Here is a 243793-nt window from a genome sequence, read left to right on the forward strand (position 1 = left end):
ACATATTTTGTGCTGATAATAGTGTGGATTCGGGTATTTTATTTCAATCATCAACGGTTGAGTGTTGAGACTATTAATTAATAGTGTATTTATGATTAAAAATAGGTTTATATTAAATAAATAATGAGGAAAACTATTGTGTTTACATATTGTAGGGTACAATAATAGAATAGAAAAAATGGTGTAAAAATATTACGTCTGCGTAGGTACTAAACGGTACAGACCAAATGTGTCAGACATATCAACCAAATGGCATCTCAGACTCTGGTGATTTGGGTAAGTGTTTAACTAATATTATATTTATTCGCTTATTTATTTATTAATATCTTAATTTAATATTTTATGATTCAGCTTAGTGGTAGGTATATATTTTGTTAGTAATGTATCCATCCATACCAAGCCCCCCACAAGGGGAGGCTGACAGGGCTCTAGCCTGGGTCCCGGGCTCGATAAGTGAAATAGACACATATCACAAATTTGCTCTAATAGCAAAAAATTCGCCTGCGGCGCTATTTTCTTCGATAATAGTAATATTTAAAATTATGTGGTTGTACAATACAATTTGTAATTGTGTAGCGATACTCAAATACTCCATAATTCAAATGGGTGTATTAAAATATACAAAAAAACACTAAATATACACATCAATTTTAACGCGTACACCATTTGGAAAACATTACTGTAGTACTGTACGTCACACTGCCTTTATCCTTAGCGATAGGTAGGGGGGCTGCCAAAGATCCTAGCCTGGGGGCCCGCTTCAGGATGCGGGGGCCATGCTTCATGCAACACATTTCTTAGATATTGGAGTAATGAAAGGATGATAAAAAAAATAGGGCGGCATTTTGACGCTGCCTAGGGGCGGCATTTTATCTAGGGACGTCACTGTTAACAAGTAATGTGATATCCGTCGTTGTACAATGCAGCATAATGCAACGAAAGCGTGCCAGATTTTTTACAGGTACCAACCAGAACTTATAAAAAAAATATTTCAAATATGACATGGCGGCTACTCGATAGATAATATTTTACTACTATCTCTTTCTGTCGCGTTGATTTTAAAGTGGCTACACGATAACGGAACGTCACATCTGATTAAATTTTCATGTAGCTATGAACGTTGTCACAAGGCAATACAGTCTATTTTTGGTTGCGCTTCAAGAATGCCGCCATGCAGTAATAACACGCGTGAAGTTAACCGATGAAGCGAGCAAGTGGTCGCCTCGATTCTATACAAAATATTTTTCGAATTTTAGTTTAAGTTTACCACTGGTACGGTTGGGTCACGCTGAGCGTTTCGATTTTCAGCGGCCATGTCGTGCTTTTTGTTGACAAATAAAACCTCTCAATACCGCCAAATATCTGTGCATGGTGATTATTCCTGTTAAATTATATATTAAAGTGAATATTCAGACACGTTTGCTTAATGTAGTGAATACACATCGTCGCGTATCTGTGAAATATACAAAATACTTTGATAATTTTATGTGGACAAATAAATAAAATATTTAATTGTTTTGACATTTGAGTTGTGTAGATTTTTTACTGTTATTTTTTAAAACATCAGCAAATTCATTGGTACATAATTTTGTGAATTAGTCGATAGTAAGTGATATACGATGTATTAATAATGTGTGGAGAAATTGTGAAAACTGTGGTTGTGGATGAGCGGTGACCGCGCGAACTGTTTTTTCCCCATATTTATTGGACCCAAGTGGAATATCGTCTTCAAGATGGGGTCCTGCTACATTCATCTGCTGGTTGCCTTCTATTTTGTGACCCTGGCGACTGCTGGAATCATGGGAGACGCTTGCGACTGGACTGGAAGGTAAAATTCACTAATAATCACAAAACATAATAATTACTTTGAATTTTTGAATGTAAAATGGATATAAAAGGTCAAGGTTTATATTGTTATACCTTGGTAACCTATTTTACACAATGGATTAATTGTTTTATTTTTATATATGTATTATGCATCAATATTATTAAACCTGTTCTAACGTTGCTTTGAAAAGTTTACGCTACATATTTCACAAATAGGTAGGTATAACTTAGGTTTCGGATTATTTTATTCCAGTACCTATATCCCAACTCTTTTAAAATATCTGGCTACTCACCGTAATTTGAGATAGTCTGGCTGTTCGTAAGGCCATGACAAAAATATTATGTACCTTCCTTAGATTATAGAAAGACGTAAGAAATTATAATCCCTAGTTCAGACCAAGACGTACGCGAACAAATGAAAATTGAAGAAAAACTGGAGGGCTCTAGAAACAAAAACGGAAGTTTCCATTTTCGTAAAATGTTGGCAAGGCGGCTATGAAAATGTCTTAATGCTTTATTATAGGTATATTATATGGTGGAGCAGGTTATTGGCATTGATGAAGTTTGAAGCAATAATAATGCGTGTTCTAATTTCGTATAACTTACTAATATAATTATTTCAGCATCATTATCATCAGCAGGTTGATGATGGCATCCCTTGGATCATTCCAATCTTTTCGGTTCCTAGTTTACATAGGCAATCCTAATTTATTTAGTTATTAGGTAAGTAGTAACTATTTTCAACACTTTATTTTTATAGTATTACTTTTATAATATTACCTACTTCATATTAATAATTATTTTCGTCTTGAAAACTGTTGTATTTCAGAAACAGAGATACTATTTTCAAATCTGGGCGCTGGTTTCGGGAGTTTAGGGAAGATTAGAGTTAAAATCTTGGCGCAGAACCGGCTGTTATAAATTTCGTTAAATTTAACTGCTAAACCGTTTACTACTGACACGTTTAACGGAGTGTCGTAACCGTCAATATTAATTATGGATGAACTATAGACACGTCATGCACACTTGCATTCTGCATACTTACCTATACCACATAGGACTCAGTCGCCCGGTAAGAAATCTAAAGGGCCCCGTCCATCTCATTTATAAACCTTATTCAAATTTCAAGAACAATAAAATCGGTTTCAATTTATTTTTCTGGATAAGTATTAAAATTAGTGCTTGCAAACTAAAATAAGAACATGTGAGGGCAATGGCAAAAATTATCTTAGTACTTATTAATTACTTACATGTAAACTTTTATTTGAAATGTGTGAGATATATTATAATATTACAACGAAATGATTTCACTATGCAATTAAATCAAAAATGAAAATATGTTTTGGCCGCCCTCGTGCAGTGCACGTATCGGACACATGTGTGACGGGGCGGACCTGTTAAGTAGTATGCACTTAGTTACTTGCACACAGACAATATGTTATCATTGCATTGTCTTCTGCAAGTTCAATATTTTGTGTAGGCGTCGAAGCTTTTGTACCAAAGCATTGTTCGTATTTAAATAGGTAGGTGCCTACTTACTGCAAGCATGATATGGTATAGTAAGTACTAAGTAGGTATTCATTCATTTGATACTTATTTCTATAAACTCCAATATATATTCCCATAATTTACGGTATCAGCCAAAGTTTACTATTAATAGTAAGGACGTGACACGAAACTGGAAATTTCGATCGTAGTGCTCGTTGTTTCTCATACTTTGAGTGCAATATGGTAAACTGTTTGTAGATAATGACGATTATATCATATCGATATACCTACATGGTAATTTAATAGGTGATTTGAACGAAATATACAGTCTAAAATTTTCATTTACTGCGTTGCATTCGAAAATTATCAATAATTAGCACTACCATCGTAACTTCCAATTCAGTGCCCCGGCATTTAAGAAAACTTTAAAATCACGTGCATTACCTCCAGCAATTGACATGTCTACACACCATTTCGTGCGTCCATAGTGGCGTAACGAACAAGAGGCGCTCTTCAAAATCGCCATGGAAGCGTCACAGGGAGACTTTTCCAAGTCCCTGGTTGGGAATAGCATATCTACAATATTAACTATTAAGGCAGGCATGTCTAACGCGTTGATTGCACCATGCCCCATATGCACTCAGTCATGCACATGTAAAAAGGATTAACCATTTCTATTCTTATTTCCTCCAGCTTACTTGAAAGTCGTCTACAAATTAACCATGTGGAAGCCTTCGTAGTCTTGTCGTATCACCTGAATCGTATTGTCGTACAGGAGATGTGAATCCCCACCCTTTTACATGAAACGTAGTTTCCCCTTATCGTCGCGCAGTACGATCTTTGGAATGATGAACGTTATGAGTGGTCAAAACAATACCAAAACATCATTAATTTCACGACTGATGTGAAATTCGAGTAATATGGTTGTGGTGCAAACCAAGTGTTTTTTAAGCGAGTAATATTCCTATGTTGTCCTGAACGCCAAGTGTTCTTTACTTTTGTAATGTGTTTTCAGTCAAATTTACCTAGGTACTAGATTTGCGCAAGATTATGTATGAACAATAATGCGATAATAGTGAGTTTTGATCACAAACTACTTGGAATTGGAGGTGCCTGCACTGAAGGAATAAATAAACTGCAGTCTTTCCTCTTTCGTTTTGTATATTATGATAAAAAATTCCTCTCTATATGGGATAGGTATATGACGCTGTAAATAAGCTCAGCTAAAAGTTAAATAATTACCCCTCGTAGAAACCAGGTCGCACTGAGAGAAATCTTGAAATTTGTTTCACCTCTGCTAATTTGAAAGGTCAGAAATAGTATTAATTTTAATTGATTAGTAAGAACACTTGTACTAAGCATAATATATTGGCTAAAGATTCTACTGTATATGTATGACGTATGTATTCCATTAATTGAAATTATTCTTATGTTGTGTTTGTATCTTTTTATTAGTGTAAGCATTTAAAAAGTGCCATTTTGACATTAAGTTGCCATTTAAGCGGACGCAATCCTTGTCGAGCATTATTTCTGCTACCAAGGCTGAGACGAATTGATAGTATATGAAGCGAAAATATACAACACAATAATATTTTTATTATATGTATTTTGGTATGGGCTGGCAATGTAAAAGTCACAGCGAATGCGGTTTGAACTTGGGCTAGCACTTACATGTACGGCAGGCGTATCGAGACATAGGCCGCGGGCTATTTGCGGTCTGGATATAAGAAGAAAATAATAATATAGTTGTACCTATATGTAGTTACGTATGTATGTAGGCATGCAATGCCTGTTTTCATTGCATATCATAATATCGTATTAATTCTATATCATACAAGTATTCACATTATATTAGCAGTGGCAAAGAGGGCATGGGTTGAAAATCTGTCATAAATAGTGCACACTAAACTTTGTCAGTTATATCTACTTGTTTTTGTTTTCATTGAACTAAGAATGCAGGTTGCAGACGGTAGGTATTAGCTAGTTTATAAAATTCAGTTTATATCTTGCCTGAATCGTAATAGATTACCTAATTCTTCTTTCACCTCGTCACGACCCAGCGTTGGGGCATATGGCAGGCACAAGTTCGCGCCACTTCCCTCGATCCATCGCCAACTCTTGCGCCTCCCGCCATTCCAGACCTGCAGGGTGTAGATCGCTTTTATAGCACCGCTGCAGGGTGAGGGCGGGCCGGTTACGACGACGGAACCCTTGAGGCTGTGCCACATGGGTACGAAGTATCGCACTCTTTGGCGGCATCCGGAACACATGTCCCAGCCACGTAAAACGTCTCTTCGTGATTACGTCAATGACCGAAGGCTGCTGTGTCTGCTCGCGAACTCAGGTGTTTGTAACGCGATCGTACCAATGTACCCCTAAGATTCGGCGGAGACATCGATTCTCTAACCTCAAAGGCTGAGACCTTTGAAGCTTAGTAAGATGCCATGTCTCACAGCCATACAGGAACGCAGGTAGCAGATAAAAAAATATTCTTGAATCTATAAAATATGTACCTAATATTATGTATGATTAAATGGCACTGCATTATAGAGCCCATATTCACAAGTTATAAATATATGAATGCATACATACGTCATGCATATGGATACCAAATGTGCTAAACCAGGAAAAACATTCAATTCAGTGTTATGGTAACGACCGTCATACTCGAAGAGGAACGTCCGCTTGGGAAGCGAATGTGTAGCCTCCGAGAGTCTTGTACTCTTGTAGAATGGTAAAGGCCAGCCAGCATTCCGTCTTCTCTCCCCGGAGCTAGTCTCGATTACTGAAGGTGAAAGCTTTCAAGTGAGAACCATGGTAGGGCTCACTCGAGATACTAGTGTAAAATAGGTTCTCTGGTGACAAAGCCTGTAAGTGCGGCGATAGCAATGTAATTCATGAAACACATATTTGCATGCAAGGTATGGTAACTAAAATGCAATTTAAACGAAATCCCACTAACTGAGGAACAATGTGTTGACATTGTTACTTCTGGTTTCTGTAAGGCTACAAGGAGAACCTGTTTGTTAAAAACTCATAACTAAATACCTAGTCTTCTTCCGGGTTTCCCGAATTCCCGTCAATTTATTCTCCCGAAATGGAATATAATACGTATACAACGCGGCGCTTTCGAGGATATCTTTCGCTATGCAAGATTGGCTTTGCCATTACCAGGACTACACATCTCGGCCGAATACTCCCTGCATCCAGCCCTGTTGATTTGAAGAAGAGGCATTACGGATACCGACCATCATCAGGCGTCCGCAGCACGTGGCCGAGTCAGTTCCAGCGTTACGTTTTCATTTGCGAAGTGTGGTTTTAAAGCCCTGCTATATACTTTGGTTGAGATAAAATCTTTTTAATAATGTCGTCATGACATGAAGAATAATGTAGCGACATACCACTTAGGCTGTTTCTAACATAACATAAATAAAATACACTTTTAAAACATTAACTAACATTAGCGTTAGATACGTCTTTATTAATTGAAATTTCTGAAATACCTTCTTCATTGAATAAATAATTAGCGTGCCGTGTTGAATAATGGATACAATGTATCCGATACATACTTGCTTAAAACATTCAAAATACATTTGACGGGATTAGACAAAAATGTGTTTGTTGCTAAGTACACATTGCTAGCAACATAATCGTTCACTCTGTAAGACTACTTATATTATTTATATACCGATAAAATTGATAATATTGACAATTTTTCACAATAAAATTTTCATTTCAAATTTTCATACGATCTGTGAACACTGCACTGATATTTGGTGAAAGATTTTGAATATACCTATTCTAGTTGTTTGGAATCCTTGGAATAAATGGAGTGGCGCCGTTATTAAGCCGTATCCCAATATTTAAATCTTCATATTGATTTCATTAAACACAAGGACCATCAATAATACTTTTGACAAAGACATTCAAAAAGTTTGCTTGTGACACCACTACTTTACGATTAATTAAGTAAGTAAGTACCTATTAGATCCTAAAATTTTAGGTCAATAGATGTTATTTTAAAAAAAATGTTGACTACGTATCTAGGTAATTAAAGTAAACATTAAAAGAAGCTGTGTTATTTAATTCAGCGGATTAAACAAAATATGGTACAAGGTAGGTACAAATCTGTTTACTGGAAGCCAGGCGGGACCAGTGGCAATTTTCATTGTCGATTTCGGCAAAATTCATGAATTCAAGAATGATTACCTAACCTAACCCAACAATTAATAATCCAGTATCTTGGCTATTTTCAAAATTTGTTTGCCGCTGGCTTGTTGTTGTTACAGCCCCGCAATCTGAGGTTATCTTTATTTTATTCTTATCAAATATTAATAAGCAGTAGGTACAATGAATGTCTCGATATGCATTTGATAACGATTCGATTTATTGCTTATTGTTTCAAACTTCCTTCCAATGATATTGTCGGAGAATTCCATACATATTAATGTTTGTTTTATAATACCTGTACTTAATCAAAATAGCTTTACAATTTTATTCTTTATTCAGTTTAAATCCAACCTTCGACTGCATTCACTGTATTTAACCATACTATAACAAGTTGTCCAAAACGTAATCTGCTTTATATCATATTAATTAGCTGCATATAAAATCAGTTTAAATATAAAATGTCTTAATATGAAAATGATCTTGCCGTTCCATAACAGGCTTCGAGTAAACATACAAGAACCCAAAATATATTTGTAATGATTTACTTACATAATCTAAAGTTTAAAACTTTCCGTCAACCAGTGATTCTGACTACCTACATACAGACTTGTCTCTGTTTGATTGACATATTAAAATTAACGATTTTTTAGTGCACATTCCTCGAAACTCCAGTTCTTACGCTTCATCACTGATGTGCCGGGTGTTGCTGACCAACTCGCACGCCAATTGTTTCGCGCATGTTTGAAGTTGATATCCATGTAATCACCACAAAAGGAAAAACCTATTTTCATATCAGATCGCACGCATTATTTCCCAGGGAGATTTCAGTAATGTTATGTTATCTGCATAGATTGTACCTACGCAGATCGTAGGTAGCAGTATCGAGTTTCTATCCTTATCGTGCACTAGCTACAACCTTTCAGCGATTGGCCATTTTGCTATTGCAACAGATTAACGGTTTGCGGTTGTAGGACTAATGTCGTTCCCACGGCGACTGTTTTTTCACTGTCGATCATTCTTCACACTTCTTATTATTTTTAATAACAATTCAATACACTGTGGTTGATTTTGACCGCACGTTAACTACATGTCAACACGCTACAGCTGCGAGGAAGACTGGGTTATTCGAAAAAACGCAACCTTTTCCGTCGAGGCTAAACCTAACCACCGTTTGTTTATATATATATACCTTTTTACGGTATAACGTGTTACGCATTTTAAATGAGAAAATTCGACTTTTTGTCCCGAATGGAAAGTTATTTTTAAGAATATCCCGGTTCAACCTCTCGGTTTCAGGCATATTATTATAAAAGTTTTAATAATAATAAAATATATAAAATAACAACACTAAAATGGAGCGCACAGAGTAATAATAAAATATTGGCCAGGTAAGTAGATACCTACAGTTTTTACTACAACCAAATAAAATTTATTTACCGTTAAATTTGAAATAAAAAAAGAGCAGCATATCAAATTATGAAAGTAGTCACCAGAGAATGAGTGAATGGTGGTATTGAACATGTTAGTCACCAGAGAATTAGTGAATGGTGGTATTGAACATGTTAATAGAAGAACTATTCGAGAGAGAATACCTGCCTACAGTATGTATTTTTTTTGCTATTTTTTTTAACTTTAAAGACGAATTCATCGGCACTATTAATGTCAGAGGAATATCAATTTACTTCAGAATTCAACGAATAATAATTCATATTTAAGATTTAGGAATGTGACATTATTTAATTGGACATACATAATTTTGAAAACACTTTTGAAAAAATATATAACCAATAGAAAAAAAAAATGACACCCAGCCAGGATCGAACCAGCGTCTCTTGCTATTCGCGCACACGCACATCGACGACAATGCTATAGGTATCCTATTTAATTGCGACAAAATTTAACTAATGAGTAATGACTCTTACAATACTCTCTGATGCGCTTTTCAAATTGAGTTGCCTACTATTAATTGTTTTACTTGTGTTTGGTGTCTTCTGTAAAATAAAGAGAAATGAGATACGTTTTTCTGATGCTAAAGGATTGGTAGATGGTAGGTAGATGGCTTTCTTATAAGGACTTTTTACGTGCATGGAATGATCCCACCGGGATACTGGAAAGACAGTTCCATTCCGGGATGGTTGGTAACCCTAGTTGGGACTTAATTTCACAGTCAGCATGTTTAACAATATTAATTAATCACATTGTTAAGTTATTATAAATAATTTTATCCTTATCAGCGAGATAACAGCGTCCTTTTCTAAATCGTCGGAGATTGGTGCGGTAAATGGGTTCCCTTAGCTACCTATTCCGGAAATGACGTTTTTATCATAACCGTTATTTATTTAGTTTCATAATGTATTTCTTATCTCAATCGTTTTAAAGATTAATCTCGCGTATGTAGTTAATTCGTGAGAAGTATGCCCCATATACTGTACTTATATATTATTATTTATTATGTACCTATTTTATTTTAAAACTTTCCTTATCGTACGCGCCGATAGCAAACTGCTCATAAAGAAACGAAAGAACAAGAGGAGCTGTCAGATGACGAACCTTCAGGCTCCAGCAGTGACGGGCTTAGGGACTTGGAGGCCCGAGGCACTGACATATTTTGAGGCCCCGCAAGATACAAAATAAAATAGAATCCATAAATTATTCTACATGTAACGGAAAAATAGTAAAAATATCAATGTATCTCTGTACCCTAGAATTACGTTCTGTAACGAAAAAATAATTAATAATTGAAGATTACAATGATGACTGATGAATAATATTAGTGTTTTTTTGTACAAGTACGTTAATGTTTCAGTAGTTATGTTAAAGGACCCACAAATTGGTTTCTAATTGCAGTCATTTTGCTATGTTGAGGGTAATATTTTATGCAACATACTACCCACGATGGCCGCGCGGCTTAAGCGTCGGCCCATAACGTGTGGGCTCCAGGTTCGAATCCTGGGTCTGGGAAGTATATATATTGTTTTCCAATCTGTGTATGACTCACGAGTATGGACCTAATATGTTGAGCAAAGTGGCTGACATCCATTTCTCGTAAAAACAAAATCTGTTACCTCTTAATCTGTTATCTCCACTCTGTGGTGGCCCATATGATCTTATTAGGATCGGACATGGTCGAAAAAAAAATATACTCAGTTTATGAGAAATATTCATCTTTTAAAGATTTAGGTATAATTTAATAAATGCATTACTCGTCTGACCAGTTTCGAGACCCCGTTTCAAATCTTTTCACGAACCTATTGCATCATCTGCGTTAAAGAAAATTGCCATTGGAGTCCAGCAATATCCGTCACTCGGATTCTGGCGGTCAAAGAGAATGTTGGTTCCTAATAATTATTGTTGATAAGGTACATAACTTATATATTTTACATTACATTAAACATATTTTACATTAAACATAATTAATATAATATATATTTTTTTTATGTTACTTTTTTTTGTATAGAATTTAATTATTCATTATTCTTCCTCATTTTTCTCATGTAATTTTTTTATATTTATGTTATTCTTACTCTCTATCTTGTTAGGCTTAACTATATTACAATGTATACATGGAAACTTTGCTGGTTGCAATAACTTTTCTTTATTATATTTTAAATTTTTGTAATCAATATGTAACTGTTTGTTTCCTTAATAAATAAAAATAAAATAAAATAACCATGATAATATGCCTATAAGAAAAATCCTAGAAAAAAAATATTATTTATTATATCCACAGCAAGCCCTCCACATGAGCCGATTTTAGTGAGTAATGTTTTACCAAGTGCCTAGCCAACACGCCAGTGTTGCCATAATATAATTTATAAAAACATCGCTTGTAAAGTTATAAAATTGGAATAAATATTCGATATCTGGCAACACTACGACACGCACACAGTCACACATATTTTCGAATAACCCAGGAAAGGGTCGCGGAGGAAGCGTGAAGGGGGCGAGGCAAGTGCGTGAAAAAGTTCGTCATGTTTTGAGGGACAAACACTTGCAATATCTCTATCTATATTTTTCTATAATCTAAGATCCACAGCTTTTTTGGTCGACATATTGAAGAATGATGATTGTTTCTCTCTAATAAATTAACAGACAATACATTAATCGTCTGTGTCAGTCTGACATGTCACGTGGACACTCGTGTAATGAGGCACGTGGGCTATGTTCTCAAGTGTCAGATCGCCAGTTCGATTCCCACGCGGGGCTTATCTGGCGTTTTAGAAACATACTCCCACATCCACTACTCATGAGAACACGCGCACCAACTTCGACCCTTTCCACGACGTATTGATAATTAACTAAACAATAATTATTAACGCGTTGTCGTAATGTACCCGTCAGGTGACTGTATTTAAAAGATGTTCCTATCAAGTGTTGGGACACGGTGGACGATTAGTTTGAATCAGGTAGGTACTTCCCAAAGGTGTTGAAATTTCTTTCAAGTGAAGCCTTATTTGGTTTCCTTTAAAAAACCTTATCTACTACACGTAGCCTAAATATATTATGAATAATCACAAGATAAAAAGAACTTTTTATATACCTACAACTATTTTTAAATTTTCTGTTGAATTGTTATGCTCAAACTTGTACTTGATAATATGAAGTAAATAAAAAACAAACAAACAAATATAGAATACTGAAATATCATTTTGATTTCCATAGTAACGCACGTTATATTTATAATTTAGTTGCTAGGACGACCCCCTTAGCAACCAATGATAGTTTTTTTCTTTTTACGGATTTTTCTGAAATAGCTTTCCATAAAAAACAGAAATAACTGAAAATGAATTCAATTCTGCTTAAAGATGGCTTTGGCATCGTGTTCTGATATATTCTAAGAGTTTCAAATGTCTAGGTAGTCGGGAAGTTAGTTAAAAATCGATTGCAAGATTTGTACTGGACAAACAAGAATACGAGCTAATAAAAATGTTGTAATATGACTATGTGTCATGCTTAAATTAGCTGCAAGTCTAATATTTGATTCTTATCGTAATATAGTATACATACTTAAGTACTACAATATAGCAGTGGTGAAGGGTGGAGGTTGGCTGTTCAGATCCGCCATAAATAGTCATACGTATTTGTTTTCATTGAAATAAGACTACAATGTGTTGATAGTGTTGGTTAATTTTTAAAATTCAATTAAACTGTGAAACCAAGTCATCCAGTCCAGTCAATAATGATAATAGTAAAAAAATATTCGTATATCTATAAAATATCTAAAATTATGCAATTAAATACATATCTTTGGATATTTTATAGATAGAATAGTATATTTTATCCGGATATAGGTTTCAGCAGGGCTAAATTTAAAAAATGAATCAATAATATGTGTAATATTATGTATTCTTAATCCAACGAAAACAAATAAAAAATGAATGAAAAAGTGTGCACAATTTTGTCGTATCGCACAAAATATACCAAAACGATTATGGTTTGGTTTAGGCAGGGTTTAATTGATTTTTAAAACACCATCTGCAAATTGTAGTCTTAGTTCAATAAAAACAAATATGTATGACTAACAACATTTAATGTGCACTATTTATGGCGGATCTTAACAGCCTACCTCCATCTTTCGCTATTGCAATTTAGTGAAATTGTTACTGATTAATTGGCAATGTAAAATGATTTGCAGCTATCGTACCTAATAGATTTTTTGGGTTGTCAATGCGCGTTCTTCTCGTCTTTCGTTCTTCAACATCTTGCGTTTGTTGCAGGCTTTTGAGAATGGCATTTGCAACGAGTCTGAGACGCCGAGGAAAGAAGGACAAAAAACATATAGCGACAACCCAACAATCTATTACCTACAATATAGCTGCAAGTCATTTTACATTGGCGATTAATTCGTTGCAAACTTCACACTATTCGTATCGCACGTATGTCGACAGAAATTTAGATTCTTTCAGCCATTTCGATCAATTAATGTGCAGTTGTTAGCGGAATAACTTACGAAACTTGCATTTCTTACAAATGGATAGTATATTACGTAGCTGCGCTGACAAAACTGTGTAAGTGTGGTCTTGGTGGAAAATTTATATTGTTTCATCGGAAGTAGCGACGTGTGGTGTGTTTGTTTTGGTTAATGCGCGCAAATTTATATGACGCCACTGTCTTAACTCCGTTTAACTTGACAGTACCTAACTAATGTTTACAGGTATCAAAATTCGTTGAGTTTAAAAAAAAATAACAGTTGACTGTACACGGACATTTATGTAATTTGTTAAGGCGATAGATACTTCAGTGAAACGGCAAATAATTTTCAACTATAGGCGCGACGAAATTTTGGACTCACTGGCAGTCTGAGAGCGAACGTCGAGGTGTGAATACGTCAATTTGTTTCGTGATGGCGACGGGGGTATTAATTCTTAAATCGTATAAAGATTACTAAAAACGTTACCCATTTACTTGAAAAAGAAAACATGTCAATGAATATATTATTATTGTTACTAATAGAACATGGTGTGTAAAATTCCCACCTCCGCTCCCGTTATGTATATGCAGCCACGTCATACGCGGCCGGCTAACATAACCCTTACGTGTGCCAGATCAAAGAATTTAAGCCCTCATTTTGTCCCGAGCAGAGCCGCACGGGACTGGTGATGCAACCTTGCACCGAAGTGCGAATGCATGATGTTAATTTATATGGCAACTATCAGAGTGACTTTAGTTTGAAGAGTCGCAAGGGGAGTCGAGAGTGTCCCGCCCCCCGTACGCTCTGGCGAATTTAGTAAAGGCCGCAAAATTGGCCTCGGTTGCCACCATGTCCGCGTGTCCTATTGGGCCCGAATGGGGTCGGACCCGGGCAAACAACTCCGCTCGTTCGGGGCCCATAAGTGGACAGTCCCACAGGACGTGCTCTGCGTCCTGCTGGTCGTGTCCACATGAGCAACCCGACCCATGTCCTGCCAAACCAAACCCCTGCAGTTTGGCCGCAAAGTTTCCATGGCCAGTCATGAATTGACTAGTCCAGTGGGTAGGCACCAGTCTCCTCGTCATGTGTCTCACCGAGACATCTGGAAAGTATAGAAAAGTCTGGCGGCCCTTAGAGGAGGCCACCCATCTCGCCTGCCATGCCGCATATGCGGTCTTGTAGACCAGCTCAGATACAGTTTTTCTGTAGCTCACGCCCTCCACTCTCGATGGCGGTGTCAGAGGGACACCGGCGAGAGTTGTATTGATCCTCCTCATAAGGAGAGTGATCGATCCTCTAATTTGAACGTGCAAGTCGAGGGGAAAGACCCCCGCAAGGACCGCCAGGGCATCCGAAGATGTGGTCCTATAGGCCTTAGTAAGGCCAATCAGAGCAGCCCTCTGTCCGCTAAGCAGAGCCCTCTTCACAATTGTCAGCGAGGCTTTGGTGTGCCACACGCTGGAGGCATAGCCAGCGATGCCCATGAATATAGCCTCGTAGGCGATTCTCAGGGCCCGAGGCTTTAGGCCCCAATTGTTGCCCGCCAGGCGAGCAACCTTCTGATAGGCTGAGTTGGCCTTAGCCACAATTACTTTAGCATGCTTCAAAAAGGTCTGCTTCTCGTCCAGAACGACCCCCAAGTAGGTCACCTCTCGAGAAAACCTTATAGCAGAGTCGCCGAAGCGCACTGCGGGTGATCGCTTATTTATGTTTATCCTTGAGCTGCCCTTTAGGAGGATAGCTTCCGTTTTGCCAGGTGCAAATGCAAGCTTATTAAGCTTACCCCAGTTAAGGATTCTCGATAATGCGTCCTTAGCTACGCGCTCGAGTGTCGGACGGCTCGACGAGCCAACTAGTAAAAGAAGGTCATCAGCGTACGCGACGAGCGCGCAGCCCGGTGGCAGAGGTAACGTCAAAACATCGTCAAAAAGTATATTCCATAGCAAGGGGCCAAGCACGGAACCCTGCGGACACCCCATGGTGGTCTCCCTGTAAATCAATTCAGTGCTAGAGTCGTATATAACTTCCCTTTTATTAAAATAGCTTTGCACTAGGGCAAAGAGGTCCCCCGGGATCTGTCGGAGCCGAAGCTTAGATAGAATTAATGGCCACCATGCGGTGTCGAAGGCACCGGCTATGTCCAAAAAGAAGCCTGCCACAATAACTCCTTCTGAGTCCTCAACAAATTTCTGTGCAAATCTGATAGCGTCCTCAGTAGACTTGCTGGGTCTAAAGTCAAATTGCCTCTCCGAGATAGGGTAGATTCTCTCAAGGTGGTCCTCCAGTCTTCTGCTGATTAACCGCTCCAATATCTTACCCAGCACTGGCAGAAGAGTGATTGGACGGTACGCTTTTGGGTCATGCGGTGGTCGTGTGCTCATCTTAGGTATAATCCTAAGGAGACCCTTCTTCCAACAGTCCGGGAAGATGCCCCTGCTCATGCAGTCAGCATACAGCCCGACTATCTCATGAGGTGCTCGAAGCCACGCCCTTCTGGCAATCACATTGCTGATCCCATCAGGTCCGGGGGCTTTGCCCGCCCTGAGGCCATCAAAAATTAATCCCACCTCCGACTGGGTAAGCTCAGGAGAATGGTGAGTTTCCAACGGCAAGATTGCAGATAGTCTTAGTTGACAGGTTCTGTCATCTTCATGTGCCGTAGGTATGTCCTGTGGAATTAGAGCTTCCAGCAGTATGGATGCAGACTCTGCGCTGTCCATCGCAAAGGTGCCATCGGGGCGCCGCATAGCCGCCATGACTTTACCAGGCCTTGAGCCCAGCTTTATCACGCGGAAAGGCGGTCCCCACGGATCATAGCCCCCCATTTCAGAGACAAAATCCCGCCAGTGCTTTTTCTTGGCTTTATTTAACTCTTTTTTGAATTTTGCCCTTGCGGATTTATAAGCAATCTCCGTAGGTTCGTCATTTCTGGGTAAGTCGTTCTGAGATCTTCTAGCTCTTTGCAATTTTCTTTGGGCAAGTCTCATGGTCCTTCTCAAAGACGTCAATTTTGGTATCCACCATGGCGCAAGGTTGGGTGGCCTCAGAGAGGTTCTACCCAGCGTGGACTCCGCAGTTTGAGTAATGAACGCAGTCAAGTCATTGGCTCTTTGGTGGAGATCGTCAGCCGACATGGCAGAGGCCAGTCCACCAATTTTGACGTCAAAAGCATCCCAATTGACACCGCTCGTCCGAAAGCGCCTGGGAAGTAGTAGGCTCTCGGTTTGGCTCAATGGGGCCGCATCTCCCGCAACTCTGAACGAAAATGTGATCAGACGGTGATCGCTAGCCACCGCGTCCGTGTGGACCTGCCAGTCCACGGCGCGTCTGGCAACGCCACTGGATGTCAGAGTGACATCAATATGTGACTCACCATTTCTGGTGGAGAAAGTGGCCGGCCCGTTAGGGTCATTTAGCACCGTCAAATCAAAGGCGGCCAAGAGCTCCTCGAGTGGCTCAGGTTTGTCCTTGTTACGTCTGGGCCCAGAGAGGGCCCAGAGCAAGGACTGGACGTTAACGTCCGCCCCAACAATTATCTGCTTGCCTCTGCAAGCATATAAGATTTTCTCCAGTTGTTTTGTGCAATACAGGGTAGAAGAACTGTACTGAAAATACGCAGATATAACTACAATGGAGAGCCCCCTGTTATTAGCAATCTCTGCCACCGCGAAGAGCTCATTGGATAGATGCGAGAGATGCAACACAGTCAGTGCGGTGTCAATTACAAATATGCAAGCTAGAGATTTCGGGGTAGCTTGTATGATACGGCCACCGCTTAGGCCCCGATTGGGACCAAAGGCGTATGGCTCTTGTATCATAATTATGTCCGTATTCTGATCCCGAGCAACCTCAAGCAGCTCGGCAGATGTGGCTCGACCTCTGCCCACGTTTATCTGAGCGAAGGAGATCATTGCGGACAGTAATCAGTGCGGCTTCTTTCCTCCTCAATAGCGTGTAGGCGCGCGGGACAGTCGGGATCGGTGGCCAAGTGGCCGTTCGGCTTCTTGTAGCGCGTGCACGCAGGGCACTTGCCCGGTTCGTCAGCGGTGGGGCAGTCTGCTCTGTCATGCCCTTCTTTAGTGCAGTGGCCGCACGTTGTAACCTTAGCGTTGCAACCCTTAGCCATGTGTCCGTATAAGTGGCACTTTGCACACTTGACAACTCCGCAAAAGTCACGCACAGGGAACGAATTCCACCCCATGAAAAGTCTGCCATCATTAAGCAGCGCCTCTCGAGCCTTTCCAGGGATCGACATTATCATATGACAACGTTCGGTCTTCGGTCCCGCCTTGTGGCTCAGTTTAGTTCCAGCGTAACCCTCAGATGCAAGGCCAGACGCCTCCTGGGTATTGTTTATGATTGCCTCCTTGAGCTGCTCTTCTGTCGTCTCAATGGGTACATTAAAAATTATGACGCGGGGAAGCTTTCTCCCCGCGACTTGGGCCTTTAAGCCGGCCTCAGTCAGCCCAGGGGCAGCCATGAGCCGCTTAGCCTCGTCGTCACTTTTGGGATGCACGATGATCCCGCCTCCCCGGATCTTGCGTACCCCGGTGATGTGCACTCCCAAAGTTTCAGGCACAATAGTTTTCATGACCGCTTCCTTTGTGGCAGTCGATTCTTGGCCCTCCTTAGTCGGATAAAACATCACCCCCGGCCTGGCGACAGTTTTCGGAGGAACTGGTGGCCATTCGGAGACTCTAGTTGGTTGAGCCTCTCTACGGGTTACGTCACTCCAAAGAGCCCTGGGAGGAGCATTAGAAGGAGCCTGGATGATGGCTCTCGTTAAGGAGGCACGATCCTTCACAATTGCCTTGTGTGCCTCCAGCTCTATCGCCATGGCCCACGTTTCAGTGATTGCCATCTCAAGCTCCTCGGCAACTGCGTTCACGGTTGCTCTGGCAATACGACTGTCCTTCTCGAGGGTGGCAAGCGGCCTTTTGATGGCAATCGTCGCCCTGGACGCACTCTCCTGAGACTCAGAGAGAATACTCAAAGCCACGGGACTGATCTCCTCGCAAGATGCTGAGGTTGAACCAGCCCTTGACTTAACGCCCTTGCCCTTTGAAGTGGTGGAAGTGCTCTGCTTGTCTTTCTCTTTTTCTTTCTCAGGCCTTTTATCCTTGACCTTGGGGGCCTGCTTTGGGTCACCAATACCCTCAGCCACGTCCGACTTCCGCTTCCTAGTGGACATTCCTTCCACTTGCATGGGGTCCCCTTTGTGGTTGACCATGGCGCTAGGTAACACTCGTCACACGTCACTCACTCAACCACAATTTATCGCACAATAAATATTATTGTTACAATAATTACGTAACTATTATTAAACGAATTAAAAGTCACAATTCCCGGGAAAGTCCAAGGGGAAAACACACAAAAGTTTCACAAATCGTATTCCAAGGGCAGGCGAAGGTATTAGTATAGAAACGGGATCAAAAACTTGTGAATAACAGGGTCAAAATTGAAGATAACGAAAGCGAAATAATAGCGATGCAAAAACACGTCCGCACGGCTCGACAGTTCAGTCGCAACTCCTACTAATAGAACAATAAACAGCACATTAAATGGACGCATTTTGGATTTATATGACAAATTATATTTCGTTCGGCATGCGTCATTTGCACCTGCGACCCGCAATCCGCGCATCGCCTAGCGAATTACTTTTTAGACCATGCCTCAACTGAGGTATAGCGTTAACATACAGATGTAAATGGCATTCGAAATACGTGTTCAGACCTAAATTGCACGACACGATCCGTCTTAGGATTGGTGAGAGGGTTAACGCAATCGCCCAGTCCGATCGGTGGCCCATCCTTCATAATAATAACAACCCGAGCGTTATTTTACCGTACGACTCGTCAGTCCAGTCACAGTACAGTCCCCGGTGACTGGACCAGTCATGATACTGTCCGGCGAGATGACTTAATACCTGCTATAATGAAGAATCACGTTGACAACGCGGAGTTATGTAAGGTTATTTTTATTTTGTACGCATCTCATTTCGCGTGAGATAGACAATTATCTGCATTAAATTAATATGACTACGGAAGTTGTATATTCTCATGCTACGATCGAGAAAACGAAAAAGATATTTTCCTTTTATATAATTACGTAGATCAGCGATTTCCAAACGGTGATGTGATAAGGGGACTATAAGTAAAAAGCTCGTTAATAAGGTAACCGGACAAAACAGAACATGACAAAATAGAAAATGACAAAACAGAACAGTGACAAAACAGAACAACGATACATCTCTATTCTGTTTTTTTTTACTTTTGTGTAATCAATGTCGCCATTAATATTATTATTTACGTACGGATAAATCAAACTGTATTTAGCGCACTATTTATATATTGCCAAGGTAAACTATGTATAGTCGTTTATTGACGAGTGTTAGCCACAGCGTCAGAATCATAATTGCAGCCTGGCATTCATCCACTCTTGGATGCAGATGTCCCCTTTTCTTTTATATCCTACTCTTGTATGCTTCTCCATCATCCATGTCGATCATACCCAGGAATATTACACCGGCATTGTTATTATATTTTTTTTAATGGATAACGGATCAAGCATCTCATAAAATCAAAGTGTTTATATATAATATAATTACAATAAGTATTACATATTTTGGGGTTTCGGGTCCGAACCCAATATAAATTATTTAGCAGAATGGAATTTTACTTCTTCCTCTTTTGTCAGCACCTCATGAATCATGATTGTGCCGCGGATGATTTGGCTATCGAACAGCTTTATCAACAGGTTATCTTCACTCCTTTCCCAATAATTATATGACACACACAGCCTGTGGTCACTGAAAACTCGTGACATTCATGAGTTGGCGCAACCATCTGGGGCATCCAATGTTTTTTTTAAATATTCTACTCCTAATGTCTAAAAAATAAAACAGCAAGGACGACACAAACGGACACTAACGATCCTTATAATAATGTGTATTTCTTGGGTTACGTGTGTTTGATAATCGTTTGTGGAAGCGACAGCTCGCAATAAGTCGTATGTTAGATACACGATTAGTTATACCAGCAAGCCATGTTTGGAGTGTATGAGGAAGTGAAATATACCCGGAAAATGTCGAAGTCCTCCCCTCCCACCGCCTTAAAAATCAATAATATTTTTTTGAAATTAATCCCCCGAACCATTTATCTGTGTGCGCACCTACCTGGTTATGTTGTTTTCATTTTCATTTTTATATAAACACCTTTTATATTTAAACTGATTTTATTTGAAGCTAATTAATATTACATAAAGCCGATTACATTTTAGACAACTTTTCTGTTCCAGTATGGTTTAATACAGTGAACGCAGTCGATGCGATGCGTCTTCCTCTAATGCTGAATTTAAATTGAATGAAGAATATTGTAAAGCTATTTTGATTAAGTATATTGTCGATGTTTTGTGAAAAGGGTGAATTAACCAAAATGCTATTTTACAGGAGGAGGATTTTTAACTTTTGACATTTATTTGTTTTTTACCTGTAGATGATTATAAATATCTAACAAGTTTATAATAAAGCTTAGAAATAATACTGTCATTATAATAGGTATTATTATATAATATTTTAAAAGGCCTAAGTAATATGTCACATTCGCTTTTTATTTTATAATTTTAATTAATTTAATTTTAGTCGATTATCGTTTTTAAGTACTTTCCTGTGGAGATACAAATTCGCCGTTTTTACACAACCAAGCTAGTGGGGTAGGTACATATTGTATTTTCATTAAAATCTCGATTTCGCCAAAATGGTTTCGCCCTTTTTACAAAACACCGACGATATTATAAAACAAACATTGATATTACGAGTATGTATGGGATTCTCAGACAATATCCGTTGGAAGGAAGTTTGAAACAATATGCGAAAAATCAAATCGTTATCAAACGCATTGCGAGACATTCATTGTACTGCTTATTAACATTTGATAAGAATAATATTAAGATAAGCTCAGACTGTGGGGCTTTAACAATGTATAATACCTACGTTCACACACTTAGGACGTTCTTATAATCGAGTTTATACTTTCAATGTGTTAATAATAATAGTATTGTATTTTATTATTTTGACAAATGTTTTATTGATATTCTTGCACTTAGCTAGTAAAATAATAAGCTTAGAATGAGCATATGATTTTATAATTATTATATTTAAATGTCAAAAAACACGTTTCGTCAAAGTTATTTTTATATTTTATCGACCATTTTGCATATATTTACATAATAATATTTTTAACACATAAAAAGCGAGCTTATCGTATAAGCATTAATCCATGTATAATGGAGGATATCTTTCGTTTGACCAGGCTTCTTCAAATATATTAGGTGTATTATTAAAAAAATATTAATTTATATCGAGCTCTTTCGATTAGACATTTTTTTATTTATTTTTCGTTTGCTATAATTCATTCACTTAGGTTCATTTACTTACATCTAATTCCGTGACGAAATCGGTCGTCATGGTAATACCTATGTTTTTGTGGTTCAACTAGATCTAATTAATTTTCTTAATTGTTAATCGTTGGAAGGTCACAGTATTTAAATATATATCTAATTTAGTATTTCTTCCACATATATTTATTTAAAGTTTTGATTTTATATAATTTTTAACAGATATTCTAATGGATTTAAGTTTTGTACTATTCCATTTGCGTCGTTTTTTGCGACCCGGGTTTCGCCTTTCGGCATCTTCAGGCACTATGTGCACCCACCAAAAGGCAGATACATACTGACAACGAATACAGTTAACTCTAAGTTATATAACCAATTAAAACAATGAAGTAGGTCAAAACTTTATCACCTATCTACCTATTAAGTCAAGGATCACAATAAAAAATTTAACAAACAAAATATGAATAGTTAAAGTGTTTGGAAATTCATTACAATTTTAATTCAAATTCCACCAAGTAGATACCTTCAGTCGGTAGTATTAATATTTAACAGATATGTTGAAAATATTATAATGTATGAAACTGGTCCAAATTCAACTTAAAACCGTCTACTGTACAGAAAGGTTAATACTGAATACACCCATGATTTCGATACATTAAAGGCGAGAGCACTCACCCGGAAAGTGAAAGATGTGAGTTCGAATCCTACTTGATTCAACTTTTTCCAAGATTTTTTAAACAGTGATTGTGTTAATATTTTGATGCAATAGATGCCTACTATAAATTTTGAAGTGTGGCGAATTGCGTGCAGTACCGTTATGATATTTATATAGGTTTATTAAGGATGGTATAAGTCACGCTATATGTCGATTGGACGACTTTGGTGGGCAGAACTCGTGCAGCGCAGATATAACAGCGGGCCGTGCAAGCAGATATGTTTTGTGAAAACTTTAAATGGTGACCAGGACCTGGATGGGCTGATGGTGTCAATGCCAGGATTGGTGGTTGGAAGCGGAAGACCTTTGAGCTTGAAATTACAAATTTGTTTTAGGGGCTATGTTTGGTCCTCGAAGCAGAGCTTGGCTGTACATATCTTTTAAAATACGTTTTTTACGATCTTGGCAGCGTCTAGTATTCCGTAATAAATCAGTAAATGCATTAAAATACAACTTAAATAAATATAAAAATATTATTTTGTTGCTATTCGCAGTTAAATAAAAAATACATTTCAAACGTCATAAAAAGTCTGTCATAAGATTCACAAGTCCAAAAATTTCCTCTGTATATTTTATGTCAGTCTCAAATGTTGAAGGAAATCTTTTTTATGAAAATGGATATATATTTTTACTATAAAATTAAGCTGAGAAATATTGCTAGGCAATGCTAACAGATCAATTATCTGCAATCCATTTTGCATTGCTGATTTATTTCCTATGAAACCGCTTCGTGGCCGGCCAAGAAAATACGTAACGGCGTAAGTTTAAAGTATACCTTGTGGTTTCTCTATCTTTTAACCTCCGCTCCCTTTAACGCCGTCTGTGGTTGTGTTTTTTTTTAAATGTATATGTGCCCCTTCTAAACTCCTCACAGACATGCCGCGCCGACTGACTTCTACATTTCGTATAATTTGGTTGACGACTGTTGTGCTGTCGCCCATTAACACCGTCTGTGGTTGAGTTTCTATGCATGTACGAACCTCTACACTCCGCGCAGACAAACCGCGTTTCTATATTATTTTCTACGGCGTTTGGTGGTTCAAATTTGCGGACAGCTTTATGTTTATTGTAATCTACTTAAGTACTTATTGATAGTCAACTTCTCATTTTGTGTCTGCAAAAAAGATCATTATTGTTTATTTGAAACTTAAAAGAGATTAAAATTAATTAAAATTTGTGAAACTACCCTACCTGAGCATCTATTCTTTACACAAGACTGCTATCGACAGCTTTCAAGGGAAGTTTTTCATATGTTGTATTATAATTATTGTTATAATAAAGTCGTCTAAACACTCTAAATCAATGATACTCAACCTTTTTTTTCTTCGGGCCAAATACGTATGTAAAGTAACGCAGGCCGCATCACTACTGGTATGACGAAAAAAATCATGAAACCCCCCATTTTTTACAAAACATTTTTGAGATTTTAAAAATTACGCGTATTTTTTAAATTAATCGTGTGCAATAGCAACACTCTTATACCAGATCTGATGTGGACCATAATGACAACCCTCTTCGGGTGTCACTATCTGTGCGTCAAAGTCGAAACGAATCTCAAGATATACGAAATTCCTGATAATAAATGTGTTTTGGGCCGCACATAAAACCTTAAAGGGCCGCAGGTTGAGTACCGCTGCTCTAAATAGTCAAAACTGTCTATCTCGCTCTAAAATTTAGCACAGTCAAGAGAGGTGCTATTAAAACATAGCACTTATTGTAACAATTGTAGCTAACTTATTGTAATTGTTACAATAAGTGCTAACATTTCGATATACAAATATGAAAAACTTCCTTCGATAGCTGCCGATAACGGTCGATAGCAGTCTTGTGTATAGAATAGTTGCACCGGTCATCTATTAGATATTCATATTAATTGAAATAATAGTTCTCATTTTAATTAAATTAAACTATGTATCTATGCATTAATTGTTTATACATACTTACCCACCTACTTTAATCATGTTACTGTATGAGGTTTGGTCTAATTTTAGCTCAGTCTACATTATAATTTTCTACTGATTTTTTTGCTCACAAAGGCAATAAATTATTAGCATGTGTGACACGAATCATAAGCGTCTTAATTAAAAATATTTTTCACATCACGATTCTGGAGAATAAGCGAAAAAAAATCTGTTCTCGATATTTTGTTGTTTGTTTGTCTAATGTCCAATGTACGGAACATGTGAATTTTTTCACAATGTCAAAACTACGCGTTTAAAATAGTGTAGCTTCACGATATTATAATATGATTATATTAAATTTGTCGAGTTGTCTGTGTACAGAAGTTTGTTTTACTTTTCAGACTTTGATTATAGAAAATAATATGTTGGCCACCATCTTGGTATTTTATGGACTCCCATAATTGCAAAATGTCAAATTAATTATTATTCAAATAAGTATTGTGCAAAGCAAAGTTTTAAAAAAGTGGACCTTTTTTATACACTTAATATAAATTAATGAAAATAATATATCGAATCAGAAAATGTATTTTTTTGCAGCCATCTTAGTATTTCATGGTCTGCCAATTATTGAAAGATGTTCAGTCGAACTTCTATATATTTACAGTATTTACACTGAAAATCTATCGATTCAGACGATACTTATGGTAAATTGAAAATTTGGCAACGATTTTCTTATTTTATGGTCTTTTTCAATTGAAAAATGTTAAGTTTATCGTAAAATTGGTATTCAGCACCTTAAAATACATGCCTTAACTGAAAATCAATCAAATTGGACGGTAATTATAGATAATTTAATTGTCTTCACAAATTTCGTATTTTGCGCTTTGAATCAGTCCATATCTTAAATAATTACAAGATAAAAAGAACTTTTTATATACTTACCTACAACGTTTTTAAATTTTCTGTTGAATCATAATATAAACTTGACTTGACTAGCTTAAACGATTAAAAAAATGTACTAATAGAAATACTGAATAAATATAGAATACTTAAATGTCATTTTGACATTTCATATTTATTTCCATAGTAACGCACGTATATATTAATAATTTAGTTGCTAGGACCCCAGACCCCTAGCAACCAATAATGGTGTCGAAATAACTTTTCATACAAAACAGAATTAACTGAAAATTAATTCAATTCTACTTAAAGATGGCTAAACGTATTAAAAAAATGCATTGGCATCGTGTTCTGATATATTCTAAAAGTTTCAAATGTCTAGCTAGTCGGGAAGTTAGTTAAAAATCGATTGCAAGATTTGTACTGGATTAACAACCACCGGACAGACAAGAATACGACCTAATAAAAACGTTATAAAAATGACCCTTATGCAATGGTGGCAACCACAGTGCATGCTTTAATTTTTAATACAAAAATGCATTATCTGAGCTTAGGTCGCCGGGACTATATGGGGCTTTCAAAATCGACTTTCTCTTGAGGTCCTCCATTAGTCTGAATCTGAACATTGACTAAATGTATATACATAATAGGTATGTTATGATTCTGTCCAACTCAATGACATTAATATGGACGAAGCATCTGGAAAATAAAATAACACTCACTTTGTGTCGGGTCTGCCGGATGGCGAAATTCATATTTTAATATCGGTATCCTACGCTCAAATGAACATTCTGCTTGCAAGCGGTCTGGCGACACCGCTGGGTCTGCCCATACAAAATTTCTGACTGTCAGGTTTCAACTCCGCCGTTATTATTGTTACAAAATGCCAATGTGCCTAGTTAAAAATTGTAAAAAAAATCTACTTAACACTCCTAGAAAGATGGGATATCACTTTTCATGTGTTAGTATTATTTATTATTGATAAAATGCCATTTGATGAATGTTTATTCAATGCAATTGAATGACAGAAACCATTGGACAGACGCCTGTGATGCGCTGGGCTCACTTGCGTCTAATCTCCGAGAAGTCGTAAGTAACCGAGAATCTGTTTCTAACGCAATGACACTAATACCCCTTTACAATAAAGGTTATATTACTATAAATTCTCGGAGCTTGTATCGCATAATGGAAATGGATACATCATATGGTCACGTGACGTCTACCTATACATCTGTGAATGACTTTCATGCACAATTTCTCGTACGCGCCGATATGAAGTGAGTTGTCCATTTAATATGTCATTGGTCCAACTGTTCTCGATTGAACTTTGTTATCACCTTATCACTGTTTTGACTGTGAGTATGACGTTGCAAATGCATTTTATATTTAACTGAAAACGTGGATCCCGTTTTTTCGTCAGTCCTAATTTATGGCAGGTGACAAATGCTTTTCTATTGTACTTATCTGGATTTTATTTGTATCACAATCGTGATATATCGTATAACTAGTCTCAATTTTTTTTACTAAATTCAACAACAGCGTAGTCTCATGTTACTTGCTTAATATATGTGATCAATCATTTTAATAGCTTTATGGCTGATAAGCGCACTGATAGGAGGTTATATTAATCATTTAATGTGCAAAGCGAAACTGGTTTTATGGTTTTTTTTTTCTACTAATGGCAACGCTCTATTTTTTTTCTAACCTCTCCCTAAAAGTGCGGCCACACCGGCAACAAGTCGCGCGACAACTCGTTAAATTTTACGATAATTATCATAATTGCTTAAGAAATTTTACGATAATTATCATACTTATCGTAAAATTTAACGAGTTGTCGCGCGACTTGTTTTCGGTGTGGACCCGGCATTATAAGACAATAGCTACATATTTTATTTTTCATACTTTTTTTTATCTTCATAGATTGTTTCAGAAACCTTTTGTACCTTGTTAAAACAATCATATTATGCTACGTACGTATATATCAATTACAATACAAATTACAATTGCAATGATACATTTTGAATTGATATTTATTACTCACAATAATTTATTTCGACGCTTGGCAACATTATAATATCAATGCCTACTGGTTTTAGACTGTAGTGTTTGGCTGATCTATCGTAAGCCAAAATTAAAATGCTTTGTGTCAAGAATTTTATTTGAATATACATAATTATTACGTTTATAAGCAAATTCAATCAAAATTAGCGAGTAAACTATCTCTTTTCTTCAATGAATAATTCACAAGTTTTGAGATTATAACATTCTTTAAACTGAACATACATAACTTGAAAACACCTCAGTTATATTATAAATTATAAATACATACCCACTAGAAATAAACCGTGAATCTGGCGTCAGTTAGTAATTAGGGCACTCAATTATTGAATACCTTGATTTAAAACACAAAAGCCGATAGCCAAAACTTAATGCAATTTTATAAGCAAGTCGTTATTAGATAATATCTTGCCTGTGGTAAAGCTTACAGGTTCATGTCCCGGCATGCGTCGTATTATTTATATTGTGTAATTAATATAAGTATCAGTTTTGTATGTTCAAAATTAGCGAGATTTCAATTGAAAGTTTTCTGCTTCTCTCTACCTACAATCTCAGAAAGTAAGAAATTATTTGGATATTTATTCCTTGCAACAAACTGGAACATGCAATAACACTGTTACGCACTGTAAGAAGGGTGTGGCACCCTAGCGGGCAAGTTGTGATGCATCCTCCACTGTCATGAATAGTTTCGTTACACTCGACGATCTTCCGCCGGGACTCATGCAGCCTGCAGCTCTGAAGGCTTGTTTTTCCCTCCACCACCCGCCACGTCTCCACACCCGTTATGCAGGCATATACTGTGGCGTAACAAACGATAGGCGCTGTTCAAATTTGTGCCGAAAGTGTCCCAGGAGCAACTTCCCAAGACCTTGGTTGGCGTGCACTAGAGTGTGCGTGATCCCTACTTCCATATAATGTATTACGGTCAATTCTCGTGAGAAATGAGAAAAGACCTTCTCGCTCGCCGTAAAATGCCGCAAACTTTTTAAAAGCTGAGAAATTTTCCCTCGTAGATACCAAGTCGCAATGGCCGACCGGTCCAACTGAGGGTCGGACCGACTTGAGAAGCTGTTCCCTTTCAACCGACTTATGGGGACACTCCCAGAGGATGTGATCGGCATCCTGCAATTCGCCACATAAGCATGTCGGCGATTCTATTAGGCCAAGCTGACAGAGCTTGGAGGCAAAACCACCGTGTCCGGTTAAGAACTGAAAGTCCAATGGTCTGGAGTCAATCTGGTTATCTCCATGCGCCACTTTGTATTAGGAAAAAACAAATGCGTTTGTCTGCCCTTGGAAGAAGTGGTCCATTGGTAGGGAGAACCCCAAGGCGTCCTTCACTTGGTTACTCCATCGAGGGTTCACGTTCTCTTTGACGTTCAATTTTTCCCGTGACTACCAGCCTCCAGCTTATAGATTATATTATCTTCAGTCTTCAGGAGACCAGAAATAGTGTAACGATTAAAAGTGAATGGAAATGTTATATGTAATTAAGTACCTAGGTATTAATCTTCATTTCAAAACATATTTAATATTTTTCATGTGTTTTTTTTTCATCATATTAAAAATTTATTTTTGCGTGCTCTGTCGGCTATTTCTATTTGATCTTTTCGAATCATTAACTCTATAATATATAATATTAAAGAGGTTGTTTAAGGTTAGGTACCAGTATCTAGTAGTGAAGACTGACTTTTGGAACTTAGGAAAATAATCCTAATAATATTATGTAACCACTGACTAATATCTCACGCCTCACACTAATAAATGTCCACGTAGAATAATAACGGAGAATTAAGTAAATAGGTGTTAGTTTTTTTTTAAAATTTAATTAAGTAAATTAATTTGAAATTTTAATTATTTCCTTCAAAGCTAATTATAAAAAGCCTTCAAACTTTAGTCTAATGCAATTTGACGATAGATGTCACAATAATATTCAATAAACAAATTAGATACATTTACATACGGACCAGGTAACTCAGATATAATGGGAAATGAAATACCTAACGGATGTAGAGTAACCGACGACCGATTTCAAAATTATTGTGGAAGAATATGGAATAAACTGAAACACTTCAAAAATACGCTTGTCCTTCGTTCTGACAACTGCTCTCGGTTTATGCACTGATGCTCATTAAATATTGGTGTATTTGAAGGTTGCAACATTATACTATTGCACGTCTATTCTGTGGTTCATTTTCGTAGGACACTTTGTGCAAGAACGTAGTGGTCGCGCGGGAACGGCGTCTTGCGAGACAAAACGTATAACCGTGTATAAAATGTTCCTAGACAGTGTCTTTTTTGGGGCATAACACACAGTTATACGTTTGAGTTTCGCAAGATGCCGCCGCGCCGCCCCCGCACGACCACTGCGTTCTTGCACTTACACATCAAAATGTACCTAGTGTATTGGGGTATAGCTTATCGGAATTCTATGTATTAATCTGTTCTGTGGTGCGGAGTATTACAGCCTTTGAACGCATTCATAATATATGACGCAGCGCATTTTCTTGTAGAAGTATTTGCGATTTTTTTTATATAACTCGATGCCTCAGTAAAGTTAGTCTGCTACTGATAATACCTATACAATTTATTTTTATTTATGTAGGTTCTAAACTAAATAATCGCCAAGTACGGTTAGTAAAAACAGCAGATACGGCACTGTGCATATTTGATGGTGGCCAGATTATGACGAACGGAGTGTAAAATAAAAACGTTGACACGTTCGGTGGGCGATGTAGGCACAGTGAGGCGAGACAACGCACCCAGTGGGAACAGTTTATTGCAACAATTGAAGCTGCCATCACATGATGAGATTGAACACCACCTATTTAAGTATTTATACATGTCCATGGGAATATATCGTCACTGTTCTGGCAGAAGACACTAATTCGAAAAAATGACATATTGAGTTAGTTATACCAAAATGTTCCTTATTTCAAACTTTACCGTCTGGAAACTTTAATAAATAAACAGTCTTTATTTTAAAGTCATCCTTTTCACGATTACTTAATAAACTCACATGATAGACCATTTCAAACATTTTAACAACTTCAAAGTCAAATTACTCAAAACTAGTATTCTCCAGTTAGTGTGTTCTGCACAATGACATGTTCTGCCAGAACTGAGACGATATACATTCGTTATCTATTTCCATATTAAATAATCCTGCAGTTGATGCTCCGGCGAAATGTCGTGAATCTAGTGTATGAAGAAAAACGCTGTTATTGCGGAGTTATAAATGTTAGCCGGGTCGCAGATCAATTTAAGTTTGCCTCGACTGCAACACGTCAAATATGTCGATATGATTTTGCTGTTATTCACAAAACACTTGCCCTAGGGCACACAGCTCGAATTCGACATTTTAGTTTGAAAAAAAAACAGCTGGTGTCGCAGGCAACAAATTTCACTCGACATAGGGCGTAGGTATAATACCAAAGTGTCGCATCGACATTTGCAACATAACGCCCGATTTTGATTTATCACCATATCCCAGTCGAGACGATTTTAAATGTGCGACCGGGCTTACAGTTACGAAGGCACTTGCTAGAAAGAAAATTGGCCGAAATCATTAGCCGATTCACAAAAAACAGAAAAGCATTCAAACCAAAATTCTTTGTATGTGCGGTAATTTGTACGAATGACGAAATTAATTAATAACACGTGGTAATGTAGGTAACTACTTGCTCATTTAACCATTTTGAACATTTTCGGTAATTATATTTTAATATGAATTTCTTCATCAACATTCGTGCAGTTTTTATGATTTAAAAGCTTGCACTCATGGTGTCGTCTGTAAAAGAGTAAAAATGGCCACGCCGTATCCATGGGAACCATTTGGCTTGAATGCTTTTCCTCCATTTTGCAAATCCATCTGCTGCTACAATTTTATTGTAATTCGTACAATAGTGTTTTCGTACAAATCACCGCACACGTTAATTTTTCCGCTCAATATGCGTATACTGATTACAAAAAATATTTTTTTTATTTATTTAGAAAAAGAGTATTATGGCATTACAGCGATTGGCCAATGCGCCATAATACATAATGAATACATTTATTATACAAATGCCTTAACTACAAATAATAACCAATATAACAAGAAAATAAAGTACATAATTGTGTCGCTGGATTTCAAAATCAGTCAAGTCCATCATAGATGAATAAGAGAAAAGCAGCTTTTTGTTTTCTCAAATACACACACAAGGGTGAAAGTTTATATTATTTCGAGTATAGAATATTTAAAATTAATAAATTTCACATTTTGATAATGCAGAAATGTTAGAAAGCAGTAGTTCTTCAGCAATTCACAAAAAAGTTAAAAATACCTAAAGGTGGACTTAGCTGATTTTGAAATGTAGTACAATAATGCAAATATTACAAATATGATTACCCTAGGGCGGCTCTCGTGGTGAAGTTGGTAAGGCGCTCGCCTTCCACCCGAGAGTTCCTGGGTTCGATTCCCGGTCGTGACAAAAACATTTATGTGTTTTTCTCAAAGCCTGGGTGTTTGTGATTGTTCAAAATTACTAACAACAACCACCTTGTACGAAAAAGCAAGGACATGGTTATTAATAATTCTAAAAAAAAAAAAAATATGATTACCCATTACAATGTGTCGAATTTGTTGGATACAACTGCCTTCCAATAAAACTATAGAACCAGTTTTATTAAACTATGTTAAGTATCTATGCACTAATTGTTTTGCCAAAGAGTTCAGTAATTCACTTAACCTCACGCGTACTCCTAGCACGGTAGAGATGCAGGATATTAGAATTATGACAGTTCTGTATCAATGAAACTGCCGAGTCGAGCTTGCAATGTAACACCCCTTATCATTTCATATAATCGTCATCATTGACAATTTAACTTTTCCCATGTGGCCGAGTGATCTCAGGAAGGAAGTAATGTTTGTCAGCTAACAGGCTAATAGCAGGTGGTTGGTAATAGACATCGGAAGTCAGCCGGCGCGTAACACTACTGCACTCACATTCCTAGCTGAACGACTCTATCTGAGGTGGCTTATACTGTATTGGGTGGCTGGGAAAAGGCAAACACGTTAAATATATTGGGCGCAATAGATATATCGTGGTGTTCCAGTGTTCGATATCCGTATCTGTCAAATATATATTATTTTCGTAGCTCTTTTCCCTGCTGAAGGTTGTCATTGTCTACTATGACTTCTTCCAAAGATTTCATCTAAAGCCTGGTTCAGATTAAGCTAGTATTTAAGTTAAGTGATTTACTTGCCATTAAACGTTTTAGTAACTGAAAAATGTCCGAGCATAGTACATTAGTGAGAGGCAGTCAGGTTGAACAGAGTGTACAATATAAAGTAAAAATAAATAAATAAATTTATTTTAATGGCTGCATTAGAAGAAATGCAGGAAGAAATTTTCGAGAGAAAAGAAAATGGATCGATAGGAGAGATTCACTATGAGCTTGTTTATTTTATGGAGTGGAGATTTATAAAAGCACTCATTTTTTAAGTCGTGTCTTCGCTCTAACGAAACGACATTTTGCGACAATACTAATTAAACTAAAGATAACGTATTCACACTAATTGTCTCGTGGCTTATTTGGCAAGGGGTGGTGGGGGTCGCAACTCGACCGAAAAATTAGAACAATGGATTGACCTGACTAAAATGATTTCGTTAAAACAAAATTCGTTTTAAATGGCCAATTTTAGTATGTATGGTGTTCTTATTTTACTCTCACGTGTTTGGTTTTGTTACGTCACATTTTCTACCCCCCCCCCCCCTTTTTTCCCCTTCGTCACAAATCATCATATTATTATGTCGGACTCTTCTAGGGCATGACGTCCAGTTTCAGGTTTTTGGCACAGGTCAGAATCAAACCAACAACCTTCGATGTCTTATAGTTTATACAATAGAGCCACGAACTGTAGTCAATAATTAGCACTTATACTACCCAGTTCCACTTTAACCAAACCACCCCCAATACGCCTCATAAACATTGCAACATCTATATCCGACATCCATTTACCACAAAAAACGTTGTATGTTTCCTATTCCCCCTTTTTTGGAAATGTACCGTATTTGTTTCTATCTTTCTTGCATTTTCAATGAAATCGGTAATAATTATTTATTTCTCCGTATGTAATAACATCGGTTCGAAAAATATCTAGTTAACACTACTTCGATTCCGAATTAATTGCGGGTAAGTTTTAATGAAAAAGAAAAGTCAGGAAAAACGACGCAAATCTAGATGGTTTTAAACTTAATAAAAAAAAACATTACAATGGCCGATTGAAGCGCGCGCAATCGAGTATGACTAACAGCAAAATTACTTTATTATTGCCAACAATAAATCTATTAACAGAGGTATTAATAATCTTGTCAATAATTGACAAAATGCGAGTTCATGATCGTTCCTTGACTCCCAAAATACAGTGGCGTAGTTTTTGTATTCGAGGGAGGTGCGTGGGCAAGTTTTGTTTGACAACCAAAAAACTTAATTGATTTTTATACTAACTAGTATTGTATGTGAAGCGACAACTTCGTAATATATTTAATAGAAAACCCAGCACTGACTGCATTAATTCAATATCTGGAATAAATTTCTACTAAATTATCCGGATAATTAAGGTTCTCGCTTCCGTTTCATATTCCTAATTGTATTAATACGCGTGTCCGGAAACTTGTACGTATGCAGTTCGCCGTATCACACTTCACCGTGAAATGTTGTATCGGAAATATATGGCCGTATATTAAAGACCAATAAGGACCAGATAAGGAAGCAGACAAGGGTTTGGGTATGGAGATGTGCTGGACACATAGCTCGAAGAAAAGACAATCGTTGGACAAATTTAGTCATCCGGTGGTATCCAAGAGGTACAAAACGTCCGCAAGGTAGACCTAGAGGCCGCTGAATCGATGAAATGATAAAGTTCTGCGGAAGTACGTGGCAACGCAATGCATAGGACCGAGAGAAGTGGAATCAGCTTGGAGAGGCCTTCATCCAGCTGTGGATATATTCAGGCTGATGATGATGTTAAATGCCGTCCAACCTCTTTGTGTCGTATAGTATTGAGTTAAAATTCATGTCTAAGTAAAACACGGTTCTTGTCGGTTTCACTTACAGGAAGCCAGCAACAAACAAATTGTGAAAATAGCCGATCTACTGGATTATTTGTTAGGTTAGGTTAGGTTTTTAGTCTTGAATTTTTCCAAAATCAGCTATGAAAATTGAATAAATGTCCAAATTGAATTTAATAAAATTGAAGACCGTTTAGTATACGGTCATCTCTTTCCGATAGAAAGCTCACGATGAACTGTGCCACGGTGAAATGTTTTACGTACAATTTACATGTAACCATTAATACATACAGAACACGGCCATATATGTATAACCAATTGTTTCGCATTAAACTTCTTTTTACACCCACCACTGGGCAAATTCTCCATGTTTATCGCACGAAAGCGGTGTTTTACGATGATTTAAGCCGTGATAATGGACGCTGATTGCCGGTGAGGTCTGATACATTGTCTTTCACGGGCGAAAGCGAGATTTTTTTTAATGACATAATGATATAAATTTGACTCAGCGTCGCATCGATGCGGTGCCTACTTATATGCGCCCAATCTTTTGATACGTGCGCTGCGTTGGCGTGCTATCGACCGACATGTATAAAGACCGGAACTGTTGGAACCCTTTTTAAATGTTCTATTCCAATGGATTTCTTTTACCCCGGTTCCAGTTCTTCAAAAACCTATATTGTCATTGCTGTATTATTATATAATGTTTGGGTTTGCGTTGTAGAGGGACGCGAACCACTTTGGGCTGAAGGAGTTGGAGGATGACAAAGACTTGTGAGAGTAGATGAGCAGAAGGCTGCGACTTTATTGACTGGTTGATAATTACAATGACAAGAGCGAAGTTAACAGTGCGTGGTACACACGGTGAGATATGCTTAGTCGGAGATATTACGATCGAGTGTGGCTCGGTGAAATCGGCTCAATCCGAGGCGCGATGATAGAATGTACTGCTACTGAGATACCGCGACTGAATTTGATATTTAATCAATTATGACTCGCTATTTATATAAATGAATATTCGATAAATTAACCAAGCCGTTATTGATGTAAGTCACTATTGGCAATATGTTAACCGATACACTATTATTGCAACTTCGCGGCGTTTTACTAACCAGGCTCTGTTGTTTGATCCTCATCGAAGTATGTCACACTTGCAGAATGTGCTGACTGTAGCTGAGATGATGTGCCACACTTGTGTAACTCGCAGATCAGCGCATTGTGGAAATTGCGCCGACATAGCCTGTGGTTGTTAACAGCCACATATGTATATTATTATGGATAGTTCGTGGAAAATATATACGAAATTAATAAAAGTCTAATTTAAAATTGCTCCTCTGTAAACTTACAAATTGTCATTTGGGGCTTTAAGAGTCTATATTTTCTACCAGCCGTCGACCGACCGGGCGAGACATAGAATTATTTATTGTTCTCGTAGAGAAAAAGTCTTTGCCTACAAAAAATTGCTTTACTCGGGCTCTAGTTATGTTCGTAACGGTGTTTTTTTATAAGAGATTATAATAAATAAAAAAAAGCAATCGGTGCTGAGTGTTTGTTGCCGATCTGTGGTTTTGGATTCGAATAATGTTTACAGCCATGTTATGTGCTGGGCTTATCTGGGATAAATTCGATCAGTGTCACTCAATATTCAAGAGGGACAAAAGCAAACGGATTATGTTGTAGTAATTAAAGACATGTGTGGAATAATCACCTAACATATGTTACGTGTTTATTTCGATTTTGCTGATTTTTTTGGGTCTTATCATCTTAAATTCGAAAATGCATGCAGTCGTTAATATTAACGGTTGTTTTAAGTTGTTGTTTCATACGCTTAAATATTATGAATTTATTCAAATGCAGGATTGACGAACTTATTTGGTTATTACTCAAAAATATTCATATTAAAAAATATGTATAATATAAAAGGACTTCAAACTAAACAAAAATAAGTCTTTAAAATGAAAAATATTTTTTTCTTTAGGTCAATAATCACTAAAATACCTACAAGCCACAGATGCTGTAATGATAATTGCACACATACAAAATTAATAAAAAATTAACTTTGAAATATTTTATTGAAAACATGTTTTTCATGCAGGATTTTTAAAGAGCTAGAGTATTTTCGAGATGCAATTTCTGGAGATCAATAAGGTTGAAAATCATTGTTTACAGAGGTAGCTCATTGTACCTATAGGGCAGCACTAACCTTCACGCTTCCACGTGCTTCGAGTATTTTGTAATTTTGTTTATAAAATGTTAATTATTGTCCCTTTTGACCCCTAAAACGTTCACTTTACACCATTTTTAATGTAATTAAAACAAAACGAAGAATACTTAAGAGCAGCATCTGCAAATTAGTGTACCTACAAGTGACTGCAAAAAAATAAGATGTTTGTATCCAAGAATGCTACATGGCTCAAAATATATTTCGATATTCTTCATCAGGACCAGACGACAGGTCATACTTTTACAAGAATTAAACCAGAGCTTGTAATTTTATTTACAGTTATTAAATACCCTTAAAATAGGTAAAATAATCCGTTTTGTAATTTTTTGTTACCTGTCGTATGTAATAGTTCACGCTACATATTAATGAACAATTTCCAAATTAATGTACGAACAAATAAGTAGAATCTAATAAATTTTGTCAAAAGCACGTTTTTGCAATTATGTGATAATACCACCAATGTCCTCAATTTAAAAATAATATAAATATTAAAATAGTTTAATTATTGATAACTGTATAATTACGCTGCTTCTTCTATAACCTACGTACACAATTATTATCGTAATTGTAGATACCTACACTACTTTGGCTGAAAAAATATTTTTTGTTTTTATTATTTTTAATTTGTTTATTCAATAAATATTTCTGATTGTTTTTATTGCCGGTCAATTCTAATGAGAATGATACCTAATTGTATCATTTATCCTACCAAATTGCGCCTACGAACTTGCTCTGATATATCTGTCCGAACTACCTGTGATCTGTTCTTGTATATGTATAGGTATTATTATTAAATTTGACGATCAACCATCATTATCTGTGCCAGAAAACTTACATACAATTCGCTGAAATTAGCTTGCTGTATCAATTTTATTGATCTGACATTAAATTCTTTGTATCTCTCCCGTCGGGGATTTATTTAATCGCAACCCGTTATGCGCGGATGGCTATTGATCGTCCTCAGGCCAGTGATTCTTTTTGTTACGTGTCAATTGTACGAAAACACTTAAAATTAGTAAATTATCGAAAATACAACGTAATCAAATACGCCAGCGCACACTGGATTTGACGACGCATTATGTGCGCCCGCCCCATGAGTCATCGTTTTTTGGCTTCTCGGCGATACGAATGAACGAAAATACAAAGGAGTCCATTCATTGAACGCGGCGACCAAAATCACGCTCTGGAAGCGTCGTCGATCGAGGGCGAGAAGCCATTATTTAATAACAGAGAACTCATTGTTTAATTTTATTGCGTGTCCGATATTTCGCTGGTAGAATAATGTCATCGTGAATATTAATTACAAGCCCCGAAATAATATAATATTTTTATTGCTTTGTTATGAGAGACGCTGATAATAATAATTATTTTGTGCTTCTTGGCCCCCTTATTACATAGGTGAAGGGTAATGCGCGGGTGGGAGGGGGCCTACTCAGTAGTGAGCGCATCGAGCGCTTTTTTGGTGGGCTTTATGCCTTGCACTACCCAATATTGGCCGAAACCATTACGCCGATTCACTAATGACAACAGAATTCAAACCGAATGGAATTTTCATTGATCAACTTTCACCCGATGCTGCCTGCCATTTGCAAATATGATACAAATATATGCAAACATTTTGATGTCACAACAAAATCTACCACATAATAATGATACGAGCAGTGTCGGATTAAGGTATCGGGCTTAGGAGCTACAGGTCAGGGGTGCTTATCAACCGGAGGGCGTACAACATTTATTATTTTTTTTTCTCTTTTTACACCTCGAGAAGAATGAATAGAGCTCTAAGTTTTTTGTCAACTAAGAGATAAAAACACTGATATTCTTGGATTCGAGTGATGTGACTATTTTATGACTCATTGAAAACTGAAAAGCCGATATAAAGCAGTAGTTAAGGAATAGGTAGTATATTTGCAATCCAAAAAGCATGTTGAATTTATTACATATTTGGTTGTAAGCATTTCCGAAAATTTGTACGTACACAATTAGCCGTATTACAGTTCACCGTAGCTGATGTGTCGGAAACTGATGACCGTATAGCATAGAGATGAAATTCATATCTAAATAAAACGCTTAAAAACACTTGACAAGAACGACCGGAATACAAGAGAAAGACAGAAGAAAATACGTAAGTAAGTAAATAATAAATATAGTCATATCGTAGATATATAAAATTCTGAAATGTGCTCATAAGTATTATGTCTTACCTATGACATTTCATATAATAATGACAGTGTTATTATCATATAATAATTGATACCAATCCATATAAAATTAATGTTCTTATTGAATGTAATAAAGTTTGAAGAATATTCTCTTCAATACTCCACGAACTCAATGCTATACGGCTATCTATTTCCGTTAAAACTGTGAACAATTTACTTACTTACATTAAGCTATTTTAAGATGTTTTTTTTTGTTTCTTTGTCGTAAGCCAACAGTTAACAATTTTTGAAAATAGCCGATAAAGTGGATTATTTGTTTGGTTAGGTAAGTTTACCATTCTTGAATTATTCATGAATTTTCTCTAAATCGGCAATGAAAATTGCCGCTGTTCCCGCCTGGTTTCCAATAAACAGACTTGTACCGTTTTTTTTAATTGTCTTTACTTTGTCTTACAAATAAATAAATAAAAAATAATCCAGCATTCCTTACAAGACATTGTTTTTTAACTACATTTGATTATTGATTCCGATTTTACAACGTTTTTATTAGCTCGTATTCTTATTTGTCCGGTACAAATCTTGCAATCGATTTTTAACTAACTTCCCGACTAGCTAGACATTTGAAACTTTTCGAATATATCAGAACACGATGCCAATGCATTTTTTTAATACTTTTAGGCTTTAGCCATCTTTCAGTAGAATTGAATTAATTTTCAGCTAATTCTGTTTTGTATGAAAAGTTATTTTGACACCATTATTGGTTGCTAGAGGGGTCTGGGGTCCTAGCAACTAAATTATTAATATATATGTGCGTTACTATGGAAATCAATGATATTTCACTAGTATTTCTATCAAGTACATTTTTTTGATCGTTTTAGCTACTCAAGTCAAGTTTATATGATTCAACAGAAAATTTAAAAACGTTGTATATAAAAAGTTCTTTTTATCTTGTAATTATTTTAATTGTCTTTGTATTTTTTCCTATATATTTCGACACAGTTGAGTAGCACAGGGGACAAATAAATAAAAAAATAATCCAGCGCTCCTTACAAGACATTGTATTTTTAACTACATAATAATTGATTCCGATTTTTAAAATTAGCATCTGACTGTTAATTATTGATCTCCATGGTTACTGCCCATTCAAAGTCATGTCACAAAATGACACCGAATTGCAACGCCCCTAAAACTAAATGGAGTCTTTCCCCCTGTGGTACAAACCCCTTCGTACTGCATGGGTTAAGAAGCGAATGATGATTTAAATTCTTATTTATAACGAACCCGTTCGGAGCTCGGCGCCTCGAGACATTTCGCCATTACCAAATGCATATTTAGTTCTTCGGACTGGTCAAGCGACATCAACAATAGTGATACCTACTTACTTACTGAATATTTTGTATTGTTTCCCTGTTCTCTTTTTAGTTATATCGATAATTTGACCTGTGGGTCTATTCTATACTTATCGAACACTAAAGTAATAAATAGTATCAAACTTAGGGTAGGTTTGTATCAAAATATTAGCACTTATTGTAACAATTACACGAAGCCGGTTTTTATTGTTGCAATAAGTGCTATATTTTAACAGCACCTATCTTGCTGCTGTTAAAATATCGCACTTATTGCAACAATAAAAACCGGCTTCGTGTAATTGTTACAATAAGTGCTAATATTTTGATACAAACCTACCCTAAGTTTGATACTATTTATCAATTTAGTGTTCGATAAGTATAGAATAGACCCACTGTGGGTCTATTCTATACTTATCGAACACTAAATTGATAAATAGTATCAAACTTAGGGTAGGTTTGTATCAAAATATTAGCACTTATTGTAACAATTACACGAAGCCGGTTTTTATTGTTGCAATAAGTGCGATATTTTAACAGCAGCAAGATAGGTGCTGTTAAAATATAGCACTTATTGCAACAATAAAAACCGGCTTCGTGTAATTGTTACAATAAGTGCTAATATTTTGATTACTAATAACTGACATTATCCACGAAACAATGGCGGTGAGATGCACATTAAAGGAAAATAATTTAGAAGACATACCGGTCAGATACATAGCTGATATAACATTACGCCTCTCTAACTTATACCGCAAATGCAAGAGAAAATGGTGAATGGATCAATGACTTGTGTAATGATCATACGCTGAAAATTATGGAAATTACTGAATTATTGTTATTAGGTATTCTCCATCGAGACGAGTCCGATGTGTCTAATTTCCTAAACGGTCGTCAGCCTCACGTCACATATCATTTTGTAGTAATAAAAATAATGGCAGCCTCTCTCCTGACTTCGCCGTTTATTACCGGTTATTTCAGAGTCTGTTCGGCGGGGTATCGTGTTTCGTATCGCATATTATAAGAAAACAACAATGGCTGCCTGTAAAATATGACTGACAAGTTTAGCTCACTAGATATTTATTTACTACATGAAAAAATATTATAATATAATATTTTGTATGCGACGACTACCTACGTATATCGAAGCGGTATTTTCATTCGCTATAGAATATAGATTGTCGAAGACCAAGCGAGAAAGGTATAATCCACTATAATCAGTGGTGTCGTGGAGGCGGACGATCTTGCAGGCCAGGGCTCAATTTGGGCTGTAGCGCCGCCGAAGAAGACGTCAGACGGAGCGCGATGGTGCTACCCAAGACGGGACGTGACCTTAAACATTTTTAAATATGTAATACCAATTGCATATAGGTAATTATTATGAATATCGTCAACCTAACATAATTTTTATCGAGGAAAACAATTAGTGAAGCATAGGATAAAATATACCTATAAGTAATTTAAATCCACCTTGCGTTGATTCTTTGACCACGTGACTAGTGCCTAGTTTACGAGGGAAAAGTTCTCAGCTTTTAAAAAGTTTGCGGCGAGCGAGAAGGTCTTTTCTCATCGAGAATTTACCGTAATTCATTATATAGACGTAGGAGTCACGCACACTCTAGTGCACGCCAACCAAGGTCTTGGGGAGTTGCTCCTGGGACACTTTCGGCACAATTTTGAAGAGCGCCTAACGTTCGTTAGGCCACGGTATACGCCTGCATAACGGGTGTGGAGACGTGGCGGAGGTGGTGGAGGGAAAATCAAGTGACTAGTTTCAGTAAGTATCCTTTTTTTTTTATTTTTGTTGACTATTCCGAGTAGCTATTGAAAATTTGAAATGTAAATTAGAGTGAGTGGCTAACCTACCTAACCGATTTTTTTTTATATTTAATCGGTACATGTTCAAACACGCACGTTAACATCATCTTACTCCCTACTTCAATTATAGTTTGTCAATTTATGGCTACGGCCGTATGTTGTAGCTAAACTACTGGGGAATGCCAAAAGAAATGGCGTATTTCAAAAAAATACTACCTTATTCTTAGGTCAATAATTATTATAAAGCAATCATTATTCGTAGGATGTTTATCACACTTCAATGGTCAAAGACATAGCTTATAATTAGTATCTTTAGAATTATCTTCAAATGTGTTAATCTTGCCCATTTATTGAATAATAAAATGCCTAATTCTTGTCAAATTTGGGATCACAGAGATTATCAATATAATTTTTTATCGTAAATATTTCACTGTAATAATATCGACATAAATTATACTAATGGTTTTATAAATGCGTTTAAAAATTAATAAATCTAAAAAATCTTAACACCACTGCACACGCATGTACTGAAATATGACTATATTCTAAAACATTAGATCGAGAGGTTTAAAAGAATACTATTTTATGTAATAAAAATACTTTATGCAGTCATCAAATGTTTAAAATAAATATAAAGGATAATAAGGCTTCAAAATTATATAAATAGATTATCTATAACGTTTAAGGAATGTCCAACTCCAGGATCATGCTATGAAAATGCAATAAAAGCTCCATTTTGACCTAAGCTGAGCATGTCCCCCCCTTAATATACCTCAGTGAAATCTCACATCTAACTCTAAGTTGAGTTTGATTGAAATTTCCTGCGTCTATATAAGTGTGCAACGCTATCAACATTAGCGTCCTATAGAATAGAGTGAATATACCAGAATACCTACGTTATAAGTGGCAACTTCGTCTCGTTGTGCCAAGTTATAGTGATTTTTCGCTGGGGGCAGAGCGCCTACCCACGTGATTTGTTCCAGCGCTCAGTGCGGTGAGCCTTCGCCCCCTCAGGGCACGCACGCGGCCCGCTGCCAGGGATGCTTGCGACTTTTTCATATTACATCTCTATTAGCCATCGGATTAACTGATTAACACATTCTTTTCACATTGATAACATATTGAATTTATCGGACTCTACATACCAATTCGCTAATATAATAATAATATTATATTAAATACAATTAAGTAGTTCGTCTTTAACCATATGCTTCCATGGATTATCAAATGGTAATATATTATGAGTAGGTATACCTATTATATGAGTGGTAGTGTTCGAAAATTGAAAATCGATCGCGTTGCTTTTTCCAAGACACTATTTTTAAGTGGATATTATAATAGCATGGTGGATTATTGAATAAGTAAACTCTCAGGCCCTAAGTTTAAACTTTCATATGAAAAGTAGAAGTTCATATGTGCATATTCCTTTAAAAAATGTTCCCGACCTCGGATCCTGATTGCTCACGGATACAGTTAAAAATTGAGACGAAAAAAATACACTTACAATGTCACCAGTAGTGCTTAAGCGTCAATTACATTGAGCTACTTTACGAGCTGTTTGTTGGCGAATTTAATAGCGGGCGATTCAGCTACTGCGATTATGATGATGACACACAAAACTTTCCATTCGCTGAGAAGCCACAAGCCAACGACTATTTTGACAGAACGTAGTTCGTTTTTTTACCGGGAGGTTGCTACTGCGCTCTGCTGCGCAGACGCAGTAGCGTGTAAAGTTGACCGGCTTTCAACTTTTATCGGTGGAGTGTTTACAATCTGCTTGTTAGCATGTTCGATGATTACACTGAGTGACTTTACAGGCAGATTGTAAATTCGCCAACAAACAGCTCGTAAAGTAGCTCGATGTAATTGACGCTTTAGAAATGATAGCATCTTTTTTCTTCGAAAGGTTTTTTTATTATCTTTTCTCTTTACGATATCTAGCATTTTCCCCGCCAAATAGTTTCTTTTCTTACTAAATCTGCGATTTTTTTTGTTGACGTAACATGCATAATTTTGAAAACACTTCGCACATTGACGACAATGCTATCGGTATCCTATCTAATTGCGACAAATTTTAACTAAACGCTATTAGGTACAATACTCTTCAACTCAGCGCTTTCCAAATTGAGTGACTATTGGCGATCGGCTTTTCTATTTAAAATCAAAGTAGGTATTACATAGGATACATATAGCTTTGTGGTCAATGTACGTGGGCGCAAAACCAGAGAGACGCAGGTTCGATTCCTGCAGGGCGTCGTATTTTTTTCAAAATCATGTATATTCAATAAAAATAATGTTACATTCTTAAATCTTGTGAATTATTCGTTGAATAAAAAAAATAGTTAATTAAATAATTGACCTCTTATAGTAGAGATAGATTGAAGTTCTGGGTATGTGCAGACCATGGCCCTCACAAGGGGGGGCTGACAGGGCTTTAGCCTGGGGGTCCGGGCTCAGGAAGGGCCCGGCGTAGTGAGTCGACCAGATTAGTGATCACACATCACAAATTCTCTTTAATATTAAAAAAAGGCGCTACTTTTCTTCAATAGTGTTATTATTTAAAATTATGTGGTTGTAAGATACAATTTTTTTATTGGGTATCGATACTCGATAACTCCATAATTCAAATGGATGTATTAAAATATACAAAAAACACTAAATAGGTACTTACACATTAATTTTACCACGTACACCATTTAGAAAACGCTACTGTAAAGCATCACAGTGCGTTTATCCTATGCGATAGGTAGGGGGCCCCGCTAAAGATCCTAGTCTGGGGACCCGCTTCAGGATGTGGGGGCCATGGTGCAGACTATTATGTATTGCAAACTATTTTTTTTATAAATGTATCGCAATGTAATATGTTTCTATTTATTTTGTATAAACGTTGCATCCCTGGCCGCAAATCGCGAGTCGCAATCCTACGAGAGGAAAGAGGGCGCACGAGAGCTTTATTACTGCAGAACGCGGACTTAAAAGTCAGACTGCAGATTTATGAACGCTTTTTGTATATTTTATGCATGGACTTAACTGTATACGGTATTGTGTTGAGGCCAGTCGGGAAATGCTATTGTTGCTTTGACCGTGTATGCGTTGTGTCAGTCTTGTCTGATTTTATCCTTAATTAGATACATACATGCATCGCAAAACGTATCTGTTTACACTGCATATGAAATTATTAATATGAAGAGAATAAATTAAACAATATTATAAGTTGTAAGACATAATGGGTGGGTACCTAGGTATATAGAGCTTTGTCTTTCAGTAAATGAAGCTGGGTGGGGATGGAAATGAAGCAATGGAAAAAAATACAGCACAACATTGAAAAGTTAACGTGACAGATCATTGGCCTATACCAGGGTCCAGGACACGTCATGCTCTCATACAATATCTTTAGGCTATAATACTTCAGCTGAGGCATGGTCTAAAAAGATCGTGACCAGGCGATGCGCGGATTGTGTAAATGACGCGAGCCGAATGAAATATAATTTGTCATAAAAATTCAACATGCGTCCATTAATTGTTATGTTTATTGTTATATTCGTAATAATAATAGTATATTCATTGTCATGTTTTCTTTTTCAAGTACATGCGGAACGTTTTTTAGTCATCTTTACACGATTTAAGAATATATTCCTTCGACGCCATCACAAAACAAATCGACGTGCTCACACCTCGACTGTCGGTGTCCGATTGGCGATGGTTGCGAAATTTTGTTACACCTACTGTTCAACATTATATGCCGTTTCACTTATGTATGCTCTTAGTAATATCAAAGTGAGCAGGGGTTGAAGTCATGAACGGATATATCTCATGGTTATGCTTCCGAAGCTGTTCCAAATTATGTAAATATCCCAGGTTTAAAGTTCATCCAAGGATGCACAAAAAATATCTATATTCTTCTAACTCTAATTGATTTAAGTTTTGTATTATTGCATTGAAGTAGTTTTTTGGGGAGCATTATCAATGGTATATGTATAGATTGCACACTGACAACGAAAACAATACACCCTCCACCACCTGCCGTGCCTGTACAGCCGTGGATTATGCACGGCCGCCTTCCACAGCGCTGTATTGCGACATGTAATATTTAATTGCTCACATTTCGTCCCGAATGGAGCCGCACGGGACCGATTACTTGCAACTATGCAAGTTAATTCTCATTTATAAAACAGATTGATACAATAAATATCTTGAAAAGTTTCTTAATTCAATTGGAATTTAAATTCAATTACCGCCAAGTAGATAGAGTAGGTACCTATACGTTTTATAGCTTTGCACTTTTTACTACACTGATTCGCCTCTCTGCCTAATTACCTCGTATAAAATTCGATCAAATGATATTCACTTGTATTAATAACTGTAGTAATAACAAAATAAATAGATAATATTATGTAAAAATATATTGTCATCATTTTCATCGTAAAGCCGGGAGTGCAAAGTTATGAAGAAGCAAGTCTACGTGCCTAATGAAAAATGACAGAAAAATATAGTATAAAAATAAAGTCATTAAGTTGGTACTTTCATAATCCCATCATATTATGTAAAATGTCCTGCGTACCTATGTAAAAGTATTATTTCCAATAAATGTTTTCCATGCTTCGAAAAATGTTCTTCATTATTTTTAAGGAACCACCACAATATATTATTATACCTATGCACGTATAATTTAATCACCAATGACATTAATATGGACGAAGCATCTGGGGAAAAAAATGACACTCACTTTTTTGTCGGGTCTGCCGAATGGCATAATCTGTTCTAACGCCATTACAATAAAGGTGATATTGCTATAAATTCCCGATGCTTTTTGTCGGGTCTGCCGAATGGCATAATTCATATTTTAATATCAATATCGCTCGCTCAAATGAACATTGACACTAGAAACACTGTTCTTACGCCATTACAATAAAGGTGATATTGCTATCAATTCCCCATGCGTGATATCGCATAATGGAAAATGCGAAAATTTGTCACGTGACGTCTACCTATACATGTGCGAATATCGCTATGTGCGAATTTACTTGCTAGCTACTGTACTGAGTGCGTTGTCCATTAATAATGTCATTGCGTAATACGAATGACAGCAGTGCTATTTTCATTTGTTTAGTTAATCTCTCATCGACCTCAATATAATATATTATTTAAAATTAGAATTTTTGGGAAAACTTAAACATAACATCTATATTATAAAATGTTTTTTATAACAAGAAACACTTCGACCATGGTTTCAATTATAAGAAGAACCGAACCGGTATGAATATTACTCCCGATTCATTCTGCGAATAAAAGCAAATTGTAATCAATCGATCGGTCGAATTGTGATACGCAATCAGCGATAACTTGTTGCATTCAGATTGCGATCGCAATCTTTCTTCGAAGCCCCTTCAATAAATAAAGCCCTCGAGCCCCTATAAGTTTGCATAAATTGCCGTGGCCAGATATCGTCATATCTCTGCCATCTCTCGGTGCAACGGGAAATCTTTCATTAAGAAGAGCTTTTTGTGAATATTTTCCTTATCACTACTTGTAACTGTATTTTGAGCTTCGTTTCGCTAATACGGGCTTTAAGGGTCAGATGCATAGTCGTATGTATGTATGTACATGTGACGTGACGTATAAAGATCGAACGTGAAGCACTTGGTCTTACCTATGATATGATACGATAAGTAGCATCTGGGTTGACGTAGATACAACTGCATATTTTCATTCTGGTATGAAAGCCTTCCCGAAGTTTTCATGTGTATCTTTAGTTTTTGGAGTTTTTCATGTAAGGATGTGGATGTCCCTAAGATGTTTAAATAACGAAAATCATTTGACATCCCTACCTGCCTAATTTATCAGTGTCGAAGGGTTGAGGTAGGATGTTAAAATTCGACATAAATAGTGAACACGTATTTGTTTTTTGCCAGTTTTCTAAATTCAGTTACAATCTGTATAATCCAAGCCATTGTAGATAATGGTCAAACATTTTCGTTTATCTATATATCCAACATTACGCCATTAAACCATTGATAATTTTAGATATTTTATAGATAGAATAATATTTTCCATCGATTGTGGTATGGTTAAGGCAGGGCTTAGTGAATTAAAAATAAACTAACCTACACCATCTGTAATATAATATAAATTCTTAGTTTAACGAAAACAAATAATTATGACTGAAATAGTGTGCAATATTTTTGTCGGATCTCGGATAGGATGCCTAAACTATAAATTGGACATAGTTATGCAGAAAGTAGCCAGTCCATAAAAAATAAAACAAATGAGATATGATATAGATCAGATGCGAGAAGGTTTTCTCTACGCTCTGCTGAAAATAGCCAAGCCGCAAAAAAATATTCTTGAAATAAAATACTATTTACAATTTTACATACATTTTTAATATCATGTTGTTGCTAAAGTGCCATTATCTCAGCTCGACGTTATTGTGGACTGGCTTCATTATGTATAACTACGTTCAATTATAGTTTGGTTAGGCAGGGTTTAATTGAATTTAAAAAACTCACCAGCATCATCTGACAATTGTATTGTACAATGAAAACAAATCAGTATGACTGAAAAAGTTTAATGTGCACAATTTATGTCGAATCTTAACAGCCTACCTCCACCCTTTGTCACATAATTTATGTACAAACCCCTTTGTTACCTCAGGCTCAGTTGCGAAAGTATGAATCATTCAACTAACCACCACAAAGTGTGCTATGGGTTTGCATGGAGACTAAAATTAAAAATCATTCTCTATTGACAACTTATGCTTAATGTAGAATAATATGTATCATGCATATTAATGATAAAATAATCAATTGTGAATAATATATTTTATTATATTGGCCATAAATTTACGACATCTTTTGTTGTAATATCTCTCTTTGTTACTTTTAAGTGTTCATACGTGTTCGTTTAATGGCTTTCGAGTTTTCAAATATTATTAAGTATTTAAAATTATCATATTTCTCTGGCACAATAAAAGCAAAGTTTTTAGCGTACGTGCGAGAGTTGTATTTATGAATATAAAGTAAAGATATTACGTAAACTATCAAAATTTTTCCATTAATGCTAATAACATGTCAATATATTTTATTACTTCAGGGATATCAAATATAATTATGATGTTTTGAGAATAGTGATCGGATCACTCTGCGGGGGTTGGATGTTTTTAACACATGGACTCAAAACAACTACTGTAATATTTATTTAGTATTTTTTGATTGACATGTTACTTGCCTTATTATATTTATTGGCGAACAGTAAACAAAAATATATTAAAGCAAAATACTCGCTATACGATGGCGATGACACACTTGAGATGATTTTGCATGGCATGCGAATGTTTTATGTTAATAAAGAGAAAAAAATAGATATACTTAATAATTTAAAAAAATAATGAGGATATAGCCATTAGCCATGCGTATTTTCTTCGGTTTTTAATGATACTTTTACCAATCGATGCGCAGATGGAAACGACAAAATTCATGCATTAGTGACAGATCGCATTGTAATGCAATACATTTAATGTAAATTACATAGGTCGGTCCTTAGGTTTTATGCGTCACACATAATATTATCGCACTGATCTCATCAGGCGGCGGGGAAAGCCGCGCCGCGATACTGTGATTGGATTTACAACCATTTTGCATGTTTGAGACCATTGTAGTGAGAGACAGTGTTGCCATACATACTGAAGTTTCAGTAGATATACTGAAATTTTGGTCAGGAAAAGAAGAAATTATGATATTTGTGATGAATTACAGACACTTGTTACATGATTTTTTAAAAGACACTTGTGAGATTATGTCAATATGTACGCTTTCACCAAACACAATCGATGAATTTCATACATTTTTGTCAATCTACTGATATTTTGAAGAAAAAATCAAAAATTCTGCTGAATTTTGAAAATTTTAGTTGGCAACACTGGTGAGAGAATGCCTCATCTGACCAGAGCAATTCTGACGTCAGTTTGTGCATAAGGAACTAAGAATTTTTAACCTTTTTGGGTTCTTCTTATCTATTTAGTGGAAGTCGGCGGCAAAAAAAATTGAAAATTGTCGATATACTGGATTATTTGTTAGGTTAGGTTAGGTTATCATTCTTGAATTCATGAATTTTGCTGAAATCGGAAATGCCATTTGCGCTGTTGCCGCCTGGCTTCCTGTAAACACACTTGTACCACTTTTTAGTAGAATTATTTTAACTATTTTTTATTTTTTCCCTATGAAAAACTACCCGACACGTCGGTCAAAAAATAATATTTGGGAAATTTTGGCACGCATACGTAAAAAGGTTAATCGTTAAAATATTACAAATATTTTAACGTATTGTCATCGTCGATTAGCATCTAAATATTTCAACTATGGAAAAGGTATCAAATGATTCGATGCTGTCAAAAAATATCGGTACGGTGTCGTAGGTATCGAAGTATCGGTCATAGAGTATCGATACTTTTAGTACCTGCTAAAAATACGCTATTTATTTTGTGAACACATTTCTAATAAAATAATATAATTATTAATGATTGAAATGTCCTGATGTTTTTTTATAAAATGTCGTTGGATTTCGTACGTAGGTACTATTTATTATTGATTGTGCATGTTTTGGTTTTTTCCCCGAACAAAGACTTCGCTGATTAGAATGGCTTGTCGCATGTCGTGCGATAAATTGAAAAACACTCAATTTCTTAAGTGGTCATTCCTGTATTTGGATATATTAAGTTGCAAAAATATACTAACATAATTTATAATACCTGATGTCGTATAATATTAAAGTCTGATAACGATATCTGATAAAGTCATTAGCGAAAACTTTTGCCACAAAAGATGTTAGGAATTTCGTATAAAATTTTCTTTTATTGTTTTATAATAAATTTTTATTTTAAGCTTTGTTTCAAAATTATTGTAATGGTCTTACTTGCAATGAAAAAACACTCACCTTCAAATATTGTGTAAGAACCTATTATTAATTTATGAAGTTTAGTGGGCAATAAAACGTGTACATACCGGTACCACAGTTCAATAGGGGAACAACTCATAATTTAAAGGTTTTGAGTTAAGAATGCCATTCGATGTAGAAAAGTCTTCTCTTTATAATTCAGTCAAAAATGTCTTCAATGTGTCATAAAATCGAATAACCCTTTTTGAGATTAATTAGTAATTCCGTTATATAATCAAATTTATTGGTTAATTCTTTATTATTAAAATGTATAGTTTCATTGTGCATTGATGAATTCCACCAAATTAAATATAAAAAAATATACACTTTCAACGAAACCAAGGCTTTAAAATTAAAATGAGAATTACTGCAAAAAATTCAAACGCCATTATCTTGGAACAAGGTTTTATGAGTTGTTCCCCTATTGAACTGGGGTGGGGTATCGATACGTATATCTATTTATCATATTATATCAGGCATCAAATAAAGAGATTTAGAACCACACACACTGTACTTGCCAGTTCCTTACCGGCCATGGCAATTTTGTAGGACCGTAAAAGTTGATACATCAGTCCCGTGCGGCTCCGTATCGGGATAGCAGAGTGAGCACGTAAAATCATTTCTTTCAGATACATTTTTTACATTTATCAATGCATTTTAAGCATCATGAGAGATAGGGAACCTAAAATCAGCTAAGTATCTAATTACCTGCCTATCTGTGACGGCATTTATATAAAATTTTACAGTTATATTAAGACGGTACTTCAGTGAAACGGCAAATAATTTTCAACTATAGGTGCGACGAAATTTTGGACTCGCTGGCAATCGGAGAGCGAACGTCGAGCTGGGAACACGTCAATTTGTTTCGTGATGGCGACGGGGGTATTAATTCTTAAATCGTATAAAGATTACTAAAAAACGTTACCCATTTAGGTACTTGAAAAAGAAAACATGTCAATGCATATATTATTATTGTTACTAATAGAAATAAAAATAAACATAACATTAAATGGACGCATGTTGGATTTATATGATAAATTATATTTCGTTCGGCACGCGTCATTTGCATAATGCGCGCATCGCCTAGCCACGATCTTTTTAGACCATGCCTCAACTGAGGTACCTATAGCCTTAACCAACTATGCATGGATGGGTAGTTATTCCATTCCTGTATTGAATATTTCATGCAGCCACTAGACTAGACGCCTAAAATATCCCTAAGCTCAAATGTTACAAAACATAGATTAGATACGTCTCGACAAGTGCACATAGCAGTGTTTATCTTTGCAATATTTTTTTGCCGATGGCTTAAAAGCTTTGTGTGCCCGAGAGTTAATTTAAACATAACGGTTATCCTATTGTCTAGATTTGTCCGCTACAGTGTCTTGAAAGGAAGTAAACTACCTGTCATACGAAGCGAATTGCTGGGCCATTTTGTGCAACAGGTAAACCAAACTAACGAAATGGCTGAGAAATCACTTTTAATTCTCTGACCTAAAACTTTCACTGAAATATATAGTAAAATACGTAAGTATGTAGATCATAACGATGACTGTTTCGTCATACATCTATATTCGTCGTCTGTCGCTTAGTAAAAGTACAATACCATTTTAACAATGCATGCTATATCCTTAGAAGGCTTGCTGGCTGCATACAGAAACGGAGTAAGTAGTATACAATTTATTACTTTAGTATACCTACCAAATCCGTATGAACATTTTCATTGGTACATTTAGTTATATTAAATTTATAATGTGAGCAATGTTGTTGTTGGTAGGGGTTCTGAAACTGATTATTTTACTTGTCGTAGCTCATAGAGAATGTGGCTACATAAATAATTTATAATGATAGGCATCATTACTGTCAATATTGTCGTTCTGCTGCGTACTAATAGATATAAGGCATAAAGCCCATTGACGCAGCGAGTGCGGCGCTCGCGCAAAATTTCTACAAGTGGCGCGTAAATCAACGAAAATACAACGTAATCAAATTCGCCAGCGCCCACTGGATTTGACGACGCATTTACGCGCGCGCCGCATGAATCATCGTTTTTTCGCGAATCACCGCTTCTCGGCGATACGAATGAAAGAAAATACAATGGAGTCCATTCATTGAACACAGCGAGTAAAAACACGCTGCGCGAGGCATCGTCGATCGACGGGCGGAAAGCAATTATTTAATTACAGAGAAGTCATTGTTTTATTTTATTGCGTGTTCAGTTTATCGCTGGTTGAATAATGTCATCGTAAATTTTAATTACAAGCCCCGAAATAATATAATATTTTTATTGCTTTGTTATGACAGGCGCTGTAATAATATTTATTTTGTGCTGCTTGGGCCGCTTATAACATAGGTGAAGGGTAATGCGCGGGAAGAGACGTGTGATTATGGTTATGAATAAACACTGCATACGCGGACTTCGCGCGCCCGACGCGTTCTGTGGGCATCATCGCTAAGACGTGGTCGTGTATACTTGATCATTATTTCAAGGTTTTAAACGTTTTCGTAATCAAAGAGATGGGCAGAGGTCGGGAACTTTGTCCCCGCAGAGGGTGCAATACAACATTTTAAAATCGGGGGCTTAAATATTTTTTTTGATCGATTAAATGTTTAAAAACGTTGGTTAAAGTGGTGATTTTACTTTGCAATGAGCGCATTCGACCGAATTGGATCTGTAAATTTAAAAAAAATTTACTTATACGATGATCGGATTGCAGGTAAATAAATGCATTCAAATCGTTTTGATTTTGTAACAATTTACTTTTACTTACGACGGCCGCGCGGCTTAAGCGTCAGTCTATAGCGCCGTGGGGTCCCACGTTCGAATCCTGGCTCTGGCATGTACATAAATATTGTTTTTCAATTTGTGTATGAGTCAGAGTATGGACCTAATAGGTTGAGCAAGTGGCTGATATCCATTTCCCGTAAAAGCAAAAATCTGTTAATGCAAACCTCCACTCTGTGCAGGCCCATATGTTCTTATTAGGATCGGACATGGTCGAAAAAAAATATTTTTTTCTTATCATATATTTATTTTAATTCAACAGTCGCATTGAACAAAATAACACAACAAAAAACGTAGGAAGCAAAACAGACAGTTTCACTTCTCGTCAAGCTTATTTTTTTATAGGTATGATTTCTAAAAAAACTATTGTAATATCTTATGTTTTATTAGTATGCATGCAACATTTTAGAATACTTTGTTTAGAACATAATAATATACCTGCATATAATAAATAAATTATACATATTTGTTGACTTGCACAAAATAGAAATCGCTGTTTTTGTTTCCACAGCCTACAAATGCAATGCGATGATGGTACAATCATAAACACCCCTGCGATCATCGCATACGTAAAATCACACCGTAAAATAATATGTACTTATTACGCAAGCAAAAGCTACTGAACAACTATATTGCGCTAATTTTATGATCAAAATCTAAATTTCTACAATAATGACAGTTCGTTGTATTAAAACTTTGTCTATACGTATAACAAAATTTCAAGACTATTAATCCCAGTGCCTAGAAAATAAATCTCGTACATAATGCCGGGTCCACACTGGCAACATGTCGCGCGACAACCTCGTTAAATTTTACGATAAGTATGATAATTATCGTAAAATTTCTTAAGGAATTATGATAATTATCGTAAAATTTAACGAGGTTGTCGCGCGACATGTTGCCAGTGTGGACCTGGCATAACAGTGGGGAACTTGCTATAACTACTATAAATTAATTATCGGTGCGAAATGACTTGCTTTTTTTCTGGTTCACTTTCATGTATTTAAGCTGCTTCTTTATGGAAGGTTAAATTCAACGTCTTTGATTATGGGCCTGCTCTTTTTTTTTTTTTTTAATATAAACATAATAATATGGAAATACCTATTTTTATTGTAATTCTTACTGGTTATACAATACTAACTTAATTTTTTCTTGTTTTCAGGTAAGCAACTGGATTTTTCGACTAGTTTATTGCACCGGTTAAGTGGTAAATATATTTGTCACTATAATTATGTTGAGTGATTTTTAAAAATATAATAAATTGTAAATTAGCGAATAATTTACATATTTGCAGGTAGAAGTCCATTATAATGATTTTGAAATAAATTATTGAAGAATTCTTCAATAATTTCTGAGGTTAATCGTAGTTGACATTTTCTTTTGGAATGGAGTGGATATTATGGTGATGAAGAAGTACTAATTTGATATTGAAATGTCCCTTCCATTTACGATAATAATAGGGTCTCTTCGGACTGACTCATGTCTTCTGACCTGTTTAAAAATTCCTCACCGCATCTCAGATATTCTTACCTGAAATATACCGCGACGTAAGGAATACATAATTGATTAATGACCTATCTATCAAACCCTTTCGCATATACCTAGTCCATTTTGTTTAGCCTTATTTAATCGACGAATCTTTGTTGATATATCGAAATTATAGCATTTATTAATCACTTTATTAATTAATGGAAAACAATGCTAGAAATCATATAATTCTCAAATACTTAGGTACATACCTAAATATACTTGAAGTTATTGTAAAAAGAAACCATAGAGTCCACAGAACATATTAATAAAATATAATCCCGATAGGCTATATTATCCCAATCCTGCAAGTCCTACGAAAATGATCCACACATTATAGATGCGCAATAGTGTGTGTTATACATAACGTGACCATACGTCCCGTTTTTAGGTAGCCTATCACATTATCCCCAAGCACAGCTTCGGGAATGTCCCGTTTTCAAGAAGAGAGCAACCCATGGTAACAATTTCAGAAAAAGGCGCGAAAAATCAAAAAAATTATAGACGAAACACAGTTGCAAGTCGTAGTTCTTAAAGCAATGTTAATTACCTAAGTAAATTTTATGAAGTCCTGCCAAGAATTTCATTCTTATTTGAAATTAAAACCAAATATACCTACCTACTTTGTTCTTCAGAAAAATATAAGACCACACAAATTATTTATTTTCACGTGTTCATTTCTGTTCTTTTCATTAATAAATATAAATTATGAAGAAATGTGTGTTTTCTTGAATACACATACAATTACCTAAAGATTAGTAGATATCTCGTTTTGAGGGAAAAAAATAAATGCTCACGTTAGTTATACACCAATATCGAATGAGCGTCTGTGCATTAATCAGAATGAATGCAAATGCGTATTCTTGATCGATTCCGATTTAGATAATCGCGCTTCCATGAGCTTCGTTCGAAAAATGCGTTCTATAAGACAAGTAGAGTATTTTATTGATAGGTTGATACCATGAAAACGAAAAACTAAAATAAGAATATTCAGCTGGCGATGCGAGCGCGTGCGCACATCCTACGACGTCTGAATATAAATTCGGGAAATAAACCCCCGATTAAATAATAATAAATTTATTATAATTTATTCACGGGCCCAAGATTGATTTCGGTCCCTTCTGACCGGAGGACAATCATTTCCTTCAACGGAAATCGTCTGCGGCAGGACTTGTCAAACTGTGGAACGGGAGTAAAGCAGTAATTAAATTCAGAGGGTTGGAGAGGTCCCCTTTTTGAGTTGCTCCGCTCCGGGACCTAATACTTGCTCCAGCTCCGCTCGGGTAAAAAGTTTTAATCGGTACCTATTATATGTATTCAAATGTTAAAAAATAAGTCAGTAGTTTTAAAATAAGGTTTATTATTCGTCATTTTCATTATTCGTTTTTAATTATCTGCCTCTTCTCTCAAAAAAGTAAGGTTATTTATCGCTCGGCAGTGTTGGCGTATTTCAAATAATTCTAGTGTTGCAAAGTGTCAAATATAATATTTTCATTGGATTTATGGACGAAAATTTTATAATAATTATAAAACATTCGGAGCAGTGGAGCACTACAAATTTTCGGTGCTCCGGGTAAAACCCCATTGATCCACTACTCTGTGCTCCTGGTCAGAGTTTCGCTCCAACGCTCTGATAAAAATTAAAGTGTTGTAACAGCGTATAAACGGAATTCTTATTTGTCACCGAACGTTGTCTTATCATAGTGTCCAAAATGCGTCTAATATATTTTAGGTTTATTCTGGTATTTTGGACGTTAGTTTTCAAAAAATCTAATGTCGCAAAGAATTCCGTTGCTGACAGCCAGCAATCTTAGGCCGTTGTTGGTCCCTATTCGCAATATTAATAATTTATTAAACACAGCGTTGCAATACAAAATAGTTTTCAGAACTAGTAACTTGAATATTAAAATTTTCGTATATGTATTATGTACCTAAATAAACTTATATGGGCCTCCACAGAGTAGAGGTTTGTATTCACAGATTTTGTTTTTTACGAGAAATGGATGTCAGCCACTTGCTCAACCTATTAGGTCCATACCCTGACACACACAAATTGAAAAACAATATGTGTATTTGCCAGACCCAGGATTCGAACCTGGGACCCACGGCTTTATAGTCCAACGCTTAAGCCGCGCGGCCACCGTGGGTCTCTATATAAATAAACTTACCTCACATTATTTATAGAGGTAATGTGAAGGTATGAATATAATATATTATATTTAATGCGGATAGGAAATGTTACTATAGATAATGTTATTGTTATTACATTAAGTATGTGTATTCACATAGATTGAGAATCTATTGTCGATTGGATGACCATTGTATTCAAAATGTTGATCAGTCCAGTTTTTTGGAAATAGACGAACGGACCTCATTTAAATTTTAGATGCTTTCAGAGGTTTTCCTTTGACACATTCTTCGTGTTTCTATTACTTTTAACGTTGGAGCCACGTGCAGAATAAATTTTATGTGTGGATTTTTGTATTTTGTTTAGAGTTTATTTAGATATTTTTTAGAGAAATGGGTAGCTATATAGCATATCACCGCTGCCCTAAAGACAACAGTCATCTGTTCAATATACCTATTTGGGGATTACTTCTTACCACAGAACCACATTCGTGATCAAAAACACCCAGATTTGTCCAAAGACGCATCCTTTCAATTTTAAAGTGTGTAGGTACGACTCTAATCAGTCTTGTACGAAGAGCTGGCTCATCTCTTGGTTCGATCTCTTCGATCAAATTTTGACTTATGAAAATCTACACTTGGCACAAGTGACTCGTTCATCCTATGTAGTAATACGCTTGTCAGTCATTCATCGGGACAGCTATTAACTGAAAAGTAAAACCAATATAATAATATGAAATAATTCTATGAACAAGTGTTTTGTTTTTGTTACATACTAGGACTAGGTAATGTTTACAAAGTTAAAGAAACTTTCCGTAATAAAAAAAATACAATTAATTAAGTAGCTAGTTAATATGGTTACATGTAAATTGTACGCACGCAGTTCACCGTGAGCTGGTGTACCGATGGTCCTACGTTCTAACGTACTTTTGAATCATTTAGTATTCTATATAAATACATACGATAATTAACTTACTATCTATATATTTTCTTCTGTCTTTCACTTTTATTTCGGTGGTTTCTATTACAAGTGTTTTATTTTGACGTGAATTTGATCTCAATGCTATACGGCCATCTGTTTCCGACACAGCACTCACTGTGATACGGCGATTTGCATTCGTACAATAGTCCGGATACAAGTGTGCAAGGCCTTTCATCCGGGGGCTCCGGGGTCAATACCCGGCGAAGTCACGATATATTTATGTATTCTATTACTAACAACTGTTTCACTACACTACTGTCATTGGGCCTCATGTCCTGTTGTAGTGTTAGAAAAAATAAAATGAAAAAGTACAACCACGCTTACTATCATGGCCCCACATCCTGAAGCGGGCCCCCAGTCTAGGATCTTTGGCGGGCCGCCTACCTATCGCTAAAGATAAAGGCAGTGTGACACAACAGCGTTTTCCAAATGGTGTTCGCGGTAAAATTAATGTGTATATTTAGTGTTTTCTTATTTTGCATATTTTAATACATCCATTTGAATAATAGAGTTGGCGAGTATCGACACACAATTAAAATTTGTTTCGCACAACCACAAAATTTTAAATAATAACATTATTGAAGAAACTTTTTTTACAATTATAGAGAATTTGTGATGTGTGTTTATATCACTTCTCTGGTCGAATCGCCACGCCGGGCCCTTCCTGAGGTCGGGCCCCCAGGCTAAAGCCCTGTCAGCCCCCCTTTCTGGGGGCCATGCTTACTATATAGTGGAACAACTTAACCTTGAAATTGCGCAGATTGCGATTTCTTCTATTGCGCACGAATTACATAAGGTAAATTTAATTATCGTTACCGTTATTGTTTCCGACTGCTTTTAGGTACAGCCTATTGCATCCTCTTCTTCGCTCTAATTACGTCATAGTTTCTGTCAAAAGTAATGTCGTCAATCATGTTATTTTGATCAGTCCCGTATCTCGTTTCATGTCCCCCTGCAGGATACACTGCGTAAACACCAGTCTTACCTCCGTTTCCGACGGAACACCGGTGTCGCGCTCGTATATAATAAGGATGCCTTTGTATTCGAATAAAGGGGCCTTTTTATCATGTTTATGAACGCCCAGAGCTAATGAGTCAACGCATAATTTCGCGATATAAATTAGAACATAAAACTGGCTGCGGTCATAAAAACATGTGTATCGGCGGCTTGAGAATGTAGCGGCCGACGGAAAAGTGTACCGGACACGATTTGACTCATTAGATCGGGGCGTTCATAAATATAATACATAGGCCCTTTTATTCGAATACAAAGACCTCCTTATTGTAAACGAGCGCGACACCGGTGTCCCGTCTGAAACGGACCTTATATTCGACAAGGTGTGAGATGGTCAGCCACCACGATGGCAGAATCCGTGAATTTTATGCATATTCAGAGCAATGATGAAATTACGTTTATATTGACAACATCGTTCGGTGAATTACCGTATGACATCATCGTACAATTGGCGAGGACGAAAGGTATTATTGTCCGCAATTTGATAATATGCATAATAATTGAAATCGTAACACCGCGGGCGAAGGAAGAGGAAATGCCGAATTAAGGGGACCGGGCGCGTGGGCAGACGCTTCTAATAATTCGTATTATTTACACTAGGCTGCAAATTCAGATCAAAACATTACCGTTTTGTCCACACGTCTTGTCAGAGCGAACCAAATACCGTACAGTAACGTTGTTATAGAACATATAATATGGATAACATAGAAATCCAAACCTGGTCGCAATAGACCAAGATTTTGAGGCCGAAGTCCGTATGTGATTTTGATCCTTGTGCGATACTAAACCTGTGATATCTTTTCATACAAATCTATTTTCAATAATTAACGTGTGTATATTATGGTCTATAAATGATGGTGGTGGTCAGGACGTAAATTTAATGTTTTAATTACAAATCCTTCGGGAATGTTCTTAAATATTACCAATATTGACTGAGCGTTTCGGTTACATGACAAAACTTTAATGCATACGGATGTAACTATTGAAAATAACATTATTTTTTAACATCTGTTTAAGTTTGTCCCATATTTCACCACACTCCAGAATTAATCATTGTTTCTACCAAATCTAGATGGTGATGCTTTTCCCATTATTTCTGTGTTCCCTGGTGAACATTGCATTGTTTTATGACAGTTGGTCATATTAAGTTATATAAAATAATGTATTTCACAGTTTATTATTTACAATTGTTAATTTTTTACACATATCGATGTGACATTATATTTCGTATTAGGACATCTCTACAGACTACTAAATCAAAGATATAGATATTATAATAACAATTATTATTATATAGGAACCGCCCACTACCCTGTAATAGTGCTACATGAGCGATCTACGCATTGGAGGGTTGGCATGGAAGGTCCGGGGGGATGGACGTAAATGGCGCGACCTTGACAGAAACAGTTATTGACTTAATATCGTGTTAACAATTACAAAAATTACTTGAAATTACTGTCAGAATACTTGATCCACGTTTAAATACCACAATGTCTATGAACATTTTATCGATTTCTCATCAATGTACCTATTAACAAACCGCCCTCTTACCGACGTCTACGGTGGGTAATCGGGTGAGAGAAAGGATGGGGTATTTTATTGTGGGGGAAGGGGGTTGTTTCAGGATGGGTGCATTTTGGTAAGCCTAAAACGAGTAGCAAAATTGCGTGCATAATATGGGTGACATCCACATCACAGATTAATAAATATAATTCTGATAGGCCCCAATACATTACATTTGTACGCAAGGATTTGAATGTGTGAGTGTCCTACGAAAATGAACCACACACGTGTTTAAGTTTATCCAATATTCTTCCACACTCGATATCGGTTGCCTGTTACTCCCGTTAGGTATTTCAGTTCCCATTATTTCTAAGTTTCCTGATGTCATCATAGAAATGGGGTGTTACTACCCACTGCTTCACTCGATAATAGCTGGCACTGAACAATATTCACAATTTATGGATCGAACGTTAAGGCAAGGTGACACCAGTGTTGCCAACCGTACTATAATTATAGTACAATACTATAATTTAAATTCCGCGAAAAATGTAAAATACTATAATTTTTCGCCAAATATACCAAAATACTATAATTTTAAAGGATTCAAGACGGAAAATGTTTCTGTACTAGGTATATATTTTTCAGAAATACTATAATTTTTATGCCTTTGTCCTATAATCAGCATAGAAAAAGATGGCAACACTGGGTGACACTGCATTATTCTTACCGAGGTGATTTTGAGAGGTAAAACCCACAGGCGACCGCAAAAGGGTGGAAGGCATTTCGAGAGGAAGAAAAAAAACCCGATTAGAAAATCATTTTAGGACTCGGCATTGTGGCGACGGCAACGCGTATTACAGGGAATATTTTTTACCAATTCGGCGACCGTGCCTCGGTTTCATTGTATGTAAATTTACCATTGTGATCGCTGGGACATTATATTATTATTATAAGGTATAATAATATATCGCTTGATAGGACGGACTGTGCTAGAATGGTGTGTGGTGTATAGCTATAACATTGTGTTAACCCGTAATTTGATGACATCAAAAGTTCTATCAAGCGTACAAAATTATTGTTACTATAAACGAACCACATTGTAAATAAGACTGGGTAAAAAGAATGAGCAGGAGGCATGCCAAGAGAAACAACTCGATATAAACACTGTTGGTGATAGCGGCCATAAATTATATACAAATTATATACAAATTAGCCCTGCCTCCTTATTGTGCGCTGGGGAAAATGGTATTCGTGCAACTAACATCTTCTGTGGTGTCTCTATAATTTTATATACTTATTTTCTCGTCTAAACATATTGCGTCTAGTTCTAACTAATGGTATTTGTTGACCATGGTATTCAAAATGTCTATTGGTTCTAATGTTTAAAAAACCTAAATTGGTAAATTGCTGAATGGACCCTTTCATTTCGTTCCAGTTCGACGTAAGCGCCATTATTGTATGCTACGTCAACTACAACCCCTTCTGAGCCTATCAAACATAATATAAATAAACGAATCTCGACTGTAATACGTGGAATTTGTCTACTACATCATGCGCAGATGCTGCTTTTCGCAGTCAGCCATTCGTTTCGACTAGCCGTTTGACGTCACTGTGCTGCCCAAGGAACACAAAATTAATGGTAACTGGTTTGGCCTGCTGGGTGTGGTATAACAGGCTACTGTTCTCGAGTGTGGAAAAACATAAACTTCACGTCACGTAAGGCGCGTTCAATATTTGTGGACGGTCGGCGCACTTTTTACTCGGGTTTTATGGCCTGACCGTCGTAAAGTAATCTGTTTCAAACCCTAGTTATACGGCGGTGATTTTTTACATTTATAACTTATTAATCTGTTTTGTGATCCCGCCTGTGCGCGCGAAAGATAGTTGCAACATTGCTGGCAGTTTTGATTTATATGTGGTAGTTGAGACGATTTTGTATGTGCGACCGGGCTTTCTCTTCACGGTTTGTATAAAAATGATTGGACATGGGGTAATTTTTTTGATTCACTTTCATTTTACCACGTTTTTCTTAGCTCGTATTCTTGTTTGTCCGGTGGTTGTTTATCCAGTACAAATCTTGCAATCGATTTTTAACTAACTTCCCGACTAGCTAGACATTTGAAACTTTTAGAATATATCAGAACACGATGCCAATACATTCTTTTAATACGTTAGCCATCTTTAAGTAGAATTGAATTCATTTTCAGTCAATTCTGTTTTGTATGAAAAGTTATTTCGGAAGAAATCCGTAATCCAATCAACTATTATTGGTTGCTAAGGGGGTGGTGATAGCAACTAAATTATGAATATATACGTGCGTTACTATGGAAATCAAAATGACATTTCAGTATTCTATATTTCTTTGTTTGTTTTTTTTTTTATTTCAAGTTTATATGATTCAACAGAAAATTTAAAAACGTGGTAGGTATGTAAAAAGTTCTTTTTATCTTGTTATTATTTTTAATAATTACAGAATTTTAATCCATTCGAATTTAAATTCAAACTCATTAAGTACTTTCGGTCGATAGTATTAATATTAATTACAGAGTTGTTTTTTTGAAATAGCTTACTTAAGTTAATTAATTCTTATATAATCAAATTTATAAGTATCTACATCATTTTATTCATCAAGAGTTCTACTAATTTATGATGTATACATTTATTTATATAAATAATTTTAGTAGGTTGTTTCAAAGAACTCCTTTCTTAAAAAAATCAAATGTGAGTTAGAATAGTTCTGCATTCAGCTGACCATTTGTTTAGATTTTATCTCTATAAAAGATTTGTTTATGGTTGATTGGTTTAGTTGTTTTTTAATAGACGAACTGCTCTAATTTTACTTTTATACCGTATCAGAGGTTTATATATCTGTTTGTCGATAATTTTATTGCGCAAAGCAACAAAACGAAATGATACGGATACAAAGTTATCCTACATGTGTTGTAAAAAAAATATGACAATAATTCGAGTCAAGTGAATAAGTAGTAATACCATCCGCTTTGTGAGTAAAACGTAGGTATGTGCACTGTCATGGTAGGCGATGTAGGCATGTGTTGAATATTTTGATGCGAGTGCGTCACTTAATCAACAGGAGTTAATGGATTTTATTGACGCTGTCGTCGGGATTTCAGGGAACAGAAGCGGAATTAGTGATGTGAATGTTGTATATTATTAAGATGGGCGATATAGATAGATGACAATGCGACATTATTAGTCCAGTGTTGCCAACTGGCATTCACAAAAAGAATCCAAAAAATTAAGCTAGTTGGTAGAATTTTTTTTTATGCTTAAATGCTTGACTTTCTCAAAATAAGCCAATATTATCAACATTGTTTTCACGAAATCAAAGGTTGAGGAAGAATTTATTGTTTCACAACTTTATTAATAATGTACGAAGATTGGTCACCATTCTTCTTCTTCTTCCACCCTGTCACGTCCCAACATTGGGGCATAGGGCAAGCACAAGTTGGCGCCACTTCCCTCGGTCCATCGCCAACTCCTGCGCCTCCCGCCTTGTCAGACCTGCAGCACGTAGGTAGCTTTTGAAGTACCGCTGCAGGGTGAGGGATGGCCGGCCACAAGGGTACGATGTGCCGCACTCTTTGGCGGCATCCGGAATACGTGTCCCAGCCACGTAAATCGTCTTTCCGTGATAACTTCATGATCATCATTACAGGACTAGTAACATAGACAATATACTAATAACAAGACATAACAAAGCCATCGCCATGGATTATGGTTTTGAAGTTGGGTACTTTATGACGGTCATGCTATAAACCTACTATTGAATATTAGGTTTATAGCATGATATATTGATTTTTTAATTACCACCTTTAAAATGCACGTTAATTACATCGATCGGCCGCCTGGTCATTACGCGCCAGGTGCGTCTTCAGCGTCCAAAGTATTAATATATAGAAAATGTTTTAAAGTTAGAAATGACAGTGTTGAACTAGCATTAATGAATATCTGCAATGCGAGATGAATTACAGAAGGTACTGTTCGGTTAAACCGGACACAGCGGAAAACGCATTTTTAAAATTGCCGATAAACTGGATTATTTGTTAGTTTGGGTTAGTTTAGATTAAGTTAGGTTGGGTTAGGTTAGGTTAGGTTTGGTTAGGTTAACCTAACAAATAATCCAGTTTATCGGCAATTTTAAAAATGCGTTTTCCGCAGTGTACGGTTTAACCGAACAGTACCTTACAGAATATAATTTGATTATTACCGTTAGTAACCTATTTTCAATTTCGCTGTGGTACCTACTCATATATATATAAGCTCCATTCAATAGAGTTATGTATTATCTTTGATTGGAATCATTTAAAAAAATCTGACATTACACCGTGATTTTTCAATTACCGTATAATTAAGTAGCTAGATAATTATATACATTTTTTTAAATGTTTCAAGACGCAGTGTTTTTCACCGAAATGGTGGATATTATGCACGATATAACTTATAGTTGTTACATTCTCGTATATTTTAAAACAGGGTAACAGTTTGAGATTTTTTTAATATGTCTAGTGACTTCACAGGAAGAGCTTTCAGTAATGAGGGAGCTTCCTGCATACGAAATACTTGCGAGAGTTTTCTCACACTTTCTAATCCTCGAAAATTTATGTGTCTCGCCGCGAGTATGATAAGTATAAATTCGTTTCATAAAATTAAGCTTCATTAAAGTTTACAGCGTGTACTTTGTAAGTGTGCGTTAAAAGAGCTTTTCGTTTATTTAGTAAGAAGCTTTTGAAAAGACATTGAATAATATTTTATTTTTAAATATACCTGTCGTAACAATTAGTAAGAGCAACGAATCATATTTTTGCACTATTATAATATATATTATATGGAACCATTTTTAAACCCAAAAACACTGAGAAAATGTAATGGGAAAAGATGTTACTGTGGGAGTTGGCAGTCGCCAGGCTTTCTTATCATGTTTCAGTCCTTCACACAGTCACTCCACCACTTCCTTTGCGTCCCTCTATGTTGCTTCCGTTGGGCTACTGTGATCCATTTATTCAAAGTCTTTGAAAATTGCAGAATTTACCCCGATAAATCTTATTCTAATGAGTGATGTGCGTATGTTTTTGGTTTGGAGATGGAGTCAGCATCTTCAGACTGCATGAACATGTATCTACCTATAATGTATACAACTGACAGTCAGTTGTTGGCGGGAGAAAATTCGGACCGTTGAAATCGATTCCTATGGAATAGTATAAAACTCAGAATAAAAATATTTTTTTATCGACTAGTCAATGATAGTAGGTATTATGTAAAAAATGATTTATTATATTTTACTGTTGTGCAGTGGTTTTTTTCTAATACATATTAGAAAATGGATATTAGCAATAATCTACATCGATTTACAATATATTATGGTCTATGAAGATTTATATAAAAATAAAACTTGACTATATTTTGTGGCGCTAGTGATGGATGAGTGGTAGAGTGATAATATGCTTCTGAACTCGTGATCGAAGGCTTGAATTCGGAAGTGTGTGATCAAGAACATGGTTGCGGTTACATGTAAATTCTACGTAAAACATTTCACCGTGACACAGTTAGCCGTGAGCTTTCTTATCGGAAAGAGATGGCCGTACACTATACGGTCACATGAATTTTATTAGATTCAATATGAACACTTATTCAATTTTCATAGCTGATTTTGGCAAAATTTACGAACTCAAGAATGAAAACCTAACCCAACAAATAATCCAGTATATCGGCTATTTTATAAATTTGTTTGCTGCTGGCTTCCTAGTATAAATCGACAAAAACCGTATTTTATTTAGACATGAATTTTATGTCAGTAGGTACTATACGACCCAAAGAGGTTGTACGGTCTTTAATATACGGCCATGTATTTCCGATACAACATTTCACGATGAAGTGTGATACGGCGAACTGCATACGTACAAGTTTCCGGACACGGGTTCCAATAGATTGAGTTACTGAAAAAACCTCTTTCGGGATGCGATCAAATTGTAAAACTTATAAAAATGCATTCTAAAGACGCCAACTGTAAGTACTATTTATTATCATACTCGCTGTAGTTAGAGGCTATTAGATATATCTGCATAAGACATTATTTAAGCTATAAAAAAATGCTATTCCCTAAATCGTAATATTATAATCGTCTAATCCAGTAAACATGTATCACAAATCAAAGCGCACATGCATTTAACTAACGACACACTTGACTGCACACTTGTGATGATGTCTCTGGAAATTATTCACACGTCCATTCCGCGAAATAGAATATCATCGCAATCATTTTTATTATTAGGACATGCCATGATTTAGGATTAATTTGGGGCTCTTTCTGCCTAATAAAAGCCCCAAAAAAATGATACCTACTCATTTAATTACATACTTTTGAAACTACACGGTGTTTCAAATGACATAGTTTTTATTTATATTTTTTGATCACCGGCCGTTGTCAATCCACTGTGGGATGTAGGCCGTTCTATAGTTCCTTCCCGCTGTCGTCTACGTATTGCTACGAACATACTTCTACTAAAATTCTTCCCTTGACTCACTCTGCACTCCGGCTCTAGGATGAAAATGATATAATATATTCTAAAAATATTTTTTTTTACATATATTATCTATTTATTTTCTTATTTACTACATATGTTAATTAAAGTGAATATCATTTGATCTAATTGCCAATTAGTCTGGCAAAGAGGCGTATAAATGTTGTCAAAGGGCAAGCTTATAAGCTCTACCACGTTTCGTCACTGGGTGACAGAATTTCATGACATGCTATCCTACGTTCGAGCGAAATTATATTGTGTTGCCTTGTCCATGCCTCACTTAAAATTAGTTTATTTTCAATACATTGCTTGATGAAGGTCTCCCTAAGCTTAAGCCACCAAAGACCCGTGGAATGATGAAATCTTTGGTGGAAATATGTGACGACTTGTTACTATGTAGATTGTAGATGTAGATGGATCGAGAATGATGTAGTTTACATAATACGTCATCATGTAATGAAAAACATGCATTACAACCTACTTATAGCGACCAAATTTAGTAAAAATTCTTCTCATGTTGCCTTTTGACATTAGTCATCTCTATACATTCTTAATACCAAGGATTCACTACCTTTTGAATAGTTCTTCCGTTGAGATGTTCAACACCTCTGTGCAGGCAAGAGCTACATTAAATGATCGTGTTTTGTTATGCATTTCTGTTTTCATAGTATCGTATGCTATTTTTTTTATTTCAAATTTATAATGATAGAACGGATCATATTTTATCTTATATTTTACCTGTCAAATATGTTATTATTTTTCTGTGTGCTCTGTTATATTGTTGAATTTTTATATATTTTTTTATTGATGCACGACGTTTATAAACGCAAATAAAGATTTTGCTACTATGAAATTCAAGAAAGGACACATAACTCAACTATATCTTGTAAACAGATATAATTATGTACGACATATAGCTTTGTGTCACGAATAAAATATGATTACGGCATTATCGAAACCGGGGCTAACTCAAAAGTACATTTTTTTGTTGTTGGGTCACTGTGATAAACACCGCATTGCATTATAGATGGAAATTGAATTAAAGTTCCAATCGATACTGGTTTTATAGTCGGTTTCTTTAGTTTAATATATTAACAAGAATAGTAGAAAACTCGCATCAATCTGAATTCAATCAGAATTCAATCAATCATATGTAGATATTTAATTCATATAAGTATGTACTTTGAGTAATATCGATTTTTTTACACAACAGAAGATGTTTGGCATTTGAAATTGTGTAAACTTCGGAGATTTCAATTGAAAGGTAAAACCATTCCACTCTACGTGATTGTAGTCGTTCTATAATTAGGGCATAGACTGGCATAGAGTATAGACAAAAGAGGAGAACTACAAGTGTTGGTATAATGGTCCTTCATGTCGTAATTAATTATTTCTATTCATTCCATCGATGATTATTAATCATGATTAATTAAATTGTAATCACTCTGTGCTTGTATGTGTAATTTTAGAGCACATGTGACCAATGTTTGCCTGTCAGTCTCGGTTGAAATTCTTCGAGTCGGTATTGTCGAAAACATTTTTGTCGTAGTGTTTGCAAAAAAATATTTTATGATTCAGTTTCCAAGTGATGCGGCACTGCGAAATTTTCTCATGGTTTCGTTATTGCCACTGTCAAACATCGTTATCTTCTTCCGGGCAGCAGCAAAGAATAATAAAAATATTTCTTTCTAATCTGTATCGCTCATAATCTCTTTCACAATTGATATTAATAACATTACTTTATAACTCGATTCATTGATAGATGGCGTCAGGATTGCTGTATTTAATTTAATTTTCATGTTTATAATTACATTTTTCAAAAATTAACATAACATTTCCAATTGCGCACAGTTATTATATATACAATATTTTTGATCCTTTGTGTTTAATACGCTGTCCAATGTGTCTAAACAAAACAAAGAATATAATAATATTGTATAAATATTTTAATTATAATCTGGACCGGTTTCGTCTGTTTAAAAAGTAATTAACTGTTGACAACTAAATAAAAATACGCTTACATTTTTTAATAGCCATCTACACGAATTGACAGTAATTTAAGTGAATAGATCGAGATTTGTAAAATATCGCAAAATAACACAATAGGTAAAAAAAAATTATGTCCTCTTGTCCCCATGATGATGGAAGACATTGTACATAATATAGTAGTACAATCTTAAATCTATTTGATGGCAGGATATTGCGAATGTACTCTAGTTAAATAAAAAAATGCAAAAACTTAAGTGATTTGAGGCAAGACAAGTGGGTACATATTAATATGTAGAAATAAAAATAAGCTTGTAACTCCTTGTTCCATTAAAATTTCACCGCTGCATAGCTGTCACTTGTTATTAACATTTTTTTTATTTTTTATTAAAATACAGTTTAGTTTTCGGCTTAATTTCTTTCTCTCCATGTCTCTCTGCTAAATATTTGTTAATTATTACATTCCGAAACCTGGGGATTTCGTTAAATATACTCCTTTCATCCTCAGCACTTCAATATTCGAGTATATTATAATATATACCAATACCACTAATCGAACAAATTATTTATCGTTGGGCAAGTCAATTACCGTTGTGAGGGTCATTGGGAGAAGAGTGGCCTTCTTTGTAATTAGTGGTGTTCACACATCGCCCTCCCTGGGAACCGATCTTGGACCTACCGCATCTGTGACCCATTACCTATCGCCCGAAACATACTCCGTTCGCGAGAATCTACTCGCATTATTATTTAATAAAACCCGCCTCTGTGAAGTTATTTTAAAAGCAGACGTATTTGTGAGTTTTATCACAATATGGAAATCAATACGCGACGAAATAGAAAGTTTAATCAAATTATCCTGATTATCATAGCATACGTCATAATATATTGGTTTTATGTCAATTAATCACTTGCCTCGGTGTCTTGTTTTTTCGAGATATACCTACGCCTAATATTTTCCAGTCGATGTCTTGGCCACTATTGGTTTCCAACATGTCGTCGATGGTACACGTCGATGCAACAAGCGGACATGCCACTACGTGTTCCGCGGTTTCCTCAACCCCACTTTTGCAGTTTGTTCATAGAATTATCCCAACATCCTCATATTTTGTAAATATAGTTTTGAAGGTATACTTCAATACTAAGGATTCATTATTTTTAGAATAGTTCGTCTATTGACATGTTCAATGCCTCTGTTAAGACACTGAATAATTGTGGTAGATGTTTTACTGTTTTATTAGCTATCGTGCGATTGTCATCTATATCTGAAAATATATAAATGTCAGATAAGTAAGTATTTTCCTGCAAACCGCATAATCTCTGCATACACCCAGGTGAGAGCTTTTGATCTGGTACCATCAAGAAGTTAGTATGGCTCCATCACTTTCACCACATGTATTCACTCCGGCCGTGACCCCAAACCATCGCAACTAGGGAACACAAAAATAATGTAAAAAGTTAACATTTCTCGAGGGTGGAGAAATATATGTTATTTTCAAAAGTTCTGTTTTGTGGTCCAAACCGGTGTCACCAATTTTGATTGAACATTGACGACTCGTAAATAACTGTAGAATTAACACCAGAAAACTTCCAAAAACACCGTTATGAAATGAGTTTATTTCACGCACATTTGAATATCGAACGTACTACAATTTCACAAGTGTGACAAGATTTCCATACACATTGCCATGGGTATCTTAAGCTCTCTTCGGTACTTGCGTACTACAAGACAAAATATGAACTCGCGCAGCACCCAATAGCTTTCTAAGTACCCGGCCTCCAGTACGAACTGTGGGAACTGAGCCCGACATAGTTATTTACTATAATGAAAAATAAACAGACTCGGAAGATGTATTGGGAATCTGAAGATGCTATGTGTAAAGTAAACACTGAAACGGTAAACATAATCTATTACTTACCTATGGCTAGGTTAATTTATTCGGTTACGTGTAAATTGTACGTATTCCATTTCACCGTAGCACAGTTCACAAATAGAGTGTAAATGTTCAAGTTGGGTAAAGATCTGGAATGAAATTTACCAAATTATGAATCGCATCATAAAAAAAAAACTCCGTAATCGTTACCCCCAATTATTACCGTTCAATTTGCAATGTAGAATGTTTGATAATGTTAAGGGTAGCGGATCAATGACTCTACGGGTTCCTCCCTTACCTATATTATAGGGGTTGAGTACTTAAAAACCGATCCTCGTAAAAGTCTGTTTCGTGCCCTTCCACTTTGTAAGGGGTTCAATCGCTTCTTTCATCAACTTGCATTGCAAATAGTATAATTTTGTGTCCGGAAACTTGTACGTATGCAGTTCGTCATATCACACTTCACCGTGAAATGTTGTATCGGAAATATATGGCCGTATATTAAAGACCGTCCAATCTCTTTGGGTCGTATAGTACTGACTTAAAATTGTCTAAATAAAACACTGTTCTTATCGGTTTACACTTAACAGGAAGCCAGCAGTAAACAAATTTTGAAAATAGCCGATATACTGGATTATTTGTTAGATTTGCCAAAATAGGTATGAAAATTGAATTAATGTTCATATTGAATCTAATAAAATAAGAGACCGTATAGTATACGGTCATCTCTTTCTGATAAGAAAGCTTACGGCGAACTGTGCGACGGTGAAATGTTTTGCGTACAATTTACATGTAACCGTATCAGTGACGCCCCGAAACAAAATGCCGCCCCATTTTTTATACAGTATTTTTTATCATCAGTGTACGTGTTGTTTCTGGTCACCAAAGAAGTCGAAGGGCAACGGAAATAAACTAGACATCGCGAACCCGACAAAAAAATACAGTTCTGTAAACCTTTATGTCTATGTAATAAATTTTAAATGATTCTCCTCCATTTGCCGCCATTGAGTAACTGCCGCCCCCAAGCGACGCTCAATCTGCCTACCCCCACGGGACGTCACTGAACCGTATAATATATTAGATATAGTAAGTACTGACCTATATGAATATTACAAATAAAATGGGATGTAGATATGTATAGCCAAAGTTGCAAAAAGTTACTTACATAAATGCCAAAAACTCCCAACATCAAATAAACAAACATCAAGGGTTATTGTTATTGTCTACCAGCAGATTCACCATGTCACCCTGGCAGTGTTTACGCGGTATGGCCACGTGCGAAACCACGTGCTTGCCGGTCGCAGTTAAGTGAACCCGGGGGAGCGTGTCTTCCCACGGGCCCAGTCAGTTTGTTGTTAGGGGAGTCCTGCATTCACTCTCGAATAGCGAATGACCTATGACATATCGACGCAGTAAAGGACAGAAGCGGGTTTCCACCCAAACGCTAAAAATATTATTACATTTATGTTGATGGCTACCGATAATTAGTTAATATACGCAAAATGCCTGCCTTTAATGCTATAAAAATATTGTACATCCAAATATGGTAATGAATACGAGGATTAACAAAATAATAGTCAACATTCGGTTATATTAAGACGGCACCTAAGCAGATGAATTTAATATGGTATAAATGAGAAGATAATATTATCTTATTTTTTGAAATTTTATTGAAGTTTCAACATTATTGGCTTAATTTTAGGACTATGGTTTTAAATTTAGGAGATAAATTAATTATATTTCAAATCTAGAATTTAATTAATGCCGCTATTTTTTTAAGGCTGCTTGGTGAATAAAAAGTGATTTTATGACAAGAATTAATTATAATAATGATTTGATAATTTTAATTATGTAAATTAAGAACATTATATAATGATTTTAGTAAGTGCTGAAATTAAAGGCAAGGGTTACTCAGTCATGGGCGAGGGTCGCGAGTACGATTTATGTCTGTCAGGTTGTCAAACATGGGTTTTTTCAACATGAAAAATTTTTAACGTGAAAAAACTTGTGCTTTTGGTGTCATCTTAGGCGTTTTTTTAACACGAAAAAAAGGCATTAAAAGACTCCCAAAAACGAATGTATTTTTAACGTGAAAAACATGGGTTTTTTTCAAACGGTACGGTGTCCGCGGTGGGCCTCCATACTAGACTGAGATTGTTATCAAAGTCGATGGTTCTGTTGGTGGCTGTTCGCCGAGGAGCGGTATCCTGTGGGATACCTTCTTCTGGTATCAACCAGTTCAATGGAAACAAATACGTATGACTGACAAAGTTCAATGCGCACTATTCATGTCGAATCTTAACGGCCTACCTCCACTCCTCGCCACTGAATACAAATGTATGTAAGTAGAGTATACGTTTTATAACTTTGCACTTTTTACTACACTGATACGCCTCTTTGCCTCATTACCACGCATAAAATTAGATCAAATGATATTCACTTGCGTCCAACTCAACAATTGCATTGCCCATTAGATGGCCATTCGATATAATTAGCATGTTATTTAAATGGGGTAATTAATTAGTAATCTATTAATATATAGATAAATATTTAAATAGATAATATACGTAAAAAATATATTTTTAATATAATATATTACATCTCATTTTCATCCTAGAGCAAGAGTGCAAAGTTATGAAACGTATACTCTAATAATATAATATCGATTATTAATAGTTAGAACCAGTTTTAAATTATTTGCAGCTGTGTTGATTTCCTATCGTAATGACGTGATCACAGATACTGTTGATCACTTTGCTATGTCAATTCACTGACGACTCATTTGTTATGTATATGAAGTCGTCTCCAGCGAGCTGCCACCCGTTTTTTTTACACGGATTAATCCAAACAAACGGTGGCCACCCTAATTGTATAAAAGTCACACGGGCAATAATGTAATTAACTTTTTTTCGATGTCATGTGTGCCTGATGATGGGAAAGAGTTTTGTTAGTTTAATGATCAGTTGTGAAGACGAACTCCCTTCGTATCGGCGTGGTACATGTCAGAGCGTCGCAAGTGCACATGTGTCGCAAAACAATCTCTTTACTAATTGCACACGAGAGAAATTACATAATTGTTTAATCTTCAAATTTACACTAAAATTTGGTAGGACTTACTAACATTGATCAGTTAGCCCCCTTTACTGCATGATTTTTTTTTTGAAAAATTTTTTTTTCTTGGTGTCAAAATGCCTTGTGAACGAAGGATAAATAATATTTTTTTTCTTTCGAAAATTCCATAAAATTTATTATGTTACTGCGTGGTGTCGCAGATTTATCTGAGGAAATCTTACATTTCACTCATTTCAGTATGACAAAATACAAAACCAAATGATAACAATTATAAAAAACTAATGTACACACCTTATTTGATGTGTAGATATTTTTATTCAACCAATTTCAATCTTCTGTACATTTTTAAAAATTTATTTACAAATGCGGATTTTCGCATACATACGAATTCGTCAACTTTCAAAGCAGAAATGCAGAGACTATAATGCAGAAATGCTTTATTTATACTTATATTAATATTTTTTTCGCGGATCTACTGAATCCAAAGATATCGTCAGTTTTGTGTGAAAACACACGGCGACTTTCACGGTGTATTTATTTGCTCGGCCTATTTTAATAAATAGCATTATTCGCATTCTACTTGCGAAGACTGAAGTGATTGCATTGAAGCAAGAGAAAATAATAATCCTTATATAGGAGTTAAGTTTACTGAGGGTAACATCAAACCCTATGACAACCGGAATTTATCTTAGCTATAATATGAAGAACATTTCTAATTTCTATACATAATGAAAATTATATTCAATTATATTCTTCACGAAAGACACAGTTGTAATTCATAAAAAATATATCACTTTATATTCAACACATATAAATAAACATTTAATACACCACGTATTTCGCTGGTATATTAAGCTTCATCAATTATAAATAGTCCTACACGCTAAACTTGTCTGACAGAGTTTAATGTGCACAATTTATGTCCGATCTTAACAGCCTACCTCCACCATTCGCAACTGCTATCAATATTTAACGTTTGAGTTTATGAAATTCCTACCGGTGGCGAAGACTCCATCCTAGGCTATTATTTAAATTAAAACCTACCTTATGTATAATTTTCCAACACCATCTGTCTGTCATCTCAGGTATATAGGTATAATAAATTGATTGACGCTTGCCTAACCAGACCGACATGTACATGCCACGAAAACGTAACCAGCCATGGAACTATTACAATCATCAAAGTGTCATACTATCACGTGCCCTGAGGCTGTAGGTATTTAAGCCTAACCGCATTACAGTTACAATTTTAGTATTATAATAAAAAATAAGAGCCTGATGCATGGAATGTCATAATTCACTATGCTATATTATTATTTAGTCGTGTATCAGATGTTTAATGAATAGCGAAAAAATGTAAACAAACCATATGCGCACTAGACCAGTGAATTGAAGTTTACCAGTAAAATGCCACTCGGCTATGAAGCACTGATCACGACCCTCTTTTGTGGTAGCCAAGTAACACGATGCAACCCCTCGCCATATTGGATAAATACCTATTCTTATTAGGAAACACACTAAAAATAATAATAATAATAGAATAAAATTCTACACATCATTTAAATCATTATTATCATATTATTTTTTTGCACAACTACACAGTTTAAAATGTTATTATTCTTGAAGCTTACCATCACAGGAAATTTTTCATGTGTGTTTATCTCACTTAGCTGGTCGATCTGTCAAGCCGGGCCTCTCCTAAGCCTGGCCAGGCTAGACCTCTGTCTGACTCCGCCCTTATGGGGACCATGAATATCAAAGCACTCACTATAATTGTACGCAAAATAAATGTCGTATTACAATATTCATATTATTATTTATACATGATGACTACAATTTACTACAAAGTAATAGCTGAATCTCGTGAATCTGAACTTCTTATTTTACAACGCTTTTCTTAGCTCGTATTCTTATTTGTCCGGTGGTTCTTTGTCCGGTACAAATCTTGCAATCAATTTTTAACTAACTTCCCGACTAGCTAGACATTTGAAATTTTTAGAATATATCAGAATACGATGCCAATGCATTTTTTTTAAATATTCCAATTTTAGCCCTCTTTAAGTAGAATTGAATTCATTTTCAGTTAATTATTTTTTGTATGAAAAGTTATTTCGACACCATTATTGGTTGCTAGGGCTCTGGGGTCCTAGAAACTAAATTATTAATATATACGTGCGTTACTATGGAAATCAATATGACATGTCAAGTACAAATTTTTTGATCGTTTAAGCTAGTCAAGTCAAGTTTATATGGTTCAACAGAAAATTTAAAAACGTTGTAAGTATATAAAAAGTTCTTTTTATCTTGTAATTTTGTATAATGATATTGTTGATTAATAATTATTTGACACAGAAAGGGTTAACTAGTACAGTGGCTAACTTAACGAAAGCCAAACCACAATGTCGTAAAAGGCAAAGGCTACTTTACGATGGAATTGCATGGAGGTACTTACATTCATTTTTTTCATCATGACCAACTTGCAATTCCAATGACTTCCATACAACGTACTGTTCACCCTAGTGATTATAAAATAAACTATGTAGGTATCTGAAGTTTGATTAGTTTTTAACTTTCTGTAGAGTCGGTTTTTGAATCACTTTTGTTCCGTGTGTGATTACTGATTAGTTAGCTAAAATCAATGATGCCAGTTGTGCATGAATATACCTTAACAAATATCTCTATCACTATGTTGCCATTAAGAATGGAGTTGTACTTATCAATAAAATGCCAAGTCAATTTATTACACCGATTTTTGGAGCATGATTTTTAATATTACTTCAATTTGATTAATTGAGATTGTAAAATCGTAGCCTTCTACGAGGAATAGTGCCATATTATATTGACGTGAATTTTTCAGTTTCTTATGTTGTTATATTTACCGATTAATAAACTTTTCTAGCTATTTTTCTATAACAACTTTACCTAGAGACATCACCTTAAGTAGTTGGTCCAATTATGTTTTGGTTTTATAGAAAACAACTATTCTCTGCATTCCATGACGAAAAACAATTAAAACAACTTTATCTTGACCATACTAAACTCATTTAGTAAACTTCTAGTGTAGATTTTAGTAGGTATGATGTGGAAAAGAAATGTTTTTTAACGGTTTGGCATTAGACTGATGGTTAGGTACCTACTGAAACGATCCACCGATAAGGAATTCCTAATAAAACATTCTTCTGAGGGCGGATTTATAATCTAAAACAACTGTCAATAGCATTCACTTGATAATTTGTTTCAAAATCGTGTCAAATAAATCGTAAAATAAAAAGTAAAACCAAACTCGTAGTCCAGTGTATAGGGTGCTGGCCTATCATCCGGGGGCTCTGGGCTCAATTTCTGGTGAGGTCACACTATATTTATGCGATTTTCTCAAAGTGTTTGTGATTGTTTCACTTATATTACTAACTACACTACTGTCATAAAGCCTGATGGCGTGTTGTAGTCAGTAAGTAGTATTTTAAATAATATTATGTATTTATTTAAAATATACAAGGATGATCTTCTATTGACTGAATTAAAAAAAAAAAAGGAATGGTTGTCAGTTATTGGCCAAACCCATTGGGATTTAACGTAATTTTCACCAGACGTGGAATTCGAACTAGCACACAATGTTTTCAAAGACGGGCGCTCTAACAACTACTCTAGCGTGGGGAAATCCACATGGACGCTAGTCCGTCATCGTCATCAGCCTAGATGCATCCACTGCTGGATAAAGGCCTCCTCACCGATTTCATTCATCTTTATAATGTGCATTGTATCGCCGTTTACTTAGCAGATTTTCTTAACCATTTCGTGAATGTATTGGCCTCTAGGTTTACCATTCGGACGTTTTATACCTATGTCTTGTGTACTAACACTGAGCGACTCGAGTTGCTAGTTATTGTCTCACCTTTGAACTGTACACGTTGGTTCAATTAATAATAGTATAGCACCAATGTAATTCTTTTACGACACTTTACCTCTTAAATATAATATTATGTTACTGTATTTTAACAGTACAAATGGTTCTTTCGTTACTTTTCTGGCTACATATTTATGCTAATCTAGAGTGTCTTTAATTAATTTTCTTTAATTTCCTCATAGATTTTTTTTATTAGTATATTAAAGTGTCGATACCTTATCGAATCAAAACACGGTTACGTACGATCACGACTCGATCAGAAATGGCCGGTTTATTAAAAAAAGTGATAGTAAAATATCATATTAAAGGTTATGCCATTTGTATATTTTAATTTTTATCAAGGCTGCTGTAAAAGTTAACAGGATATAAAGCCATTTGAATTTTTATTTTTGTTTTTATAAGTTACCAGTTTATACAATATGTAAGACACCACTAAATAAATCACAGTAATTACCAACGTAAAAATAATAAAATATGCATTACGTATGTACTTATAATTTATAACTTATAATTTGACGGGATTCTGTATTAATTTCATAGATCAAACGACGTGTTATAGAAATGGCAACAATTAGCATAAAATCTTTTGTTTTATAATCATAGTAATGAAACCTAAATCCACGTAAGTATATCGATCAATTAGTATTTTTGTATACCTAATCTTGTATTATAAATAACTTCACTTGGGTTCAATAAGTGAGTCCAGAAATCTGCCAAGGAATACATCGAGATTTCAAATTCGGCTCACTGATGCTAATGCATTGACTGTGCAATGCTCTTCATCTTCAAGCGAAAGCTTTCGGTGCCCATTTAATAATATTATGGCGATAGACTAAGAGCCCGATGCAGAATCATCTGGATTAAGATATAAACCATTGCTGACTAAAGTAGAAAGCCGATACATTCACAACGACTGGTCCTACTTTTTCCGCCCCTCCCGTTGTTGTCTATGTATGAACTGTCATTGTTCTATAGAGGGCTCATCCTGACGCGTCTGTCGTGTTCGCACAGGGAATGGTTTGATTTAAATAAATAAGTTACATGATAAATAATACACTAGCATTAACACACCTTCTACAAATGTAATGCATACATCAATCTTACATATTTTTTGGAAATCGATATTACCACCGGTTTTTGTGTGAAGGACTAGTCTGACTTTGACAGCTGATGAATAACAGGAATGTATATTATTTATAAATAACTAATAGTTAATATATTTAATTTGAGAATTTTTTATAATACAATTTGAAACGAGAAAGGGCGAATCAATATATCAAGCAATCAGGGATCTGATTTTGACAGCTGAAAAGTGGACCACTCGTTGCCTGTGCAAAAAGTTATGCTCAGGATTTATTAATCTAAAGATGCGGTGTATAAACACAATCCAAAGTTGCTAATTTAGCTCAACTTAGTTTTTTTTTTTTTTAGAATCATTAATAACCATGTCCTTGCTTTTTCGTACAAGGTGGTTGTTAGTAATTTTTGAACAATCACAAACACCCAGGCTTTGAAAAAAAACACATAAATGTTTTTTGTCATGACCGGGAATCGAACCCAGAACTCTCGGGTAGAAGGCCAGCGCCTTACCCACTGCACCACGAGAGCCGCTAGCTCAACTTAGTTAGGCGTGTCGACCGTATTTCAAATGGTTTCGTTTTAGGCCACTGCCTTTTTTTATACATTTACTACTTGCTATATGATGTAGGTATATTGTAGAAGATGCAATTTAAGTTGTCGATATTGGCCTCTTAAAGATATGCGCGTGTCTTAGGGACTTACGTTGCGAAGTATGGTTTTGACTCGCACTATACTTTAGAATCTAAAATTTGTAATAGTTTTCATTCATTTAACAATCTTATTATGAGTCGTCAACCAGTTCTAACTTAAGCCGCGTTGACACGATCCAAGTTGACTTGGATCGAGCGCCATCCGAGCGCACTCGTAAGAGACAGCTTCATACTAATTACTCCTATCCAATCTACTCGGATGAGTAGGACGCGGTCCGAGTAGCTTGGATAGGAGTAATTAATATGAAGCTGTCTCGTACGAGTGCGCTCAGTCCAAGTCAACTTGGATCGCATCAACGCGACTTTAACGTATTTTCCGAATGTTTGTTAGAATTGAACGATACTTGTCGAAAAAACACCAATCAACTGTATTGTTAAAAAGCTTGTTTAAAAGTCAGTGATGTCTCAAATGCAACAGCGTGTGACGTTTGATTAAATGAAAAACGAACTTTTCAAAGTTTGGGCGCTTTTTGCAAAAGCACGATTAAGTAAGTATTCATAAGTATAAGATCGTCGAAACGCCAAAATGGTTTTAAGTCTGTATGTAGTCAATGGCGAGTTATGCCGTTTGGCTTCTGAATGGGTACGGTATTGTAACATTTGCCTCTTGGACGATGATTGCTGCAAGTGTTTGATCTATTTTTTGTTTTCGTTTTTCAATTATTATTACCGAACTATGCGGTCACATCCGTGTGCCTCGGAAACGATTTTTTCCCCTTACACTGATTGAAACAGCGGTATTAAACCTTTTTTTATCGGGTTACATGTAAATTGAACTTTCACTGTGAGGTCCGAATTTAATCACAGTTTTGTGACGTCATTTTTTTGCTGAACGGCTGTCGGCAGACTTAGAATGCTGTCCGCTTTCGTTTTGAGTATGAAATAATTGAATCTTCGTCAAAAACTCGTTAGGTATAGGTATACCATCATAGATCGTCAGGTGTTCAAATTTAGAACTAAGCTCATTACGGTATAAAAAGTATTGAATGATATTATGTCAATTGTTAGCATGTGGCGCCCTCACTAATCGGACAACTACTAAAATGGTGGATCTATACCCAAGTATCTATTTTAATATCCACCAAAAATCTTTAAATTGACATATTAAGTAGGATACACCATCTAATGAGAATTTGAGTATTTCTACGAAATCTAATCTGAAACAGTGGTGGTTTTAGTCTCGCTGACAGGTTTGGAGGCACCCCTGTAAAAGTTTTGGTTATGCAATAAACCGCCATTACAATATGCAGTACAATTGGTATCAGAATACAACAAAAGTTACGTCGTCATGATTTTTATGCTTCGTTAATTTTTTTAATTATTTTTTCTGCTTCATAAAAAACCGACACTGCTCCCAAAATTTTTAATATTTGAATTCTTTCCTTCGTTCGCTACTCTTTTTATTATACCGCCCTTGTGCAACGCATGAACTTTCAACCCCAACGGGACGTCAATAAGCCCCAAATGTATAAATGTTTATTGTAACGGTCTCTTCTTTCTAGTAGTGAGTTTGTAAAATACATACCCTTGATTTGATACTTAATTAAATGTAAAAATATATCACTATAACGCGCCCCAAAACATGCCATAAACTGAGTATCAGTGTATTAAACTATAAGTATTAACTACTGTAAGGTGTTTGACTATTCGATTTATCTGGAATGTCTATTTGTTTTTTTATAATCTATGGAGGTAACTACGTTCCCATTGTACTTTATCACCTATTTGTCTATTTCTGCCTAATCATCATTCTGTGACTATGTTCGTGTTTATTTTCGAGGTGCTAACATTCCAAATTTAAATTATCCGTCTTCGTCTTACTATAGATATATCCGAAATGAAATCACTTGATATAGGTAATATAATATACGCATACCTACACGTTTACTGAATTGATTTTTGTCGATAATCACTACCATCATCAGTTGTGGGCTTAGGTACGTGGATGCCCGATGCTCTTCTTGACTGATGTTAAGCCCCCCACGATAAGATAAAAAAACTATGAATTCAACTACCAACGTAGGTACTTATTACCAAGTGTAACATGTAGCCAAAAATAATTCTTATTAAAAAAAAATTACTTTCTAGTGGACTTTTTCCTGTACATACTACTTATTTGGTATCAGTTTGAGTGGTTACAGTGGTGTTACAGGCCCCCTTTTTTGTTAGTTACATGAATTTTGTTAAGCTTTGGGTAATATTTTATACTCAACTTGTGAGATACATATACTATCTTTTTAAGAGTTTTGTATAATTTAATAGTTGTATGACTGGTGGCCACGGTGGCCGCGCGGCATAAGCGTTGGACTACAAAGCCGTGGGTCCCAGGTTCGAATCCTGGGTCTGGCAAGTACAAAAATTGTTTTTTAATTTGTGTGTGTCAGGGTATGGACCTAATAGGTTGAGCAAGTGGCTGACATCCATTTCTCGTAAAAAACAAAATCTGTCAATACAAACCTCCACTATGTGGAGGCCCATATTATGATCCTATCAGGATCGGACATGGTCGGAAAAAAAATGTCTGGTTTAAACTGTTTCGAGGCCCCCTTTCAAATCTTCTGACGAACCGATTTAATAATCAAAGAAAATCGCCGCCATTTGACGGTCTAACTACAGAATACTACAGTATGTTGAATGATACAAAATTCCGGAACATGTGACCTGAACATAATTAAATAATTGACATATTATAATTTCTCAATATTCTTCACTTACAAAAACCACTGAAGACCAGTTAACACACGAATACCTGTTTATCCAAGGAAACTTATTTCACATGCAAAACATTATGCGAAAAAAAAAATTCATTTAGTTCAGATAATATTATTATTGATAATGTATTTCGTCATAACATAATTATTGATATTTGCACAAAAGCATAAACAATAATTTTATTGTGAGCAACCGTCTAAAAATCTCGTTTCCTATAAAATTCTATAAAACAATTTTATGTCTCAGCGGTTTTATCAATAATATTTTCGTCTCCCTCTTTCCTGCTTTCACTAAAATCTTTCGTATTACTGAGTCTACATTTAGAAAATATTCAAATTCTGCACATGGTTCAGTAATATTTAAACAAATTTTTAATTTTTTCCTTAGCAATTTAAAATCGATTCTGTTCCACGTCTTGATCCATGCACGATTTATATTATAATTAAAAACTTTCTGTGCAGAGTTTGCTGGCTTGGTAAAAAAATAAATATAATATGCAATATAAAGAACTAATTTAAAGGACTTCCGGGATGGTTGGCAACCTTAAAACCACTTGATATTAATGTAAAGATTGTGATGATGACTGATAGGTAAAAATCACCAGACGTGTCTATCGATTATTTTTCTCAAAACTCCAAAGACGTCGGAGTGAATTCCGTCACACGCGAGTCAACTTTGAGTGTTTTTTTTATTGATTCTTTGGCTGCGATCGATCGCATTGGAAAGCATCTTACCTTTTGTGACGAAACTGCACTGAGAATCGTTGATTTTTTGATCTTCAACAAAAGGTAACGCAGGCCATTCCAACATTTTGACTCTAACGATATCATTGTTATTTCTTGTTAAAAGTACTACACAGTTTAATACACTGGCGACGGGTGGAGGTAGGGTGTTAAGAATCGACATAAATAATACACACTAAACTGTGACGTTCATACTTATTTGTTTTCAATTAACTATGAATACAATTATTTGCAGATTGTGATTTTTATTTGTTAAAATTCGATTAAACCCTGCTAGTGCATACTTTTTCAGTCATTCTTATTTGTTTTCGTTAAATTAAGAATACATAATTACAGCTGATGGTGTTGGTTAATTTTTTTTTAAATTCGTTAAGCCCTCCCTTCCTATAACAAATCATAATCGATAAAAAATATTCTTCTATTTATAAAATATCTACAATTATGTACGCTTTCATGGAAAAATTATAGATATTTTATAGATAAACGAATATTTTTTGATTATTATCTACTATCACTTGGATTAGGCAGGGTTTAATTTAATTGAATTTAAAAAAACTAACAGACACTATCTACACATTTTAGTCTTAGTTCAACGAAAACAACTACGTTTGACTGACATAGCTTACAATCCACTATTTAAGTCGGATCTTAACAGCCTAACTCCACCCTTCGCCGCTGGTTCAATATATTTAAACTTAATTATATGTAGGTATACTGCAGATAGAAAAGACGAAGCGGAATGGCACAAATGCGTTTTCAGCTGGGGTCTATCCACTACTGGGTGAAAATGTCTTTCTATAGGTTCTTCCCACAGAACAGATATTCTGAGTTCCCTGGTTCTTCCACTTATGGCCCCTAGTTCTTCGCTCTAACCTGATGAGTTCATAAACGTTTAGTGCTTCTTGGGTACCACTATATTACTGCATTTATCAAACGGTTGTGCATTCATTCGCCTTGCAATATACTCATTGCTATTTTATCAGCTTCGCGACTTCTATATCTGCCTCAGATTCCGTTGGTTTATTTTGTGGTCTCCCCGCGTTATGACCAATAACGATTATTTTTATCATGCATTAAGGCTTCATGTTTAACATGGATACGTTAGCACTAAGATCTCACATTGGTTAAACACTTCACGCTTTAACCATATATCACATAGGGAGATCACTTTTGAATACAGTAGTCAGGTGTCCGAATGTGGTCCATGCAGCTGCTTATTAATATGGGAAATTACGTACCTACATGATGATAGGTATATAATGAGAAACAAAATTTGTACTGTTATATTACCTGTGTGGATTTATTTTAAATAATAGGTATCTATATATATATCGTCGGTGTTTTGTAAAAAGGGCGAATCAACCATTTTGGCGAAATCGAGATTTTAATGAAAATACAATATGTACCCCACTAGCTTTGTTGTGTAAAAACGGCGAATTTTTATCTCCACAGGAAAGTACTTAAAAACGATAATCGACTAAAATTAAATTAATTAAAATTACGAAATAAAAGGCAAATGTGACATATTAGGCCTTTTAAAATATTAATTAATAATACCTATTATAATGACAGTATTCTTTCTAAGCTTTATTATAAACTTGTTAGATATTTATAATCATCTACAGGTAAAAAACAAATAAATGTCAAAAGTTAAAAATCCCCCTGTGAAGTAGCATTTTGGTTAATTTGCCCTTTTTACAACACACCGACGATATGGTTACCGCTTTAAATTCTTATATCTAGAGCTGTCTATATAAATACATATTTGTCATTTCGTTTGATAGTCATCAATAATAATTGGAAAGAATAATCGATAATTTTAGTTTGTATTACTTATAGGAAACACGCCATTTAAAAAAAATGGAATACAATATTTTATTCAGTGCGCACACACTTGCTTTGCGAATTATTGGGTAATAACCCAGATCCCAGAGTACTCAGATTTCGCTGATTTTTGCCGTTGGACAGCCTTAAATGAACAGCAATATTTACATGACGTTCCAATATAGAATTTAGATTGAGTTCGTCCTTTGTTGCCCGTACAAAACATACATTGAAATCGTGATCAATAATCTCGGGGAATGAAATAAGAAGTGCCTGCCTGTTGAAAGACTGACGAGTCAAATCAAGAGATCCACTCAAATTGCCGAGTCATCATTCAGATGGAAAACCTCATGTAAAACATACTCTTCCATATTATAATGTAAATTCAAATTCTACTTACTTTCTTAGTCACAGGGAGGAATAAAGTTAAAACGTTGAAACAATGCGTGTTTAAATAAAATGTATAAATAAAGTAATCACGTAGGTAATCAATAAATGGACTCAGCAATCAGCTTAGTCATCAACATTCATTCATTATGAATAAAAAATATTATATGATTCGTTTGAAAGATAGATAAGTGTGTTTTTGAGAAACTGTTATTTATATATTGTTTATTTATCCAATTTTTAGAGATTATTTTACCCAACGCAAACATAGCATGAAATGTTTGAATCGAAATTTCAAAGAAATAGAAGCACCAATCGTCTAGTATTTTGTACCTAATATATTGTAATAATATTTAACTATTGATAAGATATTTGGATTTTGAATCGCTTCGAAAATGGATTGCTAAAACAAAAATGATTGGATATGCCGGGACTATTTCGGTAACTTACAATTAAAATATTACTCCGCGACACATCTGTCAAATAATATAGTGTCATATTCATCAGTCGTTCGATGTCTCATGCATTTTAAAAAATATATCTTAAAAACACTAGTCTTGCCATTGAAAAATAAATCATTCCAATGCATATTAATTCCAGCATAAAAATAATTATAGGAAACTACAATATCGTGTATTTTTCCTCCTGTGCGTTTGTGACAATAATTATATACCCGAAATTTTATGCGCGAATTACAATCGGAATTATCCATAAAGCCGGGTACTCATTAAGCCTCAATTACATTGAGCTTCTTTACGAGCTGTTTATTAGCGAATTTAAAAGCGGGCGATTCAGCTACTACGATTTAATGATTACACACAAAACTTTCCATTCGCTGAGAAGCCACAAGCCAGCGACTATTTTGACAGAACGTAGTTCGTTTTTTTACCGGGAGGTTGGTACTGCGCTCTACTGCGGCGTGTAGCGTGTAAAGTTGACCGGCTTTCAACTTTTCTCGGTAGAGTGTTTACAACCTGCTTATTAGCTTATTCGATGATTACACTGAGCGACTTTACAGGCAGATTGTAAATTCGCCAATAAACAGCTCGTAAAGAAGCTCAATGTAATTGAGGCTTTAGCGTGTCGTAACTGTAACGTGCCAGTGGGTCTATTATATACTTATCGACCGCTAAAGTGATAAATATTATCAAACTTAGGGTAGGTTTGTATCAAAGTATATTTTAATATATTTTAACAGCACCTCTCTTGCTGCTGTTAAAAATTAGCACTTATTGCAACAATTACAAACATCTTATTGTAATTGTTACAATAAGTGCTGATACTTCGATACAAACCTACCCTAAATTTGATAATATTTATCACTTTAGCGGTGGATAAGTATAGAATAGACACACAGATACTCTAACCAACTCTAGATGCGAAATAATTATTTATTATACTTGCGAATTACTTATTTGGCGTCCATACAGTTACTGTATCTGCAACGGTTACAGTTACTCGCTAATGAGTACCCGGCTTTAGATATTCTATTGAAATTATACTGATGCAACACGTGCGTAATTAAAACACACACTTTATAATTTGTAGCACTAATTTCACAGTTTGGTTAATAATTCCTTTACAAGTCAATTTATAATCTATTCTCCCCACTGCACCATAATACCATTGTCTGCTCGGTTTGATGGAACACACCCTAATATTTAGTACGTGGGATATAAACTATGTAAATGTATATAACATGTGCACACCGTGTTTGTTCATATTTATAATAATGTAGGCACGCACGTATGCCAACGTTGTGTAGGGACTTGTGTTGTTCCACGTATACTCCCTTGGCGAACGAGCCTGTTTCAGCTTTATAATATAAAAACATAACACTGTAGCAGCACGCCTGATATAAAAGACGAAGAATTCGTATTGTCATCCGAGAAGAATGGATTTTTTTATATCGCGGCCAGTTCCGTATTCAAATTCAACGGATTCAGACGAGCCTCTAGACAGCATTGGAGTATTGTTTGCCAGGCGAGGGAGGGACGCAAGCTATCAAACCTTGTAGTTAAATCGTATTTGAATGTATAATTATTGATATTGAAGTAATCATTTTTTTAAACTCGTAATTGAATCAAAAACACCTCTTGCACTCTGAATACGGGTCAATCTACAAATCTTTACAGCAAGCTTCACAGCTTCGTCTTTCACAACTATGGGTTACAGTGGTGAAGACTCCATACTAGACGATTATTTAAATTTAAAGCCCACCTTCTTAAAAAAAAACAATTTTTAATTGCATATTGACGTATTCACTTATATTATCACTTATATTCTATAAAAATAATATAATTTACCAACGGCGGCCAGTGATGCCAACCGTAGGTACTATAATTATAGTACAATACTATAATTTTGATTTCGCGAAAAATGTAAAATACTATAATTTTACGCCAAATATACCAAAATACTATAATTTTAAAGGATTCAAGACGAAAAATGTTCCTGTACTATATATTTTTCAGAAATACTATAATTTTTACGCCTTTGTACTATAATCAGCATAGAAAAATATGGCAACACTGCCAACGGCATATTATGTCGTGTATGTATTATACATAATAATATAATACCTGCAAATTACAGCACCATCAATAGTTTTTCTAATGGGTTTTGATGTGTATAAATGTTTAGGAAAATACATAATTTTCAACTCATCGCTCAATTTTATGTAAACAGTGAGCTTTTGAAATTTCATCATTTCGTTATCTTTAGTGTGTACCTGTGGCGAAAGGTGGAGGTAGGCTGGATCCGACATAAATAATGCATAGCTACTAAACTTTGTCAGTCAAACGTATTTGTTTTCGTTGAATTAAGACTGCAAGTGTAGATAGTGTTTGCTAGTTTATAAAATTCAATTAAACCCGGCCTAATCCAACCCATAGTAGATAATAGTAAAAAAAATATCCGTTTATCTATAAAATATCTAAAATTAGGCCATTAAACCATACATCATTTTAGATATTTTATAGATATAAGAATATTTTTTATACATTATGATTTGGTATAGGCAGGGCTTCATGAATTTTAAAAAAACTAATCAACACCATCTGTAATATTATTATGTATTACGAAAACAAATAAGTATGACTGAAAAAATGAGCACTGTTTTGTCGTATCACACATAGCATTTTTAAACTATTATTGTTTGGTTTTGGGCAGGGTTTAATTGAATTTTAAAATCTAACCAGAATCATCTGCAAATTGTTATATAGATAACAATATAAACAAATACGTATGACTGACAAAGTTTGGTGTGCACTATTTATGTCGAATCTTAACAGCCTACCTCTACCCCTTCGCCACTGGTATGTATCTATTCATCAGTAATAATATCGTTATAGGTATCTTCTTATTTCCCGTAAGTATATCTGCGCATCTATTCTATACACAAGGCTGCTTTCGGCCGCTACGACAGCTATCTAGGATAGGATTGTATCGAAGTACCTATTAGCGCTTATTGTAACAATTACAATAAGTTAGTTGTAATTGTTACAATAAGTACTATGTTTTAACTGCACCTCTTTTGGCTGTTGTAAAATTTAGAGCGAGATAGACAGTTTTGTCTGTTTAAACGACTAACTTATTGTAATTGTTATAATAAGTGTTAATACTTCGATACACACCTATCATAGATAGCTGCCGTAGCGGCCGAAAGTAGTCTTATGTATAGAATAGATGCGCTGCCAAGTGTATTCTTTTTCTCTGATCTCCACAACCTACCTCTTTCCAAAAGTCACCCTTCGCCATAGATTGGTTAATAATATTATACTCCGTCTGACGCAGACACATAATATAGTAAAAAAAACCTAAATTTTTGATTCGTTGCCGGAATATTAAGTTTGTCAATGCTGTCCAAGGTCGAGTTGAACTAACCAATGACCGGCGCGGTAGTAATGCAGTTGTGTAAAAAAGTGTAACGAATTCCTCCGGGCCGGACGGGCAGTCGCGCGAAAGAATATTTCAATACGTTTCGTGTATTTTGATACGAATCTAGAATTTTTATTTCGCCGAGCGATCTTGTATCGCTGTCACCCAGTAAGTGTATTCATTTATGCGTATAAAGCTGCACAGCGCTGTTAAAGGGTTAACTTTTGCATTAAAATGTACTCTTAGTATGGACTTTACTTACGTAAGGGAATGATGAATCATACCCACAGTGTTAACGCTCAATACAATGTTTGATGAGAGCCTCCTCCTTTAGAACCTTTTAATGGTGTGGTGTAGAACGGCTGAATTAGACATAGGATTTATTCCAGTTCATAATGTAGGGATAGGTTTCTCTAAGGAACGCTTATATACTGTAGTTTAAACGCTAGAAGATAACCTATACTTTAAGTACTCGTATTATTTCCCACGGTGGCCGCGCGGCTTGAGCGTTGGACTTTCACGCCGTGGGTCTCAGGTTCGAATCCTGGGTCTGGCAAGTACATATATTGTTTTTCAATTTGTGTGTGAGTCAGGGTACTTAATAGGTTGAGCAAGTGGCTGACATCCATTTCTCGTAAAAAACAAAATCTGTTAAGGTGACGCATCAGTGAAACGCCAAATAATTTTCAACTGTACGCGCGACGAAATTTTGGACTCGCTGCCATTCACTGAGAGAATGTTGACCCGGGAACACGTCACTTTGCTGCGTGATGGCGACGGGTCAATTAATTCTAAAATCGTGTAAAGATGACTAAAAACGTTACCCATTTACTTTAAAAAGAAAACATGTCAATGAATATATTATTATTGTTACTAATAGAACAATAAACAGAACATAAAATGGACGTATGTTGGATTTATATGACAATTAATATTTCGTTTGACAGGCGTCATTTTCACCCGCCACCCGCAATCCGCGCATCGCCTAGCGACGATCTTTTTAGACCGTGCCTCAACTAATGCACGGCCTTAATATAAACCTCTATTCTGTGGAGGCCCATATGATCCTATTAGGATCGGAAATGGTCAGAATTTTTTCCTTTATTTATTTAACCTACGCGGTGTAACTAGTATTGACTGTGTCCCCCTGATTACATCTTAGAAATCAGGAGCATCAGATTGTTGTTTGTTATCCCAAGTAAGAACCAATATTGAATGCGTGTTTCGTTTACGTGACGAGCTTTAATGCATGCTATAATAGGGACGTAACTATTCGAAATAGCATAATATTATTACTTAACACTTTTAAAAGTTTATTTCTTTCTCTATACTTGACAATTACACCTTCTTAGTGCATCACACAGAAGACAACCCAGTTTCCCAATGTTTGTATTCCCTGGGTGTGACCGTGTGTCTAATAAAAACAAGTTAATCCTTTAGGTGGCAGGTGCCTTGGTGGCTACGTGCTAGGTGACATTTCCTAGCGAACGGACGCACACTATACTATCGCAATGGCCACACTGTACGCTTCGCGGCTCGCTACGTGATTATTAGTCACCTCGTAAGTCTCCCGGCGAACAAACGCGTTGGTTGTTTTTATTGTGTCACATAGTGATTTTGCAAGACGGCGGATGATTCTTCAATATGACAAACGTCAAACACCGTATATTTTGAGGTTATGAATAATGACGCATGGGATGAATTGACATTATGCACCCGACAAGCTCGAATTTGAGACTTTCGAAATTTTAAACTTAAATTTTCTGTGAGAAGTAGCTTTCTGGTTAGTTTTGAGAGTGACATATCGTTGTTGACTTGAGCGCTCCCAAATGTCAAATGAATTTGTACCTAATGACGTAGCGTGCAATGTGGCAGTAGTGTTTTTAGTAGACAAACATAGTACCTAGAGAAGCACTAGCGAAGCACCTACCTATGTTGCCGAAGCCTTATGGTTATGCATTATATTATGTCTCTCAAGCAATGCCAAGTAAACAATCAAAGTTTTGTATAGTTTTACAGATTGAGCTTTCTGCAAAAAAAAATTGCCTGTGGTGAAATTTTAGTGGTTATCCTGTGACTGTTGCTTTAAAAAAGTATTTTTAAACAAATATATTATGGTCATGCCGTAGGACCGTAGGTACATCTGCCAGCAGTTCATTTATAGTTAAAAAGTGCACAGCCCTTTATCGGACATTCGAATTAGTGGAATGTCGACAGTAGAAGATGAGATGAATAACCTTTTGCATTATTTCGCGAAAGAAAATCCGTCATCCACAAAAAAACTGACCGAAAGCTTTCCATCAATACTAATTCGATTGTTCCAGCCACCATAACTCCGCAAATGGCGCTCGCAGGTTTCAACAAAAGGCAAGGACTGGTGCCAGGGATTGGACAATATTCTTATTGTCGTGCCGATCCGGTTTCTGCCGCCGGATTCGAGCCCACGTCCTCGCGCAAGCCAGTCGTACGCCCGCGCGTTATGCTAATAAATTTATTGTCCCGTCCCTGCGAGAGCGCATAATAACGTCGTATAACCTTCGCAAATGCAAGCAAGGGTTTAATGTATTGTTACAATCATGTTCTGCTATTCTTATCAAATGAATAAAAAGGTCCTTAATATATACCCACTAGCGTTTGCAATCACGGGATTCGTCTCAATTTATTGATCTCGAATTAAAATTCTGCGATTTTAAATGTTAAAATCCCTGGGATTAGCTTTTCAATTTACCGAACCTACTCTTTTGTCAAAGTACGTAATAACAACATCAGCGCATCTATTCTACACACAAGACTGTTATCCGCAGCTATCGAGGGTAGTTTTTCATAATTTCGTTTGTATTGAGTAGGTGCCTACATATTATAATAAATTATTGTTACAATAAGTTAGCTATCTAAACAGTCAAAACTGTTTATCTCGCTCTAAAATTTAGCACACCCACACGCAAAATTTTACCCATTTCATGTAATAGTCAATTTCGCACATTCGGCGTAACATATATATATATATATACTCAATGTATTTATTCTTGTGAATTTGTGCATGTCTCGTAATCAGTTGGTATATATGTTACGCCGATTGTGAGAAATTGAATATTACATGAAATGGGCAAAATTTTGCCTAAATCATGAAAAATGCAAGCCCGTTACCTTATTCATGAATTAGACAAAATATCTGGAGAGTGCGTGAATTCGGCGGTAATTTTTCTGTCTAGTTCATGTCTTGGACAAATTAGATAGTAGCGCTACGATGGTATTTTTTGCAACTAAACTAAATGTATCAAAATGCTCGTGCATTGGTCAAAATGTACATATTATATTATTATCTATGGTCAAAATAGATGATCGCGCTCCGGTGGTATTTTTTGCAACTAATCAAACTAAACAAATGTCATTGATTATAATATAAAAATATACCAATCAATATGTAACTGCAATGACTTTCATATCTATTTACTATGCGCAAAGAAATCTAGAACTATAATATGATAACGGAAGAATTTTATTGAAAAGTATTTTCGTGATTTGATTCGTGCTTGGTCGATTGAATGTTTGTGATAGTTTGTTGACACTTGATAGCTAACCTCAAAATGGACATTCAGTTGAATACTTTAATTCAGAATTACAAAACCAAACCTAACCTAACCTAACCTAACCTAACCTAATAATAATAATATTATATTATGTCCAATTATAACTAATAAAACCATCCGTATTAAATTTACTTTTTCTTCTGTCATGTTGACAGTTCAAGAATTCCATACCCTGGCGAATTCATGTACCCAGCAGAAAATTTACCTAATTCATGAATAAGGCAACAGGCTTGACTGTTACATGAATTAGCCAAAATTTTGGCCATTTCATGTAATAGTCAATTTCGCACATTCGGTGTAACATATATACAAATGTCTATAACTTTAGCCCTAGTTTCGCGATGTGAGTATAGCCGGTGTATATTGCGAGATATTACTTCTTATAACCGCCACACCTCAAGTTGTCGGTTTCTTACAAATATACGAAACTATTTATTTATTATACATTCGTTGTCTATTCTTATTTATGTGAATATTACACCCACTTCTTTTAATAATCTGGAAGCCAGTTATTTTAATATATTTGTTTAATAGTGGACTGTAGGAAATTGGGTTTTGGATGCTGGGGGGGGGGGGGGGTGCGGTTACACATAAATTCTTTCCAGACACTAACCTTCGATGTAAAAATGACTGGAGATGGTTCCGTGTTCTCGCACAACTAGTACGATCACTTTCACGGTTACACTGTACTTATGGCGGATAGGTGGGTAACGAGTTTATGATTGTGTATTAATTATAGTAATTTACGCGGCGTTGGTCGAACCGTAACTCTTAATTGGATTACTGATTTGATGACGCTATGGCAGTCAAACTAGTGCAAGTCTTAACGCACTCCTGGTCTATGGGTAACTAACTTTTGCCAACACGGTTGAACAGTCACTCATTAATTGGTTAAAGTTAAAGTTAGGATAGAAATATGAGATGGGATTTATGGCACGTTAATTGGCGCCAACAATGCTATTTGAAACATCGTATAAATATAAATTATTCGATTTGGGTGATGAAGCTCAGTATTCATTTGTTGCTTACATAGTTGTATGGTATTATCGTTGCGATATAATATTATGTCGGATACAGTGTGGATATGAATAGAGTTCGGCATTTCCCGACAAAATCTCAATCTCGAGATTTCCCGAAATGATGACATTTTGAATTCTCGAGATTCGGGATTTCCAGAAAAGAATTCTCGAGAAATCGGGAATTTCAAATTCCAAGAAAAATGTGTTTTTTTTATTTATGTAAGAAGGCAAACAAAATAGAAATAGGAAAACAAAAGTAATTTAAAACATTACTTATTAAAATAGAATTTCAAAAAACACAGACTCAATCGCTGCGTCTTGTCACCGACAGGTTTTTCCGCCCCTGAGGGGGGCGCTCCCATAAGAAGTAGTGCCACCCAGCCGCTCGGTCTGACCCTGGTAGTCAATGCGCCACCGATGAAATGATGATGACCCTTGGCAAAGCTGAACAAAATATTTCACATGTTAAGTCCCGCAGTTTGCTCTGACAGGCCCCACGGCTTCTCAGAGTGAACTGTGGATGGTTAAGTCGGTCGCCACAGACCATGTAAATAATAGGTAATAGGTAAGATAGTATAAGATTGAATTTTTGTTTTGTTGTCAATATGGTAAAGGGTAATTAAATTAAATATGATTTGTTTGTAAGGATAATGTATAGTGTAAATTGTAATATAATGTTCATATGTAAGGCAAAGGATTAAATAGTAATAAAGGGGGACTTATGGATGGGCGTTGATGGTATGTAATTAGATAGTTAAGATGTACGTAGTGATAAGGGCATATAGATCGATGTCGCTACGCGTCGCACGTACACGGCACAGTAATTGTTAATATATGCTCATAGGCCTGTTGCGAAGGCTCCCTTTTGCACGTATGTGCAATCACAAAGCATAGCAACACTTAGGCAATCATCGATCCGATTATAATCACGATCCCGCGTAATTAATTCGCATATCAATTCCGAACATTAATATTCGCGGTCATTCCGCGCGCGGCGTTTCCGAATCGGTATTCTGGCAGCTTTCCTGCTCGCACATACGACGGCGTCTCTGTCGTATGTGTAGAAACCGATTTCGCGATACAAATTTGCTCGCTTTGCAGTGACAGAGCCCCTCTCGCTCGCGTGTATGACGGCATCACGCTCACGCGCGACGGGAGAATCGGATCAATGATTTTGGTCGATCAAGGAGACCACGTACTGGAATAAAGTGCGGGAAATCTTTGATCGGCTAGGTATGAGTATGTACTAAGCAATTATTACTGCCTATATGTTTGGTTGACGGAATGACATCCGTCAACTAGTCGTAAGTATGTGCCTGTGGCGACACCGAGCTATATTAGTTGTTAGTGTGAGAAAGATTGCGCGACCAGTACGATTATATATTAGAATCAAGTAACTTCCCCGCGTAATATCGTTTTATATTAAGCTTTTATTTTGTAGTTAAATTACCAATCTACCGAGTTCATATTCTTAGACCAACGTCAAGTAGGTATTCAGGCCGTCGGGGCGCCTCAAAGTTGAGCCCCCCAACGGTAGTTGGCCGAAGGATTGGTATGCGCTGTCGAAGGCCTGGTGCCACAAATATGCCCAGTTAACCACTGGCATATGACGCCTTACCATCCAGGCTAACTTTGTAGTACTCTTGTTTCTGGGTGAGAGGTACCTTCGCGCCGCTAGGGCCCGTAACGCCGGCCGCCGCGGGAACGCCCCTCCCTCAGCCATGAAGAGCGCCACCACGCGGGCTGTGCGTGGGCGTGTGCTGTATCGATAGGTAATTCAACCACGAATCCGTCGATGCCTCGCACGCCTTCGTAGGTGCGTTTTTCGTGGGGCTGGCCCAGAAACACTGCGGTACTGCTACACCAATTACACACTCTCGGTACTCCTAGGTACTCGAAGGATGTATGTGACGAGTGAGCGACGCCGCCCACTGGCGAGCGTCGACTCGCGCCCATAATTTTACTTAGCCGGCCCTTACGTAGATGTCGCGGGTAATTAGTCATTGCACAATTTCCGCCACTCTCGTAAGGAAACCGTTAATTAATTTTGTCACCCGAAAAACGTTGAGCTAAGGGATGAAATCGGCCAGATTTGCATATAAACCCCCTATTTTTAATTTCTATATCAGTCTTCTCTCGCATTCACGACCCTGAACCTGCGAAGGTCAGCGGCGGAATTTTGTTCACACTTTTCATATACAAGTCGCCAGGACTTGTGAGGAGGTACTCGCCCAGGTTCCGATACCTACTGGCAGATACCTACCTCCATACCTACTGTCACTTTGACAGATAGCAGTGAAGTGTCAACCAGCGACTTAGTCGTTTTATTCGCGAGTTTTATCGTTCATTACCGGACCCGGTCCCCAACCTTTTATCGCGGTGCCCCGTGTTCGCGCAATCTCGCTTACAGATAAAGATAAATTAATTCTTAAATAATTAAATAATAAATGTGTTAGTTTATACAATTAATATTATATCCTAAATAAGACTTTTTCTTTTTTTAATAAATTTTTTTTTGTGGTTTCGGACTTATATAATTTGAACTTTGTAACCTTTGGTGATCGTGGGACCTAATAAAATTGTTTAATATAGTGTAAAGTTCTTTCACTGGACTAGACATAGTGCCTACCTGTTCTTCCTACAATCTGAATGTACCTCCACTCCAGGCCCGGAGCTAGCCGAGGATTCGGAGGCCTACAGTCTGACAATCGCGTACGCTTTTCAGACACAAAATTCCCTGATGTTGCAAAAATTGCGCTCATTTTGATTCGACGTTGGCTTAATTGTATTAAATGCCCCGATCAGTCCTTGAATTTTGTGTTTTCTGTCCACTTTTCCCACATAGAAAATCATTTTTTTCAATTAGTATTTGATAATAAAGAAATCCCGAATCCCGTGAAAAGATTCTTGAGATCCGGCATTTCCCGAAATGTTAAAAATTTCTATTCTCGAGATTTCAATCCAGATGCATAATAACAAAACGCAGTAACGAAATCGCGAGCCGTTAACTCGGTCGCGGGTTCGAAAATGCAGAGGAAAATAAAAGAGTGGAGGTCGTTATAGCTGCCTTAATACCCCGCGGCACCCACTCTCATATATTATAATAAGAGTGCGCTTGACCCGTGCACTATATTTTCATTTTATACGAGGCAAAGTTTGAGACGGTGCACAAGATTGCGCCCGCGTGCGCTTGCGGGGCCGCCGCCCGCGCGACTAATCCGGACCTGTATCCAGGGGAGTACTCCTTGGTGTAATTCGATTCAGGTTTATAACATCACGGATTAATCTAAACATAATGTGAGATTACATTGTAATCGGATTGACCTGGTTTCCATCCTTTTCATTTGTTCGACAGTTTTTTTGCCGATGATATGGGTTTTAAATTCTAATACCTACAGTTGCTTATTTTCTAGTAAACATCCGCCAACTCTTTGGGATGGAGGTAGACTGTTTAGATTCGACATAAATAGTGCACACTAAACTTTATAAGTCATACTTATTTGCTTCCGTCGAACTAAGAATACAATTTGTAGATGGTGCTGGTCAATTTTTAAAATTCAATTAAACCCTGCTGAACCAAACTATAATAGTTTAGGTATGCTATGGGAGATCCGACAAAAATGTACACTATTTCACTCATACTTAATTGTTTTCGTTGAATGAATAATTCATATTACAGGCTGTGTTGGTTAGTTTTTAAAATTCATTAAGACCTGCCGAAACTAAATCATAATCGATAAAAATAATCGTCTTATGTATAAAATACCTAAAATTATGCTATTAAACCATACATCATTTTAGATATTTTATAGATAAACGAATAATTTTTGACTATTTTCTACTATGACTTAGACATGGCCCCCACAAGGGGGGGGGGGGGGGGGCTGTCAGGGCTCTAGCCTGGGGGCCCGGCGTGGCGCGTTGACCAGATAAATGAGGTAAACAAACATCATAAATTTGCTTTAATGGTAAAAAAACTTCGCCTGCGTATTATACTTCATGACCATTAACATTTTAATGATAATAATGCTATGTAGTGTTTGATTATTATGTGTTGATACTCGACACCTCCATAATAAATAGATTTATTAAAAATACAAGAATTCGCTAATAATAAATTGAATACCTAACCTTAATTTGACCTAAAACACAATTTGAAAAACGCTAATTTACTGCGTCATACTGCCTTTAACCTTAGCGATAGGTAGGGGGGCCGCCAAAGACCCTAGCCTGAGGGCCCGCTTCAGGATGTGGGGGCCATGGCACTTGGATTAGGCAGGGTTAAGTTAACAAACATTATCTCCACATTGTAATATTCGTTCAATGAAAACAATTACGTTTGACTGACAAAGTTTAGTGTGCAGTATTTATATCGGATCTTAACAGCCTACCTCCACCCTTCGGCATTGGTATATTGTAGATATGTACGTGAAAGAGCGGGGGATTTTTAGTACCACACATCGCTCGCCGCGATACAGTGGTAAGTATTCACATCCTTTCAGGCATGAACTGTGACGTAACGAACTAGAAGAGATATTCAACCATGTGCCGGAATTGTCCTGATAAGAACGACTTATTGATCCCTTCATTGTCAATGCCGTGAACTAGTGACTAGAGAGTGTCCAGGTTTTCTAGATAGCCCTTACGTTACTTCGGCAAATCAACACCAATGGCACAAAAATGCAGAATTTAAATAAACTTTCCTTCAAAACCACTATGATAGTTGAATGTTATCACGTAAACTTCCGTTCAATAGACAAGACTTTAATGCCGATGATTTCAGATTAGTGAAAATGTCTCTTGATGGGCGCATAATTACTCATTAAAATGGAATTTCAAAGAACACAGACTGTCAATCGCTGCGTCTGACAATCGCGTACGCTTTTGAGACACAAAATTCCCCGATGTTCCAAAATATTACCTTCAAAATGTACACTACGCCACTGTGTTGGTTGCTTTGGTTACCTGTATTTTGTTTTGTTATTGTTGTTATTGGTTGCCAGAGGCGCGGTCAAAATACAGCCGTGGACTGTCAACTAAATCCTGATATACTGATTTACAAAGAGTATTAAATTATAAATTTCAAAAAAGTGCATTAAAAATCTGACCACTAAACTCGAATCAATGTAACAACACGTTCACATAAGTCTCGGTGGATCGCTATAAATTATAGTTTCTATTAAAAAAAATATTATACGCCTCCCCACATAGCCAAATGTATACGTATTTTTTTTTAAATAGTGAATAAAGTCATTTCATCTAAAAGACACGCCGTTATGGAACGATACCTTCACAGTTTGAATTTATCTTAATTCTTAGCCCGGTCGCACATACAACCTCGTCTCGACCGAACATTGTTGATTTTCATTCACAAAACATAATATCGTCTCTGTTCTGGCAGAACACACTAACTGGAGAATACTAGTTTTGAGTAATTTGACTTTGAAGTTGTTAAAATGTTTGAAATGGTCTATCACGTGAGTTTATTAAGTAATCGTAAAAAGGATGACTTTATAATAAAGACTGTTTATTTATTAAGAAGGTTTCCAGACGGTAAAGTTTGAAATAAGGAACATTTTGGTATAACTAACTCAATATGCCATTTTTTCAAATTAGTGTCTTCTGCCAGAACAGTGACGATATTATATTGTGTAACTTAATGTACCTATATTGCATCTGTGCAACATTTTTGTAGAAAAAAATGCTTGTATCAAATTTCATTCGACACGAGCCGCAGGTAATATAGCAAAATGTTGCACCGACGCATGTGCAGATACTGCCTTTTAATTCGTTTCGCATAGCCGCGTAACGTGACTATCCCGGCATGGTCTTTAATTTTCAAATCGGCATTTATGTGCATACATACTTAGGTAATAATTTTATTTTTTACATAAGTCGGTAATATAAAATTTATTATTTATTGTAAGCGTTACTAACTTTGATATAATGGTGGCAGGATTTCTCCAAATTTGGGTTATGCCCACAGAACAGAAAAATAAGATTGTAATATGAAAGCCAGGTGCCGTGGATCAAGGCTTTGAATGTACATTCGGTGTATTACTTAATGACAGTCACGCTGTTAAACGCAAAAAATACAAAGCGCGCCGAGTGTCCTCAAATATCAACAATATTTAATACGCGTTTCGTTGACATGACAAACTTTAATGCATATTATGACATATAGATCGAATATAACTTTTGAAAAAAAACAAGTTTACTAGGTTAATAACTCGGCTGTTTCAATGATTTATGAAGTCTTCTTCTTCCACCCTGTCACGTCTCAACATTGAGGCATAGGGCAAGCACAAGTTGGTGTCACTTCCCCCGGTCCATCGCCGACTCTGATTTCTGAAGTACCTAATGTATTTTCATATAAATATAATGCGTGCTCGAATTTTCTTAGTACCTACCAACAGAAATGCCGACGTATTCAGAACGTATAAAAGTTTTCATAGTGTAAAATTTATTATCGTTGGAATTTACATCGCACAAAACAATGTGTAAAAAAACATCATAGGTCAAAATGAACATGTCGCACCGTGAGTGTAAAACCAACGTATCTGCAAATTTTTCAATTTCGAGATTAAATGCAAAACAACTGCAGAAGTCGTGAACCTGATCATGTAAAAGTGAAGTAACTGAAAGAACATGCAATATAATGTAGGTATAAACCAAATATTATGTTTTTTTTTTAGAAAATCTATTTCTCCTAACAAAACGAAGACTTCAAACCCTAATATATCCAAAATATGTCTTTTGCAGATGCGTTGGTTTTACACTCACGGTGCGATGTGGTCGGTTGGCGAGATGAACTGTCTTCTGGCTACCGCCGCCATCTTGCTCTGCTCTGCTAGTAAAATAAATCACTACACATTTTATGACACACATACAACACTATACTCTTATTATTTATGATTTCGTGGAAGCTATCTGGTGTATCTACTCTACAAACGCAGTTGGAAGCAACATTTCGTTTGGCGTATTCTTTAACTATGTATTAATTTTGTAATTGCCAAATTGAATGACAGTGTCACAGACTGTGATAATTATTATTACAACCTGTATACTAAGCGATGGTGCCCACAGAACGCGTCGGGCGCGCGAAGTCCGCGTATGCAGTGTTTATTCATAACCATAATCACACGTCTCTTCCCGCGCATTACCCTTCACCTATGTTATAAGCGGCCCAAGCAGCACAAAATAAATATTATTACAGCGCCTCTCATAACAAAGCAATAAAAATATTATATTATTTCGGGGCTTGTAATTAAAATTTACGATGACATTATTCAACCAGCGATAAACTGAACACGCAATAAAATAAAACAATGACTTCTCTGTAATTAAATAATTGCTTTCCGCCCGTCGATCGACAATGCCTCGCGCAGCGTGTTTTTACTCGCTGTGTTCAATGAATGGACTCCATTGTATTTTCTTTCATTCGTATCGCCGAGAAGCGGTGATTCGCGAAAAAACGATGATTCATGCGGCGCGCGCGTAAAATGCGTCGTCAAATCCAGTGGGCGCTGGCGTATTTGATTACGTTGTATTTTCGTTGATTTACGCGCCACTTGTAGAAATTTTGCGCGAGCGCCGCACTCGCTGCGTCAATGGGCTTTATGCCTAAGTTCAGACGTTCGTTTGTTATCCGAGTTATTATAGCGTTTTTCTTAGCTCGTATTACTACCCTCTCTTCAATACTCCACGGGCAACGCGTCATTTTTTAATCTCAATGCAATACGGTTATCTATTTCCATTAAAACTGTGATCTGTGTTACGGCGAAATATAATACATACAACTTACTTACTTACATGAACCTATTTTAAGGTGTTTTTTTTTTTGTTTCTTTGTTGTAAGCCAACAGCAAACAATTTTTGAAAATAACCGATAAACTAGATTATTTGTTTGGTTAGGTTACGTTAGTTTATCATTCTTGAATTATTCATGAATTTTCTCTAAATCGGCGATGAAAATTGCCGCTGTTCCCGCCTGGTTTCCAATAAACAGACTTGTACCGTTTTTTTTAATTGTCTTTACTTTGTCTTACAAATAAATAAAAAAAAAATCCAGCACTCCTTACAAGACATTGTATTTTTAACTACATTTGATTATTGATTCCGATTTTACAACGTTTTTCTTAGCTCGTATTCTTATTTGTCCGGTACAAATCTTGCAATCGATTTTTAACTAACTTCCCGACCAGCTAGACATTTGAAACTTTTAGACTATATCAGAACACGATGCCAATGCATTTTTTTAATACAGTTAATTCAGTTAATTCTGTTTTGTATGAAAAGTTATTTCGACACCATTATTGGTTGCTAGGGGTCTGGGGTCCTAGCAACTAAATTATTAATATATACGTGCGTTACTATGGAAATCAATATGACATGTCAAATACATTTTTTTTGGTACTGTTCGGTTATACGGAATACAGCGGAAAACGCATTTTGAAATGAAAAGCCGATAAACTGGATTATTTGTTACTAACTAACTAACTAACCCAACCTAATCTAACCTAAACTAACCCAAACTAACAAATAATCAAGTCAAGTTTATATGGTTCAACAGAATTTAAAAACATTGTACCTATATAAAAAGTTCTTTTTGATAATCAGTTACCTTTGCAAGTACCTAGCAGTAAGGTATTTCGGAAACTGCCTACTTTTATCATAGAATGCATATTTGCATAGAATTTTAGAAGTTTGGTTGAGCCATTGTCCAAGTATTTATGGTTTTCGACAGGGATGGACAACACAATACATAGTATACAGATGGGTCTAGACTAGCCTTCAGGTACTTGCGGTTAAAAAGCGGCTATTTTATACAGGTCAAGAAAAAAAATCAATCTATAATAAACCATGGTACAATGATGACCTTATCGGGAATATTCCTTTGCAATTCACGATTGAACAAACAAATAAGTAATGATAAAAAATAATATGGAAAATAGCGCATTCAATTTTCCAGCATGCATGTTTGGTTGGAAAGTTGGTTTCGATATTTATTCGAGACATAAATACGTCAATTACAGTTACGTGGAACATCAGAAGAATTAAATTATAAAAGACCCAACCTGACTGAACTATTCTGCACATAGTCGATAAGTCGAAACCTCTTTTATTATGATGGGACCGAATATTTTTTTGTGAATTTGAAAATAATTCATCAGTCATTTTTAAATTGGATTTTGTACGGAATGTGTAGTAGGTTATACCATTTTATACTTATTAGTATACGACTCAACGGTTGGCATGCTTGAAACAAACTGTTCGTGACCACTGGCGTGTTCACGAGTTGCCTGGAAGTGATGGGTCATAAAAATAACAAAGAAATGAAATATTTTTAGCATGGTGACATTATTTAAATTAAATGTACAATTTTTAATTTCCTAGAAAGTACCCCATCAAATCACCATTTTACTCTACGTCGAATTTCCTTATGTTGCTTATTATATGCCATATAGGTATATATGGCAATAGCGACAAGGCGTCGAATGATGACAAAAATAAGTGTATGTATACGTAGATTAAAATATATACTTAACAGATTTTATCTAGCTAGGGCCTTGGGTATCGGTACCCATATATTTGTAAAGTTAATATCCATTTTTCACTCTTTCAAACTCTGAACAGGAGTAGATCAATTGATTAACAACCATTCCTCGAATACAAGTACATACTTATGTTAAGATACTGTAACTTTGTGACCTCGTCGTCTTTGAGCGTGGTGCTTTCTTACTTATTAATTTCACCCATTTACGCTCCAAGCATAAGGTCTTGCAATCCTCGGTCAATCGCTACGTCTCGCGCTTCTCGCCATGTGAAACACGCAGTGCATAGATCGCCTGTGTTATACTGCTGCAGGGGTGGAGGTTGAGTGACAGGTTGTGCTCCACGTCCGAGTCACATGAAGTGTTTCTTCGTGACTACGTTAGTCACCGATAACTGGAGTGTCCGCTCTCGATAGTAATATAAATAGGTCACCTGGTGTTGGATGTCACGGTGAATGGCTTCAGACCATGGAGCACGTCGTGGAGTCATGTAGCATGTTTGCCTTCCTCGGAAGAGTGTCACTCGTACACCAGTCCAAACCGGAAGCTATTGCGTGGATTGATACCTCGCCGGTTCCAATGTGAGCTGTTGTATAATTAATTCTGTGATTTTGTTTAGTATTATCTTTTTGAACATTTTTTTTACTATCGTCATTTATGATTTATGTTTATCCTACTATTTGTGTATCGTATCTATTTATAGTCTTATACCTCTTTTTTCCTCTCTTCTGGACATATAATAGGCGTGTCTGGAAACTTGCACGTGTGCAGTTCGCCGTATCACACTTGACCGTGAAACGTTGTATCGGAAATAAACGGCCGTATATTAAAGACCGTCCAACCTCTTTGAGTCGTATAGCACGAACATAAAATTCATTTCAAAATAAAACACGGCTCTTGTTGGTTTACACTTTACAGGAAGCCAGCAGCAAACAAATTGGGAAAATAGCCGATATACCTACTGGATTATTTGTTTGGTTAGGTTAGGTTTTAATTCTTGAATTCATACATGTTCATATTGAATCTAATAAAATTGAAGCTATAAGAAAGCTCGCGGTGAAGTGTGCCATAGGTGGAGTGTTTTACGTACAATTTACATGTATCCATAATAGGGCGTAGGCCACTTGCAACCTTCAGTGGAGGTCCTGTGCAAATGAACCGGACTGTTTTTGCTGCCAAGTAATTATTGTCAGATTGGTCTGTTGCAGTCGGTACACCGGGGGCGAGCAATGCTAAATAAAACAAAACCACGAGAGTTCGTAGTGTTGGTACCCACTTTCGTGAGGCGTGCGCGAGGTCTAACAACACAACGGTCACAACAATTTTAATGGAACAGGTTTCCTGTCATACAATACAAGTTACAGCCAACCTATAATATCATATCTTGGCGTGGAAGAAGTACGAGAGCGCGTGTTGTCTGATTTTATTGTGCTTTTAACGCTCTTGGCGCAAGGCATCTGAAATTGAAGGTCCGCGGTCTTCGTTTTTGTTTTTTTCCTTTAATATTCTCATTTGGCATACCTACCTACTTAAAATATAATTTTTATGAAGAAAAATAAAATTGGCATCACACTTTAGGCCGATTCAGAAATGGCGGAAATCATTTAGTCCGAATGATATTTTTATCGATCAACCTTTAGCAGCTTTAGCGGAAGCATTATAGAATGGCGCTACATGCTAAAATTTGACATAATATCATTCAATATTTTGTATACTGTGATGAGCTTAGTTCTAAATTCGAACACCTGACGATTTATGATTATATAAGTATCTATAATTTGTACGACTTAAAAAAAAAAAATTTTAGTACCTACATATGAAGCGCCTAATTTCAAAACCCCCTAAAACTGTTTTTGAAAAATTTTGAGTTAGATATGTAGTTCGATGGATATTTTTGTGACCTATATGATGGCCTAAGATTGAACTTTTAAAAAAACGCCTAAATTTGTCAATACGTATGATCAAAAATTAGGGTAAATTTCAAAACCCGCTAAAATGGTTGGGTGTGCTTTTCAAATACCGCTAAAATGGAAAGCCAAAATACTCTTTAGAATGTAACAAATTAAAAAATAAATACATAAAGTTCACAGATTTAATAGATATGATTTTTTTAATTTTTCTCAAAACTACCTAAAATCATTTTTCTCAGAACTACCTAAAATCGTTTTATGGGGCTTTTGAAACTAGGCGCTTCAATAACCATCAAAGTCCATTGCCAATTGCACAACCATACTCCAGGTATCTCTATATCAATCTCTCTCCTCTGTCGGTCTGTCTGCATTAATTTTATTACGATAATGTCCACCCATATCACGGACCGACTTCCTTCCTTCGGACGATCCTACAAGCCGAGGAAAATGGTGTTGCCTTCGCCAGCTTCTGCAGCGACACAGTGTAGCTATTGAAGACCCGACACGACGAAGACGGGCCGAGTGCCTACTGGGATTCCTTCCTAAATAACCAAAAATTACACTACCAATAAAATACATAAAGATCATAGATAATATTTTAGAGGTTGTAAACTTTTTCTCTGTGTGTACGTGGCTTAAGATGCCAGGACTAACATAAAGCAGCATTGTCAGAATTAATTTTATAATATCAGTAAAACACAACACACCCTCATCAGCCGGGGTCCATCCACAGCTGAGTGAAGGCCTCTACATAGCTATATATTATGCTTCAAATACACTATATGACGATCGGTCATATATATGTCGAAAAACCCGTTTCTTATGTTGGCGTCCTGTGTCACAGGGTGTCACAGAGTGTAAATACGATGTCATAGCTGTCATACAATATGTATGTATAAATGTCGGAATGGCATAGATTTGATCATATACACTAAAACGCTCTTAGCATATATGTGCCCGATCGTCATATAGTCTATTTGAACCTTTACATTGATCTATTTTTCCATGAAGCATAATTTCACAACAAGCCAAATTAATAATGCAAGTACCAAGCTCTCCGCATGAGCCGATTTTAGTGAGTAATGTTTTACCAAGTGCATAGCCAACACGCCAGTGTTGCCATAATATAATTTATAAAAACATCGCTTGTAAAATTATAACATTGGAATAAATATTCGATATCTGGCAAAACTACGACACGCACACTGTCACACATATATACGAATAACCCAGGAAAGGGTCGCGGAGGAAGCGTGTAGGGGGCGAGGCAAGTGCGTGAAAAAGTTCGTCATGTTTTGAAGGACAAACACATGCAATAGCTCTATCTATATTTTTCTATAATCTAAGGCAAGTACCTAAGTGCTTCACTCGTTTACGAAGTAGATACCTGACTATAATTTACAACGTATACACTGTAATTGATGTGTACCGACGAGGTAATTAACAATACGTTTGTTGAAGATTGACAGTAACTGACTGTAACTAGCTCCATCCAGCACACGTGGGCATATTCGAATCAGATAAATTTAATATGACTCCAACACACCAAAATACTTCCACATGACGTCCGAGTGTATGTTAATTTTGCGGGCGGCATCTACTGCATCGCATGTCGAAAACCTTTTACTTGGAAATAATAAAATTAATATCTCGAATATTTTAATAAACTAAACTAAAAAATAATAAAAAAACAATAATATTAAAAATAACACACCCCAAGTAAAAACGTAGCATTTATCATCAGTACTTCCCACATTATCTCTTGAGGGTAAGTCTATGGAAATAGCCCGAAACGTGGCAAAATATGAAAGAAGGTAATCAGATATCAACATTAAGTAGTATGTAGGTGTTTTCGAATTGTTCACTATTTTTCTAAATTATTGAGGTTTTACGCGATTTGGCGCCGTCGTATGTTGCAAAATTAAAGAAAACTTTTACATATTAATTAAAATAAAATACAAATACTTGCTACACAATATACTTTAATCAAGTCCAAGGCCGGATTCTCTGCACTGAACGTCCTATTAAGCGGATGAAACCAGTCCCGATCTTTATTAAATGCTGTGAATCAACTATTATAAATTTTGAAATAGCTCAGAAAACATACGTAATTCGTAGGTATTAGAAAAAAAAATCTGCAGTCGAACCTCACTTCTTTTCACGGTATTTGTGAATGCCTTAAGCTACTCACCTGACTTGTCTAATTAAAATAAAACACATATAGGTATCTACTCCACATAATTAAATCAATTCCAAGACTGGATACCTACTCGAATCTGGATCTGTAAAGCAGAAGAAATCGGTGCCAATTTTTATTGAATGCTGTTAAATAAGTATTATAACTTTTTTTAAACCTCCAAAACCAATGACAAAAGTTAGACCAAATGGTCAACGAACTTCAATTATTTTCACTGTCTGAATGAATGTTCTATCTCCTGAGAAATTAACCTGACATGGTTATAGATTTTGTTTTAATTTAATTCATACAATGTTTTTTCATCAATTATTGAAATATTTGGCACCGATAAAATAATATTTGAAATTAATTTATACATGAAATCTAGCAACATACACGAAACCAAAAAACATTGCGACGAATTCGTGGAAAATAATAATGTAATCACAATATTCAAAGTAGATCTGTACAAATATTTAATAAGATTGTATCAGTTTTCACTGACAAACACGTTGTCTAATTTAACCTATGTCGAAAATATCAATGGCCGGTGATTCGCGACCACAAGGTTTCGCACAACCTCGCTGAACTTTGATTGCACCAATACAATGCAAGGGCTCGAAAGTTGAAATACATTAATACAGAACTCGTCGATTGATTGAGTTATTGATCATTCGCGATCCAAGGAAGAATAAAAAACGTATTTGCGATATAATTAAGGCGTTATTTAAATGCTGTATGAATTGGATAATTAATCATCCGAGATTTTGGATTATGACATACTTAGTTGTCTGTCAATACGTATATTTTCAAACCATTATAATGTATTGTTGAAAACTGACGTATTTATTTTAAAATTTATACAATTATTATGCTATTGAAATTAAAATTTATGTTTGTATTTATTAATTAAGTTAGAATTTCGAATTTGCTTGTAATGAATATCTTGTATGTATGTTTAAATGTCTAGGACAATACCTACTTGTCCTTATTGTCTCCTATTTTTTTTACAACGTTTTTATTAGCTCGTATTCTTGTTTGTGCGGTAGTTGTTTGTCCAGTACAAATCTTGCAATCGATTTTTAACTAACTTCCCGACTAGCTAGACATTTGAAACTTTTAGAATATATCAGAACACGATGCCAATGCATTCTTTCAATACTTTTAGCCATCTTTAAGTAGAATTGAATTCATTTCCAGTTAATTCTGTTTTGTATGGAAAGTTATTTCAGAAAAATCCGTAAAAAGTAAAAGACTATTATTGGTTGCTAAGGGGGGTGGTCCTAGCAACTAAATTATTAATATATATGTGCGTTACTATGGAAATTAATATGAAATGTCAACATGACATTAATTCAGTATTCTGTATTATTCAGTATTTCTAGTAAAGTACAATTTTTTTTGATCGTTTAAGCTAGTCAAGTCAAGTTTATATGATTCAACCAATGGCATGGATTCAACAGAAAATTTAAAAACGTTGAAAGTATATAAAAAGTTCTTTTTATCTTGTAATTATTTTTAAATTTGATTCGAATTTCGAATTTGTTTTGTGAATGATATAAATATAGGTATATTATTGTTTTTGATTTTAATAGGGATATGGCAGTTTGATACAGCCTTACCCATCATCCCGTCTAGTTTTGCGCGTGGTAAAATGAAGGTTCTACTCTACATGTAGCCTTATCAAACATTACTGATTGCAGTTCGTGCCGGGCTTTCATTACATAATGAATACATAATACACTTCAAAATACTACAATTAAAATGAGATTTCGAATTATTTGTCTTTTTGTCAGTGTTTTGACTTTTTCCATGATTGCTATGCACAGAATAACAGTAATTATAACTAAAAAAAAACTATCTACTCGATTATAAAACTGGCAACACTGTAAGTAGGTATCCATTTGGTAGAGTTTCTTCTCACGATCTTTAAAGGTTTTGAAGTTAATATAAAACTTCCCGAAAATAACGCAATTGCAAAAATTTACCACGGGTACGTAAAGGGGTAAGATAGCAACAGTGGATCGGTGAGGTGAGGTGCAGGTAGAAGTGCATGCACTGTGATTGATCCAATTATCAATGTCATTGATCAAAAAAAGCAAATCGAATGTATCTGTTTCTTCTCTCTTCATATCTGTCGTCTTTGTCTGAATCTACTAAAATTGGAGACCGTATAGCAGCGATTTTCAAACTGAGGGGCGCGCCTCCTGAAGAGGCGCGAAAAGTTTAACACAGTAATGTACCTAGCCACAGGTTTTCATTTAGCAAGAATAATTCTATAATAAACTACATAAATAACAGTCCTATAAAAGTTAGGTTGTTTGCAAACCTGTATGAAGATATGGAGACTAATTTTATTATGCCTCATTTTTATACTATTGTGCATGGCCCCTACAAGAGGGGGGGGCTGACAGGGCTCCTGCCTGGGGGCGGCGTTGCGGATCGACCAGTTAAGTGAGATAAACACACTCCACAAATTTGCTCAATTAGTAAAAATAATTCACCTGCGGCGCTGTTTCGGTTGCATAGTATTAACATTTTATAATATATGTGTCTGTGAGATACAATTTGATGTGATTGTGTGATGTGTGTGATTGATGATAATTCAAAATAGAATTTTATTTTATAATTATTTGTAGTGTATTTCCTGACAAATAAAAATGGCTAGGTAGGTATATGGAAACAAAAACCTTTGTTCAATTTTGTTGAATCGAACTGAAGAATAATATAATACTTTATCAAGAAAAGGAATGCAAGTAGGTACCTACTGCTACCGTTCGTAACATCATATTTATGAGAAACAGAATTTTCTGCATTATATGCAATGAAATCCATATATCGAGCCCGTTTAGTAGAAAAAAGCACTTTGTGTAAAATGTATTTAATGAAATAAAGGGGGGGGGGGGGGCGCCTAGATTAGATTTTTTAAAAAGGGAGGCGTAGTAACGTTAAGTTTGGAAACCACTGCCGTATATTATACCGTCATCTCTTTACGATAGAAAGCTCATGGCGAACAGTTTGTTGCACGGTGAAATGCTTTACGTACAATTTACATGTAACCAAATGTAGGTACAGTATAACCTCGTTTTTACGTGCCCGGTATTCACGTTTTTCCGGCAATTGCGTGTAATTTTTTCGGTCCCGATGTATTTCAGTACATTTAATACCCGCATTTACGTTTTTATTTCCCGCGATTTACGTCGGAAATATTAAAAATATGCGAGTTACGCGCGCTTCTGAAGAACTGTCTGATGAAGACGATGTTGATATTCCAACAAAAGAAGAAGCAATGAGGTTCACCGAGGGTTTAAAAATCTACTTTACAAACTTTGCTGATATCCAAGATGACACTTTTAAATGTTTATTATAGTAGAAAGAGAATTACATAACAAAAAAACAAAAATGCAACAAACTAGTATACATATGTACATGATTTTTTCAATAAAAAATTTAATTGAATGTTGTTTTTTAATAAAACGTTTTTTTTTAAAAACATAAAATTTTAATGTTCTTTTTTTCAATACCCCCCTTTTACATTTTCCCTCCAATTAGGTTTTTTTCCCCAGTCCCTTAAAAAACGTAAAATAGGGGTTATACTGTATGTATCTACATACATTATTGTCGTATTATCGTACATGGGTTAAACGTGGGGCGAATAATCTTTCCCGTGAGAAGTAATCAAGACGTCATCTTGAAATTTTGGTTTTAATTATTATGCTCCGGCTATAATCCGGTTAGGTATATTGTAAAAAAGGCAGAGTATTGGCGGAAGTCTAACTCTCAAAATTGTTTCATCCATTAGCGATGTTAATTGTGTTTTTTTAACCACTTAATGCGTTTACTGACCATACCTTTTTTATCTTGTTTCAGGTAAGCGAATGCTGCGCTATTCACAATCATCATTAATCTACCTAATTCACGCGTCAGCGGCATGAATCATTCAGGTAACACCACCTGGCTTAATCTTAAAACCAGTTTTAAATAATCCGTTTTATGCAGCCAGGCAGCGAGATAGAAAAAAGGGAATATCGCTCTACAAAAGGGCTTATGTGTCCGGCTGCGGTGCGTGGTTTGGTGTGTGCGCGAGAGATTGCATCGACTTTTTGCTCTCGAGCCGCGGGTTCACTGATTGGATTTGACACCTTCCAAGGCGCGGAAAGTATATCAGAGGGATATTACACAGATAGCTCATACTCTTGAATTTCGTATAAAGTATATCGTCTCTGTTCTGGCAGAACACACTAACTGGAGAATACTAGTTTTGAGTAATTTGACTTTGAAGTTGTTAAAATGTTTGAAATGGTCTATCATGTGAGTTTATTAAGTAATCGTAAAAAGGATGACTTTAAAATAAAGACTGTTTATTTATTAAGGTTTCCAGATGGTAAAGTTTGAAATAAGGAACATTTTGGTATAACTAACTCAATATGTAATTTTTTTCGAATTAGTGTCTTCTGCCAGAACAGTGACGATATGTAACTCATTCTACAGTGGCACTATGGGTACGGCAAAAGCGACTTGATGTTACGTATTGTTTGTTGGTACTTATTAAAATTGGCAGAGCTGCAAAGAATGCCGATACACCCGAACATAACATATTATGGTATGGTGCTAGACTGCTAGAGTATACGTTTTAAAACTTTGCACTTTTTACTACACTGATAAGCAGGGAACTCAGAAATAATGGGAACTGAAATACACTACGGGTAAGGCCATAGCAGGTAACCGACTCGAGTAAGGAAGAACCGGGTTAAACTTACACACGTGTTTAGATTATGTTTTACGTCGAATATTGAAAACTGCTCTCGGTTTATGCATTTACGCTCATTTAATGTTGGTGTATTACACACACTATTGCACGTGCATAATGCGTGCTTCATTTTCGTAGGACACTCACACATTCAAAAGTCTGCTTCACCATGCGGTTTATTGAATATAGCGTATCGGTACTATTCTATTTATTATCTGTTCTGTGCTGATAAGCCTTTTTGCTTGATTACCTCGCATAAAATTATATCAAATGTTATTCACTTGAACATACATAATTTTGAAAACACTTATAAAGAAAATATAGAAAAAAATCTTTTCAATAATAATTAGAATATTACATTCTTAAATCTTGTGAATTATTCGTTGAATAAAAAAAGTTCCAAATTGAGCTACTATTGGCGATCGGTTTTTGTATTTTAAATCAAAGTAGGTATTACTTTAATTACTAACCGACTTGTATTCACATACATATTATCTAGTAATAAATAAATAAATAAAAAAATATATTTTTAGAATTTATATTAAGTACCTACATCATTTTCATTCTACAGCCAGAGTCAGTGATGCCAACCGTACTATAATTATAGTACAATACTATAATTTTATGACACATATACCAAAATACTATAATTTTAAAGGATTCAAGACGAAAAATGTTCCTGTACTATATATTTTTTTTTATAAAAACTATAATTTTTACGCCTTTGTACTATAATCAGCATACAAAAAGATGGCAACACTGGCCAGAGTACATAGTTATGAAGCGTATACTCTACTGTAAAATGTATTTGTAAAATTAATGACCGAGGGTACTTTTTAATTTGAATTAAAATTCTAATTCCTTTAAATTTTGTACTATTCCATTTGAATCGTTTTTGGCGATCCGGGTTTCGCCTTTAGGCATCTTCAGACACTATGCACACTCGCCAAAAAGACTACAGCTAATTCTCGCTTATATAATAAATTTATTAAGTAAATTAAATAAGGTACTTATTATCTTATTATCTACAAAGAAAATTTACAGATTTTTACCTTTATTGAATAAATTTATTAAATTAGCGAGAATTAAATGTACTCATTGTCGGTGTGTATTTACGATTGGTGAGTGTATAATGTCCGAAGATGCTCAAAGGTGACACCCGGGTCGTAAATAAAACGACTATAATGGAATAGTACAATAATTACATCAGTTAGAGATTAATTTTGTATTCCCTGGTCGACCCATTTTGAGCTTTTGCTATATATAGGTACCATTTTATAATATTAACCTTATATAATATATAATAATAATATTTACCATTTTTGTGACACGTGGGAAAGTTATATTTTTGTTTACATATAAACTTAGTAGTTTTTTTTTATAGTAATTAATTAATTTAAAATCTACTGATGTTTTCAAACTTACTTCGGCTGGTAAAACTGGTTTGTTTTATCGATGTTAAAACAGATTTCGCGACTATTTTAATAATATTTTTTATAGAAACACTCTTATAAATATATCGATTAATAATACAGGTAATATTATTGCAGAATATGAGTACATACATAAAAAAGAATTGAACCACCGCCATCTATGGATTAATAAAGCCTGAGCATAACTTTTTGCACGAGCAATGAGTGGTCCACTTTTCAGCTGTCAAAATCAGATCCAGGATTGCTTGACTTTTCTCGTTTTAGGTTGAATTATAAAAAAATCCCAAATCAAATATATTGACTATCAGTGTTATTAATAAATAATATACATCCCTGTTATATAGCAAGTAGTAAATGTATAAAAAAGGCAGTGGCCTAAAACGAAACCATTTGAAATACGGTCGACACGCCTAACTAAGTTGAGCTAAATTAGCAACTTTGGATTGTATTTATAAACCGCCATCTTTAGATTAATAAAGCCTGAGCATAACTTTTTGCACATGCAACGAGTGGTTCACTTTCAGCTGTCAAAATCAGATCCCTGATTGCTTGATATATTGATTCGCCCTTTCTCGTTTCAAATTGAATTATAAAAAATTCTCAAATCAAATATATTTAACTATCAGTTATTTATAAATAATACACATCCCTGATATTCATCAGCTGTCAAAGTCAAACTAATCCTTCACAAAAAAAACCGGTGGTAATATCGATTTCCAAAAATTATGTAGCATTAATCTATGCATTATATTTTAGAAGGTGTGTTAATGCTAGTGTATTATTTATCATGTAACTTATCTATTCAAATCAAACCATTCTCTGTGTGAACACGACAGACGCGTCAGTTTGAGCACTCTATAGAACAATGACAGTTCATACATATACAACAACGGGAGGGGCGGAAAAAGTAGGACCAGTCGTTGTGAATGTATCGGCTGTCTACTTGAGTCGGCAATGATTGAACTCATTACCCGATACGTTTAATTAAATTTTTTAAAAATGTACAAACCGCCATTTTGACTGTCTTTGTGTAAACATAATAATATGACTGCAAACGTAGAAGAATTGGGTCACTATTGTGCAAATTGGACAATCTTCTACAATTTCGTTAAATTGTTTTTCGATCATTATTTTTCTTAACAACAAACAATATCTTAACACTGTTATTAATGCGGTTTGCGGTTTATCGAAATGATTTGATTGTATGCTTTAAGAGAAAGTTTACACACGCAAATCAGTTAACTATCTACTTTAATTATGTAGAACTTTTTGATGGATTTTTTTAAAGAAGGGTCCACAATTATGTCCGTGTACCTAATCGAACAAGCCAAGCAATTTCAAAAGAAATTTTGATTCGGTTATATAAAATACACTTGTAAATCTGATGGTAAGTAGTAACAAATCTCTTTCAGTTCTCCTGGACAATACTGTGGAATCGCGGTAATGAATTGAATAAATTTTTCATGTCTAGCCGGTCTATTAGGACGTGATTGACAGGCAGCACATACAAATGTTGCGAGATATCTTGTCCGACTTTAAAGTCAAATTACTAGCCACTGTCGATTGATTTGCATAATGCACGTGCACACCCACGGTGGCCTCGCGGCTCGAGTGTTGGACTATCACGCCGTGGGTGTCAGGTTCGAATCCTGGGTCTGGCAAGTACACATATTGTTTTTCAATTTGTGTGTGAGTCAGGGTATGGACCTGATAGGTTGAGCAAGTGGCTGATATCCATTTCTCGTAAAAAACAAATCTCTAAATACAAACCTCTACTCTGTGGAGGCCCATATGATCCTATTAGGATCGGACATGGTCGAAAAGTCGAAAAACAAAGTAACAAACCTCTTTCAGTTCTCCTTGACAATACTATGGAATCGCGGTAATGAATTGAAGACATTTTTCATGTCTAGCCGGTCTATAAGGACGTGATCGACAGGCCGCACATACAAATGTTGCGAGATATCTGGTCTGACTTTAAAGTCAAATTACTAGCCACTGTCGATTGATTTCAATAATCTAAAAAATAAACACTCAGGGACATCTGTTTGAATAATTTTGAAATACTAAGCCACAAATTATCGCTATTACAGCGATTGTAGTAGGAGCTTCGCTGCCTTCGCTATTTCACTAGAAGTCCATAAATGCTTCTATTTTTTCAACGTGTTAAAATATGTTGTTTTATTTCTCACACTACTAAAATAGGTATCGACATACATGCATTAAGTATGTTAGTATGTATCTGATAGTTAGATATTTGATGCGCATGAAAATAAACAAACTAAATATCTAGCATATTTTCTTTCATCACATTTAATAAAGCTGTTGGAGGGATCAAAAAATGCTAGTAAAAACGCCACAAGCCAAATGCGTTTTTTGCAAGCTAGATCGAAAAATGCTAGATCTGTTATATAGTTTAGTTGTTTTATTTAGACATGAATTTGTTCTCATTAGTGTATGGCCATTTCCGATAAAACAGCCCACGATGAACTGTGATGTGATATAGCCAACTCCATACGTACATGAACAGCAACGGGTCTGGACTCTTTGTAACGATAAATTTTACATAAAATGTATCGAAATTATGTTCCGATCTAAACCCAAGTCTTCAGCGGGCTGCAAGCCTCACCTGTGTAATAATAATTTAAATCTCAACACAAAGTGCATTGTGTCGAACGCCCCCGCTCTCAGCCACTCGATTTTATCTCTCCACCACCCCCGGGTTCCCCGTTCGTTCCTCCACCACTTTAGCGCACGCGCTGACGCCATCTTGTCATACCATTTAAGTGTCGTCCGAACTTTTATCGAAATAAATAAGACAATATCAAAAAAGTATAAAACATAAAAGCTTTTGCACTAAAAGCACCTCTTTGGGTTTAATATTTACGATTCGATCTGAGTTAATGCATCTCGTTTTTAAATCTGTGTAAATTAATGTATTAAAAAATCTATTTCGACTGTATCTAATAATATGTCACATTGATTAATTATTATTGTTGTCTTCAGAGATGCATGATTATCAAATTATCTCCTCTTTTACTGTCAGTGCGACCCACCTATTATAGGCTGGCCGTGACACGACACTGTAAATTTCTATCGTAGTTCTAGTTATTGTTCATACTTCCGAGTGCAATATGGCATACCTACTGTTTGTAGAATATGATGATTGTTTTATATTGAAATATATGGTAACACGTTAATTGGTTTGAATGAAATATCAATCTTCATTCTGCGCTGATGCACTGTCACAATATCGCTGTTAGCCCGGTCTCACATATAAGCTCAGCCATTAATCAAACCTTCTAGGAACGTCGCTCCAATGTTGCATATGAAGACCGCACACATAGACACCTAGCGACAGTCGCGCATTAATCTCTCAAAACATGAATATATAGGTGATGCGACGACCGGTGAGCCTGTATAGGAATGACCAATTCGTAGCGTATGCGTATACAGTACCTATTCGAACTGGCGGCTTCGACTCGCAGACCGAGACGCATGTGATTTGTTGCTGGCAGCACTAGATGTTTTTTTCAAACTCAAGTCGCATTCCACCAATGTGCTAAGCTCCATTTGCCAACGTGTGTTTCTGTTTCAATAACTGTTAAACGTAACGTAAAAGTGCTGACTGTCTCTCCAATCTCATTCTTCAAGAGCAAGCGAGACGCGAGGTTGTCATTTTATACTATTGTACGACAACATCTTTTTGGCTACGTGTTAAAACTGTGAACTAATATGCTCCGCCCATTTTTACCCGGAATTCCATTATAAACTAACAAGCTCCTCCCATTTCCTCCCTAAAAGCGTAGCCAAGAAGATGTTGTCGTACAATACTCTCTGACAGGTCGTCTTGGAAATGGTTAAGCTCAAAATGAGTAGTTCGTTTTTTACCGGCATGTTCGCACCCTATCGCTCTACTCCGCAGGCGCAGATCGAAAATAATCTTACTTGCGCGTAATAAATCATTACAATTCGGAAGCTTCCAAACTTGCTTAATTTATGCACGCAATTTTTCCCAGCTGCAGGATAATACATGTTTCCCCATACATTTTCTTACTGTGTTCTTACTGTGCACAGTACATCCATGCACATGTAAACGGGGTATTAAGACTAGCTAGGCAACTCATTTACTTGCATTCGGTGTACGTTATTGTGACGATTAGGCAAAAGTGTTGTAACTTTGTTCCCGAACTGCTCTAGCATTAAAATAACATGATGAATAAATTTGATGTTGCCTCGTGCGGAGTATTGTCACGGCGATGCAGCAAACACAATCCGGCACATGTCCGCATTGTATTAATAATACCATCCCGAAGCCACGTCGTGAATGATGTAATTCTGCTCTACAAAATGGAGATGCAAATGTCAATTCGATCGGGTCGATTTGACGATTGTTCTTAGAATGGTCTGGTCTATTGTCATCTTGTCGCTCTGATTCCGATGCGATGTGTGTAGTTGTCAACTGTCGGCAGGGGTACTTGAAGGGTTTAGTTTTATTTATTCTGTAAAAATATCATGAATAATCTAATTCATTTCGCTTTGTCAGGTCAAAACAAATGCAGGTAAAAGCCGAACCTCACGAATAAAACGTTCAACGGAGAAAAATAACTTCAGCAAGCAAAGCAAAAATTTCTTTAATACAATCGTTTCCGTATACCTACATAAATAATATTATGTAAAAGTACTATTATGTGTCGCTAGATTTCAAAATCAGCCAAGTCCATAATAGATGATAGGAGAAAAACAGCTTTTTGTTTTCTCAAATACACAGTCACAAGGGTGAAAGTTTATATTATTTCAAGTATAGAATATTTAAAATTAATAAATTCCACATTTTGATAACGCAGAAATGTTAGAAAGCAGTAGTTCTTCAGCAATTCACAAAAAGTCAAAAATACCTAAAGGTGGACTTGGCTGATTTTGAAATGTAGCGACACCTAATATTTCCAAGTCAATAGCCGTTATAAATAGTCAGGTCATGACACGAAACTGTGAATTTCGATCCTAGTGCTTATTGCTAATTGTTGCTAAAGCTTCGAATGCAATATTATCGTTAACTTTTTGTAGAAAATAATGATTTCATTTTGAAATAAAAAATGGTAGGTAATGTTTTAATTGATTTAAACGAATTATTAAATCAATTTTTTTAAATCTATAGTTAACAGATTACTGCATTGCATTCGGAGATAAGTAATAACTAGCACTACCATCGGAATCGCAAATTCAGTGCCGCGGCCAGTTGAGTTAATTAATTAATTGTGATCGGACTTATTTATCTGTTTACGAAAGAGTGACGTTTGTTGGACCAGCATTCAGTGATCATCGCATATATTCTATACACAATGCTGCTATCGGCGGCTATCAAGGGTAGTTTATCATATTTATCTATCGAGGCGGTTAATTGTTACAATAAGTTAACCAACCGTCTGAACTGCCAAAAAGTGCCAAGTTTTAACAGCATTTCTCTTGGTTGTGTTAATTTTTATAGCGAGATAAACAGTTTTGACAGTTTAATTTAGACGGCTAACTTATTTTAACAATTATTATAATACCGCAATACATAAATATGATAAACTACCCACCCAAATTGCCTTGTGTACATAATAGATGCGTTTGTAACTGTTGTTTCAATCGTTGTAATTTTGGAATCCAAACTCTTTCACCGTCTTGTTTCAGCGCATCTATTCTATACACAAGACTGCTTTCGGCCTTTATGGCAGCTAACTAGGGTAGGAAAGTATCGAAATATTAACACATATTGTAACAATTACAATAAGTTAGACGTCTGTGGGTCTATTCTATACTTATCGAACACTAAAGTAATAAATAGTATCAAACTTAGGGTAGGTTTGTATCAAAATATTAGCACTTATTGTAACAATTACACGAAGCTGGTTTTTATTGTTGCAATAAGTGCGATATTTTAACAGCAGCAAGATAGGTGCTGTTAAAATATAGCACTTATTGCAACAATAAAAACCAGCTTCGTGTAATTGTTACAATAAGTGCTAATATTTTGATACAAACCTACCCTAAGTTTGATAATATTTATCATTTTATCACTTTAGCGGTCGATAAGTATAGAATAGACCCACTGATCTGTCAAAACTGTCTATCACAGCCAAGAGAGGTGCTGTTTAAACATAGCACTTATTGTAACAATTACAACTAACTTATTGTAATTGTTACAATAAGACATTGGTGCTAATACTTACTTGAATACTTTCTTAGAGAGATGCGCAGGCGTCTTTATCTCTGTTTCAAAGATATTATATTATTGACTTTTCTAATATCAATTAGTTAGGCGGCTCTCGTGGTGAAGTTGGTAAGGCGCTCGCCTTCCACCCGAGAGTTCCTGGGTTCGATTCCCGGTCGTGACAAAAACATTTATGTGTTTTTCTCAAAGCCTGGGTGTTTGTGATTGTTCAAAACTACTAACAACAACCACCTTGTACGAAAAAGCAAGGACATGGTTATTAATAATTCTAAAAAAAAAAAAATATCAATTATTTATAAAGATTGGAAGAATCAAGGTCCTTGAAGTCATGACGGCGCCTACCGATCAGCTTATTAAAATTATGTCGTCTCATGCATGACATGACACTCGCGACATATTATTGTGAATTGTTATTGTCGCCTGTCATCTTTCCATCTCTGTGACATATTGCTTTTAATGCTCTCAAATTTGTATTGTCATCCACTCGTCTAGGCACCACGCCCATCCGACGTCTCTTCGGGCGTTTGCCATTCAAATGACACGTATTTTATACGCGCGTATATAATTTCGTGGCACCATTTGTGGTTAAACATAGGTCTCCGTTATTATTGCTCGCGCGCCAGATTAAAAAAAAAATAATTGTACTACGAGGGTGGGTCAATAATTCCTTAGAAAAAAGCATTAAAACAGTTTTTATTTTTGTATTTTTTTTTTATTTCTCAACATAATCTCCTTGGAGCTCAATACACTTGGTTAGACGTTTCTCAATTTTTTTTAAACCGTCAGAAAAATAAGTTTTCGGAAGGTCCTCAAAATAAGCATTTGTCCAATCGATGACTTCTTCATTTGAAAAAAAACGTTGTCCACTTAGCCATTTTTTTAAGTTTGGGAAAAGGAAAAAGTCACTGGGGGCTAAATCTGGCGAATACGGTGGGTGGTCGACCAATTCGAACTTCAATTCTTCAATTTTAGCCATTGATCGTAAACATGTGTGAACACGGGCATTGTCCTGATGAAAGAGGATTTTTTTCCTGTTTAAATGAGGCCATTTTTCTTCAATTTCGTTTTTTAGCTGGTCCAATAAAGATGCATAATAATCCCCTGTTATTGTTTTTCCTTTTTCCAAATAGTCAACGAAAATAATTTCACGTGCATCCCAAAATACAGTAGCCATAACCTTACCAGCTGATTTTACGGTTTTCGCCTTCTTTGGACATGGTTTGTCTTCGCAATCCACTGCTTTGACTGTTCTTTCGTCTCGGGAGTATAGTGGTGTATCCATGTTTCATCTACAGTCACAAAGCGACGAAAAAATTCATCCGGATTGCGTTGCATGAGCGACAACAGGGCTTTAGAGGCCACCACTCTATTGCGTTTATTGTCGACTGTGAGCAAACGCGGCACCCATCTTGTAGAAATATTTTTCATGCCCAATTTGTCATGTAAAATAGAAATGACGCTACCTTTTGAGATCTCTGTAACCTCAATTATCTCACTCAACTTTAATCTTTGGTCACTTAACACCATATCGTGGATTTTATTGATCATTTCTGGTGTAGTCACCTCTACAGGACGTCCTGAGCGTGGTTCATCCTTTGTTGATGTACGACCACGTTTAAATTCATTTAACCAGTTATAAATAGTTGCAAGTGAAGGAGCAGATATGCCGTAAACTAAATCCAACTCATTTTTTATTTCCTTTGCTGTTAACCCTTTTATATTAAAATGTTTAATAACAGCTCTAAACTCAATTTTCTCCATTTTCCATTTTTCCATTTTCCACAAGCAAATTTTTTTTTTAAATGTACGAAAAACACACAACAACCCGATCAATCTGATTGAAACTTCGCAGCATACTGAATCGGTAGTGCCGCTGCATGAAAACAAACCGCTTACAGTACTAGTCGCGCCACTTGTCGGCTTTTCTAAGGACTTATTGACCCACCCTCGTAGTAATTTTTGCTATTGTAAAATATATATTCACTTTTGTGTTCAGATTCAGTGCCGGATAAATTAAATGTAGGTACAATGTTATTATAGATTTATATATTTAAGTACCTACCTACCTACTTACTATATTATTTACGTTGTCTATCCTTTCCCAAACGATTTGAATCTTTAAAATTCGATTTTTCGAAATATACAAAACTATACAATATATTGTTTTTTTTTAAACTACAGCAGTCCAAAGGTAGTATTTTAGTTAGTAAAGTAAGTAAAATAATCTCAACATACTTAAAATATATTGTGACCTCACTGGGAATCAAACTTGGCGCCCCCGGATGAACGGCCAGCTCCTTACTCATTCTGGACTACGTGGGTCGCACGTGTGTGTATTAACATTAACCCATTATTATATAAATTTCAGGAATGGCGATCTTTTTTCTACAAATTTGTCAAAAAAATGCATAATATTTGAAAAAAATTGTAACATGTCGGATAAAGTGTCATATTATATATTAAATTTACTTACACACTTCATAAAAATATATATTTTTGTTTACAATTTAGTGAGATATTTGTTTATAATTGAAGACTATTTAAATATACTGAAAACACGGTTTATAATCCTACACTTGTTTCAGTCGAAACATTATAAAGCTGATTAAATTTTTGGTTTGAAATAATGCATCGTAGAAAATAGTTGTTCTCAATCATATGTTTATCCAAAGATAGTGAGAATAGCGTTTTACTAATTTTTTTATTCAATTAAACGTAACGTCTTCTATTCATTAAATAAAAGTACGTTCTGCAATAATATTACATTTTTATTCATAATATACAACAATTGCTAAAGGTAGGGTACATGTAAATATGAAGTAAATTTTAAAAATTCGGTTGATTTTATAGGTATTAAAAAACGATGGAAGTAGATAGGTAGGTACTAACAAACCGCCCTTTGTGGCTCTGGGGAATCACAGGAGAGAGGTGGAATTTGTATTCGACTGGGAGGTCGGAAATTAATTCAAAAACACTACAAATTCAAAGTTAAAAGTAGGGTGAATGGACTCTGAATCCAGGGTAAGCGTAAATCGAAATACGTGGCAAATCAGCTGTAACACTGATAACGCGCGGGGAGCGTTCAGATTGGTGCCGTCATTAAAAGAGGGTGTTAATACCTACAGAAATTTACTAAACTTTTGCATACAAAATTCGAACTTAGCCCACGTATTACACAAAAATGGTCATATGTTCGCCATGTCTGTTATATTTTAACTGTCAGTGTCTGGATTTAAAATATCAGCGATTCATAATATCTGTGCAGTTTTTATGCAAAATCGTCTCCACACCCACAAGCACTGGCGAGCCTGCGAGAATACATACAAACCCGTTATGCCGCTTTCTTACTAAGGTCCCGATCACTGTTCATTGCTCTTGAACATCGAACCCGACTTACCTATTATTAAAAACGATTACGACATAATCAATTGTGTTTAGTTTCAGATTATTTTTTTGCCGCATTAGAACATGCTGGGTGTGGTTTATGGACGCATTTAATATAATATGTTATATTTCACGCTATGCTTTTTATCGTTCCATTGGTAGATACACAAGGCCGTGGCGCTAAATTGCGAATTGTGGTGGTAGTACTATTGATTACATTCGAATGCAACGCAGTAACCTGTTCGGTTCAAATTATTACCATTTATTTCATATGCAACAATTACGTTAATTTGTATGAACGAAATATGCAATCAAAATTTTTTAAATTTGAATTATTAATAACCATGTCCTTGGGTTTCGTTAGTAATTTTGAACAATCACGAACACCCAGGCTTTGAGAAAAACACATAAATATTGTGTCCTGACCGGGAATCGGAGCCAGAAGTCTCGGGTGGAAGGCAAGCGCCTTACACACTGCACCACGAGAGCCGCTACCACATTGATTAAAAGTAAAGCAATAACCATATCGTGACTATTGTCAGTTTTGACACTTGCCAATGACAAATTAATGCACACTGACTCAACATATATTATTTAGATCTTGCATATCGAGGTTATACTGACAGAACGCATCAACTCAGTTTTTGCTGTTTTTCTGTTTTAAATGCATACAACTTTACGCTCTACGTCCTGGTAAAACGCACAAAGGCATAGGATATAATGGTGAGAAAATAGAAACATTATTAAATCATATTGTTATTTTTTTTATTCTGATAGAAAGCATGATAATGACCTAATGCGTTCTGCGTATACAAAATACAGGACTTATAACATGTCGTATATTGTGTTTGCACTAAACAAAAATGCACAAAAATGTTTTTAAATCATAAAAAAATGTACGTGGGAGAATGCTTTGAAAAAAAAATAAAGTCGTTTTTGCGATTATCTCAGTACTTGTTTTAATGAGTTAATGCTTTCTGTCAGTATACCCTCGATATATATAATATATGGTTGTGCGAATTATGGTCACCCCCATCGCTATATTTCCCTCCTACCTCAAATCCTCAGTATCGTTGCAATTCCAGGCGCAACTCTGTTACGGGTCATCAATCGACCGTGATTGAAAAAAAAATTGTTCCTCATAACGGGCGCGTCCAGGTTTTTTATAGTTTGGCCGTCGTTAACGAGTAATTCTAAGCGCATACAGACGTGCTATCAACAAATCTAGGCTAATCGCACAATACACATAATCAATCATCACATGTGTCTTGCGACCGCGAAATTTCGAGTGATATTGGCGGGAATATGACAATTAATATACAGATTGAAAAATGTAAATGAACCCACGAATAAGTAAGAAAGTAATAAACTCCTTAAGGCTATAGCTGGTGGACGACCTAAAACGATCGTGACTACGCGACGTGAAGATTGTGCAAACGACGCCTACAGAACAAAACATAATTTGTCATAAAAATTCAACATGCGTCCATTTAATGTTCTGTTTATTGTTCTATTAGTAACAATAATAATATATTTATTGACATATTTTCTTTTTCAAGTAAATGGGTAACATTAATTCTCCCGACGCCATCACGAAACAATTTGACGTGTTCACAGCTCGACTTTCGCTCTCCGATTGCCAGCGAGTCCAAAATTTCGTCGCACCTGTAGTTGAAAATTATTTGCCGTTTCACTGAAGTATGCTCTTGAACGAGTAATCACTTCGAGTGGACAGAGATTGCATTGATAGTATACCCAGAAGTTGAGATATAGGTAGAATTTTCCAACGGTTCTGGAAAGGGGTGGGCGCGGTTGGTGATTGAAGGGTGGTGAGCCAAGAAAATAATTGGAAATCTATGGTCTAAATCTTAAAGTGTTGCGCAAACAACATCAGTTTTACGACCACACGATGTACAACAGTACAGACCATAAACCTTATCTTTGTTTAATATCAGATCGTGCATCATCGTCCGTCCAAATTTAATTCAATTTTATATCCCCCAATACACGAATTTACTTTCTATTTTATTGGTATTGTGTTTTCTACCACACGAATAGAGAAGTTTTAGTGCCTACATATTTTATGAGCGATCGACGATGGTGGCAGACGAGAATCGGATAATTAAGACGTCGCTGTTATATGTACCAATTGTAATAATTTAATTAGGAGAATATACTTTGAAATAAGTATTTATTACGTCAGCTGAATGCAGAATTATTATTATTCTAACTCAAATTTGAAATATTTTGCTGAAGAGTTTTTTGAAACAGCCTACTTCGGCTATTTATTATTTATATAGACAATTGTATGCACCATTTTTTTCATGAATAATCCTACATTTATATTTATCCATAAAGATAAATAAATAATTTCAGTAATTTGTTTAAAAAAACTCTCATCGAAAATTTCAAAGGTAACTTAGAATAATAGTTCTGCATTCAGTAATTTTTATTCATTGGGGTATTCCTCCCATTGTGTCTGGGGTGTAAAGTGTTCATATAATGTGTATACTGCCAGTTGCCACTTACGCATGTGAAACATGGACCCTTAGACCAGTCATACATAATAATAAGGGCTTGATTAGGATATGGTCATAAGGCCTTGTCCAGATGGCGCGATTTGACTCGCGCGCATTCCTGGTACATGTGTCCTCATTGAGCCGTCCACATGCACTCGTGGCGAGACACGCGTCACCTGGACAAGCTCTTAATCAAAATCAGACGTAATGTTGCAGCTGTGCGTACAAGCGAGCACATGTGCCGATGTGACATTTTGGTATTATACCTGCGCTCCATGTCCAGTGAAATTGTTGCTTGCTTTTTTCAAACTAAAATGTCGCATTAAAGGTGTGTGCGGAGGTCGACGTTCATTATTAAGTAACGTATGTTAATGAATACCAACAAAATCACATCGATATATTCGACGTATTACAGTCGAGACGAGTTCAGATGTACGACCCGTCTTAATGTCAGAGTTCCGAGAGAGAAAATACAAGTAGCGCAACGTGGCACGGAAATGTGCATGTTGGGCATAACGCGGAAAGACCACAAAATAAAATCAATAAATAAGGAAAAAGACAGGACTGTGCGATGTGATGTTAATGGGCAACCGCTGGATAAATACCGTCATAAAGTGGTACCCAAAGGACACTAAACCCGGTAAATATACGAATTCATGAAGTTTGATGGCACGTGGCAGCAAATAACTAGTGACCAAGAGAAGCGGTCGGAGTTAGGGGATGCTTTCACTTTCTTTTATAGTTTTAATTTGTTAAATAAACTATTGTATTCTGTGTCAGTGCGCATTTGCTAATGGTGAGTGTGAAACGAGTAGCAAAAAATTGATTTAAATAATATCATCATCATCATCAGCCGGGGTCAATCCACTGCTGGATGAAGGCCTCCCCAAGCTTTCTCCAACTCTCTCGGTCCTGTGTCGTTCGCTGCCACGTATTTCCGCCGAACTTTACCAGTTCGTCAATCCAGCGGCTTTTAGGGCGACCCTGTGGCCATTTCGTACCCCTTGGGTACCATTGGATGACGGCATTTGTCCAGCGGCCGTCCTTTCGGCGAGCAATGTGCCATCTCCATTTCAGCTGTTTGGCAACGTCTATTACATCGCGCACTCTTGTCTGCTTCCTAACCCATTCGTTTCTCTTACGGTCCTTTCGCGTGATGCACAACATGCACCTCTCCATGCCTCGCTGTGTGACTCTTAGCTTTTGGACATCTCTCGTGTTGAGGGTCCACGTCTCGCAGCCATACGTGAGCACGGGTAGCACACATTGGTTGAACACCCTACGCTTAAGACATAATGGTAGGTCACTATTAAATAATATAAGAGTACAAAACTTGCATCAATTCTCTAAGTACCTACCTTCAACCAACATCATTAATTTTCATTTACATATTGTTATAATATCTAATCCGTACACTTCTCAATAATCTTATTATTAGTGGTTATGCCACGACTGGTTCGTGTAGTATACAAACGTAATTACGTGAATTTGATTTATTGCTTTATAGCGTTATTTATTCTACTGATTTCATATACATCTAGCTTTAAAAATAAATATAAGTATAACTCTGTGTTCCCATTCTCATGGAACGCTATAAATCAATACATCCCCAATATTTCATCCGTCACGGGCCCCAGTCATATTTCGATCGAGTTCGCTGTCATGTCGGTCAGTTTACTATCGACCTATATTTACGGCTGCCGTAAAATGCATAAAACAAAATCACAGTACACAGGCACGTATACGACATTAACTGTTGGATGTTTTGGTTAAGAAAATCCACGGAAAATTTTAACAGTGTCTAACTCTAACTAAAGGTTGGTTACATACATGTAATTTGAACGAATATATCGTCACCGTTCAGGCAAAAGTCACCAACCCTGAAAATGGCAGTTTTAAGTTGAGTATGTCACCCGAAGCGTAAAATTATGTTCTTTAAGATGAAAAACTCACCACGGTACATTAGTTAGTAAAATTTTGTTTAAATCCGAATTATTTGTTTTTCACTAAATGACTTTCGATAAAATCTTAACAAGCAAAAGTCATTATAGGTGAATAGACATTATTGACCATATAAAAAAAAGAAATCCTTCGTTATAAATATACAAGCAAAAGTCACTATACTATGGATGGTGAGTTTTACTGATCCTTCTTTTGGCTAACATTGTTCAGATTATTAACAAGCAAAAGTCACCAAACCATAATTGAGCTACCTTGCCTCCTTCAAAACCTTCCAGATGTTTCAATTAGCATCAAAAAGTAAAATTACCTTAAAGAAATTATTAAGAAGACATGAAAAAATAATTTAATGTAGATAAAACCTTAAAAACATTAAAATCTGATTTTTCCTGCATTTTCAAACTTTCAAATTGCGATATCTCAAAACTATGTTTTTAGAGTTGGTGACTTTTGCCTGAACGGTGACGATATTATATGCATGCAGATGGCAGAAAAACTTCAATACACGTTTTTAGACTAGCATTTCATCGAACGTGGCACTATAGTACAAAATGCTAGTCGAAGAATATGTAATTCAGTCTCAAAGAGAGAACTCTAGAAATAATGGGAACTAAAATACCTACCTAATGGGTGTGGAGTAACATGCAACAAATCTCGAGTGTGGAAGAATATGGGATAAACACGTATCAAGAATACGCCATACGTCGAATACTGACAACTAACTACCCTCGGTTTATACATTGACGCTCAATTAATGTTGAAGGTTGCAACACACATTATTGCACGTCTATAATGCGTGGTTCATTTTCTTAGGACACTTACACATTCAAAACCCTGCCAAAATTTTGTGTATTGGGATAGCCTATCGGAATTTTAATCTATTCTGTAGTCTCTAAACTTGCAACGCGTACACATAGTTTATTGCAATTCACCGGACACATTATTTAAATACTATAGCCATTATACTAGTGACTCCAATAACAGTATACCTATACCTACAATAATTTATGCTAATTTAAATTTTCTTACCTCTCATCATTGCTCCTCCCTGCTTTCCCTTCTACCTGAACCGTCACATCGCTGAGTTGCCGTGTGCCCTTATTCGAATGGCTCACGGGCAGAACATTTTATCTCAGCAAGTGGTCTGTTTCCGTTCGTTGTTATTCGTATTTTGTGGCTTAATAACATTGGTGATTTCTATGAGTGCAACTCCACTGAACTGATCCAGGTAAAAGATGATTGAGCAAAGATGGTGACTAACCTCCATTAAGGGATGGCCCGATAAGAAGAAGACTCGTTGGACCACGATATTCTTGTTGGAATTGGTAGTAGCTGTAGTGAAAGTTTGGCCACTATCCTAGCCGGAAAAGTCTTGTGCTACCTCAGAGTAATGATATATAAAGAGCGCCTATTTTTCGGCAAAATGAAGCCGTGTTGTAACCGTCAGTGACGTCCCTAGATAAAATACCGCCTCTAGGCAGCGTCAAAATGCCGCCCCATTTTTTATACAGTATTTTTTATCATCCTTCCATGAGTCCAATATCTAAGAAATGTGTTGTATGGATACATTATTAACAATATATCAGACTGTAATTATTCGCAAATCTGCACGTGTCGTTTCTAGTCACCAAGGGTATCGAAGGGCAACGGAAGTAAACTAGATATCGCGAACCCGACAAAACCAGTGAGCTGAATTTTCTAATGGAAAGGTGTTTTCGTTATTACTAAGTTTAGGTAGCTATTTCTATGTATCCCAAATGATTCTCCTCGATTTGCCGCCCTTCGAGTAACTGCTGCCCCCAAGCGACGCTCAATCTGCCTACCCCCACGGAATGTCATAGCAACGCACAGTAGAACATCAACTTAACTATTAAACGCTATACCATCGTGTTGCTTCTCACTATGGCTACCAAATTTAAACACAACATAGTTAACAATATTATGTCTTATTTAAAATAGGTAACTAAAAATAATTACCAATAATTTTATATTTAACACAAAAACAATAAATTTCAGCAACACGTGGTCGCAGTTTTTAAATTAATGTAATCAGTCTAATCCATTTTTACCGGCGACGTTTTGAAAAAATATTTAATTCAGCCGTAGAAATTCTATCTTACCCTAACGCATGCGTGCCGAATGCTTACTCACTCGCACTTAATGGTTCGTTTTTGTTCTGGCCTTATGTGCTACCCACTCCCCTGTCCAGCTAGGTATATTAATTTCAAAAACAGAAGTGTTGATTTCTGCAATATAGCAATGTTTACAAAGTCTTAACCCACTGAGCTTGTAAATGTAAGTAATAATGTTAGGAAAACAATCAATAATACGACCTCGACTAGTCTGTGCAATATACGAGTACATAGACAGTATTGCTTGATTAACTTTCTGTATTTGTTTTTAGGAATAACCGTACCTAGTAAAAGGTCATTCTCGGGTCGGTGGGCCAAAATATAAGTCTCAATACAAAAGCAATAAATCGTGCATTTCGAATAATGGCTTCTGAATACCATGGGAAAGATAAAATTGGTCCAAATTACATCTAGATTCTAGAACGTCCGATGCTTCCATATTATCTCTACGAAATCAATCACAGATAATCTGTCGTAATGTATTTATATTTGTATTAAGAGAGTACCTATGGAATCGAGTATAGATACCTACATAATATGCAGTGTAGTACAGATACTTAGGTACTATGAAGAGGATCTTGTAGTTACCTGCCTATATTTTTTTATATTTCATCTAAGTATGTTTATATCGTGTCCGGAAACTTGTACGAATACAGTTCCGTGCACCGTGAAATGTTATATTGGAAATATATGACCATATATTTAATACCGTCCAACATCTTTGGGTCATATAGTACTGACGTTAAATTCATGTCTAAATAAAACACAGTTCTTGTCGGCTTATACTTTACACTTAACAGGAAGCCATCAGTAAACAAATTTTGAAAATAGCCGATATACTGGATTATTCGTTAGGTTAAGTTAGGTTTTCATTCTTTAATTTTGGCAAAATCAGCTATGAAAATTTAATTAATGTTCATATTGAATCTAATAAAATTGGAGGCCGTATAATAATATACATTCATCTCTTTCCGATAATAAAGCTCACGGCGAACTGTGCCCCGGTGAAATGTTTTACGTGTAATTTACATGTAATCGACCGACTGCTCAGAATGTATTATTATGGTCCTGAAGGATAAACTACAATATATACATGTGGACCGAAAACTCAGTCAAAATGCCTCAGTCATAAAAAAAACTATTTTCAGTCTCACGGTTTAGGTAAATTCATGACTATTATACTATTTCCGCGCGATTATCTTATAAAAAATTCCGATATACATAATTCCACATCCACGACCGTAGTCTATTGATGCAACAACAATTCTACCTAATGAAAAAGAAACGTTGGTTTTTGTCCATTTAGAGTGGAAGCAAGCAACAAATAAATTTTGAAAATAGCCGATATACTTAATTATTTGTTAGGTTAGGTTAGGTTGTTATTCTTGAATTCATGAATTTTGCCGAAATCGTCTATGAAAATAGCCGCTGGTCCGTCTGGCTTCCAGTAAACTGACATCTTGTATCGACACGTTTAATCCTTTTTTTTATTTTACTACCACAAAAATATTCTTTCTGACGACCTTTTGCGACTCCTCGCAGAACCTCTGGCATGGCTTAGGGAACCGGGGTGTTATGAAAACAGAGCGCTGGTAAGTAGGTACACTTATAATAATATAATAAATATTTTTTTTTTAAATCAACGAATAATACACAAGATTTGAGAATATAACATTCTATAATATATTCTATAATATTGAACATACATAATTTGAAAACAACTCATGCATATATCGTCTGATTTAGTAAGATGCCACTAACTTAATTGGAAAAGCATATTGACGCGAATCTAGCAGATACACGTTCAAGTCCCGTCGGGTGTCGTATTTTTTTTTCTACAAAATGATTTTTTCTAGTGTGTATATGCATGAGATGTTTTCAAATTATGTATATTTATAATAATATGTCACCATCATAATTTCAGTGACTCTCCTTGCTGTCTCTACTATTCTCAGTCGTCCGTTACCTTCTATAATTTCTATTAATTTTCTATTATACGCTCTTGATTTAAATTATTGTAAATTAGCTTTTTTATCTCAAAAGTCCACTAAAAAACTATTTAATTTCATCAATCATTTATATTGTGTTATTTGCAATGCAGCACATTAAAATATAGTTATGTATATCGGACAGTATTTTCGTCTAAAAGCCGAGCAAACAAAATATAGCATGCACGCTCGAGACACAAAAGGACAATTTAGTGAATTCGTGAGCTAGCATAAATGATATCAAATCAATCACACTGTGTACAATGGCCCGATGCAAACGTTGCAATTACAACGTCTCAAATAGATCGTGTAGGCCCAGGACCGGTGCGAGTGATTGTAAGTCGTCTATATATTTTTAATTATATATTTTATTCATACGTCTATCTAGAAAAATCCCCGTAAGTTACGTGTTGTGCAATCTTGTCAACCTTTTCGACTTTTTTTTTTTAAATCAATGCTAGAATATTTTTTTTTAAATAACCATTGTAGGTATTCACCGCATTTAAATGTGTTCCCAAATTTACTTAAAAATAACGTGTTTTATTTAGTAACACAAGGCCTGTCGTTAAATAAAACGGTACTTCCCGAGAAAATCTCAATCTCGAGATTCGTGATTTCACGAAATGATGAAATTTTGAATTCTCGAGATTCGGGATTTCCAGAAAAGAATTCTCGAGAGTTCTCGAGACATCGGGAAATTTAAAATAAAACTAAAAATCCTAAAATCAGTGTAAGAACATATAAATTAAAAAAAATATGATTTTTTTTATTTATGTAACAAGACAAACAAAATAGAAGTAGGAAAACAAAAATAATTCAAAACATTACTTATTAAAATACAATTTCAAAAAACCCAGACTGTCAATCGCTGCGCCTGAATTTCCTGACACACAAAATTCCCTGATGTTGGAAAAATTGCGTTCATTTTGAGTCGACGTTGGCTTGATTGTGTTAAATGCCCCAATCAGTCTTTGAACGTTATGCGTTTCCTGTCCACTTTTTTTCATATAGAAATTAATCGATTAATATTTTATTATTAAGGAATCCCGAATCCTGAGAAAAGATTCTTGAGATCCGAGATTTCCGAAATGTTAAAAAATTTAATTCCCGAGATTCGGGACGGAAAATCTCGAGAATTCCCGAAACCCAACTCTAGGTACAAGTCTGTTTATTGGAAGCCAGGCGGGAACAGCTGCAATTTTTATCGTCGATTTCGGCAAAATTTATAAATCCAAGAATGATAACCTAACTAAACCTAACCTAACTTAACAAATAATCGATTATATCGGATATTTTCAAAATTTGTTTGCCGCTGGCATCTACTAAACAGACAGGAACCAATAAAACAAATAGACTCAATATGCAGTGATTTTGAAATATTTAGCATAGAAAATATTACCTTTAATTTAGATCCAGAGTGTGGGGAATTCTTAACATTTCAGGTAAACAGAGAATATAATTCTCGAAAGTAAATGTGCATTTTCTTTAATATTGAACAAATTAATCAATAAATACTCAATACTCGTACTGTGGCTTTCTTTTCCTTTCACTGGCCGCCACGTCTCCACACCCGTTATATTATGCCAGTGTCTAAGGAGCAATTTCCAAAGACTTGAATTGACGCACATTAGAATGCATGCTTTCTTATCTGATTTAATCTATTATTATATCCGATTCTTAAGAGATACACTCTCACTCGGAAGACGTCGCAATTTTTTTGAAACCTGATAAATTTTCTTAAACCATGTTTAATTCGGCCCTGTATAGATCAGTTATAGCTTTGTATACGAAGCCTTTCAATTTATTATTCTTCTAAGTTAAGTACCCACCTACTATATATTTTTTTTGATTCTTTCATCAAGTCACTATTGTGTGCTCTGGTTTAAAAAGTCATTGCAAAAAGTTCACTTAGTTGTAGCAAAGTCATTATTTTGACTTGTCAGTTAGGTATCACAAAATTACATACGTGTTATAGGTAGGTTACCCATAATATGTGCATATTTTTCTTACCGAGGCTCGTCTTGATTATAAGTATTGTACGTATGCTGATTTGGTATGAAATGCATAGATACAAATTACTGATACTCATTATATTTTTTTGAAGGTATAAATAAAACTTATTAGTTACTTGACTATCTGATTGCGCTATTCGGTATTTGCAGGAGATTCAGCGCTAAAATACAGTTCGGTTATTTAGTTACCCGGTTATCACTATCAGAGAAGAACACCCGTAACTAACCGATAGGAAGATACTGGGCACTGGTATCAAGACCCGATGCAATTACTAATGACAGGTTAGTACTGCGTGAGAGAACGGACTATCGATGCACTCTGTTATTTAAATATATATTTTCAATTACTCACGCTTGGGTTCCGATCCGTGGCTAACTTTGGTCAACTTATCGAATAAAAAAGTAAAAAAAGTAAAGGAAATGGAAAACAACCATAGGTATATTAAAAATAATCTGTTATCATTGTTTGTAGTTACTATGGAAACACATGTGGTCCGCCTTAAAACGTGATTTATGATTGAAAGTTTCAGTCAAAGGCAGAAGAAATTTCTTCGACATCTTTATTTTAATGTAGATATATAATTATTTTACTTTAGACAGTTTCTCAAACGAGTATTTTCCGACTAACTTTCTTCAAGGAATGCTCGCCATTCATTCTCTTGAAGCTCGTAGGTCACTTATGCTCTTAAAGCATTTTCTTCTTTTCTCACGTGGTATAGTTTCCAATCCCGATATTCCGGAAAATTTGTAGACTGTTTCCTCATGTCAGACAATTTGTATTTTTCTTGAATTACGAATTACTGTTTTAAAGTTTTTTTTCAATTTAATTTTTAATTTTTGTTCTTACGCTATGTAATTATTTTTTGCTTTGATTTTTTCTGTACTAAGTTAATTTACATGTCCTTTTTTTATTCTAATTGTCATGTTGTGAACGTCTTGAATTAATAATTTGCTATGTGCTCAATGTGTCTTTTTTTTAAATAAATAAATAATTAATATATCTAGGACCTAAATATGATTTTTATTAGTAAGCACCTATTATATTCCTTAAAACATAGTGTAGTACTTTTGCGTGAAAATATTTTGATATAAAACGCCAATAGGTAGGTACCTGCATGCATAGACTCACTCTTGGTAATATCAAACTGTTGGTGGCCAGTTTTGAGTGCATTCGTGAGTCGATAGCATGTACAGTGCCGTTCATAAATAAGTAGCCGTGAATTATCCGACACGATTATTTCACAATTACTCGGTGATAGCAGTGACGAAAGTTGAAGGAAGTTCGTCTGTGGTAGGTCACTGATTATGACAGCCATATTTACGGTACTTGAATTTCAAATACGATATTTCACTAAAAAAGACAACATCCACAAAAATACATATGTATTTATAAGTGATGCCCAACGGGAATCGAACTTATGCTACAAAAAATACGTTTTCATTAGTTGGGCGTCCGGTGGGCCACCGGAACTTTGTCTACTTCGCGCGAAATAACATAACCATTACATATTACATTAAACAATATGATCCAATGTAGAGTATACCTACGCTTTATAATTTTTTACACTTTTTTCTACACTGATACGCCTCGTTGCCTGATTACCTCGCATACAATTAGATCAATATTGTATTAATATAATGTAGTAATAAATAAATACATAAATAATATAATATGTAAACAAAATATTTTTAGAATAGGATATTGCATCATTTTCGTCCTAGTGCCGGAGTGCAAAGTTATGAATTGGGAACTCTAGGTAGGATTTTTACAGAGAAATCAAATTTTCTTGTGAAATTCCATTCAGTTCATTTTTAAATTTTAGTTGCACTAGAGCTTTAGAGCTTCGCCTAATGACAATTTCTCGAGAATCTCATTGATGATTTCTTCGAGAATGGCCATTTTTGAATTTTTTGGAAAATTAATTGCTCGAGATGACAAGATTTCTCGATCACAACCTTTACTTGTAGGCATTTTACTTTGTTTTGATGTCGGGTCCCATTTTTAGCAGTTCTTTCCAGTGTGATAAATGCGTCTTTCAGAGATTATTTCGACTTGCTTCTATATTTTTTATGGACTGCAATCAATGACATCATTAATGGACAACGCACTCAGTACAGTAGCTAGCAAGTAAATTCGCGCATAGCGACATTAGTACATGTATAGGTAGACGGCACGTAACAAAATTTCGCAATTTCCATTATGCGATATCACGAATCGGGAATTTAAAGCAATATCCGCTTTATTGTAATGGCGTTGGAACAGTGTTTCTAGTGTCAATGTTAATTTGAGCGAGCGATATTGATATTAAAATATGAATCATGCCATTCGGCAGACCGACAAAAAGCATCGGGAATTTATTGCAATATCACCTTTATTATAATGGCGTTAGAACAGATTATGCCATTCGGCAGACCCGAGAAAAAAGTGAGTGTCATTTTTTTTTCAAGATGCATCGTCCAAATTAATGTCATTGACTGCAATTATCATATTTAATGAGCAAATTAACCAACTTTAATACTACGTCATCCGTAATAAGTAATAACTAATAATGAGTAATAATAAATAGTTACACCAATATTTCAGTGACTGTACCTTTAGCTGCATTTGTATGAGCATTGTGACGTGGATTGTTGAATACGAGACAATCGGTTTGAATAATGACAACAGTTTATCACTCATTGTGATATGATTTGATATGAACAACACATACTTGACTAGTTCTTCTTATACCTATATGCACTATCATAAATCTATAGTGTTATGGAGATATCCTAAATTTTTGGCATTCGATGCGTTAGATTTAAATTCGCTGAGATTTTCCCCAAAACTAGTGACGATCACAACTATGAGAATAATAGAAAGTGTGCATGTTTATTGTGAGACAAGAAGAAGAGATTTTTTCGTTGCATTTTATTTAATAGACCGTATGCCTACACGTCTATAATTAGGTGTATCATCTTCAGCCGGGGTCAATCCACTGCTGGATGATGGCCTCCCCAAGCTTCTTCCAACTCTCTCGATCCTGTGTCGTTCGCTGCCACGTATTTCCGCCGAACTTTACCAGTTCGTCAATCCAGCGTAGGTGTATATTATGTACTAATTACCATTCTTAGTCATGGCCCCACATCCTGAGATACCCCCCCCCCAGGCCAGGATCTTTGCCTCCCTACCTATTTTTAGGGTTAAAGGCTGTGTGACGCTCCACAATACGATGTTGAAATGATGTTCGAGGTAAAATTAAATGTAGGCATTGTTAGCGATTTTTTTTTGTATTTTTGAACACATTCATTTGAATTATGGAGTTGTCGAGTTTGGACACTCAATAATTAAAAATTGTATCGGACGACCATCTTTTAAAATGTACTCCGAATAAAATTGCCACACAGGCGACTTTTTTTATTTTTAGAGCAAATTTGTGACGTGTGTTTATCTCACTTATCTGTCCGACCCGCCACATGCCCCTTTGAGCCCGGGTCTCCAGGCCAGAACTCTGTCAGCCCTTGTGGGGGCCATGTTCTTAGTAGTAGCTATTGAAGAATTTAGACCAAACCTGAATTTGACCAACTCGCAAAGTCAGTGTTATAGTCCCGACGGTGGGTAGGATAGTATTATCATTTTTAAACCTGGAATGTTGTAAAAAAATAAATGGTATCGACCTGTTCAAATGACCTGACAAATTCTTAACTTCGTCGGCTTATTTTGGAGCTTTCTTATATAATTCGGGAAAATGAACGCATGGTAAACCTAGAAACCTTTTTTTCGCCCCGAATAACGTACTTTTGATTTTATCATAATATGTGGATGCAATACTACTACCTACTAATTAATAAAACATTTTTATGTTTTTTTTTCATTCGCTTAGCCCCTATTTAAAATGAAGGGAAGGACATATAAACCGTCACATAAGTACATAATTCCACAATTCCAATATTTATACTAGAGGTGAGTTGGAAATACTGTCACCAGTTTGTGTACTCAAGTCTCAGATGAAACTATCCATACTCAGTATGTGTGGCCCAATAAACTTTTCCAAAAAACTTGTGATGATATCATCGCGAGTCGCTGTTCTGTGCACTCGCCAGTTGTTAGACTTACAACACTATTGACATTAAATGCGCGCGAACGAAATGGCACTTGAGTATAGGTATATTTTAATATATTAGTCTATTGCGTTCGAATGTATGAATAATAGTTCATAAATTTTGTGTCGCAGCATAGTGGTGAGATCGCGCACTGGCTTAGGCTTGTTATATTACCGCTCTAAACATGTTTAAAATTTAAAAAATCACTGTTATTCATTTTTGTTGGCCATAATATTGTAACCTAACAGAAAAACAACTCATAAATTTAAAATGTGTTTAAAATTTTATAATAAATAGGACTATTTGACAAGCGGAGCTCAGCGTATTTTTAGCGATTCTATTGAAGCCGATACACGGTCTGAGTTCCCTGAGCCGATACGTATTTCAAATACTAATAATATGTAGTAGGTTTTATATAACAAGTTTCTGTACTTACGATACACGTTACGATTTACAAAAAAAAATCTCCCAGCCCTTATAGTAAGGTTAGGAAGTAATAATACTTGGAAAACTCATTGCACTAATTTACAATATTATTTCTTCAATCTATTAAATTTTCCCACACCTCTTTCGACACACGAAAAATCTCTAATATTTATTCTATTCTTCGAAAGCTGTTCGCCTAATATGTCTGTCTTTTGTTTCTTAAGTTTTGTAGCGGAGAGTCAATTTCACGAACAAAAGGATGGATTGATTGCCTAAAAGGCTTTTTTCGTTTGCTTGATAATTAATGTGTACGTAGATATATTGTGTACATTTTGTCGGAGATGTCATGCTTGTATTGAACTCGAGGAAGGTATTGTATTTGGAGACAAAAGATCAAACACTTGTGTGTTTAATGACTGGTGATTTGTATCAGGTAGACGTAGATTTTTATATTTGTACGAAATTCGCTATTGTTGATATGACACCTTCCTAACAATAACATAATATTATAATACGTATCGTTTTTATACCTTGTTGTCCTCATAGCTGTTTGTTATACAAGTTTTTGACTCTGGTTTTTTAACTGAATCATCCGGCCTCACACCTTCAATAAAAATACCTTTCATTATTTGTTATTGTTTCGGTAACGGCTTTATATTTTAAATTTTAAGTTCTTAACTATTAGGTGCAATGCACACTGAAATTAGTCTCGACACAGCTCCGACAGTGATGCGACGCGACCTCCTATGAAAATGAATAAACGTCATCCCACCTCCATCTAGCAAAGAAGCAGTACCTAATTTATTTTCTCGATATTTTTTCGATATCTCTTCACCTAAAACGTCATTTCATTTTGATCACTGCCATTAATTGTCATTTTGCTCTCTCGTGATCTGATACTGAGTGACTCTCCGCAGTCGTGCGCCGATCATGTGTAGCCGACTCGTCTCGTCTGCAACGTGTCGAATACGTCGATGTCTTGTCTTCGTTATTCATAAAATACACGTTGCCAAATGGAGCTCCGCATATTGGTGGAATGCGACTTTTTAGTTTGAAAAAAACATCTAGTGCTACTAATAACACATCACATTCGTCTCGGGCTACGAGTCGAAACCGCCAGTATGCATACGGACACGCTACGAATTGGTCATTCCTATACCGGCTCGCCGATCGCCGCACCCCTTATATATAGGTATCCACGTTTCAAGAGGTTGCACATGACTGTTGCTAGGCGCCTATGTGCTATCTTAATATTATGCAACATCGTTGAGACATTCCTAGAAGGATTTATTTATGGATGTGCGGCAGACGGGTGAGTATCGATCTGCGAACCGACTTAGTTAGTTAGGCGACTCATGATTCGTGCTGTGTACTTCAAAATATGTTGCATGCGACATCATTCGTGTTTTTCAGCCAAAAATGTTGTTTGCGGCTATACATTAAGAGCGTACATAAGTGAAACGGCAAATAATTTTCAACAGTATGTGGGACGTAATTTCGGCCCCGTTGCCAGTCGGAGAGCGATAGTCGACTTGTGAGCATGTCAATCTGTTTTGTGATGGCGTCGGAGGAATATATTCATAAATCGTGTAAGGATGACTAAATAACGTTCCGTATGTACTTGAAAAAGAAAACATGTCAATGAATATACTATTATTATTACGAATATAATAATAAATATAACATTAAAAGGACGCATGTTGATTTTTTATGACAAATTATATTTCGTTCGGTTCGCGTCATTTGCACAATCCGCGTATCGCCTAGTCACATTCTTTTTAGACCATGCCTCAGCTGAGGTATAGCCTTAAGTTAGTTACATGTGTTTTGTGAATTCCAACAAGATTACATTGACAAATTCGACGCATTGCAGTCAAGACTAGTTTGTATGTGCAACCTGGCTTATAACTATTATTCTACTTATATTTTTTTTTTTATTTAAGCGGCAACGTCCAGTTTTTTAACCTGATTATCTACGCGTAGGTATACCTACACTACACTGTGCGGCTGTACGGCTGTGCCCACTGAAAGGATTTAATCTTATGGGAAGTAGATTGTTGTGAAATAAATATTACCAATTATAATAGATAAATAATATATGGGTATCTTTCCATATTTCCAGATGATTTATATTTTATACGCACCTTTACTAAAATTATACGCGCTGGTTATTTATCACGACGTTTAATTGTCCGAAAACTTTGACAGGCCAATTGCCACCGGTTTTTTTAGTTTATTCGATTTATCAAATTATTTATAATGTCAATGATATCGCATACGATTTACTAAATGCCAGATCGTTATCTGCTCTGTGTTTTATACCGCGCTATTCATATAAATTCTACACGCGGACTTTCTAATGGTCTGTTTCCATTCGACTACATTACGCATACACCATTATAATGCATATTTCTTAAGAATATTATGTTTTGAATACCAAATTTTGACACTGCACTTCGGACTGTAAATTAAATTTTATATCAAACTGTTTCTTTCACTCTCGTCTTCTTCCTTTTAGTTGGCCTATTGACAGTATCATAGTATGTAACTAAATACGTATAACATTCTATTTTATATTATAATCAGTTTTATGGCTACACTGACTTATTAATCTTATTATCCAATGGGACATCTAATACAATATGACAGTATTACTGAAAAAGTGTGTACCTACTGTTTTTGTCGTATCGCCCATAGCACATCTCAACTATAAGTGTACGTCCTGAGTGGCAGCGTTCGGCGCAGCGTTGAGCGTTTTGCGCAACTCAAACGTATAACCGTATAAATGTATATCCAAAAAAAGTCATTGTCTACGAACATTTTCACACACGGTTATACGTTTGAGTTGCGCAAAACGCTCAACGCTGCGCCGAACGCTGGCACTGAGGCCCTCAAACCTATGGTTTGGTTTAGGCAGGTATAATTGAATTTTACCACGTTTTTCTTAGCTCGTATTCTTGTTTGTCCGGTAGTTGTTTATCCAGTATAAATCTTGCAATCGATTTTTAACTAACTTCCCGACTAGCTAGACATTTGAAACTTTTAGCATATATCAGAACACGATGCCAATGCAATATTTTAAAACTTTTAGCCATCTTTAAGTAGAATTGAATTAATTTTCAACTAATTCTGTTTTGTATGAAAAGTTATTTCGGAAGAAATCCGTAATCCAATCCACTATTATTGGTTGCTAAGGGGGTGGTCCTAGCAACTAAATTATTAATACATACGTGCGTTACTATTAATTACTACTGTTAATTGCCTTATTTGACCTAAATTATTTATACATAGAATTGTCAAGTTTATATGATTCAACAGAAAATTAAAAAACGTGGTATATAAAAAGTTCTTTTTATCTTGTAATTATTTAAAAGTAACCAGCACCATCTTCAAATTGTATTATTAGTTCAATGGAAACAAATGAAGTATGACTGAGGCAGTTTGTACACTATTTATGTCGAATCTCAACAGCCCACCTCCACCCCTCGCCACTGTTATCGTGTAACTGTAACACATTCCTTTCGTATCGTTTACCCGTATAACCGATAGTCTTCGCGTATGTTATATAAAATTAAATTCTACAATAATTAAGTAATTGCGTTACAGATTGCAATTACGATGAGATCCGATAAGATTGCAAGTCTGTTTTTTTTTTAAACAGTTTAGACTTGAGGTTTTAATTTCACCGTGAGACCGGAACAGATAGATATAACAGCTATTCGCCATAACGTAGTTTTATCTGTTTTACAAATCATCGAGAGTGACCTATTGAATACAAACAGGTTTGTTTAAATTTGATTAAAGGTACCAGCATTTTTATTGAGTATATTTTTTGTGATTATTATTTGCACGGTTTTTCTAAAAATTACAAGGTGATAAACTAAAGCTAATAACTTTTATTTTCAAAATCCGATAAGATAGTTTTATTTCTATTACAGAATAATATACAGTAAGCAAAAATAACGTAGTTCCTGTTCAGACAGTGATATTATAATATTTTTGCAGTCATTTTATTTCTAGGAATTGTGCATTTTGTTAAATAAATTATATTGTACAATTCTGCTAAATTTAAATATTGTTATAAGCTGATCTTGCACGATTGAAAACAAAATAATTACCTATTTTCTACATAAGTTTGTCAATCTGAAAAAAAACTTTTATAATGTTCAATTGAAGTAAATAGGTACACACATTTGAAATATATTTACTTTTTAGTTAGAAGCCGTGGGTCGCAGGTCCACAGTTTCAATCTGTGTTTGATTCAGAGGATGGACCTAATAGATTGGGCGCATGGCTAGCTACCATTCCTCGTGAAAAGTTTATTAAATTGACATACACCCTGTGGACGCCAATATCGACTTTTGAAAGGCATTTAAGTGTTGGACTATAACGCCGTGGGTCCCAGGTTCAAATCCTGGGTCTGGCAAGTACACATATTATTTTTCAATTTGTGTGTGTCAGGGTATGGTCCTAATAGGTTGAGCAAGTGGTTGACATCCATTTCTCGTAAAAACAAAATCTGTCAATACAAACCTCTACTCTGTGGAGGCCCATGTGATCCTATTAGGATCGGACATGGTCGAAAGAAAAAATTATCACATTATTTACATTATTTTCATTATTTTCATTATTTAATAATTATTATAAAGCAATCATTATTCGTAGGATGTTTATCACATTTTAATAATAAAATGCCTAATTCTTGTCAAATTTGGGATCACAAAGCTTATGAAATATATTTTTTTATCGTAAATATGTCACTATATAATGTTAACATTAATTTTACTTATGGTTTTGTGAATGCGTTTAAAAATTAATAAACCTAAAAAATCTTAACACCACTGCACATGTACGTACTGAAATATGACTATATTCTAAAGCATTAGAGCGAGAGGTTTAAAAGAATACTATTTTATGTAATAAAAATACTTTATACCGTCACCAAATGTGTAAAATAAATATAAAAATTATATAAATAGATTATCTACAACGTTTAAGGAATGTCCAGGGTTATGTTCTGAAAATACCATAAAAACTCCATTTTGACCTACGCTGAGCATGTGGGCCGTTAAGTTCGTTAAAAATGCTATGCCCTTTCAGTTTTGACCAACACATCACATGATTTGAAATTCAGATTACTTTGGTAAATCTTTGTTTTTTTTGGGATCGATAAGTACTTTATAATTATACAATAATAATCAGATTTTACATAAATTTGTCGTGCATGATTTAAATTAAATTAGCGTACTATGTGCTTTGCCTAGTGACAATATATCGTCTGTCATAATTTAACTTAGTTAATCCAATGACGATTGGCAAAAAGTCAACATTCTTTACTTCTATGTTTTCCCCCATACTCCAAGATTTATGCTGCAACCTTTTTTTATATCAGTCGTCAGTACTGTGGTACACCTGCATTAATTGCAATGTAAATCTGATTTGAGTTACCTCCGGATATGGGTTGAGCAGCTCTCCAAAGCGGAATCGGAGATCGAGAAAAAATACCTGAGTCATGTTTTTATTTTATTATGGTCAGCCAGCGTAAGTCATTACTGCACCCAGATACGTAACATTAATTGGCAGCATTGCGCCTTCATGTTTTTATAACAATTTTTTGTTTTTTCCAACGTAAACATATTTCTTATAATATGTAACTACTCTGTAGGTAGGTAGGTATATTAGAAGAAGGAAATGCTTACTATGTTTTTTTTTAGAATTATTAATAACCATGTCTTTACCCTGCTTTTTCGTACAAGGTGGTTGTTAGTAATTTTGAACAATCACAAAAACACAGGCTTTAAGAAAAACACACAAATATTGTGTGTCCTGACCGGGAATCGAACCCAGGGTGGAAGGCAAGCGCCTTCCGCACTGCAACACGAGAGCCGCTAACTATGTTGGTATAAAACGCTAATGCAATACTCTTGCATGTTATTGCAAATCGTTAACAATGCATGTATTGAACAAACATAACTTGAAAACACCTCAGATATAACCTACTAAAAAAATCACATTTTAAAAAAATACGACGCCTGACGGGATTTGAACCCGTTTATCTCCTGGTTGATTCAACTGCTTTGCGGTCCAAAAAGAGATCCTCATCAATGGCAATCGGCTGAAACAGGTGGAAAACTACATCTATCTGGGGTAACATGTGTATAGGTATAGATGGATGTATATTTGATAAAATTGTTCGCAGAGTAAAGCTAGTCTGGAGTGCTTTTGGCCGCCTGAATAATGTCTTTAAAAGTAACCTCCCACTGTGCCTAAAGCGCAAAGTGTTCAACCAGTGTGTGCTTCCCTTAATCATATATGCGTCTGAAACATGGATCCTAAATTAAAGAGAGATCCAGCAACTTAGAGTAGCACAACGTGGTATGGAGAGGTGTATGCTTTGCATAATGCGAAAGGACAAAAAGAGGAATGAGTGGATAAGGAGACAGACAAGCGATGTAATAGAGTTCGCAAAAAACTTCAAATAGAAATGTGTTAGACACATAGCTCGAAGAAGGGACAATCGTTGGACATATTTGATCATCCAGTGGTATCCGAGAGGTACAAAACGTCCTCAAGGTACCGCTGGTAAGGGCCGCTGCATCGATGAAATGATAAAGTACGTGGTAACGCAACGCACACGATCGAGAGAAGTGGAATCAGCTTAGAGAGGCCTTCATCCAGCAGTGGATAGATGCAGGCTGATGATGATGATCCCCTGGTCTCGCGCCAATATGCTTTAACCAATGTACCTAAGTGTAGATTAATATAGACACTTACACAGACATTACGATTTCCATGCGCATAAACCTTTTGGCGTAATTATAGTTAAATGATATTCGTAATCTCCTCAAGCATTCCACTGCGTATTATCCAAATCGTAGGAGTTATTCTCTATCTGTAAGGTATTTATAGTTTTATTGTATTCCCAACGCACCTGTCGCATGATTTCTCAAATTACAAACAACCTTCTATGTTGCAACTTTGCCCATACAAGTATAATCTCCGTTACTAAGTTGGACTTACAGCAGGGCTCGCGGATCGGAATTAAATGTTGTATTTTTCGTGTTTCTGCGACTGTAGAATATTTATTATAATTAGTTAATATGTATAAGTACGTATAACTAAACTGTGTGAGATACACTATCATTATGGAACTGATTCCATCATCATATTATTCTGTACAACTAACAGAGTGAGTCAAACATTGCACTACGATAGACAGTCATTATTTTATAATATAGATTCCATCTTTCGGTTTTATATAAATTATTTGGAACACTTCAGAAATGTCATCATCCGGGGTCGGTCGGCAATTGGACGAAAGGCTGCTCCATCCACTCTTCTCAGTCCTTAGTTCTTCGCTTTATGGGTTCGACTATCCAGCAGGCTTTAGGGCGCCCTGTGAACGTTTAGTACACCTTGGGTAGGTACCACCGTGAGATGACAGTTATCCAGTAGTTGTCTACACGCCGACTGACATGTAATTTATTAAGTGACCTATATCACATCGCGTACTCTTGTCTGCTTCCTAATCCATTGCTCTCTTTTATGATCTTTAATCGTTATGACCAAGATGCACTTTTCCATGATCAACATGTTGGTTTTCAAGCAATTCTGGTATAACATTCTAACTTTATTATCAGTTTTAAACTGTCAGCGGTGTCAAAAAAATTAGATTTAATGCCATATGCTTAATGCGAATTGTGCGAGCTAGATGCCTATTTAAAAATACTAGATCTGGGAAAAAACACTAAGTTGGCAACGCTGCTCGCAACTGCAGGAAGACGATCAGCTCATTAGGTACATATTTTGTTACTGTTTTCATTTTTGACAGCTCAACTTCGTGAACATATTGGTTCGACTTTATCCTACGCAAAAACTGCATTAATCTATTAATAATACAGTAAATAACATAATATTTTATAGCCAATCAATGTAAGCAATTTAAAAAATTCATACTTCGCATAATTGAACGCATACCAGAGATATTTCCGTTCAATTGATTTGCGATCGCTTCCATATGATAATATTGATAAGTACACCTTAGCTTAGCGACTACCTACACACTTGCGAAGGCCCAACACCTGCCTGATCTATTCTATGTACCTACTTTATCAAACACCTGGGGTACCTACATAGCTAGATTACCTATTGAGTCACGTGTTTAATCTCTCAGTTTCCCCACAATTCGTACTCGAACGAAATAATAGAGTTCAGAAAAATAACTCTTTTTTTGTATGACAGTTTCTGGACTAATTTACTTCAATTTTATAACAACAATTGACATAGTCATGGGTATATTATCTCCTCCGATTATTTGCCTACATTATTACATACATATATTATAGACATTGAAGAGTTAAGGCTATACCTCAGTTGAGGCATGGTCTATAAAGATCGTGGCTAGGCGATGCGCGGATTGCGGGTCGCGGGTGCAAATGACGCATGCCGAACGAAATATAATTGTCATATAAATCCAACATGCGTCCATTTAATGTTCTGTTTATTGTTCTATTAGTAACAATAATAATATATTCATTGACATGTTTTCTTTTTCAAATAAATGGGTAACGTTTTTAGTCACGATTTAAGAATTAATACCCCTGTCGCCATCACTAAACAAATTGATGTATTCACACCTCGACGTTCGCTCTCCGAGTGCCAGCGAGTCCAAAATTTCGTCGCGCCTATAGTTGAAAATTATTTGCCGTTTCACTGAAGTATCGTCTTAATGGATTTACTAGCAGCTGATGTAATTTACAATAAGGATATTGTTTTGTCGCTAATTGCATTTAACTAACTTCAATTAATCATTATGTTTATAATATTTATCTAAAATTGCTATGTGTTGACAATTTGTTTGCGGACCGATAGTATTTATTTATACGGCAAGCGGCTTATTGCTTGGTGATCTGATATCTTTTTTGTAAATTCCTCTAGCTATAAGGTAACTGAGCAAGAAGTAGGTACGTATTCCATTTGACCATGCCTGTCGTCTTTTGGTCTCTTTTTCCGTCGATGGATGTTGATGCGACACGCGTAAGAAGACCTTCTCGGATCATCAACGGATCAACACATTAAAAAACGGAAGAGTCAACGTATTCATATTGCGAGAAAACAAATTATTTGTAAGTATTGTACTACTTAACTAACCCCGGTTTCAGACGGGACACCGGTGTCGCGCTCGTATCTAATAAGGAGGTCTTTGTATTCGAACAAAAGGGTATTTGTATTATGTTTATGAACTCCCCGAGCTAATGAGTCAAAGCGTGTATGGTACACTTTTCCGTCGGCCGCTACATTCTCAAGCCGCCGATACACAAGTTTTTATGATCGCAGCCAGTTTTATGTTTTAATTTATATCGCGAAATTATTCGTTGACTCATTAGCTCTGGGCGTTCATAAACATAATACAAAGTCCCCTTTATTCGAATACAAAGGCCTCCTTATTATATACGAGCGCGACACCGGTGTCCCGTCTGAAACCGGGGTAAATTTCGCAAACATCGGTATTATCGAAACAGATGGGTTTTAATTAATATGATTTTTTTTTTCATTTACTTCCTTTCATTATCTAGTGAAAATAATCGAATACAAGATGAAAATATAGAAGGGAAAGTCAGAAAGTTAATCCATAGAAAGTGTCGATTGACAGCCTACTAATATTTTATATGGTCGTGCCTTCATTCGGTATCCTTGGAAATGTTTATTGATTGAGTCAAGAGCGACCATCAGTATGGTTACACGTCCAGAGCCTGGGGGCAGATTGTATTTAGTCGTTGTACGCTAGTGTTGCAGTATTTGGTTTAGTAATAAAATTGACGAGTGTAATGAATCCCGGAGTGCAAGATTGGCAGATGATTGTAGATACCGATTTACGAACGCCGCGCGTATAGATTACATTATACGGTACCTAGTAAAGAATTTTTGGGAGGGACCTAGGAATGGCTGACACAAATGCTGGTCGTATGAATCGCAAGACGCGTTAACAAAGTAGTGCGTAAGGTGCTGGCCTTTCACCCTTGGGCCCTGAGTTCATTTTTCGGTGAGGTCACAGAATGACAAAATACACTACTGTCTTTGGGCTTGTGACCTGTCGTGGTGTTAAAAAAACGAAAGACAGAAGGCTTAAAAAGTATTTACGGGAAAAATTAGCTAGAAGATTTATTACAATCTAAATATTCTAAATTGTGTTATGACAAAATTATGTGTTAGTAGATAGATACACCCAGGGAACTCTGAAATAATGAGAACTGAAATGCCTAACGGGTGTGGAGAACCAATCAACTGATCTCGAGTGTGGAAGAATACGGGATAAATTTAAACACGTGTCAAGAATACGTCATACTAACAATTGCTCTCAGTTTATGCAATGACACTTATTAAATATTGGTGTATTTAAAGGTTGCAACACACAATATTCCACGTCTATAATGTGTGTTTAATTTTCGTAGGACACTCTCACATTCAAAACCTTGCGTCAAATTGTAGTGTATTGGGATATAGCCTATCGGAATTCTATTTATTAATCTGATCTGTGGATATACCTACTCAGTATTTTGTACATATGCACGAGGTAGCTACATAATATTATTATCTTACTAAGCTTGAAAGCTGGATTCCGGCCGAGAGGTTATATTTAATTGAACCCATCTTTATTATGACGTTAATGTTTTCCTATTGACCCGAGTGCTGGGCGCGAACGTGTTAACCCATTGTGGCCTGTGGCACAGGGTTACCGACCTTAATGTCATGATCGCTTTGTATAGTAGCTTTATTACCCACTTTTTATTGAAAATGGAACGGCGATCAACATACCTACTCATTTGATTGTGATTGCAACGTATTATTTAAACATTATATTGTGATTAAAATTTTATACATGACAATAAAAAGTCATCGTGCTTCGGAGACATTCTTTTTTATTGATGGGTAACATAATAATTTTAATTCTTTAGGAACCTACCAAAAATGTTGAGAGTAACCTTGTCGTATAGAGGTGGATCTTAAACATATAATATCTAGAAGTAATATTCAACCTATTGCACCTTAGCTTAGACTATAGATACATCTAGACGCCATCCGTTGCATTGCTTGTTTGTGGGCGAGTGAACGCATTCGTACACTAATGTTTGAGACCATAGACCATTTCGCTAGTGCTCGCCCAAAGTGCTCGCACTAGACGCTCAGAATTAAAATATAATTTTCTATTTTTTTTTACGTCATATAGTATTTTTAAGCGGTCAAAATGCAACCATTAGGTAAAGATATCCATAATTTAAGTTATTTTAAAGAAACACTAGGTCACTGATATTAAAATATATAATAATATTCAAATAAATTATCACGAACATGTATCATCAACTTACCTATGAAACGTAATACCATCTTGTTGCTTATCAGTATGGCTACCATATTTTAATACAACACACAGAACCATCTTTTCTACTTAATTAACTAAAAATATTTACCACTGACTTTATGTTTAATACAAAAAAATAGCAATTTTAGCAACACGATTATCGACGCTTAGTTAAGCAATAAGCTAAGATTTGCCGGCTACACCGTAGCAAACCATCTCCCACATGTGTAAACCTTTTATCTTACTCTAGCGCGTGTCGCAGAGATTATAAGGGTGCCGAATACTTTCTCACTCGCACTTATGCATCGTTTTTGTTCAGGCCTTGTATTGAACACTAATTTTCATATAAACTCTCGAATGCAAAGCCACCAGCGTTGCCAACTTGGGGTGTTTCTTGTCAGATCTAGCATTTTTAGATAGGCGTCTAGCTTGTAAAAAATGCATCTAGCTTATGGTGTTTTTTGATGCCTTCAACAGCTTTAAATGTGCTGAAAATAAGCTAGATATTTAGTTTAATTATTTTCTTGCACATTAGGTATTTAATGAAGCTAGGTCTACTAATAAAACGACACAATGAAACAATATGAGCATTCTTGGCGTTATAGTGATATATTGGTATCAGATATTATAATTTTATGTGTGCTTAGGCATGTGGCATCGGATTGATGATCAACGGAGATTCAAATCTCTTGTATTACTTAATTATTACTTATCGTAGGTTGTTGGATAAATTAACTATTTTTTGTAAATTTTTAAATGAGTTTCTGGGAAAATGTGGTATGATTTTTATCCGAATAATGGGGCACCATTTTTGAATTGAAAATTTATTTTCACAAAATTTAGCGTTTTTCCCTGCCAAATAGCTTGTTTTCGTACCCCGTCTGGCATGTTTTTGTCAACGACAGTTGACAACACCGAAAATATTTTAGAAGTTTAGTGATTTTTATAAAGAATCCGTCTGATAAAAAATTCAACATCTTTGATATCCAATAATATTGATTTGCGCCAACGACGACCGAGCGGTTGCCGCGTCGGCTTATAATGTCGTGGGTCCCGGGTTCGAATCCTGGATCTGGCAAAATTATGTTTATCAATGTGTGTTTGGACCATTTTATTTCAATTTCAATTTATTTTTAACATATTGTGGACATTACAAATTATAAGTTTAAGACGTTCACAACATGACATTTAGAAACAAAGAAATATAAAACAGTATTACATAAAAAAGAGATAGATCAAAACAGACATATTATATAGTAAGTTATTAAACAGTAGAAATGTGTACCTACATACAAAAAATATAAATTAGATAGGTACAAGGAAGTACACCAGATGAGTTAAGCAAACCCTATTTTAAGAATTTATAAAACAACGTCCACCTATACTCATCCTCACGTATGTGGAATATATCAACACCCGAAGCAATTTCGTTGAACATAGTTATCGCCCTCCCAATTGGCATTACCAGTGGCTGGTTGGTTCTACACCTTGGGAGAATAAACAACTGATGCTCTCTATTTCCAAGATAGTTATCAGGCACACACAGGTCAACACTGCCCAGAATGGCAGAGTTCTCATTTATACCTCGTATTATGGACCTAATAGGTTGAGCAAGTGGCTAACACTCATATCTCGTAAAAACAAAAATCTGTTACTACAACCTGAGGCAAATACGATCTTATCAGGATCGGACATGGTACTCCCGGTCGATAGTGTTAATTTTCTATTTTTTTTTTTGTATAATTACCTAAGATCTATCTAGAGTTGCTACTTCATGACTTTGCACAGCGGGTCTACAAAAATGATGTAATATATTCTAAAAATATTTTGTTAACATATTATTATCTATTTTGTTTTATTACTACGTAGTATATTAATACAAGTAAATATTATTTGATTTAATTTTATGCAACGTAATCAGATAAAGAGTCGTATCAGTGTAGTAAAAAGTGCAAAATTATAAAACGTATTCTACTCTACGTATCAACACTTCGTAGGTGAGGCTTTCATGGTTGTTTGTTATATTAGGTAATACATTGTTGGGTTATCGTATTGTCGTTTGGCGTATTTTATTATTATTACAACGTTTTTATTAGGCCGTATTCTTATTTGTCCTATGGTTCTTTGTCCGGTACAAATCTTGCAATCGATTTTTAACTAACTTCCCGACTAGCTAGACATTTGAAACTTTTAGAATATATCAGAACACGATTCCAATGCATTTTTTAAATAATTTTAGCCATCTTTAAGTTTAATCGAATTCATTTTCAGTTAATTCTGTTTTGTATGAAAAGTTATTTTGACACCATTATTGGTTGCTATGGGTCTGAAGTCCTAGCAACTATATTATTAATATATACGTGCGTTACTATGGAAATCAATATGCCATATATGTCAAGTACATTTTTTTTTGATCGTTTAAGCTAGTCAAGTAAGTCAAGTTTATATGGTTCAACAGAAAATTTAAAAATGTTGTAAATAAAAAGTTCTTTTTATCTCGTAATTATTTCCTCAACGTTTCATGCTCGTTGCCCGTTTCCAGGATTAGGTCGTGTTTACACAGTTTTATAATGTAGCATGTAATCATCGATGGACAATAATTAAAACGCGTAAAATAATTTAAAATACGTCAGATAGATGATTTCTTGTGACTATTTTTTTAATATGTGACGGGATACTAGGGCAAACCAACCTATAGTATTATTTCTGCGCGTCATTTCGCTTTTGCACCACTCGGAGAGGCAATCGCGTCGTCTATCGGATATGGGCATGCGCTCCCGTTTAGGCACCCTCGTACTGCGAATGCAGAAAACGCGTTTTGTTCCACCATGTTGGGCACTCTTATTGGCTCGTTTCGCTTTTTAATTCTGCCTACGACCCTTCGGCCACTGACTGCTTCCTTACGACGTCGTTTTACCTTTCTTTCAAGAGTTGATTTAGATATGGGAGGTTCACAATAATTATAGATCAAGTCCATCAACATGAATCCTGAGATATTTGGACCTAAAGTTAAAATTCTTTTTGTAAAATTCAGGAATGTTTTCACTGTAGGTATACACTTAACATATTTTGAAAGTACATGGATCAGATTCAATAAATAGTTGAAACATAAAGTACATTCAGGCTTTATTAATATTAGCAAATAAATGTTAGCAAATACCTCTTTATACTGCTGAAGGAACTGTCTAGATGGACATGTTCAATTTGATGTCTTATCAATACTTGTACATATTGCCACTTTGCGGAAAATTGTAGACCTACGATTGTGATATTAACACACAATACAGACATCTGTTTTATCTAGCCAATGAAACAAAAAAAAATCTATTTTTATGAAAATTTGACTTGATCTTTAATTATTGTGCACCACCCATGTATACCTACCTGTACTACAGTATAATAGATTAATAAAAAAAACTGCTAAATCGTGTACCCTTCTGACATTTAATTTATAGTGACTTCGATACATAATTTTGAAAACACTTCTGAGAAAATATATTATAACCAATAGAAAAAATATTTTTGAAAAAAGTTAGACACCCCGCAGGAATCTAACCTGCATCTCTCGCGTGGGTATAGCGCCCACGCATATATACCACTATGCTAAAGGAGTCATACTTAATTGCGACTATTTTTAACTAATGGCTTTTAATAGTCACTGAAGCGCTTTCCAAATTGAGCTACTATTGGCGATCGGCTTTTGTATTTTAAATAGAAGTAGGTATTGGATGATAATAATTTAAGCATTAGGTACAAGCAGGAAATTTTATATAGAAAATTTAAGAATGTAGCATTCTTCATTGTAGTGCTTGGAACAGTCTCATAAACATGTCCGTCAATTAATAATGGCAACCATGATAAATGTTGTCATTTTAAATTAACATTACTTACTAACTTGGATTTATAGATGGCGTCGGGATTTCTTCCAAATTTGGGATTTGACGACAGGAAAGATTGATACGATAGAAATGGTAAAACCCATCGCCATGGACCAAGGTTTTGAATTTAGATACTGTTTATTACTTTATGAAGGTCAGGCCATAAAATCCAAGAAATTCAAAGCGCACCGAGTATGTATTCTAAAATATTACATAATGTGACAAACTTTATACCCATATTTATTCACATTCGTGAATTAAACCTTACTACAGCAGGCTACAGCGTCACCGAAAAGGCAACCCATGTCTCATTGTGTACCTTGACACATTTTTGTTATTTTATTACAAATAAAGTAAATTTGCAAATAACAGTACCAAAGCAAGACGTCAATAGCGGGACGTCATTCTCTGTTTTAGAATCTATCAATGCACTCGTTCATAATAACGTTTATATTGGATAACTCGACTGCAATTCATTTATTGCCTGTCATTTCCGGTTCATATTATTATCTATGCTATATAAATGAGCATAGACAATAATGCGTCAGTAGTAGGGTTGAGTAAACCTCTCTACACCTTCTTCCTATCGCGCCGTCCGCTATCGGAGGTTGGTTACATCAGATCGATATTTTCCCTATAATCTGCTACCCGGATGACTTTGGTAGAGATGCACTCGTACTAATTACGTAGAATGACAATAAAATAAGTAGATATAAGATAAATCTCTTCGTGATACATACCTATACCAGTTTGCATTAAATTAAAGTGACTGTTTTTTTTTGTAATAACTTGTAATAAGTAATAACACTAATAACACTTTTAAAGTGGCCGCGGTGTCACGTAATCGTTTTCAAAGCCCAATCAGCCGTTTAGCGGTCCTAGCGATAACCGGTTCGACTCCCAATGAAGAAGTGTCATATAATTTATTTATAACAAGTGGAAGGCACCCAGTCTGGTGTAAAGTCAAACATTACGTGTGCCTCGGTAACAAGCCGGTAATTTGATAGCCACGCACACCGTAAAGGCAGAATTACAATATTACTTTAGGGATGTTAATACTAAAGTATTGTTGGTGTTCTTTCGACATGGCAACCAAGTATCGACACTTTCTATCAAAACAATAAATCTTATAAAAAAAGGCTCATGGATGAACTCAAAAAATCTCACATATGAAATCTTAATATTGATGGTTGCAAGCTTGCAAGTAGATAATATCGACCCTTAATCGGCAGAACAACGTAAGCGACAATTCATAAATTTTACAGGAGAAGGTTTTTTTTAAATTATTTCCGTAATTAGTTCCAAAAATGAATTCTGTTAATGTGGTTAATAATAATTGGCTACTGCCTATACGGAAATTATAAAACAATTGCATTAGTGCTTTTAGTTTTCGAGATAGTGGCGGTAACGCTGTTTTGCTTATGTCTATGACACGATATTTTTTCCAGGCATGTCGCTTACGCTATTTGGCGTAGTCGTTTTTATTTATAAATTTCATGCTAATTATCATCACAGGGCATTACTAATTAAGTATTAAAATAAATAACATAAGCACCCATTTATTTTACGAAAGGGGACGTTGTTAAATAAATTAAAAATATTTTGACTTTTTAAATTAATATTTTTGCTTGTAGATACTTATTCACATATAGGTAAAATAAAAATAAATGATTGGTATTTTTAAGGTTTCGCTTATATTATTAATATTATCAGGTATTGTTATTTTTCAAAATGAAATAGGTACGTATCTACTCGTACATATTTAAATATGGGGACCTACTAATTATGATAAAATTAAATTGTAATGAACTATTCAGTTTTACAAAAAAATTATTGTCCCACATTTTTTAAGCAGTAATCGCTGTATTATCCTCATTCACATCTTCCTGATCGGATTCCGGTAAAGTATCTTCCACTGATAATCCATGTGGCAGTTTCATAAACTCATCCGTCATCTCTGAGGGATATTACATTTAACACAGAGACTTTTATACTGTTACTCGTTATACTGGATTTCCGATATTGGTGATTTAGCACTATACAGCAAGGGTGGCTGCGCTTAAAGCATCACAGCACTTGATCGGGATCTGATGACATTTTCTAGGTCTAACAGTTTAGTCCTACTGTCACCAGAGTAGGTACAATATTTGGTAAGTTTTTTAAATTATGCCTTTCATAATTCACCAAATTTAATCTTGAACTTTGAAGGAATGCAAGTAGCAGCGAAAGATTTCCAGTCACGGAATTCTGCATATGACATGATGACCTAGCGTTGGAAATAATGGTGGGTCATTTTGATAGTGCCCAAACTACTATATAAATGACTCAATTGTCGCATGAATGGAATCGACCGGCATCGACGACCAGTGGGTCTATTCTATACTTATCGACCGCTAAAGTGATACGATATTATCAAACTTAGGGTAGGTTTATATAAAAGTGTTAGTACTTATTGCAACAATTATAATCAACGTATTGTAATTGTTACAATAAGTGCTAATTCTATAATACAAACCTACTCTAAGTTTGATAATATTTATCACTTTAGCGGTCGATAAATACAGAATAGACCCACTGGTAATAGAAAATGTATTTCTATCAATTCAATGAAAGTTGAATTTTTCATAAAATAAGATAGCATACCCAGTGTTGCCCGGTTCTTATTCTGACCAATCACAGTATAATAATTCCTTGATTTTTTCCCGCTTTGTCAGGTCTGTCCAAAGATTTGTGCATGATTGCTGAGATCTCATTACTGCCACGTTTACCATCAGTTTCACCCCATAAAAAGCAGTATCCATTATTTGTTCCACTTTCGTAGATACTTTCATTATAGTATGCGTATTTCGACTAGGGAGTGTTTAGCACCTTCTCGAGGTCAAAACTTGCGCACAAAATGTCATTGTGATTTTTACTTTTGGCCAGATCATTAAAGAACATCTCCTTGCATTTATCCTTTACGGTAAGGGGACATTTGTAAGTATCCGTTTCAATTAGCCGAAGTCTCTCGTCACCAGACATATTTGTTACTTTCTCGCAAAAAGAACACTATTATCTTTTTTGGTAGATGAAAACCCAAGTTGAACTTACTGTCTATTAAATACGTTTCTGAAAACATTCCGAATCACGACATTAGTGGATTCATTCAAAGAATCCAAATTTTCAGTATAAATTTTATACTTATACATTTTTAACATTTCAAAAATCAGTACAATCAAAATCAGACAGTAGTGAGATGTAACGGCGGGTAATTATTGTTTAATAAACTCTATTACCAGGTTTATTTTATCTCAGCCAGTTTTACTGGACGGCGCGAGCTTTGCTCCCAAATCGGTTTTCGCACAACTCACTACCAGACGGACCACCGAATAAACCGTACCGTAGCTTACACTATCAAATAACGTCGGTTACGTTGTTTTGCTCTACTTTATAATGCGATACAAGTTCAAACGCTAAAAGGCACAGACCCTAAAAAAATGTCACGCGATTGAGATCGGGCTCTAATATTTTTGTCACTTATGCGCTAGGTGATATTGAACAGTTCTCCATTTAAAACGCAATTTACCAAAAAGTGTCGCTTACGTTGTTCTGCCGATTAAGGTTCGATATATTGTTATAGCCCCGCAATCTGAGCTTATCTTTATATTTTACTTATCAACGGGTCTATTCTATACACAAGGCGACTATCGACCGCTAAAGTGATAAAGTGATAGTATATATTACAGATTTGTATTGAGGTATTATAATTGTTACAATAAGTTAGCCGTCTGTCTAAACAGTCAAAACTGTCTATCTCGCTCTAAATTTTATCACAGCTAAGAGAGGTGCTGTTAAAATATAGCACTAATTACAACAATTACAACCACCTTATTGTGATTGTTACAATAAGTGCTAATACTTTGATACAAACCGTAACTACGTTTGATAATATTTATCTTATCTTATCACTTTAGCGGTCGATAAGTATAGAATGGGAATTATGTTAATAAGCAGTACAATGAATGTCTCGGAATGCGTTTGATACCGATTTGATTAATTGCTTATTGTTTCAAATTTCCCTCCAACGGATATTGTCTCGTATGAGTGCTCTCGGATGACACTCGGTCCGAGTGTACTCGGATCGTACTTGGATCGTGGCAACGCGGCTTTAAGGAATTTTAGTTTTCCGGAAGTTGGTCATTCGGGATTTCGGTTTTCGGGAAGTTGGCCTTCGGTATATTGATTATTGTCTAGCACCCTATACATATTTCTTTATAACAAAGCTGGTATAAAAAAACACCCAATAAGATAAGAAAACTATATTATATTTATCTATATATAAAAACTAACTACTACATATGTAGGCATAATCAGGCCGTTTATAACAAGGCGGCACATTTTAGACATGCAAAATAATTCACCCAACCCCTGAGGGCAGCAAAATATTATCGGCCGGTTTGTCCGATGATGAAAAATTATAATCGTCGCGCTTCCATCGTTCCTGGTCATCGCCAGTCATTATGATTGTCCTCTCAGGAATGTGGGCGGGTCCTGCAATGTGAGCGTAACCGATATAATTATAAATTCGTTATTTACGATGTTGTTTTCTTTTGTTATTTTGAGTGATGGTTATCGAGCATTGATCCATTTTTTCGAAGCATGCAACGTAGATATTAATTTTGTTTGACATTTTGTCCGCTCGATTTCAGCATCTGTGGCTGAGAAAATTTGCATTTTGAACAGCGTTTTAACCATGTCCATGATACGTAAACACAAACATTTATATTTTTATCTGTTGGTTCAGTTATAAGATAACTTATAACTTAATAACAACTGGACAAATATTGATAAACATGCACACAGCTTATAGAATAGGTTCCTACCATAGAGGTATTAAATAAACAGAGGGCAAGAAATCGACTTTTTCATACAACTGAATGAAGCAGGCCAGCGATAAAAAAATGCAGGAGATCACGGAGAATTTACTTTGGTCATTATAACGTACCGTTTAAAAAAAAAAATGTTTTTTTCGGCTAGGTACATGTTCAGACACGCGCGTTAACATGATCTTACTCCCTACTTCATTTATCGTTAATCAATTTATGGCTACGGCCGTATGTTGTAGCTTAGCCACTGGGAAATGAAAATAGAAATGGCGTATTTAAAAAAAATACTTCCTTATTCTTAGTTCAATAATTATTATAAAGCAAACATTATTCGTAGGATGTTTATCACATTTGAATGGTCAAAGACATAGCTTATAACCAGTATTATCTTCAAATGTGTTAATCGTGTCCATTTTTTAATAATAAAATGCCTAATTCTCGTCAAATTTGGGATGAAAAAGATTATCAAATATAATTTTTTACCGTAAATATGTCACTATATAATGTTAACATTAATTTTGCTAATGTTTTTGTTAATGCGTTTAAAAATTTATGATTCTAAAAAATCTTAACAGCACTTCACATGGACGTACTGAAATATGACTATATTCGAAAACATAAGAGCGAGAGGTTTAAAAGAATACTATTTTATGTAATAAAAATACTTTATGCAGCCATCAAATAATAAAAATAAATATAAAGGATAATAAGGCTTCAAAATTATATAAATAGATTATGATTATATTATATAGAGAATGTCCAGGGTTATACTCTGAAAATACCATAAAAGCTCCATTTTGACCTACGCTGAGCATGTGGGCCGTTAAGGATGTGACTAAAAAATCGTTTTTAATAATGTATCCAAAGAATAATTATTGTGCAGTTCGACTGGTTTATTTATTTATTATTTAATTCATTATTCTTGGTTTTGCGCCAGTATTACATTGAATATTGCATGCTGCGTGCTTCGGCTAAGATGAGCAGCGAACATTTTTACGACGTACCCCTTTAAATACACCGAGGAAAATTACAGTCGCTGTAGTCGTAAATGCGATTATTTCGCGAATCCGATTGCAACTATTATATTGTGTTGCCATAATAAACCTTTGAATTGTTTTATCACGCTCAAAACAAGAAGCTGAAATGTGTTTATAATGGATTTAATGATTATTGACATTCCTTTGTTTGGTTTGATTGGACATTTTGCCTCTGGCAATCATTAGATTACATTAAAAATAAACTATACCATGGTTTTTAAACAAAGTTTTTTGCTCGGTCTATATACGGTCTGAAGTCTGTCAAAGTATCGATAATTTTACCTACTAGTTAGTTCATAAATTGTGTTGCTCTTAGATATAGTGCTTTGGCCATTTATGTTCCCATTCCACTTCTTATCTCCTCACCCACCTCCTAATCCTCAGTGTTACAGTGTCACCAGACAATCAATAAGCAATTACGGGTCAGGAGAGACGGTGTTCCAAAGAACAAGTGAGTTGCATCGCATTAGCGGACGCGGGCGGGCTTCTAATAGCTTTTCGTCGCTTAAGTGATCAATAGATACAGACTCATTCATAATCATCATCATTCATACAACCTCACATATAATCCATAAAACTGTGTCCATCGCCCCCACTCCTAGATCCGACCTCCTCATCTTCCCTTAAAAATAATTACAGTCCACTTAGAAAGATAAACCATATAGCAATGGTTTATCTCAATCTATTTATCTCAATCTATATATATAATGTATCTATATGCCATGTAAAGACGTTGAATAAACCCTTAGATATAGACACACACTGCTGTAGGGCACCTGAATGAAGGGTTACTAAATTAATTAAAAGCACGTTTGTGTCAAGTCATTTCGCATTGCAATTTCATTTGTAGGGCCGGTTCTACACTAATTGTAAGAATCCTGAGCTAATGCAAAAATATAACGCTTTTCAACAAGCTTTCAATCATACATAACTTGAAAACATTTCAGATCTTCACTTCTTTCTTCTTCTTTCAGATCTTTCAGAGATTCACCTACTAGAAAAAATCACATTAGAAAAAGAAATGGTTTATTAAAAATTATTATCAAGTTCAAGTAGACGTTATAACTAAATATTTGGCGAGAGCCGGTATAATATGTCCAATATATAGAATGTTACATTCTCATATCTTGTGAATTTTATTCGTTGAATTACAAGAAATGGTTTATTACAACGTTTTTCTTAGCTCGTATTCTTATTTGTCCGGTGGTTCTTTGTCCGGTACAAATCTTGCAATCGATTTTTAACTAATTTCCCGACTAGTTAGACATTTGACACTTTTAGAATATGTCAATGCATTTTTTTAATACTTTTAGCCATCTTTAAGTAGAATTGAATTAATTTTCAGTGAATTCTATTTTGTATGAAAAGTTATTTCGACACCATTATTGGTTGCTAGGGGTCTGGGGTCCTAGCAACTAAATTATTAATATATACGTGCGTTACTATGGAAATCAATATGACATGTAAAATGACATTTCAGTATTATTTCTATCAAGTACAAATTTTTTTGATCGTTTAAGCTAGTCAAGTCAAGTTTATATGATTCAACAGAAAATATAAAAACGTTGTATATAAAAAGTTTTTTTTATCTTGTAATTATTTTTAAGTTAAGTTTTTAATTCTTTTTTGGTTGAGCCGGCTGAGTGATAGAAGCAGACGGTAGTAATTCATTTAAATCATGTTATTTTCCCAATAAATGCCTGTGATCTGCGTTCCCATCCATCGGTTGAGCAAATAATTGGCTCAAACCTGAGACTAATGCGCAACGTCGTAAAATAAACGATTAACTCATAACACAGTATCTGTAAATAGTTTAAAAAAATGTTTGATTAAAGTCAACTTGGCAGGAGTATGACAGGAGCACAGGTAATGTTAACTTGACTCATTCGTCAGAGAAACGTGACAAAATTGCGTTGCAAGTAATCAACTGCGTTCCACCACTGAGTCGTGATGTTTCCTTTCGCAATCTCTTTCTATTTTCCTGGCGATTTTTAATGTAGACTTCGACACATCGCGACCACGAACTAAATATAAAACGGTTTTGTTCTCCATTTATGGCACTGGTAATATGAAACGTAGGTATTTCATTATTCCACTGAATTTATGTTGTAAGTTACTCATGGGCCCCAAATCTTGAAGCGGGCCCCCCTACCTATCGCTAAGAATAAAGGCAGTGTGACGCTCTACAGTCCATAGTACAGCCAAACTGATGATGACCATAATATGATGTACGCGGTAAAATTAATGTGTAAATTTAATGTTTTTTTTCTATTATTTTAATATTTATACTTGTCCAATTGAATTATGGAGTTGTCGAGAATCGATACACAATTAAAAATTGTATCGTACGACTTTTTTTGCTAGGAAAGCAAATTTGTGATCACGTATCTGGTCGACGCGACACGCCGGGCCCCTAGGCTACGGCCCTGTCAGCCCCCCCTTGTGGGGGCCATAAAGTTACTATTGAAATGTCATAAAATAAATATGTACTTATTTACCAATTAATTGAGGGGTTGAGGCACAGAACAGATAATAAATAGAATACCGATAGGCTATATTCAATACGCCGCATGGTGAAGCAGGCCTTTGAATGTGAGTGTCCTACGAAAATGAAGCACGCATTATGCACGTGCAATAGTGTGTGTAATACACCAACATTAAATGAGCGTAAATGCATAAACCGAGAGCAGTTTTCAGTATTTGACGTAAAACGTATTCTAGACACGTGTGTAAGTTTAACCCGGCTACTTCCTTACTCGAGTCGGTTACCTGCACAGAACAGATAATAAATTTCCCTGGGTTGAGGATTAACGTTGCCAACTTTACTTTGCATTTTTCTTGGAAGATCTAGCATTTTTGGATATGCATATTGGTGTTAAATGTACCGATTGGTACCTATCGCAAATATCTTAAAAAGTTGAAATATAATTATTACCTGCATACAGTATTTTTTTAGGTATATTATTTTTATTGGTTGTAAAATAAAAAAATCCTCTTTAATCTTAGTTTTCGTAAAAATCAAGTTAATAATAATTATGATTTAATTTTTTTAAGTGTTAGTTTGTAACCATTTTTTATTTTGTGAAAATCTGTAATTTTTTCTGCCATACATTTAATTTTCTTACGTATCTGGTATATTTTTGTGAATGTGAAAATTATTGGCAACACCAATATTTTATTCTAATGGATCATTTGAGAATCGTACCTCATTTTTACACGATTAGGTTACCTATACACAAGCCCTCCGCATGAGCCGATTTTAGTGAGTAATCTTTTACCAAGTGCATAGCCAACACGCCAGTCTTGCCATCATATAATTTATAAAAACATCGCTTGTAAAATTATTACATTGGAATAAATATTCGATATCTGGCAATACTACGACACGCACACTGTCACACATATTTTCGAATAACCCAGGAAAGGGTCGCGGAGGAAGCGTGAAGGGGGCGAGGCCAGTGCGTGAAAAAGTTCGTAATGTTTTGAAGGACAAACACATGCAATAGCTCTATCTATATTTTTCTATAATCTAAGCCTATACAATAGAATCCATTTATTATCAATTTTGAGGAACAGAGGAATTAATTAACATGGTAAAATTCCATAGAAATCTTGTAATTAAAACTTTTCAGTTTATTTTTCGTTTTATAAACTAACTCAAATTACGTCAGAGCTGATCAATAAAAACTCCACTTGACTAATACTTTTCTGCCATTTGTGAATCGGCCTACCGATTTCGATCAATATTTTTCCTCCACACAACTGTTTTTGCACAGATTATAATATGTTACTTTTGCATATCATATCCGGTTATAACGTAACACATTTTACTTGGCTCGTTCTTTTGTGTTATTCTCTCTGTCAGTCTCGTCAGTCGTTTGTGTTTTTGTTAAATTTGTAACGTTGTTGCATACTTTCTATCCGGTCCATAAAAAAGTGCTATACTGTTCTGAGGCATCGCGTGTTCTTCTAGCTAACGCAAAGAATATTCGCCAAAATAAATTACATTGCTAAGAAACTCTCAATAATATTTCAGTAGGTATGTAGGTATACTCTGTGTGTTCCCACGTTTCGAAATGTCATTAGCCTCCTCTCACTGACCATATGTTTCGGAAATAGTTCCCTTGGTATGGGATACACTTCGCCATTCCTTCCTTATTTATCAGCTTCACATGTGGATGAAGTCCAGTCTTTTTTATTCATTAATTTACGCGTCAGTAGTTAGTTATAATTAAAGTATAATTACATTTGACGTTTTTAGATATCTACGACATAGTATTCCTCAATGATCGTGTCATTTGAAACAACCATGAAATCAACAAACGCAGAAATTGTACCTTAGTCCTGTCGCACATAAATAAAAACAATCGGTAATGTTGCAACCTTCTTCCACGCACACAGGCGGGGACCATGCCGGGACAATAACGTAACGCAGCTAAAGCAGCATCTGTGGATGCGCCGATGGATCATTTCGCTATATTATCTGCAGCCCATGTCAAGTGAAGTCTGTTACATGTGACGAGCATAATTATGCTTTTTTTCTACCAAAAATGTCGCAACAACGCTTTGTGAATGACAACAAAGTCACAACGACAAATTCTACGTGTTGCAGTCGAGACAACTTTGTATGTGCGACGGCGCCTATGGGAATCTTACTGGCTTTATAGATTATTTGTTTAATAACTAATATAACTTTTTAAAGACTGATATTATTATTTTTTCCTCATTAGTTAACTCCATTAAATTCCCAATACGTTGCCACTGTGTTACCAGCATGGCCCCCACAAGGGGGGGCTGACAGGGCTGTAGCCTAAAAATCACTAAAAATACGCTGAATTATATTTGACCTCGAACACCATTTGAAAAAAGCCACTGTAGTGCGACAGATTGCCTTTAACCTAAGCGATGGGTAGGGGGGCCATGGTTACCAGTATTGACAATTTTACACCTCTTGAATGTAGTAGATAGTATTATTGATTATTATTTAATGATCTTTCATCACGGTTTTGATGATGTATACGTCTATTGATTGTATTATTAATGATAGAGGTTTTTTAAAAACACTTTAAAAACTATTCATAATATTTTGTTTGTTATATTTTTTACTGTGTTCCTTGCCTTAGGTAGGTGATAAAGTTATTACCTACTTTAGTGTATTAAGTTGGAATTAATTGTATTTGTTGTCAGTGTGTATTTATCTTTTGGTGAGTGCACATAGTGAGTGCCTGAAGATGCCGCAAAAAACGATTCAAATGGAATAGTACAAAACTTAAATCCATTAGAATTTAAATTCAAATTACTATAGGTATATTTTTTAAAGCTTTTTTTTTAAAAAGACAAATTAAAAAATGATTTTTAATATATGGTGTTGGGTAGTAATCTCAGAACATAGACAAGATGCATAACAATATACCAAATCTCTCTTCACTACAACAACCCTCACCTTAAATAGCTTATTTTGTAAATTTATCTCATTTCAGATAACAGAGTAGATATTTCTCTCCCATATATGGATATTTAACTTCACTATTATACCTGTCACATCGCTATATATTATATACTTGTATGTATATATATCCATTACCCGTAATGGGCACTTTAAATTCTTCGAGGGACGGCTATAAATGATCAGTTACAAATTGTGCGTCGATACCGTCTTCGTTTCTCACACATCCTGCTACCCTGACAATGTACTCCTTCTGCTATCCTGACACTTGGAGCGGTCTTGATCGAAGCCACGGCGAGCGCATGGTACGGCGGAACCGGTCTAGATCATTCCTGACGCTTTTTGCGCGCGCGCCCGCCTGCATGCATACTCGCTCGTGTCGGCTGCTGATGGGAATCAACGTCCAGTTCTTTATTTCCTTTTACGTTTTTACATACTTTCTTCTGTGCTGACTCACAACCTCAACATTGGAAGAAACCTGGTGAATCTGACAACAAAGATTATCGATACGTTCTTTCGACGGTGATACTGATTTTGCGATATTTTGATATTTGATAGCTATACCAATTACCACTGGTTACTAATTGACTCATATAAATTTAATATTAATATGAGAATTTCGTAGACATAATGGGTATCTACGTTTAAAGTCGTCATATCGAAATAAACACTAGCCATTACCATTGTGAAGGCTGTGTAATCTCTTGCTTCTCCTCGCAATTCTTTCCACTCTAGGCAAATCTTGGATTACTTAAATGTATTTAATAAACTTTTCCTATATCTTATACCTAAATGCGGCACGGTGGTATGAACACAGTTGGTACATAATGATAATATTATGTCAGTTTACTTTTACATACTAACGGTTGTTGTACCTACTTAGAAAAATAATATTTGAAATAAATTGAAAATATTCAGTTAATTTTCGAGTTTTGCGGTATGTGTTAGAACAAAATTACCGTCATACTTGGCGTTATTATTTTGTACTGCTGTTAGTAAAGAGTAAGCACCAGTGTTTCTGTCAGTTATCTTACAGTGCATAGATTGCTATTGTAATATCGCTGTAAGGTCAGGAAGTGTTCGCCACGATGACGGAAACCGTCAAGCAATGCACAAGAGTGCTCACAATAATAAGTTTTAATTAGCACGTATTCTCCATCGTTTGCTCTAATATCGTAGTCGAGTTTTAAAACCGCAGATTTTATTATAAAATTCAAACTAGTTTACCCCGAGATAAGATTGCTATGAGATAGGTAATAATAATCTGTAAGTATGCATTCTCGGGCCTGCTCTTCTGTGGCCTGGCTTCGCTAATTACGCGGCGACATTCCTTGGAAACCCTTTAAGTTTATGACTTTTATGGGGCTCATGACAGAGCCACTGCACTCTCTACTCATAATAGCATATGATCACGGATTATCCACGTCGCTTGGCCCGACATGATCACAATTTATTATCTAATTATCTCCATGCATATCGACATATTAATCTGCAAACCGGCTAACTCCATTTCGGCAAATTGTTCAGGAAGGAGAAAAAACTTAATTAACAATTCCAAAAATACACTTGGATTTTTTTTTTACAAATAAGCCGCACTTTCAAATAATACACTATTTTAGCTTCTGTTGTATATATAAAGAGCCGAGTTGTTCCATTTATGATATCGGAAATTTGGCACCTGCAGTTGGCTGTTTTGTGTGAATAACGATAACGCATTTATTTATAGGTTTAGGAGTTAGAAATTTTGCGTGAACATAGAAAACATACTTTATAACAAAATGCCATCAAAATCTCATTTTTCGTCAAAAGTGCAGTTAGCTGGTTTGCATATTAAGCAGTCGATATTAAACGCCTGTTTTTAAACTGTCAATGACTTTTTCGTACTAATGCGGTGACCATACATTCTATTGAAATCGCTTAATTTCCACCCGCTGAACGCGCATGTCGATCTATTATAATACGATGAAAATATGTAGGTACTTCTGTCGTATTAGACTACTAGAGGGTCTCCTTATTTTTGTAATTTTTTCAACAATAATATTGCAATTTCAATCATATTATTCCCTCAAAAATCTGTCAGTGTGTAGTGTATATAATATTCTTAGTTTTATTAGTATAAAACCCAGTGAAGTCACAATGATTTGTTATCCGAACCCGGCGAAATACTTACCGCAAGAGTGAGTTAAAAAGATTGACAGTGCACAGTGCCACATATCTTCCTACACTGTACGTAGAACTCGATGGTGACTGATGATGACAGCGATGATTGACAACTATGTTGATGATGGATGAATAAAATACGTTTTCATGTTTTAAAGTTTAAAGTTTAGAAAGTCAAAACTTAATATTCATTCGTTAAGTAGTATACCTATGTATAAACGTATCTACTATTTATTTTATTAATACTTAGGTTTGAATTCTTTCCACTCTCGTAGTAGGCAATTGAGTAGTTGAATATTTGAATAGATCTATAATTGTATTGTCTCTAAAATACCAGTTTGCACATTAGTAAGTATGTCTAGTTTTTTTTTGTATTGCAAGAAAAAACAGAAAGAATTTATGCCAATAAAAGCGTGCTTGCTACGTTAATTGGTGTATTTGTAAATATGTGTTTAGTATTATTTGGCTAGTGGATAATAGGCATTGTGGATGAATGTGTCTACATGCTTCTTTTAGCGAAATAATTCGTTTCATCGATTCAGGGAGTTTTAAGTCGGCCTTTGGGCTTTAATTAGTGTATCGTTATGTGACAATTTTACATTGATATATTTTACTACTGGATGAATCATATGCTTCTTAAAATGACGCCCGATTTTCAGCGACTCGGCCAGTGTTAAAACTTACTGTTTTAATATCAGCGGACTTAACTCGATATAAGCTCACTAAATATTTGTCTCGAAAACGACCTGGCAATAATTATGAGTAAGCCCGCTCTAGCTTGCATCTACTCTAACTAATAGTCAGCGCATGACGACTTGCTCTGTCCGCTCAGACATGAGTTTTTGGTAGCTTGCAAGCTTTGGGTTGCAGACACCCTTAGGGTCACTATTCCAAGAACGCAAATTTAGTTTTACAGCCAGGGCAATACGGGTGAAATTCGGGAATCCATGTTAACGGTCTTAACGCATTATACCTACAAGGAAATATTATAAGACGATATTCGTAATATCTTCTTTTGTGGTACATTTTTAAAATGACACTTGTATGGGAACTCCTCATCTAGTAGTATATCAATGCCATTTTATGACGATTTTTTATCCCATGGTTATACATTCCAGCTCACCACACCGCGTACTTTGGTTGGCTTCCTCATTATGTATAGTGGATGAATGTATCTAGATGCTCCTTTCGGCAAAATTATTCAATTAACCTATTCAGCGAGTTTGTTACCATTTTTATGACGATTTTTTGTCCAGTGATTATTCATTCAGTCCCACAGACTGCGTACTTTGGTAGGCTTCATCACTCATTAGTCATTAGTTTGTATTGCGATTCTTTTGCGTTATGCCAGAGTGAGTGATGTTTTAATCTAATTGTATTGAAGAAGACAATTTGACATTCATTTGGAACAAGTGTTTTATGTAGATAATAAAGAGTAGGTACATACTACCTACTCACATTATTGTCATTTTATTATAAACATTTGTTTCTTTCTTTAGATAAAAATTCAAATTTATTTATTTTACATAGGTATAATGAATGTAACAAATTATAAATTCAAAGCGTTCACATGACATAAAATAAGTGTGAACAATGTTTCAAATAAAAATACAGGGCAATGTGAGAGAACAATACAATAAGTAGTAAAATAAGAAAATAAATTAAATAACAAAAATAAAAGTACATCGAAGCACACAGAGTGAATTAGGTTGATAGACCCGATCTTATATAAAACAACGTCTACCTAAATTTACCCTCACGTTAGTGGAATATATCAATATCCGAAGCGATTTGATAAAACATATTTATTGCCCTCCCAATTGGCATTACTAATGGCAGGTTAGTTTTGCACCTTGGGAGAACAAACAACGGATGCCTTTGATTTCTAAGATAATTATCAGAGGCACACAAGTCAACACCACCAAGAATGGCAGAGTTACCATTTACGCCGCGTATAAGTCGGAAAAATATGTAGCTAAATAAAGATACCGTCAAAATTTTAAGCTACAGTATATAAGCATACCCAAAAGAAAATCAGTCGGGTATAGCCACGGATAATATCCATACAGCCGAAAGTAAAGGAGTCTCAAAAATTTCATCTGAACCTTCTCCACCATAAGGCCTTACTTCAACTGATGCTGGGCCCAAACAATAGACCCACTCTCAAGTAGTCTGCTTCTAACTACCTACATACTTACATTTTGTTTGGCTTCGTAGTTTATTTCAATGTGTATATATTTTATATTGCAATGTGTCTGAATTAGCTGTAATATTATAGTATTAGTGGTCTCAGTACCATACTTACGGTCATCTGTTACCAGTACAAAAGCTCACGGAGATAATCTATTCGGCGAATTGCATACATACAATTTACCGGACATGCTCCTGAAAAATTTGGGTATTTTGCACATGCATCGGACTGCTTAGTTGTGAACAGTTTATCGATTTGAATACAAAAAGGGAATGTCTTCATTTATTTTGTGCGCTATAATGTTTATTGCATTACACATTTATATCATTAATGGATGCATGGCTTGGCCATTCAAAACGCGGAGGACGAGCAAATTATTGAGATTAAGTGCACGCACTTAGGGAATGATAATAATAATTCGAAATAAAACCTTCATAAATTTTAGTTCAGTAGTACCATTAAAATGTCATTAGTGACTGAAAAAACAACACTAATATTTTCAAGTTCATTGCTATCTATTAAAAAAAAAATGAAATGCATATGTACCTATTTAAAAAAGAATGTCGTTAAGTTGACATGCTATCATATATTTATATGACATCTATGTTAGTACATGGCACACTTTTATCCGTATACAAATCGAAATAAACTAGTTTCATCATATATTATAATCGCTAGTTCATACAACTACTAGCCAGAGTTAAAATTAAAACAGTGCGTACTATATATATAGCATCATAAATCGTCAGGTGTTCGAATTTAGAATTAAGCTCATTACAACATAAAAAGTATTGAAAATGTTAGCAAGTGGCGCTAACATGGCCCCCACATCCTGAAGCGGGCCCCCTACCTATCCCTAAGGTGACGCGCTGCAGTAGCGTTTTCCAAATAGAGTATGCGGTAAAAGTGTATTTTTAGTGATTTTTTGTATTTTTTAATATCTACATCCATTTGATTTATGGAGTTGTCTAGTATCGGCACACGATTAAAAATTTCATCGTACAACCAAAAATATTTAATTGTTAATATCATTGAAGTAGAATAGCGCCGCAGGCGACTTTTTCATAGTATTAGAGCAAATTTGTGATCTGTGTTTATCTCACTTATCTGGTCGACTTGTCACGCCGGGCACCAAGGCTAGAGCCCTGTCAGCCCCCACTCGTGGGAGCCATGGGCGCTAACTCACTCAACGGACAACTTATACTGGTGGAACTTATAGTATATTGCCATTTTAAAACAAATAACATTAACTACACATTGGATGATTATAACTAAAATTTTGAGAGATCCTTCGTCAGTTTGTTAATAAGGTAATTTTATACCAACCGTGAATAAATAGGAATCTACACAAGACGCAACTTTTCAGGGGAACGATTTAAGCTTTGTTATTTTATATTTAATTATGCAATTATTTTTTTATTTAATTATGCAATTATTTTTTTATTTAATTATACATACAAACTCTAACGATATAATTTTGTAATTTAGCCGTATTTTACGTATTTTGTTAAATAATTAATAAATTATTTAATTTAGAAGTTATGACTTATGATCTGAAAGCAAGACTTAATAACTTATGATCGGTTAATACAGAATTGTTATCTTGATTTAAAACACAAAGGTCAATTAGTAAAAAATAAAACAATTTGGCAACCAATTCAAGACTAGTTAATTTCGTCGTAATTAGATAGGACGCCAGTGGCTTAATTCGTAAAGCACATTAGCGCGAATCCAATGGATGCGGATTTAAGTAGGTACCGATGAGTGTTTTATTTTTTCAAAGATTCTTTCCGGTAGATATAGATATATCTGACGTGTTTTCAAGTTCTGTAAGTTCAAAACACAATGCATTATAGGACGATGATCAGGGTTAGTTGCGTCCGCTTAGTTTTAGGAGAACGAATTGCAGATAATTTTTATACATAGGTTTTTTAGTCGTGTAAAATTATGGAAGGAACAATATTCAATTTTGTCAAAAATATGACTTGCATAGTAATAAGAAGTTACGATGCATAAATTATATACTTACCAGTGGGTCTACTCTGTACACAAGGCGGCTATCGACGGTAGTTTATCATATTTATGTATTGAGTTGACCGTCTAAACTCTAATCTGTCAAAAAGTGGTATGCTTTAACAGCCCCTGTCTTGGCTGTGTTAACTTTTAGAGTGAGATAAACAGTTTTTACAGTTTAGACGGGTAACTTATTGTAACAATTATAATACCTCAATACATAATTATGATAAACTACCGTCAATAGACGCCTTGTGTATAGAATCCACAGTAATGCTGTCGATTGATATATAATACAGAGATTACCTCGACTTTAAAAATAATTTAATAATGATAATTTTGTTAACACACTCCATAAAACAATTACTTATTATTTTTTTACAATTTTATTTCCTTTTCCATTAGTATAATATTGAAATATGATTCATAAATAAATTGATAGAGATAAATAAATGAGAAATATTTCTTTTATCTGAGCAAAAAATACTTAGTTAATAGTTAAAATAAGAGACGTTTCAATTTTTTTTTTTTTGTCAAGATGCCGCCGCCACCCGGATTTTACCATTTCCCCTTTCGTTTATATTATAATCATAATATAACCACATAAATAAAGTTGTGTTTCAGAGTATGTTTTCAAATTACTGTTGCAAGCGGGCTAAGCTTCGTGGTACGCGTTTCGATTAAACTTGCAGGCTGGTATAATCATCGCGTGGCAAAAAAATCCGACCGGATGTTTCAAATTTTCTATCACTTGCATTTTGTAGCATTTTAATGAAAATTTTCGTTTACCCTTTTTTACACTAATAACAGTAGTTGACTCGAGATTTTGTCGTGCAGTTTTTTCAACATTTCGTCCTTGTCTTTTGTATGGGATGCTACTCTTGTGTTTTGAGGTCGGTGTCCTCTGTATATCATTTTCCACACCTATATTCAGTTAAATGGTGTATTAGAAATTTCAAGCACTATCTTAGCTTAATGTAGGTACTAACCGTTATAAATAATTAATATAATATATAAATATATACTTAAGATATAATATGTATGTATATATGAATCGAAAAGCAATTAATCGTATCTATCAACCAACGGAATAAAGTGAAATTATTATCACAATATTGTTTATAGAATTATCATTAGGTATATATTGGTTCTTTTCGGTTGTTCCCTCATGGCTGAGGATCGTGACAATCTGAAATGCAGTCATATTTTGAGCGGCCGAGACTATCCACCCCTCACGGTCATGATATTTTGGGGCTGGCTTTGAAGTAATAATACGTGCTGGAAGGAGGGCTTGATTCAGGACATATTAAGTGTGATAGTCAAGAACATTAACAGTTACATGTAAATTTTACGTATTATATTTTCTGTGAGATGTCTTAAATATATTGCCGTATAGCATTGAGATTAAAAAAAACAACCCGTTGTTCGCGGAGTATTGCAGACAGTAATTTTCCAATTATAGTATATTCATTAATTACATCAATTTGATATTGATTAGTATCAAATTTACGACCACCTACTTACTAATCTACTTTTTGACAAATTCTGTTCAAAATAGAGGTAGAGAGCTTATCTAGCTCTTTCGACCAATATAACCGAGACCTGGGAAGATTAGCCTACTGACAATCTCGATTTCTCGAGTAGGTATCTCATTGACTAAATTTTAGAAAATTTATTTTCTCGAGAATTATCGAAACATTTCTGAACTAGACTGATTTTGGATGGATATGTCTTTCATAAGACAAAAATCAATGGTTTGACCAAATTGCGATAGCTACAAAAAATCATTTAGATAATTATATTCAAGCAATATATTTTGTGGAAAATTATGAAATACTTTCAGATTTTATTAAAGAAAATCAGTACCTTCGTGAGAAAATCACCGGTGTTTGAATAGCATGACGCGTTGCTCCTTGTTACAAGTAACTGGTAGGTATTGAAACAACTAACGGCTTTTCCATTCGAAGTACATACCATAATATTTCATGCAACAATGGCACTTTCTTTAAAACGAAAATGACCCAACTAACGATCGCAGTGATTAATGGAAGCATACATCATTTTGACTACTCGAAAATTAATTTCCTTCTCTGCATTGATATTAATTAAAAAATAGTTGTGCGGACATGCTGCCGAAATTTTAATGGTAATGTAATTGAACCACAAGATTGATACAGTTTTTTTTCTAAGAAACATAATTAATTATGAGTTTTTACTCTGAGATTCAAGTGAAACAAAATAATAATCACCAGAAATGTGGTGGCATAACGAGGTAAAGTTCTCGTTAGAATGTTGAACTGAGACAGGAGTAAAGTTGTTGGCCTAATTTCTGGATAGATTATGTCATAGATTTCTATTAGGTACCTGACAAACATTTCGAGCTTATCGAAAATTGCATATCATGTCATTTGTTCCATGTTCGGTCCTAAGAGGATCATAAATATGAGTATCAATAAATCAGTTTACCTAAACAGCGCTTACTTATCATATTGTATTAATTATAATGTCTAGTCGATATCAAACCTTTCAATCAAGCGGTTCACAATGATCTCTCAATTTAATAATCGGTCCTCGCATACTGTATGTGCCCCCAATAGACATAAAACTGGCGGCTCACGTGGTGCAGTGCGTAAAGCGCTGGCCTTCCACCTGAGAGTTCTGGGTACGATACCCGGTGAGGACACTATTTATATGTTCTTCTCAAAGCCTGGGTTTTTGTGATTGTTCAAAATTACTAACAATCACCTTGTACGAAAAAGCAAAGACACGGTTATTAATAATTCTAAAAAAATAAATAAACATAAAACTACCAACACCATAAAACCATAAAACCATACTATCATATTGTAATATTAAAATAGATATGAAACAATAAACACCCCTAAAAACAGTTCTTTGTTTATTAATCAAATAGGTATATAAAAAAAACTGAACTTAGTAAGTAGTTGGACATAATACCAAATTAAAATATAATTAAAATAACTACAGTCGACAGTTCCTACGAAAACTAAAAGTTTCTCGAGAGGCGATGGTCAAATTTCTTTCTAATGATTCGTGTCTGAGCGAATGGAATCATTAATTATTACAACTGGTTTCGTTTGATTGAATCCAATTGCTCGAATTAGAGCGAAATCTTTACATTAGGCGGGTTTGATTAGACTTGCAACATTATAGACACATAATATTATTATAATAATACTATTTAACATAGACAAATGCGCATAATAACATCACAACATAATATAAATTACACAATGTTTTAGCTTATTAAATTATTGCACTCTATGTTATTACAATATTATTGAAATCATTCTAATGTTTAATTAGTTTTTAATAAACTGTCATTATATGCTGACCTTCTATCACGGTAAAAGAGTTAATTTTTCATTGTATTTTTATATTATTCTAATTCTAATTCAGACATGTCCAATACGTCGATCGTTTCGTCGATTATTTCCTCCCCCAGCTCATGTGAAAGTGATATTAAAATTAACATTATTATTAAAATTATTCGTATTACATCACATATATGAGCTTGCCACATGAGTGAGAGGAAGAGAAGACGCGAATCCCTGCGATTTAAAATTCTGGCGTAATTTTCCCTTACTGCGTGAATAGTGGGAGAATAGTCTGACGATGAGTGCCCGAAAGAAGATCAAAACCTAAAATTTTCACGACGTGAAAGACAACCATTGTTAAATTTTAATCTGTAATTTTGGTAAAGTGTAAGTTTGGTACTGCCAGTGTTGATACTGGACAGTACTTTGCTACTGGTAGTTGGACATGCCTTTTATGTAGTAGCTACATAAGTACCTACTAAGCCCCCCACAAGGGAAGGGCTGACAGGGCTCTAGCCTGGAAGCCCGGGTATAGAAGGGACCTGGATTGGCAGGTCGACCAGCTAAGTGAGAAGAACACACATCACAAATTTGCGCCAATAATAAAAAAAGTCGCCTGCGACGTATTTCACTTTAATACTATTAAGATTATAAAACATGTGGTTGTACTGTGCAATTTGATGTGCTATGTATCTACTTATTCGCAAGGTCCATTATTTTTAAAGACTGCATGGAATTATACAACTGGCAAATTAATATTAAAATCGTATGATCAGTATAATTTTGTTCATAATTATTATAACATAACCAACCGGTTTATCATATTAAAATATGCACTCATAATAGTGTTACAACTATTAATAAAATTGCGTATTAGATTCTGCTATCACCATTTAGGTATGTGATTTAAAAATACGAATAGGTACACACTTACTATGCGTATCAAGCTGGATCCTGGACGCTATCTTTCTGTACCATATCCGTTATTGGACATCGGAGTTGATTTTGGCTTTGTCTGTCAATTCTCCCAAACTTAAAATTGGATTATTGATTTAATTTAAAAATCAACTTATTTCTTGCCGTTTCAACATTCTTTGTGGCGCCCTCAATAATTAGTCTAACCGCTTCAATACCGGGCTTGTTCAGAGAAATATGTCTTTCTAAACAATCATATTTTGTTTTATTGTATTAACTGATGTTCCTTGCGAAAAATAGTGTGTCGATACCTGCGATTTTTGAAAGTTTAAACTGAAGTTTACTCTTAATAATTATCTTCACAATATTATATATAGTTGTATTACATATTTTAATATATTATTCTGTTTCTTTTTGTTCTAGGTAAGCACATATGTTTCAATCTCAATCGACTGATGCCAAAACTATAATGACGCGTGGTTTATATAAAACTTCCCCAAGTTTCAGGTAAGTCTCTCGTAAATTAAAAAAAAAACTAATCTAAATCTGACAATGTCAGGTCAGGTCCTGACATCATAATTATTTATATGACAACAAACAATAGGTGGATTAATTATAAATATTTCTGGCCAGTCGTCAGTTTATTTTTTTACGTCTTGGCATGTTTATTGTTTATGGTTTGTAATGTACTATTCCAAAAAAGTCAAAAGTCTACGACACTCCCAGGCCAATTCTTAGATGCTTCACATCACCAATTGACGGGTTTCGTGATACTCTCGATTAAGACCGAGGGTGGTACGGGGCGGGTTTGGTGGAGGGACTTTAACTTCTCTTGTATTAATCAGGGAATGGCTTACCCTAATGGGCCTAATGGGTATGGTATAACAGACTACGGATCTCGTGTGTGTTTGTTTGTGTTTGTATCATAATAATATGCATTAAAGTTTGTTGTAAACTAAATGAAATGCGCACTCAATGTTACATGACATTTTTTTTTACTTCTTTTAGGCCTAACCGTCATAAAGTACCGTTATTTAAAATCTTAGTCCATGGCCATGGGTTTTAAATTTCTATCTTATAAATCTGTTCAGTGGTATTATAAATATTTTTCAGCTCCATTATATCTTTGGGAGAAACACAATATGTAATCCTTGGGTCTTAGTTTCTGACATTACTAACTAATGTTTGTCAGTATAGTAGGTATTCATAAAGTGTTACCATAATATAGTTGAGAATGTTGAGATAATAGGCGTCGTGCGAGAACCACGAGCGAGTGTGATTTTCCTTTCACGCGGAAGTCGGCTCTGGCACTGTCCGCCTGTCAATAAAATATTATTCTCCGCTGTGCGCCGCTTTTTATCAACGCCCGCCCTGCCCTGTCAGTTCAAATCCCGATTCGTATAATATTGTGCATCATCGACCTTCAACCTTTTCCCTACTGATGCATAAGTAACTTTTCGGTTATCATACTTCCAATGAATAAAATAAATAATGATAATTTTGAAAGATATTTTACATAATATAAAAAATACAAAGCTTGTTTGTTCTAATTACCTTTCATGCTAATTCCAAATTTGAATTTTCACGTTGCAGTTGCGTTGTTTCACGTCAAATTTGCATATTTTGGATTAGATTTTAATTTGGATGTTCTTTTATTTGACTTAGCTGTCAGAATTATTTTTATTTTGACATGGTGTATGCCTACTGTCAATAATTTAGTGGCGAAGGCTCCATAGTAGGCCATTTAGCCATTAGGTATTATTTGTAGGCTACCTTATAAGAAAAATAGATAGAAAGTATTTAAATTTAAATACTTAAATAAAAAAAATGTGCGGAAACCAATTGAATATAATATCGTCATAATAATAATTAATATTTAAAAAAATATATATATATAAATGAGAGGTTGGATTAGATCAGTGACATACCTACTATAGTTTTTTCGTGAGTAAGTAATTGACAGCATTGAATTAGACAAATATTAATATTATCTTATGTGATTGTCCGCGTGCCGCAGTTTGTGTATTTCTGATCGAGCCTTCAAAATGGTATCGTATGAAATCGAATCAATGCAGTTAGACTTTCTAAGCACACTGGACTTCTCGGCGAAACAAACACTTTTTGCAGTTTTAATTGGCTTATGTCCATTTGAATTATGGATGGCTGCAATCTCAGGCACATAATACTATTATTTTAATAGATTATTCTAAAATATCCACCCAAAGTGTTTTTACTGTATTATTATATATTGTGAACTTGAAGCCGATTTTACAACGTTTTTAGTGTGATGTGGTATCCACAGACAAATTATAAACGTGGAATTTATATTTTATAACTACAAAAAATACCAGATGGCAATATATGACTAAACGATTAAGTGCAGCGCGCATGAAAGGGAAAGCATGTTGCGATCGCCCAACACAAACGCAAACTATTTCACATGCAAATTTACGTGCGTCAGAGAAAGACAGTTCATTGCTAGTTGTGCATGCCTTTGGCAGATATAGTGTGTGTATTTTTCAGTATAACGTACGTATGCCATACGCGATTTTTGTGATTGCTGATCTAAATATTCTAAATAATGATGCTTCACTGTCGTCGGCTGCCTATCTGTCCGGTCTTTGTCATAATCATCATCGCGCTTTAGCTTCTTCCACTCTTCTTGGACCCTAGTTATTCGCTGCCACGTTCATGCGTCGAGCTGTCTATGTTCGTGCCGTGAGACACACACCTTCTTCATTCCCTGGGGATACCGCGGGGAGGCTAGAAAAATAATTTGTTGGTGTTCACTATATGACGCCTCTTAAACGCCGGCATATAACGTCGTGGGTCTCAGGTTCGAAACCTGGGTCTGGCAAGTACACATAGTTTTTCAATGTGTGTATGAGTCAAAGTATGGACCTAATGGTTGAGCAAGTGGCTAACATCAATTTCTCGTAAAAATAAAATGTTAATACAAACCTCTGTGGAGGCCCATATGATCTTATTAGGATAGGACATGGTATAAAAATACATATTGGAATTAATATATTACTTCATTGAGACCGTAGCCAACCCTTTGTCTTCAATATGCAATTATTTATAACTGCATTATTTTATGAATGTTTTGATTCCAGTATAAATCGATCAGATTTCATGAAATCATCAATGTATTAATTAATAAAACAAAATCTATTCAATTGTTCCAAAGTCATTTTATGGTTAATTTTTAAAAACAACATTTTACCATGTCCATGTGTACCTATATTCTATATTCATATGGTGGCAACATTCTGTTTTGTCTTTATTTCGCCAATAAATCAGGAAAGGATTTTTCATCTCGTGCCACACCATATTAGGATGCGGTGTAAACATAATATTTGAATAATTATGTTCCTTTCTTTTTAACCCGCAACACGCCGTTTCACGTTTCAAGTATTATTTTCATGACAGGTCGAGCCGTTGCGAGGTTTTGCGGTTTTAACCCTTTCGTTAATAATTATTTATGAATAATGAATGCTCAAAATATTACCGAGTCTATCATTTAGTTATTAGTACATTGTCTTCGTTGCCAATACATGTTTGGTGTCTGATGTACATCATGTCATGGACATCTGACGGGTGATGTTGGTACCAAAATAACTGTATTCTTAATTTGAATGACGATATTTACAATAATATTCGTTTATGGTATGTTACAATATTTATTTAAAAAAAAATGGTGGACATAACTAATCAAAATTCGGGACGTTCACAACATGAGATTTAAATTGAAAAAAAAAACTGGTTCTATTCAAACAATTTAAATAAAAATATCTAATATATAGCAAAAATATAGAGAGAGAAATTATACAATAAAATAAAATTTCAAAAACAAAATACACAGCACACCACTGAACATGTATTATATGACAATGATAGTTAGGTATATATCTTTATTCATACCCAGTATCTTGGCCCATTATAGTCAGACCGTGACACGAAACTATGAAATTCGATGGTAGTGGTAGTTATTACTCATACTTCGGACGCAATATGGTAAACTGTATAAAAAGATGAGGTATTTGTTTATTTAATCTTAATGGAAGCCAGCGGCAAACAAATTTTGAAAATAGAGAATACATACTGGATAATTTGTTGGGTTAGGTTAGGTTATCATTCTTGAATTCGTGAATTTTGCCGAACTCGGCTATGAAAATTGCCGCTGTTCCCGCCTGGCTTCCAGGAAACAGACTTGTACCAAAGATGATTGTTGCGTATTGCAAATAAATGGTAATAATTTGAACGATATATGCAATCGAAAATCTTCATTTAGGTATTGCGAACAGGTTACCCCATTGCATTTGAAGACAATCGATAACTAGCACTACCATCGTGATTCTCAATTTAGTGCCACGGCCTGGATGTCAATCTTGAAGCTTCAAAAGTTTCGGCTTTTGAGCTTTGATAATCGAAGTCTCCGCGGAATTTTAGGGGTATATTGGTACGACCGCGTTACAAACATCCGAGTTCGTGAGCAAACACAGCAGCCTTCGATGATTGAGGTTATCACGAAGAGACGCTTTACGTGGCTGGGACACGTGTTCCGGATGCCGCCAAAGAGTGCGACTCTTCGTACCCTGTGGTGCTACAAAAGCGACCTACATGCTGCAGTTCTGACATGGCGGGAGGCGGAAGAGTTGGCGATGGACCGAGGGAAGTGGCGCGAACTTGTGCTTGCCCTATGATGATGATGATTGATTACACTAACACAGATTTATCAACTTACACAGGCAGTTGGAGTTATTCGTGTACTGGCACCAGCTATCCTATCGGCTATCTGCCATTGGGTGTCGGATTACTTATTTGGTCTCGTGGTATCCGACATAGGGGCGCATGCAATAACGACTAACATATTGATGAGAGTCGAGAAGAGACGCCGAAACCCGAAACCGGGGCAGATCAGCCGTCGCAAGTGACGCGGATCTAATTTGTCTTCGGAAGACGAAAATGAACCCGAACGGGTGGGTCCATTGGACCTTGTTTTTTTTTTTTTTGCAAACAGCAATGCGCTTCATCAATGCCGACTAGCAAATTGCTCAAAACTCCAGGATAGTTTTTTTGCAATAACTATGGGTATGTACCTATCTCAATGACTTTTTTACATTTACTTCATTATGTAATATGAGAGTGGTTATTATTTACGTATTACATTTCGTCGTTTCTCACTTCGCAGGGAGCTGTTTACCGGGAAGGTATGGCCATATAGCATTAAGATTATAAAAACACGTCGTTTTTGGAGCAATGCTGACAATTTTTTGTTTTTATTTATTTATTTAAGAAAATAAATCGTGGACGTAACAAATCAAAATTCTGGACGTTCACAACATGAGATTTACGTCACCTATAACAAAATATTACTCTCACAAGAGAGAAGAAAATAGTATTATAAAAAAACATAAACAATTTTATACAATAAAATAAAGTTTCAAAAACAAAATGCAAAGTACATCATTGAAAATGTCTATGTCTTTAGGGAGCGCATTTACTAGTTCTGCACCCCTCGCTAGTGGTGCCTGATAAGCTTGACCCGAGGAAACATTTCTGGACGCATAATTAAAAAATATCCACCATCTACTCGTATATCTATAATAAATGTACTTATTCTTAATTCAACGAAAACAAATGAATATGACTAAAAACGTGTGCATTATTTTTGTCGGACCGGCTATAGCATTCCTAAACTATTATGGTTTGGTTAGGCAGGGTTTAATTGGATTTTGAAAACTAACTATCACCATCTGCTAATTGTATTTTAGTTGAATGAAATCAGATAGGTAAGTATGACTGAAAGTTTAGTGTGCACTATTTATGTATGTTGAATCCCTACCTCCACCCTTCGCCACTGGGACCAATACCTACACATGCGAATTTACCAGACCCCGGGATAAGAACCCGGGACCGACGCGGCGACGGCTCGGCCATCGTGGACTATATAATTCCGATATAATAAATAGGTCACGGCCAACTGTACAAATTTCCGGACACGCCCAAAAAATCTACAGCTCTATCTCTACAGTTCAGTATCCATTCTTTCGCATATAGATTAATGCCGTTAGAAAATTTAATTTACTTAGGTACATTTCAACAAGGAGATTTACATTTAATAGGAATAAGACCAAGCTAATGTTTGCCGATTGGGCTATCCTTCTACCAACAGCAAGTACACTCCAAAACTCAGACGTGGACGAGTTTGTATATCTGGGATCGACCATCAGTGGAAAGGGCGGATGTGAAGCAGAAATAAGAAGCACACACAGATTGCAAAAAATGCGATGACATGTCTTACCACTATATCGAAGGATCGGGGAATTTCGATTGCCACAAAAATGATGCTTGTGCAAACATTAGTGTTCTCTATATTTTTATACGGAGTCGAGTCTTGGACCCTGAAGGCAAGGGAACGGAAGGCAAATGATGCCTTTGAGATGTGGTGTTGGCGCCAAATGCTTCGTATTTCTTGGACGGAGCACAGGACGAACCAGTCAATCATCCAGAGACTGCAGATAAAGGAACGGCTCTCAACAATATCTCTGGGACGAATTCTGCAGTTTTTTGGACATAATGTCCGGCGCGGACCGGACAACCTGGAGAGACTGGTGGTTTTGGGTGGCCTCCAGGGAAGGCGAAGCAGAGGAAGAGCGTCTTCGCGCTGGAGCCACCAAGTGAAATAGCTGACTGGGGGCACCATTCATTCTGGCCTGCAAGAAACGGAAGATCGAGAAGGATGGAAAGTCTCGGTCGCTTAAAGGATGACAAAATTTAAAAGTGGTCACGATCCTCAGCCATGAGTGTACGTCAAAGAAGAGATTCGACATTTGATAATTTCCGAGCTTGTCAAGAAAACGCATAGCCTAATTGACATAAATAATAATTATATCTTAAAATATTTTGTCAGTTGCGACGAAAATCTGATATAATATACATACAGGCTTTTGATAGAGCAATGTTCTTTAAGAACGTAATTGTCTGGTTTTGATCGCCACCTCCTTTCTTAGCTGGATTATGTATGCATAATGTAGTTTTATTATAATAGTTAAGAACTTACAGGCTACAGAGGTATTATACTTATAGTCGATCTTACAATGGATAATGGTCGCTTCGTGATGGCCGCCGGTCATAAAACTAGAAATCAAACATAATAATGGCAACGGGCGAATTCAAAGTTGGGTGTCTGGCGTAAAAAAATATTTAATAGTGGTGAGCCAGATGGCTTACTATCGGTTGTCTTGTGGTTCCGATACCCGCGGGCCATTTCGTCTGGGTTCGGGAACCGTTACTTGTGACAATGCCCGTCAGATTGGACGGGCTTACAGTGGATTTAGCCCACATCGCAATATTTTTACCAATATTAGCTAATTAAACACATTTGTAATGTCATGTTTCTGTACGCCGAAAAAACTATAAAAATAGGGTAAATTTCGTTAGTAACACACGTTGACTTTAATGCTATTAACTAATGCCTTTGTATTAATTAAAATAAAACACAATATGTAGCACTAATTCCACTTAGTTTAATATTAATCAGGACCGATTTCGTCTTCTGCAAAGGGACATTGTCAACAGGTTAATTATATACAATAATTTTTAATTATTTATTTAAATATTCTTTATAATATTATAAAATTATTATATTCACTAAATAATTTTGCTTTGCAAAATTTGTTGGTATAATAAATATTATCGAAGCCTATCCAGATTAATATTTAACTAAATGGAATTACTACTACATATTGTGCTTTATTTTAATTAATACATTAATATAAATTGCCAGTTAACACGATACAAGAAATGAATGTATAATATGTTTACTTGCAAGATTAAATATCTAGATATTCTACACTATATATATAGGTATAAAACTACTATTATATACTTATAATAAAATTTAACATTTGTTTGTTTGGTGCCAATTCGTGATAATTGTAACTTAACTATTTAACAGAAATATTTGTTGACAAAATAATTTTATATTACGTGATAGGTACCTACAACTGAAAAAATAAATAATGATCATTTCATTAAATAACAAATAAACACGTTTCTATCTGTCCCCCACTGTTTAGTCATTGATTGCATATGATGAGTATCTATACGACTTTTCCAGGTAATACTTTGATGAATAATATAATATTAATTTAACAACGCAGTGAATAATAATGGCGAAGTGTGCCTGGACTGCCTGGTAGTAGAGGTTTATAATTAGCGCCCTTGGCGCTGGTTTACAACTCGTTTCTGGCAACGCAACGCTGTACTTTTGTCTTACGCGGAAACCATGTTTTTCTACTATTATTAACTCCATTGACCCTTTGTTAGCTGGGCGTCTTAATTTCTTGACCTCGTTGCCTACCGCTTGCGAAACGTCCTAGTTGATTTAAAAAGCGATTATTGGATAATTTAACAGAGCAAGACTTCATTTTATCTGCCTACGTATGTATTGTATTAATAAAAATGTTTAAAGTATCGTTTGGTCAATAGGTAAATGTGGTAAATGGTTATCAAAATCGAATCTAATTTTATTGTAGGTAAGTACATAATAATATCTATTTTGTTCGTCACTTTGTAGCTCAGTTGTTTCAATCGAAACTGAGCATAATTAAGTAGAAACTTGGATGAAATTTAAAGAATCGTAGAGGCTTCGAAGCACTTTTCGCACATTGCCTAATGAATACATACCTACCTACTATAACAAAATAGGGTTTTTTAAGGTATGGATTTCTGTGAATAGACGCAAAATAATTTTATGAATTAAAGTACAAAAGTTTACAGATTTTGCAAATGCCTTCTAAGAAATACCAAAAGTTTGCGTCAAAATATTGAAAAAATAAAAGCTGTATGTAGGCGATTGTATTTTTTTCTAAACTCAACTTTGTTCAATTAGGTATATGCCATTTTTGGTTTTTCTATTCATTGAAAAATTACATCGCTGATATATTATTAAGTAAGTAGTTGAAAATACGAGGGTGGGTCAATAAGTCCTTAGAAAAGCCGACAAGTGGCGCGACTAGTACTGTAAGCGGTTTGTTTTCATGCAGCGGCACTACCGATTCAGTATGCTGCGAAGTTTCAATCAGATTGGTCGGGTTGTTGTGTGTTTTTCGTACATTTAAAAAAAAAATTGCTTGTGGAAAATGGAAAAATAGAAAATGGAGAAAATTGAGTTTAGAGCTGTTATTAAACATTTTAATATAAAAGGGTTAACAGCAAAGGAAATAAAAAATGAGTTGGATTTAGTTCACGGCATATCTGCTCCTTCACTTGCAACTATTTATAACTGGTTAAATGAATTTAAACGTGGTCGTACATCAACAAAGGATAAACCACGCTCAGGACGTCCTGTAGAGGTGACTACACCAGATATGATCAATAAAATCCACGATATGGTGTTAAGTGACCGAAGATTAAAGTTGAGTGAGATAATTGAGGTTACAGGGATCTCAAAACGTAGCGTCATTTCTATTTTACATGACAAATTGGGCATGAAAAATATTTCTGCAAGATGGGTGCCGCGTTTGCTCACAGTCGACAATAAACGCAATAGGGTGGTGGCCTCTAAAGCCCTGTTGTCGCTCATGCAACGCAATCCGGATGAATTTTTTCGTCGCTTTGTGACTGTAGATGAAACATGGATACACCACTATACTCCCGAGACGAAAGAACAGTCAAAGCAGTGGATTGCGAAAGGCGAACCATGTCCAAAGAAGGCGAAAACCGTAAAATCAGCTGGTAAGGTTATGGCTACTGTATTTTGGGATGCACGTGAAATTATTTTCGTTGACTATTTGGAAAAAGGAAAAGCAATAACAGGGGATTATTATGCATCTTTATTGGACCAGCTAAAAAATGAAATTGAAGAAAAATGGCCTCATTTAAACAGAAAAAAAATCCTCTTTCATCAGAACAATGCCCGTGTTCACACATGTTTACGATCAATGGCTAAAATTGAAGAATTGAAGTTCGAATTGGTCAACCACCCACCGTATTTGCCAGATTTAGCCCCCAGTGACTTTTTCCTCTTCCCAAACTTAAAAAAATGGCTAAGTGGACAAGGTTTTTTTTCAAATGAAGAAGTCATCGATCAGACAAATGCTTATTTTGAGGACCTTCCGAAAACTTATTTTTCTGACGGTTTAAAAAAAATTGAGAAACGTCTAACCAAGTGTATTGAGCTCCAAGGAGATTATGTTGAGAAATAAAAAAAAAATACAAAAATAAAAACTGTTTTAATGCTTTTTTCTAAGGAATTATTGACCCACCCTCGTATGACATGCATAATATATTTTTTTTTCTTCGATAAAAGGAGAATTTGTGAAATTAAAAAAAATACCAAGACGAAAGTGAAGGTAAAAAAGAACGTTTAGTTTAAATTTCAAACATAAAAAGTGATTAAGTAGGTACCTACTACATTATTTTATGCTTTGCGTATGTGGTATTATAACTAACGTGACCATTTATTTTTTTCCTCAAAACGGGACATGTACTTACTATACTTACACATTCAAGAAAATGCATATTTCTTCATATTTTTCATTTATTGATGAAAAGAACAGAAATGAACACGTGAAAACAAAATATAATTTATGTATTTTTCTGAAGAATAAAATTTGCTCAAGTATATTTGGTTTTGATTTCAAATAAGAATGAAATTTTTGGCAGGACTTTGCTTTGCAATCTACTTTGCTTTAAGACAGTTTAAGAACTGCGACTTGAAACTGTGTTTTTTTCCATCGTCCACAACTTATTTATAAGATAAAAGACGGTTCAGTGTTCCATACTGTCACTTTTTGCGTTGTAATGTAGTCAGAAATAAGTGAATACTTATGAAATACTTCTGTATCTTTGTTACAATTGATGAATGCCTTTTCAATTAATACATCCATTACACTTTGAATTTCTTCCCTCGTAGGATTTTGGTTAAATTCGCCCATTCAAATATATTTCCTAATTGTTACCATGTGTTGCTGTCTTTCCGAAAACGGGACATTTCGGCGTCCTGAAGCTGTGCTTGGTGACAACGGGATAGGCTATCTGAAAACGGGACCGTCCCATTCGAAACGGGACGAATGGTCACGTTAGGTATAACAGAGGTGTATGAGAAATCAATTTGATAGGTGGGTGTCCACTATCTAGTGTTGGTATAATCTACAGGTGCAGGAGGCGGCCTCTTCACATAATTGGTAGGTACACGGGTACCTCAGCGAACCCTGAATTTTTCAAATGACTATTATTTTCCTACAATTCAGATTCGGGATTCCACATACATTTTATTGAACACGTGGAAATATATATAACTTGTGATATTGTTATAATTAGGGAATCCAATCCCGAGCAAAAATTCTGATCCCGGGATTTCGGGATTACAATTTGACAATCCCGGGATCCCGGGATTGGTCCCGGGATTGGAATTTTTTTCCTTTGTTAATATAAAATTTTTATATTTACACATAACATTGATAACATCGGTCAAAAATAAATCTAGTATAATTAATAATATTTAAGACATTTATTTTTAATATTGTATATCTAAGTTCAATCTTGGAAATACATAAGTTTAACGCATTCGCTGCTGAATAGATAATGAGATTTTAATTGTCCCCTTTAAAATGCACGTTAATTACATCGATCGGCCGCCTGTTCATTACGCGCCGTGTGCGTCTTCCGCGTCCAAAGTATTTTAATGGAGTAAATAATATTAAATATATATATATATATAAATAATAATGTGAATTTAATACGAGATTGCTGTTTCTGATAGTAAAGACTTAACGAATGGATTAGCGAGATTTAAAATAGTAAAGCAAATAATCATGGCGTAGGTACCTACTTATGGCCTTTCCGCTTCATAAATCTAATTAGTCAGCCAAATATGAAATATCCGTAAAACGTATGAGATCATGGTGGAATTACTTAAAAGTGCGAACCATTGTTTTTTTCCAATCTTTCTCATGTTTATTAATTTATGTGAAAAAATAAAATTAATCGGCAACTTACACATGGGTATAAATCAAACTTCATTCAAACTGAGTTTATTTCTAATGTAGTTATTTTTTATTAAAAGTATTTTTTCTGTTATATTTTCGCTTTTATTTTATGTTCCATAAAAAGTGATAAAAATCAATCCCGAAATCCCGGGATTATGTTTATCAATCCCGGGATTCATAGGTATCAAAAATAGCTCGGGATCCCGGGATTGGAATCCCTAGTTATAATGTTAGGGAACTGTCGATTTTAGTTTTGATTGATGCTTTAAAACTGTAGTTAATACGGTTACAGGAAATATCTAAAAACCCAGTCTTCTCTCAAAGTTCTCAACCGGCGATTTTTGCGAACACGCACGTAAACAAGCAAATGTGCCACACACATGCATTAATAATAAGCGAGTTCAAGTTCCAACCAAATCTGGGGGCGATCTCAAATTACCAGTTCGCCTCAGTTTGTACAAACACGCCTTTATGATGATGATGATGATGATGATGCGATGACTAAGAAATAAACATGAACAAAAAAAAATAATGTCATGTCTTTACGGCGCACACAGGAACATGTATGTGTACAAAAGTGATTCTGTCCTTATTTTGGTCTCTATTAATTTATTTTTGTTGTACGAAACTAACAAAACTAAATATTTGAAAAAAACCTTCGTCCACTGATTAAGTTAACTACAAGTGATTCGCTTGGGTTGATAAGCAGCCAATACAATACACTTCGGCAGTATTATTTAGTTGAAATTATGAAATCATGAAAAAATTGTGTAAAAAAGTTTATAACTGCAGTCGAGTAAGTAAGTAATCACAATGAACATCGGAATGGCAACTAAGCGATTTTAATATTTGTGGAGTTTACCAACATAATCATACTGCATGCGATTGCAAAACATTTTTAATAACCTATAAATATAAATATAAACCTAAAATACCTACCCAATAGAAATAACATAGGTAATAAGACTTATATTTATAGTACAGGTTTATCGGAGGTGAGATGGAATAAGGAACAGGCAGGGTTGGTTGGTTTGACTCCAAAATGAATAACTCAGAGTTTGGTGCGTGAATGAAATGAACCCTGGTTTTATTATCTCCTTCCAAATAAATATTAATTTAATTATTACAGGTACGTTTACAGATTATAATTTAGATGAGTGAAATCACGATTATGCGTTCTGACGAATTGCGAAGTGCGATCGGGCGGAGCGACACGATAACCTTATGGTTAAATCTTTGATAACTGACTGACATATTGATTTCATGTAATGAGTATTTTTATAGTGATTCGATACAATAGAAAATGCTGCTACGAGGATGGGTCAATAAGTCCTTAGAAAAGCCGACAGGTGGCGCGACTAGTACTGCAAGCGGTTTGTTTTCATGCAGCGGCACTACCGATTCAGTATGCTGCGAAGTTTCAATCAGATTGGTCGGGTTGTTGTGTGTTTCTCGTACATTTAAAAAAAAAATTGCTTGTGGAAAATGGAAAAATGGAAAATGGAGAAAATTGAGTTTAGAGTTGTTATTAAACATTTTAATATAAAAGGGTTAACAGCAAAGGAAATAAAAAATGAGTTGGATTTAGTTCACGGCATATCTGCTCCTTCACTTGCAACTATTTATAACTGGTTAAATGAATTTAAACGTGGTCGTACATCAACAAAGGATGAACCACGCTCAGGACGTCCTGTAGAGGTGACTACACCAGAAATGATCAATAAAATCCACGATATGGTGTTAAGTGACCGAAGATTAAAGTTGAGTGAGATAATTGAGGTTACAGGGATCTCAAAAGGTAGCGTCATTTCTATCTTACATGACAAATTGGGCATGAAAAATATTTCTGCAAGATGGGTGCCGCGTTTGCTCACAGTCGACAATAAACGCAGTAGGGTGGTGGCCTCTAAAGCCCTGTTGTCGCTCATGCAACGCAATCCGGATGAATTTTTTCGTCGCTTTGTGACTGTAGATGAAATACGGATACACCACTACACTCCCGAGACGAAAGAACAGTCAAAGCAGTGGATTGCGAAGGCAAACCATGTCCAAAGAAGGCGAAAACCGTTAAATCAGCTGGTAAGGTTATGGCTACTGTATTTTGGGATGCACGTGAAATTATTTTTGTTGACTATTTGGAAAAAGGAAAAACAATAACAGGGGATTATTATGCATCTTTATTGGACCAGCTAAAAAACAAAATTGAAGAAAAACGGCCTCATTTAAACAAGAAAAAAATCCTCTTTCATCAGGACAATGCCCGTGTTCACACATGTTTACGATCAATGGCTAAAATTGAAGAATTGAAGTTCGAATTGGTCGACCACCCACCGTATTCGCCAGATTTAGCCCCCAGTGACTTTTTCCTTTTCCCAAACTTAAAAAAATGGCTAATTGGACAACGTTTTTTTTCAAATGAAGAAGTCATCGATCGGACAAATGCTTATTTTGAGGACCTTCCGAAAACTTATTTTTCTGACGGTTTAAAAAAAAATGAGAAACGTCTAACCAAGTGTATTGAGCTCCAAGGAAATTATGTTGAGAAATAAAAAAAAAATACAAAAATAAAACCTGTTTTAATGCTTTTTTCTAAGGAATTATTGACCCACCCTCGTATCACTACTTGAATATTTTGATAATCATGCTTTGTTGTGTAATGCATGGCTCGTTTATAAATAATTGATTTTTATTTAACATTCAAGCAGTTTTTAATAATTAGGCAAGATTGATTTTCATATAAACAACTTTTGTGCATATCATGATAAATCGTTTTGTAAATTATAAATAATTGATTAATATAATTATTGAATTATTTTTGCTAAATTAGCTTTGTTGAAATTTGATTGATTCACATACATCGCTTGATTTGCAATTTTAACAATATTATGCTGCAAGATACATTGTAGTTATAAATTGATGGTTTCCTGCCAAGTCATGAGGATGGTAGGGTATTCACCCTACAGGTTCTTTGAACAAAACCATTTTTTTATCATAAAAATAGTACCGACCAAAGGGTTAGAAATGGAGTCAAATAATTCACCCTACAGGTTCTTTGAACAAAACCATTTTTTTATCATAAAAATAGTACCGACCAAAGGGTTAGAAATGGAGTCAAATATAACTGAAGAGAGTCTTATGAAAGTTTTGTATTATATTACTTATTGGAAATTCTGCAACATCCTTAGTGAGGTTGGATTCACATAATTGATAGACATAGCAATTTGAATACTATCTGCTTTGATGCTTTAATAAATGACAGCTACTGAGTATGTACGTATGGAGTTCTGTGTATTTGGCTGCTTATTTATATACAATAATTGACATGGTTTTTCCACTTACTGGTATTTAGAGCTATATTTGTATTATATTGTGAATGTTTTGGTTCTAGTACACGACAACCCATATTCGTGATCTAACTAAATGGCTAATTTATGTTGTAATTAAGAAAACAATCCCATCCGTTCATAATATATTCAAGTTTCAGGGTTTATCTTTACTATCTGTATGTTTAATAATTTATCTATGGAAACTAAAAATGTGTTGGGCGATAGCATAGTGGAGTTAGCTACAAATTAATCACGGCAGCTTGTTACTAATTTAATCGTTCGTCTTAGTAATATTTAAAAAAAAATATACATACTAATATATATCAACGTGTTCGTTTATAATAATAAAATTAGCTCTCCTGTTATAAATTCTCCCTAAAAGACCTAGCTTTTGAGATGGCACTTTATTCATTTAATTCTGACAGTGTGCGACACAATTTTAATGTCGCTATGTGCGGCGTGTAATCTGAGACACAAGTTTTGGCGCAAGTCTATTTAAATTTTAACGACCACTTTAACATTTTTTTTTAGTTTAAAAACAAAATAAAGATAAGAAAACAAAAGAATCTCACTTTTATTTAAAATTTAAAGTGACGCGATAGTCCTGCTTGGAAATAGTTAGGAATGCGGAGATAAAGAGTTTTTGTTCAAACTTAAACAAGACAAAAAACAACACAAATTTGCCTTTAACTTTCTAAAAACGACTCTTTATCTTTCGAATTCGGTCGTTCCTATTTCTGGATGATTTTTAGCACTAAGACTAAGTATAAAAGGTATTAATAAAATTGATTTGCCGATGATTCAAGTAGAATGTACTGACATGCAGTGAGTTAGGTGTAGTTTTCACAACACAATAATTATTATCGTCATTATCAGATAGGGATTCAAAATGTAGAGAATTGCTTTGTATTAAAAGTATTATAAGTATTTAAAAAAAAAATGGATTTCTCATGAAATGGACTCATGTAAACTTGTGTACTTTTATAAATATCTATTACTATTTTCATATCAATGTACCTACAAATTATATATTTTGCTGCCTGACTTGTACGTTGTACGCCTTCAAACACTAATTAAAATAATTACAAGATAAAAAGAACTTTTTATATACCATGTTTTTAAATTTTCTGTTGAATCATATAAGCTTGACAATTCTATGTATTAATAATTTAGGACAAATAAGGTAATTATTGTCAACAAATCATTTTTTTGCTATTTTGCAACAAACAAACAAATATAGAATACTGAAATGTCATTTTGATTTCCATAGTAACGCACGTATATATTAATAATTTAGTTGCTAGGACCACCTCCTTAGCAACCAATAATAGTGGATTGGATTACGGATTTCTTCCGAAATAACTTTTCATACAAAACAGAATTAACTGAAAATGAATTCAATTCTACTTAAAGATGGCTAAAAGTATTGAAAGAATGCATTGGCATCGTGTTCTGATATATTCTAAAAGTTTCAAATGTCTAGCTAGCCGGGAAGCTGGTTAAAAATCGATTGCGAGATTTGTACTGGATAAACAACCACCGGACAAACAAGAATACGAGCTAAGTAAAACGTGGCAATAAAGTAGGAGGGCAGTAAGTACCTAAGTCTGGTAACAGTAAAACAAAAGAATGATTTTTTCAACATCATATTAAATCATTTTTATTAGCTCGATACACTTAGGCATTCCTTGATTTCATCAATTAATTAGGTACCTATCAGTGGCGTGCGTTGACTTTTGATAATGGGTATCTGTTGCTAGTATTGTCTACTTCAATTTTCTAATTAATTAAATCTAAAAACGAAAACATAAATTATTATAATGCTTGGACTAATTCAGTTTAAAAATATTAGGTACTACGCAAAATGTCAATTTGCCAGACTTTGATCCCGTTCCAGAAGTTTTACCACCAGATAGTAATTTTTAACACAACTACTAAATTATGACGTTGCCTTTAGAAAATAAATCAATACAATTAATATTAATTATCCTAGCACGAAAATAGTAACAGAAAATTACACTGCGAATCTATTTAGACGAAAAATCACGTAATATCGTTTATTCTTAAGCGATGTCCACATTGGCAACAAGTTTCTGGGAACCTCATTAAATTTCGATTAAAATAATTTATGGTCATATAAATTATGATAATTATCGTGAAATTTAATGAGGTTGCCAGCAACTTGTTGCCAATGTGGACACCGCTTGGACTTGCAAGCCGTCCGACATGTCCATGCCGAGAGGCAGTGACGTCCCAAGACAAAATGCCGCCCCTGGGCATGGCCACTATGCCGCCCCATTTTTTATACAATAATTTTTATCATCAATGCTCGTGTTATATTTGGTCACGAAGGACGTCGAAGGGCAACGGAAGTAAACTAGACATCGCCAACCCGACAAAAAATACAGTCATGTTAAACCTTTTATGTCAATTAATACGTTTTGTTTCTAACCGGTGAGCTGATATTTTTTAAAGGAAAGATATTTTCGTTATTAAATACTCAGATTTGGTAGCTATTTCTGTATATACAAAATGATTATCCTCGATTTGCCTGATTTGGGTAACTGCCGCCCCCAAGCGACGCTCAATCTGCCTACCCCCACGGGACGTCGCTGCCGAGGGGAAATACAGAATGCCAACCACATCCTCTGGGTATGTCTGAGAATGTGCTCCGAACGGGAGGAAATGCTCATGTCGGTCCAAACAGCTGTTGGGCCCATCGGCCCGTCCGACATGGTTGATACAAAGGCCAATTATCTTGCTTTTAAAAAATTTGCGGCGTCTTACTGCGGGCGTGAAGATCTCTTGGCATAAATTTTTCTGCCCGTATGATTAGCTTCGTTCTTTTTGATTTATACCCAACGTAACTTCATTTTCTTTTTCGTAATTCCCATGTGCTTTTTCTCTCCCTGGCACTTTGCATTAAAGTAAACTCAGTCAGAGCCCACTCTGAGCGAAGCAACCTTAGTCTTGGGCATCTTCTCCCAGGACACTCCCAGTCCAATTGATATCAGATGCTTCACATCACCAATTGATGGGTCCCGTTATACGCTCGATTAAGACCGAGCGTGGTGCCGGGCGGGGTTGGTAGAGGGCACTTAACTTCATTGTTGCCAATGTGGACACGGCATTACACCCTCTACGTTTGTATCTGAAATGATCACCGTGAAAGCACTTGAAAAATGGCATGCGATGTCGATGTTATTTTTTACTTTGGTCTGAGACAAGGATAGTAGTGGTGTTGCAAGACTCATCTCATGTCATGTGAAAAACAAATCAATTCGTTTTCTGCCAAACTTGCGCTGGACATACATGCCATACAGTCATCATGGTAATCATATTAATTGAACACGTGTTTCCAATTGCGACTGACACGACAAAGAGAAGACGGCGACAAGCAGGGGGATAAATAAAGAGGGGGACGCATCGCTGGCTCGTGTATACAATAATAATATTTTGAAGCATTAAGAAATGACCAAGAATGATGCATTGATTTACCGCACTTGCACCTATTTAACCCACGTACCCTGACGTCACTCATGACCAGATATGCACGGGCAGGGGTGTCGATGATGCTCCCTACCTTGTGTCACAAAACAGATGAGAAAGACAATTACATATTATACTCGTAATATATTATCCGTATTTATTTGAAATATATTTCGTCTTAACACACTTCACCGTGAACTGTCGTACTAGATAGAGATTACAAAATAACGGGAATTTTTCGGAGCATTGCAGATAGTAATCTTCCAATTTTATTAAATTCAATAAGAACTTCAAATGTCTGATAATTACGACATAGACCAACTAAGGCGACTTCAGTTTTGGTATAGGAATGATGGGAGTCAAGCCATTAAACAAAGTCCCCTCGGTCTGTACCTATACTGTAAATTGTAGTAGGTATGTAAGCGCTCGAAATGGACCGGAACGCACCGGAGCGCAGTTCCGGTACGTGAAATTCTCGAGACTACCGTTCCGTTTCGTGAAAAAATTAAAAAGGCGTTCCGGTTCGGAAATCATTATGAAAATCGTTACATTAATTACATTTTTTTCAACAAAGTCTATTTCTACGTACGTTAATAGAATTTTGTGTTGTTTTATTACAACGATTAGGCGATGTTAATATAAAGATAAACTATGATTAATGAAGATTTTGTACGATTCATCAGTATTTAGGTTTACTATTGTAGAATTCGCCTTCCGATATCTTTAATATCTGTGGATATTGTATGCCAGTGGTCCCCAACCCCAGTCCGCGGACCGGAATCGGTCTGTGGATCAAATGGTACCGGGCCGCCAAATGAACATTAAATTATTTCCATTTTATTGTGGTGTATTTCTCTCGGGTTTGTGCGACTTTCCATGGACGAGAGGTTTTTTTTTTTTTTTTAGAATTATTAATAACCATGTCCTTGCTTTTTCGTACAAGGTGGTTGTTAGTAATTTTGAACAATCACAAACACCCAGGCTTTGAGAAAAACACATAAATGTTTTTGTCAAGGTTAACCGGGAGCTGAGAGACATCACTACCTTAAAACTACGTTCCAGACAACAAGTCTGCCGGTATTCTGGATTAAAGTCATGGTGGAATATGTCTCGTTGCAAAGAAACAAGCTCATGGTTCTCATTGATTTAGCGTTCTAGTGAGTTAAAATGTTAAATCACTAATAATTTTTGGTGTAACTGTATTTTATTTTGAAGGTATGTTTAAATACAAATAAATTAAAAATTTTAAACCAAAACAATCTTAAATATAAACAATCAACGTCGTCGTCCCCCTCAGCGGGCCGCGGTAAAATTATCAAACGTTGATCGGTCCGCGGTGATAAAAAGGTTGGGGATCACTGTTGTATGCTATTATTATTTGAACACTAATTAAACAATTATAAAGAATACATTATTCGGCCCGTGGGTAGACAAACAAACAAAAGCAGATAAAGGAAAGAAAAATAATTATTACCATAATATTTTAATAGCAGATTTTGTAAAAAATAGTTTTTTTCGTTTGTGAGCTGAAAAATGTTGCTGGTCCAATTCTTTAGTAGTGGTCCTTATCGGATGTCCAAAGACTGTTATTGTTTTTATTTTAATATAATGTAATTATAAAAAAAAAACTCTGTACACTTTAATATTTTTGGAAAATTATCGAAAATTATCCGGTTCATCAACTTTTTTATTTCGACCACTGATTATTGTAAATCAATAAGAGAGCTTAGCAATACATATTAATTCAAACGATACTTGGTTTCTATCTCAGCAGTGTTCATTACGTTGTACATATTTTTTTGTAAGTTGTTCATAATAATACGAGTATAAACGCATGCCTATAACTTAAAGGGAAAGTGAGTCGTATGTATACATTACGTAGATATCTATGTTCATTCTAGATCGAGTTTTATTAACTGTCCATTAATGGAGCATTTCCTAGTGCAAAAGAAGTTATGCTCATAATAGTCGTAATTGAAGAATTAAAAAATTCTATCGTTTATTTTAGAAACGACAAATTTTCTTAATACGAGTACTTATTTAAAATCCAGATGCGCACTGTGGCTTTTCCTTGTATTCATAGCAATTAAAGTACTTCAGAAAACATTATTAGAAATAATTACAAGATAAAAAGAACTTTTTATATACAACGTTTTTAAATTTTCTGTTGAATCATATAAACTTGACTTGACTAGCTTAAACGATCAAAAGAATTGTATTTGATAGAATCATTTTGACACTCATATTGATTTACATAGTAACGCACGTATATATTAATAATTTAGTTGTTAGGACCCCACCCCAGCAACCAATAATAGTGGATTGTATTACGGATTTCTTCCGAAATAACTTTTCATGCAAAACAGAATTAACTGAAAATGAATAATTTAATTCTACAGATTAAAGATGGCTAAAAAGTATTAAAACAATGCATTGGCATCGTGTTCTGATATATTCTAAAAGTTTCAAATGTCTAGCTAGTCGGGAAGGTAGTTAAAAATCGATTGCAAGATTTTTACCGGACAAATAAGAATACGACCTAATAAAAACGTTGTAATAAAATACTCAGACGCGCATACAAAGGGGGTCGGGACCGAACCCTTGAAAATAATATTACAAATTATTTATGTGATTGGAATTTTACCTCTTCTTCCCCTTCGTCAGGACCTCATGACCGAAGATCGTGTCCTGGATAATTTTGCTGTCGAAAAGCCTTCAACCGAAAAGTTTGGCCCCACTCTCACCGTCACCAAGGCATCCATTTGAGGAGTCAAATGTTTACTTTAATATTCTGATGCATAATAGACACAATAGCGCGGACAACACAAACGGACACTAACGACCGTAATAATTATTATAACCACCTGTGGATGCGACAACTCGTAACAACTTGTAGGTGAACACTCTTAGTAAAATAAACGTCTACAATAATAATAAAAAAAAAAATTTCAACGAATAGTTGGTCATTTTGAAAACAATGAGCGCATGTACGCGAATTCTAGAGACGCGGGTTCAAATCCCCCTGGGTATCGTATTTTTTCCAAAAGATGTTTTCTAGTGGTTATATAATTCTACAAAATGACATTCTAGGAAATAGATTTTTTTTACTATGGAAGTACCCATGAGTTCGTTGGTAGTTGGAATTTATCGTTTTTGCTTATTTTTTTATCGTGAGGCGGGCTTAAAATCAGTCAGTGCGTCTGCCCTCCACATATCTAAACTCACCACTGCTGATCCAACAACAATATTTGGTGTGAAACAATGTCATACCTAAGTACATATTCTATAATCTATATATAAATAGGTACTTAATACTATAATGACGCTTTTATCGATTCAGGGCGTAATAAAGCTCACGATATTCAAGGACCACTAACTAGGATGGAGATGGTCAGTGACGTCCCTAGACAAAATGCCGCCCCTAGGCTGCACCAAAACTGCTCTACACATTTTTATATAGTATTTTTTTTATCATCCTTTCATGACTTCAATATCTAAGAAATGTGTTGTATACATTACTGACAAAATATATACCACTAAATCTAATTTAAATGCCATCCACTGTTTCAGATACATTTAAAAATACACTTGACAAAATTCAAAACTCGCGAATGACTGGCAAAAATATTTTGATAAATTAATTAGGTACTTGACTACTTGTGTACCTACCTATAATTCAAATATAATTCGCAAATTTGCACGTGATAACGGAAGTCAACTAGACATCGCGAATCCGACAAAATAATCACAGTCCTTTTAAACCTTAATGTTAATTAATACATTTTATTTCCATCATATTAATACATATTATTATTATGTTTATTTACCTATTTCCATAATATATATCGAATGATTCTCCTCGATTTGCCGCCCTTCAAGTAACTGCTGCCCTCAAGCGACGCTCAATCTGCCTACCCCCACGGGACGTCACTGGAGATGGTAGCCAAGCATCCTTCGAGAATAATCATGGCTTTGTTTGTGCCAAAGGTGTGCTTCACCTGGTTAAATTGTTTATGGAAAAGAATCGACTAATCGAAACGTTGCCTGTCCACTACTCGCTTGTAAAACCTGTTAAAAATATTCTACCTACGACGTATACAGTTAGCCAATTATGCAAGTACCTAATGATTTTGCCTTACTCTTTTTCGACATTAAGTATGGCGTGTGTAATGATGATGATTTGAAGAATGTAATATTCTTCTTTAAAAATAGTAACCAGTCAACAACAAAAAAACTATAATTTGAGATACTTAACTAGTTTCATTATTAGATATGATTATTTTCTGATTAGTCAACAGGCAGAGTTACTTTTATATTACCCACAATTATCTAACTTGTATCTTATTATGTTATATTGTTGTATATTAAATTGTTCCTATATCGTTAAGTCACTATCATTATCATTGGCCGCGTCATATGCTACTCCGTGAAAGCCTCCCCTATCTCATTCCACTATTTTCGATTCCTAGCTCTTCGCTGCCGAATTTGATGATTTCGTCCATCCGTCCATCGAATTTTAGCCGGCTCTTACATCAAAACTCGTTCCGCCTGCAACGTGTCGAATACGTCGATGTGTCGTCATCGTTATTCACAAAACACACGTTGGCAAATGGAGCTCCGCAGATTGGTCCAATTGTTTAGTTTGAAAAAAAACATCTGCTGTTGTAACCGACAAGTTGCATGCTTTTCGGGCTCCGAGTCGAAAACGCCAGTTCGCATACAAACACCTACGAATTGGTCATTCCTATACCGGCTCGCCGCAACGAAACATCTATACGTTTCGAAGGGTACATGCGACTGTCGCTAGGTAGATCTGCGCGGTCTTCATATGCAACACTGGGTCGTGATACAATTTCATTATAAGGCCATGAATGCTCATATTGTTTACTACTAATGTATACTTTTGTATACTAGAATAGGTACCGACCAACCTGCATTAAGTAGGTATTTGATTAGTAGTCAGAAAATTGATGCGCATACAAATAAATAAACTAAATATCTAGCGTATTTTCAGCACATTTAAAGCTGTTAGAGTAGTAAAAACGCCACAAGCCAGATGCGTTTTTGCAAGCTAGATGCTTATCGAAAAATGCCAGATCTGGCAAGAAAATGCTCACAGGGATTGTTGGAGAGATATACCTAAATAAGACATTATTACAAGATTTACATTCCTCAACAGTGACAGACACCAAAATGGAAGTGTTAGGCCCGTTTCAGACGGAACACCGGTACACTTTTCCGTCGGCCGCTACATTGTCAAGCCGCAGATACACTTGTTTTTATTACCGCAGCCAGTTTTATGTTCTAATTAATAACGCGAAATTATACATTGAGCGTTCATAAACATAATACAAAGGCCCCTTTATTCGAATACAAAGGCCTTCTATATTATATCGAGCGCGACACCGGTGTCCCGTCTGGGGCTCTATGTTAGAACTTGCGAGTGCAAGCTTCCCGGTCGAGATGACGTCATATGACATCATTATGACGTACTACCGGAGTGATAATAGCATTCGAGAAAATAGCGAGTGGTCAGACAGCGGCGCTATTCATTGTCACCATACACATATAGGTGTATCATAATAAAATTTTCTATGGTTATTCTGTGCGCGGTCGGCATGCCTCGAGCGTGACGTCACAATTACGTCATCTCGTCTGGTGCCACACGAGACGAGAGTTAGGAAATCGCGGTGCTGGGGCCTTATGTTGTAACTTGCGAGTTGAAGTCGCCCGGTCGACATGACGTCATATGACATCATTGTGACGTACTACCGGAGTGAGTCAATAGCATTCGAGAAATTAACGCTACTCTAATACTGGCATTATTCATTGTCCCCATACACAAATAGGTGTTTCACCATGGCATATCTATGGTGAGCCGTGTGCTTGGGCGGCTCGCCTCGATACGTGTATTGAGGTTACGTCACAATTATGTCATATCGTCGGGTGACTTCATGTCACACGTTACAACATAGCGCACCTGAAACGGCCCTTAGGGATATGCGTGACATATTAATATTATGGTCATTGCAAAATAACAACGAACAACAGTTTAATTGTATTTTGATGGCTGTAGACACAAATTTCTAATCTACTCGTGCGTCTGTGGCGATTTGTGATTTGAACAGAAGATAATATTCCGCATGTCAAATTTAATTTGTGGGGCACGTACCTACGTCTTGATGTGAGGCACACTCAAGTAAGTAGAAACTTCCTCTCGACTGGACAATTTTGATTGTCATTATGGCTCACTTCGGCCAAGCAAAGACGGGAGGACGATATATCACTCCTGTCTTATTGGTGAAATGAGCGTACACTATATTGGGCGCGTAGTCGCTTTTTATTTCACTCGCCCATTGTGTGGGTGCGATTTTGCATATGAATACAATGCGAGTAAGCGGTTATGCACTCGGGTTTATTATGGCAACACCTTGGCAACACATTCAATTTATCTTCTTCCGCGTTTTCTGATAACCTAATACTTTTGGAATATCGGCAGTACTATTAAAAGGCTCCTGATTTACCGCCAGAGGTACCATGCCTTGCACAAAGTTTTAGAAAAACATAATGCAGCATAACTCACTTAGGGTTTACAAAATGTAACGATTACCACAATATAGTGTAATACCACAGTATGGTATGTATTTTAACTCCCTTATACAACAATAATAATTATAAATAGTACATATTTAGCCACTTCCTCATTTTTTGTTCACTTGATACTTTTATGTCATAATTTAACTTTTTTGCTATATTAAGCTTTACTTGATTAATAATTAACTATTAATTTCTTTTATTCAACGAATAATTCACAAGAGTTAAGAATGTATCATTCTAATTATTGAACATACATATATATATATATATATATATATTTTATACGATATCTATTTTGATTTAATAAACAAAAATCAATAGCCAAAGTAGCTTGATTTGGAAGAGCGCTGATGAGTGGGTATTAAAAGTGGCCAATAGTTAAAATTTGTCCCAATTAGTATGTCATTGCGTAGCATAGAGGTAATGCGCGGATGGGGCGTAAACCCGGGAGATGTAGGGTTCGATTCCCTGCCGGGTGGCTTACTTTTTTCAAAAAAAAAATTTTTCTATTGGTTATAATATATTCTCTCAGAAAGTGATTTTCAAAATTTTGTATGTTTACTTGATAAAGACTAAAATTATTATTTAAAATAAAAATGGAAAATTGTGCTCTTCTAATTGGGAACAATTAAATAATGTTCAATTCTACGAAAAAAATATTCTAGATAGATATATTTTATTTATTTACTTAATGCATTTATGGTTTTAGTTATCTAATATTTTCAAACACAAAATTAATACAGTCCCCATTAACTTCTGACTTAACCTAGTTTTAGCATGTTGTAGAGAAGGAAATGTAGAATAATATTCAATAGCTAACTCAAAAACAGTGTAAATCAAGTTATCAAGTTGTAGAATTGAGGCGACGATATGTATGATTCATTTGATGTGATGTGAAAGTCATCAGAAGTCCTGTGATGTTTGTTCATGATAAGAACGTTGAGCTGAGACTAGTAGTGATTTTTCTATATTACCTAGTTAGTGATTGGTCAGATTGTGATGGTTTTATAGCGCGAAAATCTTTCAAAATCATTCAAAAATAGATTTCAGAATCATGATAATTCGTTCGTAATTCGTTCAGATTGTTCGTTTAACAACCCGTGTTCCGTTATCTAATAAATAATACTAGACTACTTATTATGGTTTGCTGCTTGTTAATTAATATAAAGCATTTGTTTGCCACATTAATACTACCTGCGAATATGGCAGACCAGCTCGTAGCTGTGGTTTAGGTACAAAACAACTTATGCCATAAAACAATTCGGACTACTTTCCCTTTACTCCGCTATAAATCTTCGGTTTTATTAAATCAATTAATGTCTTTGGTGGTTAAGTTAAATTTGGTTATACAAATTATGTTTTCTCGTCTGACGTGTAGGTATATCATTAATTAGCGCCAGTTCTCCATAATATAACGTTATACAAATCGATTTGCTTGTAGACTACCACAATAATATTTTAAGATATACACTTTTGACAGTAGTATATACCACCATTATTCAAACGGGGGAGGGGGGTACGCGAAAGATTCAAAAGTAGCCCGCCCACTCACTGTAAACTGTAAGCACTAGGGAACAGAATAATAATGGGAAGTGGATTGCTTTCTGGGTGTGGTTTAAAAAGAATCAATTCTCGAATGTGAAGAAATTTGTAATAAACTTAAGTACGACGTGTTGTCTTAAAGAATATGTTGTTTTCAATAGTTAGATACATCTGTATCATAATAATGTGCATTAAAGTTTGCTAGTTAAACCCAACGCGCAACCGTAACTCTTGGTCTTTGGCGAAGGCTTAAGATTTATATTTATTAATCTATTTTGTGGTCAGTACTAATAATTCAAGTATCGTAGCTTAGAGCCGTTTCACACAAGACAATGGTGTCTGGACAGCGGTATCTCTGGACACTGCATATACACAATATAAATGAACGCGACACACGTGTTTCTCCGTCTGAACGCGCCTATTCATTTATGTGTAAATGCAGCCGCTCGACACACCTGCATTTACACATATCTATATGTATCTACATATATATGGGCGTATTCAGACGGGGACACACGAGTGTAGCGTTCATTTATTTGTAAATGCGGATTCTCGCCACGCCGGTGAATTGCTACAGGTGTCCCGTGTAAAACGGGTCTTATTCTTCCTTATACGTACGAAAGATGCGACATCAATTTTATTTATTTTTATACGTGGTTAATCTCTGGGGGTTTTTCAAAAAGGGGATCATTGACAAAGGGTTAATGTGACTAAGTTGTCAAACACGGGGTAATTGTCATGTTATCATAGTACGGGTACTGATTTCAGTTACTCTTTACGCCCTTCTCACCTGCTGAAGCCGAAGATTGCTGAAAATTCGCACTATGAATAAATATGGCTATATCTACCCGTTGTAAAGTGGTTCCTATGTCCACGGCACAAATGTACACTAGTCCCATAGTTGGTAGATACCTACAACGCCCGCGCTCGCACTGGCCAAGAAATAATAAAAATAGATAAATGTAAATTTTAAATGGCGAGAGCGCGGTGACGATAAATTTCAATAGAGCATGCCATTAATAGATTGTGACATTGTCAATTTACGACTTTACACGTAATTTCGGATGGCATCACGCGCGATTGATTTGGCAACACTGCTGGGGGAATGAATATGTCTTGTCAAGATTGAAATTGATGGACCAATTAATCGCCTTCAACGGCCGAACTAGATATTTTTGTAAATCTATAATATTCTACAATTTTGACCGTGCTGATTATTACTAAATTACCGCAGGTAAATAGTTTTATCATGTTATATTTTTCTAATTTATTTCCGATACAACATCACCGTGAACTGTGGTACGCCCAACTGTATACGTACAATTTTCCGGACAATTCTGGATTTTATAAACATGGGCATACAGCGTTCATCTAAAAACTATCTTTTGATCCTATCGATATGAAACATACGGCAATATATTCCTTAATAAGTGTTTTATTTAGACATGGATTTGATCTCAATTGTTATGGAACGGCGGGATCATTTTCGTATAAAAACCTCTTATATATTTTAAAACTGATTTTATTTGAAGCTAATTAATATAATATATAAAGCAGGTTACATTTTAGACAACTTACTTGGTACAGTATGGTTTAATACAGTGAAAGCAGTCGATGCTATGCGTCTTCCTCTAATGTTGAATTTAAACTGAATAATGAATTGTAAAGTTATTTTGATTAAGTATATTATAAAACAAACACTGGCATTCTCAGACAACAATATTCGTTGGAAGGGAGTTTGAAACAATAAGCGATAAATCAAATCGTTATCAAACGCATTGTGAGACATTCATTGTACTGCTTATTAACATTTGATAAGAATAATATAAAGATAAGCTCATATTGCAGGGCTATAACACAATACTATGCGGATATATATTTCCGACACAACATCTCACGGTGAACTGCAATACGGCCAACTGCATACGTAATTTATACGTAATTTTGATAACAATGAATTGTTGCATAACACTATGTCGGGTTGTTGCTGTTTTGTGCGACCATTTTTGCGTGTATGTAGACCAGGGGTGGCGAACCTATGGCACGCGAGATGATTTTGCATGGCACGCGTTTGAAGAGAAAAAAATACCTATAATAATAATTAATTAATGACAGATTGCATTGTGTACAAAATAGCAGGCAAATACTCTTCAAGAATAACGATTACGTTTAAAGTATAATTACATAGGTCTGTCCTTACATTTTATGCGTCACATATAATATTATCACACTAACCTCATCAGGCGGCGGGGGGTGCCGCTAATTTTGACCGATTTACGATGCTTGACACCACTGTAGCGAGAGAATGCCTCATCTGATCGGAGCAATGCTCGTGTCAATTTGTGCCATAATAACCAAACTAATTAATACATCAACAGATAATTTCATTTCTACCCACAAAAATGACTGCACCAAATAAGACACAAAAACTTGATGAAGCTAGTAGTAGTAGTTCGGCAGACAGTTTCAAAATTGGTGGACCGAAATGTATGGCGTAATTGAAAAAAGTGATTAAGGGGGGACATGCTCGTCGAAGGTCAAAATTGAGTTTTTATTGTATTTTCAAACCATGATCCCGGACACTCCTTAAATGTTGTAGATAATCTATTTATATAATTTTGAAGCCTTATTATCCTTTATAGTTTTTTAAACATTTGATGACTGCATAAAGTATTTTTGTTACATAAAATAGTATTCTTTTAAACCTCTCGCTCTAATGTTTTAGAATATAGTCATATTTCGGTACAAAACTGTGCAGTGGTGTTAAGATTTTTAACATTTATTAATTTTTAAACGCATTTATGAAACCATTAGTATAATTTATTACGAGATAATTTTTGTAAAATATTCACGATAAAAAATTATATTGATAATCTCTGTGATCCCAAATTTGACAAGAATTAGGCATTTTATTATTAAAAAAATCGGCAAGATTAACATATTTGAAGATGATTCTAAAGATACTCATTATAAGCTATGTTTTTGACCATTCAAGTGTGATAAATATCTTATGAATAATGATTGCTTTATAATAATTATTGACCTAAGAATAAGGCAGTGTTTTTTTGAAATACGCCATTTCTTTTGTTATTCCCTAGTGGTTAAGCTACAACATACGGCCATAGCCATAAATTGACAAACTATAATTAAAGTAGGGAGTAAAATTATGTAAACGCGCGTGTTTGAACATGGTATCTAGAACATCATCATTTTTTAATAGAATTTTTAAAAACTATTTTTTCCTCATGAAAAACTGTTGGCACGTCAGACAATTGAAAAATAATATTTGGGAAATTTTGGCACGCGTACATAAAAAGGTTCGCTTATCCTGATGTAGACAATCGAGAATGGGGCAACCAGTAACACGCGAAACTGATTGATCTGTCGAGTTCAACAGCATCCTAATGGCCAAGTTTTCGGCCAGCGTCAAATGAGCCTCGCTCGGCTCATTCCGCGTAATGATCTTTAATCGTATTATAACCCGATACTTTTTTTGCGTGTCCGTCGCTCAAAACGATACAAAAAAAATGGTACAGTTCTTTCGCAAGTACACAGGACAGGCACGTATCGAGGCGTTTTCAAGTGTCCGAGTGACTCGATATCTTTTAAAGCGATACTTCTTTACAGACCTACAAACTTATCTAAAGAATGGATGGGGGAGCCAGTGTCGAAAACTACCCAATCAAGACTCGCAACTGGACAGAATCTGACATTCGAATGACGTTTTCAAAATGGCGTCCATATGGTAGTTCGTAGTTCCATTTTTGACCGTTCTTTAGATAAGTTTGTATCTCCCGAATGAAAGGATTGTGAGACTAAACTTCGTCATGAAATAATATCAGAGCATGGTATTCGTGGAGGTGTCAGAATCGATTTGCACGTATCATAAACACATTTTAAATAATCACTAAAAAAAATACAGATAGCATTGCCACCTGTCAACATTCTTGGATGTGGTTTGGTTCTGTAATCGAAATTATCTGTCCGGCAATCTCGTCACAAATTACGTTTAATACCTTCTATATACTCATGCTAAGTACTACACTGTAAGCAATAATTGTCAATGAACGATTCCTTTATTTGCGTGTCGGTTTATTTTTCAAATTTACAATTTGCGTTTACGTGTATGCTTAGTCTCACCTTGCACATTTTAATTCGTCGTATCCCTGGCTCGCTCTCTCATACACATTTTTAAATAATTTCTCGCAAGCGTTATCGATAAGTCAAAATATTATTTAATTATAAGAACATTCGAAACAAGTGAAATATCAAAAAAAAATATTGTAACAGACAATATAAATGATGATCATATATATTTTTTTAATCTTTCTTTGGTGTGAAAAGAATACGATATCCTAGTTACAAAAAACATTTATCTAATTTTCTTGGAATCAAGAGATTTTATTATATAATAAAATTGATCTTTTGTACTGGCCATTATTACACATTTTTTAAAAAATATACTTATTTAAATAAATGCCAATCAAACTTCTGCATGGCACAACTGAATGAATTCATTCATTATCCGCACTCCATCCACGGGAATGCTCTGTCTGACAACCTAGTGAATACTGAACAAAATTTGGTCGCTAATAATAATGTAATTTGAAATAAGAAATAACATTCCAGCGTATCTATTGTAGGCGTAAAACCCACTTAACGGAGCGAGTGGGGCTCTCGCGCAAAATTTCACAAGTAGCGTGTAAATCATCGAAAATACAACGTAATCAAATACGCCAGCGCACACTGGATTTGACGACGCATTGTGCCCGCCTGCCCCATGAGTCACCGTTGTGTGGCTTTTCAGCCGGACGAATTAACGAAAATACAATGTACTCCATTCATTGAACACGGCGAGCAAAATCACGCTCTGGAAGCGTCGTCGATAGACGGGCGAGAAGCCATTATTTAATAACAGAGAACTCATTGTTTAGTTATTGCGTAATTACAAGCCCGGAGAACTAATATAATATTTTTATTGCTTTGTTATGAGAGACGCTGATAATAATAATTATTTTGTGCTTCTTGGGCCCCTTATTACATAGGTGAAGGGTAATGCGCGGGTGGGAGGGGGCCTACTCAGTAGTGAGCGCACCCAACGCTTTTTTGGTGGGCTTTATGCCCTATACACAAGACTGCTTTCGGCGGCTACGGCAGCTAATCTAGGGTAGGTTTGTATCGAAGTATTAGCACTTATTGTAACAATTACAATAAGTTAGCCATCTACACAGTCAAAATTGTCCATCTCGCTCTAAAAGTTAGCATAGCAAGGGAGGTGCTGTTGAAACATAGTACTTATTGTAACAATTACAACTAACTTAAGAATGTCTTCGAATAATTGTGATGTTAGCACCGAATGCTTAGTATTTATTGGACAAAACAAATCGGACAGGTACTCCAGATAAAGGAACGGTTCTTGATAATATCAGATGCATTCTGCAGTTTTTTTTTTAAACCGGAGACACTGATGGTTTTGGATAACTTCTGAAGAAGAAGACGCAGAGAAAAAGAGTCGACGCGCTGGTACAACCAAGTGAAGGAAGCAGAAACCCGTCAAGAGTAAAGGGAACGACCGAGAAGAAGAAAAAGCATCAGATTTTTTTTCGATCTAGCTGGAAAACTGCGGCCCTGAACACAAGTAATGCACTCCATCTTTACATGGGGCAACATCATTGCGAAATGTTTTTGTGACGAACATCATAATTGGCTTACCGTTTTTGCAACATCACGGTAACTGTCGACCAAACAAATCAGTCATATTATATTCTCACAACATTATCATTTACTCATCGCGTCTTGAATAAAACTAATTCGTTTCATACTAACCTGACGCAAAGAACCTATCTACCCACCATTCTTAATTTTCTGCCATAATCGCAGATAATAATGGTTATTTTTACAAGCTGAAGGTACATGCATATTCGTATATAGGTAAAATTTCCTAAATTTTGCCTCCATACCGACTAGTCAAATTACTCCGTACTTCTTGATAAAAAGAAATAATTACAAGATAAAAAGAACTTGTTATTACGTTTTTAAATTTTCTGTTGAATTGTTATGTTCAATATGCTCAAACTTGTACTTGATATGAAGTAAATAAAAAACAAACAAACAAACAAATATAGAATACTGTAAAGTCATTTTGATTTCCATAGTAACGCACGTATATATTAATAATTTAGTTGCCAGGAAGGGGGTGCCCTTAGCAACCAATAATAGTCTTTTACTTTTTACGATTTTTTCTGAAATAACTTTCCATACAAAACAGAATTAACTGAAAATGAATTCAATTCTGCTTAAAGATGGCCAAAAGTATTAAAAGAATGCATTGGCATCGTGTTCTGATATATTCTAAAAGTTTCAAATGTCTAGCTAGTCGGGAAGTTAGTTAAAAATCGATTGCAAGATTTGTACTGGACAAACAACCACCGGACAAACAAGAATACGAGCTAATAAAAACGTTGTAAAAATGAAAAAAATACTTCGGCGTCGTATTTGAGACCTCGTCCGAGTGAAATACAGCCATTAAATTTAGAATGTTATGCAGACTTACTTATACAGATTTATTAAATAGACTGATTCGATTTGAAAATTTTCAAGCAATAATATAGACGGCGGTTGGATGTTGGCGTGCGCCACCTAACCCGCACCACACCTCACGACTCCACCGCCGCTAACTGACTACTTTACATACTAACGAAGAATTGTTGCAAGTTCATTATTTTTATCTTAATGGATTCTAGGGTTTCCATGAGTGAGATGAAAGTGATAAAGAGATTGATTATATTAATGAGCTGGGAGACTTGATTCGAGTAGAATGACGTTGACTATGTTGAGTGAATGACTTGTGAAAATAGTAGTGCGTCTCGTGACGGACTCGATGAGTTGAGTGAGGTTTCCTGTATCGTCCTTCCAATTTATACAAATGCAGAACTTACATATATTACAATAAATTGTCGCAATTACCAATCATAAAAGACCTTACTGATCTAGTTATGGTTGAGGAAATTCTGAAGAATATTATCGCTCTATTGTTTTGTTTTGACAACAAAACATAGATAATATTAAAGTGTGTCACTCAATTAATGCTGAGTGGTATGATTGCTACATATAGGTATGTAAAATTTATTGAAAAAAAAAACTTAATAAAAATGCTTTTAGAGAGAATATCGATTCCTTTTTGACGGCCCTAGACTCTACATGTTGGTCATTGAAACGGAATGGACAATGAATAATAAAAATGATAATGATAAATCGCCAGGGCAATGCTAATGATATGTGCACGGCCATCGTGATACGATATTATAAAAATAATATATGGCTACATATCATGTTTCACCGTTAATTTATGTTTGATGGATTAGTTCTCCACTTACACGCAACTAACCAACCAATGCGAGCGATATATTCTCCCATAAAGAGTATTATATTATAATATCGATTTTATTCTATCCACTGTGCATATTAGGCCCGTTTCAGACGGCACACTGGTGTCGCGCTCGATATAATATAATATGAGGTCTTTGTATTCGAATAAACGGGCCTTTGTATTACGTTTATGAACGTCTCAGAGCTAATGAGTCAACGCATAATTTCGCGTTATAAATTAGAACGTAAAACTGGCTGCGGTAATAAAAACAAGTATATCGGCGGCTTGAGAATGTAGCGGCCGACGGAAATGTGTACCGGACACGCGTTGACTCATTATCTCTGGGGGGTTCATAATTATAATACAAAGGCCCCTTTATTCGAATACAAAGCCCTCCTTATTATATACGAGCGCGACACCGGTGTCCCGTCCATGTATCCAGTGAACGAATTCACTGTGGTACCGGGTACGCACCTTTTTTAAAACAATCCACTGTTCCTATGTTGGATATTTAAAATGCTGTACCTACTTATATAATATTTTATTTTCGATAATTAATATTAATTAATCAAAATATATATTATAACAAGCGACTATCGAGACACTTCAAAGCGCACGATGCAATAAAACGACCGGAAGATGGTTGGGATCAATCGCACACAATAAAACATATCCAATTTTAATTCTGACTTCAGCAAACACGTAAGGCCATCCGCTCACGCAGAAACTAAAATCTGACCAACTGGTTGGTGATGGAACTCATAAACTGGTCAATGACTGATGCTTCGCACACGGCGCTACTGAAACCCACTTACAATAACAATCTCATAACCTCAAACTGTCAAACCCATTGTCTTTCCTACTTCATTCTAAGCTTTTCCGTAATATCTTTACGGGAATATTCTGGCAACCTGTAATTATACAGGCAGGAGTATTTCTCAACATCTGCCACATATTTTAGATTAAAAATCGGTTCGCCCATCTTTAACTTTTGACGTCTTGACTTTTTTTTTCAGTTCTGTGCTACCAATTTTGGTAAGAAAATATGATTATTCATCGAATTTACTGATATTGGTACCACTGTTTAAAGGGTGACAGGCAACTGAGAGACTGGGATACTAGCATGTCGCGTCTCCTCAGTTTCAGTTGCGGACCTACATTAGCTAGAATCTAGATGCTGGATTTTCAGTCTCGTCTTTTTTGAGTATTCACGTGAGCGGATGGCCTAACTATATCAGATGCCCAGATTAATTACCACAATTGTAAACCTGCTTGTTGCGACCTTATCTGGATATGATATGCGTATAATTACGGAAGAGACTCATTGGCACCCAAAGGAAATGGTATGAGGAGGAAAGCCGCAGATGCACTGCGAGGGTATTGTGATAAGAGATGCCAGAATAGTAATTAATGCAAAAGACTAGACTAACACAATGAGTGGGTAGGGCTAAGGGTCGACTTATTATCTAGCCAACTGGTTTCTTTTCTCTTGATTTTTATTTTAAAATTTGTTAAAATTTTTGTTGAAGTATACTGACATTTGTTTTTCTTTTCCAGTGGCCTCACAACAGGAACGTCCCGCGGTGTGACTCCAGTCTACCTGCGATGTCGAGCGGGTCGTCTTACCTGGCTATATCCTCGAGGAGCCCTTCGAGTGATTCTGCGCCTCCACAATTCAGAGAAAGACTTCAAAGTATGCCTCAAGATCCTGTCCCCGACTGGACACGATCCGAAAGACGATGAGGAACTAGATCTTTTCGCCGATAGGCATCGCCAAGTCTTGGACTTCAGGGAGCGAGCCCTGCTGACCAATGAAGTAGATGGAAAGCGAAGATCAAAAAAAGACATTGAGTTTCCTGCGAGGTTATACTTGGAAGGCAAGCGAAGTCTTGTCCCTCTGTATGCGTCGGACGATGGTGGTGGGAGATCTGTGAGATGCTTTCAGTCGAAAGGAGGACGGGCAGCCATTTATGTGGAGGCTTCAGGGAATGATGCGCATTCTGGTCCTAGAAGGGCTGCTCGTTTGCTGTACGATCTCCAACCTTTGCCAACGAGGGCGTACGACCCCGCTGAAGAAGAGTGTAGGCCTTGTACGGCGAAAGAGATGGCTCACGCTTTCTGCACCAGCGATCTTGGTGAGTAATCTAAATTACGTAAATCAATTATTACTATATTATATATTCGACCACGTCCGATCCTAATAAGATCATATGGGCCTCCACACAGTAGAGGTTTGTATTAACAGATATTATTTTTACGAGAAATATATTACCAACGTGAAGACATTTTCATTTAGATTGTTCAGTAGTTTTGTATTAGCTTTTGTTACTTACTACAATTTTTAATCTTGCCTCTACGTGCTCGCCCTCAGTCTTGGGTAACTGTTCTGAAACAATCCCAGTTATAAAAAAATGATGCCTAACATTTAACCGTAGGGTCCCATGATACGCCTGTTAAAACCGGGTGTGGTTTGGTGGAGTCATGACCTTCAACGCCTAGCAAATTATCGCGATGCCTTGGTTGTTTAGTGAAAATGAGTGAATGGTTTATAAAGAGTTTTTATTTAGGTTTAGTATTAAGATAACTGACTGGTACAGAATCCCGGTTGGAGCTTACCCCGGATGCACAATATCTAGGATTTCCCGGGAAAAATCGACTGTCATCGTGGACGTTAATCTTTGAACATCCAAGATTTTTTACTCTTAATCTGGAATTTTCAATATCACTGATTTTTTTAAGCCAGAAGTCCTTAAAAAAGGTCTCGACTTTAAATCTGGACGCAATCCCTTGTACTTACAGCCCGGAAAAAAATACCCAGAAAAGCAATAAAAGCTCTCATTTGGACCGGAATTTCGGACAAAAGTTGGTAACCCTACTTGCCACTACAATAATTCTATGGATATTGTCAGACTTGTTCACGCGGAACGTTTTATTTTTCCGTTTAAGTACTTAGCTTTCTCATAAAACGCGAAAGAGGTGAATGAATATATTAAACCTTCTTTAATGCTACCAATCAATATTTTTTTAAATGACCCGGATTGATCGTGCGATAATTAATCGGTTGATGCGGCAACACTGGCATCGTATAGTTAATTGTGGAAGACATGATTTCATAATTTTAATCGATCTCATGATTGGTTGTTATCTTATCATAAATACATATTATTCGCTCTACAAGAAACAGGGAAAAGCGCTGAATATCGTATCTCCATCTCAAAGTAATAGGCCATCCATGGACTGAAACAGTATGCGGTTTCGAACCGAGTGCCATACTAAACTTATCTTTTCTGTTCATGGATATATATTTTGACAAAGTATATTATAAGCATCTGATCGTATCCGTTTATACCATACACTTACACTTATATTTTTTTTTTTTAAATATATTTTCATGAACAAAAATCATAAGTTTAGTATGGCACACGGAGCTAAGCCGCATGCGGTTTCAGTCCATGGATGACCTCTAATATTAAGTCAAAATGATAACCTGGAGATCATTCCCCGTAAGTAGTCTCTGCACAGTATGTATTTGCATGTGCCCATAATTTGAGTTACCTCATCTCCCAGTAGCGACGAGTGGAGGTAGGCTGTTAGGATCCGCCATAAATAGTGGTGCACATTAAACATTATTAGTCATACGTATTTGTTTTTATTGAACCAAGAATACTATTTACAGATGGTTTTTGTTAGTTTTGAAAAGTAAATTACACCCTGCCTAAACCAAACCATATTAGGTTTGGTATACTTTCGGCGATGTGACAAAATTGTGCACACTTTTTCATTCCCACTTATTTGTTTTTGTATGATTAAGAATACATATTACACATACTGTTGGTTCATTTTTTTAATTCATTAAGCCCTGTCTCAACCAAACTATAACAGATAAAAAAATTATTCTATCTATAACATATTTAAATATGTTATATATATAGAATAATATTTTAATTTAAACTTTAGGCGTAAAACCCACTTAACGCAGCAAGTGTGGCTCTCGCGCAAAATTTCACAAGTGGCGCGTAAATCAACGAAAATACAACGTAATCAAATACGCCAGCGCCCACTGGATTTGACGACGCATTATACGCGCCCGCCGCATGAATCATCGTTTTTTCGCGAATCACCGCTTCTCGGCGATACGAATGAAAGAAAATACAATGGAGTCCATTCATTGAACACAGCGATCAAAATCACGCTCTGGACGGCGTCGTCGATCGACGGGCGAGAAGTCATTATTTAATAACAGAGAACTCATTGTTTAATTTTATTGCATGTCCTATATTTCGCTGGTTGAATAATGTCGTCGTAAATATTAATTAAAAGCCCCGAAATAATATAATATTTTTATTGCTTTGTTATGAGAGACGCTGTAATAATAATTATTTTGTGCTGCTTGGGCCGCTTATTACATAGGTGAAGGGTAATGCGCGGAAAGAGACGTGTGATTATGGCTATGAATAAACGCTTCATACGCCGACTTCGCCCGCTCGACGCGTTCTATGGGCACTATCGCTTAAAGTTATGTATGATTTAATGACATTATTTTAGATATTTTATAGATAGACGAGTATTTTTTTTATTATTATCTATTATGGCTTGGCTTTCGCACGGTTTAATTGAATTTTCAAAATTAACCAACACCGTCTGTATATTGTAGTCTTATTTAAATGAAACCAAATATGTATGACTGACAAAGTTTAGTGTGCATTGTTTATGGTGGATCTTAACAGCCTACCTCCACCCTTCGCCTCTGCTTTGCATAGTATGTATAATGCTAGTGCCCATGATTTGAGTGCCCCATCTCCACCCCTCATGTATATGCAGCGACGATTTGTGCACTGCCGCCTTTCATGATATTATAGACGTGTCAGAATGAAAAGATTTTAGTGCCCCACTTCTTTGTCCTGAATCGAAGCTGCATAAGGCTGATGTGGCAACGATGCACGTAGAGGTGCCCTGTAACAATATACTAAAAAGCATTACTCGTAAATGCTGTGCTACGGCCGCCATCTTGGAAAATGATGAAAATTTTTCAGTTCTTCAGCTGCATCTCATTAATCTCGTAAAATATTATAAGTACTGTATTGCGGGCCGTAGTTTGTCCAGGCCTGCTTTGGATCTGGAGTCTAGACCATCCAGTATGAACGAGGCCAATCGCGGTTTATTATCTGCCAATGAAATTGTCAATTAAATTCATAAATTGACTTCGACATCGTTAAGTACTTTTAATAATATGGTATGATCGATGCTCTGAAGTTAGTGATATATAATTCACCATAATACACTAAGATTTCGAACGGAGTAACTTCGGATAGATCTTATTTCGCGATATGTTATGAGTGTTTTGACATGACAGCCAAACCGTTAAAAATCTTTAATATGTGGCAATTCGCCTCCTCAGACACCGTTTTCCGTCCATGTATAAACCAAGATCAGTAACCACTTCCCTTCAATTTTTCTTCTACGGGGTCGACCAATTCTTCGTTTGCCTGCAAATACTCACTGAATGATAACATCCTGAATCCTTTTGCCAAGCATTTTTTAAATATCCGTTTTTAAGTCTCACGGTTATTAACGGCACGGGACTCATTTTTTTCCATAGCTTCGGCAAATTCAAAATTGTACGATTCGGACGGCTATCAAACGTTAAGTTTGTACCAGTCCGGTCTGACTGAAGTTTTGACAGACGTCGTTTGACGGATTATGTTGTCATCCCACAGAACAGATATAAATGTGAAACCCAGTCGCCATGGACCCTCGGTCAAGCCATAAAACGCAAGGATACAAAACGTGCTGAGTTTCCTCAAATACTACTATTATTGTATGTGAGTTTCGGTTACGTGACAAACTTTTAGAGCGCGATGCAGAAACACTACTTAGTCGCGTAAGATACGCTCCTATCTTTAAAAGGCCAATGTCGGCACCTTGGATTGCGTCAGATAGTAAATCTACGGGGGAAAAACAGGCGTAGAATGAAACCATTTAAAATACCGTCGAGACACGCCTAAGTAAGTCAAGCTAAATTAGCAACTCTGGATGGTGCTTATTGTTAAGTTAATTCAGATGGTTCTGCCTTAATTATTAAGCCTTCTTACCGCCTCACCCAGAAGGCTTCACTTATATCCTTGTTCCCTGTTGTAAGCAGCTGTGGAGCCATCTCTCAGACACTTAACAAACTTTTTAAACTACCCCACGACTACCAATTTATTGAATTTATTTATTCTCACAAGTGTGAAGTAAAATTTAGCAAACAGCATTTTCCACAATACATGGTGTGCAATGTGTGCAATGTGTGCATCCAGCCGCTAGCGCATTTACTCATAAAACTAACAAAACACTGTGTCGGTATCTATAATATTGTGTTATAGTTATACCCTACCTACGTATTTTAATGGAGCGTAGTTTGAAACCCAATCTGTATTCATTTAAACTCCACATTAGCATGGATTTTAGCGGAATTTGTAAACAACAAAATAATTCCCTTAAAAGGGTCTTTAAAAAAATGTAGAAACCCCATAACTAATAAAGTGTAAACTCACTTTTTTAAACGCATTTTGTGTCGACAACCAGTTTAAAGAAAATTTAAATCGATCCTTGTTTATTAATAATATATTACGGATTGAAATATAATATGCATGTATGCCTTTCATTGCCAGAACACTGCCATTTTATGAAATGCATAAAATACGTAAACCATATTTGCTAAGATTACTAGTAGAAAAGCTTTTCGATGCCGGCCAGCGGCCATTCTGAACATAACTCAATAGCCGATGGCTGACTCTTTGACGAGGTTCCTGGCACTAGGATTTCACGGAAATATATCGTATGTCTGAATGGAATTCGGTATGGGCATTCCAGCTGTGTTTATATGATGCATAGGTGGGTGCTTAAAAGCATCTCCAGTTTGCGGTTCTGGTGAGAATCAGACCGCGGAGAAACTTGTATGCTTTCCTCGGAGGAGAGTCAGCCATGCCCATATACTAAGCCGAACTGGAGGCTGTTGCGTGGATTTATGTCTTGTAGGTTTCATTGTGATTATGTATAAGTAATTGTGTTTTTTGATGTCCTTTTTCTTATTTTTACTCATTTTTTTGATTACCTATCGCGACAAATGACTATGTATTGAAAATTTATTTGACACACTTCTATCTATGACTTTCATGTCATGAACTTGTTACCAATACAATACACACGTACAATCGTTCGTTTCAAACATCGAACAGACTTCAAGATTTGTAATACAGAAAGCGTATAGACGCCTTCAAATTCTTTGGTATTAATAATACCTAGGTATTATATTTTATGAAAAAAAGAGTGGGTGAACATTTAATTTCTCTATGTTCACTTCTGATTCTCTTCAAAAATTACATTTCGTTTATCATCATTCGTTGCTTGCGATAACGTCGATAACCTTCCGAACCACTGGTTGCTTATCCCGCAACTCCGACGGAAAAAAGCCCCGCGGTTATAAACCGATTTTTTCATAGGGTAACATATTGACGGTTTCAGCTATAAAAATATTTCGAGTCATTAGCTCCGTGTTTTATTAGTGCGTAGTTTTCGCCCGCGGCATTCTAATTTGGCACAATATAAACAGGACTCATAAATAAACATTTATGCAGGATTGCTTTGATCTGTTATCGTCATTTTGGTGCTACACACCCCTGAAAGGATTTTATATATTGATGTCATCAATAGGTACCATTAAAATTGTAAAATATTTTGGTAAATACACTAATTTCTTATTTAGACGCCACTTTGTTGATTTTTTTTAACATTTTCACTTCGATTTATGTACTCCCGAAATCACTTCAATTTAAATCGGACATATTCTTAAAGAAATTGTCATTATCAGAGATATTTTACTATTTTCAAAATCGTGTTTTCCTTCCTTCAATATGTCGTTTAGTACTTTCTATATTATATTCGATAGCTCACAATAATTAATATTCTATAAAACAATATAGAAAGAAGGTTCTTTAAATGTCAATATTTTCAATCTGACAATATTAATAAGATACATATTATATAATATATATTGTGTTTAGTTATTTATTATGATGTAAAATACGTGACTGGTTTAATTATTAATTTAATACCTCTCTACCCGTGCCAGATATAAGTTATTCATCTTGCATGTGATATTAAAAAAAACAAATAAAATAACTGCTACCCTTCGTTTTTCCATAAGGAAGAATACGTGACATCCTGAAAATGATTAATTTATTTTTATACATAATATGTACGTACCTTTTTAATGATTCTTGGCATTGCTATATGAAAGTAGTCATTAAAATTAAACGCGTATATTATTGGTCATAAATAACCCCCGACATACATTAGTGGATCCAGCGCTCGGAATGGACAGGAACGCACCGGAGCGCCGTTGTGGTTCGTGGAATTCCAAAATATACCGTTCCGGCTCGTGGATTTATTTAAAATTGCGTTGCGGCTCGTTAGATTGAGATAATTATATATGAATGTATCTTTTAAAGTTTTTCTCAAAATTAAAAATTAACGAAGTTATGTTATGCCGGGCGTGCAAGGGTTAAAAATAAAAATTATGACATCCCTAAATTTCTTTCAACCTTCTTATTTTGTGTCGATATGTCCATGCCTAAATGCATTGTCTAAATAACAAGAAACAACCAGCTGCAAGCGTAAATTACTTTATTACCCAAAAAATGTGCCTTGCTGACACTATTTGAAAACTCTTAAAAAATAAAGTATACATTGTTTAATAATTTCTAAAGGACAAAACATTTCAAATCTCAATACAATCTTGCCTTTGACTATTACGCATTGTTCATTTACTTACCTACTAATTTATTATATTATTTTATTCGGAGTGACAAAAATTATTACTTCGCCATTTATTTTCGGGTGAATGGATTGTGTTTTCGGTGGTTTAATAAATTAATATAAAAAAGTTTGATAATTTGACTCGTGCAATTCCGCTTTAATATTCCTATTAGTTGCCTTTTAAAATATTTTGTATTATTTAAGATATAAATACGTTTCTAAACAAAATTGTTTATATTATTAGTTTGGTGTTTTTTTTTGCTACATTCTAGTAAGTTTTGTGTTTTAATTGTAACTGTGTGTTTAACTTGATTTTTTAATAAAAAATTGTTCTCCTAAAAGTTGGTCAAAAATGTCATCAGGCGAAACGTGTTAACCGAAACTATTGAAAAATATTTTGTCGCAGGTAACGTAACGCTGGCCACATACCTACACAATTTGATCATTTAAAAAATGATATTGAGTGGTTATTTATAAAAATAATGAAGGTATAATAAAGTAGTAGGTAATTCGTGTAAATCTGCTAAAACCACATGACATTAGGAATTCACTCCAATAACCATTGAAATGGCAACAGATGGTATTCATCTCAACAATTGACTTTTGTTAAAAAAAGTTTATGACGTGTCGTAAACCCCTATTTTTACGATGTTTACATTTGTTTTGTAATTTACATTATTGTTGAATTGCGACTATAGTACAATAAATCTTGTGATATAACTACTACATTCATTCATTTATTTGCCATAGGTCATGATGAGTATACTTTTTTGTAAGTGAATTTTGTTGCTTCTGGTAAGTTTTGTGTTTTAATTTTAACTTTGTGTTGAACATATTTTTTTATAACAATTTGTTATCTTAAAAGTTGATTAAAAGTCTCAGCAGGCGATACGAATACCTTTATAATTATCGTCGGTGTATTGTAAAAAGGGCGAATTAACCAAAATACTATTTTACAGGAGGAGGATTTTTAACCTTTGCCATTTATTTATTAATTACCTGTGGATGAATACTGTCCTTATAATAGGCTTTATAATATAATATTTTAAAAAGTTTATTATGTTAAATTCGCTTTTTATTCGTAACACTAGGTGGATAATCACCCTTACAATTATCGTTTTTAATAAGTACTTTCCTGTGGGATACAAATTCGCAATTTTTACATAATTATATTATTACATAATATATACCTATATACTATTGTCGCTGGTATCCAAACTGATTTAAGATAATTCTGACCACACGCACAATTTGATAATTTTGTGGATATTTATAAAAATAATGAAGGCTTAATTACGTAGTAGGTACTTCGTGTAAATCTGCTAAAACATTAGGAATTCTTTCCGGTGGACAATACAGTGGCAACATCTGTTCTGTGATTCAATAATTATTATCATCTCAACAACTTGACTCGTGTTAAAAAAATATTTATGATAAGTCGTAAACCCCAATTTTTACAATAAATATTGAATGAAGTTTTCTACAAAAATGTGTTTGGGCCATTGACGGTTTGGGCAGAAAAAATATTGAATAGCCTTCTGCAGAGTTTATTTATTTGAGACTTTCCTATTGTATTACAATTATTATTACATGCATTGTAGCTTGTGACTTTAAAAATAATAGATATAATACATTGGTAGTGTGTAGATAACTTTTACTTAATTTTTGTTTGTAAATTTGTTTAAAAAAAATAGGAATATCTTTCAATAAAAATCATAATATCTGTATTGTATGTAGGTACCTATTATCATTTCCATGGCAATAATAATGTGAGTAGGGAAGGACAAACAACATAGATTGAATCGTTTAGAATAAGTAGGTACTAAAAAATTAGGTACCTATGTGTCCAGTGCGGACATCTAATTATTTTAGGTGGTGTTAGTCATAGATTATTAAATAAATACGGTGGTAGATGTATATTACAATAATGGTAACCAAAGCATCACCATTGTAACATAACATGCATACAATACAATATTAGTCCTTATAATGTTGAATATAGTAGGTACTAATTAATGACAATTTTATATTATTTTATAAGAATCGCGCTTAGCAACCTGAGTTTCACCTTCCGTCATGTTTTATCTTATATAAATGAAAATGACACACCATTGGTAATTTAATTACAAATAATGCTATGCTTACGTTGTTTGGATGACTTGAAACTTTTATTAGATGTAGGTACGGCCTTATGCCCCTTATAGTGGAGAAGGTTCAAAATAAATCTTTGAGAATCCTTTAAAGCTGTGTGGATAGTGGATACTATCCATGGTTTTATCCGATTGATTTCTCAAGACGTATGCTTACATACTGTATTCTGAAAGTTAAAAGAGAACAAGGTATTTAGGCTACGTACTTTTTTCCAACTTATATCTACCCAGTACAAATGAGAACTCTGCCATTATTGGTACTTAGTATTGATTTTATTATATATTATTTTATAACTTTTTTGATAATCTAAGTTGTTTGTTCTGCCAAGGTGCAATAATTGCTAATGATAATTGGTCAGGAAATAACTATATTCAACCAAATTGCTTCGGATAATCGTATATTCCACCTGCGTGAGAACGAGTTTATGTGAACGTTGTTTTATAAATTCTTAGTATAGGTAGGCACTTACTGTTTTTTCTAATACTATTTCTTTATTTTTTAAACACTATTTTAATACTATTTCTTGATGTTTGATATTCTGTGCTCGTATTTAAATGGAATTCGTAAAATTTTCTATAAGTACGTAAATAAAGTTTTAATTTGAATCTATAAGGTACTTATGTGGATATGTTGCTTGTTATGACTAATTAATTACAAACTTATCTATCCCAAATGAGACAGTAATATAAGTTATAATCAGTGACGAGTAGTGGTAGAGGTATCATGCACTGGTTATAGTGGTAGATAAAGTAAGAATAAAGAATAATACAATTTTGACGGTATACTTTGTTAAAACAAGATTATTTCGCCTGCGGCGCTGACAATCCTTACGAACCTGCCCAATATAGATCCACGTAAAAAGTTTAAAGTTTATTGTTGCATTTTTATATCAAAAGTACGCACGTAAAGAAAGGATTAGCATAAGTACTTAGTTTCGGAAAATTATACAGCGTTCCTGTTCGTGAAATTTTCCATTTCGAGCACTGAGTGGATCTCGTTTGATTATTGATGGAAGATTTTATTTGGTTTCCCCATTTTAACGTTGATGTAACGCCGATATTTTAACGTGTAAAATATCGGCGTGAAATCATCGAAATCATTTACCAATTTTTATATTCAGATCAGGATAGTCCATATTACTGAAATAAGTTCATATTATTACTTATTAACATAGGTAATGTAAATAATTATTCTGCTTGAAGCAAACAACAGTAGGTAGGTATATAACGCCGTAAATGTAGTATAGATTGAGCGTGGGTAGGTACTGAAAAGTATAATATAATATTTGACTTGGAATGGAATGATTTTAAACAAATACTATTATGATTGTGTGACGTAAGCCCAGTCGCACATACAAATTCGTCTCGATTGTAACACGTCGAAGTTGTCGATTCACAAAACACATGTAACTCAATGTACTGCCACCATAGATTTACTACCACACATTGCGTCGGTGCGACATTTTTGCTAGAAACAAACAACTTAGAGTTCTACAAACTTATCTAATGAACGGTCAAAAATGGAACTCCGAACTAGTCTTAATTGGGTAGTTTTCGATTGTGGCTCCCCCATCCATTCTTCAGATAAGTTTGTAGGTCTGTACTGTTCGCATACTGTCGCATGTCGCAAATAAATGTCACTCCGTAGGTAAAATAGAAAATTATGTCGGTGCATGCGAAGATGTTTGTTTTCGAGATACGTTATTCTTTTCAGCTCGCCGTATGACGTCGCTATCTGGGCATGGTCCAGCCTGTGTGCGAAGAAGAGAATTACAACATTGAAGGCCGTTTTGATTTATGACGTCGAGTCGACTTCACTCTACGTGTACTAAAGTACTAAAGAGGAGTCCAGGGGCCGTTTATCGAACAGTATACTAATGATTAATACGTCTTTAAGTTTCAATCTAAAGTTTAACGAAACTAGATGCCAGATCCGGCTAACTATGCATTCAAAATCAGCGTCTAAATCTCCCCATTTCGTATTCCACCCTCGTTGTTCTGGAGATTTTTTTCTCTTGTTGTTATAGCCGTGATGTAATATCCTACTAACATAATTTAGGGTTGTAAGATTATTATTTTATTTATTGTCTATTTTTACATCCCCCAAGCATTCACTTGTCTACCTGTTTGCCTCAAGTTTGCTACAGATAAATTTTAAACCGCGCCGAAGTGTGCATTTAACCCGAAAGATACGGTTGGGGTTTTTTGAGTTTCTCCAGATGCACGTATTCTATTACACGATATGGCATTAAATATTAATTAATATTTTTTAGTTCATACTATACAAGTTTAGCACCTATATAATTTTTTATCCTACAGTGAAGACTGAAGGTAATGTTTAGGTATATTATTGATCATGTATGGTACAAAGTTTTACGTCACTTATTAAATTTGTAATCTGAGTTTTTCAGGGATCATCCATATTTAGTAACATGACATTCTGTCGTGTATCTAAATGCCAACTAATTTAATATATACCTTGGTTAAACATTATAGATTTTTAAACTACAACTGTCCATATGGAGGCCGCCAATTATCATTTTTATTCGATTCTCGTAAACTAATTCTTCTAATGAAGAACACAGCTGCTAATATATAAAAATTGGTATTACATATTATTATATTTCGCCGTAACATAGTTTATAGTGAGCTGTCTTACCGGAAAGAGATGGCCGTATAGCATTGAGACCAAAAAAAATACGTGTTCGTGGAGCATTGCAGACAGTAATATTCCATTAGATTTTGAATGGTATTAAATATCTGATAATAAAGCAGTACGACTCAATACTTGCGAGCACCTACCTGAATTATAAATAAATTTTAATATATGATTGTATTTCTAAATTACTTAACTTCCTATTTTATTCTGTCTTTCCTTGTAGTCCGGTGGTTTTTTGTAAGTGTTTTATTTAGACATGGATTTGATCTCAATACAATACGGCCATCTATTTCCATGCGTCATGTCATGGCCAACTGCATTCATATAAATTTCTGGACACGAACAAAATTTACGCACATGTATATTTTTAAGCTTATTCCAAACGATTTTTTCTTTCCCATAACTTATTTTGTATATTTCTTACTCGCTGTTATAGGGTTAAATTCCCCTATGTTGTGTAACAGCAGACAGGTCTAAGGTAAGAAGCTCGTTGGGGGTGCACCCTCTAGCATTTTAGGGTTCAAAAGATTTTTTTTTTGATTTCACATTATTACCTATTGAGCATTTAGCTTAATAAAGATCGGCGCCCACCCATTTTCGATAGGTTGGGTTATAACGTCAAGCATTAATATTTGATTTAGATTATAAATTAAATATCTACAGTGGGGCGAGTCGTGAGAGTGATCTGGTAATATCGATGTTTTCGATCCTCGTTATGTCATAATAATATTTCATAGATAATCGTCCGTAATTGGGAGGTATTTTTCTCTGCTATAAAAATATTTCGACCTAAATAAATTTGACGTGCAGGCGTTTTTGACAGCGGGTCAATGATTTGCATAATATTATTCAAAAAATGATTTAGGTACGTTCCATTTTTTGTTCATAGACAAATTTATGCGATTTGTTAAATGAAACCTCTATAATTCGAACATTCATACAATACTAATAAATATTGTGTTTTTTTTGTTTTTACCGCGTTTGTATATTCTGGTGGCTCTCTGCTTAGTGGAAGGCAGTGTTGCCATATTTTTCTATGCAGATTATAGTACAAAGGCGTAAAAATTATAGTATTTAAAAAAAATATATAGTACAGGAACATTTTTCATCTTGAATCCCTTAAAATTATAGTATTTTGATATATTTGGCGTAAAATTATAGTATTTTACATTTTTCGCGAAATCAAAATTATAGTATTGTACTATAATTATAGGACGGTTGGCATCACTGGTGGAAGGTAACCTAGTGAACATGTTACAATTGTTACAAACCGTAGAATTGTTCCACTTAAAAATTGTGTATTGAAATTATCTAGAGAAAGGTAAGAGAAACGTACACTGATCACGAATAATAAGAGGGTAGTCGTTATAGATTAAATTCGGATTTCGTGTTTTATCCAATAAAACAAAACCTACTCTTTTGTTGCAGGCATCTGAATTATTAAAAGATAAAAAAAAACCCGCAACGCGTTGAGATTACTTTCAAAAGATCTTCGAACAATGATGTGATGAGTTATGGCGGGAAAAACGACGAGTGTAGATAATTTTATCCATAAATTATTACACACCCGTACGTTATGCCACGTCTCTATGCATCACGTCTATGATAAAGCTTATTTTTAGGTAGGTAGGTAAATAATGCATTGGTTATTTCACATTCAATAAGATGCGTTTATTGCCAGTCATCGAAAAAATCCCAACTGTTGAGTTTTTATTGTGATCATTTCTCGGCGGGTCTTTTCAAATTGCTTACATTGAATTCCATGTATTTTATTTATTTTTAATCGAATACTTTTACATACAGTTTGAGTTATTTAAATTTCATATTGCTGTAATTTTAATGATTCTAAAGGTGGAAAATATTTCGGTAAATACCTAGATGTTTTCTTTTAATCTAAACCGGCTCTCAACAGGTAGGAGAGAATCACAGATCATATTAATTAAATATGAATGTTAATACCAGTCGCCATGGACCATAGCTTTGAAGCCAGATTCGGTTTATTACTTTATAACGGCCAAACCATAACACGCTCGAAATTCATAGTGCTGGATTTCGATTATGTAACATACATATTTGTACATTATATAATTTAGAAAAACACTAACTGAGAGAGTATATCACAACCAATAGAAAAAACTTCTTTGAAAAAAGTAAGCCAACCGGTCGGGAATCGAACCCGGCATTTCCAACGGGTAAACGCCCCAAACTCGTCGCATTCAGCCATTATGCTACGGAAGACATACTAAATGACGACAAATATTTAAGCTATTGGCTATTAAATACCTACCACTCAGCGCTCTTCGAAATCATGTTACTTCGGTAATCGATTTTTGTTTATTAAATCAAAGTAGGTAGTTATTTTACTATTACAACGATTACTAACCGACGTCTAGGAATTTCTCCAATATTTTTTAAGCAACTTCTTGTACTTGCTAATAATTTTTAATTAACTATTTCTTTTATTCAAACGAATAATTCACAAGATTTAAGAATATATCATTCTGATTATTGAACATTATATAATTTAGAAAAACACTAACTGAGAGATAACTCTCTCAGTTAGTGTTTTTCTAAATTATATAATGTTCAATAATCAGAATGATATATTCTTAAATCTTGTGAATTATTCGTTTGAATAAAAGAAATAGGTAATTAAAAATACATATTTGTGATACATACGGAAATATTGCAAATTACACATTCTTTAAAATCTAAGTTTCTTTCATATAGCTCACATTCGAGGTTTAAACCTTCTTACAGCCTCACCCAGAAGGAAAACCATTTTTGTGTTCCATGTAGAGAACTATATGAATTTCTATTGAACAAAAAATATGACCTTCAGATTGGTCCTCCATAGATTAATATAGTTAGTGTGTTTTATATTAATAATCCCGTGGAAATTAAAAGAATACAGGTATTGATAATTGTCAAGAAACCGAGTAAAAATTTTAATTAAAAATTCCAAAAACTTAATAAAATCAATTAATGTTGCGATTTCATGCATCAAGTTGATCGCAAATGTTCGCTCGGTTGCTCGATTGAAATCGCACCTTAATGCTAATAAATTATAACTTCTTCTTCTTCCACCCTGTCACGTCCCAACATTGGGGCATAGATTTCCCTCGGTCCATCGCCAACTCCTGCGCCTCCCGCCATGTCAGACCTGCAACACGTAGGTCGCTTTTGTAGCACCGCTGCAGGGTGAGGGAGGGCCGGCCACGGCGATGGAACCCTTGAGGCTGAGCCACAAGGGTACGAAGTGCCGCACTCTTTGGCGGCATCCGGAATACGTGTCCCAGCCACGTAGATCGTCTCTTCGTGATAACTTCAATCACCGAAGGCTGTTGTGTCTGCTCACGAACTCGGGTGTTTGTAACGCGGTCGTACCAATGTACCCCTAAGATTCGGCGGAGACATCGATTCTCAAAGCTCTAAAGCCGAGACTCTTGAAGCTTAGTAAGATGCCATGTCTCACAGCCATACAGGAGCATAGGTAGCACGCACGCGTTAAACAAACGACATTTGGTCCTCACAGAATACAGCCTTGACCTCCATGCGACTCCAAGCTGGTTGAACTTTATTACACCGAATTACATATTATTACAGAGCGAATGCTTGTTACCATTTATTATTTGCTACTGCCAATTTCCGGTATGTGAATTGTTTCCCAGGTAGGTAGGTATATTGATCGTTTTCCTCAGTTACACCCATATAATTTAACGGTAATAAGTTTCTCCATAAAATTATTAATATAATAACGAAGTTTTTCTGGTCACTGTTGTACGAAACAATAATTCCTCGGCCGACTTTCTTTTTATGTTGGTATTTCGTTTTTTTTTTTAAGTAGATATCGAATTACTGAAATGTCTGGAGCCATGTTTGCATAGTATAATCACTGCGACCAGACATCCAATCCAATATACCTAATCTAACCGCAAGAGTATCTCGCGGGGAGATGTCGAAAGACACGGCCCGCGGGCTTTGGTTGGCCCACCGGGGCGAGAGATCAACAATAATTCGTAAAGCAAAACAGCTCCTATCAATTGTATAATATTCACGTGGATTTTCTGGACTTCTTACGATTTCCATAACCAATCGTACACCCAGGAAACTCAGAAATAATGGGAACTGAAATATCTAACGGGTAAGGCGATAGCAGGTAACCGACTCGAGTAAGGAAGAATCCGGCTTAAACTTACACATGTGTCAAGAATGCGTTATACGTCGAATACTAAAAACTGCTCACGGTTTATGCATTTACGCTCATTTAATGTTGGTGTATAATGCGTGCTTCATTTTCGTAGGACACACCCACATTCAAAAACCCTACATCAATATGCGGCGTATTGAATATAGCCTATTCTATTTATTATCTGTTCTGTGCGCACAACCTTTACTCAATTATAACATAGATTTTTGCGAACTACTCTTTCCCCATAAAACAGTAATTTAACAATGATAAACTCACGTAAATGTCGGTATCCATACTTCATAAAGTGATGTTAACGAAAAACTTATCGTAAAGGAAAACATATAAATTGTATGAATTACATGTCGCCTTGTCAAACTTCATCTTAGTTTGACGTACCGAAAAGAGGTGGTCGTAGGTATAGCATTGAGATTAAAAAAGTTACGCGTTGTTCACGGAGGACTTCAGACAGTAATGTTCCAACTACATTAGTTTCAATGGGGACATTAATTTGATTTTGATTGCCATCAAATATCTAATAAGTAATAATAACGCTATCATTGTTATCAGATGTTTGATAGATAGGTACAACTTGATACTTACAAGCACTTGGGTACTATAATTATACGATATGATTGCATTTTTAATTTACTTACCTACCCTTTTACTTCCGACTTTCCATTGTATTGCGATGTGTTTTATTACGTATTTTCAAATTGTTTTATTCATACATCAATTTTATTTTACTATACGGACATTTCCGATCAAAATCTCACGATGAACTGTGGTGCGGCTAACTGCATATGTACAATTTTTCGTACGCGGAAGTAATTTTGATAACAATGAATTGCATAATAGTGCGACTATTTTTGTATGTATTTGTAAGCAATCAAGATCGAGACTGATTGATCTACCGAGTTCAATAGAATGGCAATGGCCAAGTGTTTTGTTTAGACATTAATGTCATCTATACGGACATCGGTTTATGATACAGCAAGCTCACTATGAACTGTGATACAGTCAACTGAATACGTACAATTTTCCTGGCACGATAGCAACTTTAATAATATGTATGTGGTGAATATCAAGTAGTAGCCCACGATGACCGAGCGGTTCATGTGTTAGCTTATAATGTGTGGGTCTGGAAAATGCGCATATTGTTTTTAAATTTGTGTTTGTAGTCAGACGATGGACCTAATAGGTTGAACAGGTGGCTAATATCCATTTCTCGTAAAAACAAAATTCTGTTAATACAAACCTCACATATTATGATCCTTTAGGATCGGACATGGTCAAAAAAAAGAAAAAAGGAGAATATCAAGTGATAACTCATTTTATAAATATTAATTAATATTTTTTTTGTTGAGAATTGATTGGCTTAATTTCAATATGTAGGTGCTTCGAAATCAATCCGCGTCTGGGACCACATGATCGTTATCAAAGATATTATCTCATGTTTAACATCCCTGTTGAAACAGAGAGTACACATTACAATGTAAAGTCTGAGGGATTCGTTGAGTAAACCCGTTGAGTGAAGAGCGCATGTAAAAAGTCAAGTTATTATGGTCTCCGCAGTTACCTCTTCGCGTTCACAAAGCGGTGAAATATAATATTACTAGGTAGGTATCTCGTTATGTTATATTGGATTCTGTCGATTCACCTCAGTGCGTATTATTATATTCTTGCCGCCCGCTTCATGTCTGACTTGCCACGAGGAGACGTCTGTTTAATTTTGGCAGCTGATGCTTAAGTCATAATCACGACTTATATCAGATCTTACCGATATCGTATAACGCCCCCCATCATTATAAACGCTGCCCTTAGTGATTCATTAAATTATTAGTTACTGCAAATCTGAGATAGGTTTAAAATGTTTACTGATCAGTAAAGCTTTTAATTACATACATATTTTGATAATGCATCTAAAAATACCTACTGTTACCACCATAATAATACATCGGTAAGACGTAGGTATTATTTATTTATTTAAAAAAATCAAAACATTGTGTACATAACAAATCAAAATTCAGGACGTTCATGCGTGTCATCTGGACAAGCTCTTGGAAGCCAGCGGGAAACAAATTTTGAAAATTGCTGATATACTGGATTATTTGTTAGGTTATCATTCTTGAATTTATGAATTTTGCCGAAATCGGCTATGTAAATTGCCACTGTTCCCTCCTGGCTACTAAACAGACTTGTACCGCGATTTCATCGGGTACATGTAAATTGTACGTAAAATATTTCACCGTAGCACAGTTCGCCGTGAGTTTTCTATCGGAAAGAGATGACCGTAAAGTAGGTACAGATTCAATATGAACATTAATTTAATTTTCATAACCGATTTTGGCAAAACTCATGATTTCAATAATGAAAACCTAACCTAACCCAACAAATAATCCAGTATATCGGCTATTTTCAAAATTTGTTTGCCGCTGGCTTCCTGCAAACAGTGTAAACCGACAAGAACCGTGTTTTATTTAGACGTGATACGGCGAACTGCATACGTACAAGCTTCTCGACACGGATTTCTTCTACTTCGCAAGAATTACAGAGGGTAAATTTTAATATTGCATCGTTTTCTCTCGCTCGTCGTCACTCTAACTTCATCATATTATTTTCTTTCAAAACTATAGAACTTCACGCATAATATGTGGTATGTTTATAGTTTGTGTATGTATACCTACCATGGGTCTAGTCTACTCTTCTTTAGTTATCTTGTTTGATGGTTTTATCTATCCTATGTACCTATTTCAAAAAAGTAAAAAAAACCTGACAGCGAAGTTAACGAAAACGTGATAAAGTGTCGATAAGACTGCGTCAATATTTGGATATATGGGTCCGTCTAAACATCAAAAATAAAATAAACAAATATATTATTATGAAAGTCTTGTTTGCATTGTACAAACAGCGTTCTGGTTCTACAGGATTAGACTCGTTTGTATTATATTCTCTTGTATCAAATACCGATATATATATTGTAGGCTTTTATCAGGTACAAATACCTACCTGATTTAATAATAACTGATATATTTTTCCGACCATGTCCGATCATATGGGCCTCCACCAAGAGTAGAGGTTTGTATTAACAGATTTTGTTTTTTACGAGAAATGGATGTCAGCCACTTGCTCAACCTATTAGGTCCATACCCTGACTCACACACAAATTGCAAAACAATATGTGTACTTGCCAGACCCAGGATTCGAACCTGGGACCCACGGCGTGATAGTCCAACGCTTAAGCCGCGCGGCCACCGTGGGCGTTACTGATATATTATTATGTACACTAAAATAACTGATATAGGTAGTCTTAAAATATCGTAAATACTAGCAAGAATAATATTGGTTACAAGTTGGTTTCCGGGAAACCAGGCGGGAAAGCGTCAATTTTCTTAGCCGATTTTGGCAAAATTCATGAATTCGCGAACGAAAACCGAATCTCACCTAACCAAACCTAACAAATAATTCGGTATATCGGCTATTTTCAAAATTTGTTTGCCGCTAGCTTCCCTTAAAGTAAACCGACAATAACCTAATATTGTTATGGAACGGCGGGATTAACTGCATAAAAACACCTTTTATATTTAAACTGGCTTTATCAGAATGTAATATATATATATATATAATAGATAGTGTTTTAGAGCATTTTAGGCATATAACTTGTCAAGAGTCTGGTTTGATTGAATGCAGGAGTTATTTGAAAAGCTATTTTGATTCTATATAAAAAAAAGTACTAATATTACCTATGGCATTCTCAGACGTTTAGTTTGGATAAGAAAAGTGGATATAAAACAATATCCGTTAGAAAGAAGGTTTGAAACAATGAGCGATAAAGATGTATTGCATTCCAGACATTTAGATTGATAAGGACAACGGTGAGATAAAGCAAATCTTTATCAAATGCATTACCAGACATCCATTATGCTGCTTATTAATACTTACGTCGTATTGCGGATTGAGTAGTTAGTTAGATGGATACATATTATTCTTCTGCACCAGGCATGTCAAACGCATCGATCAGGATGAATAAATTTATGCTAATAGGAATTAAGTCGTAGATATATAAAAAGCGTGTAATTCAGTTGTAGTAGGTATAGTACAATTAAATTGACATTTTGAAGAGGAAGCATTGACGATTTCTATTTTTGTTTCATATTGCGTCACTTACATCGCGCAGCAGGCTCTTTGTAAAGTATGAGAATCTACCCAAAATAAGACTAAAAGATATAATTTTCGCGACGAATGAGAACTTAAGTAGGTGTATTTCTTTGCGATGGTGAGAGCCAAATTATTGTAACGCTTGCTTCAGTATCAGAAATTGAAGAATGGCAATAGAGGTAGTAGATATTTGCCAGTTTTGATACTGAATAGTATAGATTTACCATCATAAATTGGCGTTTCAGCGAGGGCGCTAGTATGACATTGAGAATGTTGCCATAACTAACAAAAAAATGGTTATTTATACATTTTTATTGGTAGTAGATTTATGTACAAAAATATTAAAATAAAAAATAAACACAATCAAAATAAAAACGCGTTACTTTCTTTATAACCATGAGGAAGAAATGCATAGTTGGAAAAATCATAAATTGTAAAATATAAAGTAGTATTGTGTATATTTTAGTCATGGAAAAAATATAATAAAAAAGGCGAAAATAAATTAAATTCACTCTAAAGACAGTAAAATAGTATCAAAATCAATGGAATTTTAAATAAAACACGATAACAAACTATAAATTACACAAACAATGTAGAAATTATATAACTACTATTATAATGGTTCAATTCCAGATAGACTATCATCCGATTCTGTGTCACTCTTAGGACCATTTACAGTAAAAATAAAACCAGTCGAGGTCATATTATGGAATTCAAACTTGTAAATGTCAGTTTAATTAATACACTAAATTTCTTTATAAATCCGTTTACATACACAAATAATAAGTAAGTATTCATTTATATTGCTATCCGACATTAATTTTTATTTATATCATAACTTTGAACAAAACTAAAAAAAATAAGAAATAACTTGCGTTGTAATATAAATGCAACTTGGTAACACTGAACAACTGTCATGGCGACTTGCCGTTGTATTCCATTATCGATATAAATAATCATTTCGTTTTGTCCTTTTTCGTCATCGCAGAATTGCCATACTTTTAGAATGAAGAACTACTTGCCATTATGCACTATACTTATTTCTTCTGTATTTTCAAAAACAAAATATATACCCCGAATCCTGCACACTCACGTTTCAAAATGTAAACATTTGACTCAGTCTGGAATACATTTGTCATAACGCCCAATCGCCCGGAGTTATTTTCGGATGTCTACATTAATTTCTTCGTGGAGACATAATTCGTTGTTGATTATATTAAAATATAGCTTACTTTAAATACTTACCAAATAATTGGTGCTAAGTAGCTATCGAATAATGTCAAATATTAAAAGGTCACATTCGTTTATTAATAATCTAAAATGCTCTTTATGTTTTCAAATGTACAAACAATAAAAATCTTGCGAGCAAGAAAAATAGCGTACCTACCTAAATTAGCAACAAACACTCATTCGATTATAAAATACTATATCAAATATAAAATTATGTATTAGGTACATTCCTTATTTAAGGAAAAAGGTTTTTTCACTTGTTGATCTCTTTTTTTAATAGGTAGGTATATTTTATTTATCAACACTAAATATAATGTGATTTTGATATTTTGACGCCATGAGAGCTAAATAAACGCAAGCGCAATCCATAATTCGAGAAACATGTTGTAAAATTAAATGGCATTTGTGACAAATTTATCCTCGATAGACAATTTTAGTTTCAAATTCGACCGGCTGGCAATTTACGATGGTAGATCTATAGATCACACAGAGGCTACTTCAATTGGGACATTGGGGTCTGTCTTATAGGTTATATCTGATATTTCTCTTGTAATCATTTTTAATAGCTCTCTTCACTGTACGCGATTTTTCATAACTGTATTTTTACTGTTTGATTTCATTATGTTTTTTGTATCCACCTGTTATTGGAACTATCACTTATCCATTTATTTTCTTATACACGTCATATTGTATTCTTATGTGATTGATCCTGTTGGTTGGAATAAGGCAAACGAAGAAAAGTAGAATAATGAAGCTATAGGTAAATTATAATTTAACCGTGGTTCGGCGCACCCACGGGTATGTAAATATTAAAATTCTCAAAGCAAATTTGAATATGTTTGAAGAAGATAGATAGCATTATCATTTCACGGGTATTTGTTTTCTTAGAACGTTTTAGCTGCGCTATCTTTGTTTTAACCCTTCAATGTGCGGGCGACATTTTTCTGTTGAAAATTCACGGTTTTTTGTGCCCTTGATTCAACTTATATAGACTGAATAAATTAAGAAGACATTAAAATTCTCGCGGCACATATTATTACAACGTTTTTCTTAGCTCGTATTCTTATTTGCCCGGTGGTTCTTTGTCCGGTACAAATCTTGCAATCGATTTTTAACTAACTTCCCGACTAGCTAGACATTTGAAACTTTAAGAATATATCAGAACACGATGCCAATGCATTTTATTAATACTTTTAGCCATCTTTAAGTAGAATTGAATTCATTTTCAGTTAATTCTGTTTTGTATGAAAAGTTATTTCGACGCCATTATTGGTTGCTAAGGGTCTGGGGTCCTAGCAACTAAATTATTAATATATACGTGCGTTACTATGGAAATCAATATGAAATCAATGGAAATCAACATGAATGTCAAAATTACATTTCAGTATTATTTCTATCAAGTACAAATTTTTTTGATCGTTTAAGCTAGTCAAGTCAAGTTTATATTATTCAACAGAAAATTTAAAAACGTTGTATATATAAAGTTATTTTTATCTTGTAAGTACGAGTATTAAAAAATAAATATATAAATGTGTACGACGATTGTGCACACGAATATCGGGGGGGGGGGTATTATTGCATCAATATATAGGATTATGATATCAGAGTAATTAATTTATGATTAGGATATGTAAAACCATACATTGTTTGAGACTTTCACGATTGATCGTTATCGTATGAGATTTTTGAGTTGTCACCGTGTGTTATTCCTCGTCGCAAAGGTCATAAGAATATTAATCATTTGAGAAGCTCTGCAACAATTCCACAATGTTTAGGAGAGGAGATAACCTAAACATCTGTTTCAAAGATCTGAAAATGAAAATTGATCTAGTATAAACGTGCATTAGTCAAAAATTTGTGAAAACAATAAATTAGTCTTTTTTTTTGTTGTTTTGGCATCCATACTTCCATACCATAGAAATGAATTGAGAGAACATAGCAGCGAACCATACGCAGTCTCAGGCCTAGGTTAAGGTCTCAATTGTCAAGGAGGCGTCTCATTTTGAGAAAGACACTCCTTGCGATCCTTGGGGTTTAATAACCCTATTCACTAGTGGATGAAAATATTGTAAACAAATATCAAATTAAAAATGGAACATCAATTGACATCCCTCAGCAAGGTGTATGTCAGATTCTAACTCCTGATATTCTAACCCCGCCTGTAATTTAAGTGTTAAAATATCACTTGATGCCTTTCTTGTTATCTCTTGCAAATAGGGCTTTAGGTTGGTGTCAGTGTTCCTGTGTTCCATTGAAGAACGCATATCATAATCAGTACTGTTGATACAAGATTGTGTCATGCTATGTTGTTTATCGACATATCGACATAATCTCATATCAAGAAATAAATATGCAACTAAGACAGGAAATTCGTATTCACATTAAAAGAGCGTACATAAGTGAAACGGCAAATAATTTTCAACAGTATGCGGGACGTAATTTCGGCCGCGTTGCCATTCGGAGAGCGGTTAATTTGTTTTGTGCGTCGGAGGAATATATTCTTAAATCGTGTAAAGATTACTAAAAAAAACGTTCCGCATATAAATACATGTCAATGAATATACTATTATTATTAGTAATATAACAATAAACATAACATTAAATTACGCATGTTGGATTTTTATGACAAATTATATTTTGTTCGGCTCGCGTCATTTGCACAATCCGCGCATCGCATAGTCACGATCTTTTTAGACCATGCATCAGCTGAGGTATAGCCTTAATAAAATTACACTATGAATTAGATTAATAAAACGACATAAATGAAGCGTGCATCATTTATTTTATAGTTATATTTTGACAGCCCCTGTATATTGGTTACATCGTTACATGCAAATTGTAGTGTATAAAATTTTGTTGTAGCATATTTCACCGTGACCTGTCTTACTGGAAAAAGAAGACCGTATGCAAACTCTCAAATTATCAACTATTCCTACCTTTTTTTTTCATACAAAAATTCACTTGCTTACGAATAACCGCATCAAGAGACATTGCGCGTTTTGTTTCGGTGAGTGCTTCTGTGTTGTATTCTGCACTCTGCCGCGATACGAGAAGAAAACAGATAATAAAATAATTTTTTTGAAGCGCTCTTCTCTTGGACTCTATTTGGCGAATCTAATATTTTTGTCAACATTCTGGTGCTCATTTTTCTGTGACCTTGTTTAATATATTATAAGGGCAATATTTTACTTTTATAGGGGAAAAGTTATTCAGAAACTAGAACTCAGAAATATTGGGAACTGAAATACCTAACGGGTAAGGAGAAGCAGGCAACCGATCTCGAGTAAGGTAGAATACGGGATACACTTAAACACGTGTCAAGAATGCGTCATACGACACTATTGCACGTCTATAATGTGTGGCTCATTTTCGTAGGACACTCACACATTCAAACCCCTACATCAAAATTTACTTTATTGGTATAAGCACAACCTATCGAAATTCTATTTATTACCTGTTCTGTGGCTCTTCTGCACAATTAGCATTTTGTTAGTACTAGTTCTGTGCTATCATGGTGGAAGTAATTGGATTATAAATATACAAAATCAACTGTAAAATTGTTGACCTAAGCGGGATCAATTGACTCGATGACCGTCAGAATGATGGATCGTTAATCCTAAGCTCCAACAACTTAAGTTATGACTGCGGACTAAGTTATTTTATTACTTAGGACACTTAGGTACTCGGCCTAAGTACCCATACCGAGTTTAATATCAATGGCGTGGGCAGATGTAATACGATTTTGCGTGGGTGTTCGCGTTCGCACGTAGTTTAGCACGTGACACGTGCTTATTGACGAAGAAACGGGCAGGAGAATACGAAATGGGTGCTGTCATTTGGACACGTCCAGAGTCTATTAAATGGGTGAACTCAATTGAAAGAAAAAAAAACACTTACAGCGATGTTGTAATGAGTTAATGACTTATATTGTGACTCATTTGTTTTAGGATGGTTTAATTAAGGCCATAATTAGTAAGGAGACAGGCACATTTGGGTGATTTAGACTAGTGTGTCACACCAGCGCATTTTTTTCAGGGCGTATGGCAATTAGTGTTGCCAACTGTCATTCATAAAAATTCATAAAAAAATAACTAGGTAGATGATACAAAAAATGCTAGATCTTCTCAAAAGACAAAAAGTTTTTTGAAACTAGCATTTCAAAAAAATCTCTTTATATTTGGTTGGTGTTTATTCTAGTTATAGTCTACATTAGTTAGATATAGTCTGATAAAATTAGTCATAAAAAAATGCAGTTAAGCAATTTTAATATTCAACCACGTTAAAACCATTGCGGAATCGATATTATTGGGTCTATTCCATACACAAGGCATTTATCGGTGGCTATCGACGGTAGTTTATCATATTTATGTACCTATTGGGATATTATAATTGTTACAATAAGTTAGCCGTCTAAACTGTCAAAACTGTGTATCTCGCGCTAAAGGTTAACACAGCCAAAAGAGGGGCTGTTTAAAACATAAGTAGGAGCACTTTTTGACACTTTGGACGGTTAACTTATTGTAGAAATTAGCCGCCTCAATGAATAAATATGATAAACTATCGTCGATAGCCACCGATAGCCGCCTTGTGTATGAATACACCCACAATGTCACTTTTTTAGTGGAAACGATCATTATTAAGATTGGTTGTTCTCTATAATTAAACATATTTTTTGTTCTACATATTAATTACGTGGTTTTGAATGCATGTTTGAATAAACTAACTTACGTCTATTTTTCTTTTGTCAACAGTTGCCAAAGGCGTGATCGTCGGAGTCCAGCAGCGGCCCGAGTTGGACACCACAGAGCTGACCATCCAAGTCACAAAGCTCATCAGGTACACATCCAACGACGGGAGAACCTTCCAGGCGGACGCGACGCCCGAATCGGAGTCCTCGTCGCCGCGGTCGAGAAACGTGACCTTCTTCAGGTCTCCCGACGAAGATATATTCGACGAACTGGGAGACCCGGACGGTGGGCCGTGGTTTGGGAAGATCCACGCCGGGGCTCACTGCGGCGTGGCGGGAGGGGCTGGAGAGTTTCTGGTGTCTGCGAGAAGAAGACTAGGTGCTCTTTCCTTGGCTTGTTCGCCGAGGACTTCGGAATGGGCGGAGGTTGCCAAAGCGCTTAATGCTGATGGCACGGCGCACTGTTTGTTGTCTCCATAAGGTTGTTTTGTGAATCTAAAGACTGTTTTGTTACTTTGTTGATGCTTTCATCTGGTCAAGTCGTCTTTTACGTAAGAGTTTATTATAGATTAGCTACTCGTGAGTTAAATCATAAATCGCTGAGAGGACGTTCATTACAAGTAGTCATCTTCGAGTCAGTTCATAAACGAACTGTAGACGATTATCGCGTTGCCGAATATTAAATATAGAGACTTGATTAATGAATGATAATATTATGTAAAAAATGAGTTAATAATATCCGTGACGAAGGGTGGAGGTAGGCTGTTAAGATCAGCCATAAATAGTGCACACTAAACTTTTTCTGTCATGCGTATTTGTTTTCATTGAAATAAAAGACTACAATTTACAGATGGTGTTCGTTAGATTTTAAAATTCAATTAAACTCTACGAAACCAAACCATAATAGTTTTTGTATTTACTTATATTAAAACAAATACGTATGACTAACAAAAGTTTAATATGCACCATTTATGGAGGATCTTAACAGCCTGCTTGCACCCTTCGCTTCTGCCATATATATAATATGTACTTTCTCATTAATACGTGAAACAGGATTAACACGTGCAAATTCGTATGACAATAATTGATAAACTTTATAATTGTGTCATCTGAATTATACCCAGTGAGTGGTCTTTTATCAATATTTTTTCTTGTTTATTAGAAATTAGAAACAGTTATGTAGAATTGATAATCGCATGATATTCAACGTTTTCAATCCTCAGCTTTTCAATTATAATCGCAGAAAATAAGCTGTTTTTCCATCACTTCTCTTGGTTTATTTGTTTGTCATAAACTAAAAAATGGATCTGTTTTTGTGATTTCATTAGACCATGAGATTCCTTTCCCTGCGCGTCTATTCCATACACAAGCTTGCTGTCGGCGACTATCGAGGGTAATTTATCATATTTATGTATTGAGGTATTATAATTGTTACAATAAGTTTGCCGTCTAAACTGTCAAAATTGTCTATCTCGCTCTAAGAGTTAACACAGCCAAGAGAATGCTGTTAAAACATTGCATTTTTGACAGTTCTGACGGTTAAGTTATTGTAACAATAATTAACCGCATCAATACATAAATATGATAAACTACCCTCGATAGCCGCGGATAGCAGCCTTGTGTATAGAATAGATGCGCGGGAGATTCCTTTCCCTGCCTCAATAATTATTATTGTGTGTGTTTTGAAAATAATTACGTTTATAATAATTTTAATGGGTAGTTTGATGTTTACATACATTTTATACGAATTTGTCTTTACACCTAGATGTTTAATAAAACTGTGAATGGATGAATTATCACATGTTTTAACAAATTTACATAATATATCTCTGTCGAATTGTTCTATATCTATGGTTTTTCGTCTTATTGTTCAAGATGGAAACAAACATTTACAAGTGTCGTAATTGATAAGTGTTTTAATTACTATCCAATGTAAAACATGTAAATTTCCTAATTTTCCTCTTACTACTTATCTGTAATAAATGTAATAATAATGCTAGATTTGCAACGATCGATATATAACGATAGATATTTATAATATTATTATAATGTAAAAAATTGATGAATTTATTAAAATACCACCAAGTGGCCATATTAACATTATTATGACGTAATTTTGACAAAACAATATACCTATACGGGTTCTTTCTGAAACCATAAACAACAAAAGACATTTAAGAATACCTCTAACGAGTATCCGATACATCAGAAGCAAAGAACATATAATTCTTTATTAGATAATACCTATGTCTATTTGGCAACTAGTAAATTAATATAATAGGTAGAGATACCTGTCACTTTATTAGATCAGTGAGATATCTTTACTAGTTAAAGTTAAAACATCACTTTATGCATTCTGCTGTCTTTATTACAGTGGCAATTTAGGGATAATCAATATAAATCATGTCTCGCCTTAGGCCCGTTTCAGACAGGACACCGGTGTCGCCAGTGTACCAGACACGCTTTGTCTCATTAGATCTGGGGCGTTCGTAAACATAATACAAACGCCTCCTATATTATATCGAGCGCGACACCGGTGTCCCGTCTGAAACGGGCCTTAGGGGGGCGATACAGATGATTCGATGATTTTTACGAAGGGAATAATTTGTAGAAAATGAGACGCGCAATACCACTAAATATAAACTCATTTTTTCGGAGAAGCCAGCATTCTGTGAGGACATTATTGGAATCGTTAATTTTATTGTCGGCGAATTTTGGGGGGTGTAAAATGTGAATTTTGAAAGGGGGTAAAATATATTTTGACGATGAGAGAGAGGGTTCAAAAATACAAAAATAGGTGACGTTATTAATTATGGATGACTCCTTATTTACTGTCCTGTAAAAGGTACACTCTTATTATTTTACCGATGTCATCTGGATTCTGGAACGTAAGAATTTACGTTAGAGCGTAGGCATTAGTTCGGTTAAAGTAAACAAAATTGATTCTGTAATTTTAATAGTTTTATCCCATTAATATCCGCCTTTGTAAATAAATGTTTAATTGTAATATACCTATCTACATTTTTGTATACTTACCTATTTATATTTTTTATAAAATGTTTTCTATTGTATTATAATTAACAAAGTTAATTACTTTTAAGATTATTTCATAAAGAAGTCAAATTTCTTCAAAACACTTAAATCACAATCCAAAAGTTTTGTTAAAAAAAATGAATTATTACAAGATAATCGATGATTCTATGAAAAAAAAACTGCAATAATAAATTAATCAGATATCATTTGTCTTTAAAATCTTCAATGGGTTGGTGCTTCGTATTTAAACCACGTGCAGACTGCAGAGACAACCACTAACTACTGCCACCAGTGGTAGTGGTAGCCAAGCGCTGCGAATTTAATTTATCATACGGTTTGTATGGACGGTCGCACACAGTGTTCACTGAATCGAAAAGTGTCCCATGCAATTTATATGAACAGTGACAAATAAATCAGTGGTTGTGTCTGTGGTTGGTGATACTCCCCACAAGCCCTAAAATAATGAACTTATTTGTAAATTTGTACATTTTATTACCTTTAAGCTGTATAAAAAATGTTTGAGAATCGTATGTACTTACGAAATTGTTTATATTATCATTGAATGACATTAGCAATACTATTTTTATAAACCCTTTGGATAATTACGCGGGGTGGTCATAAAGTTCTCGTAATTTATGTGAAAATTAAATGTAGAACATGTAAAAATCGCTCGTTGAAAACCAAAGGGTTGAATCAAATTAATATAATAATACACAAGACAACAATGGATTTGAATGTTTTTAATTTCTATAACTTGCTCTAGAACAAAAATATTATATTGTAAGTATTATAGTATGAATTAATATGTATTTCTATTTTTCCCGATCTTTGTTTAATTGTGTAACTATTCATATTATTATAATATAACCACTTACTAATCCCGAAAATTGGCGAGTTTCAAACACCGCTAATAGTATTTTAATAATCCAAGCCAGAATCTGTTGAGCTTGCAGTATTTATTTTGTGAATTCAAAGTGCCAAACTTCTTTAAAAAAAACAACGGATTTTCACGCTCCCAATTATTATTGTTTAACTTAATTTATTGTGTTTACTTACATTTTCATTTGCGTATTTTGTTATTTTTAGACATTTTGAATGTGTATTTTTGATTGTTTTTTCTCGTCTGTTTGTCAACGCGAAGTGGCATACCTTTTTGGTCAACCATTTTATTTGCTTTGATTTAAACTTTAAACTATTATTTGAAGTTCAAAATCATAACATGAATACATGTAAGTAACTACCTCGATTCGTTTTTACAGTCGTACATAAATTATAAGAGTTGGAATTTTAATTATCACTACACTACACTGTACACTTTATAACAGGGGTGATTGAGACATGTCACATGACTCACTCAAGTAAAAAAAGATATCTCTGTTATTGGAAACGGTGTTACAATACTTGTGTAGGTAGGTACTTATTCTATTTTGCACATTTTCAACCTCCATTATTTCTGCATGTTCTTGATTCCATCATTTAAAATAATCACCGTGTAATATGAAATCAAAAATATACATTCACATCTAACTTTTATGATAGATAATGTATCTTTGTACAGAAAAGTTATTGATTGTATACTTAAAATGATTATCGCCTTACTATTATAAATAATAATCAATTTAATGATTGTATATAAAATTATCGTTATGAATAAATTATTTTTATTGACGCTTGAGCAGAATTTTAGTAATTTGCTTTAGATCTCAGTAATTTTAATTCTAATTTTAAGGGAAAAAATGATAATTAATTTAAAGCGCATGTTTAGAATAGATATCGTATTAATTTTCATTCAATATACGTAGTATCCCTTCATATCGTTTCAAACGTAGTTAACTCCACTTTTGGTATGAAATAAGCTAGTAATGTCAGTTTATAAATTTTCAAAGTTTTACAAATAGGTAGGTAATCTTAATCTATTAATAATCTCGTCTGGCATTTTTTTGGATTCATGACAGTAATTTTGAAACATTGTTAACGCCGTCACCGAATTTAATATAACACTAACCGAGTGTTACGATGTGTGATATTTCAACAGTTGGTTTCAAATGATGTCAACTCCAAATTTTACGATTTTAAATAGCCGCAGTTTCTATATTTTAAAATGTTATATCTTTCAATTACAGCATTAAATTCATTATTATGTTAATGACATAGTAGTCAGAATGGGGTTTTTGTTTTTCTCAAAGCTATATAAATGTGAGTTAACATGTTTTGAATCTATAGGAGTCATATTCCACTATGATTTTATTTAATGCAGATTTTTTATTATCATAACTTTCCATATCAAGTTTTCTATTGTTGAATACCAACACGTACGTAAATATATTGATTCTATAGATGTGCTTTACTTTATACTATCTACTTTTAAACTATAAAAATATATAAGTTTTTATTGCACAATTACTATTGTATAGATAGTTAAAACTTTATTGTATTGGGATATATTATGATACAGTTATTGGTCATCGAGCGTATATTACAAGTAATATCCACCAACAATAAGACGTTATATGAGTTATATAAAAATACAAAAGTAGAGCTATCCATAATTCAATATAGACAATATAGATGTTTTTAACGATTATTTTTTTACGATGTATATTTTTTTTAAATTATACCTACATTTAACGCCTAATACGTAAATATAAAAATACATACCTACTTACG

General features: G+C 35.2%; 1 protein-coding gene across 1 annotated transcript; it reads left to right on the forward strand.

The window, feature by feature from the left end:
- The first annotated feature begins 1400 nt into the window (after positions 1–1400).
- Positions 1401–238707, forward strand: LOC147070219 (meteorin-like protein). Its single transcript, XM_085949702.1, has 3 exons — positions 1401–1828; positions 211779–212356; positions 238158–238707. Exons 1-3 carry the CDS (start codon positions 1665–1667, stop codon positions 238571–238573), a joined length of 1158 nt encoding a protein of 385 aa, XP_085805828.1. The 5' UTR covers positions 1401–1664; the 3' UTR covers positions 238574–238707.
- Positions 238708–243793: the final 5086 nt, after the last annotated feature.

The sequence above is a fragment of the Rhyacophila brunnea genome, unplaced genomic scaffold (genome assembly GCF_057557595.1).
Source record: "Rhyacophila brunnea isolate RB1 unplaced genomic scaffold, BYU_Rbru_1.0 scaffold_22, whole genome shotgun sequence".
Taxonomy (NCBI): Eukaryota; Metazoa; Arthropoda; class Insecta; order Trichoptera; family Rhyacophilidae; genus Rhyacophila; species Rhyacophila brunnea.

Bases quoted from the DNA above. Each gene is read 5' to 3' on its own strand.
- LOC147070219 (XM_085949702.1), top strand. From the start codon at position 1,665: ATGAGCGGTGACCGCGCGAACTGTTTTTTCCCCATATTTATTGGACCC. The intron at 1,829-211,778 runs GTAAAATTCACT...TTTCTTTTCCAG, and splicing joins GCTTGCGACTGGACTGGAAG to TGGCCTCACAACAGGAACGT. The intron at 212,357-238,157 runs GTGAGTAATCTA...TTTTGTCAACAG, and splicing joins TTTCTGCACCAGCGATCTTG to TTGCCAAAGGCGTGATCGTC.